We start from the raw sequence: 248,748 nt of genomic DNA, 5'->3' as shown, positions 1-248,748 counted from the left end.
TCTGCTCAATGGGAGGCCCCAGATGTCCCTATCTCAATCCTCCAGTACTAGATAGAAGCCACAAGGACTCCCATTTACTAATACAGAAATCACTGTCATATAGAGCTTGATATATTTCCTTCACCCTTCCACAAAATCCATCTTCATCGTTGCAAAATTCAGAAAATCTCAATTCACATGATCACAAGTCCTTCCGAAATCTAATTTGCACACTCTTGCTTTCTTCCGGGATCCACCACCTCATTTGCCACTGATGTCACATTTGAAGTATGTCAATACCTTCAAAGACTGCAATCAAGATATCGACACTATCTCATGTGACACCACCTTTACTAGGCACTAGGATAATTTTTGATTGAAGTTGAAGGAATGAGTTTTTGTTGTTCAATTTGAGAAAAAGTATTTAGCAAGTTACTGCATTTGGACATAAACTTCAATTGGAAAGAAAGCGCGTGAACATGAAAGATTAGTGAGTGGAAACCATAATTTCACTTGAAATACTCTTCAAACCAGAATTTGAATGCTTCACTAGAACTTCAAATACGAACTTCAATATTTACAACTATTGTTGGCTAAACCAGTATTTAGAAATATTGAAGTTCAATATTTAAAAGATTGTAATATTTGATGTCCAAATGGCTAAGTTTAATGGAAAGCATGTTGACAATTATCTTATAAGTGCTCCTCACTAGACTAGTAAATTTGTATATTATGTTTGCTACTCCTTTTTTTCTATAATAATGGCAATGAAGGGTGCATTGAGCAGTGTTATCAAAGGTGCGCTTTAAGCACGCTTAAGCCCTAAAGCGAGGCTCAAAACGTGTTGAGCGCTTCGCCTCGCTTTATGTGCGCTTCAGTGTTGTCATCAAAGTTCTAAGAAAAACTTTTCCTTTTCAATGAGCCTCTTATGAAGAAGTGACACTGAACAATTGATATTTCACTTAATCATAAAAAAAATTCAATTTCTTTGGTCATATATTTGTCATTCATGTTTATAATTATTAGTTTTGGACTAAACATACACATTTTAACCCTTCAGGGTGGCCCAATGGTTTGGGCTTGGGACTTCCATGTTGGAGGTCTCAAGTTCGAAACCCCTTGCCAGTGAAAGCAAGGGGTTTGCCTTCTGGGTCGAGCTCGTCGCACTGGGCTTGCCTAGTGGGGGTTACCTCTCCTATATGGTTTGCGAGCTATTGCATAAGAGCGGGAGTTTTACCCTGTGCGCACCCAAGGGGTAGCGGCTGCGGGTTTTCCTTTTCATCAAAAAAAAACATACACATTTTATTTTTTCACCCTTTGCACCTTTTTTCATTAAATCCCACGCTTTATTTGCGCTTTGCGCTTAAAGCCCCCACGGACCTTAGAGCTTTTTACACTTTTCGCTTTTAATAACACTGGTATTGAGACACTTCCAAACTCTTGGGACTCCTGAAGGGAAATGATTGTCTCCATGATATCCTTTACTATGTCGAGCATTGCTGGGAAAAGGGCTTAGCTGAAATCATTTGACTCCAATCTTAAACCAGTCATACACCTCTCATTTACCTCTTTGTTCAATAAAACATCAAGAGAACAAATCCAAAGTTCTCTCTTTCACCTTCAAGTTTCTGATATCTCCCTCGCCAACCACTCTTTTTTCATCTTTTTTTTTTGACAAGTGTCTCCAATCACACATTCATTTCCCCCTCTATCTGACTTCTTTTTTTGTTTTGTTGAGAAAGATCTCCCCCTCTGACTGATTTAACTCTATCACACATCGTGTTGGCCTCCATGGCTCGTCTTCTTTGTACATTTGGGTACAGAATCCTACGATTTCCTCCTTGACATCATTTTCTCCCCCATACAACATTTAACATGTCCATGACTTCTTGTTTCTTTTTTGATATCCACTTGACTATTATATATTATGACATAAAATATCCACTTCCTTTGATTCTAAATTATGACATATAATTAAAGATATTCTCCACAATATCCACTTGACTATTATAATTATAAAGAATATTTTACAAATACCCTTGATGATTCTCAGAATTGTTGGGCAAAATTATAGCAACCCATGTGTGTGGGCCAGACAAGCTACCTGGTGGATAGGTCCGGGTTTTTTTTCAAGCCTAGAGGATTAGTCAAGATACGTGCAAGTTCAGTGGGATGTTACAGATATAAAAAAAAATCTTAATGATTCTCGACTTCCAAAGAACTAATCTTAACATACCATAAAACCCTGAATATTATTTTCTAAGCTGAACAATACACGACCTTCACAGAAAAGCTCCAGTTTTCCCTAATATACAATGTCAATAGATTTTTCCCTATTATCTTTTGGCCACACTCCCTCCAAGTAGACCGCATCAATGTCAAAATATAGACAAACAAACAAGTTACACCATAAACCTAAAACAACATAATACAGCTACCACTAATAGGAGGTCCTCCTCAGGTTCAATCTCAGTTAACCAATTAATTAAAAGCAAAGAAGATTTCAAATGAAATCTAGGCAGCTAAAAGAGAAGACATCTTGGCGGCCGAAAACTCTAATCATCCTAAGACTAAAAGTATGTCTTTTCTACTTCTCTTCACCAATCTGTTTCTACTTCTTCTCCTGTCATTGCAGGGGTGGGGAAGAAGAGATATAGAGTAGGTGAAAGATTTACTCACTTGTAGTTGTGGCCAAAACTCTGGAACACAGCACTAAGAGCTTCCATAAATGCTACTGAAAGAGTAGCAGCTGATGCTACATGAGATGGTGAGGTTTCCTGCACAAAGAGAACCATAAATTAAAAGGAAAATGTAATCAATATTTCAGCGATGGTTGTGCAGGACTATCCGAGATAGTATTAGAATACGAAATATAAGATCCAGCTTTATATTGTGGAATTAATGTAACCACCAACTCGAGAATTTGTCAATAAAAAACTACAAAATAGAGTATTTCCTTTTCAACTAACATCAATAATATTAGCTAAATAGAAGTTTCATAAACATTTCAATCTACTGATTCTATCAGTTGATTAAATTCATGGGCCAATTCCATCCAAAGTTTCATAGAACAGCATGTTAAGTGCTTCTCTACATATTAGAGTTCAACATACGTACATTTCTTGCCAACTAAAATCATCATGGATCATAACTCATAAGAGTGCATTTTTTAAATATTTTTTTATATCCTCATTTTCTCCCACTTTTTTTTTTATCAGGTAACATGCTCATTTTCTCCCTCCTTTTCCTTTATTTTCTCCTTTTCTCCCCTTTGTAGGGTAGAGCTATACAAGTAAGTTATGAAAGGTCTTTCAAAAATTAAGATGACATTAAACAAATTACCTTGAATCCATCAGGAAGGACCTCAGCAACAACTATCCAAATCATACACCCAGCAGCAAAGCCAGTAGCAAATGGCAAAAATTTGTGAAATGCATCAGCACACATATATGATGGTACTGCAACAATTGGCTGCATTAAGAAAGAATTCAAGGCTTAGACATCAATATATCATGACTACTGACAAAGGATGGAAAATAATCAAAATATAACTAAACAGGAAACTAAAAATCATATATCATACCTCACTTGTTTGTGAATATGCAATAATTTATATTAGTACACGCATGAACAGTATAAATTATCGTTATAATGATTGGCACAAGCATCTCTTATAGAATACAAAGACTACATCAGTGTTGTTGAAAGCAAGCGCTTCATCACTTACTTAGACATCAATATATCATGAGTCCTAACAAGGGATGGAAAAATAATTGAACTATAACTAAAACCGGAAACTAAAAATCATATGTCATACCTCACTTGTTCGTGAATATGCAATGAATTTATATTAGTACACGCATGAACAGTATAAACTATCGTTCCAATGATTGGCACAAGCACCTCTTATAGAAGACAAACACGACATCAGTGTTGTTGAAAGCAAACGCTTCAGCAAGGCGAGAGTTTGTTGATTTTAAAGTGCGAAGTGAAATGAAAAGGTGGTCGCTTCTCAGATGAAAGCGAGAAGTGTGTGTAGCAGGAAACAATGAGAGCATATGCTTTTTTGGTTAATATTTTAAAAAGCTGGACTTTTTTAGAAGAAAAAGAAATCGCAGAACAATATTCTTTTGTTTCTCCATTCTCACTGCTTGGTGTGACTTTCTTCTCCGAACTACAACTAAGATTCACTTTTTGCTGCTCTTCTTCTTCTTCAAGCTCCAGGTATGGCTCCTCCATTGTTTTTCTTCTTTGTCGTTGCTGGCTCGCTGCTGGAGGGGCTGGCAATTTTTTTCCCATTCTTCCTTTCTTTCTTCCCGGGGTCACTGGACTCCACTATTTTTTCCTCTGCTGAAGGGGCTGGCTTCTCTTATTTTCTTTTTCAGCTTTTTCTCCTTTTTTTCTCTTATTTTCTTCTTCATCAATCAGCAGACTTATGTTTTCTCTTATTTGTTATTTTTGAGTTTATTAACTTAATTGTATTAGCCTTTTTTTTAACATTCCAGTAGGCAGTTACTTGCTAGTTTCTGATTTTTTGGTCTTTTTTTTAAATTGCAGTTCACTTCAAGGAAGTGAGCTCTGCGCTTAAAGCATAAAGCGGCCTTGTTGCTTTTTTCACTTTGCACTTCTAACAAAAACACTGGACTACATATCACAAATGGAAAAATCTGGCTTGACTTGTATAAGTATCAGGTAATACTTGTAGGGACCAGTGAGAGCAAAATGTAGATATATCCCAACTTTCACTTGTCTAACTAGAAATTCCAATTTGTAAAAGATGGAATATATTCAATCACCTGGGGTAAGGAAGTTAATATACTCCATAACATGGCCTTCTGTGGAGAAACTCCTCTTGATGCAAGAACCATGCTCACAGCTAAACCCTCTGGTATGTTGTGCACGGCAATAGCCAGAGTTACCAAGATACCCTGAGAAAGACCTTTCGAGCCAGCAAAGGATACTCCAACACCAGCACCCTCCCCAAATGAGTGAAGCGTCATAATTCCAACAACAAGGATGACTTTTGCTGCATCTGCTCCCTTAATGTCCAGCATACTTACTTCACCATATTGTTCAAGAAACTGAATATGAGCACAGAAACAACATGAGGAATTGCAAAGTGGGAATGACGAAACTTGTCAAACTATGCAAGAGTAACAAGAGTTATGCACAAAAAATTAACAGAATTAGGTTTACTTCAAATGCAAAAGAGACTAAGAATCCTAAACTCAGCCAGCAGATCAAGCTAATACGACTAGCATTCGCTAGTAACGCCAAAAGGTTTTTATAATGTCCTTCAGTAAATAGAAATTAGAAACAATTAACACAACACACTACATTTGATATCCACACAACAGAATGACTGGAACTGAAAAGCAGTAGCTTCTCTACTTAACTCCATAAGACCCATTACCAGCACCTCCAAATTCCCAATATGGAAGTCAACATTAAGTTGTAAATTTAGTTTGCAAATTCCATCCCACTCAAGAGATAAGATATATGAATAGCGTACTTCAATGAAGGAATATTAGCTAGAACACTATATATTCTGCTAAATCTTAATAATTGTAGCTAAAGCATAGTCATTCATTTCTTTTGTTCTTTGGTTTTAACTTTTTTTTTATAAAGGTAGTGGTCAAGCTAGCTCATGCACACCTCTAGTAATCCACGAACAGCCTGCGACATCATACATACACGGGAAATTTGTCCATATGGCTCATACTAAGTACATTTTGTTGGAATTCAAGCCAGAAATCTCAACAGTTACTCCTAAACCTCAACCACTCAGTCATCCCCTTTAGAATGCATAGTGATTCTCTTCATTGATAAACTAAGACTAAAGATTAAAATTACGCCTAGTCCATAAGCAAAGAAATACATGGAAAGCTCGAGAATAAAAACTTAAAAGAAAGGAGACGTAGTGGACATCCTTATCCAAGCAACATAGTATATATGTTTTTGAAGGGCAGTGATTGGGAATAAAAACTTAAATGTAAGGAGAAGTAATGTACATTTAGATTTTTTTTAATAGAGTTGCCCATTTACAAATTTCCTATATCAACAGATATCGGTTTGATCTGAAACCTCTAAATTCCAATATTGCCATGCTTACAAAGTAGAGTTCTTTCCTTTAGAGATAGCAACTGCCAAGAAAACATTATACATGAACTAAACCTACTACATGGAATCATGGACAACATTGACCTGGAGAGTGGAACAGTAAAGTTTTATCAGATGTGTCTGGAAAGTCCCCAATCAAAGGAACGTCGTGCATGTGTTTCTTAGAATAAAAAACGACTAAAATCAAAATAAAGGTGGACGTTCATGAATTTCCTTCAAGAACAGATACTGTTTCAAGACACTAACTTGCAAGAAAGTTGAAGCTAGGATATCCAGAAGAAGTTTGAAAGTAGGATCCCGCAACTTCCTATTGATCAAACAAATTTTTTTAGAGAAATGTAATTTTGTTTTGATCATAAGTACTCTGAAGTTGAAAATAGTGGGAAAGCTAATAAACATTGCAGCCCCATAGAATTTGAAAAATAACAAGTCAAAGATACTGAAAGACCAGCAGCACATGCCATGTATTAAGCTTGCACTTACTCATGAACCATTTTCCATTTTTATCTAGATTAATAGTCGCAAAAATACATGATATTAGAGATGATGATAAAATTATTTAATGTTATTCAATAGCAGATATGATATAAAACTAATTGAAGGATGAAAACTGGACAACAAGAAAGTGGGAAACTAGGGTGTTCACCTTCTTACAAAGCAATATGAAGATACCACCGGCCAAAATACCAGACACAACCCATCCACCACTTCCATGTTCCTGTCCTTCCTGAATAAGGTCAAAGCTCGCTGCCAACATCACTCCAGCAGCCATTCCATTGCATACTCCCGACCATTGAGGATCCAGCTCTACAAAGAAAAATGGTACTGCACCCAAACCACTAGCCGCAGCCATTGCCAAAGTGAACAATGCAACTGTTGAAACAGACACTCTGGTGTTATCACCTGTCCATTCGCCTTTACCATCCATACTGACAGAATCAATACCATATTCTTTACCAGAGCCATCAATTATATTGGTTCGGACATTCTTTAGAGGAGCAGTTATTACCCTTTGTACACTCACTTCTTCAGATGCAGCTGTAACATAAGAAATCAAAGCTGATACAAACAGAAAGAATAAAAGAACTTGCACAAATCTCAATCCCATATTCTTCATGATTAGATCAGCAAATCATTGTAGCCCTGAAATTACTCAAAACCAGTATAATCATCAAGAGAGTCATTGGAAATTCATCATCTCAGAGGCTACAGATGTCAGCAGACTTAACTCCCTTTGGAACAAATAACTTTGTGGTGAACTTCTCCAACTATCAAAACCCATGGCATACTGAATCAACGATCAATTTAAAAAATTATTGTTCCTGGTACTGCTGGTCAAAGGGTGTAACTGGTCCGTTCTGCACTAGAATAAATCATAGTACAGTTAGATCTCAACCAATTCAACAGTACTGTAGACAAATAGAACAAGCATAAGAAGACCAACAGCAAACAAAACAAAGTAGCAACTTGTTGCACCTAAGTTTCCACAATCCATGCATTGTCTTTATTCAACCTAATAGTTCATGTTGGTAATTTAGATATACTCACCAAATAATTTACATACGATAAGCTTGTTCAGAGAATTCGCCAGTTAACATTAAAATGGAGAATTGTCTGAGACGGAGGAGAATGAAGTACAAGAGCCAGACAACAAGGAACAGGAAAGAAGAGTCTAACAACTCAAACACGAAATCATAACCCCTGAATACGCTGAATTCAGAGAAACAGTCTTTCCTCAGTAGTCAAAAATTGTACTGCAAGTGAACTTGGCCCATGATTAGATGATATCCCAAACAGCAGTTACAGCACTAGTAAACCCTGAATATAATCAAACTGATTAAACTTGGCCTTCTCTTGGAGCTAACAAAATTCAAACTTTCTTGACAAGATACCTCATTATCAGGCGTTGTTCTTAGTTCTTACTACCTACCAAAAACGCTTACTCTTTTCGTCCGTCTATCATTATAGTCAGTACTAATTACGAAATATTTCCATCAAAATTCAGTTGACAATCTGTTATACTAATACATTACAGGATTCAAAACCCCAGACACAACAAGCTCAACATTAAAAATCATATGAATATAAAGTTTGAACTAATAGGCAAAGCAACAAAGATACAGACCAAAACAACAAAAGGCATCAACAAGATTTCATAAACAAACCAACATTCCCACCTAACAAACCCCAACATGCCAAAACCCACAGAAAAAATTACAAAACCACATAGATTACCTCCAAATCACATATCCAATAATGGGTATTCATTAGAAACCAAAAAAAGAACATTCTTTACAGAAAACCAATGACAAGATAAAGAAACCATTGACCTTGAAAAACCCATATGAAATAAAGCAAGGAATGCCAATATTTTTACCTATTTCGTCGTGTCTCAAGAATCTAAAGGATCACGACCAAACAGAGTTGAATTGCAATCAAGAAATTGTAGAGAATTTAGGGTTTGTGACAAGAATTATAGAATTGACTTCAAAGGGGGATAAAAAACCGATCTTTTCTCTATGGTGAGTAATCTTGTTGGCTAATAAAATGGAGGATCTCATCAGTTGACTCACTATGGAATATGGGTATTCTCTGTTCTATGTGTATTTGACAAAAAATACAATGTTCCATCCATGGTTTCATTTCCCCTTTTCTATTTTTTCTTCTTGAAATAAATTCTAACACTATACCAACATGGGTTGTGGTGCAATGATGGGAGTGGTGATTCACTCTTAATCAGAGGTCTCGAGTTCGAACCTTGGATATGAAAAAAATTTGTTGGGAGTGCCATCCCGAATGGACAACACGATTCAAATTTAGTCGGAGCTTCAATGTGGGCTCCGAACACCGGATGGGAAATCAAAAAAAATTCTAACACTATCATTTAAGTAGAAAATTAAATCAGTGGTACAATAGATAAGCATGTCATTTAATTTGAACTCGATTAGTATTTTTGTCCTTCAATTTTAGATGTATATAAGTAGACCATTAATTTTGTATAGAGTGGAATAAGTAAACACACAACATGGTGTCAATAGACCACATGTTTCTATTCGTTCAACATTATATAATTTAAATATCTATTTATACACATCATCTACGTGAACCCAACAATTAGAAGGGATATTGACAAATCCTCAAAGTTGGAGGATATAAATACGAGCTCATGTTAAGTTAAAAAAAACATATTTGTTTTCAAAGTTTTACTTCAATTTAAATACATAATTTGTCAATATATTTGACGAAAAGTAAAAATACTCTCTTTTAATAAATTAAGAAATACCAAAAAATTATAATTACTTTATAAATACTGTCTTTTATTTCTTTCACTTCAAAAGATAAAAAAAAAATAGGGGAGACAAGTTATCTTTCCTTCTAAGATACTCCATATAATAACCCTTCAAATTACATTTGGCTCAATTTTCTCTTACAATTTGTTTCCTAGCTAATAACAATTCTTCAGTTTTAACCCCCCAAACAGAATAAATTTATGAAATATTTAGTATCCCTAATTACTTATCCACTTTTAAATTGACACACTTATTAAGAAAACAATAATTGACATACTTATTTGGAGTAATTTTTGAATTTTTTAAAAATTTCTAAATATAGGAACTTGACCCGCATACTAGTTTTTTCTAGTACCTTGAAACTTGAGATATTTGACGAATATATTTGCCGAGTTGTATGACCAAACACAACTTTTTAAGTTTTTCCCAAGTATTCTTGAAGCCAAATAGGTCATAAGAGTAAAGTAGGTATAAAATAATACATTTTCTTTTGATTTTTCAAACAGAACAAGAATAAGTGGACATGTATAGTAGAATGAGGGAGCACATCTTTGAACTTCGAATATTATATTTTTGTTATTTTGGACTTAAAAAATCTTTTTTTTTTTTTGGGGACGTAGAGAGCAGTACATATATGCCCTGTAATAAATGGCTTAAATTTATCATTTGTGATGACCAAGTCAGCAAAGATTAAAATATTTTTTGAAACATTCCATTACGATACTGCTACCAATGGCATGAAGAAAATGTGAAAACTGTTTGGCAAAGTCAAAATTCCACCAATTATGCTAATTAAAGGAAAAAGTATGATGAACAATTTAAAGGAAAAAACGTTCACCTTTGTTTTGGCAAAAATGTGCCAAACATCGAAAAAGTAAAGTATTTTTCTTAGAGTTTTTTAATATTTAAATTTAAATTTTTAAACATCAAATTTAACTTTCTAAATTAATTAAATTGACTATCGAAAAATAAAATATGATAATCATTTTAAATCAGAGGAAGTATATACATATACGAGAAGATACAAAGTGATTAATGGTCAATTCGTTTTGGTTCAATTATTTCTATTTAATTGCTTAATATTCAATCAAACTAGTGGTTATCAATTTTTCGTAGTTTGGTACAAAATCAAAGGACAAAGTGGCAATAAGTTAATGGCTTGTACGAGTGGGTTTGATCATTGACAATTAACTCTACTGAATTAATTATAATAGTGGGTTAGATGAGAAAATGTCCCTTGATGTAAAAGGGTTGAATTATTTTTATCCATCTTATATATCACCTTATTGAAATAGCCTTTTGATGTATATAAAAAGATAATCATTTTGAATTTTTGTGCAAACGGATTTGATCATTGACCATGAACTCTACGTGACATGAAACTGAATTAATTAGAATAGTAGGTTAGGTATTGGAATTTGGACCATCGATCTACGTAATAGTTACCCAATTAATACTCACTAGACTTTAATTCAGTGGTAAGGACGTAACACGCAATGTCCATCTGAATTTTGAACTCACTCTACCACTGACGTTATTAACAACTGCTTCTGCAACTGCACATATAAACTTTCTATATGATACTTCAAGAGATTATATGCAACATGAAGATACCTATGCAAAGTAAAAGCAGCTTTACCAGATAATCATGAATGAGACCAGCAATTTGGCCTCTAAGGTTTAACATGTCCCCATAAGATGAGCAACACAAAATATGAATGTTAAGATGGATGTGCGTGCTACCAGAAAAAAAATCAAACAGGACAAGAAATGACCACAATCGAACACAAGGTGCAACTCAGATGGTATGATCACGTCTTAAAACAGACCTCCACATACGACTGTGACGATAAAAGGTGAAAAGAAAGGATAAGATAAACATACAACGACATGGAGAGGAATCGCCACAAAATACCTATAATCTCCATATGAGCTTAGTGAAGAACATAACACAATAAAAGTAAGGTATTCTTAGGTTACTTGTTACTCATGCACTTAGATTAGTTATCAGTGCAGGGATAAGTGTGAGATTTAGATAGTCTCTAATTTTAGAGTATACCTAATTTGTCTTACAAAAAATTATTGAGCATGCATGATGAATATAGCAGATTCATGTAGCAAGCCCCAACTAGCTTTGAATCGAGATATAATTGTTATTGTTGTTGTATTAAACCTACCATGACATATGTGACGTGACAATGGCAGTACCAAGATGGAAAAAAGGAGGTGGAAACTGGAACACCATACAGACAATCCACTCTTTACTGCTTAGTTAACCATGAAACAGCAGGCTCATTCATATATGTATCTTATATATCAATGGATGAGCACATACAACAACAGTATGAATGTCTCAACAATATATAGTTAAGACTCTACATCTAAAGCTTCAGTAGTTAACACAACCATTCTTTGTTCTTTACTGTAGCAATCCTAACAATCAGGGAAACTAGCAAGAGCACATTATGAACAGCTACTTCAAGGCAAAATATATTGTAAGTTCACCATACTACAACTTACAGACAAATTTTCAGAGCTAGCATCTGCTCTAGCACAAATTTTTTGAAAAACATATTTGGGGATAGGAATGGTTGCATATGAAATTAATGGAACTTGCAAGCAAGCTTCGCTTTCCTAAGGGCCCATTTGTCCGTGGGTAGTTTTCAGTTTTTTGCCGGAATAAATTCCGGTATTCGAAAAACTCCTAATACCTGTTTTCACATTTTTTCACTCCAAATCACTCACAAAAAATGATCATTTTTCCAAGTTGTATTCATGTCATAACACAACTCCAATTTCCATTCCATTTTTCAACTTTTTTCCAAATACTACTTTTTTTTCCCTCCAAATTTCACTTCTTTTTTATCCAAAGGTCCATTAAATCTTCTCCACTATCCAAAGTGGATATTTCAATCTTACGTATATGCTCCAACTATATAACGCAAACAAAAAAAGTACACATTCAAGTCCTCACGATGATCTTACTTGAGATCTTTATCTCCAACATAAACCTCTCTGTATTTGGAATTGCAAAAACAGCAAAGAGAAACAACTAACTTTATTTTAACTGGTAAAAGTTAAGTGAACCAACAAACTTGCTGGTAGTTTTTTTCAGATATTGAACCGAGCATACTGCTCACCGAATTTGGCAACTTTATAGAGCCAAAAATGCGAAAGGTAAGTTCTTTTTTTTAATAACCGAGAAATCCCCGAGTGCTAGTGGCACACAGTTTGAAACTCGCTGGATAATGGACCATCCCCTTCTCCACTTAAATATCAGGCATTTGTTTGTGGCAGGGTTCGAACCCGTTATGTGCGCCTAGCCACATATCACATGCTACGCCCTTACCACTAGACCAAAGCCTTGGGAAAAATAGTAAATTAGATATGCAAGTAACCACAAATGGCATATTCCCTCAAGTCCAAAGTATATTTGACACATTGGAGCATGATTTAACTTATGCATATAGAAAATATGATAGAAGCAGTCATATATTGATCAGAAATATGGTATAAGCCGTCAATATTGCCAGAAGTTAAAGTACTGATTCTTCTCTAGCTTATGCAGTGTATTTTTGAAAAATGTGCAAGAAATTCTATATACCAAACATGCCATCAACAAAGGTAAATGCCTTCGCACCTGAGGTTTACATTCTGTTGCTCTCTGCACCGACATATCCCTAATTGGAAGCACTTGTTTCATTCCACATCTCTAAGCCAGGGATCATCTGTCTTTGATTTGATTTGCAGAAAACTAATCTTCTTCTTTTTTAATATGGTAATCCTTTTTCAAATGTAAAGCAGCACCAGAAGATGCTGAATGTGTACCAGAAATTACTCTCTATACTCTATTGTCAGATTCCGAGTAATAACCTACAGTTTCTAATAACAATAAAATGCATAATTATTTCATACTAATATCTTGTTACAATTTTTTTTTGACAAGTATATCATGTGTAATTCTAATCTTTTTCTTATTTTTTATTTCCCTCTTCTAATTATAACATATCTTCTTCCTTTACAATTGCCTGATATGAAAATGCAAGTGCATACACTCCTCAATAGAGGAAACATGCCTCAGCTAAGGCGAATAGCTCAGAGTGTCAAATTCATTCAGCACACAGTGGAACACAACAAACCATAGATAGCAAAAATACGTGGAAATGCAGCATTTTAATCTGCTATGGAAGCTCATTAACAGTTGATGTTTTCCTCTTTTTGCATTATTACTTTACTAGTTAGTCTTTTAAAATAAAACCATGGCTAGTAAATCAAGCTACCCACATGGGAGAAAACCAACATTTACACCAACAAGTTTGGAACTCTCACCAATTTCAAGTCTTCCTACTCTTCTTGCTTAACTCACCATTTCCTATAAAGACTATGAGTGTAAGTTTCTCTATTTTGAAGAATACATGCCCAACCATAACCAAGCTAAAGAATAAATCTCGAGATTCAACGACAGTTGAAGAAAAGTTAATTCACATTTATTTCTGGTTGTTACAACAGTAGAGTAGCTACAGATGAAAAAAGATAAAGGACTCAACAGAAACATCCAAGCAAGAGTAGACAGTTAAAACCTTCTATGCAAAACAACTAATGGTTGGCTTTATCTCCTGCTCTTGCTTACAAATTGTTATTTAGACTACCACACATTATGATGTATCATCATCTTTAGCTCTTTGAATTTTTACGTATTAATTTAGACGTTTATCACCATTGTCTGAGATTCAATATCAGTAACATCAAATCAATGGAAACACAAAGAGATGAACTAAAGTAAGCATTTTTTTATTTCAAAAATGAAATCTACAAAATGATACACAAAACAATACTTGTACACATGATTATTTTCATATATTCAGAAGTACACAGAGTTCATTAAAAAGCAATTAAATTGTGATCAAAACTGAAATGGATCAATCAAGAAACTCAAACTCATCTTCCTTAAGGTGGGCAGAGAACTTAACCGGAGTACTTCGTCCTTCCAAATCGTCTACCACGAACTCCACCTTGTAAGGCAAATTAGCTGATATTTGTTTCCCTTTATGAACAGCCACATACTGTTTCACCGTCCCAATTCTCCCATCCAAATCCAACTCCGGAACCTTCGGAACATGATACACTTTCAACGGAACCGTAACCCTAACCTTAGACCCAACTTTCCCCATTGCCGCAGCATCTTTTTCATCAACTCCCTCATCTACACTCAACGAAGATGTAGAAGAAACAGTGGAGGGGTTATCGACAGTAACAGACTTAGAAATGAAATACCCATTTGGCTTTTGTGGGTTTCTTGATTTATGAATCTTGATTTGGGTAAAAGGGTTAGGGTTTAAGATGTTCTTGTGAGATGGGATGATGAGGGATTGGTTCTTGGAATTGGGTATGTTGAGAACTGATGATGAGAAGAAAGCTGAAGTAGAAGCAGTCATGGTGATTCTGGTAATACAAGATTTCTGGGAAGATCTTCTCTTTTTTGCTTTTTTCTTTTGATGGGGTTTTTGTGGGAAGAGAAATCTTGAGATTTTTTGTGGTGGTGGGAATTTATAGGTTTATCCAAATGGCTGATTCTTGATTGAACATTGATATCTGGAAATTACATGGCTCTGCTTGAGGATTAGTAATTTTAAAGAAATTGATAAATCCAACCACTCTTTACTATGGCTTTTGATGTGATTGATGCTGTGTCTTGTTCTATATCTTAAATATCATGGTATTTTTCATAAATGAATGATTGTGACTATTTCTCACACCTTTTTCTCTCTCGCTTTCACTCCACTCTTGTTCGTGTGGCGTCCCTTCCGAGTTCATTTCATGTCTCCTTCAATTACTCTAGTCGCGGTATCTCTTTTTTTCCCTTCATCTTCGAGCAAGTAAGTAAATTGTGGTTTTTTGTAGTGTTGAATCTAATTTGAAGCTCTTTTGAACAAGCGAGAAACAAGTGAGCACAAGCTCCGCTCAAGAGCTCGACGTGCAGTTAGCTTAAAACATATTCATCATATAGTCAAGATGGGTTCTCCCACTATTTCGCTTTTCAGAAAGGTGGTGGCTCACACACGTACATATAAGGGGGAAAATGGGGAAACTTGCCTCATTACTTTCCACTGGCGAGAGGTGCACCTAACCCACCTACACTCTCTTCAATCACGGTGTCCAACTAACTTCCACTAATGAAGCTCAGTGATATTGAAAATAGGCGTCCATCTTTTAAGTGATGTCAATGAATATCTTACTCTATGTTAGAACATTTCTCTAGATGTTATTCTAATCCAAGTGGTCTTATTCCTGGAAGAAACTCATAGAATGACAAAAGCAAATTGAACTTTTACACATTTTTTGTTAATTCATGAACAAGATCTATACATCTCGATCAGAAAGTATCAAGAGGAAAGGAAAGAATCAAACATATTTTACCAATAGCGAGAACCGGGATTTTTAGATAAAAGGGGTAGGGTATTCATATATTTAATACATAAGTCAAACGTGTTAAATTGTCCTCTAAAAAGGAAATGTTGAATAAATTGATCGGAAATTATGTGTTAGAAAGAAACGAAGATATTAATCATAGAAAAATGATTTTTCCACAATAAATGCAAATCTAAGCAACTACTAAGCTCTCGCCCACCCACAACTAATTGAGGTAAAGTAGACTCCAATGTCATAACGTTTGTCCTTCCTGCTCGCTATATTTTTATTTGAAACTCAATTCACCACTCTATCTCACACTATGATCACCATGTTGGAGAAGATAATTGGACCACATTCTCCCGTATTACTAAGTATAGCTTTGTACCAAGGCTATGAATGCACTAGCAATTGGCACATAGGAAAATAATTGTCCAAATTTCTCGGTTTGGTATCCTGCACCTAGAGTTAAACCACCCTTTATAAAAAATTATAATATTCTTAATAATGAAAAATGGGTTCCAACTTATTAATATACTAGTCCTGGACACGTGCGTTGCACGTATATCCCAAATAAAAAATAATATTTGATTATAAATATAAATTGAAAAACATGTATAAGATAAAAAATCAAAATAGATATCCTCAAATTTCAAAGTATAAGCATAATAAGAATATGTATTTCTAATGAGTTTAATCAATCATATCTCGCAATAATCCCTGCAATTCATACACCAACATTCAGCCGTGTATATATAAAGAAAACTTGAAATGCATAACAACAATTATATCTATATTTTTGAAAACACTATAAAGTCAATTTTTCTTTTTTCATTATAATATGGATTGCACACAACAACTTCTATTAAAAAAAGGAAACACAAAATTAGGAAAAATAGTATCAATAAATTGGATGAAAAATGTAAAATTGTAAGAAGAGGAAGAGAAGAAAAAAATCAGTAGAATATATTTACCTAACCATGAATAAGAAAGTATGTTGAGTAAAAGAGAAGTAATGCAAAAGTGTGAACTAATAAATATAATAATCTGTATTAAATAATGAAAAGACAACTCTTCAATTTCTGCAAAAATTTTATAACTACGAGCTCAAGATAATATAAATTTATTAATTTAATAAATGGCATAAATAAATAACATACATTGTATGTATGTGTAGTTAATGGGGTAGTGAAAAAGACTTTTTCTAAAATTATTTTTATCTCTTTAAATTATTTTTGAACTTATAATATTAGTGTTATAGAAAATCATATAAAGTCATAAGCTATTGCAAGTTTTTATAGTAATTATTTTATTAAATTATATACCTATTAACTTGTTTTTAATTATTTATAATCATTCCGGAAATGTATAAACTAATTTTGGAAAGCTTGTAAAATGAGAAATTATTATTTCTGATCACTATTTTAGGGGAAAATGTCTGAAATATATCCGAACTTTGGCCGAAATTGTTGTTATGATACCGAACTTTGGAAAAGACCTTTTACCCCCTGCACTATTTAATAGTGTATTTTAAAGGTATATATGTGTCCACGTGGACATCATAAATATTGCATAATTATAAATAGTAACGTGTCCACATGAGCACATATATACCTTTAAAATACACTATTAAATAGTGCAGGGGGGTAAAAGGTCCTCCATAAAGTTTGGTATTGTAACAACAATTTCGGTCAAAGTTGGAATATTTTTCAAACAATTTTCCCTTATTTTAGCTATTATTAACATTTAGTATGACAACATTTAAAAAAGTAGCCTCCTTTAAATATTAACTGTTTCTAAATTAACGTAGCCAAGATTTAGAAATGCTTTGACATTTTGTTTATCTAAACACGTAGAATTTTGTTTTTGAACCTGAAACATGTAATTAAGCTTTGGGTGAATTATAATTTTATTTTTACCATTTAATTAAGTAAATAATTTATAACATTTTAATATAATGAAGGGGTAAAATGGTAATCCAACTTTAAAGGTTGGAACTTCCCACTTTTCGTAATATATGATGATGATATGATGTGATGATATAATGATATATGATGACACCTCTTCAAATTCTTTACTTCAATATTAAACAGTAGAGTCTATTTAGAAGGAAAAATGTTGATTACATTGTTTTATCAATCATAACTTTTCAAATTCTTCTGTTATGAGATTTATGATTATGATTAAAAGCAATATCAATGTACTCATTTATCAAGAAAATAACAATTTAATTATTAAAGGGCTTATGAACTTCAAATTCTATCATTATGTGATTAAAATATTTGTATTTAATTAAAATGAGTAATCAAATTTTAATTTAGTATAGGGGCAAAATGGTAATTCAACTTTTTACTTTGGAGCGTCCCACTTCTAGTAATATATGATACTGAAGTGTTTCCCCCTATTCAGAGCTTCTTTTCAATACTCACAATCTTTATTTAATTAATAATTAATAATCCTAATGATTGATAGGAGCATGTGGTACATGAAATTTCATGTGAATCAACAAGGACCATGCAAGGCTGAATACTCCTAGCTCCTAAGTGGAGCATTCGTGGAGGCAAAATCAAGGAAGAGCAAAAGGAAGGTTGGGTCATGGGTACTTGTGAGGCGGTCATATGACATCGAATAGGAGGGGGCAACACTAATTTCTATCCAATCACTACATAGACACAATAGCAATAAATCGTTATTCGATTAGATACAACTAATAAAGTACTAATGTTTGTAACGAACTTGGAATTGTAGTATGTAAATACTTTTGGTTCATATTCTATTACAAGTTTGATGATTTTAACACAAGGTGTAAGTGACGATATTGGAGGACAAAATATATGATATGAGGATGTGATGGCTCAGGCATGTGAATAAGAGAAGATGTATTAGTGTGGAGGTGTGAGAGGTTGACTATAAATGGTTTCAGGGGAAGTAGAGGTAGGTAGAAGAAGTAACATGAGAGAGGTGATTAGACAAAATATGGCACAACTTCAAGTTATCGAGGGCATGACCTTATATAAGAGATTATGGAGGACACAAATTGGGGTAGAATTAGAGGTGTTAAAATGAGCCCAAATGTAGGTAACCCGCCCAGAATTTTATGGGTTGGACTTAAGATAATTTGAATTAAGTTCGATTTCAACTCACTGAAGTCTTAACCCATTTTAAAGGAATCTTCAATTGAGCTCAATTTAATCCTCAATTTCAACTCGTTTTAAGTCTCTTTATTTGCATTGATGTAATGTATGTTCCTATATTGAAGATATGAAATACTATCTATTTTATATCTTATAGGATTTGTCTATCAATTTGTAACTTTTTTATTTTATTTTCTTGAGTTCAAATTCAAATTGTGGTTATTAAAGTTAAATAACAATTTATTAAAATTATTGAGATTAAGCGAGTCAAATTGGGCGGGTCATGACCCAATCCAATTTGCCCATTTGAGTCCAAAGTAAACTTGGACGGGTGAGGACTCAATTCAATTTCTATTTCAACTCAATTTATCTCCAATTTCAACCTAACCCGCCCATTTGACATCCCTAGCTAGAATGTTAGTAGGTAGTTGTGTGTCGTCTCACTTATCCTTCCATACCAGTAGTCATAGTATTACTCTTGTAGTTTCTTATTTCTTAGATTTTTGTTAGTGTTTATTGTTCCTTGTTCTTGGATTATTGTATTATTTTGTTTGTGGTTAGTTATCCTTTTTCAAAATGTTGTATCCTATCTTGTACAAGTATTTTGTCTTTTTTTTCTCACTCCTGTTATTTAATTGAGCCGAAGATCTATCTGAAACAATCTCTCTACCTTGCAAGGTAGGGACAAACAAGGCAGGGATAATATCTACGAACAAACTAACCTCTCCAGACCCTAATTACATTGTTGTATGCTTTTGCAAGTTTGGAGAATCATTTTACCAGGATCCAAGAAATTTGCAGAATGGATTTTTTTGTATAAAAATTGAAATGTTTACATAAAAACCACATGTTCAACATTAAACAATTCAGAATTTATCTGTAATGGTCAACTTGGAAAGTTCACTACACCTTCTCCCTTTATATTTTCTGTTTTTGTTTATTGTTGTGTTGCTGACTTCTGAAAACTTGATAATATAAAGAACAAAAGCTAACGACAAAATACAAAAGATTGACGCCAAAGGAAACATGACAAAATCATTTCCAAATCTTGTGATAATAATAGAGACCAGTTGACTTTGCTTATCCCTTTATTTGTACTTTATTCAACTAATGATGGAAAGTGACAACCATTTTGATAATAGTAAGGTACTAATTGCTAATACATCATTTATTTTCAACCAACTTATAATCCCCTCTTGAAGAATAAGGTGTAGTGATTATTCTAATTCCAAGATTTGGACTTGATGGAGAGGCTCCAAGTGTGTATTCTTTTTGTTGTCATTTTGCAATCGATGGCGGTAGAATTTGCTTGTAAGGGACAAAATGTTGCTACAAGTTGTTCAGCTAGTGATCTTGAAGTACTTCTTGATTTCAAGAATGGCCTGAATGATCCTGAGAACCGGCTTTCGTCATGGCAAGGAAGAGACTGTTGTATGTGGAGAGGAATAGGGTGCAGTAATGCTACTGGTTCTGTTATCAAAATAGACCTTCACAATCCATTTCCTGTCGATTCTGCTGATGTTACCAGGTATGGATTTTGGAACTTGAGTGGGGAGATTAGGCCTTCTTTGGTAAAAATCCAATCTTTAAGATACTTGGATTTGAGTCTAAACACATTTGGTGGAATACCAATTCCAAGATTTGTTAGTTCTTTGAAGAATTTGGAATATCTGAATCTTTCGAAAGCTGGTTTTTTCGGTACATTACATCCTGATTTGGGATACCTTACTAACTTGCAGTATCTTGATGTTTCTTCAGAGTTCTCAGCATTGACTGTTGAAAGTTTTCAGTGGGTAACTGGTCTTGTTTCCTTAAAATATATTGGGATGAACCAAGTAGAGCTCTCTATGGTAGGATCGAGTTGGTTGGAAATGCTAAACCAGCTTCCACATTTAACAGAATTGCATCTTTCATCTTGTGGCTTATCTGGTTCCATTTCATATCTTACTCCTGTCAACTTCACTTCTCTAGCTGTTATTGATCTTAGTTTCAATAGTTTCAACTCAACGTTCCCGAGTTGGCTTGTAAATATCACCAGTCTTGAATATATAGACTTGAGCAACTCTGGTTTTAGAGGCAGAATTCCACTTGGCATCAGTGAGATTCCAAGGTTAAGATACTTGAACCTTGCGCTAAACAAGAACCTTAGTGCCAATTGCCTTGAGCTATTTAGAGGAAGTTGGAAACAGATAGAAGTTCTCGATTTAGGTTCAAACAAACTACATGGAAAGTTGCCTAGATCCATTGGGAATATGACTTATCTGACTCATTTCGATCTCTTTTTAAACAACATTGAAGGTGGAATACCGGCAACTATTGGAGGACTATGCAGTTTAATCAACTTTGATTTAACAGGAAACAACTTGACAGGAAGTCTACCTGAAAACCTCGAAGGAATGGAGAAATGTGATTCTAAGAGGCCTTTGCCTAATTTGATGTACTTAAAGCTGAGCAGCAACCGACTTGTTGGTAAAGTACCAGGATGGTTGGGTCAGTTGAAAAGTCTTCAACAACTTGGATTAGCTTCCAACTTTTTTGAAGGCCCTATACCAGCTTCTTTCGGAAAGCTTCAAAACTTGACCAACTTGAGACTTTCAGGAAACCAGCTAAATGGTACTCTATCAGAGAGTTTTGGACAGCTTTCTGAATTGTCTGTTCTTGATCTTTCTTCTAATTTCCTCACAGGTACTCTATCCGAAGTTCATTTTAAGAACCTGCGCAAAGTAAAGATTCTTGACCTTTCATCCAACTCCTTGACCTTGAATGTTAATCCCAACTGGATTCCTCCGTTTCAGATTCGAAATCTTGACATGGGGTCCTGCCATTTAGGTCCTTCTTTTCCTACTTGGCTCAAGTCTCAGAAAGAGCTCAAGTTCCTAGACATTTCAAATGCGAGCATTTCAGATTCCATTCCAGGATGGTTTTGGGACATTTCTTTTAATTTATCCCTGCTGAATTGTTCTTTTAATCAGTTAAGTGGTACTCTACCAGATCCATTACCAGTATTCCCCTTTGCAGATATTGATCTGAGTTCAAACCTATTTAACGGAACCATTCCATTACCTAGTGTCTCAATTGAATTGCTTGATCTTTCACACAATATGCTCCAAGGTCTCATCCCTCAGAATATTTCCAAAGTCATGCCAGACTTGATATTTCTGTCTCTTTCGAGTAATGAAATTTCGGGTGAAATACCAGCTACTATAGGAAAGATGACCCTTGTTCAAGTCATTGATCTATCAAACAATAAGCTAACAGGAAGTATCCCTTCAAGCATAGGGGAATGTTCTTACTTGAAAGCTTTAGACCTTGGGAACAATTTTCTATCTGGATCATTTCCGAGTTCTTTGGGCCAATTGATTCAACTTCAGTCATTGCACTTAAATGACAACAAATTCTCTGGAGGGGTCCCCATTTCTTTGAAAAATTTATCTAGTTTGGAGACACTTGATCTAGGCAACAACAGACTATCCGGAAAGTTCCCCTCGTGGATATCTGATGGTTTTCAAAATCTTAGAATCCTCAGCTTAAGGTCAAATTCATTTTCCGGAGAACTTCCTTTAGGAATGTCAAAACTGAGTTCATTGCAGGTCCTTGATCTTGCAGAAAACAACATAACTGGCGCCATTCCAACAAGCATAGGAGACCTGAACGCCATGGTACAAGAGGAAAAAGTGAATGAATATCTGTTATATGGGAAGTATAGAGGGATTTACTATGAAGAAAGCTTGGTAGTGAATTTGAAAAATCAGTTCCAAAAGTACACCAAGACCCTATCACTTCTTACCTCAATAGACTTGTCGAGAAACAACCTCAACGGAGCATTTCCTGTGGAATTGACAAACTTGCATGGCCTCATAGTTTTGAACTTGTCCGGAAACCAAATCAGTGGAAAAATACCAGAAAACATTTCAAGCTTACATCAGTTAGCATCGCTTGATCTCTCGAGTAATACACTGTCTGGTGTCATCCCATCAAGCATGGAATCAATGTCATTCTTGAGCTATATTAACTTCTCAAACAATAACTTATCCGGCATGGTTCCTTATAAGGGACAGATGACAACTTTTACAGTGTCCGCGTTTGAGGGGAATCCCCATCTTTGTGGAGCTCCACTTGTAGTACTATGTCAAAATGGAAACTCGGACAATAGAACGGTACTAGAGAATGACAGCAGTGATGAATTTCCTGATAAATGGTTTTATGTTAGTGTTGCATTGGGATTCATTACAGGTATTCTTGTTCCTTACTATATCTTGCTCGTTCGAAAGCCATGGAGACGAGCATATTTCAGTTTCTTAGACACAGTCATCGACAGATTTGTCCCAGTCAGAAGCAACAGAACAACCAGCACCAAAAGATCAGATACGGGCACCAGATATGGCAAAAGAAGTGTTCAATAGGTACTAGTCCTAGTTGAGGTGTCTAAGTGAATTATGCGGACAACTTTAATAGGCCGCAGATGACTTAAGCCTATTAAGTTCCATTCATTGTTTATAGAAAGTGAATCATCCCATTGTAGATAAGACATATTTTCATGTATGTTGTGTGATGCCATTAGTCCATATCAATAAAGGAATATTATAACTTCATTGAGTCATCAAGATTCAATTTAGGTTTGTAATGTTAATCACTTCATAAGAATTGATGATCAAGATGTTACAACAATAGTTCTTCATAAATAGAGTTTAAATCATTATAAAGTGCAAAAGTTTACACATTTTCGAGTGAATGTAATTTAATAAAAACTTAGTAGTAAATGCTAAATCATGGCACTTTTAGTAGCTTTGAAGTTCCTAAGTAACTAAAACATTTGCAAGGGCTCAATGCGCACTTGTATGGTCTAGAGAGGCCTACTTATCTTATGGTTTACAAAGCGTGAATTTAATTAGTATAAAAAAAAAAGACTCTGGAAAGTCAAGAAATATATAAAAAAAAATGAATCTAATTAGGCTAATTTAGGGGTAGAGAATACGAATTTTGCTCTTCATAGACAAGTTTGAGATTTGCAATCCTGGATAAAATCAACTTCCAAAATAAAGAGAACTAAATAGGAATATACATAAAAAGACATTTTGCGAAAAAAGTACGTAGTAAATTTCTTTTAAAAATTTCCAAATTCTATTTTAAAAGCTTTCGAAAAAAGAAATCGAACTCACAAAAGAAAATACTACTTCCTCTGTCTCAATTTATAGAGACACATTTCATTTTTTGAAAATTAAACAATTTCAGTGTGATCGAGAATTTTTTCACAAAATCTTTAAATTTTTTAAACTGAAATTTATATATTTATAAACTATATAAAAAGTATTATAAGTCACAATAATTGACAATTCAAAATATTATAAGGATATATAGAAAATTTAGGATTAAAAATAAACATATTTAAATCTCAAAATTTGATATGTATTACATAAATTGGTATATAGTAGTAGTAATTTTCGTTTTGTAATCTCTTGAAACAAAATGGCTCCTCACTTTAAAAAAAAAATAAATTATTAAATTAGTATAAGAGATTATACGTGTCATAGAGGCACGTGACCAACAGTTCACGACCGTCAGATATCGAAAATGCATCTCAGCCCTCCAATTCAGAATTCAAATTTCAAATTTCAAAATCTCCGAACTTTACCGTTAAAGCGCCTATTTTGATACTATAAACCCTAATCTCCATTGCTAACATTTTCCCCATTCTTCAAATTCCTCTAAAAGACACCATCTCTGTGTCTCTCCTCCTCCTCTTCTTCCTCCTCCGCCACCGCTGGAACAATGGCAACCAAAAAACTCCCGTTACAATCAAGTAGCAACGCCAACATTTCAAATGCAAACGGTAAAACCATTGAGCAAACCTACCAGAAGAAGACCCAGCTTGAACACATCCTTCTCCGTCCCGATACTTACATCGGATCTGTTGAAAAACACACTCAAACTCTTTGGGTATGGGAGAATGACGCCATGGTTCATCGCCCAGTCACTTACGTGCCTGGTCTGTACAAGATCTTCGACGAGATTTTAGTCAATGCAGCTGATAACAAACAGAGAGATCCTAAAATGGACGCGTTGGAAGTGGTGATAGATCCTGAACAGAATTTAGTTAGTGTTTATAACAACGGTGATGGTATTCCTGTCGAGATCCATCAGGAGGAAGGTGTGTATGTGCCGGAATTGATTTTTGGGCATTTGTTGACTAGTAGTAACTATGATGATGCTGAGAAGAAAACCACTGGTGGAAGGAATGGATATGGTGCTAAGCTTACGAATATCTTTTCTACTGAATTTGTCATTGAAACTGCTGATGGAAAGCGGCAGAAGAAGTATAAGCAGGTATTTCTCACATTTTTTTTTTGCGATTTCTTTTCAGTAGGATTGTAATGGTCGTTTTTATTTCGTAATATTGTGGAAAATGTTGAAGGATACTGTGTTAAATCTTCAATCATTGTTAGATTTTAGTTTCTGATACGCGAAACACTTAACTAGAAGCAGTATGCTGTGTGCATACTTTCTATGACAGAGATCTTAAATAAGTACTGACGAATGTTAAGAGTAGGATGATCGAATTCACAGCTGTACTTGATTGTGAGATTTTAGTTTCTGGTACGCGAAACACTTAATTAGAAGCAGGGTGCTGTGTGCATATTTTTATGACAGAGATCTTAAATTAGTACTGACGAATATTAGAGTAGGATGATAGAATTTACCTCTGTACTTGTAATCCTTAGAGCTGGATGAAGATCTTCTTAGTTAGGTACTGGAAATTTGGGATTTTTGATTAAGCTTTTCTTACCTTTGCTAATGAGGATGCACTAAATTAATGGATCTTTCTGGAAGTTGCCAGTACCTTCAAGGGAAATTCTGTTTCTTGTAGCTGATTGTCGGTTGAGTGCTGTTACTAAACAATTGAATTTTGTGTTCTGTCAATGAAGGTTTTCTCGAACAACATGGGAAAGAAGGGTGAACCAATTATAACAAAATGCAAAGCAAGTGAGAATTGGACAAAAGTTTCATTTAAGCCAGACCTGGCAAAGTTTAACATGGAAGAGCTCGAAGCAGATGTAGTTGCACTAATGAGAAAGAGAGTAATTGACTTGGGTGGATGCCTTGGAAAGACTGTGAAGGTGAAACTCAATGAACAGCGCATTCCCGTCAAATCATTTGAAGAGTATTGCAAGCTTTTCTTAGATTCTAATGATGTGAAAAGGTATATTGTCAAAAAATTCTATTTTCTAATCTGTACTTCTTTCTCAAGTTTTTTACTTTGAAATGTATGCTAACATTCACTAATTTTGCAGGGAGTTCCTAAAAGTTAATGACGCAAACGGAGTATTAAGGTGGGAGATATGTGTAAGTCTGAGTGAAGGACAATTTCAACAGGTACTGATGACAAGCTGTTTGAGACAACTATTGTGGTAATTCCTGAAATATTTAGCTTTAAAATAACATGGTCTAGCATGATGATTTGGGCAGGTCAGTTTTGTGAACAGCATTGCGACTATTAAGGGTGGAACTCACGTTGATTATGTGGCCAACCAAATAGCAAACCACATAATGGGTGTAGTGAACAGGAAGAACAAAAATGCTAACATCAAAGCCCACGCAGTGAAGAACCATTTATGGATGTTTGTTAATGCTCTCATTGACAATCCTGCGTTTGATTCACAAACTAAAGAAACCTTGACCCTGCGACAGAGCAGTTTCGGTTCGAAATGTGAACTTCAACCAGATTTTCTGAAGAAAGGTATGTTAGTTCAACTACAGATTTGTTCCTTTGATGCTTGCGAAGACCAATTATGCTATTTGTTATATGAAGTATGTGGTTTTGATTATTAATATTCTGATATTACTGCAGTTGAGAAGAATATTGGCATTGTCGACTCTCTTCTCTCCTGGGCAGACTTTAAAAATAGCAAAGACCTTAAGAAGACTGATGGAAAAAAATCTGATAAGGTCAAGGTGGAAAAGCTAGAAGATGCTAATGATGCAGGAGGGAGGAATTCTGATAAATGCACATTGATTTTGACTGAAGGAGACTCAGCCAAGGCTCTAGCTGTATGCTATCTTTTTTACTTTCTTTAACCTCGTTATGTTCAATACCACCTTTGATATGTTTCTAAGGGAACTGAGCTGTTTCACAGATGGCTGGAATATCTGTTGTTGGGAGAGATCACTATGGTGTGTTCCCTTTGAGGGGTAAGCTGCTAAATGTAAGGGAAGCAAGTCATAAACAGGTTTCAGAAAATAAAGAAATTGAATCTATCAAGAAGATTCTTGGACTTCAGACAGGCAAAGAATATGAGAGTGTCAAATCACTCAGATATGGTCATTTAATGATTATGACTGATCAGGTGCCCATTCTTCGGCAATATTTGCATATGTTGAATGGTTTGTGGTTTTTCTATTCACTTGATTGAACTATATTTTTGTACTTGTGCAGGATCATGATGGTTCACATATCAAGGGTCTCTTAATTAATTTCATCCACACTTTTTGGCCGTCCTTGCTGAAAGTTCCATCTTTCTTAGTGGAGTTTATCACACCAATTGTGAAGGTGAAATTTATACCTTTTCTTTAAACAGACAAAATACATCAATCAGGTCCAAAAGATTTCAGCAAGTACAATAGTCTGAACATTGTTCTTTTGCAGGCTACTCATAAAAGTGGGAGGATACTGGCATTTTATACCATGCCTGAGTATGAGGCATGGAGAAGGAGTTTGGGTGCTACTTCAAGTGGTTGGTCTATCAAGTACTATAAGGTTTGTCTATCAAACATTTCATGAAACCATCAGATGTGGCTTTCTGCTAATTGTTCTCTTTAATGCCTTGATAGGGGTTGGGAACAAGTACTTCAAAGGAAGGAAAAGAGTACTTCCAAGATCTTCAGAAACACAGGAAAGATTTTATCTGGGCAGATAACCAAGATGGGGAATCAATAGAACTTGCTTTCAGTAAGAAGAAGATAGAAGCAAGGAAGAATTGGCTTAGACAATTTGAGGTTGGAAACAATTATATTTTTATCCTAGTATTGTTTGTGATACATCCAAAATTTCACGATTTGACTCTCAATCTCTATTTTTCTTGTACTCTGCAGCCCGGTACCCATCTAGACCAGAAAGAAAAGTACATCTCATACACTGAATTTGTTAACAAAGAGCTTATTCTGTTTTCAATGGCTGACCTTCAAAGGTCTATTCCTTCAATGCTTGATGGTTTGAAACCGGGTCAAAGGAAGATTCTGTTCTGTGCATTTAAGAGGAATTTTGTTAAGGAAGCAAAAGTTTCCCAATTTTCTGGTTATGTCTCTGAGCACTCAGCATATCATCATGGTGAGCAGAGTCTTAGCAGCACCATAATTGGCATGGCACAAGACTATGTTGGCAGCAATAATGTAAATCTATTGCAACCAAATGGTCAATTTGGCACTCGAAATATGGTGAGAGACAATTTCATTATTTGGAACTTACTTTTATATCACACAATCCCTTTTCTTTTCACTTACTCATCTACCGAAAACCTTCCAATTGCAGGGAGGCAAAGATCATGCAAGTTCTAGGTACATTTACACTAGGCTTTCACCAATCGCAAGATTTCTGTTTCCTAAGGATGATGATACCGTTCTTGATTACTTGAATGAAGATGGGCAGTCTATTGAACCAACTTGGTAAGTATAATGTAACAGACAATTATTTCATATCTAGTGAAGAAAAATCAAACTATTGCAAATAGCTGAACGGTTGATTTCCTTTTCACTTAGGTATGTACCTATCATTCCAATGGTACTTGTGAATGGAAGTGAAGGTATAGGAACAGGTTGGAGTTCATACGTTCCTAATTATAATCCAAGGGACCTTGTTGCTAATGTAAGGCGTTTACTGAATGATGAGCTAATGGAGCCAATGGATCCATGGTATAAAGGTTTCAAAGGGACAATACAGAAAACAGCAACAAAAGAAACTGGAGCAACGTACACTGTCACTGGTATTATAGAAGAGTTAAGCGAAACGACTCTTAGGATTTCTGAGTTGCCAGTTCGGAGGTGGACAGAGGACTATAAGCAGTTTTTGGAATCCATGACAGTCTCAACTGACAAGTCCAAGGATTCTTTCATAAAGGTACGTACATTGAGTTATCACTGATTAATTATTTTTCTTTGGGAAAGTACTTCAATGTAGACAAGAAATAAGGAGCTTCTTCTTGCAGGAAGTCAAAGCGTATGGTGATGAGAACTCTGTATGTTTTGAAGTGATCATGTCTGAGGAGAATCTGCTATTGGCCCAGCAAGAGGGTTTGCTGAAAAAATTTAAGCTGACGACTACAATAAGTACCAGCAATATGCACCTTTTCGACTCCAAGGGGAAAATCAAGAAATATGATGCCCCAGAAGAGAGTACGTAATTCACACAAAATTACATTAGATTAGTGGAAAATAGATGTTGCCGTTTACCATTTAAACTCTTTTATTGCAGTTCTTGAGGAGTTCTACCATGTACGACTCGAGTATTATGAGAAAAGAAAGGCAAGTCTATGAAATAACTGAACTGAAATACATTTCTTCCTCCTGAATGCTGGTCATTGACCGTATACTTGTAACTTATGCAGAAAACTCTATTGGAGATTCTCGAATTGGAGTTGCTGAGAATTGAGAACAAGGTGAGATTCATCCTTGGAGTTGTGAAAGGCGAAATCATTGTGAACAACAGGAAGAGAGCTGATCTCTTGTTCGAATTGAAAAACAAAGGATTTACTCCTTTCCCCAAGAAAAAGCCAGTTGAAGCTGTTGTTGCAGACTCAACTGATGATGCAGAAGATAGCGAAGAGAGTCCAGAGGAGTCAAATAAGGGAGTTAGGGCAAGTGATTATGACTACTTGCTGTCGATGGCAATAGGAACATTGACTCTTGAGAAGGTTCAAGAACTGTGTGCTGACAGGGATAAACTGAATGCTGAAGTTGAAGATATGAGAAATGCAACTCCAAAGGATTTATGGATGAAAGATCTTGATGTCCTTGACAAACAGCTTGATGTATGCCACTGAAAGTTCCTTCTATCCAACTTTTTAGTATGCCTTTCCTTACTCATCTTAATAAATGCTCTTTGCTTATATACTTCAGGAACAAGATAAAATTGATATCCAAACTGAGGAAGCTAGAGAGAAGCTAAAGAAGAAGGTGATGAATGCAGCTGGAAAAGCACCTAAGCCTAAACCCCGAAAAATTACTAAGAAGGCTGCTGTAGTAGAGTCTACTGCTGAACCAATGGATGTGTCGGTTGGTTCTATGGCGGAAACAGGTCAGTATCTAATTTTCATGGCTTTTGCTGTACTCTTAATGGATTATTGATGTACTGAATTGGGTTTTCTTATCTTTTCTCTAGCCAATGTTACTGAGGTTGCGAAGCCAAAAGGCAGAGGAGGAGGTTCAAAGAAAGCTCCTGCAAAGGTGTGGATTCAAATTAGATTTTCTTCAGACATTCTGTTTCAACAAGGATATTCTTTTCTTTATTATCATAGTCATCTGCTGATACATTAAATTTCAATACCTATTATCAGCAGGCAAAACCTGTAGTTGTAGAAGATGAAGAAGAAGAGGATGAAGTGCTAGCGTTGAAAGATAGACTTGCAGCTTACAACCTTAACTCCTCTCCAGATCGATCAGAAGGTAAGTGAAATGTGCTGTAATATATTATGGGAGGTAGACTATTTTCACGATTATATTTTGTCCTCTAGAACTAATGACAATTTCCCTGCAGTCACGGAGACTGAAGCGCCAAAAGCTCAGACGAAAGCACCTGCTAAAAGGGCTGCTGCACAAAAGAAGGCTCTGCCATCCACTCCAGATGTTTCTGAAGGTGAGGATGAGATTGAAATTAGTGATGATAATGAGTTTGCGCCAGAAGTAGCTGTGGGAGGGAAAAAGAAAGGTGGGAGGAAACCAGCAGCTGCAAAGGCAGCAGCAGCACCTAAACCCCCCCCTAAGAAGAGAGCACCAGCTAATAAGCAATCACAAAGTGTTGGTCAGAGACTCATAACTCAAGTTCTTAAGCCTGCAGAGGATGCTGGTGTCTCACCTGATCGAAAAGTGAGGAAAATGAGGGAATCTCCATTTAACAAAAAAAGTGGAGCTGTTATTGGAAGGAACACAAGTAGTAGTAGTACTTCACATGAAAGTGAAGTAAGTCCTCCTATTCCTTCCTTGGCCAGTCTAGAGGAGGAAGTCAGTGAAGTTGTTGTCGCTCCAAAAGCTAGACCACAAAGGGCAAATCGAACGAAGAAGACGACATATGTTATCAGTGGTTCTGATTCTGAAGAGGATAACGATCATATTGAACTTTCTGATGATGATGTTGAACTTTCTGATACTGATTCTGATGAAGATTCGGAGTAGAGAGGATGTTAGCTGCTGTTGCTCATTTAAAAAATTTTGAAGTGTTCCGTAAAATCTTTGTTTTAGTTACTGATGTGTTGAATTTCTAGGCCTTTTAACCAATGAGCTTGTTGGTTTCTTGTAAACTTGATTGCTGCTAACAAATCAAAAATTCCTTTCAGCTAACAAATCAAAAAGTGTTGTAGTAGTAATTTCTTTTTCCTCTTCTACTTAAGTTTGATGGTTAAGAATCAATCACCCGGTAGCACGTTCTGCCTTGTGCACAGAACGATCTAGTGGTAGTTAAATCCCTAGAATATACACAATCCAGGAACTAAATGGGTGTTGCAACACAAGCACCATTGCACATTAGGTACTGGGTTCATGGAGCACACCCCTCACATTAGCTCCAAGCACAGTGAAGAGGCCTCCTCATTGCAGTAGAGCATAAGCTAACTCCCCTTGAAATCAATACCGACTCAACTGATGTCATACGTATGATAGCACATGACTACTAGCTATATAATAATCAGATTGTTGAATGCAGGTACTTAATGCAGAAGCTGGTAGCTCCAAGTTTGACCCAAGTGTTCAGAGAGCAGAATAGAGTGATGGATGTAATGGCCAACGAAGGGAGATTAAGAATGCAGTTTTTGATAATCCAATCATTTTGTGCAAAAGGAGATGGAAGCAGACATTCTAGAAACAATTATGTAAATATGCATCCCACCACAATGGATGACACAGCATTACCGAAAAAAAAAAAAAAGGCACATTGCTGAAGTTGGAAAATAACTCATCTGGATGATCAAGTACTGAATCTCTATTTTCCTGGTTTTCACATCTTGTGCATAACTGGAGTTCATCTGTAACATAAAGACATAAGGTGGTCTCTGTACAGAATCTGGTTAGCAGGATACAAGGAATACTAGACTAAAGAACACCTACAAGTTAATATACTTGAGGTGTTTCAAACCTTGCAAATGCTGCTTAAGAAAAAAAAACAAGGTTGTCCTAAACAAGGTGCTACTAATTAATCACAAACTGAGATTCCTTCTAGTAGCTTCCATTTTCAACAAGAGATCTTTGATGTTATTTTCCATTCTCATCTTCATATTGAAGTAGTCCTGATAAGCTCTTTCTAAAGACTGCAGCTCTTGCAACTTTTGTTTCCGCATATCCTCAGCTTCAGCCAATCGCAACTTTGTGATTCTAGTTACATATTCTTCTTCAATTCTCTCACTCTTAGTTACACCAATGCGTTTCAGAGCATCAGCCTCTCTCCTAGCTTCATCCGCTCGCGCTTGGAACATTTTAGCTTCTGCCTGCTTGATTCTAACAATGCTCTCTAGTTCATCAAATACTGGTCCCTTTTCCATACTTGGCTGAAAACTCAAGTTCATTGCCTGCTTTTCATTCCGGAGGCTATCAAAACTTGAAGGCAAACCTGTAGGCTTTTCCACTTGAGGAGCCTTCTCAGAACTAACTGATTTTAGCCACATCGCTCCCTGGCTGGGCCGAGCAATACCATTGTTCCCTTCATGGTTCTTTGTTGACAACTCCTTTCCTTGAATAATTGGAGCATTGTCAGATTTGACTGAATCAGGCTCTGCATTCATAAGTTAAAATGAAGTGAACATCCATGTCGAATTGAGCATTAACATTAGGACTTGGGACTGACAGAACTCAACAGACCCAAGGGTGTCCGTGGTTAAGAGAGGAAACAAGTGAAACAAGCCATACCAGTAATTTCAGCATTTTTCATCGCAAGAAATGAGACGATCGCAATTTCTATTCCTTAGTAAGTAAAGACATGGGTACATTTCCGGACATGGTATTCCATTTAATCAGATTCTATAAAATTAGGATTAAAGTTCCACATAAACCAGAAGTTTCAACTTACATCAAACAAGTTTGTAAGTTGTAACTGACAAGTTCCACGGCATAACATATAACCTCATTTGAATTTTGCAATCTCCAACTTATGACCTCAACTCAACTACAAAGGTGTACATTATAATCCTTATTTTCCAATTAGTAACGAGGAATGCGTGAATGGAGCTCATTACAAGGGTTTGGTTCAATTTCCCTCTTTTTTTTCCTCTTCTGGGGTGCCAGGGGACTTAATCGTGTGAGGCCAAGAGAGATGGTCAAGCAGGATAAGACAGAAGATGATTAAGGGAGGAAGGAGGTGGGTTAAAGATAGGAAAGAAAAAGAGGGGGATTAGAGGGCTTAGAAGGCAGTCTGACACAATCATATTCTTCTTTCAATACATTTTATCCATTTCTTTTGTTTTGGCCCACTGATTGTTCAGAAAATTATGGAAATCCTTTCTGCCTCTAATGAATGTACAAAAATAGCATCTCACAACTCCAGATCAATTGCCACTTCGACACTAAAGTTCATTATGCCCGCCAGGCATCAATACCAATAGGGCATGTCGGATTTCAGACAAATAGGACAGTAAATAAGCCACCATGTACTGGTCACAACTCACAAGTATGTGGTTCCCATGCATATCAATATCAAGGGCTCCAAACAAAAACTTGCAAGTTTACCAATTTATATCCTACCATGGGAAGATATGTAGTACTTGAAACATAATATAAGCTTTAAGACTTCAACAACAAAGTTACCAGCTGAGAATCCATCATCAACTCAATATCAACAATACAACATAAGAAAAAGATAATTTGTTAAGTAAAGAAGGAATATCAACAAAACCTGATAGACTGTCAAGAGCTCACCTGTCAGGAAGAAATGCATCATTTGACTTTGAACTTCTTGAAGGTCAGCCTTAATTGCCAATTTTGACAGCATATAATTAGCAATGTCATGCAAGCGTTTCCCTCTGATGTCCTCGCTGGCACAAAAAATTCTTTTCACATATTCAAGCTCCTTGGAAAATGCTTCTGCCGTCCATTCCTTTGCAAAGTTTTGGAAAACCTCTTTTACAAAGCCGAACATTTCAGATGGATGGTTACAGGCAACGCAATGAAATTGCATCTCTACACAACCCTTTGCACCAGAAGCACTACGTCCATTCCTGATGTAAGATTCACGTAGCCCACAATCAGCGTGACACCAATGCAGACATACATCACATCCAACCCAGCTACACGTATTAGATGCCATGTCAAACTTGGAACACACAAGACACATGCAAGCACTGCAGAAACCATTCTTCTGTGAGCATACTTTGCACTCACATTCATCCACCGGCAACGGAGATCGACAAGTGAGATTTCTACATCTTAAATTCAGAAATATGTCCGCCAAGTCAGATGTAGAAACATCATAACTTGGCCGAAGAAATTCTTGGAGACCAGTTTTCAGAGCCACCAACAACTCTAGTTGACTCCTGTGGGATTTCAGTAGTGTATCCAAAGTGATGTCAGACCTCTTCTGCAGTGCCTTTTGCAGAGTACTAAGCTGCCAATGTTTGCCAGGATTTGTGATGATGTCGCAGAGTGCCTCTTTCACACAAAGCAACTGTTGCCCAGAGATCTCATTAAACCTCCTGGCAGTCACATGTATTGGTTCAGAAACCATGATTGTGATTACTGATTCGATGAAGTCAGGCCCAACAGGCAGTTGGAGCTCTTTGCCATCAGAACCACCGAACCTATAAAAGCTACTATCTTTTGCTTTAGTTAATTGTTTCTTATCTTTATTGTATTCTGACCCAGTTTCATGAGACCCAACACTCTGTGTAGGAGATCTAGCTCCATTTGGATGACGAGATGCTTTACCAGTACTTAGTTGCCTGTCCAGCCCAGCAGGTAATCTAGAGCTTTCCTCTGCAGCTCTGAGATGTTTTGCTACAGCTTGACCACTAGAATTTCCTTGAGATGCTTGAGACTGCTGATACAGACCAGTTCCATTTGATAACATGCCTTGACAATTTGGGATGTCATTATTCTTCTGCTCATTTGAAGCGAGAGCTTGCCAATCGACACCTTGAAAGAGGGGGCGACTTTTAACAGATTGCTCATAATCAACTGAATTATGTGTCATTGAGCAGCTAGGATTATGAGTGAAGTGTTGTGACCCTGAAAAGGACATAGACATGGTAAAGCCATCAGAATTTGTGCGAAATGAGCTGGCAAAGGATTGGAAACTCCTTCCTTGACTAGGAGAACTAGGAGGTTGGACTTCATTCTGTGCACCAATAGGCAACAGGACATTTGGCAAGCTAAGAGAAAGCTCAAGTGGTTCCAGACCAAACTTTTCATCTTTGGTCATGCAATTACTAAATTTGTCTGCTTTCTCAGCTTTTTTGACAGGACCAGACAAGAACAACTCAAGGCCCCTCGTACTTGGTCCTTCCATATCAGAGTTTCCACAAGAAACAATGCCTCTTGGCTCGTTATCCATCATCAAATCATCTGCAGGAGGGGCAGTGATATTATCAGGCGAAACAGCGAGACGTTTTCCCTTGTCCTTGACACTTAGTGATACATCTTCATGTGCAACAGAAGAAACAGAGTCTGGTGGTCCACCTTCCCCAACAAGCTCCCTATTTAATTCATGGATCTCAATACAATTTATCTTAGATTTAGCATCTCTGTTTTTCTCCTCCCCTTGTTCCCTCTTTTTAGGTGGTAACTTCTCAGCATCTACATTCTTTTCTTCTTCCCTAGAACCATTGCTTTTCCTAGTGGACCCATTCTTTTCACCAACATGATCTATCAGAGTCTCAGTTCCATTTCCCATTCCACTGTGCCCCATTGAAGTGCCGTGATCAGACAAACCATCACCATCCTTGAAAATGTCTTGGACATTATCTGACTGTGTTTCTTCTGACTGCTCAGAAGTAATATTTACTTTACTGAGCTCAACCTTCTGGTCGTACAAAGAATTAACCCCATCATCTTGTCTCTTACTATCAACTTGACGCTCACTCTCATGCTCTATCTGTGAGCGGTTCACCTCACCAGAAGCTTCATCTTCAGCAGCAGGCTCAGTGGCAGAAGATGGATGATCAGGCTCCAGTTCCCCCTCTTCCATTTCACTGCTATGTCCACCATTCTCCATTGGCAAGCCTTCACTTTTCTTAACTTCAACACTCCTTGATTGCTCACTACCAGAGTCCTTTGACCAAGCAGGTGATTTCGCATCTCGCCATCCTGGGGGTGACTTTACCTTGTCAATATCTTCTGATTCTACTCTACTTCCTCTTGCTGAATCCCCACCACTCCTCGCACCTTCATCACTATCTTTCACGCCACCAAACCTGCGCCATGAAGACACACTCCCCTCTCGCCTGGACCTATCCCTCTCTGATCTGAACCCCTTTGGGACTTCCCTCCTTGGTCCAGAAAAACTCTCTGACCTATGAATCCTTTCAGCACCATATCCACCCCTTGGAGAAGAGCTTAGAACCCCTTTATCATTACTATGACTGTATCGATTGTAACTCTTCCGCCTATCATAGTTATCCACATCATAATCTGATCTCTTCTTTATCGGTCTCAGACTCTCACGGTCATCCTCAAACCTATCATATCTAGACGACGAAGAAGATAATCCCTTTCTCCCACTCTCAGACTTGTAATAAAAGCTCCTGTTGGAAGATGAACGATGCAAACTCGGATCTTCCTCCCTTCTAGCCCAATCTTTCAACACACCTTTCTCCCCGCATGATTCAAGATCATCACTAGACCTCAATCTCTTCATTGTCAGCTCACAAAGCCAATTTCCTACAAGTCAAAAAGGTTTCATTCAACTTTAATCAAAACCAGAATTCATTCATCTCTTCTAAATGCATCAAACCAAACATACAAAAACCCTTCAAAACCTGATTTTACCAAGGGTACAAAAGCAACAGCAAACAAATGGAACAAATCTTCAGTAAAAAATTTTAAAAAAAACTCAAGCTTAAACAACCCAACCAAAAAACTTTCATCTTCAGGAAAAAAAAAACTCTTTATCACCATCCTCAAACACAGATCTCCAACAGAACTATACTAATTCCACAAACAAAAAAAAGATCACAAAGCAAAAACACCAAAATCACAACAAAGCCACAAAATATATAAAAACCCAATCTTTTTCAATTCACACCAAGAACCCAAATTGGGGTTTTTCAAGATTACAACTTTATACATCAACACAGCTCAGATTCAAAACCCCATTTGAGAGGATGTTCATATTACCACAATAGTCCACCGGAACAGCTCCAAAATGTCAGCCGGCGCAGATTTTCCGATGAGAAAAATGAACTCTTTTCTTCCAAGATTTAGACCATTTTGGGAATTTTCTCTTCCACACCTAGAAAGAGAGAGAAATTTGCTATTAGTCAACGGAGTTTTAACTGCTAGCTAGCTTACTTGGGTAGGTCTATGTATGCTTTCTTTTATGGTGGGGTGTGAATTGTGTTAAAGGAAAGAGAAGGAGACTTGAATACGCAAAGTGCGTAGAACGCATCGGTCAAGGGGATATATTAAAAGGTACAAAGTTTGTACAATCCACCCTTGTATTTGAGGTAATTGTCACATTCATCACCCTATACAATGTTGTTTGTCTAAAATTTACCTTCTTTCTTTTTTATTTTGTTTTTAACGACTAACGGAGTTAGAGATAGTTAACATTTTCGAGTTCGTTAGGTTAACATTTCTGAGTTCAATAGATTTTTCTTTTATGGTTATGACTTGCACATGGAAGAGCGAGAAGTGACACGACACAAAGATTTTTTCTAGTCATTAAAGGATGTTGTTTTAACGTTTACTGAAACTCAGTTGAAACTTGAGATGATTAATATTTTTTATGTGAAAGTAATTTAATTGTTTTTATGCACACGTGTGTTTTCTTCTAAGGGAACAACGTAAATGTACATATAGTATTAATATATAATCTCATTTAAGTAATATACTTGTACTATTTTTGCTTGTCTAAAATTATCTTCTTTTTTTGTTGTTTTAGTAAAGACTAACGAAGTTAGGGACAATTAAAAAAAATTGAGTTCGTTTGGTTTTTTGTTGTGGTTGTGACTTGTGCATTTAATTGGAACAATGAGAAGTGAGACAAAGATTCCTTTTGATTCATTGAAGGATGACATTTTTGTTGTTAATCTGTATTAAAAAATATTTAGAATAATAACTTTGAAGAACTTGGTAAAATACAACAAGGTTTAAAGAATATTTTTCAAAATCAAAAAGACTCTGAAAAGAAAAATCTCAAGGAAGAAAATTGAGTTTATTGAATTCATAGTGTTTCCTTAGGAAATTATTTCCCTCAAGTACCCAAGGCTAATGGAATATATCTTCTCAAGATATAATGATCTTACTCACCGGTGTATCGGGTACCTAAAATCACGGTGTCAGCAAACCACTCAATGACAATAAAGTACACTAGAATTTGTTTGAGGAAAAGAAGAAGTTCTGAAGTTCAGAAAATTCGTTGTTGAAAAATAAGAGGAAACCCTTTATTTATAGACAACAAAGGGTAGTCTAAACAAGTATTTATCATGCCTTATCAGAAAGGTCACAATCCTTTGGAAAAGTCAAAACTCGTAACCTTTCGTAAAAGTCGCAACCTTACAGAAAAGTCGCAACTTTTCAACAATGTCATAATTCTCGAGAAAAGTCACAACTCTTCATAAAAGTCCTAAGTTTTCATAAAAGACACAACTCTTTATAAAAATCATAACTCTTCATTTTACATTCATACCTTTTAAAACTAACAATTTTAACATTTACGGAAGCTTAGTTGAGATTACTAATAATTTCTCCTTTAAAACAATATAATAATTCTTATGAACCAAGGAGGTTGTCCCACAAATTTTTCCGTATGACTACATTGTGAATGTTGGACATCGTCATGTGATAGTTGAATACTTTTTAACGACATGTGAAATCTTATGACCAATTCCCTACTGATTTGGTTCACTCTCATCATGTCACTTCCTTAGAATTTGCATAATAAATATCATAATACACTGAATGCCAGGTCATTGAAACAGCCGTACGAAGGGCTGAAAATTGATTATAGGTCCCGAAAAGTTTGAAAATGGGTTGTATACATGTGGTATACATCGGAATACGTGAAAACTGATCAATAACTTTATTTTCGCCTTGATTATATTTATTGCGAAAATAAATAAAATTGATCATTTTAATTTCATTAATAATGAGGATTCGAACTATCACAATGAAAGTCGATTTATTAAAATAAAGAGATTTTAGAACACTTCAATATTATAGTCCATAACGTAGAGGTGTATTCAATTTTATCAAATCACTAACAAAAATATTACAATGGTACTTTTTAAATAAACTAAATGTATATGGTTGTAAATGTAATAACATGAGGGACTAAAAGTGTAAAATATATAAGTTGAGTGCTATAAATAAAATATTGGACAAATTGAAACAAGAGTGGTGCATTGCGCGTACGGCGCATGTTAAAATAATGAAGCATAGTCAACTATGTTTGAAAGTTAAAGTGCACCACTCTTAACTTTCCACCTCACCCTCTAAACTACACTTTGAATTAAACCTGTCTTTATTTTAAAATTAATAAAATTATTCGATATTCAGTATTCATATTGAAACTCGACTACTTTAAATTTGTGCTACGTAGAGTTTATTTGGGGGGAAACGCTCCATATCAAAGATTTTTCTATGCCCAAAACTCAAATCTGAAACATTTGATTAAAAAAGAAGTAGTTTTATCACTACACCATATCATTTGGTGATTTATGTTTTCTATTTTATTTCATTTCATTTATCTTTTTGTTTATCCTACTTTCTCAATTCGTTGTTGGTTGGCTTATCAATGATTTTTTTTTAAATCGGTTAAATTAATTGAAACAATTTATTAAGTTCTTTTTACTAGAATTTAAGATTTTTTTATTAATTTATAATTGTAATTGAAAAATAGCAGGAAGCTAACAAATAATTAAAACCCAATGTGTTGATACCGAAATTAATTATGTTTAATATTTCTCCTTTTTTTCTAAAAAAAAAAAAAAAAAAAAAACTTGTTGATTTTAAGTATACATTTAACCATTTCAGACTTGCCAGCAATTTAACGGGATAAATAAAGTAAAAATTATGCCCAATTGACAAAATTGGTGAAACATATTTTCTCATTTTTTTCAAGTGTGTTTCCTATTGTACAAATCAACCATGTGGTCTTAATTTTTTTACAGGGTATAGTATATATTTAAAAGTAAGCTATAGTTTTTTTTTAAAAAAAAAATATATATAGTACCAATTTTTGTTTTACTTGTCAATACTCAAATACCTCATTTATTTCCACAGAAACTAAAATGTTTCAGTGAGAATAAACGGCTAAAGACGATTGGAGATATCATTTTGGCACATACTGAAAAAAGAGACTTTAATAAGTTTAAGGATTAATAGTGTGAAAATATTATAAACAATTAAACATGTAGGTTCTACTTGTTTAAAATTAAAAAAATTGGTCCAACTTGGTGAATTTGGATGTCAGAGGTGGGGCTTCGTGGATTCGGATGAACTTACTAATTTTTTTTGTAGATTTTGTATTCGTATTAGAAAATTAAATAAATAGTTATTTAATTTTCTAATACAAATAAAAGGTCTACGTAAAATTAGTAACTTATGAACCCCCCTAACAAAATTGATTGACTGCTCAATGATAAAAAAGGAGAGGTGAAAATGTCTTTCAAACCTTTCTCTCTTTTTTTTCCCTTTAAAGGAAGCGTGTTTTGCAATATTTTTTTCTTTTATCCTAAAATTTAGTACTCCTATTTCCAGCTCCGCTTTTAGACCTCCAAACTCTTATTTCCGTCTCCGCTTCAGTTGGTAGGTGGTCCAATCAGATTAATCAGAGCATATGACTTTTTGACTTTTAATATTCTTTTTTAAAATTTTATTTTTTATTCTTGAATTTTCTTATTTTAATCCATTCAACCCCAGATTTCCAGCTCAGCGTTCAAGGAGACTTTGAATAAAATTGATTTCTTTCTGTTCAACGGCAATAAAAAAACTAATTTTGTTTATTTACGATTTTCGATAAATAGTCGGCTCAAGAATAATTATTTTTCAAAACAAGTTGGAGAAACTTAAAATTATTTTTCAAAATAAGTTTGAGAGACTTAGAATTATTTTTCAAAACAAGTTTGAGAAACTTCAATATATTTGAACGTCATGTGAAATATTCGTCTTCATTTGGGTTTCAAGTGAAATATTAATTTCACTCAATAAATCTCGACTTTCAATTTTATCAATCACTCTTGTAACAACCTTTCAAATCCAGGGAGGGACCACATCCAAGAAGTGTGGTGTAAATAGCTTACTAGTGATGTGTCTACATCTCGAACCCTAACGTATAGCTCAGAGGGAGACAACTTTATCATTGCTCTGAGGCTCCCTTTCAAACTTTACTATGCATACTCTTTGCCCTCATTGTGTCAGCTGTAGCTAATAGGGGAAAACTTTAACTTCTAAACCAAGAGAAATTGCAATATCCAGAATACATGCATCATGAGCAAACATTTGAAATCAGAATGAGGAAATAATTAGCAAGGTGTTATCTTACTAATAAAATTACATAATCAAAACATTAAATTTCTTCCCTATTTCTTTGGTCAGTTTTTTTTTTTCTTACACAAAGGTCAATGAAAAAGCTTCTAGAGCACCAGAGTTCTGTTGCTAGAGTAAAATGGTGGGAAGTAGTTTCTCAGATTGGGATCAACAATAACATCTCTCCATATTCAGTTAGTCATCCTTGCGCGTCTTACGCCTGAAAAGCATATGAAAGAGTGACAATAACCATTGCCAAATGACAATCAGCCAGTTTCTTGACTTTGGTTTAGGCTCTGGTCTTGGTCCAAATAGTCCCTTGTAAAGTTCCTTTTGTTTTTTATAGACAGCCTTCTCGTGTTCTGCAATCAAATTCAATTCCCTTGTAATGGCTTTATCTTGTGGGGCAAGCTTACGTGCTTTAAGGAAGTCCTCGCGAGCTGCATCAGTCTGACCAAGTATAGACCTAGCCTTTCCACGCCTAAACAACGCTTTTACATTGTTTTCTTCTTCTGCTAGGACCTAATCATCATCAGCGAATCAAGCTCTACATTACTAACTTGAACACTATTAATTTTTTTCTCCGAACAATGAGTTTAAGAGCACTGAAAGAAGATACAGAAAATAAATTTCATAATTCAGTCACCCAACAACTGGCATGGATGCACTTAGTCCTGAAAAAAATTGGACAACTGTATCCTCAACATTAAAAATAATGCCAGAACAAATAATTAGGTCATAGCAAACTAACGGGGTAAGGTCTATAGCAAGAATTATAAACTTATAGACCTCTCTTCTACTAGGGAAAGTAAGGCCATGCAGATTACTTTTTCCCGAGAATCCATGAGGTAACAAAAAGATAGTAAGCCACAGAAAAAGAAAAAAATAAGGACAAAAATTATCTACAAAAATGGGAGGCAGCAATAGGTATCTAAACTTTGAAGAAGTGTATGCTTACAATGCTACATTGTGCAATGGCTTCATCATATCGCTGGAGCTTCAGCAGGCAGGCTGCCATGTTCAGATGGCAGGGATTCTTTACAGCTAAAGCCATGTCCCGGAACTTACCAAACAGCTGAAACATGAAGTCATCTCCCATATATGCAATGGCCTAAGGAACACAAATAGAATACATGTACTATGAGGATACATGAAACTTATATGGGTAGTAGAAAATATGACCTAATCAACTATAAGCAGTGGTGAGACCATTTCATACTGTTGCATAGCCTCCTCCAGTTTCTCTTCCTTAAATAAAGCATTTCCATCCATCTTTCTTCTATCTGCTGTCCCAATTCTCTCCTCTACTGTCATGTCTCCTCGTGTTTTTCCCTAAATATATTGCTTAGAAAATTATGAGTACCAGCACCTTTAGCAAGTACAAACCAGAAATTAGTTATGAAACAAATAACTCACTTCTCCTGTCTCATCGAAGCCAATCAACTCAACCTCATACAATACATCAGCTGTAGGTGGGACATTAGGGAAAGAGAAGCTTCCTTCTTTTCCATAGGCTAGTTCCCAGCCAACATGAAATAAAGCACGCTCACCGGATTTCATGTTGTTAACGCCAATAGCTAGGCCAGTCATTTCTTTTTTCTCTGCAAGAATACAACAAAGCAATATATCTTATTTTGTATTACCTAATTGTAAATAGCTAATAAATATTAAGCGCTAAAACTGATTTTATAAATTAGTAGTTATGTGTTTGGATAGAAATGCTGAAACTAATCATAAAGTTGATGTGTATGACAAAAAGATGCTGAAAATCGAATTGCAACTATTGGTATGCCCTTATCTTTTGTCCTTCCGGTGATTGTAAATGGTAAGTTAGCAGTTCATTGGAGAAAGATGAGATTTAGGAACAGACAAATAGAAGAATGCACTTATTCACTATACTATGGGCAATACTCCAAATTACAATTATATGAGAAACTATATAACTAGAATTTGGAATTATGTGGCCTGCCTTGACTTATATTTTCATGATGAGGGGCTTTCTTGTAGTGAAATTCAATTCTAGTCAGGTTAGAGATGAAGTTCTATACTCAGGCCCATACACAATGAATAGTGTGCCTCTGATTCTGAAAATGTGGACTCATTTTGAGTTTTAGCAGGAATTTCCCATAACAATTCCTCTATGGGTTAGATTTCCTAACCTACTTCTGAATAGTTGGGGACCAATTACTTCGAGCAGAATTGCTAGTTGTTTGGTGGAGCCTATGTTTGCTGATGAATGCACTAAGAAACAGACTAGGATTTCTTATGCTTGAGTTCTTATTGATATGGATGTCATTCAGGAGCTTCCATCAGAGATTGACATTATTGAACTCTCAAGCAAACTATTCTCCCAGAAGGCAGAATATGATTGGAAACCTGTGTTTTGTAGAAAATGTATTTTGGACATGTTTGTAGAGGAGACACTGGGAGGGGCAGTGCTCACCCTCCTAAAACTGATCAGGTCACTCAGAAGTAAGCAGTGCGTGATAAAGGTGCTCAGAGAGGTAAGAAACTGATTCAGCATTGGCAAAGCAAGTACCCTGCTCCAGCTGGTCAAGCAGAAACAATAAAGCTACCTCCACCTATGATGGATACAACTAGTGACACACCTATGATATCTACACAGACGGCTAAAGCACCTATGAGCAATAGCTCATTTGATCTTCTCTTAAGCTTTCTGAAGTGTATGGCACAACACCTAAACAGGGACAGGCTAGCGGTTCATCACCATCAATTGGAAGAATGGGCAGTATGTCTTACTCAGAGTTGATCTGGCAAAGCCCTGTATAAGCCCAGAATACTAGTGTGATGCAAGCTTTGTACAGGTTTAAACCACTGACTAGGGAGAAGGGAGGCACACTTTCGATTGGAAGCCTCCTAAGGGAGGAAGTCCAATTGTTGATTCATGAATTGACTTATCTGGAATGTGAGGGGGCTGAATAGGCCTTTTAAACAAGGGGAAATGGGGAACTATCTAAGGAAACACAAAATTTGTTTAGCTGGCTTGTCCGAGACAAAAGTCACAGAGAATAAGCTTATTTCTAGCTTGAATAAAGTTGCTAAGGGATGGAACTATGCTAACAACTATTCATATGCAGCAAATGGTAGAATTTGGGTATTGTGGAAACCAACTGATGTCTTTTTTTTGGTTTAAACTGATGTCTTTGTCATATCCTGGAGACCTGCAGTCAGTATATTCATTGTTATGTTACTGACACACACACAAACTTTCAAAGTGCAATAACAGTGGTTTATGGAAGTACATGTAGCGTGGAGAGGCAAACACCATGGACAGGTTTGTCCAAGAACCATGAGTGATTTCAAGACTTCCTACTGCCTGAGGATAGAATTGGAGGGTAACCTGTTGCAGATATTGAGACCAGAGATTTTCAGCAGCTTATAGACTCTTGCTCTAGCTGACATAAAATCACCTGGAAGATTTTTTATATGGACCAACAGATTCTTGAATGTACTTGCTAATGATGCCCATTTTATGCATATTGTAACTCACTGTTGGATCCAGAACACGCAGGGTAGCTATATGTTCCAAGTTTGGAACAAATTGAAACTATGTAAGGAAATCCTAAGCAACTGAAACATGATGGTTTGGGAAGTGTGGACAGAAGAGTGGAGGAATCTAGAAGGAAACTTAAAGGATATTCAAACTCTAATTACTATGAATGCTACTACTAAATTACTAGAAAGGGAAAGAGAAGCTCAAATAGAAATGACTAAATGGCTGACTATTCAGGAAAGAATTTTGAGACAGAAGCCCAAAGAACATGGGAAATTAACTGGAGATGGCAACTATAAATATGTTTTCAACCGTATGAAGGCAAAGGCTAGCTCCAATACTATAGCTATGCTTAAGGATGACAATGGTAATATTTTGCAGAAGTAGACTGACATAGAGGAGGAGATGCTAAAATTTTCAGTTGTTGACAGACTTCCTAGTATTGATATGACTATCATGAAACAAGGGGCCAGGATCACTCAGCAACAACAAAGGGAAATGTGTCTGCAGTCACCAAAGATGAAGTGAAAATGCCCTATTTGCAATTGATGACAATAAAGCACCAGGTATAAAAAAAAATGGGTCAAACTAGAAGTGCTAATAAGCTGAAAGTACTTTGGGTATTTATCAAATGCATAGAGAAGGCAAAAGGTGCTTATAAGCCAGAAGCCAGTCTGACCAACTTATAAGCTTTACCCAAACACCCTCTAATTAAATTCAGAAATCCAATGGAACTTGGAAAAAAAACTTCCTCAAAACTCTATTGTAATTTCTTTTAAGTTAAAAGCATTTAACGACACTTGCTTTGTTTCCACGAATGGAAAAACACACATACAGAAGCAAGCTATCACAAAATTTAATACTCTATAACAGTGGCGGAGCTAGAAATTTTAATAAGGGGTTCAAAATCTGAGAAGTAAACACACGAACTAGTGGAAGGGGGTTCGACATCTATTATACATACCTAAAAAATAATTTTAACCATGTATAAATTGTAATATTTTTCACCGAGGGGGTTCATTATATGCTGCCTCTGCCCCTGCTCTATAAGCATCAAGTGCTAATTTACTATCGCAAAAACTGAGCATAAAATGATCAAAAGTGATATGCTGAATGTCCTGCAAAATGGTAAATTGGTTATATACCTTTTCCTATAACCAGCTCAAGAGGTTGTTGTTCACGCCATGTATCTTCAAACTTGTGCTGGGTGCTTTCAGCCCATGCCCTGTAATGCACTATAAAGATAATTCTAGTCATTTAGTGCACTTGAAAGGGAAGAAAGACAGACTCTACCTCACCGAAATTTAAATGATTTTACAAGAAGTACAACAAAGAAACTGCAAATTTAACTAGTGATTGCAGTGATAGACTGCACTGTATCTGTGTGGCATATAATGGATAATGTAGGTAATAGTTTATTTTGGTCATTATTCTTTACTCTTGATGTAATTACTACTGAAATACGCTATTGGTGTATCTCTCTGTTTATAAAATGTTACCTTTATCAAAAAAACAATGGTTAATGTTGGTCACCATTAAAAGTATAATGTTTAGCTGGGCCAAAGAAGCACTAACCCAAAGAAGAAAAAGATATGCATGAGCTAATTGATTCAAAGAACCCACAAAGATTTAAAAAGAAAAAAGAAGAAGAAGCAGGCATTATATTTCCTAAACATGTATAAAAGATGAATGCAACAACTGACATTTGAAGAGCACTATTTAGGAAAACAAGATACATGTACTTTAACAGAGAAGATGTTCTCCAAACAATTAAATCAAATAGATATATCTGAACCAAGGTGACAAATAGAATCCTTCTCGATATAATAAGTGAGATTGTTAAAATTACAAAAACAATAACAATTTATCGAAACAGGGGAAGCTTAAAATATATACTCCAACCAATCAAAATATAGTACAAGTTCAGTTTTTTCTGAAACCAGAAGATGGTGTAGGGCAGGAAGGGGAAAAAACAACCAAACAACAACAATCTTAGCTTTGACTTACCGAAGCATGTTGCGTATTTTGATGGCTTCTGACCATGACCTTCTTTAATAATTTGCTTGGTTACTTTTTCATGGAGGACTTCCACTTCTGAATCAACTTTTGGCGGCCCAGCATCATCCTGTGGAAGTTCTCCACGAACAACTGAAGCGCCTTCAGTGATGATTTCATCAGTACCACCCTGGTCTGCATATAATTTAATTTCAGTAAGCAAACCTTCTTCAGAAACAAGTATGAAGAAGTAGTTTAAGACTTTAGGTCTAATTTCACCCGAAAGAATAGCCTTCACTTAGAATTGGTCAAAATATGCGGAATTTCTTACTTTTCGTGGAGGATTAGATCCTGTAACTGGGGTCTGTGGCTGACTGATATTGTCCAACAGCCAACAAAGACCATAATTACATAGGTATGAATCTAGAACCTCAATTAGCAGATACATTAGAAACCTTTCTTGGAAGACTCAATTCATTAGATAAGCCTAGTACATAATCACTGATAGGATCATTCCTGAAATTATAAATAATTAATGGTCACTTTGAAGCAAGTTGATCCTAGAAGACTAACCTCATACTGAGACTGTCCCTACCACAACCCTTTACAGTTAAACATTAATACAAAAAGAAAAGGCACATTTTCAATAAGGCGACCAACTTCTGCTGATAAGCAACCATCACTTTCAACCCTAAAATTAAATTCCTCCATAATCCATGAACCCAATCCTTAACTGCATGACATAGGGCTAGTCACTAGTTAAGTGCACTTGCAAAATAACAAAAAAAAAGCGCAGGAGGAACTAATGGTGACAACATAAATTACAATACTGATGGTGAAATCAGTTGATCTTCATAGAAAATTGCTTCCGTTTGCATTGAAACATTCAAAAGGAGAAAAAAGTTCTCAAATATGGCAAAGTACTAGTAACTTCATCACTAACCAAATTTCCTCCAAGTTTTAAGAGATTTAAGATCATAGTCTAAGAAGTAGCTGGAAATTGCTCTCTCAAGAGCAACATGAATGTCTCTAAAATACTAGAAAATTCTAGAACACGTAACTCTACAACTGAAGTCAACCCAGCATTACCATTTCAGTGAATCAAACTTTGAAATTTACTTCATATTCCAAAATCATATTAAACAACCATCATCCAATTAAAGGGGCAAAGGTGAATAATAACCAGGGGAAATTTTCAAAGACCAATCATACCATAAGATTAGCTATTCAAGGAATCAGAATTAGATCACAATCATCTGAATTAAGAGCTAATAATCCATAAATGACAGTATTATTTAGCTGAGTAGCAGAAGAAAGCCATAGGTTAACGCATTACCAACTGATGAATTCTGCAGCTGCTGCTCCTCTTCTACTTCAGCCATTATTCGAAATCTAGCTCAATTTTCTAAAACCCCAGAATAGCAGCAGAAGCCCAAGTGCCCTTCACTTCAAATAACGATTGTATTATGAAACTAAACTGGGACTCGAAAGAAACAAAAAAAATCAAATCTTTATCAAAACCCACAAAGAAAAAATCACAATTGAAGTAGTTTAGCTCAGAAATCCAACAATTTACAAGTATTAATCAACTGGGATTTCGCAAGAAGAGCGACAATAAGTAGAAGTATTACCAAGTACTAATCTTCTTGACAATTGGGAGTATTTCTCAGCGCATATAGTGTCAAAATCCCAAGAAAATTGAGGTGGGTTTATCTGAAAATGGCTTTGAAATTATCGAAGAAGATTCGAGATCGATAGCGAAACGGCTTATATTATATTAGCACTATATGCCAGTGAAGGAGTTTGACCAAACAAAATTAAATCTCTCTTTATTTTCTTTATTTTTTCAGTTCCATATTTTGGTTCAATTCCGTATAGTTTATTTTTTTTCGAAATTTCATGATCTTAAAATATTTTAATCTGACTTTTTTTTTAATTTTAATAAACCAACAGTTTGGCTTAATCCAGTTTAAAAAGAAGGCAAGACATTTAAGTAAATAAATTTATTCTCATATTACAAAGAGAAGCTTAAACTCATAAATCGTGATAATACTTGTATTAAAATAGACGGTCTATGTCATGACAACGATGGCTAGACATAACTTCCACAAAATGCTAATCTAGTACATGTCTAAATGAACTATGAGTGAAACATGACTACAACACAAGAAATATCATCACGGCTCCCTTTCACAAGTGCTTCAGTGATCAACTCTTCTGCTGCTTTCTTCCCATCTTCTATCCCTCTTATGCGTTCTGCCACTTCCTCGTTCGACATCACCTGCATTATAAGTATGTCATTCTTCTTGAAACAGATTAAAAAATACGACACACCCGCATTATAAATGTACCATCATGGTTTTTACCAGATTCATCATGTTGTAAAAGTACCACTATCATTCTTACAAGTTGTTGCACCGTAAATTATACCTTCCACAAGCCATCACTTGCCAAGATTATGCAATTAGTGTCATTGTCTATCTTCTCAATTGTCACACTAGGTTCCACAGTGATATGGTCCTTCACTTTTGCATCTCCAAATGCCCTTGTCATGGCTAGTTGGCCATCCACCCGCGGGACATTGCCTGCATTTTAAACAACAGCTAAGTAAAACGAATATTATCATACACGTAACGTTCTTCTACACTAGCTAGCTGAGGATGAATAAAAGCAGGTTCTCGGGTAGGCATTCGGATGCAAAGACTGAAATGTCAAGTACAAGGAAAAACACATATCACGGAATGAGATGGAAAATATTCTTTTTAAAATAACTGCAGGGTCTGGAAAGCGCACCTCGACTAATTCTACATGTAATTACTGTACAGAATTTCTCTGTTCTTTGACAATATCTCTTACCTTTTATCTTCTAATCTGTTCTTTAACCTATTCCAGAGAGGAGCTTAGAACTGAACTCCATTTCCTCAGTTCATATTAGTCAAAATGGTATGTATCTCAGGTTTACGACCTTGACATCCATGACAGTTCCGCAATTAAGTGCAAATTTGACGCAACAATCAAGGAATCTGTATGAGATGAGTGGAAGTTATACCTAGCATCTTAATAACAAAACCTCCTTTGCTCTCGACTACCTCTTTTTCTTCCTCCTTTTGCGGTTCATGGTCGACTGTTATTTGTTTGACCTTCCCCTTCCGAATGAGTAATGCACGTGAATCACCCACATTGGCCACAACCAGATATTTCTGATCAATCAATATAGCTGTCACCGCTGTTGAGCCACCTCGTGCACCAACCACATTCTCCAGAATGTCGTTATTCGTACTTTTATATGCCTTCTTAAATGCAGTCACAGGCTTCCTCCAAAAATCAGGCTGTTCAGTATAAAGACGATTACAACTCTACTAGCTTGTTGAGTTATAGTAAAAATAATTGAAAGTAATTCAAGTGTATACTTTCCAAAACTTTTAGACGTAATGGTCACACAATTCAACATACCTCACTCAGTATATAATCGAAAAGATGGTTTTGCAAATATTCTGCAACCTTACATCCTGAATGACCGTCAAATATTGCATAAAGCCCAAGATCATGTCCATCCATTTTCCTATTTTCCGCCACCAGATAATCTTCCATCCCATGTTTCATCTTCCCTTCAACTAAATGAAATCCGTGGCTGACGCGTCTCTGCTGCTTCTTCTCTGCATCACTGACTTCTACGTCTCCACCATCTTCTTCAGGGCCATCAACATCTTCTCCATCATCCTCATCTTCGTCTCCATCATCATCATCGTCTTTGTTCTCTACATCATCCTCGTCACATTTTCTGGTACTGTCAACTTCTCTATCCGCACCATGCCCCTCTCTCTCCTGAAAAGGATCACAAAATTAGAAATTGAGTTACTAACATTACAATTTCTTACCAAAAAGCACATTACTTCATCAGGAAATACAAGCAAAGTTGACAGCCTATAAACCAAAAAGCAAGTGATATTTGAAGTCGTGCGCAATAGCCTAACATTGGTTAAATTTCACGTATGGTCACTGAATTTTACTCACCATGAAACTATGCATTTACATTTCACCTATTATAACAAGTAAAGATGAACATTTTTTACCCGTAAATCACCCTGATGGACAGTACATGAAAAGAAAATATAATCCCTTGCAAATAAACAACTGAAACTAAAGACAAATCCAGAAAAGAATAGCAAATTCCTAACCTTCAAAAGAACGGAGGCTACATCATCCGGCGTTGATGTCCTCTGCAAATAAAATCAAAACAATGCTAATCTGTTCTATCATTGTTGATGAAAATTACAATATTATAATTGAAAATAAAATAAAGAAATAAAAAAAAAAATTCTGAATGAAGCATGGATATCTCGCTCTCCCGCACCACACTAGATGATAAAAATAAAGGGAGGTGGTATACCTTTATCTTAATGATCCCTGAATCACCTGATTTTCCCCTCTGCAAGGAAGAGAAGAATTCAGAACACAATAGCTAACACCTAATGTCGCTATCCTAGAATTTTGAATCCATAAAGTTCAAATCTTAGCTTACGCACAACACACACATACATTGACAGCTCCTCAAAACTTGCCATCAAATTTCATTTATACACTTAAACTATGTTCTGTTCCAATTGAGTAATAACAAAGTGTTCATAGTAGAAACTTTCATTCACTAATTATACACGTCATCTTCAATATGTTTATCCTCAAATTGAATTATGTTTGAAATTTTACAACTTATTGAGATTAATTCTCATAATTAAATAATTGACTTATATACGTAATAAACATTTAATAACATCTCAAAAAAATCCAAAATTTGAATGAAAACATTAATCTCTTACCTTAACTCTAACAAAATCAGAACCTTCCATTTAATGAATAAAATCTTATTTGTTTGCTTGCTTACTACTACACAAATTTATACAAAGTGAAAGAGAAGCATATATATATAGCGGTGGACGTACACGTGGTGTACTCTGAGAAATCGGTGGTTGCGGCCGCTTGCTACGGTGTCTTGCCGCCGCAATTGTGATAAACCAACAAAATATATATTAATTCTGTAAGAAATATATATAATTTATATATACGAGAAAAACAATCTCTCTATCTCCCGACAAAATTAAATATTAAAATTAAAGAGAAGAGACTCAAATACTCAATATATAGAGAAAGCTTTACCCAAAGAACTAAAAACAGGGAAGAAAAATTAGTGCTTTCATTTATGAATTATATGATAGTTATAATAGAACATATGTACATTTTACATAGAATTGATATTTGCCAACCTAAGCTTTAAAAAAAAATAAAAAAATAGAAGTTTCATAATCCTCTATTTCTATAATGTTGTATTCTTTTGAAAAAGCTCTACACAAAATTCCTCATTTCATGAATGTTCGATCGACTTAGTATCACCTTCCCTCTGATCAAATGGATAGGAAGAAGGATACAACAAGAAGAAAGATATCAGAATACGTTCAAGTACGTCAATAAGAAGATCTCAAAATTGTTTACAATCAGAAAATTATTGGCAGCAGAATGATGCAAAATTTAGATAAAAAGAGAGATTCTTCAAGCTTGCTTTTGCTACCCCTCCCTCTCAATCTCTTAAAAACTTGTTTAACTTCCAGCTGCCTTCAAAAAGTTGTCATATGGACTTGAAGCAGGTAGTGCAAAGAAGTTGGATTCAGCTGCACATGGCATTGGAGGGATAGTAGTGATAAAGGGATTCGACAGATTCGACTCAGAGGGACGCTTCACATGTGTAGGTTCAACCTGCAATTTACATGAGTTTCACAGCTGAAAAACTATGGATATTAATGAACATGTACACTAACAAAGAAGTGTGAACGTATTAAAGTCGAAGCAAATTCAATGAAGCAACAACTGATACCATAGAAAAGGGGTCATAAACTAGCACTACGATGTGAAGCTGCTTCTTACTTACTACTGCATGTAAGTTGCTTCTTAGTAGCCCTCCACAATGCCACTTTGAAGTCTACCAACCTAAAGGTTCCTTTTTAAATAGTACGAAATGGATTTTTCTTGAAAGGAAAAATGGGTAAATGCTATTCCCTCCCTTGTAATGCTACATAATATACCGGGTTTAAAAACTAAATCTTTCAGTCTTGTTATGGAAATGATGTTCAAAGCTGAAGATGTCAAAACTATAAGACGAACACAATTCTTTTATACTTACCGGAGATATCACATTATCACAGTTGTTAGCAGGCTTCATATTTGACAGGAAAAAGTCAAAAGAATTTTCTTGAGACGCTTGGGCAATCATTAGATGTGACATCTTTTGCTGCTTCCCTGCTTGAAGGGCCTCACAATGGCCTGCCATGTCCTTGAAAGTCATATCAGAAGTTGAGACAGAGAGTCTTCCTCCTTGAAGTGTTGTATCAGATACCTGCATAAGTTTCAGTAAATGATTATAGAAAGTTAACCATGTCTAGGGAATGAGACTTGCCTACATGATATTATCTCAAAGGTCAGAATTACTACTATTACACAATGGAAAAATAACTTACAACCATGCCCATAGGGCTCCCGCTCTGTTGAGCAACCACCCCTATTTCTTATGAACCCTCTCAATTATTTATAGGGGCAAAAAAAAAAAAACCTAAAAAAATTATCTCAGTTTTCACTTGAAATCATTGATGAAATTCTCACTTGAAATCATTGATGAAATTCAAAACTATATCTGGGAAAGAAATGGCAAAAAAAAGCTTTGCCATTCTAGTAATATCACCACCAGATTGGAATTTTTGCATAGGAATGACCATTGAAAATCTGTAATACCCCATTCAAGAGGTCATGAAGCCTAAAATTTCAGGCCCCTATTTATCCACAGAACTGACCAGAACATTGCCCAAACCCCTTTTTTTTGGTGGCTTAATAGTTTATTCTGGTGAACCTTCACTTCCCCTGTACCTTTTTGAGAATGAATAAGGAGAAAAAAGGAGTCTATTTTTTCTTAATATAAAAGAACAAAAAGTTTCAGGACATCTTCCAGAAGTTCCTAGTAAGAATTATGACAGCCAAACTCTTCCTTATCCAATTCTGCATTTACTATGTGCATGACAAAAAATAGAAGGTAGTATGAAAACAGAAACGTACCGAATCTAGGAACTGAGTGACAGTTATAAGGTCTGGAATTTGCAGAGTAAGATGTGAGTTGGATAAATTCTGATTCTCAGTTGTTAAACCATCCTCTAAGATGGGCAGAGTCAAGTCCCCAACCTGCTAATAGAAAACCAGGATATAAGATTACCTGTAGTATAGAGAAAAAGATACAAAGACTTAGAAGCAGCTCCAACTACCTCGTCCGAACTATTATCATCAATTGAACCGAATCGGTAGATCTTCCCTGATGTTTCTGAGACTAGCTGAGCTCCCAAAGGACAAACATCATCAGGAAGAAAATCTTTAAGCAACTGATCCTTTATAGCAGCAGTCTTGTTCTGCATATAGGTCAAATATCAAAATGCATTCAACATTGCGTAAGTTATCATTGAATCACAAAATGAGAACATATACAATGTTTACTTTATAAGAATTCCTCAAGCTCTCGACTATTATTGAAGCAAAGTATTCTGTAGTTTGGTTACTAGATAGTTGTATTGCTGAAAGTGATTTCAAGGCATCATCATCATCCTCTTTTGATCCATAAACTTTAACTGCATGCTCTGTTTTACCAGTTACAGCTTCCAGTTTACAGTCATCTACCAGCTGAAGAAAAGGATCAACCTGTTGAAGGCATTAAACATTGAATTAGACTAGACAACATCGCAGGAAAAGCATTGTTTACAATATCTACAAATGAGCACATTGGACAAAACATGACTGATGCAAGTCCTTACTGTTTTTTCTGTTAATGCAGCTTTAGCACAAGCAACGACAGGGATAAAGCTGTACGCTTTAGATAGGAAAATAATCATGGATGTTGCCAACATAAAGAGTGACCTGCGACGTGATGACGGTAGAGATCCTGCAAACACAATAAAGATGACAAGAGGCAATGTCGGTGTGTTACTAGGGAATAACTTATCACTGGTTTGATCAAATAATACAGCACCAATTAGCTGTATATCAGATCAAATGCAGGCATTTGTAAAACAACTAAATATCATGCTCTTTTATTCAGATTCAGACCACTGTGTTATACCTTTCCCTGCTATAGAAATGTTCCTCAAAGAAAATGCTAGCTGGAAACTTCGAATAAGAGCCTCATGGCTGGATTTCTGGAAGATGAGATACAAGCAAATCATCAACAATAGCCTAGTCAACTATTACAAATGTTACTAAGCAAATTCAAGAGTTTTTCTTTCTGATACATAGTCAGCATCTGGGGGAACAAGTAAAACTTAAGAACATGAAATTGACTGAAAACAAGAAAAATGTCCAATAACATATACCCTTATCTAATAGTACCCAAATATTTTTATGTTGTTGGGTTGTAACACCCTGCATGCACACCCCACAAGATTTTTGTAACAAAAGGTTCTGGACTAATGCAAATATTCTAAATGAATTTGTTTCAATCTGAACATTTGTAGACTAGATTCAGCTGCTACTGAAAATTCCACAATCACATTCGTGTTAGTCCACAGCTTTTCAAAAGAAGAAAGATAATTATAGGCTCCACCTCAATTTTTTTAATATTACACTTCCAATATCTTTGCTTTCCACCCCTGGTCTTCGAATTTGAAATCCTGGAATTTGTGTTTATTTTCTAGAAATCCATTCGTACTAATTTCATCATACCAGTTTTGTTTTTGCAATCTATCTCATCACACAAACGTCATATAACAACATTATCACAAAAAAGAAACATATCCTCAACAGTAAGAAAAATTGGCTCTGCACGATGGCCGACCACATAAGAAGCAAACAGAGCTCCAAACTTTGCTCTTAAAGTTTGAAATTCATTTATTCCCAGAAATTAGAAGCTTTTAGACACGACATCCTCAATTCCCCCACCCCCACCCACACACACACACATCAACCACCAAAAAATGGTTTGGCAACAGAAGTTTCCACCAAATCTTCAGTCAGATACCTACTCAAAATACTGGCCCTATTTATCTGTAATATACGTTAAAGATTTGCCACTACACAATGTGGACTAATTTCTTACTCCTAAAAAGTTGTATATCTAGGCAACCCTCAAGATCATAGAGTCATAGAGTCAATAGTACCTAGAGTAAAAAGTACAAACTAAGCACCTCTAGAAATTAGCATAAGGGGGTGAAAGAACTTGCACTCAGTAATACGAAGCATATAGATACATAAGCACCTCTACGCTCAAGTTCTACTAAGTTTAAAGAAAGAAATAAAAAAGATAAAGAAGCAAAATAAAAATGAGGTTGGAAAATATATGAGTGATGCAGATTAATATCCACTAGCAAGAAAAACATCACCACCTTTGTTTGTGAAAATAACACCACCAAGCTGTAAGTATGAGCAATTGCTTCATAATTCTCTGGAGTATTTGTAGCGGAGATTGCCTGCACCCACAGTGAAGACAGCAAGAGGCTAATCTGTCGAATTTTCAGCTTGAGAAAAATTCCATCCTGAAATGAAATGCAATGTGGTTAGGGGCAGCCAAGAAAGCAAATTTGTTTTTCCAACCAAAGGTAAGATGTTGAATTGAAATGCACTATTTTTTTGTTATTGTTTTTAGAAAGACAACCAATATTATATATCTTCAGCACAAACACATACCTGCTCCTCTTCTGTGTTACCATTCTCTTTTCCTTCATCAGTTCCAGGTAATGAATTCCTTTTCACAGTATAAGCTCGACTATAGCTTGATGTTAATCTTTTCAGCATGGATTGGTTTTTCACCAATGATTTAGCATTGAATGTTTTTTCCTTTCCAGCCATATTGTCTTGAGCGGGAGTTTGCTCTTTCTTCAATTTATCAAAAAGTGCAGCTGAAGAAGAAAACACTGAAACGGTTCTAGATAGGGTCCTCTGAATACCAGTAGCCTTTGTTGACCGTGGATGGACAGATTTAGGACGGGGGCAAACTGAAGATGGGACAAGTACAACAGAAAAGACACGATGTGCCACAAGCCTTGTTTCATGGTCTGGCGAGACCATAGCTAAAAGAATTTGATGGAATAATGCCTCAGGGAAGGCCTGAAAGGTATAGACGAAAAAATGAGAAAAAGGATGTTGACAATCAACCAGTTGAAAGCGTCACCAAGAGAAAATAGAGATGACAAGAATAGAGTTCTCCTTGCCTTGTTTTTATATGAATGATTTGGTAAGGATGCAATAATCTGAGCAGTTCGATAAACTGCAGCCATTGTATTCCTCACCATAACTGTTACATTTGATATGCTTTCCAGCATCACTGCCATCACATCAAGAATAGGACCAGCATCTCCTACCTGTTTATCAGAGGGATCACAATTTACATCATTTACACTCAGCCATGTAAAAGTAGGCAGTATATTAAGTTTTTCCTCTCTTCTTGTCAGGCGATGTTGTCTCAACTAGGATGATGCTTCTGAGGATCTCACGAAACAAAATTTCTCAAAACTGATAACCTCTGTGAAGATATGGCACCTGGGCCTAACTCAACCTCAAAAGCTAGCTCATGAGGGGAGGTTTGTCCAAGTCCATATAAGTCCATATAAGGAGACCAAATTCCCATCCCTCTACCATGTGGGACTTCTTAACACTCTCCCGCACGCTCAGACCTCAACTGGAGTGTGAACACTTCTAAATGGGGGCCCAACATCGGTGAACAATAAATTGGGATGGGCCTGGCACTGATACCATGTGAAGATATGACACCTGGNAACACTCCCCCGCACGCTCAGATCTCAACTGGAGTGTGAACACTTCTAAATGGGGGCCCAACATCCGTGAACAATAAATTGGGATGGGCCTGGCACTGATACCATGTGAAGATATGACACCTGGGCCTAACTCAACCTCAAAAGCTAGCTCATGAGGGGAGGTTTGTCCAAGTCCATATAAGGAGACCAAATTCCCATCCCTCTACCGATGTGGAGGGGAGGTTTGTACAAGTCCATATAAGGAGACCAAATTCCCATCCCTCTACCGATGTGGGATTTCTTAACAACCTCATTTAGAAAAAAGGTAAATATGGTATAGTGCATACTTTTGGTGACCTTGAAAAGTGGAAATTAAAAAAAAAAACTAGACTTATGGATAAAGCATGAAATTTACCTTCAGGGACAGTTGTACAAGGCATTCATCAACAGCTGTGTATAGCTTTCTGTTCCATTGAATTACTTCTTCCCCAAGTTCCGAATCATCAAGGGAACAGAGTATACTCTTGCGGAGGTGTCTCATCATATCACTAAACGCACCAACTATCGTCACAGATGACTGAGACTTTGTTGCCTTAGCAAGGGAGCTGGCTACTTCAACAATTTCTATCTGCATATTTGGATTTTTAAGGACATTTTTATGATCAAGGTGCTTGATCAAAGTAGACAGCAAGAAATGTATGTTCTGCCCTGCATTCAACGAAAGGCACAGAGTGAGTCCAAGGCGTTAAGGTGACAAATATGCTGCTTAACCCCAAGATTCAACAGAAAAAAAGGGTAATCACTGAGATTAAAGAAAGATCAAATACCAGAATTTTCCATAATAGATTGCATGTCAAGCAAAACACCAAGGGCAACTCCATGTTCAGGAGACCAAAGATCAGCATTATCGAAATAACGGAACAAGGACTCCAGAACACGCCGTACAGTTGTTGCCTCCTTCGCTAACTTCGCCATGTTATGTAAGCACACCTTTGACCAAAACATGGGGTTTCTTGAATCTTCCCTGTTTATAAGAGAAATGTAATTGGAGGTGAGATGATCTACAAAAATAAAAATAATTAACAAATATATACACCATGGAAAGAGGAATTACGCAGTCACGTTAAGGCCTCTGTCTGTCACTATATTCCTCCAAGAAGTTGCCCTTGTCAATTCATTAGCGGATGACGGCATCTGGTTTCCACCGGAAGAAACTGGTTGGACTCCATTAGTCTGTTTATCTTGATTATCATTATTAAGATCCAGCTTCTCTTTAGGGCCTTCACAATTCTCCAATACTGCAGCCGTCACCTGGAAAGATAAATGACATTAAACCAAAATAATCTTAATCACCAGACAGGACTTCCCAAAGAAAATGCAAGTGTTAGTATGCGAATGTTAGAATTTAAACAAGTATTAGTAATCCTGAATTAAGCAAATGTTATATGCACATTCTTTTTTACTTGTAAAATAGGCTTCTTGTTTCACTAGAAAAATAAGGCACATTGAAATAGATTGACACTTCATCGGACAAAATACCACTTACCACTATGTAAATTCAAATGGAGCATTTAGAGAAATTCTTATAAAATCATTTGAAAATTGAGGATCAATTTTATCTTTGCTATGAGTTAGGAGCACAATATGTACACTCCAACTTGGAGAAGATCATTAAGAATTTGTTAACATGAAAAGAATCCCTTATCGTATAGTTATGTAATCTAGCAAGATTATCAGCCTGAAATTTCTTGTAAACACCATATAATCTGCACTAACTTGAGAGAGCAATCAAAGAATTCACTCTCAGCATATTCTTCTCTCTTTTCTTCACACATAGTATAGGCAAATTAGAAAAAATTGTGATGCAAAAATATATAAAGCCTTTCATGACAATAAAAATGTGAACCAATTTAAATGAATAATAAAGGTGGAATTTGAACTAGGTGCAACCAAAAATATCTGTGGCAGATAAAGAGATTCGGCCTAAATAACACAATAGTTCTGAAATTGGGAAAAAGTACTGATTGTATCAACAACTGATTAACCAGAGAAGCATAAAAAAAGTTTGCAATAACTTACGCTATCGAATTCCGCTGGCATGTGACAAAATTCACCCATAAACCATATCTGTACATGAAAAGTTGACAAAAGAAACAGAATTGCTCAGACTATCCATTATAAATGAACTCAGATTTCACCAAAATAATCCAGAGATAAAGCTAAAGAAACTGACAAAGTAAGTGGAAAGACAAACATCAAAAGTCAATAATATCAAAATCCTCACACGGACCAACCAATGGAGCTGCATGTAGTTGTTGTTTCTTTCCGACTTCCGGAATCAGTAACAGGACCTTCCATTTACAAGAAAAGAAGGTTTGGAGAGAATAGCAAAGGACAAGATTCCTCCAAATCAAAAGAAACGAAGATGGAAAGCAAATATTGCAATCTGGATGTTGATCAGTCAAGGTAAGGTGATATTAAAGCAATGGCCTTACATTATATAATTAGCTATTTTTTATAGGATTTCTACGAATTGCACTGATATTAGAAGTCCTTCGTTATATTCTAGCCAAACACAAAACACCACTGCCAGCATAACACATTTTCTAGATTCTACCCATCTGGCCCACAATGATTGATAGCAAAATGTCCATACATCCAGACTGAAAAATAACTGCTTTAGCAAACATGCAAAATGGTATTTCCAACATGTTCATGGAAAAACACTCTCATTACATGCCAAACAATCCTTCCTACGTGTTCCTAGAAAATGCACCATTGATCTACCATCACAAACAAACCATGTATGTTGCCTTATCTGCTAAAGCAACGCAGTCATCCAAATGAATAAGGCCTGAAGACAGTGGGGCAGACAAATGGCACCACTAAGGGTTACAACTCAATGTGGGGGGGAGTACTTCCACCCTTTGTCTCTTTCCCCCTCTGCCCCCAGAGAGCTCCTACACCTTTTCTAGGGTGTGATGAGCCCACTCCTTCTAGACAATGAGCTATTATTGTAGAAATCCACTTTCTTTGCCGAAATGGAGGAAAGAAAAAGCTTCACTGCCATTGACACTATTCAGTTTAAACATTTACCGGATGATGTAATTTTCTCCACATTTCATATCTCAAGCTCCAAGAGTCCTAGGCTTCTTCTCAGTCCTTTGTTGCAGGAGCAGCTCTTTAGTTCTTCACATTGCTATGCAGTGACAACCTTACTCAGTTTCCAGATTCCTATACCTCCTTGACCAAAACCTATTTTCATTTGGATCTTTTTTGTTTACTGTAACTTGTTCAAATGGTTGATCAATTCTTATTTAGATAAATTATTTGTAATATTTGTAGTCCATAGAATTAGCTATTATTAATTGATAGTTGTGAAGAATTAATTAATGGAGGAACTACATATACTAGTTTATGAATTTAGTAGAAATTTATTTTGGGTTAAAACAGTGTTCTGTTTTGTTATTAGATTATGCATCGAGTGAGATGCAGATGCAAGTTTTTTTCTTCTAACCAGCCAAATGATTCCAAGATCATCAAGTCCTTCAAACTCTATTCTATAAGTTTTTCCATACCAACTCTTCTATTACAATAACAGAGATGTTGAATTGGTTAGGCTGACCACGACCCAAACCGTTTTTTGTGGAAAATGTTTTCCTAGAAAAAAGATTTTTTGACAACCAAGCACTCGAAGTGACTTATCCAGAAAATATTTTCCATTATACCAAACACGCAAGTTAAGTTTAGTTTTAGTAATTTTAAATCTTAGTTACAAATTAGCTCAATTTCAAAAATCACTTTCTTTACTTAGATTTGAACTAGGGAACTTCAAATTTTCAGCATGCTTGTGAGATCACACTCATTATTTCCAATAGCTACATCAATCTTACATGCTTCCAAATTTAGGGATTCATTTACTGTGAAAACCACACATTAAAATGAAACTCACCATGAAAGAACTCATAAGCAACTTCCTTATCAAAGCACATATTTATAATCAGCAAAGGAAGCAGTAGAGGAGCAATTCACAGCGAAGTGCTAAGCATAAACTTCATTATAGTTAGAAGCAACGAATTCTCCAAAAGTATATAGTTTCACATATTATTAACATATGATGCAAACAGTCAGAGGGTGATGTGTAACGCAGACCTTACCCCACCTTGTGGAGACAGAGAGATTGTTTCGATAGACCCTTGGCTCAAATATAGCATATCAAAGAAAAGAAAATCTGAAAAAAAACCTTCAAGGTGTTGTGTTACAATTGTTGACACAGCGTAGCCAGTTCTAAAATTCAATGGTGCAGGTGCAGGAACTAATTCAAAGACTTCTCTACAAATCCCTAAAAGGCAATTTTCTTCAAGTTAGACATATCTCTGCAGTTCTAATATTGAATGATGAATATGTGCTTCAATAAGACACCACTTAAAAAATTTGGGGCACAATTATACAATGAATGTGTAGAATGATGAAAAATCTATAGTCTTCAAAGATCTAAGCCACAATTATACAATGAATGTGTGGATTGATGAAAAAGCTATAGTCTTCAAAGATCTAAGCCATTGTCCTAGCATACGCTTATGTAGAAACAAAAGACCAGGCTGCTATACAACTTTACTAGTAGATCTGTTTGTAAAGTTGTTGGAACATCCAACTAAATGGAAGATGTCCCTGACAAAATATTCAGTCACCGTTCATGACTGTATCTCCACAAACTCAAGCTAATCAAACAAAGTTTACACCTCAGAAAGAGCATCAGGAAAATAGGTCCAATTCCATTAATAAAGTCAAATGGAATTGTATTGTATCTTTTACTTTTTTGTAAACAACTATGTTTAGAAGATACTTAACAGACTATAGATCTGTAGGGAGTCTGTAATTTAACTTTTGGTGGTGGTCTGTATATCCTTAATGCTGAAGAATACAAACTTACCAGTCTCAAAAAAGAAAATAACAAGAAGTTTATCTGGTAATTTACCATGGCGGACAGAGCTTGAAGACCAGCACAACGCATTTTAATCACCCTTTCGTCCTCACCCATCTCTTGAGCAAGAAGACAGATTTTAGGAATCAGGCCTTCAAAGTTAAACATATATGTAGAGTCCCTCTGCATAATGCACAGTCAAATTCGAAAATAAGCTTTAACTGTTGAGGAGAACTGTTATCTTAAAGATAACTATCACCAATATAGGGTAAAGCCAAAAGAAGAAGCTATTAACCTGGTTAATTATGAAGTCAAAAAGAGCTTGGCATCCAACTGTGCGCATTTCATCATGCCTCATCTGATCCAGCAAAATGTGTATTATACTGAGAAAGCTGCCTGCAAATAGTGGCCTGCGGTGCATTTGTACTAGTTCAGGTCTACAGGACTCATTGTACGAAAAACAGTAAGAAAATCAACAAACCCCATAGTTCAGAAGCAAATCAATGATCTACAATTGGTTAAAAACTGAAGGAAAACAAGTGATAGAAACAATTATATCATGGAACTGTGCATATCTCTGAAAAGGGGTAAACTTTTGAAATTTTGTACACGATGATCCTCATTTCCTTGACTTTTATAGATATCCTAGTAGAAGAAGAATCAGTGCTTCTTTTCCCACACTAGCAGATGAGGGAAATATCAAGGTTTTTTTCATTTCAGCCTCGTTACCCTCACTTAACCTCAGTAAGTGCAAAAGCTTCCATTTCATAATATTCTCCCAAGAGTTCTTGCTATCCATCAGCTTTGCGGCCAATGTTTCTAATCTCCTTTATTACCCATATAATGGCCTCCATGGGTAGGAGACCTGGTATGTTGAAGAATCTAGAGAGTAAACTATGGCACCTAAAATAAGGGCTTTGCCTCAGTTTGATTTTTAGTATATTGAAGTCTGAGCTTGCAGTAGCCAAATTATCAAATGTGACACCTCTATGCAGAAAAACTGTCAAGCATGCAAGTAAGCGATGTTGAGACATGCTTGTGATTTCAAGATATATTTTGTTGTCTCATAATATGACATGACTTACGAGTCCTTAAAAAAAGTAACATATTTGAACTCAGGGGTATGGGTTTGACCTAGTGGTCAATGAAGTGGGTTGAGAACCGTGAGGTTTCTCAGTGGAGGCAAAAGCCAGGTGATTTTTTCCCATCTCTCCAAGCCTTTTTGGAAGAGTTATTTGGTACTTGTGTTGGTGGGAGGTAGCAGGTACTCTATGAAATTAATTGAGGAGCATGCAAATTTGCCCGAACACCATCATCATTCAAAAAAAGGTAAGATATTGAACAAACCGCATTCAAAGTGAGATAATTGGTTTGACCTCTATATCCAAGGTAATACTATAGATTTGTGCAATTAAAATTCAAGAAATATGTGAATGTGAAACAAGTGGGGCTAGATGTGAGGTGATAGCTAACTCAATACTTTTTAGGACGGACAAAAGTGGAAAATTGAAACACCATGGGCCTTCTAGTAAACTGTGCATGTGTGTATAGGCGTTTGAGTTCATGATATGGATGCTTGTAATATAGTTGAGGCATTTGCATATGCGTTGTTTGCTCATGGATTGGGGCTTCAAAAACGACTCGGAGGAGTTTGGAGGGCTAAAGAAGTTTCAACTAGTTGGAAACTCATAACTTGGATCTGGGAATCAATCAAGAGAAGAACCAAATTGTTTTGTGCGTTGTGGTTGCAAATCTGGAGAGAAAGCACAACAGTTCAATTGGGTGCCAAACAATTTTCCTTTGTGCTATGCAGTAGCATGTCTGGAGAGAAAGCGCACTAACAGTTGAATTGGGCTTCAGACAATTTTCCTTTGTAAAGTATGACTGCACAAATGGTGTTTCAACCACATGCCCACAGCCAAACCTCGATTAGCTCACTAGACAGAAATTACTTGAAGTGCAACAGCACAAGAGGTGCTTTTCTGGCAAATGAAGGTCACAGAACATGGAGATTTGCTAATTTAGGACGACGTGCACAAGGAAATGGAGTTTCTTCTCCCTGAAGATTGGCAACTTAAGGGTCGCTTGGAGAAGGACATTTCCGCTAGGTAATTGTACAACCCTCCATTTTTGAGTCGTGAGTCGTGAGTCGTGACAGTCATGGATGTAGGATGATAGCTAAATCTATAACTCTATTTGTTTCAATTTGTTTGTCTTACTTTTCTTTTAAGTCTGTTTCGCAAGGAATGCCTCGTCCCTTTTTTGGCAACTCTTAGTTCTAACTTTTAACATGGCATGTTTACCACAAGATTAAAGGGCATTTTGGTACATTCTATATATTTTTAGTTTAAGAACACAAGATTCAAAGATTATGTGTCAAGTCAAAGTCAGACAAACAAATTGAAAAGGAAGGAGTACTATTTAGGAAGACAGAAGTGAATTTCCTTTCATCTTTCAATGTATAAAGTGAAACATGAAAAGAAGAATATAAAGCAATTGGAGTTAGACGGTAGAAGCTAGATCGTGTTGACAAATTAAACTTATATGTAGTGACTTATCCAGCTATTTAATGTTATATTAAGGAGTGGAAACATGCGAAACAAGTAGACAAGCAGAACCTTGGTCCTGGTATATAAAACAGAGGATACATTCGAATTTGTTTCAAACTATCATGGTATTAAATTTATGACTCATATGATGAAACTTTTTGAAAGAGTGATAGCCGTGGACATTCGGAACACTATAAAAGTGACAGATCTCCAATCGTCTTTTTACAACATTCAAGCGAGACCACAAAAAGGAGGCTTGGTCTCTCCATTCATCACCTTCGACTTTTCTGAAGCTTTGGAAGTTGGAAACAGTGTTAAAAGGCATTTGACCTACCTTAAAGAGGCATATTTGAGCCTCTGTTCTCTTTTTTCTAATATCCCAGGGCCCAAGCCTTCACCTTACAGAGATTCATCTCAGATCATAGATGTACTTAGTAATGAGATCATAACTTCATCAGCTAATGGTTAGTATAGCTTGTTTAGCGGAAGGATCAACCACTACATGATGCTACATGGATTACTGAGGATGACTTCCATTCGATCACCAGAATCAAGTTTTCTTCCATCAGAAAAATAATTAAGTTTTAAAAGATTAAGAGAGATTCTTTTTCAAACAAAGACTAGGAGAGTTAATAGTAGAAAAACATGAACTGTTGTTAGTCTTCTACTAGATTATTTTAATCAATTAGATTCTAAATTAGGCTTAGGTTGATTAGATTATATGTATTCATTATCTGTCAGGCTGTTTATTTTTATCCTTGATTTTACCTTTATCTCTTACTTACAGATGAAGTTTTCATTATTTCAGGAACGAATGTTATTCGGGGTTCCTTACTACATAAATAGAACCTTGGCATTTTATTTTTAACATACTTATTTGAAAAATAAGTTTCTAGGAATTGACCTCTATCTTCTTTATCCTCTTTTCTTCTCCCTTTTTTTGCTACATCACAAATACTACATACAAAATCTGTCCTTTACTACTCTAATAGAATTATTACCATGACAATCAATAAAACATCAAATTTCATTGTAAATGGCCTAATTCTAACTTTGTCTTTTTTGACACCAAAGAAGTAAAAAAAAAGTAACTAGTAAACTCGTTAAACATTAGAGCATGAGATGAGAAGAAACTACTTTTCTGATGTATTTCTATAGCAGCTCAGAACCTTGTATAACTCACATCATGTCTTTAGACAATGTAAAAGAAAGATTAGCACATATATTCACAACATTATCCTTTTCATGATCAGAAACCTTCTTCCATCAATGTTAAAAGAGCAAGGAACTTACATTTGTTGCTTACAGGATGTAAGCAACTTCCGGTAGATACACATGACTACCTTTACAGACCCGAGATTCTCATTTCTTAGTTCCCGGTAACACCTTTGCTCAAGAACAGTTGTTATCTGGCCATAGATTGAAGTTCATCAGCTCTTCCCAAACTTGAAATAGGGTAAAATATATAATGGTATAGCACAGAGGATTATCAAAATCTCAACAATTTTTGGGAATCCATATATTATTGCATGGTTGTAAGAATACTATTTAAATGCTTTTAAGGAGAAAACGGAACAAGAAATGAATCTTAAAATTAAAATCAAAAATAAGTCCATCTTATCAAGTTTGTTCAGTATCTCAGTAACACAACCTTGGGTATCCTAAGTGGATTTTTTGAAGCATATTCACACAATTTGTTGATCATTCGTTCATTAGGCTCTCCATCCTGTCATAAATAAAAGATAAAGTTAGTTCTTGAAGAAACTTAGTCCTTTCAAACCAATAAAAAAAATCAACTTCTAATGCTTCCAGTGAGTAAAGAAAGCATAGGAAACGGTTATTATCCTACCTCAAGTTATTCAAGAAGCTCAAATGCAAATATCAAGGATACATCACACTGCTACCATGATGGTCTATAATCCTAAAAGATTCATTCACCTATATATATATAAGGTGTTTTTTTATTATTTTTTTTTAAGTATATATATAGATTTTGAATCCTCTTAACATAAGACTAAAGGTTGGCTCAGTGGTTTAAGTGAGGCCACTACCAATTCAGGTATAAGAATACTCTCAAAATACACATTTCAGACTGAATTATTTGTTTCATCCTCTTTCAGCATCAGGAATCTGTGGATGGATTTATTGCACACAGTATGTTTAGAGCTTGTATCCAGAGTACTCAGAGTATCACGATACAAAAGTGCATAGCTATCTATAAATTTCAGGAGTTCTTGCAATCCCATATTTGCTATCTCAAAGAAAGAATAACCCAAATATTTACAGGTAAAACCATTTGACTTTTCACTTTGCTTAGTGCTTAATCTCATTCTACAATACTAGAGGAGAATTTGTTAAACTTCCCTGATAAGAATATTCCAGATCTTGGTAATAACTAGAAAATTAACTCATTATCGGAAATAAAAATTAGAAAATAAAGAAAGAGAAAATAAGGATCTAACACATGCTGAAACGAGTTTGTTAACTCCGTAGAAAATAACATAAGAACTATTAAATGAAGCCTTTAATCATCTAACACTACCAGAAAGGCTGAACATCTAAAATCAATAGACTATACAGCAACGTCTAGTCACCTGACATAAGAATCATAAAAAAAAAAAAAAACCAACAGGATGTCATTGGAGCATAATTCCAACATACATTGAGGAAAAATTATAAGTTTCTCAAACAGAGCAGCTGACATCCAAGCTATGCACTTCCAATCGCTGGACAACTACCTTTATGGTTCTTATATAAGGTTCAACTGCATGTACTAATCAGAACACAAAATTCTACAATATCTCATTAGACAGAGCGCAACACCCAACTAGGAGCTGTTTTGTGGGGGGTGGAGGGAGGGAGGGAGTAATCAGTTCAACCTCTTGATCATATTGCAATCCAAAGGATTCTCATACAATTTTCACTATATTCTCTAATTTTTTATTTTCATACGCGCGGTAAAGAAATGAATCATAGGTCTAACTCAATCTGAAATATACCAATGTTTCCTCATCTCCTCCACCAATGTAGGACATTTAACACCCCTTCACGCCCATAACTGTATAACATAACACGGGGGTCCAACATTGGGTAAAGCAATCAAATGAATGGATCAAGCTCTTATAACTTGTAAATAAATGGATCTTCGGCCTAACCCAATCCAAACAGCTAACTTTTTTTTCTTTTTTTTTTCAGGACCAAGCAGCTAACTTAAGAGATGATACTATCAATACAATACCATATAAGGAGGCAACATATGTTTCCTAATTCCTACAACGAAGGGAATCAAAAACACCCAAATAAAAGAACATAAAAAAAAATAACAAAATCCATTCTCTATTATCAAATAAGAAACGAAAAAATTGATTCAAGACTAACCGGAGATCGAGGAAAGCTATCAGAAATTAGCTTCTTATAACGTTTAACAGGTTGGCGGGACCTTGTCCGCATTGCCGGACAACAAACACAGAGCTGATCACATGCCGGCATTATTTGATGAGAAATACCCATTTTCAACAAATTAAAATTCCCCCAAGAAAAAAATTCCCCTTTTCTCCAAAATCAAAGAAAACACGAGGTGGGTTTTCCTGTTTTAGTTTTTAATTTCAAGAAACACCCACCAAAAACGAAAATTTGCTCGGCCAATTCAGGATTGGCAAAAAAACAGAGAAGAAATTAGAGAAATGGGTATGGTTAAAAAAAAGAAAGGAAAATGGAGAATTGAATGCCAGAGGAAAGAGGGAGATCGGAGAATTCTCACAGATCTCCAACTTCCTCAAACGGCAAGACGAATGGGAGAGAAAATGGGTATTTTCTTGTCTATTTCAATATGAACTCTCCCAACGTTTTGCATGGGATTCACGTTCCTTCTCTAGTTTTATTACTCGCATCAACAATTGCGCAACGGCTATGTGCTGGTGGGAGGCAGGACAACACCACACAAAATAAATAATTAAGCAAATCATATACTATTACTCCATAAATTTTGAATTACAAAATTTGAGTAATATACTCCATACGATATTAGTAATAATATAATTTTATATTTTTTAATTTTTCATTAGTGTTCTCAATGTTCATTATTTACAATACAGTCTTATTAAACTAAACTCATGTCGTGTATGGTTTTCTCTGTCAAGGATCAATTTTTCTAATCTGAATTGATGTCGTGTAGGATCCATTTGCAAAAAGGAAAATATTTTTTTGACTCTAAGTTTGAGATAATCACTCCCTATAAAGGATTTTTTTCACAAGAGAGATTCATAAAGGGTCATTTCGTAGCTGGTTAGAATTATGCATGTATTAGTAATATAGAGATTAGTTGTATATGAGTGCATCTATGTATTATTATTCATGTTTCAGTTATTTCACCTCCTATTCTACATAAAATAAGGCATAAGTTCCCTCATAATATAACTTATATATGTATTAGATATGCAGATTTCTAACTATTAACCAAAAATTGTAGTAATTTTAAATATTAATAAGTTATTTCCTATCTATTTATCAAACGGCATATAAATTATATGAAAATTATTAATTAATGGAGAAGCAACTTGTGTACCACATGTTTTGGTGGTAATCATACAAGTAATCTAATCATTGTATTGTGGTAGGTGGTACTATCAACCTATGTTATGCTTTATTATATTGTGATCATGAGTTGTTGCCTTTTCCTAATATGTTATTATTGATTTGGAATTGTTATGACTTATTTGTGTACTTGTTATATAGTGGTGACCTTTATTTAATATGTGCTACAAATTTCATGTAATTATTTTACTCCTGGATGTTAATATTTTTTTTATCGTCAAGTAATGATCTATTTAATATTATGCCTATTAATGAATTTTATGTTGAATGTTTTAAGCACGATAACAAATACATGTAAAATGTTTGTATTATTTAACTTGATCAATAAAGTAAGATTATGCCATAAAGTGTGGGTGTACATGATTGGATTGATTCAGATTTTTCAAATATCAAATCAAATCATTCGTATTTGATTTTTAAATCTATAAATCAAATCAAACTAATAAAATTTGGGTTGTTCAACCTCGGATTGTATTCATACAATAATATAATTAACTTGTGCTCCAAATATTTATCTAGTCCTACTAAAATACAACATTATATGGTGTTTCATAAGAAAATAACACAAAATATGAGAGAGTGATGACACTAAAATATTAACAAAAAATAATAATGAAATCAAATGAAATAAAATGGCCAAATAACCCCCCAATCTATTACCGGATTCTCAACTACACACGTATACTTCACGTAGATCTTATTAACCCCCTAAACATTTTAAAAATAGAATATATACCCCCTTAAAAACTCATACCCACATTTGTATCATGGAGTGGTCGGCACGCGCCTGCCACATAATATTACCATTTTTATAAATCAAAATAAATTAATTCGTTTTTTTATTTCGTCGTCATAGAAGCAGCCATTTGCCAGAGCTTTTTCGTCGGAGTTGCACCGCTTTGTCTCCAATTCTTTCAATATAGAGTTTTTTTCCACCGGCCTGCTCAATTCTCTTCTATATTCCTCTCAATTTCATCTTTAAAAATCTCCAATTTTCTTTCAATAATCACTGAATTAACCGTCAAATTCTCCATTTTTACACGATCTATTTTTCCTCTCTCATATTGATGAAATTTTCACTGAAAATCAATAATAATTGAATGCCCAAAAGTTTTCTTTTTTTAATATAGTTTGTTTGGATAGGAATCTTGAAATGTATAGATTTTATTTGTTTTTTGTACAATTAAAAGTTCATTGTAGACTTGGTAGTCAGAGTCTTTTCAAATTTGAAAAAAGATGAACATCTGACTTTTTAAATTTTGTGCTTGAGGTTGAATCTGCATCTCCAACTTTGAATATCTTGAAGCTATGGAGAAAAATAGAGAAAGTGGTGATGGTGGTTCATGTGGTGGTTCTCAGCGGAACTGGTGGTTGATGAATATGTATTCACATGGTGGAGTAACAAAGGTTATTTCTTGTGAATTTTTAGTGGAGCTCCTATGAGGGGTGTGAATTCAAAGGTGAGAGGCTTAGTGATAGAAGGTCGATGAGGCGGGCTCCTAGAGGTGGAGGAGCAAAGCTCGTATGATGGATCGAAATGTTGTCGTCACCGGTGTTGTTGCCCGCTGCCGTCGGTGTTGTTTCTCTGCCAAAGAAAGAAGAGAAAGAGCATAAAAAGTACAAAATAAAATAAAAGGAAATATTATTTTTTTTTAAAAGAAAACAAAAAGCAACTCTAAAATAAAATAAATATTACTAAAGTTTTAATTAGTTTTTTTTTTTTTTGTCATTCACATTCACTCGAACTATACACTCTTTGCCACCTCAGCATTAGGGAGCAAATAATTTCACTTTAAATTAGTATAAGGGGGTAATAGGACTCCTGAGAAATATAAGTGTGTAGTTGAGAATTTGATAATAGGTTAGGAGTTCATTTGATCATTTTCTCTAATAAATATTGTAAATTAATAAGTCATAATGAAAATGATTATAATTTAGAAATACTAAATTGTGCTAAAATAAGTATAATAAGTATTAATAACATGATTAAACATTAAAGAACAAATAAAATCAGGTTATGTATTTTAAATGTCTAAATCAATGTAAAACTAAAGAACAAATATTCAACATTATTGTCATTCTTAGTGTTGAATTAATTAATTTTTTGTTAGCACTCATATTGATTTGATTTTGATTTGAGTTATTAATATCTTTGGACTATAACCTTTATTGAACTATTCAATTATAAGTCTCAAATATTAGAAATAATATGTTAAAAGATAAAACGTATGAAAAAGTATAAAAAAGTATTTTGAAATTATTATTAAAGTAAATACTTTTATGTATAAAATATATTTTAAAAATTATACATATAATGTCGGGTTGATTTGGTCTCGTGTCGACTTTTTTCAGTTAAAACCAAACAGACCCAAGTAAAGTTGGATTTTTTTTTGGGAAAGGGTCTGAAATATATCTGAACTTTGACCAAAATTGTTGTTACGATACCAAACTTTGGAAATGACCTTTTACCCCCCCTGCACTATTTAATAGTGTATTTTAAAGGTATATATGTGTCCACATAGACATAAAAAAAATAATGCATAATATAAATAGTAATGTGTCCATGTGAGCACATATATACCTTTAAAATACACTATTAAATAATTCAGAGGGTAAAAAATACACTATTAAATAGTTCAGGGGGTAAAGGTCCTCCATAAAGTTTGGTAGCAATTTCGGCCAAAGTTAGAATATTTTTCAGACTCTTTTTCCTTTTTTTTTCAATACCAAAGCAAGTCAAACCAAATCATTAATCAGGTTTTTTTTTATGATTTGACTCAGTTTGCAATGTGGTTCGATTTTCGATTCAATTGATGTCCCGGCATTTGACGACACGTTTGATGCTTTTATTTAGGAATAATTGTGAGTTCTTAAGCAACAACATTGTCTTTTGATAGTTTTTCTACTTTGTTAGATGAAAATTCAGTTAATGCGAGAAAGAAAGTGAAATGGAGCTAAGTGTTGCAAAAGGACAACTCAGACAAATGCGTCAGACGACATGCGTCAGACAATCCCTTGATTTTTGCTTTCTATTTTAAGATTTCAAATTTTCAGGAACTATATATAACAATTTTTATTTTAACATTTTTGTTTTTAGCGAAGATGATAATACTGCTTGAATAGAGTTTGAACAAGAATTACATTGGTTTATTGAATCAAAGTATTGACACAAAGTAATTGGAAAAAACTGCCGCTACTTTAAGGAATGAAAAATATTAATTATTCCTTAATTAATACATTAACAAATGCTAGAACCACTTTTAAGGAAAGATTTTTTTTAAAATCTGGTAATTAACTCATGAAAAAAGGTTGTAATTACTCTTAAGGCATAAACAATATTTTTAATCCTCAATTAATATGTACTAATTATTAAATGTATGTAAATGTGTATTATATGTTATATTAAATATGGACTATAATTTACATCTGTTTAATGTAAATATAACTATAGATTTGTTCGTATATTCTGTTAAATATATTTGATCAATTAGATATTTGCATTATAATGTATACGCAATTTATTTTCATATAATATAAGATTATATGTATGTGGTGAACATTGAAATCTACTGAAAATAAACTGTATACCTTAATTATATTTTGTTTGTATACACTATTAGTATACAAAAGTATATTTTGCAGCTATTGATATGTATAGATATATTAATTTTCGACAAATATTTAAATACGTAAAATCATGTTAGTATACATACTTTCAACTACGTATACATTCAATTTGAAAACGTATACATTTAATTTTTCTTTCCAATAAATAAAAGAATTTATCTATAGAGAGAAAATTTTAAAAAGAAAATCCACTTTTTAAGAAAAATAAATGTGTCTATTGAATACCAAATAAAATGTTATTATTTTTTTTGCCAAAAAAATAAAAGTGATGTACTTTTTGCAAGTTAAATCTATAAGTTGTTATGCTATGTTGATTTTTTCATATTTATTAGTGTTGACAATAGTATAAGTCAGGTCGAAAACCTAGTAAAGTTTGTTATGAGGAGACCAATTGAATCAAGGCTTGATGCCTATAAATATATGACCAGGTCCTTTCTCATCTCCTCAACTTTAAGACAACCGCCAAGATTTAAAATACAAAATCTGTCAGTTATAGAAGAAGCATGCGTGAAAGATAGAATCAAATGTTTCAAACTTTTGAAACGCGCTTTTACAACGATTTAACATGTATATATTTTAATCTCATTTTCTCGTAATCTTTTTAATTCATGTAATAATCAAATGACATAAATTAACTTACATAAGATACTACAACATATTTAAGATCAATATCAATATATACAAATAAACGAATATATTTTAAAAGATCGTGTCATGAATCATTTAATGGTGTTGAATCAAGCCTAGTTAAAAAGATATTTCCTACATAGCAATTGATTTGAACTCGTCCTTACTTCATTAAAATCATTCATTAATTTATGTTCACTTTCAATGAATATTTTTTAATTAAATATCAATTTTTACACTTGATAGATTTTTTTTGTGAGAGACTTTTGTGATACACTCAAATTTATTTGTGTGATTTATGATACATTACATTTTAGACTTTTCAAATTTTTACAAATTGTATAAGATTACATAAAATTAAGTTTGATGTCTATACGATCTTGCTGTAAAATCTTGAAGAATCACATAATTTTTTTTTTTAAGATTTGACTACAACACTATATATAAGAATATTTTGTTGATTAAAGTGTACCCCTCATGATTCAACAAAAATTTTTAATTTTAAATGAAGTGTCAGAAACTAATAAATATTTATCTTGTATAAAATTCAATCACACATAGTGAGAAAAAAAATTATTTTAATTTTTTTCATTTTCTTCTGGCGTTCAGATAAATTCAAATACTTATCTAAAATCAAAGAAAATAAATATCAACATCAATGTTATTCACCTTTTTAAATTATAGTAAAATTAAAGAAAATACGTAAAATACCCCTTGAATTTGACAATCAAACTTATTTTAGCACTTTAAGTTTATGAGTGTTTATCTACCTCCTTATTCATATTCTTAGTGAAATTAGTACAATCCAAAAGTTAACGTGAAAAATAAATAAAATATAACAATAAAAATAACGCGTATGAAAAAAATCAAATAAATTTTTGTATGAATTTTTCAAATTCGACAAAATTTTATGGTCAAATAAATTTAAAAAACTATTTTCAAGGACTATTAGGCGTTTTTCTCGAGATTTATTCTCTTATTTATTTTTTATTTATTTTCCTCTTTTGAGTTTTTTTCACTATTATACAAATAATAATCATGGATTATATTAACATATTGGAAACTTCAATGAGCTAAATTTGATTTTCGCCTTACATTATAAACAAACTCATATATTAGATTTTCAAAATCAAATAAAATTTTATCATCAAATAAGTTTTTAAAATATATCCCAAGGACCATAGGCGTTTTTCTCAAAATTTCTTATCTTATTTTCATTTTTAGAACTTTTTCCTTTAAAAGTTTTTCCTATTAATATACAAAGGATCATGGATTTTATTAACATTTTGAAAACTTTAATGGGCCAAAGTTGAATTTTGCCTCACTTTTATAAACATTTAAAAAAAAATTAAAATTCTAAAATCAAGTAAAATTTTATGGTCAAATAAAATTTTAAAATCTATTCCCAAGAACCATAGGCGTTTTTCTCGAGATTTCTTCTCTTATTTTCTTTTTGAATCTTTTTCCTTTTTCGAGTTTTTTTCACTAAACAAACAAGTATGAGTTCAATTAACATTTTAAAATTTTCAATGAATCAAAATTGCTTAAAAATATTTTTTTGTACCAAATTTTCAATCATACAAAATTTTATGGTCAAATACTTTTTGAGAATCTATTCCCAAGGACCATAGATGTTTTTATCAATATTTCTTCTCTTATTTTCTTTTTATAATTTTCCTTTTTTGAGTTTTTCCCACTATTATACAAATAATTATGAATTTAATAAATTTTTTAAAAACTTTGATGGATTTTTTTTTTAATCTTTACCTCATTCTATAAATAAACTTATGTAATTAAATTCTAAAAGTTAGACAAAATTTTATGGTCAAATAGGTTTTTAAAATTTATCTCTAAGAATCGTAAGCGTTTTTCTCGAAGTTTCTTCTCTTATTATACAAATCATCATGGGTTTTATTGACATTTTGAAAACTTCTATAGGCCAAATTGAATTTTACCTCATCTTATAAACAAAAGTTGTGTATCCCCAAACTCTCACAAGCCACGCCCCTTCCCCTTTCTCTCTCTCTCTCTTCCCTCAAAAGGGCTTTTCCCCAATTTAAACTCTTCAAAAATTCCTCAATACACATAAATCTTTATCTCGCGTATGGCCTTTCACACAGCTTGCCCAATTACCTGGTACTACATTCTTTTATTTTTATGTATTATTTGATTATAATTTTGTTTATTTTTCTCTCTTTCTCTCTTTTATTATCACTCTTTCTCTTTAGTCTCTCTTGTCTAGGCCAAGAATGCCAAATGGGGTTCTTTGTTTTATGGTTTTAAGTTGTTTACTGGGGTTTTTATGACCTATTGAGTGTTTCTGGAGGTGGGTTTTGGTGATTTTTTGGTGTAGAGGAGGATCTGTTAGGTTTCTCTTTCTCTTTCTTTATCGATGGATGTGAAATCGGGTTCTTGGGTTTGTGTTTTGTTGTTTTGTTTGGAATTTCTGACCCAATTGAGTGTTTTGGTATTTTTTGGTGCAGTCGAAAGATCTGCTTCTGCCCTCATGGGTTCCCGAAGGGTAAAAATGAGTTCTTTGGAGATGTGACTAAGCTTGAGGAGTTTCTCAAGGACCCATGGGGTCTTAAGGCCAAACAACCTGCTACAATTCAGGTTAAGGTGCCCAAGCTTAATGTTGCTCCACCCCCACAGGCGCCTGTAGGTGATGGGGGAGGTGGAAGCGGCGGGGATGGTGAGGAGGCGGCTGCTATTGCTTCAGCTCAGACTAAGCGTGTTGCTTTGCAGAAAAAAGCTGCTGCTGCATCTATGGTGGCTGAGGATTTTGCTAGACGATTCGAGTCTGGTGATGTGGAGGTTAGGAACCGCAGTTCTAAAAAACGTAGATTTGCATGAATTTGAATGTGGAATGTGAAAATTGTGATTGTTAAATCAATTGACTTCTCTGTTGTCCTATTTATCATAGTCAGGATACTGACATAGATGGTTGCTGAGAAGATCTGTTTTCAGATCACTTGTCTGTTTATATTTCATGTGGATTGTATGCCATGACTATTGTGTTTCTTTTTATTTTAATGCTGGCTTGTTCTGTTGAGGGAGAAAATAATTTATGTGGTCCACAAAGGTATAGATATTCTGGTTTGTATGAATGCTTTTAGGGTACTTGATAATTTAACTCCATTTACATTTTAGACTCTTAAGTGTTTGTATAGTATTCCACTATAGGAGGAGAAAAGATACAACAGAATATTTAGCCTGTTCTGATATCTTATCTCAAAAGAGAATGAATTTTCATGGTGCTTCCTACAGGATTGAGAAAGATTTTTCATGGTGCTTCCTATAGGATTGAGTAATTTATGGGTTAGTCAGTTGGACAACTCTTCATAGAGCAATCTGAAAGTTCCTTTTCTTAAGGTTGTCTTGAGTGAGGCAAGCTTCATTAAGAGTTGTCCAACTGAAGCATATGATCTTTGTTAGGAGCTTAGTCTTCCATATCAACTTCCATGGCCAGTTATCAAACACTTCATTAGGAGCATATGAGATTGCATAGCCTGCTTTCACTGAGTATCTACTACCTTGTCACTGCCCCACTTAACTTGTCTGCTTCCCAGACATTTATCACCTGGCCTTCTAGCCTAAAAAACAACTTGACCACTTCTTTGATTTCCTAGTCTTGTAGGTTCCTTAATAGTACATTCCAGGTGTTTGTCTTCTCTATTCTGAGAGATGGAGGAATTTGGTTCACATGCTATTTGAAAGAGACATGGGAATTCCTCCATCAGAATGATATTGTCCATCCACCTATCCTTCCAAAACTTTGTATTATATCACAGTAGTACATTTAAGTTATTTGGCTATAATGACTTGAGAGTGTGAGAATGTTCTATGAAGTGGACAACTTTAGACATAATGTTCTAAGTTTTTTGTGGTTGATGTATTGCAATAATTAACATTAATATCAACATAAAACCCCGCATAACATAATCAAGCAAAGGGTCGCTTTGTAGGGTGGATAAAAATAATGCTAAATAGAGTGTATTAGTAATGCTTGCATTAATTATACATAGATTGTTTCTTATGCATTGTTTGGTTTGGTGGATTAAAAATAGCATGCATTGCATAAAAATATTTATTTATAAAGATATCCTCCACAATAACCATGCTAATGCATGCATTTTATCCCCTTGCATTACTAATACCTAGAAATTCATGGTATTAGTAATGCACACTTTAATACACAATGGAGTGTATAACTAATACAATCATTACTAATACACAGAGCTAATGCATGTATTGTATTTGTTAATACACTCTACCAAACAACCCCTAATTGGTTGGCCACATGAAAAAAGTTAATCAAAGTATAACAAATACAAAGTTTGGTTGACGGCATTAGAGATCCAATCAAATATTGGTGATGAATCCCTCTCCCCCTCTCCTCTTTTTTCCCTAAATAATACCTGCATTAAGTTGTGTATGAAACGGTTATTATTTTATATGGAATAGAATGTGGTATAAGAATACATATATTCGCAATGTGGGGATTAAACCCATCCCAATACAAAAATTCCCTTTTAAAGTAAGTAATTCATGTATAACAATCTTCTTGCTATTAATGACTGCATTAACAATCCCATCATTGTTAATCACCATATAAACAATTCCTCCTCACATAACTAGCATGCCAACCAAGTGACCCGTAAAAGTACAGGTCTGCTAGTGCTCCAAACAGCAGTGGTCTAGAAGTCATTTGGATTTAAAATCTCAACAATGGTTGGGATGTTTCTTTTGTCGTTCCTCAAATTCAACCAAATAGATGTTGTCACTAACCAGCAGAATTTTCATATTCTAAAGGTGCACTGTTACTGAACATGTAATAACCCCTTTTCATTGCTCATTCTACTGATGTTCATTTCTTCTCCTCTTGGGGGTGTGGAGGCTGGGAGCTGGAATCATAAATTGTTACATGATACCATTCAATCTTTTTATTTACAAATAAATATCTGCCCTCAGGGCTCCATGAAAGATGTTGGTGGAGAAGAACTGGGTCTATCGAATGTCAAAGTGATGTGTAGGCTATGCTTTTCCGGTGAAAATGAAGGAGGTGAAAGAGCAAGGAAAATGATGTCATGCAAAAGTTGCGGGAAGAAGTATCACCGAAACTGCCTGAAAGCTTGGGGTCAACATAGAGGTACTTTTATAGGCCACAAGATTTGTCAGTTTTTAGTGTTGTACTTTTGCTAATATGCCCCTTCCTACAGATCTCTTCCATTGGAGTTCATGGACATGTCCGTCATGCCGGCTTTGTGAGGTAAAACTTTTGATTCATTTCAATAAAATGATAAAACATAGTTGATTTTGCTTTTTAATAGCTGCCCAAAACGTGGCAATTGTACTATGAGTTGCTTTCTTTTTCTTTTTTGAGAATAAGAAGGTCAAAGCTAATTCGACAAGACATTGACTTTTATTACCTGGAAATAATAAATTAATCAGAGATATTAACTGATGCCCTAATTTTCTTTGCTAGCCATATGTAACAACCAGAGTTTTTCATATTTAGGCATTTTTGGTTCTAGTCTGCTGCCTAGCCCTATGATAGGTCACCCATGTCAGTTTTGACTCACAAATCTTGGGTTAGGTACACTGATTAAAAATAAGATCCTGGCAAAGGCGATGTCAAAACTACAGAAAGAGGTTTTTTTCAATATCTCTGTCGGCATGGACAGTCAATTGAGAAAAAGATATTGCTTTTAAGTTAATGATCTTAAATGGATCCGTCCATATGTGTATGGTGTACAACAGTCAATGGAGATGGTGAAACAAGTAGCATTTGACCCATGGCCCACTTATACGCAATCCCATTAGCCACTAATCATACACTTGCCATATCAACTACCCTTTGTCCTGTAAGAAACAGGGTAAGACTACTTTCCGCTAGATCAAGTGGACCCAACTCAGATAAGCACCATGTCAAAGCTAATTAGCTAGAAAGCGATAATAGCTTATAATGATAAACCCATGTTGAAACCCCAATCCCTGGTTGTGAGAAGTTATTTGATGACACTAGATGATTTCTTGGATTGTTAGACAGTTACCTAGAAAGTGGGCTGGTGGAAGGTACCTAGTGGAATTAATTGAAGTCCCTGCAAGTTGGTTGGGGCACCACAATTATTTAAAAAGAAGTCATTTAATGTGAAATGAGTCACTATTGGTTAGATTCATCAAACACATGAAATTACCTAAATAAATGAATTTAGTACTTATAAGATCAAATAGTGATTAACATCATTATTTTCAGTACCTGTTATACAACAATGACTATATATAAACTCAATACATAAACTGAAGTAGAAATAAAATAAATTTCAACAAGGTCACAGAGTAGTGATGGTCAATAGCAGCATTGATTTTAGATTCTCAATAAATTAACTATAAAAAGAATTAATCAACTATAAGAAGAATTATTTTGCAGCATCCAATTTCATATTAAATTGCTTTATAAACTATACATAAAGTTGAAAGGGAAGCAAAAAGAAGCTCAAAATTAGCAGTAGTTGAAGATGGGGACTTGCATACAAGGAAAGTGTCATCTTTGAAGAAGAAAAATGAAAAAGAAATTTTAAGGATATACAGAATCCTTGCCTTACTACATAGACAAGTCAATCCGGTTGATAATTTTGCTGTTTGGAGGGAGAGGAGGGGGAGGGGGTTGGAAGCAATGGTATGTTCTTTGATTCCAATGTTTGGAGGTGGGGTTTGGAAATAATGGAATGTCCTTTGTGAAGTCCTTTCATGAGAAACTATTGGTTAGGGAGGAGATGACCTTTTCCATATAGCAATATGGATCTCAAGGGTGCCGAGGAAGGTGCGCATTGTTTGCGTCAGTTGGTGTTACATGTGTATGGTAGCGGGTGAGGAACTGTCCTTATCGAGTAGGATTATAAATGAAACTATGGGCTGGTCTTTTTTTTTATTTTTAAGTATTCTTTGCATAAAGAAACTCTTCTGTTTGATAATTGGACTTGCATTCTGGATCATTCTCTTGTGATAATTGCATTTTTGGCTATTTGATGTCTATGTCATTGTTCAACTCATGTTCTTATGCTCACTATATTGCTCATATATACTGACTGTATGTATGCTCCTTGTTTGGTCATTTGGTGTAGGGCTGTCGAAGAACTGGAGATCCAAACAAGTTCATGTTTTGCAAAAGGTGTGATGCAGCTTATCACTGTTACTGTATGCAGCCTCCACACAAGGTTGATTCTCGTGTCTTACTCTTTCAGTTTTGTATAATGGTAAAAGTAGATTATACTTAGTTGTTTTTGGGATGTGCAGAATGTCAGCAGTGGGCCTTATTTATGCCCCAAACACACGAAGTGTCACAGCTGTAGTTCTAATGTTCCAGGAAACGGACTGAGCGTGAGGTATGTAGTATGGGGCCATGAGCAGCTAGTGGGGCATTCTCTTGTATTCAAGTTTTGCTATTAATGTTAATTGTACACTCTAATTAACTCCATTTCAGTTAAAATGCTTATTCATGTACTTCTCTATGTTGTTTTTTCTGTATCTTCACGGAGGAACATCATGTAGGAGTTCCGGTTCACCTTATATATTCTGATAAGGGCTTTGAAAGCAATATAACTCAGTTCTCTAGTTTTGGGCTTGCCTGTAGCACCGTGAATTTTCCACACTAATGTCTTTTTGAGATTCCAAATACAAATTATTGCAATAGCATAAAATAATATTGTGTGCTGCATGTGATGTATGGAAACATTTAAGGCATTGCATATCCTATGCAAATTATTTAATGCTTTGCATATCCTATGAAAATCATTCAAGGCATTGCATTTTCTATTGCCTCTGAACTATTGATATCTTGATCTCTGGCAGGTGGTTTTTAGGATACACTTGTTGTGATGCCTGTGGAAGATTATTTGTGAAGGGAAACTACTGTCCTGTTTGTTTGAAGGTAGATGTTATGGTGGTTTTTATTATCTGAGATTCTCTTTGTTTAATCTTACAATGAGGTTCTTTGTACTATGGTGGTTTACTTATGCGGCGTAGCAAATTTGTCGGCTAGTACTACGTGATGTCTTTTGCTTTCATTGCCTTTCCTAAGCAACTGAGTATTTTTCTTCTCATGTTTTTATGGGGAATGCAATTAATTGTTTTCTATACTGTAGGTATATAGAGATTCTGAATCAACCCCTATGGTCTGCTGTGACATTTGCCAGCGCTGGGTGCACTGCCAATGCGATGGCATCAGGTTTACCTTAGATATTGCTTTTAATATTATTACTTTATTGGTTTTGCTTTGGTCCTTTCTCTTGAAGTGCAATTTTATTTCTTAATATGGGGGCAAATATGGATGTGCATTACGTTAAGACTTTTCTGTTCTGGAATTAAATATCACAAATTTATTATTGACAGTATCCTGTACCTTTTATGGCGTTCTTGCAGCAGATTTTGCTATGTTAAAATGTGGAAAGGGTTTCCAAGAGTAGTCTCATCATTCCCCAGTGACTTTTATTGCTTCATTGAATAACTGAATGGCATTTTGGGGACTGCTGTTTATGCTGCATAACTGAATGTGCATTACGTTAAGACTTTTAATTTAAATTTTCTAGAGATTTGATAGCTTTGCAATCTCGGGCTCCTACTGTTTGTAACTCCAGCTATTTAGATACTAAACAAAAAAAGTCCCCTTCAATTATTTAGGATCTGTACTTTTTTGTACTCTGTCAAGGGGAAGTTGGATCTTTTAAGAGGTGCCTAGCGCTTTCCTCAATATGAAAGAGGAAGCTTCTGGTCTGTTTTACATGAGTTGAAGTGAGTGCTTAAGGGGGATAAGCTTCAGTGGGCTAGGTAATCGGCTAACTCGGAATTCATTTTTAGAGCCAAGTCCCAAGGAGGCAGGTTTAACCTAGCACGAGAAGTACTTTCAATTCACACAATGGGTCATCGCGCTTGGTCGAAAAGCAAGTGACGCGAAGCTACCGTGTGCTGCATTATGATTGAAGCCCTCTACCCTTCAACTATTTAGGATTTGTCCTATTTTGGTAGGAAAAAGATTAGAACTGCTTCACAGATATGGCAACTGAGTTCATTAGAAGGGTTAAATTTTGGCAAGGAGAACTGTTATCCATTGGAGGGTCAAGGGCCTTTCAAGATCTTGATTAACTAATGACAGATCGTTTCAAACAATGGCATACAATTGGCATTATGAACATTTTGTATAGTATAATTTGTTGATAGTTGTGGAGGAAGTTAATTTGTCTCTAAAAGAATGCCACAATTTAACTTTAGAATTTTCCCTTTCAGCCTTAATGAAATGATTTATGGTCATACAAATGGTAGGCCACAAATTTCAAAAGTCGTGATGACATAATGTGTCGGCTTGTTAATCTTTCATTGACTAGATGAATTGTTTGTTGGAAATTGGAAAGATGCAAATGGACGGATCAATTATATTTGATTCTAATGAAGAGAAGTCTTTTATTATATTTGAGTTAATTTTTTTTGGAGCAATTCAGAAGATTTACATTTCTCTCTTAAATGAAGAATTCGAAAAAATAATCCTGGAATTGTTATTGAAATGATTATTTTTCCTGGAATAGTTATTGAAATGAATTAATACGAGTAAGTATAAAATATAATTGAACAAGAGAAACAAAGAACTTAGACTTTTTTTGTGTCTCTTAAACTCGAATTAAGGGAAGTATTTCCAAGAATATTCTCATCATTCCCCTTGACTTTCATTGTTTCATTGAATGATTGAACGACATTTTAGGAACTGCTGTTTATGCTGCATTCTGCCTTGTTAAGAGTCGAGTCAGTTGACTGGGCGCTAGTTCTGATTTCCAGAAAGCTCCTCTTCTTCCCTTCACTATATAAATATCCTGACATCTTTGTGGTTTGCCAATTTGTTCTCTTGTCATTCATGCGATATAAAACTGTTAACTTATGCAACCTTGATTGTACCTTCCACTGAAGCTTTGAGAGAGGGACTCCATGGGAACTTTGAATTTGAAAATGGGTATTTTCTTTGCAGCGATGAAAAATATTTGCAGTTTCAAGTGGATGGAAATTTGCCGTATGCTTGTCCAACATGCCGCGGAAATAGTTATCAGGTTTGTTTACGGCAGTGATTAATTTCACTATAAAAGTTAAACGAGAACTCTATCCTGATAGTTTTCTATTAATGTTCTCAGGTGAGAAATCTTGAGGACGCTGTTCAGGAGCTTTGGAGGAGGAGAGATGTAGCTGATAAGGATTTAATTGCAAGTTTGAGGGCAGGAGCTGGGTTGCCAGTAGAAGATGAAATATTTTCTATTTCACCCTTTTCAGATGATGAAGATAGTACTCCTGTAGTAAAAAATGAACATAGTCGATCTTTGAAGTTTTCTCTTAAAGGTTTAGTTGACAAATCTCCCAAAAAGAGACAAATCTCCCAAAAAGAGCAAGGAATATGGAAAGAAATCTTCTTACAAGAAATATGGTAAAAAGAAGGGGTTAACTGGACCAAATGAAGGACACCCTGATGCTCCATCTGGTGGATATAGTGCTGGTGATGTCAAGAATGAAGAATTGCAGGCTTATGGGGAATTGGATAGCTTTTCTTCTCCCGTTGGTAGCTTGACAGAAGGTATATGTTCAATTAATCAGGCAGGGGTCATAAAGCACAAATTTATAGATGAGGTTACTGGAAACGCGGGTAAGAGGACAGTCCAAATGAAAGGTAGCAAGCCTCAGCGTTTGGATGAGGATGATGTTGGAATTCAAACAAGCATGCCAAAGACCTCTAAGGGGCCAAAGCTTGTTATACATTTGGGCTCGCGGAATAAAAACATAGCAGGTTCCCCCAAGTCCGATGCTTCAAGCTGTCAGAAAGAGCAAGATTTGACTACTTCAAATGGTAATTTTCTTTCTATATATTGTCTTCGGGTTCCTCTTTCTTTCCAATTTCTTATTTGGATGAATCTTGTCTACAAACTATGCCTTCTCCCTAGAATTTGATGTCTGTAAATATTCTTTTCTACTAGTTTGCGTCACTTATGACACAAGCTATGGTTTTCTAAATTGTTGTCTCATCCAGATAAAAGGTTCGGCCAGTGAGAAAGATGTATATAGTTTTCCTCTGTGCATTATTATTTCTTGGTGATTTTCTTCTATGATTGGTAAGACTTCATAAATAAGTTTCCCTATGGCTTTAAATGTTAAGAGCGCATTGCGTGATATGTGGATTAAGTGCAATTCGTTGGTTCAAATCCTGCTGTCGACAAAAGCCTATTTTAAGTGAAGAAGAGTAGATGGGCGTTCTCATTTTCCCCACAGTTTTGAACATTATGTCACTGGCCATCGAGGATTTCTTGTTTTAAAGGAAGGACATATAAGTTGGCTAAGGAATATCATGAAATGCCATGATTCTTGGGTTGCTTTTTGTTAGTAGAAGTCATAAATATTTCTAATATACTTGGTTATAAAGAATAGACATATAAGTTGGCTAAGGAATATCATACAGTACCGTGATTCTTGGGTTGCTTTTTGTTAGGAGAAGTCAAAAGTATCTCTAATGTATGTTTTTGCAATGCATTTTGTTTTAGATAAAAAACTAGCATGGATGTAAACTTATGCAGCATATTTCTTCTCCTTTCCTTGGTTAATTGGTTGCTTATTTGGCATATGAAGACTGTGTGCTTTGGTAATCATGTGAAATGATGTTTGTTCTTATTTTTTTTATTTTTTCGCTTCTTCTTGACCTAAGTGAGAAATTCTTGTGAAAGTAAAGCAAATGGAAGGTGTGTGTGTGTGTGTGTATATATATATATATAATATATATATTTAGTACAATAAAGGTGACATGACATGTATATTTAGTTTTCTTTGGTCTGGTAATGAAAGATCTGTTCTGTGCCTGATTAAATTCTCCAATTCTTGTTCTGCTATGGTGTTCCTTCTCTAATTTCTATGCTACATTAGTTGAGATTCTTTCCTCTGCGTGAATACTTGCATCTGTTCAATACTCTATGCTACATTAGCTTCAATACTCCATGCTCTGTTCTTATATGGTGTAGATTCTCTACTTTTTGGTATACCTCTTGTATATGGTATTTTCCCAACACTAACAACATTATTTATCTTATCAAAAAATATTCTTAGATGTACTTCTTTGTTAATCAGGTAGTGAGGATCTAGTTCAGCTGAGAGAGAATGAGAACTCGGAAAGGAATGACACTGCAGCTAAACTTGGTGGTGGAAAAGGTAAGACGTGTTGTAAATTGTTTACTTTCTATGTTGGGGGTGGGGAAAGAAGATAATATTGTATTTGTTGCTTTTAGGACCATACTTTTGGTGTTCTATTAATAACTTTTCTTTTGGCTCTCGTTTCTGTGTCTGAAGGACATAAGGTGGATCATATGGACCAAATAAAGGGTCAAAATCATAGGGGTAAAGAAAGCAACTTAATAAAGATCAAGAAAGTTAGCTCAGAAGGTACTAATTTCCCTGCCAAAGTTGGTGGAAATTTTGCCGATGGATCTGGACCTTATCCTCCAGTCAAGACTTTTGGTATAATAGGAAAAAGAAGCAATGACGGTAGTGTTATTACAAGGGCTGGAGCTGAAGTTCCTGCTACAAGGGACAACAAATTGGCTTCTGTAAAACATGCCGAAGCTGGGCCCGCTTCTTGTGATGACCTGAATGACGAGAAAAATAGCACACCTTCAGTATCAAATTCAACGAGAAAGGATCCAAAACCTCTCCTAAAGCTCAAGTTCAAGAATCCTTACCATGAAAATCAAAATGCCTGGGCTTCTCCAGGAGAGGAGGATAAAAGCATGGTTAAGGGCCAGAGGTCTAAGAGAAAGAGAGCACCAGCCTTTGGAGAAAAAGCATCAACCAGGGCTGATGATAATTCATCACAGCGGTATGAAGACAATACAATGGATGAGTTCTTGGATGCTAACTGGATACTGCAGAAGTTGGGAAAAGATGCAAAAGGAAAGCGAGTGGAAGTTCATCATTCGTCTGATAATACCTGGTAAGCTTATTGTCACATCAAGCTGGCTACTATGCATACTTAAAATTTATGCAACTTTAATGGAAATGAGTGCTGTGATATTCTGGATTAGTAATCATGATAGCGATGAGAAAAGGGCAATTAATAGAGCAAGTGGATTGCGTTGGAATACAAGGATATAGTAGGATAAAAAAAAAGGAACACATTATCTATAGTTACAATTTTCATTTGGGATTTTAACTATCAAATAGATGAGTATTCATATAAATAAGTACCATACTTTCTTTGATGTGTGCTAGTTTGACCTTTCAATTCATTTTCTTTTTCAGGCATAGAGGGACAGTCGTAGAAGTCTTTGAAGGGTCATCGGTTGTGTCTGTTGCTCTTGATGATGGGAAGAAGAAGAACTTGGAACTTGGAAAGCAAGGAATACGTTTTGTATCTCAGAAGCAAAAACGTTGACTGCTATTAAAATTGGTTATTAGATGCAGCGTATTGCGACTTCTGATACCAAGAGCATGAACAACTGCTGATTCCTAGAGTTGTTCTTCTTTGGTGGACTCTTAAGGAAGTAACTGATCATTGCAGGTCGAATTTCAAGATTACTGCTCCCTGCATCATGTGTTAGCTAACCTTTGCTTACCAGATTTACATGTAAGGTCGTTGGTTGGTTCTGTTTTATTGTTACCTTTTGTTTCCCAGTGTACAGATTCTCTTTCTGGTCAGAGGTAGAACACAGTTTTTGAGCCTTTTGGTGTTACTTTAGATTAATCTTTGCTGGATTTGCAGTTTTAATGTAAAATTTCTAGAGATTAGAAAGTTCTGTTCCTACTGGTTGTAACTCAGGGTAGATGAGATTTTTATACTTATTGAAACACACGCAGTATCACTCTACACTTTCAGAAATTTGTGATCAAATAACTTTGTATCATTGTATCGGTATATTAGTGTGTTATTCGATCCTAAATTCAAACTAGAAATATTTCAGATACAATCTTTATATAACTTAAATAATCATTATATTTCTAGATTATATAACTGGTCAAAAATAATGTTGACATCAAACTGATAAGTAATTTTCTGTTGGGTACACATTTATATTTTCTAAATAGTCACTCATGTTTAGGAAATTTTCTAGTAATATTACTTTTGTTTCTTTTAGGACTATAATATCACCATGTTATTTTTATTTTCCTCAAAATATATTAACAAGTAAAAATATCCTTATCTCGCCTTATGAGATGAAATGTCACATTATTCTTTTTTTTTCTAAATAATATTTTTTTTAGCTCTTTTAAACTACCCACATCTTATACCCGATAAAAGATTATTATAGAGTTGCAAAACTTTTTTACCTTAGCTCCCTTGGATTCTGAGGCAAAATCCTATATGAACTCCACTAGTTCTTCAATAGTTATAATTCATTTATCTCGTAATACATGTCTGATTTCATTTTTTGAGAGTCAAACTATTTAAATGATATTTAAAGATATATTATTTTATCATATTAATATTAGAACAATTACAATTTATAATATTACTGAATAATTTTCCAAATGTGAATGACTATTCACTTAATTTATTTCAAAATATGGTGAAGGTTTTTTCCAAGATATCATTAATGATATTCTTATCACAATATCAATTATGAAATAATTTTAAACAATGAAAAGTTATATACTCATGAATAGATTTCAAATTTTATCGCCTTAAATTGATCCAATCAAAATATGCTTGTGTAAACATAAAATATATTTTTAAGCGCCATAAAATAATGACAGAAAAATATTTATCTTTATTTGAATCTCGATTTAATGTTTGTTATTATCTTTAAAGATGTCTACCATATCCATCACGTCAGATGTATTTCAACATAAAAAAATCAAGATTGAATATTTTTTGCCTCATATATTCGGTGCAATATATTCATGCTTAGAAATTTATTAAATTAAAATTAAGAAAACGAAAGAAGCAAAAAGGTATATATAAATGTAGAGAGACTATTTTATTCGTTTTGCCTTCTCCAACGGCCACTGGATTCACCTCAGAAGTAGCTACAGCATCATCTCTCTGCTTCCATGTAAAACCCTAAACCCTATTTTCCTCATACATATTTTTTCATATTCTTCATTCTTCTTAGTTATTGGTATTAATTTTGTGCTTTTCCCTTTTTTTTTTCTTTTTTAGTTTTTGTTGTTTCGTTCTCGAGTTCCTAATTTTTGTTTGTTCTAGTCTTTTTTTTTTTTTTTACATCGAGAACCTCATAATTAAGATATTTTCCTGTTCTCACCTTTTTTTGGGGTGAAAGTATTCAGTGTAGTGATGGGGTGTTTCTGAGATTTTTGATATCTGGAATATGATTAAGATACTAAGCAATGGAAAAAATAGGAGAAGTTGTTTAGGTGCTATTTTATTTTGGTGGAAGCTGGAAAAGGTAGATTATAGGGAGAGAACATAGGAAGATTGAATTTTTATGAGTTATTTTTTCTAGCAATACGTAATCCAATCCATCTCTTTTGACATTATCTGAATGAGCATGGATTGTAGAACGTTTAACTTTGACTCGTCTAATATATGAGTGGCAGATAAAAATACCCAAGTGATTGTTAAGAAATTAGTTTGAGAGAAAACCGTATCCAAGTTTAATTTATCAGGGATGTAAAATTTTGAAAATTGTGATAATTGTATAAAATAATGACCTATCTGCCCTAAATTGTGTGATACTCCTACTTTGGATGTTCTAAAATGTTACACTATTCCAGTTTTGGCATTATCTATAAGTTTCACAAATTTCAAGAATCTAATTCCTTTTAATATTCAAATTTTAAATTTGGATTTGATTTTTCTATTTCAGACTCTCTAAAAAAACCCTTGATTTTTACCCAATTATTGCAAATATTATGTACAAGTCAAATTTGAGAAATTAGAATAAGAAGAAGAAGAAGAAGAAGAAGAAGATGAAGAATAAGAAAAAGAGGAGGAGGAGGAGGAGATATTGGGAATTGAATTCGTTGATTATTTTCTCATGTTGATGGAATTGAATAGCTGTTACGAATAATGTAAATAAGGAAAGAAACTAATAAAATATTACATAATCTGTTTAACTGCCTAATTGAAGGGATTAGAGAATATCCTCATATCTACACTATCTAATTATACCATCTTTAAATATTCTCATATCTACACTATTCAATTATACCATAATTATCACTCCCCCTCAAATTGGAACATGTAAGTCATATGCTCCTAGTATGCCACAAATATAGTTAATTCTAGATCCTCAAAGTGATTTTGTGAAAATATCCGCCAGTTAATCCTTTGAGTTGACAAAACTCGTGCCGATGTATCAGACTCTATCTTTTCTCGAATGAAGTGACAATCTGCTTCGTTCTTTCATGAAACACGACATTAGGAGCGATATGTGGTGCAACTTGGTTATCAATAATCTATGTCATCGGTTTAACTCCTCCCATTTTCAATTCTTGGAGAACTTGTCTCAACCACATAAGCTCAATACTCTTTCTGCACTTAATCTAGCTACAACAACTTTCTTTTTACTTTTCCAAGATATTAGATTGCCTCCAATTAGAACATAATAACTTGAAGTGGACTACTTGTCAAAAGGAGATCCCACCCAATCTGCATTAGAATATCCAATTATGTTGGTGTGTCCCTTGTCTTCATACAATAAACCTTGTCCCGGAGAGCTTTTGATACATCACAGGATGCGAATCACTACGTTCCAGTGACTATCACAACTATCACAAGGTGATTGCAAAAACTGGTTCACTACACTTAACAACAAATGAGATGTTTAGTCGCATGATCATGAGATAGTTGAGTTTGCCAACAAGTCTCCGATATCTATTATGATCTTTTAATGGCTCCCTTGTTCTGGAATAAGCTTAGTATTTGGATCCATGAGACTGCCCAGTTGTTTGCAATCCAACATATCAATGTCTTCGAAATGTCCAAGGCATATTTTTTGTGTAATAGCAATTCCATGGCCATATTGTGCCACTTCAATGCCCAAAAGGTATTTCAGCTTGCCTAAATCCTTAGTCTAAAAGTGACTTGAGAGGTGTTGTTTGAATTTAGCAATACCTTATAATCATCTTATGTGATAACAATATTATCAACATAAGCAATTAAAAGATATGTTTGCCATGAGATGAATGCATATAGAAAACAGAGTGATAACTTCTGTTCGGATCATTCCAAACTGTTGGGGTCAACGGCTCAAAACTCAAACCCAGTCTTACAACTTCCTTCCTACGTCCCGTATAGGGCTGGGCATTCGATAATTCGGTTTTGGTATTTCTTTTTCGGTTTTTGTAATAGGTGAACCAAACACCGAACTGAAATAATTCAGCTCGGTTCGATTTTTGTCAATTCTGTTCGGTTTTTGTTAGTTCGGTTCGGTTCTTGTTATTCAGATTTTTGTTAATAAAATCAAATACCTGGAGGATGGTCGCCGGTCGGCTTGCTGCCGCTGGTCGTTGGTCGCTGAAATGAGAAATCACTGACTGCTGAGACACTGACTGGTCAGCTGCCGCTGGTTGCTGATCGGCTGCTGGTCGCGGTGGTCGCTGGTTGGCAGTGGTCACTGGTCGGCGGGGGTAATTAAAGAATGGTGAGGGATCAGGGAAGTGGGAAGTGCGACGTCACTACTCGCTGGTGCCTAATGGCTAATTTTTAAAAGTTGAAAAATGAAAAGTGAAAAACCTAACTTAATTTTGCATTTTCTCTATAATATTTAATATTAATAATTAATATAATATTAATATATATTATAATATAATATATTTCAGTTTAATCAAGATACCAAAATATACAAAAATACATACCGAAAACCGAATCGAAACACCGAAAATACGAAAACATATACCGAAAACCAAAATACCGAAATCGAAATACCAAAAAAATTCGGTTCGGTATTTCGGTATTTATGCCTAGCGCTAGTCCCGTAGGACTTCGTACGATCCATAGGTAGGACTCGTAGACTTTGCATCAGCGCCCAAAATTGACCTTTTTCCTTTCCAATTCAACTTCCAGTTTTCGAGGTATTATATTTGGTCTATGCGATCGCGACACCTGTTAAGGCCACTACTTACTAACTTTTCACCAAAAAGACCAAAATGCTCTCAGAATCCTCGTAAACTGAACCAAAGTCCTACCTATGCCTAAAATCACCACATGAAACCAACATAATTGATGGATATTGATTTTGAGCGTCCGAACCTCGAATGCTCACCAAAGTCAAACTTTGGCTGAAAGTCTCCCAAGAACTCAACTCACAGGCTCAAATCCATATTAAAACCTTGGAATTGAAAGTGACAACCCTCCTAGACTAAATTCCACGTTCCGGAGTTGATGGAACTGACAAAACTTCATTCTGATGCTCATAGCTCTGGATTTTGACTAAAGTCACCCATTTCCAACTCAAAAGCCTTCAAAACTCCTTATGCTACCAATTTCAAAAAAAAGTTTTCAAAACTTCCAAAACTCTTAACTTTTCGATATGGTTCCAAATCTAATCTTATATACTGATTGTCATGACCCAAAGTACACCCTAGACGTGACATGACGTATCAGACCCCGAGAGACCCTACACAAGCCACTTAGCATACATCATACAAGATAATAGAAACAACATAGTTTAAAAGGTAGCATTTCATTCAAAAGAGAGTAACAAAAGCATAATTTTAACATAGGTCTCAAGGTCATCTAATACATCATAAGAAAAGTGATTGGGACGTTACCCATACATCACATACAAAATCTAAAATGGAAATGACATAAAGAAATAAAATAGTCTCGGTCCTCTGAACATGAGGACTTAACAATCTTCAAAGTTTATGAAGGATCACTAGCCGTGAGTATGGGAGATAGGAGCGTTGGACCCTACATTAGTGAAACAATGTAGGTACAAGTATGCATTAGTACATGAAATGTACTAAGTATGAGGCAATATGCATGAACATAGGCATGATAACACAAGTAACTTAAAACGAGTAGGCATGATCATAATGGGGCATTTAAAAGCTTTAAAGAAGAGATGGCATGAAAATCATGAAAGCATGGTCAAGTATATTAACATAAAGGACATGGGAAAAACTTTGAAGAAAACATAGTCATTTTGTTGGATATTAGCTTTAACCAACAATAAGACCATGAGAGCTATATCATGGAATTCGGTATATCCCTCGTACTGAAAGAAGGGCAAACTACTTGCCAAGGTAAAATCCGTACATATCATCATTTGCTTAAATGGATCCACTAGCTAAGTCATTTAAGCCAATCCTACGGGGGCACGTAGTTTGGGACCAGAGGTTGCTACTAGGGACTACCCTATTTGCGCCTCCACCTCAAAGCCCTCTCGGTGCTAAGTCTAAATCCCAACGGAATGGATAAAAGTCAAATATCATTTTAACATAGGAAAGGCAATGATCAATACCAATCCACAACTTTTAAGATCAAAACATAGAATAACTCCTTAAACATAATTCAACATAAATGAGAACCTTTCACCAATGTGAATTCAATTGTGAGAAATACCTTTCACAATCATGATCATCATATCCTCCGGAAACAGCCTCTCTACCTCCACGAGGTAGTGGTAAGGACTGCGTACACTCTACCTTCCCCAGACCCCACTTAGTGGGATTTCACTGGGTATGTTGGTGTTGTTGTTAATCATGATCATCATAGTAAGTGAGAAATCCTTTCACAATAACATCAATACTTTTCTTTCAAAGCATCACAATTCATTTACAATAACTTTATGAAAACATGCATATCTTCATAAATTCATAGTTCATAGGTTCATCATGGGATCATGGTTGAAAGGCTAAATGAGGCATGGGTAAATGCAATTTCAACTAAATATCATAGATTAACATCAAATAATTTTTTTTTTTTTTATGACAATGGAAACCTGCAACCGCTACCCTTTGGGTGCGCACAGGGTAAAACCCCCGCTCCTATGCAATAGCTCGCAAACCACATAGGAGAGGTAACCCGTACTAATTAACATCAAATAATACATTAGAAGACTTAACTAATCATAATTGAATGAAACTAACATTCATTGAATTGAAACCCTAATTTGATCAATTGGAAATTTAGTGGAGAAGTTGAAATCCTTAGGGACCCCATGGAGGAAAGGACTCCATGGGTGAATTCACACACATACCTTGATCCTTTAAGCTCAAGAAAATGGAGAATTTGGAGACTTGAATGGAACCCTAACTCTTCTTCTTCCTCTTTAGACTTGAGAGAATTGGGATGATGAATTTGGTCAAGCTTAGGGAATTTAGGAGAATGAGTTGAAATGGGTAAATTTGGGGCTTAAAACGTTTATATAGGGCTTAGGATAGTAGGTAAAACAACATAGTTCTAGGTTAAATCATTTAGGAAAGACCCAAAAGCCCTTTAAAAATAACCGTCTAGCCTCACCTACCGTCCATATGAAAATTATTTTGGATTAACTTTTGACAGAACCCATGTACAACTCGTAGGTCTTCCTACGATCCGTACATGCCAACCGTATAAACAAACTTTAGCCCTTAAAATTTCACCAAGTCTGGGACTCACCTACGAGACCTACCTACGACTCATACAATGGTTGACAAACCGTCCTAGTGAACCGTAAAAAGGTTACTGGGACTTGATTATAGAAAATTACTTTACCTACTTCCTACGGTGGCCATCTACAGCCCGTAAAAGCTCCTACGGTCCGTAGATGGGACCCGTAAACCAGACTTCAGTTCAAAAATTTATTTTCCTCCTTTTTCCAAGTTCCGATGTGTTACATCGAGAGGGGTCAAATGATAATTTTCCAAAAAATTTACAAAAATGAACTTCAAGGTCATTACAAATAGTCAAAAAGTTACTTTCTTTGATCTCGATCCTCTTGCTGCTAGACCCAATTTTATGATAAAAGGAAATATTGTATGTATGTCGCTGTGGTTATATGCCTACTTTCTACCTGATGTAAACTGACCTTCTACAAAGAGAAGCTTACAGTTAACACTTCTATAGATGGCACCTGACACTTGTATTTGATTTACTAATTCGATGAATCATATTGTTTATATTTCTATAACTATAGAATCTTTGGGTTGTCTTTCAAGGGGTTGAGTCAATCAAATTGGTTGGTCATTTTCATTTCCCTGCACTAAGACCCTTCTCCCAGTTAGATGGTTTCCTAGAAAAAGAATATTAATTTCTTTGGTGTAACATACGTGGCAAAGAAGGGGACCTAGATGATATATTTTTGTAACCTGGGTAGATCTCCAAAAGGAATTTTCTTGTACTGATATGTTATTGCGCTTGCGGCTTGGACCTTTTAAGAGCAGCTTGTCACTGACTCATGCTTGTGTGTTTATATCGTGTAGTGAGATCTGACATTTATGTGATTTTTCTAATATACCAGGATAGGTTCTTTGCATATGGTGAGGGAAATAATTTGGAGAACTTGACCAAATTTACAAAACTGGCAATTCCATATGGCTATGATGAAATTAATTTTAAGTTTGTTATGCTTTTTCTATCTAAAATATAGGTTTCTAGCTTTTATTCAGACCCATAACTGACACTTTTTCTCTATTATATAATAGTTTGCAGATGTCATAACCCCGGAGTAGCTGGACACGGGTGTTTTTGTGTGTGCCTCATGCTTGATGCAAAGGTTCAGATTTGTTTGCTTGATACATCAAATATATTATTTCTGTATAGTTACTCTGATATATGCACAACTTCTACAAGGAAAGTTTGTTGCTGAGGCCATGTGTGTAATTGCTGCAAATACAAATGTTCCCGTGAGTGTCAAATGCAGAATTGGACTTGATGATCATGACTTGTACAATGAACTATGTAAGCTCTTCAAACTTTCTGTTCCTCACAGGAAATGAGAATCAAAATTCAATTCTTCAATGATCAATCTTTTGATTTGTACTTGTTCCTTTCTCTCGTCTTGTGGATTACAACTCCATTTTTTTGTCCCGGCTTGATTCAAGAAAATCATCAAAATTGAACTCCGTTAGTTTCTTTATAATATATTTCCAAGCCGGTCTTTGCTAACCTTGTAACTGCTTGGATTTTCAAGTAGATCTTAGAGAGCTGACAATAATTTGTCACTATGAACTAGAAGCAAATTCATGACCACTTAACTCGTAGTATTAGCCATGTCCCAAAAAACCCAAAAATCGGTGGGAACTTGAAAATATTTAACAATCAGATTTTCTAAATCGGATCAAATTTTATGGTCAACATAAATCATGAAAATCTACTCACAATGACCATATGTATTTTTCTGGAACTTTCTCTTCTCCTATTAAAACTTTTTCCTTTTTTGAATTTTTGACCTTTTTACACTTCTATACAAACAATCATGGATTCTATCAACATTTTGAAAACTTCGATGGGCCAAATGTGAATTTTGCCTCACCTATAAACAAAACTCTTTACCCCCAAACTCTCATAAGTCACACCCCCTCCTCTCTCTCTCTCTCTCTTCCCCCAAAGGGATTTCTCCCAAAATTCCTCATACACAAAAATCTTTATCTCTCGTATGGCCTTTCACACAGCTTGCCCAATCACCTGGTACTACATTCTTTTCAACATTCTTTTATTTTTGAGTTATTTATTTATAATTTTGTTTATTTTCTCTCTTTTTTTATCACTCTTCTCGCTACTCTCTGTTATCTAGGCAAATGGGTTTCTTTGTTTTATGGTTTTAAGTGGTTTAGTGGGGTTTTTATGACTCATCGACCGTTTTTGGATGTGGGTTTTGGTGATTTTTTGGTGTAGCAGGAGGATCTGTTAGCATTCTCTTTTTCTTTCTTTATCGATGGATGTGAAATTGGTTTCTTGGGTTTGTGTTTTGTTGTTTTCTTTTGAATTTCTGACCCAATTGAGTGTTTTGGTATTTTTTGGTGCAGCCGAAAGATCTGCTTCTGCCCACATGGGTTTCCAAAGGGTAAAAATGAGTTCTTCAAAGATGTGACTAGACTTGAGGAGTTTATCAAGGACCCATGGGGTCTTAAGGCCAAACAACCTGCCACAATTCAGGTTAAGGTGCCCAAACTTAATGTTGCTCCGCCCCCACAGGTGCCTGTAGGTGATGGGGGAGGTGGAAGCGGCGGGGATGGTGAGGAGGCATCTGCTATTGCTTCAGCTCAGACTAAGCGCGCTGCGTTGCAGAAGAAAGCTGCTGCTGCATCTATGGCGGCTGAGGATTTTGCTAGACGATTTGAGTCTGGTGATGTGGAGGTTAGGAACCACAGTTCTAAAAAACATAGATTTTCATGAATTTGAATGTAGAAGTCATTTGGATTTAAAATCTAAATAATGGTTAGGATGTTTCTTTTGTCATTCCTCACATTCAACCGAATAGATGTTGTCACTCAGCAGCAGAATTTTTGTATTCTAAAGGTGCACTGTTACTGAACTTGTAATAACCCCTTTTCATTGCTCATTCTACTGTTGTTCATTTCTTTTTCTCTTGGAGGTATGGAGGCTGGGAGCTGGAATCATAAATTGTTACATGATAGTATTCAATCTTTTTATTTACAAATAAATATCTTCCCTCAGGGCTCCATGAAAGATGTTGGTGGAGAAGAACAGGGTCTATCGAATGTCAAAGTGATGTGTAGGCTATGCTTTTCTGGTGAAAATGAAGGAGGTGAAAGTGCAAGGAAATTGATGTCATGCAAATGTTGTGGGAAGAAGTATCACCGAAGCTGCTTGAAAGCGTGGGGTCAACATAGAGGTACTCTCATAGGCCACAATTTGTCAGTTTTTAGTGTTGTACTTTTGCCAATATTCCCTTTCCTACAGATCTCTTCCATTGGAGCTCATGGACATGTCCCTCATGCCGGTTTTGTGAGGTAAAACTTTTGATTCATTTAAAAAATATAATGAAACATAGTTGGTTTTTTTAATAGCTGCCCAAAACATGGCAATTGTACGGTGAGTTGCTCTCTTTTTCTTTTTTTTGTGAATGAGAAGGTCAAAGCTAATTCGACGAGACATTGACTTTTATTACCTAACAAAATAGAAATAACAAATTAATTGGAGATATCAACTGATGCCTTAATTTTCTTTGGTAGCCATATGTAATGTAGGCATTTTAGGTTCTAGCTTACTGCCTAGCCCTATGAGAGGTCACCCATGTCAGTTTTGACCCACAAATTTTGGGTAAGGTACATTGGTTAAAAAAAGAGATTCCTGACTAAGGTTGATGTCAATACTATGGAAAGAGGTTTTTTTCAACATCTCTATGTGTCCGCATGGACGGTCAATTGAAAAACAAGATATTGCTTTTAAGCCTATGTTCTTAAATGGATCCCTCCATATGTGTATGCCTGTACAGTGTATGACAGTCAATGGAGGAAAATTTGACCCATGGCCCCACTTATATGCAAACCCATTAGTTACTAATCATACACTTGCCATATCAACTACCTTTTGTTCTGTAAGAAACAGGAAAGACTATGTTCCGCTAGATCAAGTAGACCCAACTCAGATAAGCACTATTCAAAGCCAAATAAGCTGCAAGCCATAATAGCTTATAATGATAAGCCCGCGTTGGAACCCCAAAACCTGGTTGTAAGAAGTTATTTAATGACACTAGATGATTTCTTGGGTTGTTAGACAGAGTTACCTGGTAAGTGTGCTGGTGGAAGGTACCTAAGGGAATTTTGTTGCAGTGCGTGCAAGCTGGTCATGCGCCACGGTTAGTTAAAAAGAAGTCATTTTGTGTGAAATAAGTCACTATAGTTCCATTATTTCCATGTTTCACTTTTTGTGGTGTAAAGTTTGTCATGTTAAGTTTGCAAGTTTGTTGCAAAATCAGATTAGATTTTGGTTTTGTTGTTCCCCCTCTGTTTCTCCAGCCTTCTTTTTCGGGGTCTTTTGTGCTTTTTTCCTTGTGTTCTTTGGTGACTTCAATTTTAGTTTTTTTTTTAAGGAAGACTTCTATTTTAATTTTTGTTTCAAATTTAACCTTCAGATTGTTTGGAATGAGGTAGTTTAATCCGTCTAACCAATGGGTAACCAAACCAAATCAAACAAGATGCTATAACCAACCAGCCTTTATCCTTTATCCCTTCCTTTGCTACTCCCTCCCTGGTACCGCGAGACTTGCATCTAGGTTTTACTATGGAAGTTGCATGGGGGATAGAGAAATAGCCTTGTAGGTTGGGATAGGTAGGATTCGATAAGTACTTCAAAAACTGAAAATTGCAAAAAGAGCAATAAGCAGCGAACGATTCATCAAACATATGAAATAACCTAAATATATGAATTTAGTACTTATAAGATCAAATAGCAATTAACATTATTATTTTCAGTACCTGTTATACAATAATGACTGTATATAGACTCAATACCTAAACTGAAATAGAATGAATATAAATTTTAACAAGGTCACAGAATAATGATGGTCAATAGCAGCATTGATTTAGGATTCTCAATAAATTGACTACAATAAGAATTAATCAACTATAAGAACAATTATTTTGCAGCATTCAGTTTAATATTAAATTGCTGTAGTAACTATACATAAAGTTGAAAAAGAAGCTCTAAATCAGCAGCAGTTGAAGATGGGAACTTGCATACTAGGAAAGTGTTATCTTTGAAGAAGAAAAAGAACAAGAAATTTTAAGGATATACAGAATCCTTGCCTTACTACATAGACAAGTCAATCCGGTTGATTATTTCGATGTTTGGAGGTGGGGTTTGGAAACAATGGAATGTTCTTTGATTCCAATGTTTGGAGGTGGGGTTTGGAAATAATGGGATGTTCTCTGTGAAGTCCTTTTATGAGAAACTATTGATTAAGGAGGAGATGACCTTTTCCATATAGCAATACGGATCTCAAGGGTGCCAAGGAAGGTGCGCGTTGTTTGCGTCAGTTGGTGTTACATGTGTAAGGAAGTGGATGAGGAAGTGTCCCTATCGAGTAGGATTATAAATGAAACTATGTGCTGCTCTTTTTCTTTTCAAAAAAATTATTTTGCATAAAGCAACTCTTCTGTTTGATAATTGAACATGCATTCTGGATCATTCTCATGTGATTATTGTATTTTTGGCTATTTGATGCCTGTTATTGTTCAACTCATGTTCTTATGCTCACTATATTTCTCATTATATACTGACTGTATGTATGCTCCTTGTTTGGTGTAGGGTTGTCAAAGAACTGGAGATCCAAACAAGTTCATGTTTTGCAAAAGGTGTGATGCAGCTTATCACTGTTACTGTATGCAGCCTCCACACAAGGTGGATTCTCAAGACTTACTCTTTTAGTTTTGTATAATGATAAAAGTAGATTATACCAAGTTGTTTTTGGGATGTGCAGAGCGTTAGCAGTGGGCCTTATTTATGCCCCAAACACACAAAGTGTCACAGCTGTTGTTCTAATGTTCCAGGAAACGGACTGAGCAAGAGGTATGTAGTATGGGGCCATGAACAGCTAGTGGGACATTCTCTTGGATTCAAGTTTTGCTATAAATGTTAATTGAACACTCTAATTAGCTTCATTTTAGTTAAAATGCTTATTCATGTACTTTTCTATGTTGTTTTTTCTGTATCTTTACAGAGGAACATCATGTAGGAGTTCCATTTGGTTTAAGTTATATTTCTGATGTATGGAAATCATTTAAGGCATTGCATATCCTATGTAAATTATTAAAGGCTTTGCAGATCCTATGAAAATCATTTATGGCATTGCATATTCTATGGCCTCTGAACCATTGCTATCTTGATCTATGACAGGTGGTTTTTAGGATACACTTGTTGTGATTCCTGTGGAAGATTATTTGAGAAGGGAAACTACTGTCCTGTTTGTTTGAAGGTAGGTATTATGGCGGTTTTTGTTATCTGAGCTTCTCTTTGTTTAATTTTACAATGAGGTTCTTTGTACTATGGTGATTTACTAATGCGGAGTTGCTAATTTGTCTGCTAGTATTACGTGATGCCTTTTGCTTTCATTGCCTTTCCAAAGCAACTGAGTGTTTTTCTTCTCATATGTCTATGGGGAATGGAATTAATTGTTTTTTGTAATGCAGGTCTATAGAGATTCTGAATCAACACCTATGGTCTGCTGTGACATTTGCCAGCGCTGGGTGCACTGCCAATGTGATGGCATCAGGTTTATCTTAGATATTGCTTTTAAGAAAATTAATTAATTGGTTTTGCTTTGGTGCCTTTCTCATGATGTGCAATTTTATTTCTTAACACGGGAGCAAATATGGATGTGCATTAGGTTAGACTTTTCTGTTCTGGAATTAAATATCACAAATTTATTATTGACAGCATCCTATGCCTTTTGTGGTGTTCTTGCAGCAAATTTTTCTATGTTAAAATGTAAAAAGTGTTCCCTAGAATAGTCTCCTCATTCCCCACTGACTATTATTGTTTCATTGAATAACTGAATGGCATTTTGGGGACTGCAGTTTATGCTGCATTCTGCCTTGTTAAGAGTTGAGTCAGTTGACAGGGCGCTAGTTCTAATTTCCAGAAAGCTCCTCTTCTTCCCATCACTATATAAATATCCTGACATCGTCGTAGTTTGCCAATTTGTTCTCATGTCATTCATGCGATATAAAGCTGTTAAATTATGTAACCTTGATTGTACTTTCAGTGAAGCTTTGAAAGAGGGACTCCATTGGAAGTTCTAATTTGAAAATGGGTATTTGCTTTGCAGTGATGAAAAATATTTGCAGTTTCAAGTGGATGGAAATTTGCCGTATGCATGTCCAACATGCCGCGGAAATAGTTATCAGGTGTGTTTATGGCTGTGATTTATTTCACAAGAAAAGTTAAACTAGAACTCTATCCTAATAGTTTTATATTAATGTTCTCAGGGGAGAAATCTTGAGGATGCTGTTCAGGAGCTTTGGAGGAGGAGAGATGTAGCTGATAGGGATTTAATTGCAAGTTTGAGGGCAGGAGCTGGGTTGCCAGTTGAAGATGAAATATTTTCTGTTTCATCCTTTTCAGATGATGAAGATGGTACTCCTGTAGTAAAAAATGAACACAGTCGATCTTTGAAGTTTTCTCTTAAAGGTTTAGTTGACAAATCTCCCAAAAAGAGCAAGGAATATGGAAAGAAATCTTCTTACAAGAAATCTGGTAAAAAGAAGGGGTTAACTGGTGGACACAAGGAAGGACATCCGGATGCTCCATCAGGTGGATATAGTGTTGGTGATGTCCAGAATGAAGAATTGCAGGCTTATGGGGAACTGGAAAGCTTTTCTTCTCCTGTTGGTAGCTTTACAGAAGGTACATGTTCAATTAATCAGGCAGGGGTCATAAAGCACAAATTCATAGATGAGGTTACTGGAAACATGGGTAAGAGGACAGTCCAAATGAAAGGTATCAAGCCTCAGCTTTTGGATGAGGATGATGTTGGAATTCAAACAAGCATGCCAAAGACCTCTAAGGGGTCAAAGCTTGTTATACATTTGGGCTCGCGGAATAAAAACATAGCAGGTTCCCCGAAGTCTGATGCTTCAAGCTGTCAGAAAGAACAAGAATTGACTACTTCAAATGGTAAATTTTTTTCTATATGTTGTCTTCAGGTTCCTCTTTCTTTCCGTTTTCTTACTTGGATGAATCTTGTTTATAAACACTATGGCATGTCTTCTCCATGGAATTTGATGACTGTAAATATGCTTTTCTACTAGCTTGCGTCACTTATGTCACAAAAGCTATGGTTTTCTAAATTGTTATCTCATCCAGACAAAATGTTCCGCCAGTGAGAAAGATGTATAGTTTCCTCTGTGCATTTTTTAATTCTTGGAGATTTTCATCTGTGTTTGGTAAGGACTTCATATATAAGTTTCCCTTGGGCTTTAAGTGGTAAGGACGCATTGTGTGATTTATGGATTAAGCACATGTTGTGGGTTCAAACCCAACCGCCGACAAATGCCTGATATTTAAGTGAAGAAGGGTAGATGGGCGTGCTCATTATCCCTACAGTTTTGAACCTTATGTCACTGGCCATCAAGGATATCTTTGTTATTAGATGGCTAAGGAATATCATAAAATGCCGTGATTCTTGGGTTGCTTTTTGTTTGTAGAAGTCACAAGTATCTCTAATATACTTGGTTATAAAGAAAAAACATATAAGTTGGCTAAGGAGTATCATAAAGTGCCGTTATTCTTGGGTTGCTTTTTGTTAGTAGAAGTCAAAAGTATCTAATGTACGTTCTTGAATGCATTTTGTTGTAGATAAAAAACTAGCATGGATATAAACTTATGCTGCATATTTCTTCTCGTTACCCTGGTGAATTGATTGCCTATTTGGCACATGAGGACTGTGTGCTTTGGTAATCATGTGAAATGATGTTTGTTCTTGTTTTTTTTTTTTTGCTTCTTCATGACTTAAGTGGAAAGTTCTTGTGAAAGTAAAGTAAATGGGGATTTTAAGTCCCGTCCTCAAAGTTTGACATAGCAATGCTACTCATTTATTAAAAAATGGTAAAAATGTATGCCTTTAAACTTTTTTCTTTTAATGATCTTGACAAATCTTAAAGGAGTAGCACTTATGTACATCTTACTCACAGACTTCTTCCCTTCCTCAGAACGCTGAATTTGACGTCTTAATTGATGCACTCTAGCATAAACCAGAGGGTTCTCTTTATAAAACTCTTTATATATAAATATATATATATGTAGTACAATAAAGGTAACATGACATGTATATTTGGTTTTCTTTGGTCTGGGAATGGAAGATCTGTTCTGTACTTGGATAAAATTCTCCATTTCTTTTTCTGCTATGGTGTTCCTTCTCTATTTTATATGCTACATTAGTTGAGATTCTTTCCTCTGTGTGAATACTTGCAGCTGAAGAGTTCGGAAAGCTGCTAATGACCCACTAAAGATTAAAAGTTATATAACCTAAAGTTATTAAAGTTCATGCTGCATATTATTATTGTTTTCTGATGTTAACACTTCCACCCCCACCCATACACACACCCTTAGAAATTTTAGGAAATTTGGTTTAATATGTAAACAGATGTGCTCACTGTCGAAACAGGTAGGTGACTTCTGTTGTTTCCTATTTGTTTTTCAAATTCGATTTCTGGATTCGCTCGTCCATCTGTTGTTCCCTAAAATTCTTTCAATTCAATGTCTAATTGCTTGGTCAAGGCAGCATTATCTCATGAGATCAAGTTATTAGCCTCAATACTCTATGCTAGTTCTTATATGGTGTAGATTCTCTACTTTTTGGTATACCTCTTTTATATGGGAGATTTACCCAACACTCGTAAAATTATTTACCTAATCAAAAAATATCTTAGATATAATTCCTTGTTAATCAGGTAGTGAGGATCTAGTTCAGCTGAGAGAGAATGAGAACTCGGAAAGGAATGACACTGCAGATAAACTTGGTGGTGGAAAAGGTAAGACGTGTTGTAAATTGTTTACTTTCTATGTTGGGGGTGGGCAAAGAAGATAATATTGTATTTGTTGCTTTTAGAAGCATACTTTTATTGTTTTATTAATAACTTTTCTTTTGGCTCTCATTTCTGTGTCTGAAGGACATAAGGTGAATCATATGGACCAAATAAAGGGTCAAAATCATTGGGGTAAAGAAAGCAACTTAATGAAGATCAAGAAAGTTAGCTCAGAAGGTACTAATTTCCCTGCCAAAGTTGGTGGAAAATTAGCCGATGGATCTGGACCTTATCCTCCGCTCAAGACTTTTGGTATATTAGGAAAAAGAAGCAATGACGGTAGTGTTATTACAAGGGCTGGAGTTGAAGCTCCTGCTACAAGGGACAATAAATTGGCTTCTGTAAAATATGCCGAAGCTGGGCCCGCTTCTTGTGATGACCTGAATGACGAGAAAAATAGCACACCTTCAGTATCAAATTCAGCGAGAAAGGATCCAAAACCTCTCCTAAAGCTCAAGTTCAAGAATCCTTGCCATGAAAGTCAAAATGCCTGGGCTTCTCCAGGAGAGGAGGATAAAAGCATGGTTAAGGGCCAGAGGTCTAAAAGAAAGAGAGCACCAGCCTTTGGAGAAAAATCATCAACCATGGCTGATGATAATTTATCACAGCAGTATGAAGACAATACAATGGATGAGTTCTTGGATGCTAACTGGATACTGCAGAAGTTGGGAAAAGATGCAAAAGGAAAGAGAGTGGAAGTTCATCATTCGTCTGATAAAACCTGGTAAGCTTATTGCCAAGCTGACTACTATACTTAAAATTTATGCAACTTTAATGGAAATGAGTGCTGTGATATTCTGGATTATTAATCATGATAGCAATGTGAAAAAAGCAATCAGTAGAGCAAGTGAATTGCATTTGGACACAAGGATATAGTAGGATAAAGAAAAGGAAACATTATGTGTAGTTATTTTCATTTGAGCTTTTAACTAGCGTGACTCCCTTGCTGGTTCTTTTATATCAAATTGTATAGCAAAGCATTCATATAAATCTGTACCACACTTTCTTTGAGGTTTGCTAGTTTGACCTTTCAATTCATTTTCTTTTCCAGGCATATAGGGACAGTTGTAGAAGTTTTTGAAGGCTCACCTGTTGTGTCTGTTGCTTTTGATGATGGGAAGAAGAAGAACGTGGAACTTGGAAAGCAAGGCATACGTTTTGTATCTCAGAAGCAAAAACGTTGACTGCTAAATTGGTTATTAGCTGCAGCGTATGTTGCAACTTTGAATGCCAAGAGCATGAGCAACTGCTGATTCCCAGAGTTGTTCTTCTTTGGTGGGCTCAAAGGAAGTACTGATCGTTGCAGGTCAAAATTTGAAGTTACTGCACATTGCATCGTGTGTTTGCTGCAAGTTTGCTGTCATTTTTACCAGACTTATATATAAGGCGTTGGTTGGTTCTGTTTTATTGTTACCTTTCGTTTCCCGGTGTACAAATTCTCTTTTCTGGTTAGAGGTTGAACATTGTTTTTGAGCCATTTTGTGGTACTTTAGATTAATCTTTGCTGGATTTGCAGTTTTAATGTGAATTTTCTAGAGATTAGAAAGCTCTATTCCTACTGGTTGTAACTCAGGGTAGAAGACATTATCATACTATAATATAGAATAGCCAGTTGAGCTCCGTTTAATAAGAATTTTCTGAAATATTTCAGATATAATCTATATATAACTTAAAAAATCATTATATTATATTTCTAGATACAATCTAGATACCTGTCAAAAATGAGGAATTAGTACTGTTATTTTTATGTGTTAGTTTTAGCAATTTGGCCAAGGCTTAAAACAAGTCTTTTCTTTTGCATATTCAAGTTGCAACTCTATTCACGATCACTTCAAATTATACCTCTTTTGCTCATGTTGTTTTCACACTTTTTTAGGATATTCTAAATTCATGTGTGAAATGTCAAATTTATATTTTAAAAAATAATTATTTGTTTTGAATTGATTATTACAATATCAAAATTCTAAAATATTTTAGATGAATATAAAATTATCGTAAAATTGTTTTCTAGTACAATTTGATCGCATAGGTTCAGATATCTGTGAAATTTAAATTGTGGTTTATTTATCTATACACAAGTAGACGTATGCCTATATGTTATCATTTTAGAGTGTTCTTTAATTTTTGTCCTTCGACACTATAAATATTATATAAGCGGTCAAAAATATTGTTGAAATCAAAATAATAAATATTTTCCTATGGGGCATAAATTTGTATTTTAGTATCATAATATTGCATAAGTAATGTTGTGGTCATTCTTTTTTCACTTAATGGTGAATGATGTTATTTAAGTAAGCGATTATCATTTTAGAACTATAATACCACCCAACTATTTCTATTTTCCTCAAAATATATTGGACACAATAAAAACATCATTCTCTCTCACAATGGAATGACATGTCACATTATTCATTTTTTTTCTAAATAATAATTTTTTAGCTCTTTTAAATCACTCATACCAGATAAAAGATAATTATAAATAAGCCAAGTTTTTCTACCCTAGCTCTTTAGGTTTCCGAGCAAAATCCAATATGAATTCCTCTAGTTCTTGGATAGTTATAATCTATTTGTCTTATAATACATATCACGTTTCACTTTTCAAAAGTCGAACCATTTAAATATTGAAAAATATCTTAAGATATATTATTATAAATTAGAATAAATGATAGAGAACAAGTTCTTAAAAATTCTTCTAGTTCTTGGATAGTCATAGTCCTCTAGTTCTTGTTTACTAAGTAATTTATATTTATCGAACTATTCAGCAAGTATGTACAAAAACTTATCTCATGTAATGTCTGTAACGCATTTAATTCCAAGAGTCTTAAGAACTTGTTCTCTATCATTTATTCTAATTTATAATTTATTAGCATAAAATTGAAGCACTTGATTAAAGTCTCCCGTGATAAATATATCAAATTATTTATCTATTTAAATGATACTAAATTACTAATTGTAAAGTATACAAAGATATGTCTCTTGGTCGTAATTTGATAATTGATTAAGCAAATATAAATTACTATCTAATATTAATTGACGTTTTTCACAATTATCTTAGATCAAAATCAACGAATTTCGCTGTAGTTTTTTTTTTCTAGTAATTAATTTAAAAAGAAGAAAAATCCTTTGTAGGGAACGCTACCATCGGATGAGCCTTATCAGATACAATTCGGATTAGTCGAACTTCAGTGTGAATAACAGACACCGGATGATTTTTTTTTAATTATTATTATTATTATTATGAAAAAAGATAATGTGACATGACATCCCATTAATAAAGAGAAACATGTTTTTATTGTGTCAAATGTATTTTGAGAAAAATAGAAATAATTAGATGATATTATAATTAGAGTCGTTAATATGGTCTAGGCACGTTAGGTCAGCTTGGCCTAACCCGTGATTTGATAGGGCTGGGCTGCGATTTTTGGAGCCTATATAAGAAAAGAGCTTTTTAGCCCGACTTGAATAAGCCTACTGATTTGTGGGGCTTGAGAAATATGGATAGGACCGACCCGTGGGCCAAATAAAAACTAATTAAAAAATAAAAATAAAATAGGGTATTAAAAATTACAAGAGTCTAAACTCAAAATTTGTTTAAAGTTTGAAATATTACAATTTAAATACAAAATTATGTTTATAAAATATGTACTACATAAAATAAAAATTTCCTAAAATTTTTAGGGAATCACTACATAGGCTACAGAATATTGTCATAGATTTTGTGTTTTATTATGATAATTGGAAAACAATTAGGTTAATAATTATATTTAGATATTTATGTTTTTACTTGAAATCAAACTTAACAAATATTATAAAAATAATTTTATTTGTGGATTTGATTAACAAGTAGTAACACTAACACCATATAATATTGTCTTGTCGATATTTATGATAATGTTTTTAAATTATAATTTAATTTTAAAAAAAATTAAAATAGTACTTTTAAGAGAAAAGGGATGACCCGACAAAGCCCGTAGCCCACATACTTGTGGATTGGACCAACCATTTTCTGACCCACACCAAAAATGGGCTAGCTCAGCCTGACCCGTCAAATTTCAAAGCCTGTATGGATTAGCCCGGATAGAGTTGGCCCATATTGATAACTCTAATTATAATCCTAAAAAACAAAGTAATATTACTATGCAATTTTCCAAATATGATATTATAGTCCTAACTATTCAAATAATTTATTTTAAAATAGAGCAAAGACATAAACATTTTGACCCTTTCTCACATGTGAGCATGCGCGTGATGCTCACGCTTTTAATTAATTTAATTTAAATTAAATTGACTCAAATCATTTCAAAAAGAGAAAACTCTTTTTTTTTCGTTTCTTAGTTTGTCTCTTTGTTTTCTTAAATCAGAGCGATTGTTGAAGATCATTGCGTCAATTTCGACGTTCCTTCGTCAAAATTCTTGGAAAACTAGCTGAGTAAACAAGGAATTGAAGGTTTACTTTTCTTATGTGAAATGCATACTTACAGATAAGAGTTTTAAGGATGAAGAGTATCCAAATTAATTATATTCTCTCTCCATTTGAGCTATTAGCTAATAAAATTACTTGAGACAATGCAAAACGTCATTGTATAAATGATTGACTATGCATGAGAAGATGACATATCAAGATCTGATCTTATCGTAGAAACAAGTCACTCTTGGTTTAGTAATCTCTTCAATATCGTCAACTCGTCGAGTGCCCAAAATTTAGAACAGAACCAAAAGCAGCCTAGAGAGTGCCTGCAACTTGTCTCCAAAGGAAGATTATACCAAAAAGTGCAGCCACCAGCCAATTTGTTATCATTTTGGGGAAGATAATGCATTTAAATGAAGTATATAATTAATAAAGAAAACAATTGAAACGTGGCACTTTTTAATTGGTTTTTGGCAACAAAAATAGACATTCACGCGTGCCATCTGCGTGTTTCATAAACATAGTGAGAAAATGAGTTAAAATGATCCTTTTACAAAGATATTCAATACTTTTGTGGGGTAATAGAACGCCGCAAAGTTAATGTGTCTTTTTAAAAATTTGAAACAACTTCAGTGATTACTTTATGTCTTTTCTCTTTAAAATATGATAAAGGTNGTTTCAAAAAGAGAAAACTTTTTTTTTTCATTTCTTAGTTTGTCTCTTCGTTTTCTTCAATCAAAGCGATTGTTGAAGATAGTTGCTTCAATTTTGACGTTTCTTGGTCAAAATTTTTGGAGGACTAGCTGAGTAAACAAGAAATTGAAGGTTTACTTTTCTTACGTAGAATGCATATTGACAGATAAGAGTTTTAAGGATGAAGAGTATCCAAATCAATTATATTTTCTCCATTTGAGCTATTAGCTAAGAAAATTACTTGAGACAATGCAGAACGTCGCTGTATAAAAGATTGATTGTGCATGAAAAGATGACATATCAAGATAAGATCTTATCGTAGAAACAAGTCGCTCTTGGTTTAGTAATCTCTTCAATATCGTCGACTCGTTGAGAGCCCAAAATTTAGAACAGAACCAGAAGCAACCTAGAGAGCGCCTACAACATGTCTCCAAAGGAAGATTATATCAAAAAGTGCAGCCATCATCCAATTTGTTATCATTTTGGGGAAGATGATGCATTTGAATGAAGTATATAATTAATAAAGAAAACAATTGAAACGTGGCACTTTTTAATTGGTTTTTGGCAACAAAAATAGACATTCACGCGTGCCATCTGTGTGTTTCATAAACATAGTGAGAAAATGAGTTAAAATGATCCTTTTACAAAGATATTCAATACTTTTGTGGGGTAATAGAACGCCGCAAAGTTAATGTGTCTTTTTAAAAATTTGAAACAACTTCAGTGATTACTTTATGTCTTTTCTCTTTAAAATATGATAAAGGTTTATCCAAGATATCATTAGTGATATTCTTATCACAAATATCAGTTGTAAAATAATTTAAACAAGGAGAAAAATACTCATAAATAGATCTAAAATTTTTTGTCTATAAATTCATCCTATCAAAAAAATGCTTATGTAAGGATAATCATCTTGAGATGATCATAAGTATCTTTCCAATTATTCAATGAAAAGATCTTTTAGCAACGAAATATTTTATTTACAAATTCCATCAAAATAATGAAAGAGAAACATCTTTGCTTTAACTCGCTTTTGATTTGATACCTTATTATTAACTTATTATCTTAGATGATATCTACCATATCTATTGCGTCAAGATGTATTTCGACATAAAAAATATATTATGGGTAATATATTGAAATTTATTCCATTAATTCAGAAAAAGAAAGTAGAAAAATAAATAAATATATATATAGAGAGAGACTATTTTATTCGGTTTGTCTTCTCCAACTGCCACTGGATTCACCTCAGAAGTAGCTGAAGCATCATCTCTCTGTTTCCATGTAAAACCCTAAATCTTATTTTCCTCTTTGTACATATACTGGGTTTTATATTCTTCATTCTTCTTAGTTATTGTATTAATTTTGTGCTTCTCCCTTTTTTATTTTATATTAGTTTTTCTTGTTCGTTCTTGAGTTACCTAAATCCTATTTTCCTCTTTGTACATATACTGGGTCTTATAATTTTCATTATTCTTAGTTATTAGTATTGTTTTTGTGCTTTTCCTTTTTGTCTTATTTATATATTTTAGTTTTTCTTGTTTGAGTTCCCTAATTTCTGTTTATTCTGGTTCTTTTTTTAACCCCATGATTAATTAATTTTCCGGTTCGCAATCAATTCCTGTTAGAAGAGAAGAGCTAAATGTGGGAAGGAAGTATTCAAGTGTAGGAATTGGGTGGTTCTGAGATTTTGGATATTTGGAATATGATTAAGATATTAAGCAATGGAAAAAATAGGAGAAGTTATTTAAGAGCTATTTTATTTTGGTGGAAGCTGGAAAGGGTAGATTATATGGAGAAAACTTAAAAAGATTGAATTTTTATGGGTTCTTTTTCTCTTTTTCTAGCAATTCGCGAACTATCCCATCTCCATTATCATTATCTGAATGAGCATGAGTTGTAGAACGTTTAACATTCAAATTTTAAACTTGGTTTTGATTTATATATTCTGTGATCTACACTATCTAATTATAGCATGTTTTAATATTCTCATATCTACACTATTTAATTAGTTACCATAATTAATGAACTCCATTTCCAGTTCAATGACGTCACTTTAAATGGGATAACTGTATATGACTAGTGGAATATTGTGAAATTTTTTTGGGATGGTTAAAATAGAAAGAATGTCAATAATTTGCTTATAAACAGTATTTTATTATCATAGAGGATTCAAATTGCTAACCTTGACAAGCTTAGGGTTGAGATGTAGTTCCTTGTTGATTGATAATAATATTGATTAGCTAAAACAATACCAGGTGAGTCCTGGTTATCAAGAAGGCTATAAATGATCTAATCTCTCTCATATCCGTACCCAAGCCAAGGAAATCCATCATAGCATCTATATCAATTTAGTTTTTTCAGATTGCCCCGAAAAGCTAATGAGTTTAAACATTTGTATTTTAAACGTTGAAGTGCATCATTCTCTTCTAAGCGTCTAGAACTTTTTTCTTACCCACAAGATAAATGCTGGAAATGTACTTCAAATGTTTTTCATTTGTCTTTGGAGCTTCTCTTCTTTCTAACTTGTGAGGGTGGATTTTCCAGTCTTCTAGGCAATACCTACAGCACCTGTAAAATTATTAAAATTGTTCAGTTAATTGAGCCAGTGTTTTAACTTTCTAGTTCCTGACAGTTCATCCTTCATCTAATGACCCAAGTATTTTTTTTTGGTTTCTATATTGAGCTAGGTGGCTTTAGGTCTTTATTGGTTCAGTTAATTATCTATTTTGGTAAATTTTCAAAGTGCCTCTGTGGGGTATACAGCATGTCCTCTTGTGTGATGCCAATTCCTATCCAATGGGTAGGTTCATAAAAGAGCAGCCTACGCTGGACTTAGAGGGAAGAAGAAATCAACGGGACATTGTGTGATTGCTTCTTTAACTCCTTTTCATTCTGTTATTCTCAGAACCCGTGGCAGATTGTCATCAGACTTCTTGTGCTTATCATCAAAACTCCGCTCTACTTCTCTAATGGGAGCAGAGCACTATTCTCCTCCTTGGTTCAGGTGCGTGCATATATTCAAGTCTAATTTTCTCTCGTTACATAGTTAATAAGCTCCATATTATTTTTTTACTTACAAGAATAATAAAAAATGCTCCCTAATATTTATAAGCCTTTGTATTTAAACAGTGTTGCTCCCATGATGAAATGGACTGATAACCATTACAGAACTTTGGCCCGTCTCATCTCAAGGAAGACGTGGCTCTACCCAGAAATGCTTGCTGACGAAACAATTGTCTACCAGTGTGGCAATTTGGTAAAGTTCTGCTGCATGGAATAAGACTCTAGTGCTTTTATACCCAACTATAAAATACCTTTTTGTTTCTTACTGATAAGTAGAGCTAAGCAAAAAGAAGAGAATCATGCAAGTTAATCCTTTGTTCTTATTCTAGACAAAACGAAATGAGAAAGAAATCAACATTTACTGTGCTATATAGTATATAAAGGCTCACAATTACAGAAGATTTAAACTCATATATGATAATTTACATCAACTGTACCAGTTGATTTTTTCACTGAATGTGCATAAATCAAAATAGCCTATGATTTTATTTTTCCCATTTGTTTTAAGTCATGCGATGGAAAATGCTACTTTCTTTAATCTTGATCCTCTTGCTGCCAGCCCCAATTTTCATGATAAAAGGAAATAGTGGATGTATGTCTCTGTGGTTATATGCCTACTTTCTACATGATCTAAACTGACCTTCTACAAAGAGAAGCTTACAGTTAACACTTCTATAGATGGCACCTGACACTTGTATTTGATTTTCTAAACTGATGAATCGTACTGTTTTTATATCAATTACTATAGGCTCTTTGGGTTGTCTTTCAAGGGTCAAGTTAACCAAATTGGTTGGTTATATTCATTTCCCTAAACTAAGGCCCTTGTCCCTGTTAGATGGTTTCCTAGAAAAGGAATATTTATTTCGTTGGTGTAAAATACTTAGCAAAGAAGGGGATATATTATTGTAACATGGGCAGATCTGCAAAAGGAACTGCACCCAAGGGTGTGACTTAGTGGTCAAAGAAGTGGTTGAGAACCCTGACCTATCTTGTTCAAAACACAGTGGAGACAAGAAAAATTAGGTGATCCTTCCCATCTGTCCTAGCCTTGGTGGACAGAGTTACCTGTTGTTGGTGATAGGTGGCAGATTTCTCATTGAATTAGTCGAGGTCCGCGAAAGCTAGTACGGACACCACGGTCATCAAAAGTAAAAAGAAGAAAACAATAAAATCTCGTAGAGGAACTTTCTTGTACTGATTTGTTATTGCGCTTGTGGCTTGAACCTTTAAGAGCAGTTTGTCACTGTCCAATGCTTGTGTGTTTGTATCGTGCAGTGAGATCTGACATTCATGTGATTTTTCTAATATACCGGGATAGATTCTAGGCATATGTCCCTGAGCAATATCCTACAGTGCTTCAAATTAGGGAAAATAATTTGGAGATCTTGGCCAAAGCGACACAACTGGCAACTTCATATGGCTTTGATGAAACTAATTTTAAGTCCGTTCTGCTTTTCCTATCTAAAAATATGCGTTTCTAGCTTTTATTCAGACCCAAAACTGATACTGTTTTTTTTTTGAAATTGATAAAAAAAAATGAAGTATCAGTTTTGGGTCTGAAAAAACTGATACTTTTTCTCTAGCCCCTGAGTAGCGTGATATGGGTGTTTTGGTGTGTGCCTCATGCCTGATCCAAAGGTTCAGATTTATTTGCTTGATACATCAAATATATTATTTATCTATATACTTGCTCTGATATATTCACAACTTCTACAAGGAAAGTTTGTTGCTGAAGCCATGTGCGTAATTGCTGCAAATACAAATGTTCCCGTGAGTGTCAAATGCAGAATCGGACTTGATGACCATGATTCATACTATGAACTATGTAAGGTATTCAAACTTTCCCTTCCCCTCAGGAAATGAGCATCAAAAATCAATTCTTCAATGATCAATCTCTTGATTTTTACTTGTTCCTTCCTTTTGTCTTGTATGTTACAACTCCATTTTTATGTCCCAGCCTTGCTTCAAGGAAATCATCAAAATTGAGCTCCTTTAGTTTCTTTATAATATATTTCCAAGCAGGACTTTGCTGACCTTGTAACTGCTTGAACTTTATAGTAGATCTTAGACAGCTGACAAGAACTTGTAACTATGAACTAGAAGCAAATTCATGACCACTTGACTCGTAGTATTAGCCATGTCCCAAAAAGCCCAAAAATTGGTGGGAACTTGAAAATATTTAAAAACCAGATTTTCTAAATCTGATCAAATTTTATGGTCAAAATAAATCATGAAAATGTACTCACAATGACCATATGTATTTTTCTGGAAGTTTCTCTTCTCCTAATAAAACTTTTTCCTTTTTTGAATTTTTGACTTTTTTCACTTCGATACAAACAATCATGGATTCTGTAAACATTTTGAAAACTTCAATGGGCCAAATGTGAATTTTGCCTCACCTTATAAACAAACTTGTGTAACCCCAAACACCCACAAACATCACAATCACCAGTAACTCCCCCTCCACTTCCTCTCTTTCTCTCTCTCTCTTTTCCCCCAAAAGGGCTTTTCCCAATTTGAACTCTTCAAAAATTCCTCGTACACCAAGATCTTTATCTCGTGTATGGCCTTTCACACAGCGTGCCCATTTACCTGGTACTACATTCTTTTATTTTTGTATTATTTGTTTATAGTTTTGTTTATTTTCTCTCTTTTTCTTTTTATTATCACTCTTCTATCTACTCTCTCTTATCTAGACCAAGGATGCCAAATGGGTTTTTTGTCTTATGGTTTGAAGTTGTTTACTAGGGTTATTTTTATAAACCATCCAGTGTTTTTGGGTGTGGGATTTGGCTATTTTTTGGTATAGCTGGAGGATCTGCTATCTCCCTCTTTATGGATGGACGTGACATTGCTTTCTCCGTTTTGTGTTTTGTTGTTTGCTTTGGAATTTCTGACCCAGTTGAGTGTTTTTGCCTTTATTGGTGCAGTCGAAAGATCTGCTTCTGCCCAGATGGGTTCCCAAAGGATAAAAATGGGTTCTTGGGAGATGTGACTAGGCTTGAGGAGTTTCTCAAGGATCCATGGGGTCTTAAGGCCAAACAACCTGCCACATGTCAGGTTAAGGTGCCCAAGCTCATCGTTGCGTCGCCCCCACGAGTGCCTGTAGGTAATGGGGATGGTGAGGAGGCAGCTTCTACTGCTTCAGCTCAGACTAAGCGTGTTGCTTTGCAGAAGAAAGCTGCTGCTGCTGCATCTAATGTGGGTGAGGATTTCGCTGGAGGGTTTCAGTCTGGAGATGTGGAGGTTAGGAACTACTGTTTTAAATTGTTACACGAAAGTATCCAATCTTTTTATTTACAAATAATTATCTCCCCTCAGGGCTCCATGAAAGATGTTGGTGGAGAAGAACAAGGTCTATCAAATGTCAAAGTGTTGTGTAGGCTATGCTTTTCCAGTGAAACTGAAGGAGGTGAAAGAGCAAGGAAGATGATGTCATGCAATTGTTGTGGGAAGAAGTATCACCTAAGCTGCCTGAAAACTTGGGGTCAACATAGAGGTACTCTTATAGGCCACAAGATTCGTCAGTTTTTAGTGTTATGCTTTTGCTAATTTGCCCCTTTTTACAGATCTCTTCCATTGGAGTTCATGGACATGTCCCTCTTGCCGGGTTTGTGAGGTAAAACTTTTGATTCTTTTCAATAAAATAATGGAACATATTTGGTTTTGCTTTCTAATAACTTCCCATCATGTGGCAATTGTACCATGAGTTTTTTTCTTCCTTTAATGTCAATAAGAAGGTCAAAGCTAATTCGACAAAACATTGACTTTTATTGCCTAACAAAATGGAAAAATTAAATTTATATGAGATATCAACTGATGTCCTAATTTTCTTTGCTAGCCTTATGTAAAACCTTGAGGTTTTCATATTTACGAATTTTAGGTTCTAACCTGTTGCCTAACCCTATGAGAGGTCATCCATGTCAGTTCTAACACACAAATCTTGGCAAGGTACACTGATAAAATAAAAAGGGATCCTGACTAAGGTCGCTGTCTTAACTATAGAAATAGGTGTTTTCAACTTCTTTGTATCTGCATGGACAGTCAATTCAGAAACAAAGATATTGCTTTTAAGTCGATGCTTTTAAATGGATCTCTCCGTATGTTTATGGTGTACAATAGTCAAAGGAGATGGCAAAACAGGTAGAATTTGACCCATGGCCCCACTTATACGCAAACCCATTAGTCACTAATCATACACTTGCCATATCAACTACCTTTTGTCCTGTAAGAAACAGGGAAGACTACTTTCCACTAGATCAAGTGGACCCAACTCTAATATGCACCATGTCAAAGCCAAATAAGCTGCAAGCAATAATAGCTTATAATGATAAACCCATGTTGAAACCCCGATCCCTGGTTGTAAGAAGTTTTTAAATGACGGTGTTTTCTTGGCTTGGTAACAGAGTTATGGTGGAAGGCGTCGAAGTGCTCACAAGCTGGTCAAGGCACCACAGTTTTGAAAAGAAGTTATTTAATGTGAAATAAGTCACTATAGTTCCATCAGTTTTATGTTTTTTCTTTTTATGGTGTAAATTTTGTCATGTTAAGTTTACAAGGTGTTGCTGAATCAGATTAGGTTTTCTTCTTGGTTTTTGTTTCCTTCTCTGTTTCTCCAGCTTGCTTTTTCAGTCTTTTGTGCTTTTGTCCTTGTGTTCTTTGGTGCCTTTAATTTTTTTTTTGTTTGAGGAAGACTTTGATTTTAGTTTTTGTTTCACATTAAACCTTCAGATTGTTGGAATGAGGTAGTTTAATCTATCTAACCAATGGTTAACCAAAGCAAATCAAACAGAAGGTTATAACCAACTAGCCGTTAACCTTTATCCCTTCCTTTGTTACTCTCTCCGTGGCACCACGAGACTTGCATCTAGGTTTACTATGGAGGTTTCTTGGGGGCATAGAAAAATAGCCTTGTAGGTTGGAATATTGGTAGGATTTGAGCGGTACTTTGAAAATGCAAAAAAACAATAAGGTCTTTCAAGTTTTAATCAAAAGCAATAAGAAGCGTATGATTCATCAAACATATGAAATTACCTAAATATATGAATTTAGTACTTGTATGATCAAGTAGCGATTAGCATTATTATTTTCAGTACCTATTATACAATAATGACAATATGTAGATTCTATACCTAAAATGAAATAGAATAAAAATAAATTTCAACGAGGTCACAAAATAATGATGGTCAATAGCAACATTGGTTTTAGATTCTCAATAAATTGATTGTAAAAGTAATTAGTTTGCAGCATTTAATTTCATATTAAATAGCTTTTGTAACTATACATAGAGTTGAAAGAGAAGCAAAAAGAAGCTCAAAATCAGCAGTAGTTTAAGATGGGGACTTGCATAGAAAGAAAGTGTCATCTTTTAAGAAGAAAAGAAAAAGAAATTTTAAGGAAATACAAAATCTTAGCCTTACTACATAGAAAAGTCAATTCAATTGATTATTTCGATGTTTGGAAGTGGGGTTTGGAAATAATGGAATGTTCTCTATGAGGTCTTTTTATAAGAAACTATTGGTTAGGGAGAATATGACTTTTCCATGTTATGGAATATGGATCTCAAGGGGGCTGAGGAAGGTGTGCGTTGTCTTCGTTAGTTAGTGTTACATATGTAAGGAGGCAGGTGAAGATGTGGATCATCTTCTCTTACATTGCGGCCTAACCATGAAGCTATGGTGGGATAAATGTTGGATGGTTAGGCACTCAGTGAGCATTGCCAAAAACTGTGAAAGATTTGATGTTCAGTTGGAAGAGCGGAGAAGGAAAAGAAGACGAAGGTCTTAGAACGTGGTTCCACTTGCTTTAATGTGGGTACTCTGGAGAGAGAGAAGTGAGAGATCTTTTGAAGAAGGTGTAGAGTCGAGTTTCTCTCCATCAAGGAGTAGTTTGAGTTCCCTTATTTTCTTTTGGTGTGAACAAAAAGTCCCTTGTTTTGTACTCCCTCCGTTCCATTTTATATTATTTAGTTTGACTCGATCCGGAGTTTAATAAAGAAAGGAGTAATTTTGAAAATTGTGGTCTAAAATAAGTAATAGATATTTGTGCGACTTAAATCATTTCATTAAGGGTAAAATAAACATTTTAAAGTTATATTGTTACTTAATATAGAAACGTGTCATTCTTTTTGAGACTGATTAAAAAGGAAAGTAAATCATTTAAACTGGGACAGAGGGAGTAGATGAGTGGGTTGAGTTTGTAGAGAATCATATCCTTTTGTAGATTTTTTATCTTTTGATATATTCCTTTTATATGGCAAACTTGGCCATGTTTATGAATGAAAATACGTTTACTAGATTAAAAGAATACAAAAAAGCAATAGTAAAAGTAGAAGCGTTAAAAATTTGAAATAAAAAGACAAACATGCCAAACAACACTTAATTGTAGAGAGTCATCCTAGTACCCATATATCCAAAAAAAAAAAAAAACCCACTCTTTTTTCTCCCTTATCCCTATCTTCTCCATATTTTGAAGTTTTCAAATAAATTTCTGTGCTTCGTTGAAAAAAAAATTCTCTCATCTTGTCTGTACCAAGTTTTTCCAAAGCGTGTACATCATAGGTGCAGCAATAACCCCTAACTTGGCATCACTAGCTTGCATTGAAACTGGATTTGGGGATGTGAAGGGTTTTTGACATATTGAAGGAAGAAGTGGTAGAAGGTGTCAAAGGATGGTGCTCGTGGAATTGTTAATTTTACTGTCCGAGTGACTGCAAGAACTGGATTGAAGGTGTTGCATGTGTTGCATGGGCAGGAAATGAGTTTATTGGTTGGGTATAGTGGTATTTTATCAGGATGTGGGAAATTTTGTGATGGTTTGGAGGGAAGGGGTGGTAGAGAGTGGAAGATGCCAATACAGTATATAAGGACTAGATTTGCTCTCACAAAGACTAGAGTTTATGTGCTGATGAGATATACACAAGTGAATGGAGTTTAACCTATTTTCTTTCTTTTCTATTTGAGTGGCTCATGGTCAGGGATGTTTCTGATAATGGTTTTTTATATGCTCCTGTTAAATTGCAAGGTAGGTTGCTAATCTATTTGAGGCAGCATCACATGAAGCGCAGTTTCTACTCAAATAATGATTATCGAACATATTAACTTGTAAAGATCTCTTCAAGTATGAAATATCTTTAAAAAAAACTATTGGAAGTGTCCCTATCGAGTAGGACTATAAATGAAACTATTGGCCGCTTTTTGTTTGTTATAATCTTTTGCCTAAAGCAACTTTTCTGTTTGATAATCGGACATCCGTTCTGCATCATACTCTAGTGATTATTGCATTTTTAGCTATTCGATGTCTATGCTATTGTTCAACTCATGTTCTTATGCATACTATATTGTTCATATATGCTTACTGTATGTATGCTCCCTTTTTGGTGTAGGGCTGTCAAACAACTGGAGATCCAAACAAGTTCATGTATTGCAAAAGGTGTGATGCAGCTTATCACTGTTACTGTATGCAGCCTCCACTCAAGGTGGATTATTGTGTCTTACTCTTCCAGTTCTGTATAATAGTAAAACTAGATTGTACTTATTGTTTTTGGGATGTGCAGAAAGTTAGTAGTGGGCCTTATTTGTGCCCCAAACACACAAAGTGTCACAGCTGTTGTTCTAATGTTCCAGGAAATGGACTGAGCGTGAGGTATGTAGTATGGTGCCATGAGCAGCTTGTGGACATTCTCTTGGATTCAAGTTTTGCTGTAAATATTAATTGAACAGTTTAATTAACTCCATTTTAGTTACACTGCTTATTCATGTACTTCTCTATGTCCTTTTCTCTGTATCTTCACAGAGGAACATCATGTAGGTGTTCTATTTATGTTATATATTGTGATAAGGGCTATGAAAGCAATTTAAATAAGTTCTCTAGTTTTGGGCTTTCCCGTAGCACAGTTAATTTTCTGGACTAATATCTTACAGAGATTTTAAAGTACAAATTATTGCAATAGTGGCATCCGATAATGTTGTGTGCTGCATGTGATATATGAAAATCATATGAAGGCATTGCATATCCTATGAAAATCATTAAAGGCCTTGCATATCCTATTGCCTCTGAACTATTGATAGCTTGATCTATGGCAGGTGGTATTTAGGATACACTTGTTGTGATGCTTGTGGAAGATTATTTGTGAAGGGAAACTACTGTCAAGTTTGTTTGAAGGTTAGATATTTTGGCCGTTATTATTATTTGAGCTTCTCTTTGTTTAATCTTACAATGAGGTTCTTTGTAGTATGGTGGTTTATCAATGTGAAGTTTCTAATTTGTCGGCTATAATTACTGTATGCCTTTGGCTTTCATTGCCTTTCCAAAGAAACCAATTGTTTTTCTTCCCATAGGTCTATGGGGAATGCAATTAATCTTTTTTTTATACTATAGGTTTATAGAGATTCTGAAACAACACCTATGGTTTGCTGTGACATTTGCGAGCGCTGGGTGCACAGCCAATGTGATGGCATCAGGTTTACCTTAATTATTGCTTTTAAGATTATTAATTTATGTGGTTTGCGAGCTATTGCATAGGAGCGGGTGTGCGCACCCAAAGGTAGCGGCTGCGGGTTTCCCTTGTCATAAAAAAAAAAGGATTATTAATTTATTGGTTTTGCTTTGGCGCCTTTCTTATGAAGTGCAATTTTATTTGTTAACACGGGGCTAATGTGGATGTGCATTAGGTTAGACTTTTCTGTTCTGGAATTAAATATCCGAAATTTATTATTGACAGCTTCCTATACCTTTTGTGGTGCTCTTGCAGCAGATTTTGCTTTGTTAAAATGTGGGAAGTGTTACCAAGAATAGTGTCATCATTCTCCTTTGACTTTGATTGTCTCATTGAATAAGTTAATGGTATTTTGGGGACTGCTGCTTATGCTGCATTCGGCCTTATTAAGAATTTAAATGTAAATTTTCTGGAGACACGAAAGCTCCGCAATCTCGGGCTTCTACTGGTTGTAATTCAGGGTAGATGACATAACTTATACGAGAGAGACTGAAACGAGAATGACAAATCTTTTGTGTATTGATTTATTGACATTGGTATATTGATGTGATTGTATGAATGATATTGCTTCATGGACTAAGCTATAGCAGTATGAATGAATGAAAAAGAAGAAGAAAATTACTGTTTGGGTTTTTATAATTTTCTACAACGATAGTGGAAAAATATGGCCAATTTTGGGGAATGCGTTGCATTAGACTGTCAGATTATTGGTTACCGTCATCAATGGGAAAAAATTAAATTCTTTGAAGATGATAAGGAACAACTCAGGATGTCTAAAAGCTGTTTGGCACTTTTTTTTTTGGTGGATCAGAAAACAACCTCAAAGGAAAGTAAAGGGAAATTCCAGCTATTTAGATTTTAAACAGAAAAAGTTCCCTTCAACCTGTGTTTTGGAAGGCAAAAGGTGACAAGGATCTGCTTCGCCGCGAGGCGTTTGCCTTTTTGAATTGAGGCGTCAATTAATACCAAAAACTTTAAATATTTAATTGTATATATACATATCCAATATCTCAATAGCAATAACATATTAACAAATATATCAATTCAAAACTAATAGTAGAAAGTAGATACTAAAAGACTAGAACTTGAATGACTCAATAATTCATAAGACAATTAACAAGTAATACTAGGACTCTAAAAAACGGAGACTGCATACTGCTGAGTGCTGACAGAATAAAAGACAGGGCATGAAAGAAGAAAAGGAGAAGAAGAAGAACAAAAATTGTTGAAAACATACTTGATGAGGTCGCGAAGCAAAGGACTGAAGAAGAAAGAGATGGAAGAGAGAAGCTGAAGATCGCGATTGCAAATTTAAGGTCGCGAAGCTTAATGAGAGAAAAAAAGGGAAAAGAGAGTCGTGTTTGTCCAAAACACCAAATAAACCCTAATATTGCCTTTTAATTATTAAATTAGGCATGTTTTGAAAAAAAAGGTGGTGCTTCTTGTCGCCTCGCCTTGCCACGTCGCCGCTCCCCTATTCTCTCCTTTTTGAGATCGCCTCTCCTCGCTAGTAATAGGCGACAAGGCCTCGCTTCGCCTTTCGCCAAAGGTTATAAGGTGCTCGCCTTTCACAAACCCTGCCTTCAACTATTTCGGATGTGTATCTTTTTTGAATTCTTTCAATGGGGAAGTTTGATCTATTAAAAGGTGCGTAGCACTTTCATCAATATGAGAGAGGGAGCTTCAGGGTTGTACCTATACAATTAGGGTTTTGCAGCTATAACTTCCACTGCAGGTCAATCGAGAATTCATTTTCAGAGCTAAGTTCCAAGGTGGCAATTTTCATTTTCAACTTAGTATGAGAGAAACTATTGATTGACACAATTGGTCATCGCGCTTATTTAAAAAGCAAGTGTAGAGAAGCTACCGTCTTAGTGTTATGACTGAAGGCCTCTACCCTTCAACTATTTAGGATTGTGTCCTATTTTGGTAGGAAAAAGATTAGAACTACTTCACATATGGCAATTGAGTTCATTAAAAAGGGTTAACGGTTGGCAAGGAAAATTGTTATCCCTTGGTGGGTTACCGTCCTTTCAAGATCTTGATTAACCAATGACAAATCATTTCAAACGACGACTTTCAATCGACATTTATGAACATTTCCCTAGTATAATTTGTTGATAATTATGGAGGAACCTAATATTCATGGACTTGCAAATCTTAAGTTAAATAGAACATCCTTTGTCCCAATTATGTGACATACTTTCCTTTTTAGTTCAGTCCATAACGCATGTCAGTTTTTATAATTGGAAATAATTTAACTTCAAAACTTTCCCTTTACCTGTATTAAAATGATTTATAGCCACATAAATGGTAGGTCACAAATTTCAAAAGTCTTTCTCTCTTTCTTAATATTTGTGTAAAGTCTAATGGTGCCACATAAATTGAGACGGATGGAGTAATTATGTTGAGGAAAGAGGGAGTAAGTGTTTGTACGGAAAAGTCATAAGTTACATCTCGTGGTTGTCCATGGGTTATTTACACACCTTAACTTCACATGTGATCTAATACTCCCTACTCTTGCTTGAAGTGTAACTAGTACCCCAAAAAGGTGATGTGCCAAAGATAGCTAAGTTGCTCAAGCTCGGGTGCTGATCTAGAGGTTTGATCCTTTATGATCTAAATTTTATGGTTTGGGGATACGAATCTGGGTATGGATACGGGGGTGCGGGGATTCAGCTAAAAATTGTTTAAGATAGATCCTCAATTCAAGTAAAGCAGAATAAATTAGGTATGAAATTAATGGAGAAAGGAGCAGTTATATAGTCCTTAATTTATATAATTATTTGTAAGGGAAACCGTGGTGGTTCAAAAAAGTCATTTACACACCTTTAACTCTACAAGCGACCTAATACTCCCTACTCTTGATTGAAGTGGAACTAAGATCCCCTAAAAGGTGATGTGGCAAAAAAAGTGTTACCAATTTCCTGAAAGTGCGTGAGAAGAAGAGAAACAATATAAACAGTACCAACAATACATTTGTCATCTTCTAATTGGTTGTTTTATAATTAATGAAATTTAATTAATATATTCCTTAAAATATAACAACATACACATTGTTATCTCACAAGTGGGGTATGATGAGGGTATAGTGTATGCAGTCTTACCCTACCTTATGACGGTAGAGTGGTGGATTTGGATAGACCCTCAGTTCAAGTATAGCATATCAAATCAAATATCAAAATAATGGAGAAGGAAGTAGTTATATATTCCTTAATTATATAATATAATTGTTTGTAGGGAAAAGTCACAAGTTACATCCCATGGTTTTTTAAAAAAAGCATTTTGATAAGGCACGTATCTTTAATACTTATTCAAGGAGGAAAAAGCGAAGAAAGATAGGAGAAGATAATGATTTGTATCTTTTGAAATTCCTGGAGGTTTCACCCATGGAGCATGGAGCGGTTACTTACAGTTATTAGGAGTTATTTAGCAGTTCCTTATGGTTACTAGAAGTTATCTATCCTTATCCTAAATAGTTATAAAGTAGTTATAGTTATCTATTATGTAATAGGAGATCTAGTAATGAGTAGACAGGTGGTAATATATCTTTTATATGCAAAAAAGGTTGTTCTAAGAGATACGAGATACTTGTATCTCTTTGTATTTTCTATTGTTCTACGAGATACTTGTGTCTCTCTTTGTATTTTCTGTTGCTTTTATCTAGTAAAAAACCTCGATTTCTATCATTGGTATCAGAGCAGTAAGATCTGCCATGGTTAATACACGAACCAACGCTTTCCACAACGAACCTATAATGTCGATTCATGATCAGATCGACCAACAATTGACCACTATAGCAATAAAATTGGGAGCCATTGACGCTCTTGCTGCTGATGTAGCTGCATTAAAAGCACAAAACAAACAAAATCAGCATGGAAAATCTAAAGTTTTAATGGAAGAGGGCGAGGTTGATAGCACTTGGAGGCATTTAGAAACTTATCAATGTTTTTACACAAAGATGGAATTTCCCAAGTATGAGAGAGAAGATCCTCGAGGTTGGATTCTAAAAGCAGAGAAGTATTTTCAAAATTATCGAACACCTATGATTGCAAGGTTGATGTGACTTCAATGTATTTTGAAGAGATGCATTGGATCTATTTGCTTGGATCAACAGTGAAACAACCATTTATTACTGGGATGAGTTGGTGAAAGTTATGCAAGAAAATTACAGACCCGCTGAGTTTCAAAATCTAGATGAACATTTGTGTAGTATCCAACGGACTGAATCAGTGTTTGAGTATAGGCAGGAATTCGCAAAACAGGTAGCACATGTGCAAACTTGGCCAGAACATTGTTTGCTTGGAGTTTTCCTTAGTGGACCCAAAGAAGACCTTCGTGTGGACGTTACGATTCACAAGCCTCGGTCTGTGTATAAGGCGATGAGTTTGGCCTTAGAATATGAAGAAAAACAAGGACTAAATCAGTCTAGTAAGGTACATGTTTTGCCTTATGGATCAAGACCTACATCAATTGGGACTTCCTCTCCAACGACTCGGGAATCCTATAATTTTCAAACATCCCGCCAGCCAGTTACACACACCCTTTTCAATAGTCATCTCTTCCAAACACTCGCCCACTGAATTTTGAACAACAAATTCGACGAGAAAAAGGCTTATGCTACCATTGTGGAGACAAGTTTACCCCTGGTCATCGCTGCAAACTTGGGACTTTTGCACATTTGGAGTTAATGCAAGAGAAAAAAGATGTGCAAAGTCTTGGCGGTAATCAGAATGAAGACATACCCCCTACTGATTTGGGGGAAATCTCTTTTCATGCAATTTTGTTCAAAAAATCTGATTCAACTTTAAAACTTCAAGGCACTCTTTGCTGCCATAAAGTGTTGATGTTGGTAGATAGTGGTTCGACGCATAATTTTGTAGCAGAAGAAATTGTCACGAAACTTGGGTTGACAGTCCAATATATCCCTACTTTTGGTGTCCAGATAGGCAATGGTGAAATTATCAAATGCAACAAAGTTTGTCATAGCCTATCAGTAGAGGTTTCTAACTTGGTCATAAAGCACGATTTCTTCCCTTTTTCCTTTGGTGGCGCAAACATGGTGTTAGGTATACAATGGCTAGCATCCTAGAACATAATACAAGCCAATTGGAATGAGATGTTCCTAATCTTCCAATTGAATGAGAAAACTTATAAACTGCAAGGTGTTCCCCAGAAAACACTCACGACAACATCTTTCCAATCAGACCTTGAAGAACAGATGTTGACTAGAGATGCTATGTTGAACCTTATGAAGGCAGATTATAAACACATAGACGTTTCTTCTAATGTTGGTGATGCTTCTATTTTACGTCTTCAGCCATATCGCCAAAAATCTTTGTTAGTTGCACAGTTTCCCGATTTTCACCTTGAGGACAAGTCGTCTTTCCGAGAGGGGTGTACTGATAAGGCACATATCTTTAATACTTATTCAAGGAGGAAGAAGCGAAGAAAGATAGGAGAAGATAAGTTACGCCCAAGACTTAACTTTACGTGGTATCATAGCAAAACCAATCTCACTCAATGTTACCCCAAATTAAAATCCACATGTTCAACACTGGGGTGAAGAATGAATAAATTCCCACATCGGTGGTTAGTGCGATAGGTGGTCTACTTAAAATCCTTGGAGAATCCTTTTGAACTAGCTTTTGGGGTGTGAGTTAGGCCAAAAACTTAACTTTATGGATACATAATTCAATATACTTAAATAATATATTCCTTAATTTATATAATTGTTTGTTGGGAAAAGTCATAATGTGGTTGTCCAAAAAAGTTATTTACACACTTAAACTTTACTTGCGACCTAAAGCTCCCTAATCTTGTTTGAAGTGGAACTAATATCCTCCTAAAAGGTGATGTGGCAAAGAAAGTGTAACCAACTTCTTGAGAGCGCGTGAGAAGAGGAAAAAAACACTATAAATGGTTATAATAATACAGGTGTCATCTTCTAATTAGTTGAAATATAATCAATTATACTTGATTAATATAGTCCTATGAATTGTGTTTTCTTAATATTTTCTTTAGTCCTTTCCCTTTTTTCTCTTTTCTTCCTTTTCTCTTTCTTTTCTTTTTCCTACACCTTCAGTTTCTTGGTTAACTTAACCCGACATGCCCTATCTCCGTTAGTCACTTCCCCTGCGCCATTTTCTTTTCTTCTTTTTTCATCTGTAAATAGTTTTCTTTCTAGGGTTTGATATTGAATAAAATGCTGAAAAATTCATAGGTTTTCTTTGAAAGAAAATTTGTTTGTCGGCCATCATGTTTTCTGGCGAGGTGGGTATTCTCTCTTTCTTAAATATTGTACAAAACGACCTTTTCAGATCTTTATCTTGAAATATCGAAAACAAGATTCAAAAGCTATGACAAAAAAATTGCATCTTCGCTGGAAAATTAAATTCTGGTGATTTTCCTTTTGTCCTTTTTGGAGCTATCTATCTCAGAATTACCTTGTTAAGAAGCTGATAAGGCACGCATCTTCCATACTTATTCAAGGAGGAGAAGCAAAGAAAGTTAGGAGAAGATAATGATTTGCATCTTCTCAAATTCCTGGAGGTTCCACCCATGGAGCATTGAGCAGTTTCTTACAATTATTAGGAGTAATTTGACAGTTCCTTATGGTTGCTAGAAGTTATCTATCCTTATCTTAAATAGTTATGAAGTAGTTATAGTTATCTATTATATAATAGGAAATGTAGTAATAAGTAGACATGTGGTAGTATATCTTTTATATGCAGAAAAGGTTGTTCTAAGAGAAACGAGATACTTGTCTCTCTATATATTTTCTATTTTCTATTGTTCTACGAGATACAAGATACTCGTGTCTCTCTTTGTATTTTCTCTTGCTTTTATCCCGTAAAAAACCTCGGTTTCTATCAGAAGCCCTTTCAATTATGAGTCATGGTTTTTGTGTGTGGTGCATCTCATTATTGAACTTAATAATGCATTATTCTAGTCACCACCAAAGCCACAAAGGACCATCTAAATTGATTTGTTTCTGCAGGTTTTGCCTAATTGTGCAACCCAAAGCTGCGATGGAAATTGAAAATAATATGAAGTAGAAAAAGAAGGAAGGGGAAGGGGAAAATGTGAAAAAAAAATAATGACTAATAAGTTGAATTTTTAAAAAAATATATATTATACACGTGTCAGGCGCTTGTATAATAACACTTCTACATAAATTTGGTATTCTCTTGAGAAGGGGGTAATAGTTCAACTTAAAATAAGAATAAGCAGTAGGAGGTCACCTGTAAAGTATCAGTATGTAAATGACTTATGTGAACAACTATACGGTATTTGTATGACTTTTCCCTTGTTTGTACTTTGTAATAAAATATTTTCCAAATGTTGATTTCAAACTACCACAGTTAAAGCCAGATGACATAATGTGTTGGCTTGTTAGTCTTGCATTGACTAGATGAAATTGGAAATAGATGGCAAATGGATGGATCAATTATATTTGATTCTTATATAGAAAAGTTTTTTTGTTATATTTGAGTTATTTCTTTTTGGAGCAATTCAGAAGATTTGCGTTTATTTCTTAAATGAAGAATTTGAAAAAATATCCTGGAATAGTTATCGAAATGAATCTTTTTACTGGAATAATTATTGAAATGAATTAATGAGTACATATAAAATTTAATTGAACAAGAGAAACACTGAACTTAGACTTTTTTCGCTTTCTTAAACTCGAATTAAGAACAGTGTTTCCAAGAATAGTCCCATCATTCCCAATTGACGTTTATTGTTTCATTGAATGATCGAATGGCATTTTGGGGACTGCTGTTTATGCTGCATTCTGCGTTGTTAAGATTCAAGTCAGTTGACAGGGCGCTAGTTCTAATTTCCAGATAGCTCCCTTCTTCCCTTCACTATATTAATATTCTGACATATTTGTGGTTTGCCAATTTGTTCACCCTGTCAGTCATGTGATATAAAGGTGTTAACTTATGCAACTTCGATCGCACTTCCACTTAAGCTTTGAGAGAGGGACTCCATTGGATGTTTTAATTTGAAAATGGGTATTTGCTTTGCAGTGATGAAAAATATTTGCAGTTTCAAGTGGATGATTTGCCGTATTCATGTCCAACATGCCGCGGATATAGTTATAAGGTGTGTTTATGGCAGTGATTAATTTCACTAGAAAAGTTAATCGAGAACTCTGTCCTGATAATTCTCTTTTGATGTTCTCAGTCGATAAATCTTACAAATGCTGTTCAGGAGCTTTGGAAGAGGAGAGATGTAGCTGATAGGGATTTAATTGCAAGTTTGAGGGCAGGAGCTGGGTTGCCTGTTGATGATGAAATATTTTCTATTTCACCCTTTTCAGAGGATGAAAATAGTGCTCCTCTAGTAAAAAATCAACATAAACAATCCTTAAAGTTTTCTCTTAAAGGTTTAGTTGACAAATCTCCCCAAAAGAGCAAGGAATGTGGAAAAGCTTCTGGTAAGGAGAAGGGGTTAGCTGGACAAAATGAAGGACATCCTGATGCTCCATCTGGTGGATATAGTGCTGGTGATGTCAAGAATGATGAATTGCAGGCTTATGGGGAACTGAATAGCTTTTCTTCTCCTGTTGGTAGCTTAACAGAAGGTATATGTTCATTTAATGAGGCAGGGGTCATAAAGCACAAATTTATAGATGAGGTTACTGGAAACATGGATAAGAGGACAGTCCAAAGGAATGGTAGCAAGCCTCAGCATTTGGATGGGGATGATGTTGGGATTCAAACAAGCATGCCAAAGACCTCCAAGGGGCCAAATGGTAAAAAAAAATTCTATTTGTCGTCTTTGGTTTCTTCTTTCTTTCCATTTTCTAACTTGCATGAATCTTTTTTTTAAAAACTATGGCTTCTCTGTAGAGTTTGATGACTGTAAATATGCTTTTCTACTTGCTTGCATCACTTATGACACAAAAGCTACGGTTTTCAAAATTGTTATCTCATCCAGTCAAAAGGTTGCGCCCTTGAGAAAGATGATTATAGTTTTCCTCTGTGCATTATTATTTCTTCGAGATTTTCATCTATGATTGGTAAGGAATTCATATATAAGTTGCCCTAGGGCTTTAAGTGGTAAGAGAGCATCGCGTGATATGTGGATTAAGATCATGTCACGGGTGAAACCCTGCTGCCGACAAAAGCCTGATATTTAAGTGAAGAAGGGTAGATGGGTGTGCTCATTATCCCCACTGTTTTGAACCTTATGTCACTGGCCCTCGAGGATTTTTTGGTTATAAAGAAAGGACATATAAGTTGGCTATGGAATATCATTAAATACTGTGATTCTTGGGTTGCTTTTTGTTAGTAGAAGTCATAAGTAACTCTAATATACTTGGTTATATAGAAAGGACATATAAATTGGCTAAGGAATATCATAAAGTACCGTGATTTTCTTGGGTTGCTTTTTGTAAGTACAAGTCAAAAGTATCTTTAATGTATGTTCTTGCAATGCTTTTTCTTGTAAGAGAAATACTTGAGTGGATGTAAACTTATGCTACATATTTCTTCTCCTTTCCTTGGATAATTAGCTGCTTATTTGGCATATTTGGAATGTGTGCTTTGGTCATCACCTTATCTGATGTTTGTTATTTTTTTTCTTTCTTTTTGCTTCTTCATGACTTAAGTGGAAATTCTTTTGAAAGTAAAGCAATGGGGGATTTTAAGTCATGTTCTCAAAGTTTAACAATACAATGTTAATATTAATTAAACAATGATAAAAGTGTAAGCCAGTAGTTTGAAACGTTTTTCTTTTTATGATCTTGACAAATCTTGAAAGAGTAGCACTGATGTACATCTCACTTACAGACTTCTTCCTTTTTTCAAGATGCTGAAACTGCTTTTGATGTCTTAATGGATACACACCGGCATAAAACAGAGGAGTTCTCTTTTTATAATTCATATTTTTTCCTGTGTGTGAGTACTTGCAGCTGAAGAGTCCGAAAGCTGCTGATGACCCAGAAAAAAATAAATTAAAATAACCTAAAGTGATTAAATTTCATGCTGCATATTATTATTATTTTCTGATGTTAACACCCACCTCCACACACACTGTCGAAATGGATAGGTGGCAATACTTCTGTTATTTCCTAATTGTTATTTATAATTCGACTTGTGGATGCGCTCTTGCATCTGTTGTTCCCTAAAATTCTTTCAATTCAATATCTAGATTGCTTGATCAAGTCCGCAAAATCTCTTGAGATAGAATAATTAGCTTCAATACTCTATACTCCTGTTCTTATATGGTGTAGATTCTCTACTTTTTGGTATAACTCTTGTATATGGGAGAATTTCACGTTAATAAAATTATTTACCTTATCGAAATATATTCTTATATGTACTTCTTTGTGTATCAGGTAATGAGGATTGGGTTCAGCTGAGAGAGAATGAAAACTCAGAAAGGAATGACACTGCAGCTAAACTTGGTGGTGGAGCAGGTAAGACCTGTTGTAACTTGTTTATTTTTTATGTTGGGGCCGGTATAGAAGGTAAGATTGTATTTGTTGGTTTTAGGAGCATATTTTTAATATTCCATTAGTAACTTTTCTTTTGGCTCTCATTTCTGTGTCAAAAGAAAGCAACTTAATAAAGATCAAGAAAGTTAGCTCAGAAGCTACTCATTTCCCTGCCAAAGTTGGTGGAAGATTTGCCGATGGATCTGGACCTTATTCTCCACTCAAGACTTCTGGTATCTTAGGAAAAAGAAGCAATGACGGTAGTGTTATTACAAAGGCTGGAGCTGAAGTTCCTGCTACAAGGGACAACAAATTAACTTCTGTTAAACATGCCGAAGCTGGGCCTGCTTCTTGTGATGACCTGAATGAAGAGAAAAATATCTCACCTTCATTATCTAAATCACCGAGAAAGGATCCAAAACCTCTCCAAAGGCTCAATTTCAAGAATCCTTACCATGAAACTCAAAATGCATTGGCGTCTCCAGGAGAGGAGGAGAAAAGCATGGCTAAGGGCCAGAAGTCTACAAGAAAGAGAGTACCAACTTTTGAAGAAAAAGCATCAACCAGGTCTGATGATGATTCATCACAGCAATATGAAGACAATACAATGGATGACTTCTCGGATCATAACTGGATATTGCAGAAGTTGGGACAAAATGCAAAAGGAAAGAGAGTGGAATTTCATCATCCGTTTGATAATACCTGGTAAGTTTATTGTTACATCAAGCTGACTAATCTGCATACTTAAAATTTATGCAACTTAATTGGAAATGAGTGCTGTGATATTCTGGATTAGTAATCATGATAGCAATGAGTAAAGGGCAATAAATAGAGGCTAGAGCTAGTGAATTGCATTGGAACTTAAGGATATAGTAGGATAAATCAAAGGAACTCATTGTCTATAGTTAGAAGTTTGATTTGGGTGTTTAACTAGCGTGGCTTCCTTGCTGATTCTTAAATATGAAATTGTGTAGAAGAGCATTCATATAAATCTGTACCACACTTTCCTTGATGTGTGCTAGTTTGACCTTTCAATTTGTTTTCTTTTTCAGGCATAGAGGGACTGTCGTAGAAGTCTTTGAAGGCTCATTTGTTGTGTCTGTTGCTCTTGATGATGGGAAGCCGAAGAACTTGGAACTTGGAAAGCAAGGAATACGTTTAATATCTCCGAAGCAAGACTGTTGACTGCTATTAAAATTGGTTATTAGATGCAGCGTATGTTGCGACTTTGGATGAAAAGAGCATGGGCAACTGTTGATTCCCAGAGTTGTTCCTCAAGGTTACTGCACCCTGCATTGTGTGTTTTCTGCAACTTATCTAACCTTTGGTTTCTGGATTTCCATGTAGGCATTGGTTTGGTTCTGTTTTATTGTCACCTTTCGTTTCCCAGTTTATAGATTCTCTTTTCTGGTCAGAGGTTGAACACAGTTTTTGAGCCTTTTGGTGGCACTTTAAATTAATCTTGTTGGGTTTACCGTTTCAATGTAAAATTTCTAGAGATTAGAAAGTTCTGCTGTTACTGGTATTAACTCAGAGTAGATGTCGTTATACTATAATATATATATTATAGCCAGCTGAGCTCTTTTCAATATGAATCGACAGAAATCACCATGATACTACGGTAAATTCCATTAGATATAATCAGCTTGAGGACTTTGGCAACAGATCATTTGAGGCTCTTGGGACAATTTGTGTCTATGGTATGGGCCCATGAGGGTACTTGTAAGAGTAATTTTCACAACAGAGGCACTTTAATCCCTAGTTACCAAACATAGTGAAAGTTTGGCTAATTATTAGTATCAAGATTTGTGTAATGTCATTGATGCTATTTTTTAAAATTCATGTTGTATCAATATACAACATGCTGAAATTAGTAGTATATCTGTGATAGAACAACTCTCGTTGTATCACTGTATTAGTTTATTAGTGTCCCTCGATCGTAAATTCAAACTAGAAGGATTTTTAGATACAATCCCAGAAACATGACGAGTTAGTATCGTTATTTTTATGTGCGTATGCTAGTACTAGCTATTTTGCAAGGTTTGAAAACAAGGCTTTTTCTTCCGCATAAGTTTATATTTTCATATAATAATATTACATAAGTTATATTCTGGTCGTTCTTTTTTCCACTATTGATGGTGAATGTTAGTGTGTTAGAGCTCTTCCTTCATCTATGACAATGAGCACTATTAAGGTCATAATAACGATTGTAATCACAACGTTTTATATGCTTAGTTTGATGAAAATTTATCTTATTCACTAAAGGAAAAGAACTACAACCAGTAGGTTGATTTTCGTCTTTTTTTTAGCTTCATATTTATAATTAGTTATTTTATCCATGCCACAATAAAAATGTGAAATTAGTCCAAAATATTATTTGAACCACATCTCTCGATATAGTTGCAGAAATGCATTCCTGCATTTCCAGTACATCATTGTTAGTGATATTATCATCATAAATTTCAACTGTGAAATAATTTTAAACAATGAAAAACTATACTTATAAATAGGTTTTAAAAATTGCAGCTTTAAATTGATCCAGTTAAAAGGTACTTCGGCAAGAAAGACCATCTTCTTATGATCATATCATCTTTTAGATTATTTAACAATATAAAGATAATTTTAACAATGAAATATTTCATTTTAAAGCTCCACCCAATCAAAGATGATAGCAAAGAAATACTTTTGCTTTGACATTATCTTAATTTGATACATGATTATTATCTTTGATTGTGTCTGCAAGATCCATCATAGTAAAATGAATTTCAACATCAAATATATCCAAAACAATAAATTCACATTTTGAAAAAGTTATCATTAGTTAAGAAAACAAAGTAGATACCTTCAAATTTTGTAAGAAATTGCTTGATATGATAGTCTCATTTTGATAATGTGTTGTATAATATAGATCATTAAGTAAATACATTATATTATTCATATTATATATAGAGAGAGACTAATATATTGTTCAATTTCAAATTAACCTACTAATAAATTGAATTAACTTTGAAAAATAGATTTGCAAGCGTAGCACCTTATTTAACATTACCATTATTGATTTTTAACCAAGAGAGGAAAAAAGAGAGAAAAAGATTAGAGGCAACATTGTAGCTATGGTTTTGTCTTCTCCAACTGCCACTGAATTCACCTCCGAAGTAGCTGCAGCATCATCTCTCTGCTTCCATGTAAAACCCTAAACCGTAAGCTTCTTAGTTTTTCTTGTTTCGTTCTTGAGTTCCCTAATTTCTGTTTGTTCTGGTCCTTTTTTTAAAAAAATTAGTTGAGCCAGTATATCAATTTTCCAGTTCCTGGCAGTTCGTCCTTAATCTAATGATCCAAATATTGTTTTTGGCGTATATTGAACTAGGTGGATTTAGGTCTTCATTTATTGAGTTAATTATCTATTTGTGTAAATGTTTCAAAATGCGTGTGGCATATATCATGTCCTCTTGTGTGATGCCTATTTCTATCCAATGGAAAGGTTCATAAGAGGGAAGAAGAAATCTGTGGGTCATCAAACTTCTTTTATGAAAGTTCAAGAAAGACACTCCTCCTTGGTTCAGTTGTGTGCATACAGAAGTCTAATTTTCTCTCTTTACAAAGTTAATAAGCTCCCTAATATTTCTTACTTAAAAGAATAATAAAAAGAGCTCCCTAGTATTTATAAGCCTTTGTATTTAAACAGTGTTGCCCCCATGATGGACTGCACAGATAAGCATTACAGAACTTTGGCTCGCCTTATCTCAAAAAAAGGCGTGGCTCTACACAGAATTGTCTACCAGACTGGCAATTTGGTAAAGTTCTGCTGCATGGAGTAAGACTCTAGTGCTTCTCTACCCAACCATAATGTACCTTTCTGTTTCTCACTGATGAGTAGAGCTAAGCAAAAAAGAGAGAATCGTGCGAGTTAATCCTTTGTTCTTATTCTAAACAAAAAGAAATGAGAAAGAGATGAACATATATGTGCTATATAGTATGTGAAGGCTCATAATTACAGAGGATTCAAACTCGTTTACGATAATTTAACTCAAATGTACCGGTTAAAATTTTCACTGAATGTGCATAAATCAAAATTTAAGTCATGAGACAGTGAAATAGTCAAAAGTTACTTTCTTTAGTCTTGATCCTCTTGCTGCCAGCCCCAATTTTCATGATAAAAGGAAATAGTGGGTGTATGTCTCTGTGGTTATATGCCTACTTTCTACATGATGTGAACTGACCTTCTACAAAGAGAAGCTTACAGTTAACACTTCTATAGATGGCACCTGACACTTGCATTTGATTTACTAAATCGATGAATCGTACTGTTTTTATATCATTTACTATAGAATCTTTGGGTTGTCTTTCAAGGGCCAAGTTAGCCAAATTGGTTGGTCATTTTTGTTTCCCTAAACTAAGACCATTGTCCCAGTTAGATGGTTTCCTAAAAAAGGAATATTTATTTCTTTGTTGTGAAATACGTGGCAAAGAAGGGACCTAGATGATATATTATTTTAACCTGGGTAGATCTTCAAAAGGAACTTTCTTGTACTGATGTGTTATTGCGCTTGCGGCTTGGACCTTTAGAGCACCTTGTCACTGACTAATGCTTATGTGTTTCTATTGTGCAGTGAAATCTGACATTTATGTGATTTTTCTAATATACCAGGATAGATTCTTGGCATATGGCCCTGAGCAACATCCTATAGTGCTGCAAATTGGGTGAAATCATTTGAAGAATTTGGCCAAAGCGACACAACTGGCAACTCCATATGGCTATGATGAAATTAATTTTAAGTTCGCTCTGCTTTTCCAATCTAAAATATAAGTTTCTAGCTTTTATTTAGACCCATAACTGATACTTTTTCTGGTTTATTTAGCAGTTGCGGATGTCTTAACCCCAGAGTCGCTGGACATGGGTGTTTTGGTGTGCTCTCATGCTTGATCCGTAGGTTAAGATTTCCTTGCTTGATACATCAAATATATTATTTTTCTGTATAGTTGCTCGGACATATGCACAACTTCTACAAGGAAAATTGTATGCTGCGTCCATGTGCATAATTGCTGCAAATACAAATCTTCCTATGAGTGTCAAATGCGGAATTGGACTTGATGACCATGACTCATACAATGAACTATGTAAGCTCTTCAAACTTTCCTTTCCTCACAGGAAATGAGAATCAAATTCAATTCTTCAATGATCAATATTTTGATTTGTGCCTTCTTTCTCTTGTCTTGTGGGTTACAACTCCTAATTTATGTCCCGGCCTTGCTTCAAAAAAATCATCAAAATTGAGCTCCTTTAGTTTCTTTATAATATATTTCCAAGCAGGTCTTTGCCGACCTTGTAACTGCTTGGACTTTCAAGTAGATCTTAGAGAGCTGACAATAACTTGTAACTATGAACTAGAAGCATATTGCATGACCAGTTAACTAGGAGAAGAAGCCATGTCCCCCAAAACCCATAATTGGTGGGAACTTGAAAATATTTAAAAATCAGATTTTCTAAATCTGATCAAAATTTATGGTTAAATAAATTTTGAAAATCTACTCTCAGTGACCATAAGTATTTTTCTGAAAGTTTTTCTTCTTTTCTTTTTAAAACCTTTTCCTTTTTTCCCTTTTTTGACTTTTTGCCACTACTATACAAACAATCATAGATTCTATCAACATTTTGAAAACTTCAATGGGCCAAATGTGAATTTTGCTTCACCTTATAAACAAAATTGTGTATCCCCAAACACCTCAGAAGTCACGCCCATCCCCTTTTATCTCTCTCTCTCTCTTTTCCCCCAAATGAGCTTTTCCCCAATTTAAGCTCTTGAAAAATTCCTCATACACAAAAAAAAATTATCTCGCGTATGGCCTTTCACACAGCATGCCCATTTACCTGGTACTACATTCTTTTATTTTTGTATTATTTGTTTATAATTTTGTTTATTTTTTTCTCTTTCTCTCTACTCTCTCTTATCTAGGCCAAGCCGCCAAGGATCCAAATGGGGTTCTTTGTTTTATGGTTTTAAGTTGTTTACTGGGGTTTATATGACCCATTGAGCGTTTTTAGATGTGGCTTTTGGAGTTTTTGTGGTGTAGGTAGAGGATCTGCTATCTATCTCTATCTTTAACGATGGATGTGAAATCGGGTTCTTGGTTTTGTGTTTTGTTGTTTTCTTTTGAATTTCTGACCCAATTGAGTGTTTTGGCATTTTTTGGTGCAGTCGAAAGATCTGCTTCTGCCCAGATGGGTTTCCAAAGGGTAAAAATGAGTTCTTCAGTGATGTGACTAAACTTGAGGAGTTTCTCAAGGACCCATGGGGTCTTAAGGCCAAACAACCTGCCACAATTCAGGTTAAGGTGCCCAAGCTTAATGTTGCTCCGCCCCCACAAGCGCCTGTTGGTGATGGGGGTGATGGAAGCAGCAGGGATGGTGAGGAGGCAGCTGCTGTTGCTTCAGCTAAGACTAAGTGTGTTGCTTTGCAGAAGAAAGCTGCTTCTGCATCTATGGTGGCTGAGGATTTTGCTAGACAATTTGAGTCTGGAGATGTGGAGGTTAGGAACCGCAGTTCTAAAAAACGTAGGTTTTCATGAATTTGTATGTGGAATGTGAAAATTATGATTGTTTAATCAATCGACTTCTCTGTTGTCCTATTTAACAGTCAGGATAATGACATAGATGGTTGGTGAGATGATCTGTTTTCAGATCACTTGTCTGTTTATATTTCGTGTGGATTGTATGCCATGACTATTGTATTTCTTTTTATTTGAATGCTGGTTTCTTCTGTTGAGGTAGAAAAGAGTTTATGTGGTCCACAAAAAGGTATAGACATTCTGGTTTGTATGAATAGTTTCAGGGTACTTGATAATTTAACTCCATTTACATTTTAAACTTTTAAGTGTTTGTATAGTATTCCACTATAGGAGAAGAAAAGATACACAGATGATTTAGCCTGTTCTGATATTTTCTCTCAAAAGAGAATGAATTTTCATGGTGCTTCCTATAGGATTGAGAAATTTATGAGTTGTTCAGTTGGACAACTCTTCATGAAGCTTGCCTCACTCAAGACAACCTTAAGAAAATGAATTTTCAGACATGTAACATCTACTGGCAATCTGAAAATTCCTTTTCTTAAGGTTGTCTTGAGTGAGGCAAGCTTCATGAAGAGCTGTCCAACTGAAGCATATGATCTTTGTTAGGAGCTTAGTCTTCCATATCAACTTCCTTGGCCAGTGATCAAGCACTTCATTAGGAGCATATGAGTTACATAGCCTGCTTTCACCGAGTATCTACTACCTTGTCACTGCCCCACCTTAACTTGTCTGCTTCCCTGACATTTATCACCTGGCCTTCTAGCCTAAAAAGCAACTTGACCACTTCTTAGATTTCCCGGTCTTGTAGGTTCCTTCTGAATAGAACATTCCAGGTGTTTGTCTTCCCTATTCTGAGAGATGGAAGAATTTGGTTCACATGCTACTTGAAATAGACTTGGAAATTCCTCCATCATTGTCCAGCCACCTGTCCTTCCAAAATCTGATATGTATACCATTACCTATTCTGCATCTTCTTGAGGCCAACATTGAAATTTCTTATTACTTCATCAAAAAAAAAATGCCTAGAATGTACAGTTGTACACACCCTTAATTCAGTTAATAGATCATCTTTGAAAATTCCTTTTATTTGTGAGAGACAAAACGTTTAGTGAAGGCTGTTAGTTAAATGCATTTTAGTCACACGCTTCAATCTCTACTTTTTGGGCTACATTTAAGTTATTTGGCTATAATGACTTGAGACTTGAGTGTGTGATAATGTTCTATGAAGTGGACAACTTTAGACATAATGCTCTAAGTTTTTTTTGGTTGATGTATTGCAATAATTAGCATTAATATCAACATAAAACCCCGCAAAACATAATACAGTAGGGTCGTTTGGTAGGGTGTAAAAAAATAATGCTAAATAGAGTGTATTAGTCATGCTTGTATTAGTTATGCTTGCATAAATTATACATAGATTGTTTCTTATGCATTGTTTGGTTTGGTGTATTAAAAATAGCATCCATTGCATAAAAATATTTATTTACAAAGATATCCTCCACAATTATGGTGGAAAACATGGAAAAAGGGTTTTGAGGTGTAGTTGAGTCTTTAACCCTGCTAATGTATGCATTGATCCCCTTGCATTACTAATACATAGAAATCCATGGTATTAGTAATACACAATAGAGTGTATAACTAATACAAGCATTAGTTATACATAACATAAAAAAGTGTACCAAGTAAGGTATTACTAATACACAGAGCTAATGCATGCATTATTTTTGTTAATATACTCTACCAAACGACCCCTAACCAGGCCATATGAAAAAAGTTAATCAAAGTATAACTAATACAAAGTTGGTTGGCGGCATTAGCGATCCAATCAAATATTGGTGATGAATCCCTCCCCCCCTTTTTCTCTTTTTCCCTAAACAATTCCTGCATTAAGTTGTATGAAACATTTATTATTTAATATGGAATAGAATGTGGAATAAGAATACATATATTCACAATGTGGGGATTAAACTATCTCAAGACAAAATGCCCTTTTAAAGTAAGTAATTCATGTATAACAATCTTCTCGCTATTAATGATCGCATTAACAACCCCATCATTATTAATCACCATATAAACAATTCCTCCGCACATAACTAGCATGCGAACCAAGTGACCTGTAAAAGTAAAGGTCTGCTAGTGCTCCAAACAACATTTGGATTTAAAATCTAAATAATGGTTGGGATGTTTCTTTTGTTGTTCCTCCAATTCAACCAAATAGATTTTGTCACTCACCAGCAGAATTTGCGTATTCTAAAGGTGCACTGCTACTGAACATGTAATAACCCCTTTTCATTGCTCATTCTACTGATATTCATTTCTTTTTCTCTTGGGGGTGTGGAGGCTGGAATCATAAATTATTACATGATAGTATTCAATCTTTTTATTTACAAATAAATATCTGCCCTCAGGGCTCTATGAAAGATGTTGGTGGAGAAGAACAGGGTCTATCGAATGTCAAAGTGATGTGCAGGCTATGCTTTTCCAGTGAAAATGAAGGAGGTGAAAGAACAAGGAAAATGCTGTCATGCAAAAGTTGCGGGAAGAAGTATCACCGAAGGTGCCTGAAAGCTTGGTGGGTCAACATAGAGGTACTCTTATTGGCCACAAGATTTGTCAGTTTTTAGTGTTGTACTCTTGCTAATATGCCCCTTCCGACAGATCTCTTCCATTGGAGTTCATGGAGATGTCCCTCATGCCGGCTTTGTGAGGTAAAACTTTTGATTCCTTTCAATAAAATAATGAAACATAGTTGGTTTTGCTTTTTAATAACTGCCTAAAACGTGACAATTGTACGCTGAGTTGCTTTCTTTTTCTTTTTTGTGAATGAGAAGGTCAAAGCTAATTCGACAAGACATTGACTTTTATCACCTAACAAAATGGAATAATAAATTAATTAGAGATATCAATTGATCCCCTAATTTTCTTTGCTAGCCATATGTAACAACCAGAGGTTTTCATATTTAGGCATTTTAGGTTCTAGCCTGCTGCCTAGACCTATGAGAGATCACCCATGTCAGTTTTGACCCACAAATCTTGGGTAAGGTACACTGATTAAAAAAAAGATCCTGACTAAGGTGGATGTCAAAACTACGGAAAGAGGTTTTTTTCAACATCTCTATCTGACGGCATGGACAGTCAATTGAGAAAAGATATTGCTTTTAAGCCAATGCTCTTAAATGAATCCGTCCATAGGTGTATGGTCTATGACAGTCAATGGAGATGGCGAAACAGGTAGAATTTGACCCTGGTCCCACTTATACACATACCCATTGGCCACTAATCATACACTTGCCATCTCGACTACCTTTTGTCCTGTAAGAAACAGGGAAGACTACTTTCCGCTAGATCAAGTGGACCCAACTCAGATAAGCACCATGTCAAAGCCAAATTAGCTGCAAGCAATAATAGCTTATAATGATAAACCCACGTTGAAACCCCAATCCCTGGTTGTAAGAAGTTATTTAATGACACTAGATGATTTCTTGGGTTGTTAGACAGAGTTACCTGGTAAGTGGGCTGGTGGAAGGTACCCTGTGGAATTAATCCGCGCTATCAGGGTGTCACAGTTATTTAAAAAGAAGTCATTTAATGTGAAATGAGTCACTATAGTTCCGTTTTTTCCATGTTTCACTTTTTGTGGTGTAAAGTTTGTCTTGTCAGTTTGCAAGGTGTCACCGAATCAGATTAGATTTTCTTTTTGCCCCCTCCCGCCCCTCTCCCCCCCGGCCTTCTGTTTCCCCAGCTTTCTTTTTTGGTCTTTGTGCTTTTGTCCTTGGGTTCTTTGGTGACTTCAATTTTAGTTTTTTTTTTGAGGAGGACTTCGATTTTAATTTTTGTTTTACATTCAACCTTCAGATATTTTGGAATGAGGAAGTTTAATCCGTCTAACCAATGGGTAACCAAACCAAATCAAACAGTATGTTATAACCAACCAGCCTTTATCCCTTCCTTCGGTACTCCCTCCCTGGCACCACGGGGTTTGCTTCTAACTATGGAGGTTTCTTGGGGGATAGAGAAATAGCCTTGTAGGTCGGGATATTGGTAGGATTTGATCAGTGCTTTAAAAAATGAAAATCACAAAAAAAGCAATAAGGTCTTCAAAACTTTAATCAAAAGCAATAAGCAGCGTACGATTCATCAACCATATGAAATTACCTAAATATATGAATTTAGTACTTATAAAATCAAATAGTGATTAACATTTTTTTTCAGTACCTGTTATACAATAATGACTATATATAGACTCAATACCTAAACTGAAATAGAATGAAAATAAATTTCAACAATGTCACAGAATAATGATGGTCAATAGCAACATTGATTTTAGATTCTCAATAAATTAACTATTAAAAGAATTAATCAACTATAACAATAATTATTTTGCGGCATTCAATTTCATATTAAATTGCTTTAGTAACTATACATAAAGTTGGAAGAGAAGCAAAAAGAAGCTCAAAATCAGCATTAGTTGAAGCTGGGGATTTGCATACAAGGAAATTGTCATCTTTGAAGAAAAAGAAAAAGAAATTTTAAGGATATACAGAATCCTTGCCTTACTACATAGACAAGTCAATCCGGTTGATATTTTCAATGTTTGGAGGTGGGGTTTGGAAGCAATGGAATGTTCTTTGATTCCAATGTTTGGAGGTGGGGTTTGGAAATATTGGAATGTCCTCTTTGAAGTCCTTTCATGAGAAACTATTGGTTAGGGAGGAGATGACATTTTCCATATAGCAACAATATGGATCTCAAAGGGTGCTGAGGAAGGTGTGCGTTGTTTGCGTCAGTTTGTGTTTCATGTGTAAGGAAGCGGGTGAGGAAGTGTCCCTATCAAGTAGGATTATAAATGAAACTATGGGGTGCTCTTTTTTAAAAAAAAAACACTTTTGCGGAAAGCAACTCTTCTGTTTCATTATTGGAGATGTATTCTGGATCATTCTCTTGTGATTATTGCATTTTTGGCTATTTGATGTCTATGTTATTGTTCAACTCATGTTCTTATGCTCACTATGTTGCTCATATGTACTGACTGTGTGTAGGCTCCTTGTTTGGTGTAGGGCTGTCGAAGAACCGGAGATCCAAAAAAGTTCATGTTTTGCAAAAGGTGTGATGCAGCTTAACACTGTTACTGTATGCAGCCTCCACACAAGGTGGATTCCTGTGGCTTACTCTTTCAGTTTTTTATAATGATAAAAGTAGATTATAATTAGTTGTTTTTGGGATGTGCAGAACGTTAGCAGTGGGCCTTATTTTTGCTTCAAACACAAACTGTCACAGCTGTTATTCTAAGGAAATGGACTGAGCCTGAGGTATGTAGTATGGGGCCATGAGCTGCTAGTGGGATATCCTCTTGGATTCAAGTTTTGCTATAAATGTTAATTGAACATTCTAATTAACTCCATTTTAGTTAAAATGCTTATTCATGTACTTTTCTATGCTGTTTTTTTCTGTATATTTACAGAGGAGCATCATGTAGGAGTTCCATTTGGTTTACATTATATATTCTGATAAGGGCTTTGAAAGGAATTTAACTCAGTTCTCTAGTTTTTGGCTTGCCTGTAGCACCGTGAATTTTCCGCACTAATGTCTTTTCGAGATTCCCAATACAAATTATTGCAATAGCATAAAATAATGTTGTGTGCTGCATGTGATGTATGGAAATCATTTAAGGCATTGCATATCCTATGTAAATTATTTAAGGCTTTGCATATCCTATGAAAATCTTTTAGGGCATTGCATATCCTATTGCCTCTGAACTACTGATATCTTGATCTATGGCAGGTGGTTTTTAAGATACACTTGTTGTGATGCCTGTGGAAGATTATTTCTGAAGGGAAACTACTGTCCTGTTTGTTTGAAGGTAGATATTATGGCGGTTTTTATTATCTGAGCTTCTATTTGTTTGATCTTACAATGAGGTTCTTTGTACCATGGTGGTTTACTAATGCGAAGTTGCTAAGTTGTCGGATATTTTTACATGATGCCTCTTGCTTTCATTGCCTTCCAAAAGCAAGTGATTGTTTTTCTTCCCATATGTCTATGGGGAATGCAATTAATTGTTTTTTATACTGTAGGTATATAGAGATTCTGAATCAACACCTATGGTCTGTTGTGACATTTGCCAGCACTGAGTGCACTGCCAATGTGATGGCATCAGGTTCACCTTAGATATTGCTTTTAAGATTATTAATTTATTGGTCTTGCTTTGGTGCCTTTCTCATAAAGTGCAATTGTATTTCTTAACACGGGGTGAATATGGATGTCCATTAGGTTAAACTTTTCTGTTCTGGAATTAAATATCACAAATTTATTATTGACAGCATCATATACCTTTTGTGGTGTTCTTGCAGCAGATTTTGCTATGTTAAAATGTGGAAAGTGTTTCCAAGAATAGTCTCATCATTCCCCATTGACTTTTATTGTTTCATTGAATAACTGAATGGCATTTTGCGGACTGCTGTTTATGCTGCATTTCTGCCTTATTAAGAATATTAGTTTTGATTTTAATTTTCTAGAGATTAGAAAACTTTGCAATCTCAGGCTCCTACTGGTTGTAACTCTGGCTATTTAGATATTAAACAAAAACAGTTCCCTTTAATTATTTAAGATCTGTACATTTTTTGAACTATGTCAAGGGGGAAGTTGGATCTTTTAAGAGGTGCCTAGAGCTTTCATCAATATGAAAGAGGAAGCCTCTGATCTGTACCTGTATAATTAGGGCTCTTAGGCTACAGCTTCCACTGTAGGACATGAGTTGAAGTGAGTGCTTAAGGAGGATAAGCTTCAGTGGGTGAGGTAATCGGCTAGCTGTGAATTCATTTTTAGAGCTAAGTCCCAAGGAGGCAGGTTTAACCTAGAACAAGAGGAACTGCCGATTCACACAATTGGTCATCGCGCTTTGTTGAAAAGCAAGTGGCACGAAGCTATCGTGTGCTGGATTATGACTGAAAGCCTCTACCCTTCAACTATTTAGCCATCTTTGAAGGAATATCAAGACTTCACGTCAATTGGCATAAAAGTTGTTTATACCCCGTTAACCAGGTTGCAAACATGCAGGTGCTTGCTGAGAACCTAGGATGTCAGGTGGCCTCCTTCCCAACAAAATACTTTGGAATGCCCCTTGGTGCTAAGAACAAAGAGGTGGAAGTTTGGAATGAAGTACAGGAAAGATATGAGAGGAAGCTATCAAGATTGAAAAACCAGTATCTATCCTTGGGAGGCAGAATAACTCTTATCAAATCAGTGATGGATGCACTTCCTACTTATATGATGAGCTTATTCCCAATACCAAGAAGTATAGAGAAGAAAATCAACAAATCAAGAAGAGTCTTCCTGTGGCAGGGAAAAAGAGAAGCTTGGTATAATCTTGTTGAATGGGATGTAGTGACACTCAACAAATGCGGGGTGGTTTGGGTATAAAGAAATTGAGTATGCAGAATGTCAGCTTGTTGAAGAAATGGCTATGGAGGTTCTGTAGTGAATATCTGGCTTTGTGGAGGAGATTCATATCACAAAAATAGTCTTCAAAACAATTGGATCACTGAAGAAGCAAATGGTACCTTTGGATGCTCTGTCTGGAAGACAATCAAAAGACTGTGGCCATCCTTGATCCCCAATCTATACTTTAGGATTGGAAATGGGGTGAAAACCAATTTCTGGAATGAACTCTGGTTAGGGGAAGATAATTTGAAGATCATGTTCCCAGATCTTTATATATTGAGCCTACAACAGATGGACATTGTGGCACATGTGTGGAGCCCTCAAGGTTGGGATTTGATCTTTAGGAGGGCTTTAAATGACTGGGAGGTTGATAGAGTAGCAGGATTACTACAGACACTAAATGCATTTCCAGGTCCAGGTGTCACTGAAGGTCCTTATACTCCAATTTGGAAAATGCACAAGAAAGTGATTTTTCCAGTGAAGTCTTGTTACTGGAGCTTAAATTCTAATCAGACTATGGAAATGGAATGGCCTTGGAAACTAATTTGGAAAATCAAGATTCCTCACAAGGTCTCAGGTTTCACTTGGTTGGCAATTAGGAAAGCATGTCTAACTCATGAAGTGTTACAAAGAAGAGGTATACAGATTTTCTCAAGGTGTTACATGTGTGGGGAAGAGGCCGAAGCTAACAGTCACTTATTCTTACATTGCAGAACATCTATAAATCTGTGGGACATGTTCTTATGTATACTTGGTGTTAACTGGGTAATGCCCAAGACTACTTTAGATCTGCTGAGATAGTGGGAAGGAGTGGGCAGAAGAAGAAGATCCAANNTGGAAAATCAAGATTCCTCACAAGGTCTCAGGTTTCACTTGGTTGGCAATTAGGATAGCATGTCTAACTCATGAAGTGTTACAAAGAAGAGGTATACAGATTTTTTCAAGGTGTTACATGTATGGGGAAGAGGCCGAAGCTAACAGTCACTTATTCTTACATTGCAGAACATCTATAAATCTGTGGGACATGTTCTTATGTATACTTGGTGTTAACTGGGTAATGCCCAAGACTACTTTAGATCTGCTGAGATAGTGGGAAGGAGTGGGCAGAAGAAGAAGATCCAAAGAAGACTGGAGGAAATGCATCCCAGCCTGCATTGGTGGACATTGTGGAAGGAAAGAAATGAAAGGTCACATGATGGGAAACTTAACAGCATTCAGAAAATCAAGATGAATAGCTTGAGCCAGCTGTACTTTCGGTGTAAACAAAATTTGGTGGGGGAGGTAGATAGTTTAGTGGATTTTATAGCTTCAATTGTAAAGTTGTTGCCCAGTTTTTGGTTTTTGAAATTACCCCCTGGGGGCTGTGAATCCCACCTCATCAGGCTTTGCTGATGAGTTTTTATATGAATATAAAGTCACCTTTATAAAAAAAAAAAACTATTTAGGATTCGTCCTATTTTGGTAGGAAAAAGATTAGAACCACTTCACAGATATGTCAATTGAGCTCATTAGAAGGGTTAATGATTGGCAAGGAGAACTGTTATCATTGGAGGGTCAATGCCCTTTCAAGATCTTGATTAACTAATGACAGATCATTCCAAGCAATGGCATACAATCGGCATTTATGAATGTTTTGCATAGTATAATCTGTTGATAATTGTGGAGGAAGTTAATGTTCGTGGATATGCAAATCTTAAGTTATGTATACTCCCTCCGTCCCAATTTATGTGACACACGTTCCTTTTTAGTCCGTCTCTAAAAGCATGTCACGATTTTTATCATGGGAGACATTCCAACTTTAAATTTTGCCCTTTTAGCCTTAAATAAATGATTTATAGCTATAGAAATGGCAGGCCACAAATTTCAAAAGTTTTCATTTCTTTCTTAAACTTTTGGCCAAGTCAACGGTGCCGCATAAATTGGGATGGAGGGAGTAATTGTTTTGAGGAAAGAGGGAGTGATTGTTTGTGCCACATATATATATATATAATGCATGTGTGAGGCGCCTGTATAATAGCACTTTTACCTAAATTTGGTAGTGTCTTGAAAAGGGGGTAATGGTTCCACATTAAAATAAGAATATGGAATAGGTGGTCACCTGTAACGTATCAGTGTGTAAATGAGTTAAAGCCTGATTACATAATGTGTTGGCTTGTTAGTCTTGCATTGACTAGATGAATTGTTTGTTGGAAATTGGAAAGAGATGGCAAATGGACGGATCAATTATATTTGATTCTAATGTAAAGAAGTCTTTTATTATATGTGAGTTTTTTTTTTCTGGGAGCAATTCAGAAGCTTTATGTTTCTCTCTTCAATGAAGAATTTGAACAAAAATAATCCGGGAGTAGTTATTGAAATGAATTAATGAGTAAATATAAAATTTAATTGAACAAGAGAAACACAGAACTTAGACTTTTTTGTCTCTCTTAAACTCGATTTAAAGAAAGTATTTCCAAGAATATTATCACCATTCCCCTTGACTCTTATTGTTTCATTGAATGATTGAACGGCATTTTGGGGACTGCTGTTTATGAAGACAATACAATGGATAAGTTCTTGTATGCTAACTGGATACTGCAGAAGTTGGGAAAAGATGCAAAAGGAAAGAGAGTGGAAGTTCATCATTCATCTGATAATGCCTAGTAAGCTTATTGTTACATCAAGCTGATTGCTATGCATACTTAACATTTATGCAACTTTAATTGAAATGAGTGCTGTGATATTCTGGATTAGTACTCATGATAGCAATGAGAAAAGGGCAATCAGTAGAGCAAGTGAATTGCATTGGGACACAAGGATATAGTAGGATAAAGAAAAGGAACACATTATCTTTAGTTACAATGTTCATTTGGGCTTTTAACTAGCGTGACTCCCTTGCTGGTTCTTAAATATCAAATTGTATAGAAGAGCATTCATATAAATCTGTACCACCCTTTCTTTGATGTGTGCTAGTTTGACCTTTCAATTTGTTTTCTTTTTCAGGCATAGAGGGACAGTCGTAGAAGTTTTTGAAGGCTCATCGGTTGTGTCTGTTGCATTTGATGATGGGAAGAAGAAGAACTTGGAACTTGGAAAGCAAGGAATATGTTTTGTATCTCAGAAGCAAAAACATTGACTGCTATTAAAATTGGTTATTAGATGCAGCGTATGTTGCGACTTCTGATGCCAAGAGCATGAGCAACTGCTGATTCCCAGAGTAGCTCCTCTTTGGTGGACTCAAATGAAGTAACTGATCGTTGCAGGTCAAATTTCAAGGTAACTGCACCCTGCATCGTGTGTTTACTGCAAGTTTGCTAACCTTTGCTTACCATGTACGGTGTTGGTTGGTTCTGTTTTGTAGTTACCTTTCGTTTCCCAGTGTACAGATTCTCTTTTCTGGTCAGAGGTAGAACACAGTTTTTGGGCCTTTTGGTGGTACTTTAGATTAATATTGCTGGGTTTGCAGTTTTAATGTAAAACTTCTAGAGATCAGAAAGCTCTGCTCCTACTGGTGGTAAGTTGTAACTCAGGGTAGATGACATTATTATACTTATTTTTTAATTATAGAATAGCCAGTAGACCACTGTTTAATAAGAACTAGGTAAACTATCCGTGCTTCGCACGGGATTGAACTATTTTTTTAAGCTTACATATGATCAATTGGTAATATTCATATTTTCGATACATACACTACATTGTCAAGAACATTTTATCTTAAGGCAAAGTGTTCCTCTGAAATCTTAAAGTGCTATATTTTTTATTTTTTGTTTTTTGTTATACAAAAATTATGAGTCATAGAGAGATTTTAAGTATAAGAAAGAAGCCTAAGAAAATCCCTATAGAAATAGTTGGTCAGAAGTAATGAAATTTGCTAAATTCGAAAAAGTTATAAAGAACAATATCAGACGTTAAAGTAGAGACTAAAAAGCCTCGAACAACAACATTCCCAAGTGAAGTTGAACATCACCTCCATACAAGAACATAATTAACTAAACTCAAATGGAAGACCTTTAGCTCCCTTCTTATATGTTAAAAATGACCCTAAAATTGTTAGTATCATAAATGTTTTTCCTCATTGTCTTAGAATAGTCATTACTATTGCTTAGGTTTCATATCACCGGTCCCAACTTATTTTGAATTGAACCATAGTTATTGTTATGGTTATAGTATGCAGTTACAAAGAATTAATGCAATTATCAACCAAGCAGTATGTGACATCTGAATGGAACTGTTCACAACTGGATATTCTAAACCAAAATTTTGAAACATAACATATTAAAATCTCATAGCATAATTTTGTGAGCACTTGAACTCACAAATATCCACAAATAATAATAAAGACAACCTTACTTTCCTAGCAATCAAGAAGAAAAAGGTATGTTGCTTAACATATTTTTCAAAAAGATAGTCTATTGAGTTGTATCCAAGTTTACCGTTCACAAATTTAATTGAAATAATCCAAAAGAAAGAGTTGTTACTTCTTTATCAAAAAAACAAAATAACTTTATCAAAATAATTAATGTATTTGAATTCGACTACCCTACAAATAATAGTGGTAGAAAATCCCTCTATTTATAAACTACAAAGGGTGGTGTGAACAAATTTCTATTTTAACTTATCGAAAAGGTCACAATCTTTCATAAAAGCCACAACTCTTCATTAAAGTCGCAACTCTTCATAAAAGTTGCAACTCTTCATAAAAGTCACAACTCTTCATAAAAGTTGCAACTTTTCATAAAAGTCGCAACTTTTCATGAAAAGGGAAGGCTAGTTTTGGAAATAAATAAATTAAAAGGGAATTCTAGTTTATGGTGGCGCCACATAGGCAGCCTATGGTTCTCTTATATATATATATATATATATATATATATATATATGACTGAAATCACCATGATACTACAGTAAATTCTATTAGATATATAATCAGCCTGATGATTTTTATAATCTCATTGTTTTGTTTAGCTATAAGAAAATGTGAAACTAATTTAGAATATTTTCAAAATCACCTCTTGATATTACTGTAGAAGCACATTGAGGACAAGCAATGTGAGAGTAAACTTTTTTAAGTAGTCACTCAAGTGTAGAAAATTTTTTAGTAACATTATTTTCGTTTCTTTGGATTACAATATCACGTCATTATTCTTACTTTTTCTCAAAATATATTGACACAATAAAAACATCATTCTTTCGCCTAATTAGATGACATGTCATATTATTACTTTTTTAAAAAATAATATTTTTAAACTCTTTTAAATTAAGGAAAACTACATAAAAGGACCATCAAACCTAAAATATTTACGGCCTCATACCCAAACCCAAAGTAACTCTTCATATATCCATTCTCCTCTAATTATTTTACAGCCCATACCTCCTCCCTTTTATTAGCCCATTCTTCCATTATTGTCCAAATCGTTCGACCCAATTTGTTATTCAAGCCCATTACTAATTGTCCAATCGTTCAGACCAATTTGTTATTCAAAAGGAATAGGCCCCACGGAAATAACCCACCCGGTTTGTCTAGGTGGAGCAACGACGAAGTTCAACAGTTGTGTGCAGTTTCTTCGGTCTGTCATTGTTAGTCGAGATCAGTCTGTTTTTTATGTGGTACAGTTCTTTCTCTATTCCACTTACATTTGTTTTATGTTTCCAATACAGTTTCTTTCGAATTGATTTTGGGAATTCTGTGATTTTATTTTTTATTTTTCAAATTGTTTTCTATGGGACGTAAAAACATAGTACACTTGTTGGTGGGGGCATCGTTCTACTTATGTTAATTATGTTGACAATGATAGCTATAACGATAATGTAGGTGATCAACAGTCAAGGGTTTCGAGTATGTTTGGGCCAATTTTTTCTTTCCATTTGAATGCAAACACAATAGACAATGTTGGCTTAAGTGAAGAAATCAACCATGCAGATGTTGTGGGTTAAGAAATCGGGGTTGATTTGAAGAGGAATGAGAAGGTACCTATGGATTCTGAACAACAGACTAAAAAATAAAATTTAGGTTGTTTTTCTGGTCCGTCCATTCTTTCAGAATCGTTCCCCAAAATGAAAACCGAAAATATTGGCGGATCCAGCGACAAAGCCATTGATCAATATTCTCATTTGAAGGTATAATACTACTTTTTTTTATAAATTAATCTGACTCATGATATGTTTATCCTCTTTTACTTTATTATTTGTACATTTTGAACATTTTAATGTTTGTTGCAATTTGTTCACATGATCTTTCATGTTGTGGACATTATTGAAATTTGTTACTCAGAAGAATTTTGAATTTTGAATTTTGCATTCTTCTTATTTTTAGAGTCGACATGTATCGTCTAGACAAATAACAATATATATGTATTAAATGTGTATGTGACTGAACAATGTTCTTTTCATTTGTTCATTTTTTGTCTTTAGAATCGACATGATATGTTTTTTGTCACTGTTTTTTAATTTTGTACTCTTTTTTTATACGGCGACAGTGGGATTTCTGTTACGGCGTTTGCTGAATATTTCATTGAAGGTCTCACAATATCAGCTGTTTTGGACAGTTTGGAGATTGACACTATTCGTTCAAGACATGACAAGCTACTGTGGTCTTATGGCAAGCAAAAACAAATGAATAGTGAGTGTAGTGAGACAGAAAATCCTGGCAGACTGGGGAAGCTGGGAAAAAGCGGAAGGCGTAGGCAGTGGCGGCTCTTCCCCTTTGAAAAAAAAGCCACCGCCTTAGGCCCCAAAATTTGAGGGGCCTCATTTTTAAAAAATATATATGTTATACATATTTTTTTTAAAAAAATATTGAGTATTATTTGTAGAAAATATAAACTTTTCATAAAAGAGCAAAGAAGTAATAGAAGTTTGATAAATTATGAGTACTATGTCTCAAGAAAGATTAAATAATTGGCTATAATAAACTTTATAAAAAAAATATATTCGAATTTAAGGCCTCCATTCGAATTTGGCTTTAGGCCACCAATTTATTAGAGCCGCCCCTGGGCGTAGGATTAGTTATTTATTTTTATTTTCTGTTAATGTACTGTTAAACTTTTTAAAACTGACAACATAATGAATAGTTTGTTTTTTATAATCATTAGGTGTTCACTGAGTAATTTCTGAACGGTTAAAGGGAAATGATAACAAGATAGTATTTGAACTAGACAAACCTCAATGATACCATTTTAGATAATATACTATTTTAGTATCATTAACTAAGTTAGTTATGAACAAGACAAACCTCAATGATACCAATTCTGTAGATATATATCTTTTTAGTATCACTAAGTTAGTTAGGAACAATTTAGTATTATTTACTAAGTTAGTTAGAAAAAATAAAAACCTCAATGATACCAATCGTGCAGATGTATACCTCTTTAATATCACTTACTCTAGTTAGGAACACGAGAAACATCAAATGATACCAATCATTTAGATATATAATAATTTAGTATCACTTTACTAAGTTAGTTAGGAACAATACAAACCTCAATGATACCAATCATGTAGATATACACCTGTTTAGTATCACTTAGTAAGTTAGTTAGGAACACGAAAAATATCAAATGATACCAATCCTGTAGATATATACTAATTTAGTATCATTTACTAAGTTAGTTAGAAAAAATAAAAACCTCAATGATACCAATCGTGCAGATGTATACCTCTTTAGTATCACTTACTCTAGTTAGGAACACGAGAAACATCAAATGATACCAATCATGTAGATAAATACTAATTTAGTATCATTTTATTAAGTTAGTTATGAACAATACAAACATCAATGATACAAATCGTGTAGATATATACCTTTTTAGTATTATTTAGTAAGTTAGTTCTGAACAATACAAACCTCAATGATACCAATCTTGTAGATATACACTAATTTAGTATCATTTACTAAGTTAGTTAGGAACAATACAAACATCAATGATACCAATTTTGTAGATATATACCTTTTTAGTATCACTTACTAATTTAGTTAGGAACACGGGAAATATGAAATGATACCAATCCTGTAGATAGATACCTTTTTACTAAGTTAGTTATGAACAATACAAACCTCAATGATACCAATCTTGTAGATATATACCTTTTTGGTATCACTTACTAATTTAGTTAGGAACATGAGAAACATCAAATGATACTAATCCTGTAGATATATTCCTATTTAGTATCATTTACTAAGCTAGTTAAAAATAGTACAAGCCTCAATGATACCAATGATGTAGATATATACTAATTTAGTATCATTTTACTAAGTTAGTTATGAACAATACAAACCTCAATGATACATATCATGTAAATAGATACCTTTTTAGTATCATATACTAAGTTAGTTATAAACAACAGAAACCTCAATGATACAAATCATGTAGATATATACTTTTTGGGTATGACTTACTAATTTAGTTAGGAACATGAGAAACATCAAATGATACCATTCTTGTAGATGTATACAATTTAAATACCACTTACTAACTTAGTTATGAACAAGAGTAACCTCAATGATACGAATTACATTTACTATTTTAGGATCACTTAATAAGTTAGCTAGGAACACGAGAAACATCAAATGATACAAATCATATAGGTATATTCAATTTTAGTAGCATTTACTAAGTTAGTTAGGAACAATAAAAACCTCAATGATACCAATCATGTAGATATATACCTTTTTAGTATCACTTACTAATTTAGTTAGGAACAAGAGAAACATCAAATGATACCAATCTTGTAGATATATACTAATTTAGTATCATTTTACTTAGTTAGTTATGAACAATACAAACCTCAATGATATCAATCTTGTAGATATATACATGTTTAGTATCACTTAGTAAGTTGGTTATTAACACGAGAAACATCAAATGATACCAATTCTGTAGATATATACCTTTTTAGTATCACTTACTAATTTAGTTAGGAATACAAGGAACATCAAATGATACTAATCCTTTAGATATATACCGATCTTGTAGATTTATTCTTTTTTAGTATTATCTACTAATTTAGTTAGGAACACGAGAAACATCAAATGATACCAATCCTTTAGATATATAATAATTTAGTATCATTTTACTAAGTTAGTTATGAACAGTACAAACCTCAATGATACCATTTCTGTAGATATATACCTTTTGGGTATCACTTACTAATTTAGTTAGGAACACAAGAAACATCAAACGATACCAATCCTTTAGATATACACATGTTTAGTATCATTTACTAAGACCAAGATAATTCTCAATGATATCAGTCCTGTAAGTATTTACTATTTGAGTATTACTTACTAAGTTAGTTATGAACAACATTAGCGTCAAATGATATTAATCCTGTAGATATATTCAGTTTTAGTATCATTTACTAAGTTAGTTATGAACAATACAACCTCAATGATACCAATCTTGTAGATATATACATGTTTAGTATCACTTAGTAAGTTAGTTAGGAACACGAGAAACATCAAATAATACCAATTATGTAGGTATTTACTATTTGAGTATNTAGATATATACTAATTCAGTATCATTTTACTTAGTTAGTTATGAACAATACAAACCTCAATGATACAAATCTTGTAGATATATTCAATTTTAGTATCATTTACTAAGTTAGTTATGAACAATACAAACCTCAATTATATCAATCCTGTAGATATATACATGTTTAGTATCACTTGGTAAGTTAGTTAGGAACACGAGAAAGATCAAATGATACAAATTTTGTAGATATATACCTTTTTAGTATCACTTACTAATTTAGTTAGGAACACAAGAAACATCAAATGATACTAATCCTTTAGATATATACTAATCTTGTAGATATATACTTTTTTAGTATTATTTACTAATTTAGTTAGGAACACGAGAAACATCAAATGATACCAATCCTTTAGATATTTACTAATTTAGTATCATTTTACTAAGTTAGTTATGAACAATACAAACCTCAATGATACCATTTCTGTAGATATATACCTTTTTGGTATCACTTACTAATTTAGTTAGGAACACGAGAAACATCAAACGATACCAATACTGTAGATATACACATGTTTAGTATCATTTACTAAGACCAAGATAATCCTCAATGATATCAGTCCTATAAGTATTTACTATTAGAGTATTACTTACTAAGTTAGTTATGAAAAATATTAATTTCAAATGATATTAATCCTGTAGATATATTCAGTTTTAGTATCATTTACTAAGTTAGTTATGAACAATACAACCTCAATGATACCAATCTTGTAGATATATACATGTTTAGTATCACTTAGTAAGTTAGTTAGGAACACGAGAAACATCAAATAATACCAATTATGTAGGTATTTACTATTTGAGTATCATTTTACTAAGTTAGTTATGAATAATACAACCTCAATGATACAGATCCTATAGATATATACCTTTTTAGTATCATTTACTAATTTAGTTATGAACAATACAAACATTAATGATACCAATCCCGTAGATATATACTAATTTAGTATCATTTACTAAGTTAGTTAGGAACAATACAAACCTCAATTATACCAATCCGGTAGATATATATCTTTTTAGTATCACTTAATAAGTTAGTTAGGAACACGAGAAACATCAAATGATACCAATCTTGTAGATATATACACGTTTAGTATCACTTACTAAATTAGTTATGAACAAGAAAACCTCAGTGATACTAATCCTGTAGATATATACGATTTTAGTATCACTTACAATAAAGACATACTATTGTAGTATCTCTTAATAAATTAGTTATGAACAAATAGCTTAATGATACCATCTAGTTGCGTACAATATTTTTGTTATAAACTATTTTGAAATATGGTTTAACTTTATGATCAATATCATCTAGTTGCCTCGTGAGTATCTTAATATAGTTATTCTAGCTGAATGAGTCTTATGTGAGAGCACTCAGTATAGGCAACAGACTGAAGTCATTTCATTATAATACCAATAAAGTATATAGATACGTATTTAGTATCATTTAGTAATTTGTAAAATATGAAAAAAGAGAACCTTCATGATGCCAACATAATATATAGATTTTATTTTAGTATCAGTTACTAATGAGTTGTATGTGGAGCTAGAATAGAAAGTTAATGATACTAACACTGTAAATATATACTTGTTTAGCATCATTGCGACTACTGACTACTGTGTGGAATAGAAATACTATTGATACGAACATAGTATATATCTACCTTATTAGTATCAGTCAAACAATGAGCACTTTGTGAACAATATAAGCCTTGTTTTTTGAATTTGAACATTCCATCAACATTAGTAGCACTATATAACAAATATTTTGTAATGTCTATCTAAATCAATACAAACAGTGTTTCAATCCTTCTTTGGAATTCTTTTGCAAGTTCTTCGATTGTGTCCTTTATGTCCACACCGTCCACATTTTACTTTTGTTGGAATATAGTATTTTTCAGATCCTCCTTTCCCTCTTTGTTTTCTAGGTCTTCCTGCAGGAATTTTGGCATTGGGTGGGAGCACCTTGCGTGATGATATATTATCTGGAAGTTGGCACATTGTTTTGTCGGATAGAGAATTAATTGGTGCCTCATATGTCTTATGTAAGAAGTTTCTAGTGTAGTAAGGAGAACAATATGTATATTTGTCAAGGTGAAATTTGCGCACCACTATCATGGCATGTCCACATGAAAATTCATTTATTTGAAACTTTCCACATGTACATGTCTTTTCATGTAGTGAAACAATGTATTTCACTTGACCATCTCTGACGGAATGAACAAAATGAGTAGAAGGTGTTACCTGTATTTATTCCAAAAAATAGAACTTTTTTTAACTCAAAACTGTAACAGTATACAAATACTATTTTGGTATCATTCAGTATTTGCTCATTTTCTCTAATTATTTATGAATGATACCAGAACATTATATTATATACTATTACAGTATCACTCAGTAATTGTGCATTTCCTCTTGGACTGTGTTGTTATTTCTAAACAATACTACAACAGCATGCCATACATAATTATAGTATCATTCGGTAATTGCTCATTTTCCATTGGACATGTGTGGACATCATTGAAACTTGTTACTCAAAAGAATTTTGATTTTTGTATGCTTCTTGCCTTAAGAGACCATCGATATGTGTCTTCAACACAAATAACAATATATCTGCATTCAACAAGTATGTGATTGAATAGTATTGTTTATATTTGTAAAATAAATAATACGTTAAAGCCCTCAACAAACTAAGTTGAGGTCATTTCGTGCTGATTACTTTTGAATGATACCACCACAGTATATATATCATTCAGTATTTTGCTCATTTTCGCTCATTATTTACGAATGATACCAGAACAGTATATCATATACTATTATGGTATTACTCAGTTTTCCTCCTGGACTCAGTGACGGACCCAGAATTTTTGCTCAGGGGGTTCAAAGTTTAATGAAAGAGTTTAGGTAGTAATGCAAGAGCGTGGTGAGCGTAGTAGCCCCTCAACATGCTCTTTGTACAAAAACCATAGATATTTTATTGGTTCATAAAAGTAAAGACTAAACTAATCAAAGATATCGAGGACAAAGATACATTGATAAGAATTTTAGTGGATCGACTGTATTACATAAGTTAATTCCTAAAACGAGTGAAAATTAAATGATGAAAAAGGGAGCGAGATGGGGAGGAAAGATATTTACCTTATCGTGCTAAATTTAACTTACTTTATCATATCATATTAAACATTTCTTTCTACGTTTATCATGCTCCATCGAGCATTCTTAAAATTTCTTGTGTTTTTTATACTTATATTTTGTAATGTTTTACTTTAGTTTTCTCTTTTTAAATTTTTTAAATTAGTATCCATTCAATCACATATTACTATGAAAATCGTCAAGATTCTCTAAAAGTGTGTAAGGATTAAATCAAATAAGTTTTTTTCCATTTCTCTAAAATAGAATTAAAAATATAAAAGAAATTTCATGAATTCTATAAATTAATATTTTTAAAAGGATGTTGACGATATTTAAGTTTCTTCATTCAATTACATCTAATTTATCTTCTTCTTTTTTAAAAAAAAAATAAAAAAAAATATAAATAAATAAATATATATATATATATATTTCTATATCTATTTCAAGTTAAATATAATTCATCATTTTTTAAAAGAGTTGTTCAAGTTAGTATATGAAAAAGAGTTACGTTGAAACAACATGAATAATAGATTTAAAAATAATAAAAAATAAAAATAAAAAGAACGTGTCTAATAAATTTAAACAAAAACAAATTAAAAGAAGAAATGGAATAAAAGGAAAAAATAATGAAAAAGAAGAAGAAGGTCTAAGCCCAAAAGTTCCTTTTTCCAAAGCATATTAAAAAGAGGAAAAAAATATGGGATTTGAAGAGTATGACACCAGAAGAGTATGACATATACTATTATGGTATCACTTTGTAATTGTCCATTTTCCTCCTGGAGTGTGTTATTATTTTCTGAATGATACCACAACACCATATCATATACTATTGTGGAATCATTTAGTAATTTGTTCAGTTTTACTGATTAGTTTTTGAATGATACCAGAACAATATGTCATACATTATTATCGTATCATTTAGTATATCTGCAGTTTTCCCTAATTGTTTGATAAATTTACTAAAAACAACATGTCATTTCAAACATCATATACAGGGATTTGTACATATTTTTGCAAGATCTCGGGGTTTTATACTGAAAACCTTCCTGAACTAAATGTCGTCTTACAACTTGAGCTAGAGTGATTTTGTTTTTGTAGATGTGATAAACTTAGATTGGCTGTTTTGATATATCTGTGGTTATCTCTGTTGAAGTCATATCCTCAGCAACATCATTAGCAAGAAGATTAATTTCAAAGAATGTATTTTTTGCATAAATTAGTAACTTTGTATTTTGTTGAGATATTTCTAGAGAATCAGTCATTTTTTTCATTGTAGTGTTGTTGTAGGCAATGACCAGCGGATAAGAAGTAATATCTGCATTCTTCTTCTTCTTCTTCAAGTCGATGTACACTTTCACTCACATATCGTTCAATATTTTCAATTGTGGAAATCCTTGCGCAATTGAATAGCTGATGTCAATACTTCCAGAAATGTTAATTTTGAGATGATTTGAAATTTGTGTGATGAAAGTTTCAAAATTTGTAGGTGTTTCTACAAGCAGTGCATTAATATCAAAGTTGATGTAATTTTACTCTGAATTTCAAATTTCGTTATGCTGCAAAAGGATCGGTATTTGCTCCATTGATGGATAGAACGAATTTCAACGTTGATCTGATCTGGAAGAAAAAGAATTGTGTATGAAGGAAGAAGGAGAACTTGGGGAAAAAAGCAGAATCGTGAATGAAAAAATAAAGAGGAGTAGGGAAGAACAGAGAACTGATTGGAAGTTGATTGTTAGGGCTTTTTAAATCAATTATGCAAATTGGCTGGGAACGGATATAGAATGTAATTATTTTGGGGTATGAAAGTAATAGGGTATATGATTGTAAATATTTTACTCCTAAGGGCTATTTCCTTAGTTTTCCCTAAATTATTAATATCTTATACCTGATAAAAGATATTATTATAGAATAGCAAAACTTTTCTGCCCTAGCTCTCTAGGATTTCGAGGCAAAATTCAATATGAACTTTTCTAGTTCTTTGGGTAGTTATAATTCAATTGTCCCGTAATATATGTTATATTTTACTTTTCGAGAGTCAAATTATTTGAATATTGAACAATATTTTGAGATATATTATTTCATAATAATAATATTAAATAATTACAATTTATAATATTACTATTTACTAGACAAATTCCCGAATATAAATGACTATTCACGTAATTTATTTCAAAATATGATAAAGATTTTTTCCCAAGATATCATTAATGACACTTTTACCACTAATATCAATGAAAAATTTATAAGGGAATCATAAATAGATTTAAAATTTTATAATCTAATCAAAATATGTTTGTTTAAAAATAACTATCTTGAGATGATCATATCTAACATTCAGATTATTCAACAACATAAAAGATATCTTTATTAATAAAATATTTTATTTTCAAACCTTATCAAGATGATAACAGAAAATATTTATCTTTATTTTGACTCGATCTCAATTTAATACTTTATTATTATTTTTGCTGATGTCTACCATATTAATCATTTCAATTTTAAAAGAAATGAAGACAAACAGTTTTTTTTTATTTTTTATAATGTATTATATATTATATTTTATATATAGAGAGAGAGACTACTTTATTCGGTTTGTCTTCTCCAACTGCCACTGGATTCACGTCAGAAGTAGCTGCAGCATCATCTCTCTGTTTCCATGTAAAACCCTAAATCAGATTTTCCTCTTTGTACATATACTGGGTTTCATATTCTTCATTCTTCTTAGTTATTGTATTAATATTGTGCTTTTCCCTTTTTATTTTATGTTAGTTTTTCTTGTTTCGTTCTTGAGTTACCTAATTTCTGTTTATTTTGGTCTTTTTTTTTTAACCTCGAACACCCCATAATTAATACACTTCCCTGTTCGCACTTTTTTTTGGGTCAATTCCTGTTAGAAGGGAAGAGCTAAACGTGGGAATTGGGTGGTTCTGAGATTTTGGATATCCGGAATATGATTAAGATATTAAGCAATGAAAAAAATAGGAGCAGTTGTTTAAGAGCTATTATATGGAGAAAACTTAGAAAGATTGAATTTTTATGGGTTCTTTTTTCACTTTTTCTAGCAATATGTGAACTATCCCATCTTCTTTGACATTATCTAAATGAGGATGAATTGTAGAACATTTAATGTTCAACTTTAAACTTGGATTTGATTTAAATATTATGTTATCTACACTATCTTATTATACCATATTTGAATATTCTCATATCTACACTATTTAATTATGTACCATAATTAACGAACTCCATATCCAGTTGAATGATGTCACTTTAAACGGATAACTAGTATATGGTTAGTGGAATATTGTGAAACATTTTGGGATGGTTAAAATAGAAAGAATGTCAATAATTTGCTTCTAAACAATAGTTTATTATCATAGAGGATTCAAACTGCTAACCTTGACAAGCTTAGGGTTGAGATGTAGTTCCTTGTTGATTGTTGATAATATTTGATTAGCTAAAACAGCACCAGGTGCGTCCTGGTTATCAAGAAGGCTATAAATGATCTAATCTCTCTTGTATCCGTAACCGACCCAAGGAAATCCATCATAGCATCTATATCAATTAGTTTTTTCAGATTGCCTAATGAGTTTAAACATTTCTGTATTTTTAACAGTGAAGTGCATCATTCTTCCTTCTAAGCGTATAGAGCTTTTTTCTTACCCACAAGATAAATGCTGGAATTGAAATACAAATGTTTTTCATTTGTCCTTGTAGCTTCTCTTCTTTCTAACTTGTGAGGGTGGATTTTCCAGTCTTCTAGGCAATACCTACAGCAACTGTAAAATTATTAAAAATGTTCAGTTAGTTGAGCCAGTATATCAACTTTCTAGTTCCTGACAGTTTGTCCTTCAGCTAATGATCCAAGTATTTCTTTTGGCTTATATTGAGCTAGGTGGCTTTAGGTCTTTATTTGTTCGGTTAATTATTGTAAATGTTTCAAAGTGCCTCTGTGGGGTATATAGCATGTCCTCTTGTGTGATGCCAATTCCTATCCAATGGGTAGGTCATAAAAGAGCAGCCTACACTGGACTTTGAGGGAAGAAGAAATCTACGGGACATTGTTTGATTGCTTCTATAACTCCTTTTCATTCTGTTATCCTGAAAACCCGTGGCAGATTGTCATCGAACTTCTTTTATTGAAGTTCAAGCAAGACATTGTGTGCTTATCATCAAAACTCCACTCTACTTCTCTAATGGGTGCAGAGCACTATCCTCCTCCTTGGTTCAGGTGTGCGCATATATTCAAGTCTAATTTTCTCTCGTTACAAAGTTAATAAGCTCTGTATTATTTTTTTACTTAAAAGAATAATAAAAAATGCTCCCTAATATTTATAAGCCTTTGTATTTAAACAGTGTTGCTCCCATGATAAAATGGACTGATAACCATTACAGAACTTTGGCCCATCTCATCTCAAAGAAGACGTGGCTCTACACAGAAATGCTTGCTGCCAAAACAATTTTCTTACCAGGTTGGCAATTTGGTAAAGTTCTGCTGCATGGAATAAGACTCTAGTGCTTTTCTACCCAACTATAAAGTACCTTTTTGTTTCTTACTTATAAGTAGATCTTAGCAAAAAGAAGAGAATCATGCAAGTTAATCCTTTGTTCTTATTCTAGACAAAAAGAAATGAACATTTACTGTGCTATATAGTATGTAAAGGCTCACAATTACAGAAGATTCAAACTCGTCTATGATAATTTAAATGAACTGTACCGGTTAATTTTTTCACTGAATGTGCGTAAATCAAAATATCCTATGATTTTATTTTTCCCATTTGTTTTAAGTCATGCGATGGCAAATGTTACTTTCTTTAATCTTGATCCTCTTGCTGCCATCCCCAATTTTCATGATAAAAGGAAATAGTGGATGTATGTCTCTGTGGTTATATGCCTACTTTCTACATGATCTAAACTGACCTTCTACAAAGAGAAGCTTACAGTTAACACTTCTATAGATGGCACCTGACACTTGAATTTGATATTCTAAATCGATGAATCATACTGTTTTTATATCAATTACTATAGACTCTTTGGGTTGTCTTTCAAGGGTCGAGTTAACCAAATTGGTTGGTTATTTTCATTTTCCTAAACTAAGACCCTTGTCCCAGTTAGATGGTTTCCTAGAAAAGGAATATTTATTCCGTTGGTGTAAAATACTTGGCAAAGAAGGGGACCTAGATGATGTATTATTGTAACCTGGGTAGATCTACAAAAGGATCTGCACCCAAGGGTGTACCTAGTGGTCAAAGAAGCGGTTGAGAACCCTGAGGTATCATATTCAAAACTTAGTGAAGACAAGAAAAACTAGGTGATCCTTCCCATTTGTCCTAGCCTTGGTGGATAGAGTGTCCTAGCCTTGGTGGATAGAGTGAGAGGTGGCAGGTATCCTGTTGAATTAGTCAAGGTCCGCGAAAGCTGGTACGAACACCACGGTCACCAAAAAATAAGAAGAAAAAAATAAATCTCCAAAAGGAACTTTCTTGTACTGATATGTTATTGTGCTTGCAACTTGGACCTTTAAGAGAAGCTTGTCACTGACTAATGCTTGTGTGGTTCTATTGTGTAGTGAGTATGATATTTATGTGATTTTTCTAATATACCGGGATAGAATCTAGGCATATAGCCCTGAGCAACATCCTAAAGTGCTTCAAATTAGGGAAAATAATTTGGAGATCTTGGCCAAATTGACACAACTAATTTTAAGTTCATTCTGCTTTTCCTATCTAAAAATACGTTTCTAGCTTTTATTCAGACACAAAACTGATACTTTTTCTCTATTATATAACAGTTGCGGATGTCCTAGCCCCAGTGTAGCTTGACATGGGTGTTTTGGTGTGTGCCTCATGCTTGATCCAAAGGTTCATATTTTTTTGCTTGATAAATTAAATATATTATTTATCTGTATACTTGCTCTGATATATGCACAACTTCTACAAGGAAAGTTTGTTGCTGAGGCAATGTGCGTAATCGCTGCAAATATAAATGTTCCCATGAGTGTCAAATGCAGAATTGGACTTGATACTATGAACTATGTAAGCTATTCAAACTTTCCCTTCCTCACTGGAAATGAGCATCAAAATTCAATTCTTCAATGATCAATCTCTTGATTTGTACTTGTTCCTTTCTGTTGTCTTGTAAGTTACAGCTCCATTTTTATGTCCTGGCCTTCAAGAAAATCAACAAAAAATGGAGCTCTAGTTTCTTTATAATATATTTCCAAGCAGGACTTTGCTGACATTGTAACTGCTTGGACTTTGAAGTAGATCTTAGAGAGCTGACAATAACTCGTAACTATGAAATAGAAACAAATTCATGACCACTTAACTCAGAGCAGAAGCCATATCCCAAAAAACCCAAAAATTGGTGGGAACTTGAAAATATTTAAAAATCAGATTTTCTAAATCTGATCAAATTTTATGGTCAAAATAAATTTTGAAAATCTACTCACAATGACCATATGTATTTTTCTGAAAGTTTATCTTCTCTTATTAAATGTTTTTCCTTTTTTGGATTTTTGACTTTTTTACACTACTATACAAACAATCATGGATTCTATCAACATTTTGAAAACTTCAATGGGCCAAATGTAAATCTTGCCTCACCTTATAAACAAACTTGTGTAACCCCAAACACCCACACAAACCACAATCAAAAGGCACGCCTCCTCCACTTCCTCTCTTTCTCTCTTTTTTCCCCCAAAGGGCTTTTCCCAATTTGAACTCTTCAAAAGTTTCTCATACACCAATATCTTTATCTCGTGTATGGCGTTTCACACAGCTTGCCCATTTACCTGGTACTACATTCTTTTATTTTTGTATTATTTGTTTATAATTTTGTTTATTTTCTCTCTTTCTCTTTTTATTATCACTCTTCTATCTACTCTCTCTTATCTAGGCCAAGGATGCCAAATGGGTTTCTTTGTTCTATGGTTTTAAGTTGTTTACTGGGGTTATTTTTATAAACCATCCAGCGTTTTTGGGTGTGGGGTTTGGCTATTTTTTGGTAGCTGGAGGATCTGCTATCTCTCTCTCTCTCTCTCTCTTTATGGATGGATGCGAAATCAGTTTCTTGGTTTTGTGTTTTGTTGTTTGCTTTGGAATTTCTGACCCAGTTGAGTGTTTTTGCGTTTGTTGGTGCAGTCGAAAGATCTGCTTCTGCCCAGAGGGGTTCCCAAAGGGTAAAAATGAGTTCTTGGATGTGACTAAATTTGAGGAGTTTCTCAAGGACCCATGGGGTCTTAAGGCCAAACAACCTGCTACATGTCAGGTTAAGGTGCCCAAGCTTCGCGTTGCGTCACCCCCACAGGTGCCTGTAGGTGATGGGGGTGGCAGCAGCGGCGGGGATGGTGAGGAGGCAGCTTCTATTGCTTCAGCTCAGACTAAGCGTGCTGCTTTGCAGAAGAAAGCTGCTGCTGCATCTAATGTGGCTGACGATTTCGCTAGAGGATTTCAGTCTGGAGATGTGGAGGTTAGGAACTGCAGTTTTAAATTATTACACGAAAGTATTCAATTTTTTTATTTACAAATAAATATCTGCCCTCAGGGCTCCATGAAAGATGTCGGTGGAGAAGAGCAACGTCTATCAAATGTCAAAGTGATGTGTAGGCTATGCTTTTCCTGTGAAAATGAAGGAGGTGAAAGAGCAAGGAAAATGATGTCATGCAATTGTTGTGGGAAGAAGTGTCACCTAAGCTGCCTGAAAACTTGGGGTCAACATAGAGGTACTCTTATAGGCCACAAGATTTGTCAGTTTTTAGTGTTATGCTTTTGCTAATATGCCCCTTCTTACAGATCTCTTCCATTGGAGTTCATGGACATGTCCCTCTTGCCAGCTTTGTGAGGTAAACGTTTTGATTCTTTTCAATAAAATAATGAAACATAGTTGGTTTTGCTTTTTAATAACTTCCCATAATGTGGCAATTCTACCATGAGTTGTTTTTTTTTTCTTTTTTTGTGAATAAGGTCAAAGCTAATTTGACAAAACATTGACTTTTATTACCTAACAAAACGGAAAAAATAAATTTATATGAGATATCAACTGATGTCCTAATTTTCTTTGCTAGCCATATGTAACAACCTGAGGTTTTCATATTTACGCATTTTAGGTTCTAACCTGTAGCCTAGCCCTATGAGAGGTCACTCATGTCAGTTTTGACACACAAATCTTGGGTAAGGTACATTGATTGAAAAAAAATGGATCCTGACTTAGGTCGGTGTCTTAACTATAGAAAGAGGTTTTTTCAACTTCTCTATGTGTCTGCATGGACAGTCAATTCAGAAACAAAGCTATTGCTTTTTAGTCAATGCTTTTAAATGGATCCCTCCGTATGTGTATGGTGTATGACAGTCAATGGAGATGGCAAAACAGGTGGAATTTGACCCATGGCCCCACTTATATGCAAACCCATTAGTCACTAATCATACACTTGCCATATCAACTACCTTTTGTCCTGTAAGAAACAGGGAAGACTACTTTCCTCTGGATCAAGTGGACCCAACTCTAATATCCACCATGTCAGAACCAGATAAGCTGCAAGCAATAATAGCTTATAATGATAAACCCACGTTGAAACCTCAATCCCTGATTGTACGAAGCTATTTAATGAACGCAAGTGTTTTCTTGGCTTGGTAACAGAGTTACCTGGTAAGTGTGCTGGTGGAAGGTACCTAGTGAAATTAGTTGAAGTGCTCACAAGCTGGTTAAGGCGCCACAGTTATTTAAAAAGAAGTTATTTAATGTTAAATAAGTCACTATAGTTCCATCACTTCCATGTTTTTCTTTTTATGGTGTAAAGTTTGTCATGTTCAGTTTGCAATGTGTTACTGAATCAGATTACATTTTCTTCTTGGTTTTTGTTTCCTTCTCTGTTATAAATCCGTCATTGACCCGCCCTTTGGACCAATCACAACCTTCTAAACTCTGTGGATAATGAGCCCGCCCCTCTACCCTTCTCCACCTAAATACTGGGCTTCGCTTTGCATGGTGTGGGGCTTGAACCTACGACCTAAGCCACAAATCTTCCACCTTTTGCCACTCGAGCTAGGCCTTCAGGGCATTTCCCTCTCTGTTTCTCCAGCTTGCTTTTTCAGTCATTTGTGCTTTTGTCCTTGTATTCTTTGGTGACTTCAATTTTATTTTTTTTGTTTGAGGAAGACTTTGATTATAGTTTTTGTCTCACATTAAACCTTCACATTGTTTAGAATGAGATAGTTTAATCCGTCTAACCAATGGTTAACCAAACCAAATCAAACAAAGGGTTATAACCAACTAACTGTTAACCTTTATCCCTTCCTTTGTTACTCCCTCCGTGGCACCACGAGACTTGCTTCTAGGTTTTACTGTGGAGGTTTCTTGGGGGCATAGAAAAATAGCCTTGTAGGTTGGACTATTGGTAGGGTTTAAGCAGTACGTTAAAAATGAAAATTGCAAATAAGCAATAAGGTCTTCAAAGCTTTAATCAAAAGCAATAAGCAGCGTTCGATTCATCAGACATATGAAATCGCCTAAATATATGAATTTTGTACTTATAAGATCAAGTAGCGATTAACATTATTATTTTTAGTACCTGTTATACAATAATGACAATTTGTAGATTCTATACCTAAAATGAAATAGAATGAAAATAAATTTCAACAAGGTCAAAGAATAATGATGGTCAATAGCAACATTGGTTTTAGATTCTCAATAAATTGACTATAAAAGTAATTAGTTTGCAGCATTTAATTTCATATTAAATTGTTTTAGTAACTATACATAGAGTTGAAAGAGAAGCAAAAAGAAGCTCAAAATCAGCAGTAGTTTAAGATGGGGACTTGCATAGAAAGAAAGTGTCATCTTTGAAGAAAAAAAAGAAAAAGAAATTTTAAGGAAATACAGAATCCTAGCCTTACTACGTAGAAAAGTCAATCCATTGATTATTTCGATGTTTGGAAGTGGGGTTTGGAAATAATGGAATGTTCTCTGTGAAGTCTTTTTATGAGAAACTATTGGTTAGGGAGGAGATGACTTTTCCATGTTATGCAATATGGATCTCAAGGGTGCCCAGGAAGGTGTGCGTTGTCTTTCATTAGTTGGTGTTACATGTGTAAGGAGGCAGGTGAGGATGTGGATCATCTTTTCTTACATTGCAAGCTAACCATGAGGCTATGGTGGGATATGTTGGGTGGTTGAGCACTCCGTGAGCATTGCCAAAAACTGTGAAAGATTTGATGTTCAGTTGGAAGAGCACAGAAGGAAAAGAAGACGAAGGGCTTAGAACGTGGTTCCATTTGCTTTAATGTGGGTAGTCTTGAGAGAGAGAGAGAGAGAGAGATATGAGAGATCTTTTGAAGGTGTAGAGTCGAGTTTCTCTCCATTAAGGAGTAATCTCAGTTCCTTATTTTCTTTTGGTGTGAACAAAAAGTCCCTTGTTTTTACTCCCTCCGTCCCATTTTTTTATGAGTTAGTTTGACTCGACATAGAGTTAAAGAAAGAAAGGAAGACTTTTAAAATTTGTGGTCTAAAATAAGTGATAGATATTTGTGTGGCTGTAAATCATTTCATTAAGGGTAAAATGAGCATTTTAATGTGAAATTGTTACTTGATGTAGAAATGTGTCATTCTTTTTGGGTCCGATTTAAAAGGAAAGTAAATTATATAAGCTGGGACGGACGGAGGGAGTAAATGAGTGGGTGGAGTTTGTAAAGAATCATATCCTTTTGTAGAATTTTTATCTTTTGATATATTCCTTGTACACGGATAACTTAGCTAGGTTTATGAATGAAAATACATTTACTTGATTAAAAAAATACAGAAAAACAATAGCAAAAGCAGAAGCGTTAAAAACTTGAAATAAAAAGAAAAATTAATTGTAGAGAGGAATACTAGTACCCATATATCCAAGAAAAAAAAAACCTACTCTTTTTGCTCCCTTTTCCCTATCTTTTCCGTATTTTGAAGTTTTCAAAATCATTTTCCGTGCTTCGTTGAAAAATATTTCTGTCTCATCTTGTCTGTGCCAAGTTTTCCCAAAGCGTGTACATCACAAGTGCAGCAATAACCCCTAACTTGGCATCACTAGCTTGCATCAAAACTGGATTTGGGGATGTGAAAGGTTTTTGACATATTGAAGGAAGAAGTGGTAGAAGGTGCCGGAAGGATGGTGCTCATGGAATTGTTAATTTTATTGTCTGAGTGACTGCAAGGGCTGGATTGGCTTATATCACACAAATTGAAGGTGTTGCTGCATGTGTTGCATGGGCAGGAAATGAGTTTATTGGTTGGGTATAGTGGTATTTTATCAGGATGTGGGAAATTTTTGTGATGGTTTGGAGGGAAAGGGTGGTAGAGGCTGGAAGATGACAATATCAGTAAATAAGGACTAGATTTGCTCTCACAAAGACTGGAGTTTATGTGCTGATGAGATATACACAAGGATGAATGGAGTTTAACCTATTGTCTTTCTTTTCTATTTGAGTGGTTCATGGTCAGGGATGTCACTAATAATGGCTTTTTATATGCTCCTGTTAATTGCAAGGTAGGCTGCTAATCTATTTGAGGCAGCATCACATGAAGCGCAGTTTCTACTCAAATATTGCTTATCAAACATATTAGTTTGAAAAGATCTCTTCAAGTATGAAATATCTCTAAAAAAACTATTGGAAGTGTCCCTATCGAGTAGGATTATACATGAAACTATTTTTGCCGCCTTTTGTTTGTTTTAATCTTTTGTATAAAGCAACTCTTCTGTTTGATAATTGGACATGCATTCTGCATCATACACTAGTGATTATTGCATTTTTAGCTATTTGATGTCTATGTTATTGTTCAACTCATGTTCTTATGCTTACTATATTGTTCATAAATACTTACTGTATGTATGCTCCTTTTTTGGTGTAGGGCTGTCAAACAACTGGAGATCCAAACAAGTTCATGTATTGCAAAAGGTGTGATGCAGCTTATCACTGTCACTGTATGCAGCCTCCACACAAGGTGGATTATCGTGTCTTACTCTTCCAGTTCTGGATAATGATAAAAGTCGATTGTACTTAGTTGTTTTTGGGATGTGCAGAACGTTAGCAGTGGGCCTTATTTGTGCCCCAAACACACAGAGTGTCACAGCTGTTGTTCTAGTGTTCCAGGAAACGGACTGAGCGTGAGGTATGTAGTATGGGGCCATGTGCAGCTAGTGGACATTCTCTTGGATTCACGTTTTGCTGGAAATGTTAATTGAACAGTCTAATTAACTCCATTTTAGTTAAACTGCTTATTCATGTACTTCTCTATGTCCTTTTTTCTATCTTCACAGAGGAGCATCATGTAGGAGTTCCATTTATGTTATATATTGTGATAAGGTCTATGAAAGCAATTTAAATCAGTTCTCTAGTTTTGGGCTTGCCCGTAGCACATTTAATATTCCGCACTAATATCTTATAGATATTTAAAATACAAATATTGCAATAGTAGCATCAGATAATGTTGTGTGCTGCATGTGATATATGAAAATCATTTAAGGCATTGCATATCCTATGAAAATCATTTAAGGCATTGCATATCCTATTGCCTCTGAACTATTGATAACTTGATCTATGGCAGGTGGTTTCTAGGATACACTTGTTGTGATGCTTGTGGAAGATTATTTATGAAGAGAAAGTACTGTCAAGTTTGTTTGAAGGTAGATATTTTGGCAGTTATTATTTGAGATTCTCTTTGTTTAATCTTACAATGAGTTCTTTTTACCATGGTGGTTTATCAATGTGAAGTTGCTAATTTGTCGGCTATGATTACTGGATGCCTTGGCGTTCATTGCCTTTCCAAAACCACTGAGTGTTTTTCTTTCCATAGATCTATGGGAAATGCAATTAATTGTTTTTTATATTGTAGGTTTATCGAGATTCTGAAACAACACCTATGGTTTGCTGTGACATTTGCGAGCGCTGGGTGCACAGCCAATGTGATGGCATCAGGTTTACCTTATATATTGCTTTTAAGATTATGAATTTATTGGTTTTGCTTTGGCGCCTTTCTTATGATGCAATTTTATTTCTTAACACCGAGCTGATGTGGATGTACATTAGGTTAGACTTTTCTGTTCTGGAATTAAATATCCGAAATTTATTATTGACAGCTTCCTATACCTTTTGTGGTGTTCTTGCAGCAGATTTTGCTATGTTAAAATGTGGCAAGTGTTACCAAGAATAGTGTCATCATTCTCCTTTGACTTTGATTGTTTCATTGAATAATTGAATGGTATTTTTGGGACTGCTGTTTATGCTGCATTCAGCATTATTAAGAGTTTTAATGTAAATTTTCTAGAGGTAAGAAAGCTCTGCAGTCTCGGGTTTCTACTGGTTGCAACCCAGAATAGATGACATAGCATATACGAGAATGACAATTCTTTTGTGTATTGATTTATTGACATTGGTATGTTGATGTGATTGTATGAATGATGTTGCTTCACGGACTAAGCTAAAACAGCATGAATGCATGAAAAAGGAAAAAGAAAATTACTGTTGGGTTTTTGTAATTTTCTGCAACGATAGTGGAAAAATATGGCCAATTTTGGGGAATGCATTTGACTATCATATTATATGTGACCATCATCAATGGGTAAAAATCAAATTCTTTGAAGATGATAAGGAAAAAACTCATGATGTCTAAAAAGCTGTTTGGCACATTTTTTTTGGTGGATCACAAAACTTTTCCAAGGAAGTAAAGGGAACTTCCAGCTATTTAAATATTAAACGTGAAAAGTTCCCTTTAACCTGTGTTTTGGATGGTGAAAGGAGACAAGGGTATGCCTTGCAGCGAGGCGCTCGCCGTTTTCAATTGAGACACCAATTAATATCAAAAACTCTTTCCTAAAAAAAAATCAAAAACTTAAAATTTTTAATTGCCTATATACATATCTAAAATCTCAATAGCAATAACATATCAACAAAAATTTCAATTCAAAAACTAATAGTAGATAGTAGATACTAAAAGATTAGAACTTGAATGACTCAATAATTCATAAGACAATTGACAAGAAATACTAGAATTATAAAAAAAAATAGAGACTACACATTGTTGAGTGCTAATAGAAATAAAAAAAAACAAAGCATGAAAAAAGAAGAGAAAAAGAAGAAAAAGTGTTGGAAACGTACCTACTGAGGTCGCGAAGCAGAGGATTGAAGGAGAAAGAAGAAGAGATATGTTGATGGTCGCGACTACGAACTGAAGGTCGCAAAGCTGAACTGGAGAGAAAAAAGGGAGAAGAGAGTCGTGTTTGTCCAAAACATCAAATAAACCCTATTATTGCCTTTTAATTATTAAATTAAGCATGTTTTTTTTAAAAAAAGGTGACACCTTTGTCACGAGGCGACTCGCCGTTTGTTTTCTTTTTGAGATCACCCCGCCTTGCTAGTAATAGGCGACAAGGCCTTGCCTCACCTCTTGCCTAAGGCGATAAGGCACTCGCCTTTCACAACCCTACCTTCAAATATTTAGGATGTGTACCTTTTTGAATTGTATCAAGGGGGAAGGTTGATCTATTAAAGAGTTACCTAGCATTTCATCAATATGAAAGAGGGAAGCTTCAACGTTGTACCTATACAATTAAGGTCTTCCGGTGGATAAGCTTTAGTGGACAAGGTAGGCGGCTAATCAGAATTCATTTTTAGAGCTAAGTCTCAAGGAGGCAGGTTGGACCTAGTACGAGAGGAATCGTTGATTGACAATTGATCATCGCACTTTGTTAAAAAGCAAGTGGTGCGAAGCCACCATGTTATGACTAAAGGCCTTTACGTTTCAACTATTTAGGATGTGTCCTATTTTGGTAGGAAAAAGATTAGAACTCCTTCACATATATGGCAATTGAATTCATTAAAAGGATTAATGGTTTGCAAGGAAAATTGTTATTCCTTGGTGGTTATGAACCTTTCAAGATCTTGATTAACTAATGACAGATCATTTCAAACGAGGACATACAATCGACATTTATGAACATTGCCTAGAATAATTTGTTGATAATTGTGGAGGAACTAAGACTTGCAATCTTAAGTTAAATAGAACTTCCTCTGTCTCAATTTATGTGGCACACTTACCTTTTCAGTTTTGTCCTTAAAAGTATGTTACGTTTTTTATAATTGGAAATAATTTAACTTTAAGACTTTCCCTTTTACCCTTAATGAAATTATTTATAGCCACAAATTTCAAGTCTTCCTTTCTTTCTTAAAATTTGTGTCAAGTTTAACGGTGCCACATAAATTGAAATGGATGTAGTAATAATGTTGAGGATAGAGGGAGTAATTGTTTGTAGAGAAAAGTCGTAAGTTATCTCACGTGGTTGTCCAAAAAGTTATTTACACATATTAACTTTACAGGTGATCGAATACTCCCAACTCTTGCTTGAAGTGTAACTAATACCCTGAAAAGGTTTCATGTGCTATGCCAAAGATAGCTAAGTTACTCAGGCTCGAGTGCGGATCTAGAGGTCGGATCCTCTCTAAATTTTAAGATTCGGGGATACAGATCAGTCTATGAATACAGGTCGGGGATTTGACTAAAAATAATTCAAATGTCTAAAAATAGAGATATAAAACCTTAATTATGAGATATTATGTGGATAACTTGAGGAGAAAAATATTGACTAATAGGAGAATCATGGAAGAATATAAAAGAAAAGGCAGTGACCATAGAAATATGTATATATATATATATAAAAGGTATTTCATTTCTTTAATTTCACCTTAATTTTAAGTTTTGATTTTAGAAATCATTGACTGTCCAAAATTTCTCCCTCAAATTGGTCAAAGTACCCAAAATCGGTTGACCGATTGGTACGGATCCCACACCTACACCTACACCTACACCTAAACCTACACCCACATCGTATCAACACAAGTACGGCACCGAAAATGAAGAGTTCGAGCAACTTAGAAAGAAAAGTATTACCAACTTATAGAAAGTGCGTGAGAAGAGGGAAAAACACAATAAACAATTCTAAGATTACATGTGCCTTTTTCTAATTGGTTGATATATAATTAGTTATACAGGTTTAATATTTTCTTTAACAACATACCCAGTGTAATCCCACAAGTAAGGATTGAAAAGGGTAGAGTGTATACAACCTTACCCTTACCTTATCAAGGTAGAGAAATTGTTTCTGATAGATCCTCAATTCAAGTAAAGCATATTAAATCAGGTATGAAAGTAATGGAGAAAGAAGTAGTTATATATTCCTTAATTTATATAAATGTTTGTAGGGGAACTCGTGGTGTTTTAAAAAAGTTATTTACATACCTTAACTTTACGGCAACCTAATACTCCCTATTCTTGATTGAAGTGGAACTAAGATCTCCCTAAAAGGTGATGTGGCAAAGAAAGTGTTACCGACTTCTTGAAAGTGCATGAGAAGAGGAGAAAACACTATAAATGGTTCCAACAATACATTTGTCATCTTTTAATTGATTGTTTTATAATTAATTGTACTCAATTAATATATTCCTTAAAATATAACAACAATATACACATTTTAATCTCACAAGTGGGTTTGAAGAGGGTATAGTCTATGTATCTTAACCTACATTACGAAGGTAGATTGGCGGATTTTGATAGACCCTCAGTTCAAGTAAAGCACATCAAATCATATATCAAAATAATGGAGAAAGAACTAGTTATATACTCCTTAATTATATAATATAATTGTTTGTAGGGGAAGTCATATGTTACGTCCCATGGTTGTTCAAAAAAGACATCTGCACACCTTAACTTTACAGACAACCTTATATTCCCCACTTTTGTTTAAAGTAGAACGTTCCCTAAAAGGTGAGTTAGGCCCAAGACTTAACTTTACGTAGTATCACGGTAAAACCAATCTCACTCAATGTTGACCCTTAAATTAAAATTTCCCCACTTACTACATGTTCAACACTAGGCATGAAGAATGAAAAACTTCCTACATCGGTGGTTAATGCAATGGGTGGTCTACTTATAAGGCTTGGACAATCCTCTTGAGCTAGCTTTTGGGGTGTGAGTTAGGCCCAAGAACTAACTTTACAGACACATAATTCAGTATACTTGATTGATATATTCCTTAATTTAATAATTGGTTGTTGGGAAAAGTCACAAGTTACATCTTGTGGTTGTCCAAAGAAGTTATTTACACACATAAAATTTACGTGCAACCTTTGCTCCCTACTTTCTTTTGAAATGGAACTAATATCCTCCTAAAAGGAGATGTGGCAAAGAAAGTGTAACCAACTTCTTGAGAGCACGTAGGAAGAGGAAAAAACACTATAAATGGTTCTAACAATACACATGTCATCTTCTAATTGGTTGAAATATAATCAATTATACTTAGTTAATATAGTCCTTGTTGAATTGTGTTTTCTTAATATTCTCTTTATTTGTTTCCCCTTTTTCTCTTTTCTTCGTTTTCTCTTTCTTTTCTTTTTCCCACTCCTTCATTTTCTTGGTCAACTTTACTAGACCTGCGCCATCTCCGCTAGTCTAAGTTGCTTGGACTCGGGTGCGGATCTAAAGGTCAGATCCTTCATGATCTAATTTTTAAGATTCGGGGATACAGATCTGTGAGAAATATAGGAGAAAAATATTATTGAAATTGTTGTTGTTTCTACATTATTACATTGAGACCCTATTTAGAGACACTACAATATAATCTTTTACCAAGTTGGATACTATTTACTCCCTCCGTCCCTATTTACTTGTCCATATTTCCTTTTTTAGTTGTCCCTATTTAGTTGTCCATTTTGACAAATCAAGAAAGGACAATAAATTTTTTCCTATTATACCCTTATCTACACTTCTTGAAAATTGTAAAAGTGTATATTGTTTCCCTCCAATTTATTTCACTTTAATTCAAATAAGTGGTTGTAATTTTAAAGTGAAAAGTTGTCATAAGGGTAAAATTGTAACTTCACTGTGCTAATCATTGTTGCCTTAATCTGTGTGTCATTTCTAAAGTGGACAACTAAAAAGGGACGGAGGGAGTACTATTCTTATTTCTATTTCTATTCCTATTCTATTCTAAATAGGATTGTATAAACTTATTCATGTTCTAACGCTCCCCCTCAAGCTAGTGCATACAATTCATGTACATAGTTTGTTACAATTGTAATTAATACGAGGACCGATGAGGAGCATGGTGAGATAACTGCAAGTTGATCAATCGACTTCACAAAATTGACAATCAATCTCAATGTGCTTGTCTTCTCATTAAATACTGGATTTGATGCACACTGTCAGTCAATCTCAATCTCAATGTGCTTAATCTTTTCATGCAGTGGCGAATCTAGAGCCAAAAAAAAGGGCATCCGCACCCGTGGTCTTTTCGTAAAACTAGATATTTTATATGTATATTTTTTAAGATTTTGTATAATATTATATTCTTGCACCCGTACTACAAGAAGTCTAAATGGTCCACATGGTTAAATGTTGAGCTTTTGACCTTGAGAATGAAGGATCAATTCTCACTTCAATACATTCTACTTGGTGCACCCATGTTCGAAAAATCCTAGATTCGCCTCTGTTTTCATGAAATACTGAATTTGATGCATAATGCCGATAAAACACAGAGTGATAAAATTACAGTGTTGAACTTCCCAAACCAAGCTTGCAAAGACTGCTTCAGACCATAGAGTGACTTACGTAATCGACATACAAGATTGCTATACTCTCCTCGAGCAACAAAATTAAGTGGTTGCTCCATATAGACTTCTTCACAATGTAGTGGTCGCCGAAAAGTGCTCAAAATCTAGTACAAAGTATATGAATCATGTTGGAATTAAATAGAGGGGTCGATATTAGACAAGAAAGTCACCGAAAAACTATCCGAAACATGCTCATATGTCGGAGTATTAGATTTGATGGCTAAAAGTGGTCACAATCTAACAAATAATATTATATGAGTAGGGTCGGAATGATGGCACGACCCAACTGAAAAATAGAAATATATAGGAGATGTCAGATTCACTGCACAATCCTATTGAAAAAGAGAAATAATATGGGTAATAGCCATCTGCCGACAGCGGAAGCTCTTTGATTCTCTACCAAGATCGTAGAGGCTCTGATACCATGTGAGAAATATAGGAGAAAAATATTATTGAAATTGTTGTTGTTTCTACATTATTACATTGAGACCATGTTTATAGACACTACAATACAATCCTTTACCAAGTAGGATACTATTTACTATTCTTATTTCTATTTCTATTCCTATTATATTCTAAATAGGATTGTATAAACCTATTCCTATTCTAATAGGATTGTATAAACCTATTCATGTTCTAACAGGATCCATGTATGGATACGGGTGCGGGGATTCACCCAAAAATTAACTAGAATATCTAAGAATAGAGCTATAAAACCTAAATTATGAGATATTATGTGAAGAACTTAATCCTGGAAGGAGATCAAAGGAAAAGGAGTGACATATAAATTTCTATATAAAAGGTATTCCATTTCCTTCAATTTCACCTTAGCTTTTGTATTGATTATAGTAATCGTTAAAATTGTCCAAACTTCCCTCATCGATTTTGGTCAAACTACCCAAAATCAATTGACCAAATCACACCCACACCCATGTCATGTCGACACGGGTGCGTCACCAAAAGTGAAGAGTCCAAGCAACTTAGTCGCTAGTCACTTCCCTGCGCCATTTTCTTTTCTTCTTTTCTCATCTTTAAATAATTTTCTTTCTAGGGTTAGATAAAAATAAAATGCTTAAAAGTTCAGAAGATCTCTTCGACTAAAAATTTGTTTGCCGGCCACCATGTTTTCTGGTGTGGTAGGTATTCTCTCTTCCTAAAATATTGTTCAAAACAACTTTTTCAGATCTTTACCTTGAAAAATCGAAAACATGATTCAAAAGAAATGATAAAACAATTTCATCTTCGCTGGAAAATTAAAATTTGGTGATCTTCTTTTTCGTCCTTTATGGAGCTATCTATCTTTTCTCAGAACTACCTTGTTAAGAACTTTCAATTATGAGTCATGGTGTTATGTGTGGTGCATCTCATTATTGAACTTCAATGGGAGTTTCTCTTGAAGCAATAATGTGTTGATCTAGACGCCACCAAAGCCACAAAGGACTTTCTGCCGATTTTTCCTAATTGTGCAACCCAAAGCTTCGATGGAAACTGAGAATACGGAGAAGTAGAAAAAAGAAGTAAGAAGAAGGGGAAAAGTGAAAAAAAAAAAGACTAATAAATTGAAAAAATTCCAAATATATATTATACACGTGTTAGGCGTATGTATAATAAACGTTTTTATATAAATTTGGTATTGTCTGGAGAAGGGGGTAATAGTACCACTTAAAATAAGAATAAGGAGTAGGAGGTCACCCGGAAAGTATTAGTGTGTAAAGGACTTGTGTTTTCTAAGAAAGCAAGCCTTTCAAGTAGGGCTTGAAAGAAGGCTGGCGATCCGATCAGAATATAAAGAAGATAGACGAGAAGATAAGGGACGAAAGACTTTTTGAAATTCGATTGGTGTAAACATGATATTAATTAGTCTTTGTCCTTTCTTAAGAGACTCCGGACGCTCCTTGTCCTAAGCCCCAGACATCTGGTTACCTTTGCGGATCTTTGCCGTCTGCTTTTGCACTATTGTTACTTACAACGTCTCTTCTCTTACGCAATTACTGACTAGTTGTAGAACAACTATAAGGGCGTTTCTACTTTGTAATCAAATATTTTCCAAATGTTGATTTCACACTACCACAGTTAAGCCAGATGACATAATGTGTCGCCTTTTTTAGTCTTGCATTGACTAGATGAATTGTTTTTTTGGAAATTGGAAATAGATGGCAAATGTACGGATCAATTATAATTGTATCTTATATAGAGAGGTTTTTTATTATATTTGAGTTATTTTTTTGGAGCAATTCAGAAGATTTACGTTTCTTTCTTAAATGAAGAATTTGAAAAAATATCCTCGAATAGTTATTGAAATGAATCTTTTTGCTGGAATAGTTATTGAAATGAATTAATGAGTAAATATAAAATTTAATCGAACAAGAGAAACACTGAACTTAAGACTTTTTGCTCTTTCTTAAACTCGAATTAAGGACAATGTTTCCAAGAATAGTCTCATCATTCCCCGTTGACTTTTATTGTTTCATTGAATGATTGAATGACATTTTTGGGACTGCTGTTTATGCTGCATTCTGCCTTGTTAAGAGTCGAGTCAGTTGACAGGGTGCTAGTTCTAATTTCCAGAAAGTTCCTCTTGTTCTCTTCACTATATAAATATCCTGACATATTTGTGGTTTGCCAATTTGTTCTCCTGTCATTCATGTGATATAAAGCTGTTAAATTATGTAACCTTGATTGTACTTCCACTGAAGCTTTGAGAGAGGGGCTCCATTGGAAATTCTAATTTGAAAATGGGTCTTTGCTTTGCAGCGATGAAAAATATTTGCAGTTTCAAGTGGATGGAAATTTGCCGTATTCGTGTCCAAAATGCCGCGGATATAGTTATCAGGTGTGTTTATGGGCTATGGCAGTGATTAATTTCACTAGAAAAGTTAATCGAGGACTCTATCCTGATAATTCTCTATTGATGTTCTCAGTCCATAAATCCTGAGAATGCTGTTCAGGAGCTTTGGAGGAGGAAAGATTTAGCTGATAGGGATTTAATTGCAAGTTTGAGGGCAGGAGCTGGGTTGCCAGTTGAAGATGAAATGTTTTCTATTTCACCCTTTTCAGATGATGAAGATACTGCTCCTGTAGTAAAAAATGAACATAAAAAATCCTTGAAGTTTTCTCGTAAAGGTTTAGTTGACAAATCTCCCCAAAAGAGCAAGGAATATGGAAAGAAATTTGGTAAAGAGAAGGGGTTAACTGGACAAAATGAAGGACATCCAGATGCTCCATCTGGTGGATATAGTGCTGGTGATGTCAAGAATGATGAATTGCAGGTTTATGGGGAACTAGATAGCTTTTCTTCTCCTTCTGGTAGCTTGACAGAAGGTATATGTTCATTTAATATGGCAGGGGTCATAAAACACAAATTTATAGATGAGGTTGCTGGAAACACGGGTAAGAGGACAGTCCAAAGGAAAGGTAGCAAGCCTCAGCGTTTGGATGGGGATGATGTTGGAATTCAAACAAGCATGCCAAAGACCTCCAAGGAGCCAAAAGGTGTTATACATTTGGGCTCGCTGGATAAAAATATAGCAGGTTCCCCGAAGTCCGATGCTTCAAGCTGTCAGAAAGAGCAAGATTTGACTACTTCACATGGTAATTTTTATTTTCTATTTGTAGTCTTCGGGTTCCTCTTTCTTTCCGTTTTCTTATTTGGATGAATCTTGTTTAAACTATGGCTTCTCCATAGAGTTTGATGACTGTAGATATGCTTTTCTACTAGCTTGCATCACTTATGACACAAAAGCTACGGTTTTCTAAATTGTTATCTCATCCAGACAAAAAGTTCCGCCGGTGAGAAAGATGATCTTAGTTTTCCTCTGTGCATTTTTATTTCTTCGCGATTTTCATCTATGATTGGTAAGGAATTCATATACAAGTTTCCCCAGGTGTTTAAGTGGTAAGAGAGCATCGCATGATACGTGGATTAAGATCACGTCCCTGTGCTAACAAAAGCCTGATATTTAAGTGAAGAAGGGTAGATGCAGGTGCTCATTATCCCCACAGTTTTGAACCTTATGTCAGTGGCCCTTGAGGATTTCTCGGTTATAAAGAAAGGACATATAAGTTGCCTAAGGGATATCATAAAATACCGTGATTCTTGGGTTTCTTTTTGTTAGTAGATGTCATAAGTATCTCTAATATTGGTTATAAAGAAAAGACATATAAATTGGCTAAGGAATATCATAAAGTACCGTGATTCTTGGGTTGCTTTTTGTTAGTAGAAGTTAAAAGTATCTATTATGTACGTTCTCGCAATGCATTTTCTTGTAGATAAAAAACTAGCGTGGAAGTAAACTTATGCTGCATATTTCTTCTCATTTCCTTGGATAATTGGCTGCTTATTTGGAATGTGTGCTTTGGTCATCATGTGATCTGATGTCCTTTTTTTTTTTCTTCTTCATGACTTAAGTTGAAATTCTTTTGAAAATAAAGCAATGGGGGATTTTAAGTTGTGTCCTCAAAAGTTTAACATAACAATATTAATATTAGTTAAACAATGGTAAAAATGTAAGCCAGTAATTTAAACATTTTTCTTTTAATGATCTTGACAAATCTTAAAAGAGTAGCACTAATGTACATCTTACTAACAGACTTCTTCCCTTTTCTCAAGACGCTGAATTTGATATCTTAATGGATATACACTCTGGCATAAAACAGAGGAGTTCTCTTTTTATAATTCAGATTCTTTCCTCTGTCTGAATACTTGCAGCGGAAGAGTCCGTAAAGCTGCTAATGACCCACAAAAAATTAGAATTAAAATAACCTTAATGTATTTAAGTTCATGCTGCATATTATTATTGTTTTTGATGTTAACTAACACCCACACCAACACAAAATGGTGTACGCAGGATTTTTCATAAGCGGTGTCATCTTTTAAAATGAGAAAATAAATAAAATAATATAAACCATATTTTAAAAAAAAAACACACAAATAAAACACAATTCATGTATATTTTTATAATTTTTTCTAAAAATATTAAATAAAAAATACATTATAATTTTTTTCGATGAGTTCTTTTTTTTATGAAATGTATTCAAATTAATCTCCTTGATAATATTATACTAAATTTTTGTTTATAAAAACAAAATACCAAATAATTACTAAACAAAGAAGGTCAAAGAAAAACAAACATACTAAATATTTGTTTATACAAACAAAATACAAAATAATTACTAAACAAAGAAGGTCAAAGAAAAAAAAACATAAAAAATGAGGCTATGTATGATTGAACATGCAACCTAGCCAAAGGAATTTCAGCACAAAACCAACTAAGCTACGCGCTTCTATTGTTCAAGCAGTGTCACTTTTATTATATACACTATATATTTTCTTTTGTTTCATAATTGTATGCCTATTTAACAATTTTTTCCGACGAAGAAGTGTCACGTGACATCCCTTCCCCCTTCCTAAATCCGCCCCTGCCAACACACACCCACCCACACCCACGCACCTACACTTAAAAATTTAGAAAATTTGGTTGAATTTGTAAATCAATGAGCTCATTGTCGAAATGGATAGGCGGCAATACTTCTGTTGTTCCCTATTTATTTTTTTTCGAATTCGATTTCTGGATTCGCTATTGCATCTGTTTTTCCCTAAATTCTTTCAATTCAATGTCTAAATTGATTGATCAAGGCAGCAAAATCTCTTGAGATAGAGTAATTAGCTTCAGTACTCTATACTTCTGTTCTTATATGGTGTAGATTCTCTACTTTTTGGTATACCTCTTGTATATGGAGATTTTCACGTTACTAAAATTATATTTACCTTATCAAAATATATTATTATATGTAATTCTTTGTTTATCAGGTTATGAGGATCTGGTTCAGCTGAGAGAGAATGAAAACTCAGAAAGGAATGAGACTGCAGCTATACTTGGTGGTGGAAAAGGTAAGACGTGTTGTAACTTTTTTATTTTTTATGTTAGTGGCGGGAATGAAGATAAGATTGTGCTTGTTNNTAGAGTAATTAGCTTCAGTACTCTATACTTCTGTTCTTATATGGTGTAGATCCTTTACTTTTTTGTATACCTCTTGTATATGGGAGATTTTCACGTTACTAAAATTATTTACCTTATCAAAATATATTATTATATGTAATTCTTTGTTTATCAGGTTATAAGGATCTGGTTCAGCTCAGAGAGAATGAGAACTCAGAAAGGAATGAGACTGCGGCTACACTTGGTGGTGGAAAAGGTAAGATGTGTTGTAACTTTTTTATTTTTTATGTTGGTGGCGAAGAAAGAAGATAAGATTGTATTTGTTGGTTTTAGGAGCAAACTTTTAATATTCTATTAGTAACTTTTCTTTTTGGCTCTCATTTTTGTGTCAAAAGAAAGTAACTTAATAGAGATCACGAAAGCTAGCTCAGAAGCTACTCATTTCCCTGCCAAAGTTGGTGGAAAATTTGCCGATGTGTCTAGACCTTATCCTCAACTCAAGACTTCTGGTATTTTGCTTTCGTCATCATGTGATCTGATGTTTGTTTTTTTTTTTTTTTTTTTTTTTTTTTTTCTTTCTTCATGACTTAAGTTGAAATTCTTTTGAAAGTAAATCAATGGGTGATTTTAAGTCACGTCCTCACAGTTTAACATAACAATGTTAATATTAATTAAACAATGGTAAAAATGTAAGCCAGTAATTTCAACGTTTTTCTTTTAATGATCTTGACAAATCTTAAAAGAGTAGCACTTGTGTACATCTTACTCACAGACTTCTTCCCTTTTCTCAAGACGCTGAATTTAATGTCTTAATGGATACAGTCTAGCATAAAACAGTGGAGTTCTCTTTTTATAATTTAGATTCTTTCCTCTGTGTGAATACTTGCAGCTGAAGAGTCCGGAAAGCTGCTATTGACCCACAAAATATTAAAATGAAAATAACCTTAATGTATTTAAGTTCATGCTGCATACTATTATTGTTTTCTGATGTTAACACCCACACACACACTTGGAAATTTTAGAAAATTTGGTTAAATTTGTATTCAAGTTCAATGAGCTCACTGTTGAAATGGGTAGGTGGCAATACTTCTGTTGTTCCCTATTTTTTTTAATTTTTTTTTGCGTATTCAATTTCTGGTTTCGCTCTTGAATCTGTTGTTCCCTAAATTCTTTCAATTCAATGCCTAAATTGATTGATCAAGGCAGCAAAATCTCGTGAGATAGAGCACTAGCTTCAGTACTCTATACTTCTGTTCTTATATGGTGTAGATTCTCTACTTTTGGTATACCTCTTGTATATGGAGATTTTCACGTTACTAACATTATTTACCTTATCAAAATATATTATTATATGTAATTCTTTGTTTATCAGGTTATGAGGATCTGGTTCAGCTGAGAGAGAATGAAAACTCAGAAAGGAATGAGACTGCAGCTATACTTGGTGGTGGAAAAGGTAAGACGTGTTGTAACTTTTTTATTTTTTATGTTAGTGGCGGGAATGAAGATAAGATTGTGCTTGTTGATTTTAGGAGCATACTTTTAATATTCTATTGGTAACTTTTATTTTATTTTATTTTATTTTTTTCGATAACCGAGAAATCCGTCTGTGACCCGCCCTTTGGACCAATCGCAGCCCTCTAAACTCGGTGGATAATGGGCCCGCCCCTCTACCCTTCTGCACTTAAATACCGGGCTTCGCTTTGCATGGTGTGGGGCTTGAACCTGTGACCTAAACCACAAATCCTCCACCTTTTGCCACTTGAGCTAGGCCTTGGGGGCATTGGTAACTTTTATTTTTGGCTCTCGTTTTTGTGTCAAAAGTAAGTAACTTAATAAAGATCAAGAAAGTTTGCTCAGAAGCTAGTCATTTCACTACCAAAGTTGGTGGAAAATTTGCCGATGGATCTGGACCATACCCTCCACTCAAGACGTCTGGTATTTTGCTTTGGTCACCATGTGATCTGATGTTTGTTCTTTTTTTCTTTTCTTTGCTTTCTTCATGACTTAGGTTGAAATTCTTTTGAAAGTAAAGCAATGGGTGATTTTAAGTCACGTCCTCAAAGTTTAACATAACAATGTTAATATTAATTAAGCAATGGTAAAAATGTAAGCCAGTAATTTCAACGTTTTTCTTTTAATGATCTTGACAAATCTTAAAAGAGTAGCACTTGTGTACATCTTACTCACAGACTTCTTCCCTTTTCTCAAGATGCTGAATTTGATGTCTTAATGGATACACTCTGGCATGAAACAGAGGTGTTCTCTGTTTATAATTCAGATTCTTTCCTCTGTGTGAATACTTGCAGCTGAAGAGTCCGGAAAGCTGCTATTGACCCACAAAAAATTAAAATGAAAATAACCTTAATGTATTTAAGTTCATGCTGCATACTATTATTGTTTTCTGATGTTAACACCCACACCAACACACACACTTAGAAATTATAGAAAATTTGGTTAAATTTGTATGTAAGTTCAATGAGCTCACTGTCGAAATGGGTAGGTGGCAATACTTCTGTTGTTCCCAATTTTTATTTTTATTTTGCATATTCAATTTCTGGATTCGCTCTTGCATCTATTGTTCCCTAAATTCTTTCAATTCAATGTCTAAATTGATTGATCAAGGAAGCAAAATCTCTTGAGATAGAGCACTAGCTTCAGTACTCTATACTTCTGTTCTTATATGGTGTAGGTTCTCTACTTTTTGGTATACCTCTAGTATATGGGAGATTTTCACGTTACTAAAATTATTTACCTTATCAAAATATATTATTATATGTACTTCTTTGTTTATCAGGTTATGAGGATCTGGTTCAGTTGAGAGAGAATGAAAACTCAGAAAGGAATGAGACTGCAGCTATACTTGGTGGTGGAAAAGGTAAGACGTAGTGTAACTTTTTTATTTTTTATGTTGGTGGCGGGAAAGAAGATAAGATTGTGCTTGGTGATTTTAGGAGCATACTTTTAATATTCTATTAGTAACTTTTCATTTTGGCTCTCGTTTTTGTGTCAAAAGAAAGTAACTTAATAAAGATCAAGAAAGTTAGCTCAGAAGCTACTCATTTCCCTGCCAAAGTTGGTGGAAAATTTGCCGATGGATCTGTACCTTATCCTCCACTTAAGACTTCTGGTATTTTGCTTTGATCATTATGTGATCTGATGTTTGTTCTTTTTTTCTTTTTTTTTGCCTTCTTCATGACTTAAGTTGAAATTCTTTTGAAAGTAAAGCAATGGGGGATTTTAAGTCACATCCTCAAAGTTTAACATAACAATGTTAATATTAATTTAACAATGGTAAAAATGTAAGCCAGTAGTTTAAAACGTTTTTCTTTTAATTATCTTGACAAATCTTAAAAGAGTAGCACTTTTGTACATCTTAATCACAGACTTCTTCCCTTTTCTCAAGATGCTGAATTTGATGTCTTAACGGATACACTCTAGCATAAAACAGAGGAGTTCTCTTTTTATAATTCAGATTCTTTCCTCTGTGTGAATACTTGCAGCTGAAAGTCCGGAAAGCTGCTAATGACCCACAAAAAATTAAAATTAAAATAACCTTAATGTATTTAAGTTCATGCTGCATACTATTGTTGTTTTCTGATGTTAACACCCACACACAAACACTTAGAAATTTTAGAAAATTTGGTTAAATTTGTAAATCAATGAGCTCACTGTCAAAATGGATAGGCGGCAATACTTCTGTTGTTCCCTATTATTATTATTTTTGTGTGTATTCAATTTCTGGATTCTCTCTTGCATCTGTTGCTCCCTATTGATTGATCAAGGCAGCAAAATCTCTTGAGATAGAGTAATTAGCTTCAGTACTCTGTACTTCTGTTCTTATATGGTGTAGATTCTCTACTTTTTGCTATACCTCTTGTATATGGGAGATTTTCACGTTACTAAAATTATTTACCTCATCAAAATATATTATTATATGTACTTCTTTGTTTATCAGGTTATGAGGATCTGGTTCAGCTGAGAGAGAAAGAAAACTCAGAAAGGAATGAGACTGCAGCTACACTTGGTGGTGGAAAAGGTAAGACTTGTTGTAACTTTTTTATTTTTGATGTTGGTGGCGGGGAAAGAAGATAAGATTGTATTTGTTGGTTTTAGGATTGTACTTTTAATATTCTATTAGTAACTTTTTTTTGGCTCTCGTTTTTGTGTCAAAAGAAAGTACCGTAATAAAGATCAAGAAAGTTAGCGCAGAAGCTACTCATTTCCCTGCCAAAGTTGGTGGAAAATTTGCCGCTGGATCTGGACCTTATCCTCCACTCAAGACTTCTGGTAATTTGCTTTGGTCATCATGTGATCTGATGTTTGTTCTTCTTTATTTTTTATTTTATTTTATTTTTTTTTTATTTTTTTTTTGCTTTCTTCATGACTTAAGTTGAAATTCTTTTGAAAGTAAAGCAATGGGGGATTTTAAGTCACGTCCTCAAAGTTTAACATAACAATGTTATTATTGATTAAACAATGGTAAAAATGTAAGCCAGTAGTTTAAAATGTTTTTCGTTTAATGATCTTGACAAATCTTAAAAGAGTAGCACTTATGTACATCTTACTCACAGGCTTCTTCCCTTTTCTCAAGACGCTGAATTTGATGTCTTAATGGATACACTCTGGCATAAAACAGAGGTGTTCTCTGTTTATAATTCAGATTCTTTCCTCTGTGTGAATACTTGCAGCTGAAGAGTCCGGAAAGCTGCTATTGACCCACAAAATATTAAAATTAAAATAACCTTAATGTATTTAAGTTCATGCTGCATATTATTATTGTTTTCTGATGTTAACATCCATCAACACACACACACACACACATACACTTAGAAATTTTAGAAAATTTGGTTAAATTTGTATTTAAGTTCAATGAGCTCACTGTCGAAATGGATAAGTGCCAATACTTGTGTTGTTCCCTTTCTTTTTTTTTTCTAATTCGATTTCTGGATTTGCTCTTGCATCTGTTGTTCCCTAATTTTTTCAAGTCAATGTCTAAATTGCTTGATCAATGCACCAAATATCTTGAGATAGAGTAATTAGCTTCAGTACTCTATAGTTTTGTTCTTATATGATGTAGATTCTATACTTTTTTGTATACCTCTTGTATATGGGAGATTTTCACTTTACTAAAATCATTTACCTTATCAAAATATATTATTATATGTACTTCTTTGTTTATCAGGTAATGAGGATCTGGTTCAGCTGAGAGAGAATGAAAACTCAGAAAGGAATGAGACTGCAGCTACACTTGGTGGTGGAAAAGGTAAGACGTGTTGTAACTTTTTTTATTTTTTATGTTGGTGACAGGTAAAGAAGATAAGATTGTGTTTGTTGGTTTTAGGAGCATACTTTTAATATTCTATTAGTAACTTTTCTTTTTGGTTCTCGTTTCTGTGTCAAAGAAAGTAACTTAATAAAGATCAAGAAAGTTAGCTCAGAAGCTACTTATTTCCCTGCCAAAGTTGGTGGAAAATTTGCTGATGGATCTGGACCTTATCCTCCACTCAAGACTTCTGGTATTTTAGGAAAAAGAAGCAATGATAGTAGTGTTATTACAAAGGCTGGATCTGAAGTTCCTGCTACAAGGGACAACAAATTAGCTTCTGTTAAACATGTCAAAGCTTGGCTCGCTTCCTGTGATGACCTGAATGAAGAAAAAAATGGCTCACCTTCATTGTCTAATTTACCGAGAATGGATCCAAGACCTCTCCAAAGGCCCAAGTTCAAGAATCCTTACCATGAAAGTCAAAATGCCTTGGCTTCTCCAGGAGAGGAGGAGAAAAGCATGGATAAGGGCCACGAGTCTAAAAGAATGAGATCGCCAGCTTTTGAAGAAAAAGCATCGACCAGGTCTGATGATAATTCATCACAGCGATATGAAGACATTGATGACTTCTTGGCTGATAAATGGATATTGCAGAAGTTGGGACAAAATGCAATAGGAAAGAGAGTGGAATTTCATCATCTGTTTGATAATACCTGGTAAGTTTATTGTTATGTGAAGCTGACTACTATACATAAAATTTATGCAACTTAAATAAAAATGAGTGCTGTGATATTCTGGATTTGTAATCATGATAGCAATGAGTAAAGGGCAATCAATAGGGCTAGTGAATTGCATTGGGACTTAAGGATATAGTAGGATAAATAAAAGGAACATACTGTCTATAGTAAGAAGTTTAATTTAGGCGTTTAACTAGCGTGGCTTCCTTGCTGGTTCTTAAATATGAAATTGTGTAGAAGAGCATTCATATAAATCTGTACCACACTCTCCTTGAGATGTGCTAGTTTGACCTTTCAATTTGTTTTCTTTTTCAGGCATAGAGGGACTGTCGTAGAAGTCTCTGAAGGCTCATCTGTTGTGTCTGTTGCTCTTGATGATGGGAACACGACGAGCTTGGAACTTGGAAAGCAAGGAATTCGTTTAATATCTTCGAAGCAAAACTGTTGACTGCTATTAAAATTGGTTATTAGATGCAGCGTATGTTGCGACTTTTGATGCCAAGAGCATGAGCAGCTGCTGATTCCCAGAGTTGTTCCTCTTTGGTTGACTCAAAGGAAGTAACTGATCGTTGCAGGTCAAAATNGACGAATTTGGAACTTGGAAAGCAAGGAATTCGTTTAATATCTTCAAAGCAAAACTGTTGACTGCTATTAAAATTGGTTATTAGATGCAGCGTATGTTGCGACTTTTGATGCCAAGAGCATGAGCAGCTGCTGATTCCCAGAGTTGTTCCTCTTTGGTTGACTCAAAGGAAGTAACTGATCGTTGCAGGTCAAAATTTCAAGGTTACTGCACCCTGCATTGTGTGTTTGCTGCTTGTTATCTAACCATTGGTTACCAGATTTACATGTAAGGCGTTGGTTTGATTCTGTTTTATTGTCACCTTTTGTTTTCCAGTTTATAGATTCTCCTTTTGAGCCTTTTGGTGGCACTTTAAATTAATCTTGTTGAGTTTGCAGTTTTAATGTAAAATTTCTAGAGATTACAAAGTTCTGCTCTTACTGGTATTAACTCAGAATAGATGTCGTTGTTATACTATAATATATATTATAGCCAGCTGAGCTCTTTTCAATATGAATTGACTGAAATCACCATGATACTACGATAAATTCCATTAGATATAATCAGCTTGAGGACTTTGGCAGCTGATCATGTGAGGCTCTTGAGACACATCTAAACGTTTGCATATGTTCTAGATCTTGTGTGTGAAATTGGTAATTTGAAACTTCATATTTGTCAAGGGTATATGCTTAAAACTGCTATAAATTTTGAAGATTTATTTGGGTTTGGTGGTTAATATATGGGTCTTGGGGTGAATTCAGTTTGAGTATTCATTCTTTCATTTCAAAGCAATTGTTTTGACTTGACTATTCCAATATCAAAATTCTAAAATAATTGTAACATGTAAGTGGTCAAAAATGTCTCTAGCATCAAAATAACAAACAACTTTTGGGAGGCATACGTTTGTATTTACATATCATAATATTGCATAAGTTGTATTGCAGACATTCTTTTTTTACTATTGATGGTGAAAGATATTATTTGTGCATGTGATCATCAACATTAGAGCTCTTTCTTCATTTATGATAATAAGGCCATAATCATGTTTGGGAACACAACGTTTTTTACTCTTAGTTTGATGAAAGTTTGTCTTAAAACAATGAAAAATTATATTCATATGAAGGTTTAAAAATTTGTTGCCTTAAATTACTCCAATCAAAACATATTTGTAGAAGAATGACCTTCTTAAGAAATATATTTACTTTGACATGACCTTAATTTGATATTTGATTATTATCTTTGATCGTGCCTATCATATAACATCAAAATGAATTTCATCATCAAATATCAATGACAAATAACTTTACCTCATATATCCAGAACAATAAAATTCATATTTACAAGAAAAAAAAGGTCATTAATTAAGAAAATAGATATCTTTAAAGCTTTATAAACATTTACTCTGATGTTGATAACCTGTTATGTAATAAAGACCACTAAGTAAATACATAAAAAAATTATATATATATACACTATTATATTCATTTATTCAACTTCAAGATGTATAGAAGGTGGTTGATTACAAGCTTATCTAATAAATTGTAAATTTAAGTGGATATTCGTAATAACACAAATTAATTTTTAACAATAACACTATTATATTATTTTATAACCCAGAGCCAAAAAAAAAAAAAGGTGAAAAAAATTTAGAGGCTATTTCCTTTACATTTGGAGCTATTGTTTTAACTTTTAATATTCGTTTTGTCTTCTCCAGCGGCCACTGGATTCGCCTCAGAAGTAGCTGCCCGCAGCTTCTCTCTGCTTCCATGTAAAACCCTAAATCTCTTTTTCTTCATTCTACTAAGTTATTAGTATTGTTTTTGTGTTTATCCTTTTTTTAAAAAAAAAAATTATTTTGTTTTTCTTGTTTTGTTCTTGAGTTCCCTAATTTCAGTTTATTCTGGTCACTTTTTTAAACCTCGAAACACCCATAATTTATGTATTTTCGTGTTCGCACTTTTCTTTTGGGGGTCAATTCCCGTTAGAAGGAGAAGAGCGTAATGTGGGAAGAAAGTATTTAAGTGTAGGAATTGGGTGGTTTTGAGATTTTGGGTAATTGGAACATGATTAAGTTATCAAGCAATGAAAAAATTAGGAGAAATTGTTTAAGAGCTATTTTATTTTGGGTTGGAAGCTGGAAAGGGTAGATTATATGGAGAAAACATAGAAAGATTGAATTTTGATATAGAAACTTTAACTTTGATATTATCTGTATGAGCATGAAGTGTAGAACGTTTAACTTTGACTCTTCTAATATATGAGTGGCAGATAAAAATACCAAAGTGATTGTTAAGACGTTAGTTTGAGAGAAAAACACTGTATCCAAGTTTAATTTATATAGGGATGTAAAATTTTGGAACTTGTGAAAATTGTATAGAATAATGCCTGTCTGCCCTTATTTATATGATATTCCTACTTTGTTATGTTCTAAATGTTACAGTATTCTAGTTTTTGGCATTAGTCCCATATAGCTTTCACGAATTTCAAGAATCTAATTCCTTTTATTACTCAATAATCTCTTCTTTCTAACTTGTGAGGGTGGTTTTTCCAGTCTTCTAGCAATACCTACAGCACCTGTAAAATTATTAAAAATGTGCAGTTAGTTAAGCCAGTTTATCAACTTTCCACTTCCTGGCAGTTTGTCCTTAAAATGACACAAGTTTCTTTTTGGGCTTATATAGGTCTAGGTGGCGTTAGGTCTTTATTTATTCAGTTAATTATCTATTTGTGAAAATGTTTCAAAGCGCCTCTGTGTGGTATATAGCATATCCTCGTGTGATGCCAAATTCTATCCAATGGATAGGTTCATAAAAGAGCAGCCTGCGCTGGACTTAGAGGGAAGAAGAAATCTAGGGGACATTTTCTGATTGCTTCTTTAACTCCTTTTCATTCTGTTATCCTGAAAACCTGTGGCAGATTGTCATCAAACTTCTTTTATGGAAGTTCAAGCAAGACATTGTGTGCTTATCATCAAAACTCCAAACTCCACTCTACTTCTCTAATGGGTGCAGAGCACTATCCTCCTCCTTGGTTCAGGTGCGTGCATATATAGAAGTCCAATTTTCTCTCTTTTACAATGTTAATAAGCTCCCTAATATTTCTGTATTTTAAATAATAATAATAAAAAAAGCTCCCTAATATTTGTAAGCCTTTGTATTTAAACAGTGTTGCCCCCATGATGGAATGGACCGATAACCATTACAGAACTTTGGCCCGTCTTATCTCAAAAAAGGCGTGGCTCTACTCAGAAATGCTTGCTGCTGAAACAATTGTCTACCAGACTGGCAATTTGGTAAAGTTCTGAATATTGAATGAGACTCTAGTACTTCTCTACCTAACTATAAAGTACTTTTTGTTTCTTACTGATAACTAGAGCTAAGCAAAAAGAAGAGAATCATGCAAGCTAATCCTTTGTTCTTATTCTAGACAAAAAGAAATAAGAAAGAGAAGAACATTTACTGTGCTATATAGTATGTAAAGGCTCACAATTGCAGAGGATTCAAACTCGTCTACGATAATTTAACTCAAGTGTACATGTTAAATTTTTCAGTGAATGTGCATAAATCAAAATATCTTATGATTTTTTTTTCCAATTTGTTTAAGTCATGAAACGGTGAAAGAGTCAAAAGTTACATTCTGTGATCTAGATCCTCTTGCTGCCAGCCCCAGTTCTCATGATAAAAGGAAATAGTGGATGTATGTCTCTCTGGGTATATGCCTATTTTTTACATGATGTAAACTGACCCTCTACCAAGAGAAGCTTACAGTTAGCACTTCTATAGATGGTGTATGACACTTGTATTTGATTTACTAAATCGATGAACGTACTGTTTTTATTTCAATTACTGTAGAATCTTTGGGTTGTCTTTCAAGGAACCAAGCAAATTGGTTGGTCTTTTTCATTTCCCTAAAGGAAGACCCTTGTCCCAGTTAGATGGTCCCCTAGAAAAGGATTTTTTTTTTTCTGGTATAAAATACGTGGGAAAGAAGGGGACCTATATGATATATTATTCTAACCTGGGTAGATCTCCAAAAGGAACTTTCTTGTACTGATAGGTTATTGCGCTTGTGGTTTGGACCTTTTAGAGCAGCTTGTCACTGACTAATGCTTGTGTGTTTCTATTGTGGAGTGAGATCTGACATTTATGTGATTTTTCTAATATACCAGGATAGATTCTTGGCATATGGCCCTGAGCAACATCCTATAGTGCTTCAAATTGGGGGAAATAATTTGGAGAACTTGGCCAAAGCGACACAACTGGCAACTCCATATGGCTATGATGAAATTAATTTTAAGTGCGTTCTGCTTTTCCTATCTAAAATATAGGTTTCTAGCTTTTGTTCAGACCCATAATTGATACTTTTTCTCTATTATATAACAGTTGTGGATGTCCTAGCCCCAGAGTAGCTGGATATGGATGTTTTGGTGTGCGCCTCATGTTTGATCCAAAGGTTCAGATTTGTTTGCTTGATACATCAAATATTATTTATCTATATAGCTGCTCTGATATATGCACAACCTTTACAAGGAAAGTTTGTTGCTGAGGCCATGTGCGTAATTGCTGCAAATACAAATGTTCCCGTGAGTGTCAAATGCAGAATTGGACTTGATGACCATGACTCATACAATGAACTATGTAAGCTCTTCAAACTTTCCCTCACTCACAGGAAATGAGAATCAAAATTCAATTCTTCAATTACTAGTCTTTTGATTTTTACTTGTTCCTTTCTCTCGTCTTGTCGGTTACAACTCCATTTTTATGCTCTAACCTTGCTTCAAGAAAATCATCAAAATTGAGCTCCTTTAGTTTCTTTATAATATATTTCCAAGCAAGTCTTGCTGACCTTGTAACGGTTGGACTTTTGAGTAGATCATAGAAAGCTGACAATATCTTGTAATTATGAACTAGAAGCAAATTGCATGACCACTTAACTCGGAGCAGAAGCCATGTTACACTTCAAGTGGCTATGTTTCATATGGTCTTTTTGTTCCCTGAGAGCATACTGTATTAGTAGGTCTGTGGAGACTATATGGGATCACCTCTGTACTTGCACACGCGTTGACACGAGTTACTCAACCATTCCCTCCCCATGTTGGATCTGAAATTAGATGTGTCATCATACATATAAGAAAGAGAAGTGGAAATCATAATTAAGTTATCCAAAAATGTTTCTACATATAACTTTCTCAACTAGGTTAGCTGATAGCTTGGTACATTGTTTGTCTTAAACATAATTCCAGATTTCCCCTTCTTGGTATATAATATACATAACCCATTAGGCTTATATGCATCATCACTGGATGATTTAAATAAGAGTTCTGATCATTAACAGCTAGATGATACAGATACAAAGTTCATGTTATGTTACTAGATGCCACAGAATTAGGCATCTTAGCTTCTTGCGTGTTCATCTATATTTTGGGTACATGACCCTTTAGTTGACATTCTTATATAATTAAGTCCTAGCAAGTTGCATGCTTAATTTGGCCGAGTATGTGAATCTCATGCATATTTTCTGTATCTGTCTACTGCTGCTGTTTAGGATATTTCTTATGTTTGTATGCACTAGAGCTAGCTATGATGAGAGCTTGGTTCTGTCTCATTTTATCGGAACAAAGCTATTAAAAGTAAAAAAGAGAACGGAAGTGTTGTCTTAGAACTCATTGACCTTCCCAGCAAATTTTACCCTATCTAAGATAGGTTTGTTGCACAAGTTGGGGTGGTAAATAGTACTGCTATCATACCCTTCGGGGTGGGCCAGTGGTTTGGGCTTGGGACTTTCATGTTGGAGGTCTCAAGTTCGAAACCCCTTGCTAGCGAAAGCAAGGGGTTTGCCTTCTGGGTCAAGCTCGTCGCACCGGGCTTGCCTAGTGCGGGTTACCTCTCCTATGTGGTTTGCGAGCTATTGCATAGGAGCTGGGGTTTTACCCTGTGCGCATCCAAATGGTAGCGGCTGCGGGTTTCCCTTGTCATAAAAAAAAAACATCATTGCTATCATTGTTATAGATAAGAAAAAATTGACCTCTTCCTTTCATGTGTACAGGTGATTTCATTTACAAGGTTTCTTCTCAGTCACCAACTCGTCATTTTATTATACACTCGCGGAAGGCATTACTTAATGGAATCAGCCCAGCAGATAATCGAAGAATTCCCCCACTCAAGTATGCAATTTGTCATAGCTTAATAGTCCAGCAAGGATTTACAACAATGAAACAAGTGAAATTATATATCTCTATTTAATCATTTACTAGTGTATTTGTAGCTGAGACATTGAGCTACTACATGCCTATATTTAGATCTTAATAGTTGTTCCTAATCACTGATAAATAAAGATCTTAACAGTTGTTCATAATGACCACTTAAATTGGCCATTGACAGGTATGAGTACTACTATGCCCTTTTGCGTGATTTCCCCGATCTACAGTTCACAATAAATGGAGGCATAAATTCTATTGATGAGGTAAGTATCTCAAACCTAATATGGAATTAACATGTATTTATTTGTGAAAATATTGCTACAAATGATAAAAACAAATGTGCTGAAAAAATGAGTTCTCTACTATGACCTTAGGGGTCGTTTGGTAGCTGGATTGTGTTGTGTAGATATTAATAATATGGGTATTAGTTATACATGTATTAGTTATGTAGGGTTTAGTTATGCAGGGTTTAATTATACATGTATTAGTTATGTAGGGTTTAGTTATGCAGGGTTTAATTATACATGTATTAGTTATGTAGGTAGGCATTAGTTATGTAGGTAGGTATTAGTTATGCAGGGTTCAATTATGTAGAGATTACAAACATTAGTGAGCTAATTTTTATTTCTTAATTCCAAAAAATAATTAGTGAGCTAATATTTATTATAACCAGTGTTTTAAAAGGTGGGGGCGTGAGGCGAGACGTTCTATGTAGTACAGGGCGAGAAGTAAGCCCCGAGACACGGGGCGTAAGTCTTATGGATCTATGGGGCATAGTCTCATGTATATTCAATTTTATAATTTTACTAGTAAAATTATCCGCGCTTTGCGCGGGAATTTAATATCACAAAATTTATAAAATAATACTTAAAACCTATCAGACATTAAAACTAAAACACTATATTATCTTACATACAAGACTACGTAGTAACAAACATTAATTATGTAAGGAAAAATGAAATTTATTACATCTTATCATTTATCCTTAATATCATAAGCATAAATTATAAATTAATAATTGTAAAAATACATATCAGGATCTGTAACATAAGCAATAGTGTCAATGTGTCACTCAACAAGAGCAAAGTATACAAATATTTAATTGAGAAGAAGAAGAAGAGGAGGAGGTTCAAAAATTTTGTTGTGTTAAACTGAGAGGAAATCCCTCTATTTATAGACAACAAAGGGTAGTGTGAACAAATGTTTATTGTGCCTTATCAAAAAGGTTACAACTATTTGGAAAAGTCACAACCCTTCAGAAATGTCACAACGTTTCATAAAAGTCATAACTTTTCAAAAAAATTGCAACTCTTCATTAAAGTCGCAACTTTTCATAAAAGTCACAACTATTCATTAAAGTCGTAACTTTTCATGAAAGGGAGGGCTACTTTTGTAAATAAATAGAACTTTCAATTATTTTAAAGGCGGGGGCGTGAGGCGAGATGTTTTATGTAATACGGGGCTAGACATAAGCCCCAAGACACGAGGCGTAAGTCTTATGGATCTACGAGGGCGTAGTCTCATGTATATTCAATTTTATAATTTTATTACTAAGAAAATTAGTAGAAGTAAAACTTTTAATTATTTACCCTTCGGGGTGGCCCAGTGGTTTGGGCTTGGGACTTTCATGTTGGAGGGCTCAAGTTCGAAACCCCTTGCCAGCAAAAGCAAGGGGTTTGCCTTCTGGGTCGAGCTCATCACGCCGGGCTTGCCTAGTGCGAGTTACCTCTCCTATGCGGTTTGCGAGCTACTGCATAAGAGCAGGGGTTTTACCCTGTGCGCACCTAAAGGGTAGCGGCTGCGGGTTTCCCTTGTCATTAAAAAAAAAAAAACTTTCAATTATTTTACAAATAAATTTTAATAAATAATCTATAATATATAGAAAAAAGTGTTATGATTTTTATTTGAGAAAGGTATTAATAAGCAATAATGAAGAAAAAAAGTATTACAATTACTATTTGAGAAATATAATTGCACCAATAATACAAAATATAATTAAAGCAAAAAAAGGTTCAAAAACCAAAAAAAGAAAATCCCAGGGAGGCGTACGTTTTTACGCTTGGAGCTTACGCCCTGTGGATCTAAGTCTTCAATTTGTGCCCCAGAGCATTTTTGATTCGCCCAAAAAACATTTTNGGTTCTCTTTTATATATATATATATATGATATACGATTACTAAGAAAATTAGCAAAAGTAGAACTTTCAATTATTTTAAAGGCGGGGGCGTGAGGCGAGATGTTTTATGTAGTACGGGGCTAGACATAAGCCCCAAGACACGAGGCGTAAGTCTTATGGATCTACGAGGGCGTAGTCTCATGTATATTCAATTTTATAATTTTATTACTAAGAAAATTAGTAGAAGTAAAACTTTTAATTATTTACCCTTCGGGGTGGCCCAGTGGTTTGGGCTTGGGACTTCTGATTTTTATTTGAGAAAGGTATTAATATGCAATAATGAAGAAAAAAAGTATTACAATTACTATTTGAGAAATATAATTGCACCAATAATACAAAATATAATTAAAGCAAAAAAAGGTTCAAAAACCAAAAAAAGAAAATCCCAGGGAGGCGTACGTTTTTACGCTTGGAGCTTACGCCCTGTGGATCTAAGTCTTCAATTTGTGCCCCAGAGCATTTTTGATTCGCCCAAAAAACATTTTTGAAATCACTGATTATAATCATTAAAATAACCAACTATATAAATAACACATTGAAATTAATACATGAATAACTTTTTGATACTATCATTGTTATAGATAAGAATAACAATGCTATTGGTATTTATTTAATTTTAATGTGTTATTTATATAGTTGGTTATTTTAATGGTTATTATAAATATTAGCTCACTAATTATTTTGAAATTAAGAAATAAAAATTAGCTCACTAATATATTGTAATCTCTACCTAACTAAACCCTGCATAACTAATACATGTATAACCAAACCACGCACAACTAAACCCTGCCTAACTAATACATGTATAACTAAACTCTGCATAACTAATACCCACATTACTAATACCTGCATAACTCTATCCAACTACTGAACGACCCCTCAGGCGGGAACATTTTCTTTATTTTCAGCAAAACAAGCTACATTAGGATGGTTTGGTCTTTGATATAATGCATGATATCTGATCCATTTAAAACACCTTATAAGTTCCATGGCTATGACATTCTCTTGATAAACTTCTTTTTGTTGATGACTACATTCTCTTGATAAACTTCTTCCGGTGATATATAACTTATCAAAAAAAAAAAAAAACAGAGATGCATTTATATGCTCTTTCTTAGTTGGCAAAATTCTAGATATTATGGCCTCTAGCATTTCAGGGTCCCAATCTTGCGCAAATTAGGCTCAGGAGTCTTTCTGAGAAGTTCAAAACTAAATGGTTTTTAGTCTTTCTTGCACATTGATTGTGTAAGCTTTGTGAAACTTCATATTTGCACGTAGAATTTCTTCTACATATGCCAATGTTTTTGTGGTTATTCATATTCTATGTTAATGCTGCATTCTTATAGTACCTGACCCCTTTTTCTGGCTATTCATTTGTAGGTTAATGCAGCACGTATGGAAGGAGCTCATGGGGTTATGCTGGGACGTGCAGCTTACAGCAAGTATGGAAAGTGTCAATACTAGTAACCGTTTCAATAATTCGTCCAGATATTATTGTGACTTTGTTAGTTTGATAGATGTCTACATATTTGTATCGTCCCTGCTCCTAGATGTCTACATAATTGTTTTACACTATTACCACTAGTCTCTTTTATTTACTACTTGACACTTGACCTCCTGAATATAGATGTTTTATGGATTCTGTAGGTTTGTCCTCTTCTCCCATAATGTCCTTGTAGATCTTGCTAGTTGAGAATTGTAAGTTTGAGATAACCGCTAAAATTGAAAAATAAAAATAATTTTTTGTCTGTAGAGAACTTGAGAGACAATGTCCATTAGCTTTTCTTTTAGCGTGTATTGCCAATAAAGCAGATTGTTATCTGAAGAAAGGTGACTTCTTTAGCATGTGAAATTTTAAAATTGTAAATATGCTGTGAACTTCAACTTAATGGTTTTGAGCTATTATATCTGGATAAACTTGTCAGTGTGGATCCATGTGATAGGTGGATTATGGTAGGTAGAAACTTTTGATATTTGTCGGGTTGTTTAAGAAAAAGAAGAGCAGCCTTTTGGCATCTGTAGGGGAATATGTGAAAAATATCTTGTGCATGTAATTGCATTGGTGATTTGTTGGTTCAGTAGGTCAGTATTGTGACTCTAATTCTAGTTTTTTGGTTCAATAATGCAGAATGACAAACCCCATCATATGTTTTGAACCTCTAACTGCTAACCTTGACACCTAGTTTTTTTTTTTTATCTGTCATTTTCTTGACATGTTAAGACAACTCATGCTTTTGACAGTCCATGGCAGATTCTAGGACTTGTTGACAGCGCTGTATATGGTGCACCTCTTCGTAGTATAACCCGGCGCCAGGTTCTCATTGCCATCTGTAACTGAACTTTTTAGTGAAATTTTCCTAATTAAATAACATATGATCTCATTATTACTCACGTCTTCGTGTTGGCAGGTTCTTGAGCAATATCAGGTCTATGGTGACTCAGTCGTTAGAATGTATGGACTTAAGCCCCATATTCGGAATGTTGTCAAGGTAGGGTCACTCTTCATTTTACCCTTTCGAGCTGTTAACCTTAGCTGCGTCTGGAGTTTGTAGCATAAACACACTTCTTTTTAAAGCTTAGTGGACGATTTTTCTTTTGTCCTGGACATTGTCACCCTACTGATGCATAGTTTGCCTTTTTTCCTCATAATTGTTGTCATAACATTTCGTGAGGGCTTTGGTCTAAAAACATTTTACTGATATCATCATTTTAACTTTTTCCTGTACAGCCTCTGCTTGGTCTATTTCATGCAGAGCCTAGAAATGTTGTGTGGAAGCGCAAGGTTGATGCTGCTCTCCTGCGGTGCACAGTATGTCACCATTGAATTATGACAATTGTTTGTGCTCTCTTTAATAACCGTAATAGTGGGAATTGCTCTTTCCATTGCCATATTCTCTTTTTGAGAAGGTTTTCCATTGCCATATTCTTGCTGTGGTGCAATTATATCTTTCACCCAGTATGAAATTTGTTCCCTGCTATCATAATTTCTGAAGTGACTCTCTAGTTTCATTTTCCCAACTTTAATCGGATTTACCTAGTTTAGAGAAAATTGTTTGGATGAGTTATAATGTTTCTTTATGGAGGAGACATATTTTATCAAAAAATAAATAAAAAAATTACCATGGGAAGATGTGAAAATGGTAGCATTGCTACATACTCCCTCTGTTTCATATTACTTGGTCCCTGTTGACCTGGCACACCCATTGTATTAATGATGCTTTGGAACTCTAAAATTGACTACTACTATTATATTGCAGTTACATTTAATACCAAGGGTAGTTTGAGAAAAAAGTAGTACTAATACAATTTTCTTGCTTTGCAAACTAGACAAGTAAAATGAAACATCTATTTTTGACCTTATGATATTCGTAGACCTTGCTATTTTAGGAAAGATGTCACATTCACATGCATTTTAATAACATTCATCTCTGAATGGAAGAATGGTATCAGGAAAAATAGTTCGATGTGTCTATCTTGCCATCCAGGAGAAAGCTCTGTGAAATTTTGTTAGTCGCTGGCAGGGTCACCGTAAATGTTCACATTTATCAATATATGTGTTTAATATATGTCCCTACATCATCAATATGTGCGTTTAAAATTGTATTTCTATGTTGTCTAAATCCCCTTTTCATTTGGGTCCTGCTGTAAGCTTTTGCTCAAGTTTTTTTAACTGATTTTAAACCTTGTAGACAATCAAATCCATTCTCGAGGAGACGTTAGGGGAAATTCCAGACAGAGTCCTCGATGCCCCCCTTACAGAAATGCCCTCTGCTAGTAGTGATACGTTCATTAAGGTGAAGAGTTTGTTACCTCCACCATACACAGTTAGTGAAGAAGAGTTGCTGTAAGCTTAAATATACATGTTTTTTCCCCTTTGTGTTTGTATCCAATGAAATATATTCATTCTTTCAGTATTATGTATTTTAAGTGCCTCATTTTTTGGGAGGCCATCTATCCCAATGTAACCAGCTACATGGCTTGTAAAAGTGAAAATCCTACAAACTCACTGCTGCTATGAACAGGAAACAGGTGCTACTGACATATTTTTCTAATTTTTTTCAGTATCTTAGTACATAGGAAGAATTTGATAGGTATAGTGAGGAGTTGAACCCTTTATCTATTGTGTAAAAGATTCATTACTAAACTGGAAGCCTTGATGTTATTAGATTCTTAGAATTCCATGCACACAGGGGTGGACCCACGTGGGTTCCAGGAGGTTCACCCGAACCCTCTCGGCAAAAAATTACACCGTATATATAAAGTAAATTTTCTGCATTTATGTGGATATATATATTTTGAACCCCCTCAAAGACAAGGAGACACTAATAGCCTAGTGGCAGTTCCCCTTGTAATTAAGCTACATGTCGAGGGTTCGAATCCCTGTGTTAGCGTTTTATTTTTTTCTTTTTTACTTCAGTTTTTTTTTTAGTTTCAGTTCCGTTTTCATGTTTATTTTTAGTTTTTTTTATATTATAAAACATGCCTAAAGTTTGGTTTTAAACCCAAAAAAATTCAAGGGTCTGCCACTAATACTATATACTACTATTTCCTTGAAATTTTATTTTGTTGGCTTATTTATACGTTTATACTTTTATTTTTCGAATTCCCTGAATGAAAATCTTGGGTCCGTCACAGCATGCACAAAATATTTTTCACATATTCCCTACATATATTTTTAACTACCAGACTACAGTAGCAGAAACCACTGTTACATCCCGTGTTTTAAAAGAGGCGTGTGACAAAGCGTTTTATTTAGCACGGGTGAGGCGAAAGCTTATATATTTTTAAATTTTTTAATTTATAATGAAGTAAAATAATATAATAATACATTATTAGTCTAAAAGCAAGTAAAAACATGATTAAAGAAATTCGTAGAAATAAAACTTCAAACATAATTTTACAAGTCTAAATAATGTATGTATTTGATATAAAATTTATTATGAGATGCAAATCAACTCTAATTTCTTAAAAGTCTCAACTTTTAAAACATAAAAGGAATCATAATAGCTTAAAATATATTACTATCATATTATGCAAATTACCTCTTTAAAAAGAAAATAATTTATTTTCGGTAAATTTTATTAGTATTATAATAATGGGAAACTTACATAAATATACTATATTAAAAAAATATTTACCATTTATAGCAATAACAAATTTTTTTTATTTGATCACTTTTAATACATATTACAAAGAACAATTTATTATTCACATATAATACAAGTTTTATTAGTGGATAATACATTTATCACACATTTTAATACATTTATAATATAATGTGTCAATTTCTTACCAAACAAGCATAATATATTTTTAAAAAACAGTTATAATTAATACATATATATTGCATACATAATTCACTTTTAATATATATTGTAGATTTAACATAGTATTGCTATGTATTGCTATAAATGATAATAAATAATAAATATCGCTAAAATCAATAATTATTTATTAAAAATTACCCATCCAAGTAATTTTTCCTATAATAATTATGTAGCCCTGATTATCTTCAACGCAAGAGTGCTGAATCAGTGAGTTATTATACACTTTTTCAAGGATAACTGCTTATAAGCAAAAAAAGCATCATTTCATCATATAGCAAAATATAAAAATATTATAATTTTGAGACATATATAATAAAAAAACATGAAAGACAGTGATAAGTGAAGATGTCATGTTTGACTATATATATTAAAAAGAAATGTTAAATAATACATACACTCACAAGTCACAATATTCTTAAATAATATATCTGCATTACTACGACTTATTATTGAGTCTCTTGTTATTTAAGTTACTCTCATTCTTCTTATTTCTAAAGATCATTACATAATGAGGGTTATTCATTTACTAAAAAATAATGAGGGTCGACAATATTAAGTAACAAATTTGACATCATATTAGTTGATCACCTTATTAAATCAAGAAAACATTAATTAATTTTTTTCTATATTACCCTTGTCATTAATTCTTTTGAAAGTATTCACATTTGTTTGTAAAATTCTCAAGAAGTTTTTAAGGGGTGAATTAGTAAAAATCATCTTTTAATTTAAGATTTCTTAAGCACCGTGCAAAATGAAAACTAATATAAAACCAAGAGACTATAATTTTTTGTAAAATCTGTTAGGCGCATTTTGCATGTGTCTCCTAGGGCGGGATATGGTATGGTATGGTACAGTACGGTATTTGAAAATTTGGTACCGTAATTTCAGTATTCGATTTTTAAAACTATTATATTATTACCATATCAATTTAATTCGTGTGGTTCGATATTTTGCGGTATGGTAAATCGGTAAACCTATTTTGTTCAACTTCAACTAATATATACTCGTATAATTGAGTATTATGACTTCGGCAATTCAAAAAAAATGTCTCAATTGTATCATCTAACACATTATACATGTAGAAATATATATATTTAAAAGAAAGTACAAACAACTCATTTTGTTAATCAAATACATTTCAATAAATTAGAATAGTCAAAGTTTTAAGTTCTAATTATTTTGTTATTTATGTAACTATATACTTCGATATTTCAATATGTTATTTCTAAATATCAAATACAATATCGAATACAAAAAAAAAAAATTAAAATATATATCATATACCAATATATCAAATGCCATAATATCAAAATAACAATATCAAAAATTTCAATATAATATGATAATTCAGTATATATCATACTATACCCGCCACCCATAGTGCCTCGCTTTGAGGTGAGTCCCAAAACTGTCTTTTGAAGTTACAATTACTAACACTACCCGACCCGTCGAAAAACCCGACCCAAAAAATACCCCCAAATCGCCTGTCCTCTTGTGATGACAATTTGTATTCAATGGATAAGTAGATACCAGAGCAGCATACGCTGGGCTTGGAGGAGGGAAGATGAAATCTGCGGGACATTGTTTGATTGCTTCTATAACTCCTTTTCATTCTGTTATCCGTTTTGGTAGATTCTCATCAAACTTGTTCTATGGAAGTTCAAGCAAACCAAGGACATTGTGTGCTTATCATCAAAACTCCAAGCTCCACTCTGCTTCTCTAATGGCTGCGGAACGCTATCCTCCTCCTTGGTTCNTGTTGGGTATTCAAAGTTTTTAAGTTTTTGCTGGGTATTCGAAGCAAGCTAGGAGTAACCATTCCTCTACTCTCTAGCTTGAGGGGAAGTGTTGAAGATGAATGAAGCTCATGATTAGAACATGTCAAAGGAATAAGTCCAACGAAGCTGACTGACGAGTCTACAACAAGTGTTGAAGATGAAGGAAGCTGATGATTGGAACATGTCAAAGGAATAGGTCCAACAAAGTTATTTGACGAGTTTACAACACTGTTGTAGAATTAAAGTCGCATTAGGATTAGACTACTTATATCTATTAGGATTATATTACGTCTAGGATTAGATTACGATTAAGATTATAGTACAACTAGGATTAGATTATTTATAATTGCATTATTATTATTTTGAGAAAATGATCAAAATGGTCCTTAAAGTATGGCTTTGATTCCATTTGGTCCTTAATGTATGAACTTGATGGAAATGGTCATTTATGTATCATAAATTGTGATCAATTTGGTCCTTAACCCTAAAATTAATATTATTTTTTTTGCCGTCAAAATACACGGAATATGTAAAAGATGAGCTCATTCAAGACTTTCCTTCCCCTGTTTCCAAAAATTCCAAAATAGCACATCAATTTTTTTTAACCAAAAGGGCAAAATCGCTCCTGATGGAGCGATTTTCTTATGACAAAATTGACGTTGTTACTCCTTTAAAAAACATAAAAATCGCTGCTGATCCAAAAAAAAATTTCTTTTTTCTTTAAAATCGCTGCTATGATTTATTTTTTTAACAACGCTGCCCCAACAACGTTTAAAAAATAGAAATAGCTGCTCTAGCAACCATTTTCTTAAAAAAGTTAAAATTTTTTTTATTAAAAATTCTCGAGGCGAGGACTGCTTTAAAAATGGTGGGAAATCGCTCCACGTGTAGCGATTTTAGTTAAAATTTTTTTTTAAATAATCGCTGCCATTAAAATTTTAGGGTGAAGGACCAAATAGATCACAATTTATGATACATAAAGGACCATTTCCATCAAGTCCATACATTAAGGACCAAATGGAATCAAAGCCCATACATTAAGGACCATTTTGATCATTTTCTCTTACAATTACTAACACTACCCGACCCGTAGAAAAAACCGACCCAAAAAATACCCCCAAATCGCCTGTCCTCTTGTGATGACAATTTGTATTCAATGGATAAGTAGATACCAGAGCAGCATACGCTGGGCTTGGAGGAGGGAAGATGAAATCTGCGGGACATTGTTTGATTGCTTCTATAACTCCTTTTCATTCTGTTATCCGTTTTGGTAGATTCTCATCAAACTTGTTCTATGGAAGTTCAAGCAAGCCAAGGACATTGTGTGCTTATCATCAAAACTCCAAGCTCCACTCTGCTTCTCTAATGGCTGCAGAACGCTATCCCCCTCCTTGGTTCAGGTTCCTGCATATATTTAACTCCAGTTTTATCTATTTACAATGTTAATAAACTCCCTTATAGTTGTTTATTTAGGGTGTGTTCGGTATGAAGGAAAATGTTTTATTAGGAAAAATAAATGAGTTTCTTAGTTATTTTCTTCTGTTCATTAGCTAAGCAAATATAATATTATCCTAAAAACATTTGTATACAAGCTAGACAAATACTCACTATACGAGTGGACGTGGGGGTAGTGAGGGTGGGGGCTATGGAGGCAAGGGTGATGATGAGGTGTGTCGGAGAATGGGGAAGACACAATCAAGGTGGAATGCCACTTGTTTTTCTTACTTCCAGTGGGGAAGTCATTTTACCTGATTTAAGTTATTTGTTATCATAGAAATATTTTTTTTTTTTAAAAATAAAAAAAATTGACCAACTGAACATGAGAAAATTGAAAAACATTTGAGAAAATGTTTTCCTCCATAATGAAGTCCGAACACACCCTTAATAGCCAAGAATAGCTCCCTAATATTTGTAAGCCTTTGTATTTTAACAGTGTTGCCCCCATGATGGACTGGACGGATAACCATTACAGAACTTTGGCCCGTCTTATCTCAAAAAAGGCATGGCTCTACACAGAAATGATTGCTGCAGAAACAATTGTCTACCAGACTGGCAATTTGGTAAAGTAATGCTGCATGTAATGAGACTCTAGTGCTTCTCTACCTTACTATAAAGTACTTTGTTGTTTCTCACTAATAACTAGAGCTAAGCAAAAAGAAGAGAATTAAGCGAGCTAATCTTTTGTTCTTATTCTAGACAAAAAGAAATGAAAAAGAGAAGAACATTTACCATTCTTCCAAATATCCTTCTGAAGGTGTGCATTGTTACAGCCCCGGGGGATTCGGTCCTAGTTGTTAGAGTGAGGGTGCGTGATGTGTGGGGTTAGACGCAAGTCATGGGCTTGAAACAAAAATGTTGTATTTAAAAGGAGAAGGTTTTTTTTTTTTTGCCCCCAAGGCCTAGCTCAAGTGGCAAAAGGTGGAGGATTTGTGGCTTAGGTCACAGGTTCAAGCCCCACACCATGCAAAGCTAAGCCCGGTATTTAAGTGGAGAAGGGTAGAGGGGCTGGCCCATTATCCACCGAGTTTAGAAGGCTGTGATTGGTCAAAGGGCGGGTCACAAATGGATTTCTCGGTTATCAAAAAAAAAAAGGAGAAGGTTTTCTTGGCTGGGTCATGAAAATTGGGTTGATTTAAATCAAGTAACATCCAACTGAGTTGCAAAACATGTGCACTTAGCCCTCGGGGATTTCTCGGTTATTTGTTTTTTTTCTAAAAGAAGAAAAGGTGTGGATTGTTGCACTCCCTCTGCCTCAGTTTTTGTTTTCAGTTAGCATTTGGCAAGCTACATGAATTGGAACCGTGCCATAGTAAGTAAAGGCTCACAATTACACAGGATTCAAACTAGTCTACTAGTATAATTTAACTCAAGTGTACAGATTAATTTTTTCACTAAATGTGCATAAATCAAATATCTAATAATTTTATTTTATCCATTTGCTGTAAGACTAGACACAGTGAAGTAGTCAAAAGTTGCCTTATCACCCACCCAAAACCCCTCCCAGACTCTCCACCTGAGCCACTTCATTTATGGGATAATGTCATAAAGAGGATAGATGCTTTGAGAAGAAGTCTTTTCTGGCAGGGAAATGAAGATAAAAAGAAGTTTCATCTAGTCAAATGGGAAGAGGTCATAAAAAATAAGAAAGAGGGGGGGACTAGGGATCAGGAACATGAAGAAACAAAACAAAAGCCTAATGCTAAAATGGCTTTGGAAGTTTATGACAGGAGAGAATATGCTATGGAGAGAGGTGATCAGGGCAAAATATGAAATGGAGAATAGGTGGATGACAAAGATGGTAACTACACCATATGGATATGGTATCTGGAGATCAATAAGAAACCTTTGGCCTCTGTTCCTTTCTAGAATCAGATTCCAGGTGGGTAATGGAATGAAGGTGTCATTTTGGGAGGACAGATGGATANTCAGTTTTTGTTTTCAGTAGCATTTGGCAAGCTACATGAATTGGAACCGTGCCATAGTAAGTAAAGGCTCACAATTACACAGTATTCAAACTAGTCTACTAGTATAATTTAACTCAAGTGTACAGATTAATTTTTTCACTAAATGTGCATAAATCAAATATCTAATAATTTTATTTTATCCATTTGCTGTAAGACTAGACACAGTGAAGTAGTCAAAAGTTGCCTTATGTAATCTTGATCCTCTGACCGCCAGCCCCATTTTTTTTATGATAAAAGGAAATAGTAACTATAGGTCTCTGTGGGTATATACCTGCTTTCAACATAATGTAAACTGACCATTTACAAAGAGGAGTTTACAGTTAACACTTTTATGGGTCAACTGCCAACTCCAAGATCAAGGCCAGATACTTAGTTCTACATTTTTTTTGGGTTAGTCTTACACCTGTTTTTAACCCTGATGTTTTCTTGGATTTTGGCAGCTCACTAGTCCTTTGATAGTTTTATTTTTTGTCCATTCTTGGAGCTGACTCTTCCTACTTCTGTAATTATGCATCTGCTGGATGCTTTGTTTATCAATTCACCACTTAGTTCATCAAAAGAAAAGTTTTTAACTTTTATGGGTGGTGCCTGAAAACACTGGTTTGATTGACTAAATAGATGGATTGGACCGTTATTTTTTCAATTATTACAACAAAAAAAAATTGGGTTGTCTTTTGAGGTTCAAGTTAGCCAACTTGGTTGGTCATTTGTGTTCTCCTAAACTAGGTCTGATAGCATCCATGTCAGCCTACTTGTACTAAAGTTGACGGGCTTCAATACAAAATCAAGAATATGTTTATCATGAAAGAGGTGTCCAAATTCAAGCCCAAAAGAAAGAAGATTGGGCCACACGAAGCCCAATAAAAGAGTCCAAAAAGTTGAACGCTTAAAGTCAAAAGTTCCTATTTTAAAAGTTTCCTAGTTTAAAGTTTTCCTAGTTTAAAAAGTTTTCTAGTTTAAAGTTTTTCTGTTTTCCTAGTTTAAAGTTTTCCTAGTTTAAAGTTTCCATAAATGTAGGATTTAAATCCTATTCTATTTGGGATAGGTTTTCCCTATATATAGGGGTTGATTTTATTATTTTGAGACATGATTAATATTATTTGAGAGGTTTCTTTTCTTTACACCTTTGTGTGTGGTGACTATGGATTTATCTTACAACCTTATAAGAACGATTCTTTAAGAGGTAAGATTAATTATTAATTTGATATCTTTGGTTTCTATTCGTAAATTAAAGAAGGTGATTAGTCTTATACTAATTGTTGTCTCTAATTTCTTCGTAATAGGAGTCTAGATCACTTTTGATCTAAGTTCTTGAATTGACTCTATTAGTATCATAATTAGTCTTAATCCGTTAATTTTGAATACTAAGATTAATTAGGGTTCTTAGCACTTTATCTTGAAATAAGGGATTTTATTCTTGAATTTCACATATCTTTCAATTTCTGTCTTTAATCTATATAATTTCGCTTCCGCATTATTTTCTTGTTTATTCTGGTAACCCGATTTTTATCAAGTGGTATCATAGCGGTTCTATCAAGTGTCCGTTCTTGATAATCTTGAGAGTTTAAAAAAAAAAATCTTTTCTAGTTGCTTAAAAGTTCAGAAAAAAAAAAAAAAAAAAAAAGGAAAATTACAAAAAATAAATAAATAAATAAGAGAAAATTTAATTGCTTGAGAATCAAAGTATTTTAAAGAAACTCCGTATTTGTTTTGACTCTTGATTTTCTATCTCAAAAAGGAAAATCAAGAAGAAGGGAAATTTGAAGTTTTTTTTCTTGTTTCACAAAGTGGTCTTTTTTCTTGTATCATCAATCCCAATTTATCTGGGTTTTGATAAATTTCTTTCTTGCTACATCTTACTTCTAAAAGGTTGTTATTAATCAGGTTTATATATAAATCCTGAAGGATCCATCCAAAGGTAGTAATTTGAGTTGGAAAAGGCAAGAGAGAGTGAGATCAATAGAGAGAGAAAAAGTCAAATTGAGATATATTTGTTTCTTTGATATTTTTTTGAGATGTTTAAAACAGGTAAGGAAATTGAAGCTAGAACTCAAAACGACATTAACTGTGTTGATGTGTTGATCAAACGATTGAAGGAGAAGAATGTCACCATGGCTAATTTAAGGAGAGAAACTATTTTCCATACAAGGTGTGGGATAAATGGTAATATTTGCTCTATGATTATTGATAGTGAAAGTGGTACTAATGTGGTAAGTTCATACGTTGTGGAGAAGTTGAAACTTACATGCATTAAACACCCTACTCCTTATCAGTGGCAATGGTTGAATGATTTTAATGAGCTTAAGGTGACTAGGCATTGCATGATTTCTTTCTCCATAGGAAGATATTCTGATAATGTTCTTTGTGATGTCATTCCAATGCAAGATTGTCACATCATGCTTGGGTGACCATGGCAATTTAATAGGAATGCAATTCATGATAGGAGAAAGAATAGAGTTTCTCTTGAGCTAAACAAAAGAAAATATACACTTGCACCTTTAACTCCAGTCCAAGTTTATGAAGATCAGAAACGCGTGAAAGAAGCAATGAAGAAATTTGAGAGAGAGAAGAGTGAGAGGAGAAAAGGAGTTCATTCTGACATTCCAAGAGAGGAAAAAAGAGAGATTGTGTTGTGTGAAGATAATGAGATTTCAAATAAGAAAAAAGTGTGAATGAGAGAAAAGAAAAGAGAGACGACCATGAAAGCAAAAAAGAAAAGGATGATAGTGAGGTCGAGAGAGAAAAACAAGAGAGTTTGACTGAGGTTATTTCTTATTCTAACTCTAGCATTCCTACTTCGTCTTCTAGTTGTTTTGACTCTCTTGTAGATATTCATGGGAAAGTATGCATTGAAAAATCAAAGTCATTGGATGAACTTAATCCTAAAGTGGTTGATACCACAAGTCCAATTGAGAAAGTGTATGTTGATGAGAACGATAAAGGTAAGAAGAATTATTTTGGATCAGTCCAAGATAAGGCACATAACAAAAAGTTCAACAAGGCAATTGTGGATCTAACACCAATGAGAAAGGAAAAACGAGGTGATGTTATTCCTTTGCTACATAAGACCAAGTATAGTATGTATAATTGGTTTATTCACATTCTTGGTATTCCTAAAACACCTAAAGTTTTCTTGGAGATAATGAACTACACTCTCAATTCTTATGTTGGTGACTCCATTGATTTTGAGGATGATGATATTTTGCTATATAGTAAGTCATTAACTTCAATTGCCAAGTTCAATAAGAGTAATTTGAGCTCTTTCAAAATTGAGCATGACGACATAGTTGATTGTGGATTTCCACTTGTTGAAAAGAGGCGTAATGTTTGTGCGTGGAAGATTGTGAATGAGTTAGTTGATTCTTCTCTTATTCAAGTGTTTTTGTGTGACAACTTGTTGGAATATGATTCTTTATATGTAATGAATCATAATTCTTCAAGTGTTGGTTATTGCGAGTTGAAAAGGGTGTTTGCTACTAGTGATGATTAGGTACATGATTATGAGCACTCCAATGCTTATTTGGATACGATGTATATTGAAGAATGGGTGACTAGTATTTATGTGGAAGAATCTTTGGGAGGTATAATTGAAGATGCTTGGCTATATCATAAAAATGTTCAATTTGATAGGAATTTTATATTGTCTTTGTCATGCCCATTGGAGTACTTTATTGATAGAACTAAATTGAAGTTGCATGGATCATTCGCAATGGCATCTAGACAAGGAGTTCGTTATAGTTATATAAGTAGGAAAATTTTCTATTAGGATGATGATGTTCACATGATTTATAAGGGTGTATTTATACATGCCAAGATTAATTGAGTTTAGTGGACACATGGTCACTATCTTGTTTTCTTCCTACCATTGTTGCTTTCGAGTTATAGTTGTTGTTTGTTAATGCATGTCATCTTGATTTTGAGAGATTTAGATTCGAGGATGAATTGTTTTCAAGAAGAGGGGAATGATAGCATCCATGTCAGCCTACTTGTACTAAAGTTGACGGGCTTCAATACAAAATCAAGAATATGTTTATCACGAAAGAGGTGTCCAAATTCAAGCCCAAAAGAAAGAAGATTGGGCCACACGAAGCCCAATAAAAGAGTCCAAAAAGCTGAACGCTTAAAGTCAAAAGTTCCTATTTTAAAAGTTTCCTAGTTTAAAGTTTTCCTAGTTTAAAAAGTTTCCTAGTTAAAAGTTTTCCTGTTTTCCTAGTTTAAAGTTTCCATAAAAGTAGGATTTAGATCCTATTCTATTTGGGATAGGTTTTCCCTATATATAGGGGTTGATTTTATTATTTTGAGACATGATTAATATTATTTGAGAGGTTTCTTTTCTTTACACCTTTGTGTGTGGTGACTATGGATTTATCTTACAACCTTATAAGAACGATTCTTTAAGAGGTAAGATTAATTATTAATTTGATATCTTTGGTTTCTATTCGTAAATTAAAGAAGGTGATTAGTCTTATACTGATTGTTGTCTCTAATTTCTTCGTAATAGGAGTCTAGATCATTTTTGATCTAAGTTCTTGAATTGACTCTATTAGTATCATAATTAGTCTTAATCCGCTAATTTTGAATACTAAGATTAATTAGGGTTCTTAGCACTTTATCTTGAAATTGGGGATTTTATTCTTGAATTTCACATATCTTTCAATTTCTATCTTTAATCTTTATAATTTCGCTTCCGCATTATTTTCTTGTTTATTCAGGTAACCCGATTCTTATCAAGGACCCTTGTCGCAGTTAGTTGTTCCCATAGAAAACAAATGTTTATTTTGTTAATATAACATGTGTGGGTAAGAAGGGGACCTAGATGATATATTATTGTGTCCTAGGTAGATCTCCTAAAGGAATTTCTCGTACTGGTAGGTTACTATGTTTGCCGCTAGGACCTTTAAGTGCAGCTTGTCACTGACTAATGCTTGTGTATCTATCAGCCTGTAAGATCTGACATTTATGTGATTCTTCTAATATACCAGGATAGATTCTTGGCATATGGCCCTGAGCAACATCCTATAGTGCTTCAAATCGGGGGAAATAAATTGGAGAACTTGGCCAAAGCAACGCAACTGGCAACTCCTTATGGCTATGATGAAATTAATCTTAAGTTAGTTATGCTTTTCCCATCTACCATATAAGTTTCTAGCCTTTTGTTTAGACCCATAACTGATACTTTTCCTCTATTATCTATTAGTTGTGGATGTCCGAGCCCAAAAGTAGCTGGACATGGGTGTTTCGGTGTGCGCCTCATGCTTGATCCGAAGGTTCAGATTTGTTTGCTTGATACATCAAATACATTATTTATCTGTAGAGTTCCTCTGATATATGCATAACTTATATAAGGAAAGTTTGTTGCTGATGCCATGTCCGTAATTGCTGCAAATACAAATGTTCCTGTGAGCGTCAAATGCAGAATTGGAGTTGATGACCATGACTCATACAATGAACTCTGTAAGCTCTTCAAACTTCCACTCATTCACAGGAAACTAGAACAAAAAAAGTCTTCAATTCTTGATTTTTTTATTTTCACTTGATGTTTCTTTCTCTTGTGTGGGTTATAATCCAGCATGTTTGTTTTATGCTCCAACCTTGCTTCAAGAAAATCATCAAAATTGAGCTTCATTAGTTTGTCCAAAATAATCTTCCAACTTTCAAGTAGGCTTTTGATGTCCTTGTAGCTGCTTGGACATTCGAGTAGATCTTAGAAAGCTGACTATAACTTGTAACTATGAACTAGAAGCAAATTGCATGATTACTTAACCTGGAGCACAAGCGATGTTACACTTTCAGGTGGCTATATTTCACCTGGACTTTTTGTTCCTTTTGAGCAACAATGTATTAGTAGATTTGTGAAGACTAGATGGGAGCACCTCTGTACTTGCACACACGTTGACACAAGTTACTTAATAGTTCTCTCCCCATGCTGGATCTGCAGTTAAATGTCATCAAACATAAGAAAGAGAGCTGGAGATCATAATTTAATATAAACAGTGCTGGTTCTTTGTCTCTGCAAGGGCTTATGCTTAAAATTCTATGTAGGGTAATATGCGTAGTGGCTTAACCAAAAAAGTTTCCACGTAACTCTTTCTCAACCAGGTTAGCTGATAGCCTGGTACATTGTTTGACATGATTCTCATGCATATTTTTCTACTACTGTTGTTTAGGATAGTTCTTATGTTTTGTATGCACTAGGGCTAGCTAAGATAGGGGTGGGCATGGTACAGTATGTTACGGTATTTAAAAAATTTGATACTGTAACTTCAGTCTCGGTAACTAGAGTACTATACCATTACCATACCAAATTAGCTCGGTATGGTTCGGTATATTTAATTTCGGTTTCGGTATTTTACGGTATGGTATTCGGTAACCATAATTTGTTTGACTTCGACTTACATATATATACATAACTCTCCATACAATTTATTTAGCAAACAGGTTAGAACCATTCTCTTTGTCCTTTAGCAAGTATTCTTGCAAGACCAATATGATGATCAACATGAATATGAGAAATTCAAAAGCACAAGTCTCAATCATATTAGATCAACAACTACTTTTGTTAAATAATTTCACAAAAAGAATATTTCAATAACAATCGAGTAGTCATAGATGCAAAGTTTAAAATAACATTATCTAAAATTATGCATAGCCCTATATAATTTTACACCACAAAAATCATTCACTAACCTGTAGACTCTAACTTGACATATACCACTATGTCAAGTTAGAGTCTACATGTTAGTGAATTAATTTTATATATTATTATAAAATTTCGGTATGGTATACGGTATTTCGGTATTTATTTTATAAATACCAAATACCGTATTGAATACGAAAAAAAAATTAAGGGTCATTCTAAATACCATACCAAATACCATAATATCCATACCGCGGTGTAAAAAATTTCGATTTCGGTGTGGTATTCGGTATATACCATACCATGTCCACCCCTAAGCTAAGATGAGTGCTTGATTCTGCCTCATGTTTATCAGAGCACAGCTATTAAAAGGAAAAAAAGAAAGAGAGAGAAGAATATGAAAAGTGTTGTCTATTAACTGATTGACCTTCCCAATGAGTCGTACCCTATCAGTTAACATGGTGTAGTTCCCCCAGTTGGTGTGGTAAATAGTACTGCTATCTTCTCCATAAATTAGAAAATATTGACCTTCCCTTTCATGTGTACAGGTGATTTTATTTATGAGGTTTCTTCTCAGTCACCAACTCGGCATTTTATTATACATTCTCGGAAGGCATTATTGAATGGAATCAGCCCAGCAGATAATCGAAAAATTCCCCCACTCAAGTACGCAGTTTGTAATAGCTTAATAATCCAGCAAGGATTTATGATAATGAACCAAGTGAAATTATGTATCTCTATTTCATCATTTACTGGTGTATTTGTAGCCAAGACTTTCCTGTCTTTATATCTCAACAACTGTTCCTAATCACTGAAAAACAAAAAGATCTTAATAATTGCTCATACTGACTAGCTAAGGTGGGCATTGATAGGTATGAGTACTACTATGCCCTTTTGCGTGATTTCCCTGATCTGCAGTTCACTATAAATGGAGGCATAACTTCTATTGAGGAGGTAAGTATCGCAAACCTATATGGAGTTGACATGTACTAATTTGTGAAAAAATGCTTTTAAAATGCTAAAATCAAATGTGAATAAATTCCCCACTATTACTTTATTGTCAGTCAGGAATCAGGATTATTTCCTTTATTTTGAGCATAATAAGTTGCATAAGGATGGATTGGTGTTGACAGAATGCTTGATGTCTGATCCATTTAAAATACCTAGTAGTCCCACATCTTGAGAAGGCTATGATATCTCCTTGATAGGCTTCTTTCTGTGAAAAATAATTTGTCAAAAAAAGAAAAGAAAAATTTAAAAGAGATGCATTTATATGCTCTTTCTTAGTCGACAAAAATCTGGATACATATTATGCCCCTAGCAATTCAGAGTCCAATCTTGTGCCAATTTAGGCTTGGGAAGTTTCGCTGAAAACTGTATAACTAACTGGTTTCTAGTCTTTCCTGCGCATTGATTGTGTAAGGCTGTAAGCTTTGTCAAACTTCATTCTTGCACATAGGATTTCTTCTCCATTTGCCGATCTTTTGGTGGATATTCATATTCTATTTTAATGCTGCACTCTCATAATACCTAACCCCTTTTTGTGGTTGTTGCATTTGTAGGTTAATGCAGCATGTACAGAAGGAGCTCATGGGGTTATGGTGGGACGTGCAGCTTACGGCAAGTACGAAAAGTGTCTAAGTTCGTAGCTGTTTCAATATTTTGACCTTGTTAGTTTGATAGATGTCGACATATTTGTATCATCCCTTCTCCTAGATGTCTACATATTTGTTTTACACTTTACTACTGGTTTCTTTTATCTACTAGACACCTGTGTATGACCTCCCAAATAAGGATGTTCTATGGATTCTATATGTTTGTCATATTCTCCTGTAATGCCTTTGAGGATACTTTTGAGAAGAATGTCCTTGTAGATCATGCAAGTTGAAAATTGTAGGTTTGTGCTAACCGTTAAATTGAAAAATAAAAATGGTCTCTAGAGAGAACTTGAAAGACAATGCCCATTGGCTTCTCTTTAAGTTGGTATTCCCAATAAAGCAGTTAGTTATCTGAAGAGAGGTGGCTTTTACATCCTTCGGGGTAGCTCAGATAGTTTTGCTTGGGACTTCCATAATGGAGGTCTCAAGTTCGAAACCTCTTGCTTGTGAGAGCAGGGGGTTGGCCTTCCTGGTTGAGCTTGTCACAGGGGGTTTGCTTAGTGCGGTCTACCTTGTGTGTGGTTTGTGGGCTATTGCACAAAGTGGGGGGGGGGGGGTATCTTGTGTGCACCCAAAGGGTAGTGGCTGGGGGTTCCCTTGTCAACAAAAAAAAGAAAAGAAAAGAGAGGTGGCTTTTACAACACATGAATAGAGTTGCAAATATGCTGTGAACATCAAATTTATTGTTTTAAGCTATTCTGTCTGGATGAACTTTTCTGTGTGGATCCATAGGAGAGATGGATTCTTGGTAAATAGAAGCTTTTGATATTTGTAGGATTATTTGAGAAAAAGAAGAGCAGCAACCTTTTGAGCTCTGTGGGGAATATGCAAAAAAATATCAAGTAACTGCTTCACCAAGAAAAAATAAAAAATCAAATAACTGTAACTGAGTAGTGGACATCATGTGATAAGTGGGGATCTTGTGCGTGTAATTTCATTGGTGATTTGTTGTTTAGTGGGTCTATATTGTGATTCTGATTCTGATTCTAGCTTTTGGTTCGATAATGCAGAATGATCAACCCCATCATATGTTTTGAAGCTCTAACTGCTAAGCTTGACATCTAATTTTTTATTAGTTTTCTCATTTTTTTTGACATGTTAAGACAACTCATGCTTTTGACAGTCCATGGCAGATTCTAGGACTTGTTGACAGCGCTGTATATGGTGCACCTCTTCGTAGTATAACACGGCGCCAGGTTCTCATTGCCATCTGTTTGTTTTTTTTGGAGTGAAATCTTCCCACTTAAATAACATATGGTCTCATTGTTACTCATGTCTTCATGGTGGCAGGTTCTTGAACAATACCAGGTCTATGGGGATTCAGTCCTTAGAATATATGGGCCTAGGCCAACTGTTCGGGAAGTTGTCAAGGTAGGGTCTCTCGTCACTTCATTATTTTTAGCTATTAGCCTTAGCTGTGTCTGGAGTTTTGCAAGCTAAACACACTTTTAAAAGCTTAGTTAGCGAGTTTTCTATCTTCCTCATTCTTTTGTTTTCTTAGTTTAACATTTTATTAGGGCTTTGACTCCCAAAACATTTTATTGTTGTCATCATTTTAACTTTTCCCTGTACAGCCTTTGCTTGGCCTATTCCATGCAGAGCCTAGAAATGTTGTGTGGAAGCGTGCGGTTGATGCTGCTTTCCGGCACTGCACGGTATGTTGCTACTGAATTATGACAATAAGTACTCTCTTTAATAATCATGACAGTTGGAATTGCTCTTTCCATTGCCATATTCTTGCTGTGATGCAATTATCTTTCACCTAGAATGGAAGAAGTTTCTGACACTCATTTTCCCGAGTGGAATAGGATTTTATTGTATAGAGAAAATTGTTTGGAAGAGTATAATGTTTCTTTATTGTGGAGCCATAGTAAAATAACCATGGGAAGACATGAAAATGGTAGTGTTGCTAAATATTAATTTGACTTTATGAAATTCGTGGACCTTGCTGTTTAGGAAAGATGTCACATTCGCGTGCAGTTTAAGCACATTCATCACTGAACATGGTATCAGAAAAAATAGTTTGATGTGCCTATACGGCCCTTCAGGAGCAAGCTCTGTTAGATTTTTGTTAGTCACTGGCAGGGTACCTTTAAATTGTCACACATGTCAATATATCTGTTTAAAACTGTATTTCTATGCTGTCTAAAGTCCCTTTCCATTCAAGTCCCCCTGCTGTAACTGATTTTAAACCTTGTAGACAATAAAATCCCTTTTCGAGGAGACGTTGGGGGAAATTCCAGACGAAGTCCTTGATGCTCCCATTACAGAAGTTCCCTCTGGTAGTTCAGATACATTCATTAAGGCGAAGAGTTTGTTACCTCCTCCATACACAGTTAATGAAGAAGAATTAATGTATGCTTAAAACATACATATTTTTCTTACCTTTGTGTTTGTATCCACTGAAATCTATTCATTCTTTCAGTATTATGTGTTCTAGTTGCCTCATTTTTTGGGATGTAAAAGTGAAATCTTACAAGCTCACTGCTGCTATGAACAGAAAGCAGGAGCTACTGACATGTTTTTCAAAAAAAAATTTATATAGAGTCTATTGTGTAACAAATATAACCTATACTATACAGACCAAACTTGAAGCCTTGATATTATTAAATTCTTGGAAATTCAATTTATACTCGATATAATAACTAGTCTTAGCATCTCATTTGTTCTAAACATTTGCAATTTATTTTGTCTGATGTTCTTGTTTCATTATTCCCTTTATTATTAACTTGCTTCTTAATATTACCTGGGGATAATTTTTTGTGGAGTTTTTCGAGAAATAATATCTATGAATTTAAATTTAAACAATAGTGTGTTTTTTTTGTTATAATTTTAAAATAAATATAAATTTCTCTATTGAAATAGTCCATGTTGATTCTTAAAAACTGGAAAATCTTAGTAGTTAATTGGTTGGTTGACTACCTGAATTTCACTTTTATATTATTGGTGCAGTTTTGATTGGTGAAGAAACGGAAATGTTTTCATATTAAAAGAATATATCAAAAAATTATTGGTGCAATTTTGATTTGTTGAGAAATGGAAATGTTTTGATATTAAAAAAATATATCAAAAAAGTTCCGTTGCCGGGACTTGAACCCGGGTCTCTCGGGTGAGAGCCGAGTATCCTAACCAACTAGACTACAACGGATTATTGAACATGTTGTCAGGTTAATTTATTTTATTAATCTCAAAACATAAGAAATAAACATTATTACTCAATTAATACATTTTATAGGAGGAAAAATGAATCCATCACGACACTAACTTACACTAAAAATAAAAATAAAAAAATTACATAATACAGTAGTAGCAGTTGTAATAATAGTTCCTAGCCAACATGATTCTAAAATTGCACTTCCTTTAATTTCCTACTACCCCCTTAAAATTGCCAATGATTGTCTCAATAAGGAGAAAAGGAGTAGAAGAAATCAAATTAAGGGACATGTACAAAGGAGAAAGAAAAAAAATTAATTCCACAAAAATGCCAATGGGTGCGGCTCGGAAGGGCATTTTGGGAATAACACCCCCTTTGTTGTGTATTTAACGTTTGTACATAAAGCTTTGACAGTTAAACCTCCTTCGTGACGTATATTCACATTTTCCATTTGTATCCCTTTGCATGGAACAGTTTTGCTGCATTTTAATTTAATTGCAGTTTGCGTGGAACTCGTTCCCTTTATATTTTTGAACATTATATTACTCACATGCACTGCTTCTTTCTGAAAAATACATAAATAAATAAAATATTAGCACTAATCGTAATTAAATGAACATTTTATCCAAAGAAATTTGACAAGTCATATGAGAAAACTATATAGTAAAGGCAAAAGCAACGCACTTAATTGCATAGTTTTTTAAGGTCAGTGGTGATTTTTAATTTTGACAATAAAATATGTAATGCTTTTGAAATAAAGTTACACATTTTGAAGATTGCGCGTAGAAAGTTGACAATTCAAAAAATCTTAAAGAGTGTGTAAAAAAATTACGATCAAAGAAAAACTCATTTGACTTTTGAAATTCTACTGTCACAATTGGGATGGGAGGAGGGGGTATTTTACTAAAGTTATCTCCAAAATAATTATTATTTCTACTTCATGAAGTGAGTATAATTCTAAATTATTGTTGTTGATATATAGAATGTTTAATGAATATAATTATAATTACCTGCTCTTTGCATGGTTTATCTTGGTCACAATAAAATTGATCAATGATTATGGGATTGGTCACATTCACCATCTGTATGTTTTGAAAAAGAATGTCTTTTGCATATCCACGTCCTCCCTATTTAAATTATAAACAATTAAAAAATGTTGAGCATTCAATAAACACAAGAATACAAACTATAATTAAACTGATAATTAAGACCAATCAGTTTAAATCAAAGACAAATCTATTTTATATCTTGAAAATAAAAAGAATAAAATACTAACTTAGATAAAGTGAGGTGTTAATTAATAACGTTATTTACCAGTTTTTCAACAAAACTAAATAGTTTCTAGGTAATTAATTTGCTAAATGAGTGGTGAAAAATCGTTAGGAACTCAAAATAGATGATAACTGAATTAGTATTGCTTTGTTTTTTTTTTTCGTGCTCAGGTATCTATATTGAAGTCCGATTAAATTCAAATTTGTGCGCTTCCTAACAAAGGTGACTCCGTCCATACCTGGGGACTCAAACCCGAGACTCCTTGTTAATGATGAAGAAATACTTATCACTCCACCACAACCCTGAACTTATTGATGAATGAGTATTATTTTGCTTATTATCTACTAATTTCAAAAATAAATTTCTATTTTATTTCTCACTATATCAAGAAAAGATAATTATTACTTTTTCATATTTTATTCTTAATATTAATTACTTATTTTTAAAATTATTTTCAAGGTCTAATACTATACATTAATTAATAGAAATAGTGAGATTAAAGAGTCAGGTCAATTATTATTTTCGTAATGATATATCGAATCCAAATATAACAAGTAAAAGTAAACTGAAATTTAATTAGTGGGAAACCAAATGGATATATACCTGCCAAGACTTTATTCTTAATCCATTGGTTGTTCCCCTCAAGGTAGCATCATGTACATAAATATTTGAAACAACATCTTCCTCTTTATTTTTACCCAAGCTTCCAATACTAAAATAAAAAAATTTAAAAAATTAGTATTTTTTTATTATTATATAGATATGATTTTTTTTTAATTCTCTACCATATAAATATTGCATACAGTTTACCTTATTCCATGGCCAGGTCCACAATGTATATATCTTGCTCTAACATTAGTGGAACCATTTACTATTGAGATACAATCATCACCTAATTAATTGACCAAAAAAACATATTCAGTCAGTAATATATAATTAATTAATTAATTAATGTAATTTATTTTAATTTTTAATTAATAAAAAAAATACCTGTTTCAATATAAGAATGGTGAATATCAATATCTTTTGTCCCAGAAACATGAATTCCATCAGTGTTGGGGCTATCCGAAGGAGCTGTAATTTTCAATCTTGAAACTTCAACAAGTTCACTTTTGGTAATTGTTAAGTGCATTTTTTGTGGATTCTTAAACTCTAAATTTCTCACTTTCAAATTTGTACAATTATAAAAGGACATAGCCTGTCAAAAATTAAGATATACATATTATTAGTATTAATTATGTTTTATTGCTTAATTTTTGTAATCTTTATAAAAGTTGGTTGAAAGTAAGTACTTACAGTTGGAACTGTTAGTGTTTGTGTATTGCATGGCTGCAGAAAAAAAAAGAAGAAGAGAAAATTAATGATATACTACTATATATTACACGATGGTGCTGTTATAACACGTAAAATTAGGCGCAATACATAAACATGATCCTTAACTTGACTTCAGCTAACAATTATGATCTTTAATTTTGAGTGTGCACAAGTAGACATTTAAACTTGTATAAAATTAAACAAATAGACACATTCGTCTTACATGGTGTCCTACGTGTATTATGTCTCGCAGGACACATGTGTTTACTTGTTCAATTTTATACAATTTTAAGTGCCTACTTGTGCACACTCAAAATTGAAGGACACAAATATTAGTTGAAGTCAAGTTACATATTTATTGAACACAATTTGTGTTTCGATTAATCAATTTGAAAAGCATCTTTGAGTAGCAATTGTGTTTAACCAAAAAAGACTGCTTTTCAGAAGTTAAAAGGAATAATTTTTTCCCCTAAAAAATACCATTTTAAAAAAATACACTTGGACTTTTTAAAAGATTGGTTAAACACGAATTGTTACTCAAAAGCATTTTTTAAATTTATTAATCAAACACAAATTACTTTTCCCTTTTTTTATACATGGTGTAACATAGAAAAATGAAATTAAAAAAAACTCACAATAGTTTTATCAACTTTACAAGAGCTTTTCCACCATACTTGTCCATTGCCATCAATACTTCCAACACCTTCAACTATAAAATTTTCCATATTTTGGAATAAAAGCCAATGTCTTTTATCTTCCTTATAATCTGATATATCTTTTGAAGCTCTTAGTTCTCCATTTATCTAAATAAAAACAAAACAGATATTTAAATAAAAAGAATAATTAGGAAAATAAATTACAAATTATATAAGTTAATTGTAGTAATAAATAGTAGAAATATTTTTAATTATTATACTCACCATCATTCTAAGTCCTTTCTTACAAGGACCATGAAACTTAATTGGTCCAATGTAATATATTTTGTGTCTTGGAATCAAAAGCACACCATTTTTTGTTTTGCATGTCTTCTTCCAAGCCTTTATAAATGCCTGAAATTGGAATTCACTATTTTAGTATAAAGGCCGGTAAAAAATATTTATACGATCAGATCACTTATCAAGTAAGTATACGATAAATCTCTCTATAATAAACATTATTGACAACATAATAGGTTTAGCTACACTAATAATATAGTATTTTTTACAATATCCATGTATATATCCTAAATCATTTCAGGATTATTTGACAGGGGCAGAGCCAGATAGGAGCAAGGGATTCATTCGAACCTCCTTCAACGAAAAATGACATTATTTTTATGTATATATAGTATATGTTGAATTTCATTGCCTCCTTTCTGTGTCTACCTTTTCACATTTTGAATCCCTAAATAAAATTCCGACTACACCACTGTTATTTAATGCCACTAGGTAGAATTGTCCAGAAAAACAAAATTGAAAAAAGAATTTACCTCTGTATCATCTGAAAGTCCATCACCTTTGGCTCCAAAAGATTGTATATCAATAATTGCTTGTGTCCTCTTTTTCACATGACCATTTTTTGGTGCATTATGACCATGTTTTATTGGTTTTCCAATCTTCTTTTTTCCATTACAAGAAGTTGAAAACAATGAAGTGGCTAACAATACTATAAAGAGAATTCTAAAAAGCATTTTTTTTTTTTTTTGCCTTTTTTGCTCTTGTTGGAACTTATAAAGGAAATAAGAAATCAAAATGAAAAAAGAACTTTGTACTACCTCAATTTGATCATGAAGTACATATCATCAATATATATATAGAGAGAGAGAGGAATTATTAAGAATGAAGGGAAACAATAAATGGTTCTTAGAGAAAGTGTTCTTTTTTAGAACAAAAAATGAGAGGAAAAAAAGTCAACAATTTCCAGATTCAGGTATATCTCAACTTAGGAAAATATTTGAAAAAGGGGACTAGTATTTTCTCACAATAATGGTTTCTTACTTTCCTTGTGCTTGTTATTAGTCATCATCATACAAGCATGAGTTTGTATGAAAACCAAATAACTTCCTAATAATTCATCTAGTTAAACCTACTACCTCCGTCCACTTTTATTTGTCATGTTGCGTTTCTCGAAAGTCAATTTAACTCATTTTCAAAGTTGAATTAGATTATATTGATTCGATATTTTAAACAAAAAAAAATTAGAAATTCAAAAACTATATGAAAAGTACTATAAATTACAGTTTTTTACATATCAATATAATGAAAAAATACATCGTAAAATGTTAGTCAAGGTTCTAATAGTTTGACTCTAAAAAAGAAAATTATAACAATTAAAAGTGGACGGAGGGAATACTTTTTTAGATTCGAAAATTCACTGATCCGATTAATTTAGACTTTCAATATTGTAAAAATATCCACAAGGGAGGTTATAGCAATTCCTATTGAAGTGAACTTTATTCCCAAGTCTTGAAGAAATTTTTATAATTCACCAAACAGGGGTGAAATTTAGGGGTAACTCTGGCCTTAGTTGAAAAATTATGTTATATACACATGATCAGGTAAAATTTATATATATATATATATATATATATATATATTAAATGTTGAATTTTTTTAATTCTTCGTATTTATTTTTTTATATTTTGAATCTCTTTAATTTAAAAAAGAAATTGAAATCATTCTAGGGTAGGTTAGCTAAATCTACTACTAATAAAAAGGTTGGGAAAGAGTAGCTAAGCTTCTCCAACTAAATATATAACTATAATTAGAGATTTGTAGAAAACATAATATAGTTTTAAAAATTGTCTGAAGAATAATTAACTTGACTTTGGAGACGTATTTTTTTTAATCAATACTTATAGCAAAGAATTTAAAGGGATCTTTTTATAATATAATGGTTAATTTACTAAAGTAAATATGTGAACGTTAAATATAATAAATCCACGGAATTGGAATTAGAAAACTCATCATACCTTAGATTAATTTAATTAGTTGCGGGAATACATGAATTTAATACTCCTTCCGTCCTTCGGTCTTATATAATTACTTGTTTAACTTTGAGAGTTAATTAGACTAATTTTTGAAGCTAAATTAAATTAAATTAATTTAATATTTTAAAATTACAATTTAAATACTAAAAACTATACAAAAAACACTATATGTTGCAATTCTTTTCATATCAATATGGTAAAAAAAAAATTATAAATACTAATTAAAATTTGTAAAAATTAGGCAAATCACGTAGTATAAGAAAGAAATTACTTCCTATCCCTACTCTTTCATTAATTACCAAAAATCCCTCTTTTAGTGTCTTTCGGATACATAATATAGCAGCGTGGATACTTTAATTAATAAAGGGCGGATACTTAAATTATTAAGTTGTTGGCACAGATACTTTAATTAATAATGGGCGGATACTTAAATTAACGGGCGGATGCATAATATAGCAGTGCGGATACTTTAATTAATAACGGGCAGATACTTAAACTAATAAAGTATCCAGTTAAGTTGAATTGGGGGAAAATAAGGGATTTTTGTATTTTAGTAAAATAGTAGGGAAATATTGAGAATAGGTAAAGTAATGTTGTGTACTTAAGTAATTTGTCCAAATTTATATAGTTTAATTCTCGAAAAAATAAAACCTTACAAATATTTTAGTAAAGATGAAATAGTAATTCTCATAAACACACTATCTTGTGGAGCATTTCTATAGGAAATGATTATGTAACAAACATATGAAACGTTGAATCGTGTTTATATAGTTCTAAGTTTGACAACTTTATATAAAGTCAAAAGTTTCCCAAAGAAAAAAAAAGTCAAACATCTTTTGCTAGACTTATAAATTAATATCTAAAAACACTTCTCAATTTTTTATTATTCTATTTAAGTTAGGTTTGGTCGTAAATTCCCAAGTATTTTTGGAAAACATTAAATATTTGAATTGATGTTTTAAAATGCAATTGTCTATATATTTGGAAATATTTTTTAACCTTTTTCTTTTTGTTGGTAAAACATGACTTATAGTCTTATAATACCAACCCAAACGAATTGAAAGATGTTGTACTTGACCGATCAAAAAGTTCATTAATATTCAAACTAGGAAATATACCAACCCAAACTAATTAATTAAGTCGTTTACCACTTTGGGTGGTCATAAAAAAAGAATTAATTAGTCTTTTATTGTCCATTTTGTTTTGTGCTGATGCACATCATTATTACTATTACTATTATTAAGAAGATGGAGTAGTTTGGTAAGGAGTGTTGGGAAGTTAGCATTAATTTAGGTCTAAAATTGACTACTATTTTTTTTATTGTGCGTGTGAAGGAAAAGAGTAAGTTTGAAGAAGATAGAAAATGGGAGACTTGTGTTTACGTGTGATTTGGTAGAATTAAGTCTATTGTTCTAACTTGACTTGTTATCGTGAGTTGGGATAAAATGCATTTACTTATGGATTCGTAATAGAGTTGATTCCGCATAACGGTTAAATGATTAAATTAACTTATGAAAATATAATTTATATATTTTTAACGGTATACTTTTCAACATATCATCATAAGTGGAAATGGGTGTACAAAATCAACCTATTAATTGAGGTCATTTTGTACAATTTCGCATAATTTAAAGGGAAAATGGTTCAAAATATATCTGAACTTTGACCGAAATTGTTGTAACATTCCCAAATTTTAGGGAGGACCTATTACCCCTGCACTATTTAATAGTATATTTTAATGGTATATATGTGTCCACATGGATAAATTACTATTTATAATGATGTAAGATTTATGACGTCTATGTGGACACATATATACCTTTAAAATACACTATTAAATAGTGCAGGAGTTAAAATGTCTTGCCCAAAGTTTGAGATTGTTACAACAATTTCAATCAAAATTCGAATATATTTCAGACTTTTTTCCTTAATTTAAACTTAACTTTTTTTCGATTTCAAAAATTCAAAAAAATAAGGAAAACTTTTTTGTGTGTTGTGGGTGGGGCGGGGGGGGGGGGGGGGGGGGNGGAGTGTTTGGTTTTAAATGATGTGGGACGTGGCCTGTGGCTTCACCATCTACACAATAAGAATAAGATAGTAACAGACAAACGCCATACTACCACAAACTGCCCTCTCTCAAACTTCAACCGGAAAATTGAATACTGTTTTATCGGTTTCATTTTATATAATTTTAAATAATATTTTGTTACATTAAAGAAAATTTATCTATTCTTAGTGCTATGCTTTTAATGAAAATTGTATGAAATGACAAACTATTAATTCAAATTAAATGTTATGGCCATAGTTTCTTTTATTTGTAATTCGTAGCAAACATTCCATGTTTTTTGTCATTTCATTTGTATATCGAAATATACAAATAGACCGAAATATACAAATGCAGGACCTATTTGTATACCGAAATATACAAATGCAGGACCCATTTGTATACCGAAATATACAAATAGACCGAAATATACAAATGTAGAACACTTTTGTATACCAAAATATACAAATGTAGGACCCATTTGTATACCAAAATATACAAATAGACCCAAATACATATTTTTTATGTATATGTTACCGAAATATACAAATTGATAGCCATAACAAACATAAAGTTTGTTATGGAGCGCAATTATACAAACTATAACTATAACATACAAATATGATTTTTATGTTTGCTAAACCTAAAATTTAATATTATGATTTGTTTAAAGTTATAAGTTTTAACACTACTTTTAATATATATTAAGTAACTGTTAGCCAATTTGTGTTTAAACAGTATTACTGATTACCAGAAACTTTGCAGAAACGCGAAGTTATCAAAGTTTTGCTGAACTAGTGAAGAACAAAAATTAATAAACAAAATTAAAATCTGTAAACGTACCATAATCTGAAGAACATAATTGAAAGAAGATCAAGCCTACTGAATGGACAGTGTCCCCTTAAGGAAATTATTCCCCTCTAGTATTCGAAGTTTGATTTGGAATATGTCCTCCCAGGATAGAATGATCTCATCACCAGTGTATTGATACCCAAAACTCTGGTGTCAGCGAGCCACTCAACGGTCTTGGCTTTTGCAACCTTTCAAACGGTCCTAGTTGTTCCAAAAAGTTGCAACCTTTCAGAACAGTCATCTCCAACGGCAGGCAAATCCAAGTCGGGTCGGAACGTTTCGGTTAATTAACTAAATAATTGAAACGTTTTGGCCATTCAATTTAATTTAATTGATCGATCATTTTTCGAAGCCGAGCAAGCGACAACGACGCGAGGGGGTCCCTCTTTCCAACCCTTTTAACAACTAGTAGAAGTGTTTCTCTATTTAAACACTTCAATTTTTCTTTCCACCACCAATGAGGGAGAAATGCCTTTTCTTAAAGCATAAGAAAATCTTTTTCAATTCCTCTTTTCATCTTCCCTCCATTTCCCATTAACTCTTGCTATACCCAACAATAACTTCTTTTTCGTTTTAAAATTTGTATAAAATCAAACAAGTGAAATAACCATAATATTACAAGTGAATTCACATGAAATAAGTAGCTTTTGATCACATATCAAATAGAAGCAGACCATAATATTACGAGTGAATTCACATGAAATAAGTAACTTTTGATCTCATCCTCTATATATATGTATAAGCTAAGTATTTGATTATGTATTTAAATATTCTATATTAACTTGAGATCATTATAAAAAAATATAAACTTTATATTTTGATTGTCAGCTCCACAATTAAATATCATTATATAAAATAAAATAAAAGAAGAAAAAACAAGGTGGAGAAACCAAAAAAATGTGGGACACAAAAAGGAAAGAAAACAAATGAGAGCACATAACATATACAACAAACAACAAACACTAAAACAAACACACACTTGAGATAGATTTATATTTGAACATATTTCTTTATGGGGGAAACAAAAGAAGTGGTAACAATGGAGAGAAATGAGGAGGGGGGTTGGGTTGTGGTGAAACCAAAGCCCAACAAGAAATTTGGAGGAAAAGCCATTGATTGGTTAGAGAAAGTAATTGTCAAATTAATGTACAAAAGCAATGCCCCTAATTGCCCTTTTTTGTCTGGTAACTTTGCACCTATTCATGAAGAAACACCTCCTTGCAAGGACCTTCCAGTCAAAGGCTACTTGCCTGTAAGTAGCTATTACTTCCCCTCATTTACATATTTTCTATCTGAATTTTAACTTATATACATCGATATAGTTCGATATCATATAAAAAAAAATTGTTTTAGTAGTTTATCCTTTAACATATTAAAATTTATAGCACACTTATTTTTAATGTTTTAGTATGTGGTTTGCACCTCCTATACTTTGTGTTACTAATAATTTCATCAATTCACCTTTCGTGAATAGTTACTTGTAGCTATTTCATCAAGGTGATTGTGGTAGAATTTTATTTTTTTTACAATATCGTTAGTTATGTTGTATAGATTGTTTGAGTTAGTTAATTTAAAGTAGTTGACATGTATTGAGTTTGATAAATATTTTTCACTGTTAAAAAATGTAAAATTCTTCTATTTTGAATAATTGAAGAACAAAATTGAATTAATTTTTGTTTTGTTTTGGAGCAGCCGTTAGTAAGAATGATATGTTTCAGTTATTTTATTAGTCGGAGGACATGTTTGAGCCAAAAACGTAATGATGAGTACATTTTTTAACCAAACACTTAATGAAAGACAATTTTTTATTAACTCATTTTGAATAATACAATTCAAGGATATATTCGACTATTTTCCCTTATTTTTATATGGTAACAAAAACATGTAACTTCACCAAGCGAGTATGTGGCCATAATAAAAGCCAAAAATTCTTAATATTTGGAAATAGCTGGAGCCTGGACTAAAATCAATAATTAATTGTAGAAAAATCTAAAATAAAATCTTTAAATTGTGGAAGAATAATGGTATATAAAAGTCTTATTAGTTCAAAATAAGAAAATAATTATATCTTTTTGTCACTCTGAACAGTATTTAATTGAAACAAATTACAAAAGCTAGAAAATCAAGGGAATGGAGGAAGTAATTATATTAAGAATAAAACAAAGAAAAGAAAAGCTAAAATAATGGTGATATAAACCGACACGTCACTCTTCCCGAATTCCATCAAATATCGACCCGTGGCAGAACTTACAGCAGTATCTCCATGATACCAGGGATAATAAAATTCCTCACATGATTAGTTCACGAGTCTGTCCACTTTTATTATTCGTTTTTTGAAAATTAATTTGATTAATTTTTAAAAATAAATTAGATTATATTAATTTGATATTTTAATTAGATATTTAAAAACTATACGAAAAGTACTATGAATTGTAATTTTTGGCATATGAATATAATGAAAAAATAATTATAAAATGTTAGTCAATATTTTTATAATTTAACTCTAGAAAAGGAAAAATATATAAACGGAGATAGTATATATAAAAATAAATATAGAGCATCGCATAATTTAGAGATGTAACTGATGTATGACAATTTTACCATAGTTCAAGGAGTTTCTTATGCTTTAATCCCTAGAATTATTACGTCTTAAAATAATACTTATTTAAGTGAATTACTTAACAAAATTAAATTAAAGTCTATAAATTTTTGAACCTATAAGTTAATGTCGAGAGGGAATGGTTTTCTACCGTTTTATAAATATTTTTGGATTTATATTTTTTATAAGAAATATTAATTTTTGTATATATTTTTTTATTTTACATGTAAAACATCTTTAATTTTTTTCCCTATACATTGTAAAAAATCATTTTCTTCTATTGAAATTGGAGTCTCATTTCCGATTATTATCTAACTTGTCCTGAATAATACTTCCTCAATTTATTTTAATCTATCCACTATTTCGATAATATATTTTCACTCTTAACATATTAATTTTTTTTCCATGTTTTACTTTTAACATTAATTACTTATTCTTTAAATCATTTTCAAATATCAATTAATAAAAATAATGTGATAAAATAATTATTATTTTCTTAATGGATATATCAAGTCCAAATATAACAAATTGGAGCAAGTATTTATCTTATCCAATTATAAAAAAAAAAGATAAAGAGTGTAGGAGCAACAAGCCATGCACCACTATTCTCCCCTGTCCCTTTATATAGTAAGCACAAAAAAAATGATGTAGAGAGAAAGAGAGAGAAAATGGGGATGAAAGAAGAAAATGGAGTGGCGAGAATTGAAGGAGGAGTAGTGGTGGTTGATCCAAAGCCACAAAATGGAGTCGCTGCAAAAGCGATAGACTGGGTAGAATGGGCGATTATCAAATTGATGAACGATTCTACCAAGCCACTCTCCTTTCTTCAGGGAAATTTTGCACCTACTGATGAAACTCCTCCACTTAAAGACCTTCCCGTTATAGGCCATCTTCCGGTCAGTTCACTTCAATTTTTTTCGAATAAAAGTGTGTTGATAAATTGTTGGTGATAGTTTAGCTAGAAAACATATAAACTTGATAGTTCAGATAGGAAACGCACAATTTTTTTTTCTTTTGATAATTTAGGTGTGTTTTTGATTATTTTTGCTAATAATAAAGAAATGAAACTTGTGGAGTAAAACTCCCAATTTTATTTTTCTATGTTATACAACTTTTGAAATTTGTGGGGTTTAAGTATGTAAAAATATTTGTGTGGTTATAAATACTTGTAAGGGAAAATGAGGATTGTGAAGTTAATTTGAGACCAAATTTATGCTTTTACCAGTTAGAACAATATGCTTGTTGAAGTTAACGTGTAATAGACTGGGTTATATGCATAGTTTGGGACTGAATTTTGTAACTGTATTCTGTGTGCTTGTAAGAGTTCAGTTCATAACTCATTGGATCATGATAAAAAGGAACAGTTTGATATGTGATTGTAAGTACGGGAGAGGGCAATAACTTTAGCTGTATCAATGAATCAATTGATATTGATCTTCCTCGAGGAAGGAAATGTTAGATGATTAACAAACAAGCAAACTTCATAAAAATACTACTAATAATTTGATATTTTGTTCTTGCTGTTTTTTCTTGACTTCCTTTTGTCCCCATAATACTTTCATGTTTGCTGCATGGGAACTGATTGGGAATGGAACATATTTATTGTCCGTTCTTTCCTTAATCTCTAGTATAAAGGAGAACATATCGGATGTAACTTAAGTTTTTAAGGCCTGCCTTTTATGATCACTTCGTCTTGTTGTCTTCGAAGATATCTAATGATCCATTATGAACTTTGTATGACAGGAATGCCTGAATGGTGAGTTTGTTAGGGTTGGTCCAAATCCTAAATTTGCTCCAGTTGCTGGATATCATTGGTATTTTCTTCTCTTCATAACTTATTTTTATCCCTGACTATTATCGTTCCTTCAATTCTTCCCCTTTCCTACACCAAAACAAATACAATCCCTGAGGTTACATAACAAAAAAATTCATCATTCTTGTTCATAAGGTTAGTTAAGAGATTCTGTTTAGAATTGCCAGTATTAAACTCAGCCTTACTTCTGCTTTATGCAGGTTTGATGGAGATGGGTACGTCTCTTGCAGTCTTGACTTTTCAATTTAGAGTAAACATCAAATTTGCCAGAATTATTTTGAAAAGAAGTCCCACTAGTGTTAAACTCTTTCACTCATTGTGAGCTACACCGGTGTCTTCATTTTGCTGAAACTGGATTAGATTATTGCATTTCATGTGATTAATCGACTATCTGGTTTAGATAATGAGGCTAGGAATTGACACGTGATAATCTTTTAATGTTTGAAGAGAACACTCATGCTGTTGTACTCGTTTCTTAACTGATCACTTCCTATGGCTTGTCAACCTTATGTGTCTCTTTAAACTTATAACTCAATTTTACTATGTTAGTTTACCAATTCAGATTTGGTACATATGGACATGCTTGTATCTACATATTCAGAGTAAAAATAATTGATGATTAGGACATTTCTTAATATCAGGGCCAACTTTAATTTGTTCATTTTCTTGTCTATCTACTCTGTCTGATAGTTAAGAGACAGCACACCACGCAAACGACTTATTTTGTGAATCGTCTTATGGTGCAGCATTAAGTGATCAGTCATGCTTTATTAGTTAACTTTTCTTATTTGCCTTTTAACAATGACAACAAAATCGTTTGGTGTATCTACATTTCTATGCTTCATGCTGCTTTTGATAGGTAGAGGAGCATATGTGAATGTGAAGGTAAAACTCCTTGTTATTGTCTGACATCAGTGAAAACTGCTACCTTGATAAAATTTGTTTTTCTTCAGCATGATTCATGGCTTGCAAATTAAGGATGGAAAAGCAACATATGTCTCACGTTTTGTGAGGACATCACGTCTTAAGCAAGAAGAGTTCTTTGGAGGAGCTAAGTTTATGAAGGTGACCATTTGTTTTAAAGTTCTTACTCTCAGATTTCTTTGTCTTGTCAATCTTTTATTGTATGGAAATTCAAACAATAAACGATTTGAGGTTTTTTGAGCTTAATGTGATCTTCTATCTATCTTTTTAAAGAAGACATTGAGTGTGCTCTCATATTATCTAGAAAACTAGTGTTCACTTAGTATTTGGAAAATTAACATGTGGTGTTCTGTTATTGTATGACATAATTTGCTATCCTCATCTTTATCATATAACGACCATTACCAAAAGTAAGGAAATGAAGGGATAAAAGGAAGCCCTCAGTTGCCTGTGGTAAACAATGCTTTGGTTCGAGTGTGGTCATCTACTTTTCCCATTATTTCAGGCACACATTTATCCGAAAAAAATGCTTTGCCAGTCTCCAGTCCTGTACTATGCGATTATTTTATTGCATTTTTATTTGGCTAATCTTTGTTATCTGGTAGCTTACTAGGACCTCAAGATTATCACATTTTGTTGCTCCTGTTTCCTGTTAGATTTAACCTCCCCATGTTAATTATTTGTCTCCAATTCTTTGTTCTGAATGTGAGAACAAATAATCTTCAAGTACTCAGTGGCTTCTGTTGAGTTATATAATCATCCCATATGGTTTATGTATAGGCTACCAGAGGGGTTTATTAATGTCTTAGTAGACTCCACCTGTTTCTGTAAGAGTTAGGTTGGTGAGTATCAGTTATTGTTGTGCTTTATTGATGTTTCAAGTTTAGAAACCAATTTTTTTCCCAATAAGTTCCTGTTAGATGATCAGAAAGCAAAGTAGGAGCATTGGGGGAAGAGAAGCTGGTCAAAATTTGATGATTATTTTGATTGCTCTCCCAGATAAAGGGATCATCATTTGTGTACTCAGCTTAGGAGATGGAATGACTGGAAAGAAACAACTATTACCATTCTGTCTTCACATTAGTACCAGTGTTGTCAAAAGCGGGACGCGAAAAAAAGCTCTAAGGTTCATTGGGGCTTTAAGTGCAAATAAAGAGTGGACTTCAATTAAAAATGGTGCAAATGGAGAAAAAAAATACAAATTTACATGTCTAGTCCAAGACTAATAATTATATGCATGAATAAAAAATATATAGACAAAGGAATTGATTTTTTTTAAGATAAAATGAAATATCAATAATTTAGTGTTTCCTAAGCAAAGAATGCTCATTCGCAAGGAAAAATCTGTCTTAGAGCCTTGATGATGACACTGAAGCGTGCGAAGCGAAGGTGCGGTCCAGCTCCAGGAAAGACCAATCGCAGAGACAAATTAAAAGAGATTCCCACCTCTGGGCGGGGGTTCCCCGCGGGGCTATTACACGTATTCCCCCCGGGGGTAGCTACAAGCATAAACCGGTTTAATAAATTACGTAGAGTGATCGCAGAAACTATTCGGTTTGAACCTCGCTTTAGGCACACCTTTGACAACATATTGGGTGACCTACTCATATTTCTTGGTCTACTTGTTCTTATTTGAACCTGTTGATATGAGTGGTAAAACATTACAGAATGGTTCTAAATATTCAATCACTTACCCGGATTCACCTCATAGCTAGCTACTTTCAGATATTAGATGCATTCTTATTCAATGTTAAGCCATTAATTTTGTAGTCCTCAACTTAATGGCATTACTGTGTCAAGGAGCCATTCCTTTGTATATTATTTAGTCTTTACTATTGTATTTGCAGATTGGAGATCTTAAAGGGCTGTTTGGATTGTTCTCAGTATATATTTACATGCTCAGGGAAAAGCTGAAAGTTTTGGACACTTCCTATGGAAATGGCACAGGTAGGACAGAAAGGTTTGAGAATGTATGATGTTTTTATCTTGATGGTACCTTTGCAACAACTTTGTTGTAATAGGAACTAAATCTCTTGAGAATGATATGCATATACGTGTGTTTTGTATACCTTCCCAAGACTTAAAGAGAGGAAACAACTTTTTTTTACCTTCTTTCAGCTAATACAGCTATGATATATCACCACGGGAAGCTTTTGGCTCTTCATGAGGGTGATAAACCATGTAAGTCACTTCTCCATTTGATCTATTAACTGAAAAACTTTAGCTATCTATCATCTAAATGCTTGCTTGTCTGAATAACTTGTTAAGTTCTTTGACATCTTACAGTTAATTACTTTCTTTGGTTTATTCTGGCAGACTGTAACTTCTTAATTCCCTGGATATCATTTTAGATGTATTCAAGCTGCCAAACAGCCATTTGATTGATTTTTGGCAACATTGCTATTTGTTGTTGGTATACTGTTTTTTCCTTCTCATATTGACAAAATGAAAATTCTGTTCACAGATGTAGTTAAAATTCTGGAGGATGGAGATCTGCAAACGCTTGGCATGCTGGATTACGATAAAAGGTTGCAACATCCCTTTACTGCTCACCCGAAGGTTGACCCTGTAACTGGTAAGAGAACAGTCGTGTGAATCTGCTACTAATGATGGAAATAAATGTGACATGCTTTATTGGTTCCAGTCCTTTGTTCATTAATAATGCTACCTAAACTTTTATAAGGAATATTCATACTGTGGCTATCAGTTCATCACTTCCTTGTATCCTTTCCTTTAGTTGCAAAATCCTCCGAGTTGTTTCTTAAATGAACAAGGTTCTCCTCCCATTTCACACCCTAACTTTCTGATTGCCAAATAGGTCATTACTTGAATGGAGATATAAAAGCCTTTGAAATTCCTGTTTCTACCAACTACCATATTATGGAAGTACACTTAACTAATTTGTAGCGGAGATCACAAGAATCTTGGAACTAAGGTTGACTCGGTTCAAGTTATGTAGCCTTTATTTGGGTAAGAACTTAGGTGTCCAGGTGCATTTTGTTCAAATGTACAACAAAAGCCAAATATGGGTCTAAAATAAAGCTGGGGAGTAAAAGATATGATGATTTATTAAATCATATATTGTTTTGCAAGTAAAAAGTTTGACTTGAAAATATTTGCATGCAGGGGAAATGTTTACCTTTGGCTACTCACAGACACCACCTTACGCTACATATAGAGTCATATCCAAGGATGGTGTCATGCAAGATCCAGTTCCAATAACGATACCAGCATCTGTTATGATGCACGATTTTGCTATTACTGAAAATTATGCAATTATGATGGATCTTCCATTGTACTTCAGACCAAAGGTATGCCTCCTTTACAAAAATAAATTCAATTAATTTATTCTTTGAAGAGTTTTGGATTTCCTCTCCTAATGACTATGACAGAAGCTATTCTGGAAGAGAAATTTCTGTCTTGTATAAAGGTTCTATTTTCCTCTTTGAGTTATCAGCTATCTTTTGGCTCTTTAGTTTGGAATCCTGTTTTCGGTCTTTGTCTTGAACATGGAACTTGTAGAAGGAAGTTTCAAACTGTTGCCTTATTGGAGTGTGCTAGGAGATGCATTCGAAATAATTTAAGTGTGTAAAACTGATGCACAGTGCTAGACGACGTATCAAAACCAAATTAGTGAAGTAGCATCGTCTTCTTCATAAATTTGAGTTCTTGGAGACAGTGCCGTTGTCTTATAGGTAAAGGGGTTAAGTAAAGTTATGGAAAAATGGGGCTAAATGATTTTGAATTTCTTGGGATTGTAAGTAAATTCTGGTGTACAAAGTACAATTAAGTGACTGGATGTTTAAAATACTTATAAATCTAAGATCAGTGGAGCCATATTGGAATCAGCTGACTTCTTATTTGTTCATTTTGCTGCTAAAGAGTGCGGAAGTGGCTCCTTCAAATTATACTCTTTATCTATATTGTAAAAGAATAACACACTGCAGTCTATGAGGTGGAGATCAATTAGATGAAGCCAACATTTAGAAAACTAGACATTAAATGTGAAATAATGAATGGAGTATTTCTTTTTACTTGTTGGATGATGTAAAGTTAAACGTGAATGCAATAAACTTGGGTATTCAACTCTTCTCTTCAAGTGCCTAACGAATAATCTATGGTTCCTTTAAGTCCAGTATTGATCAGATCAACTTTGAGATGTGCTATCCATATGCATAATGACAACTACATGTTGTCTGCATGTTTACACTTGCTGCCTTGACAGGTGATTGGCAGTTAAATTGCTTGGCTCAATCAACCGCTTGCAAGTTCTCTCATGCTTGTTTTCACAATTAATCATGAAAGTGAGTTCAGATGATTAATGAGCTTCTATGTAATTTTTAGGAAATGGTGAAAAAGAAACAGCTGGCATACAGCTTTGACCCCACAAAGAAGGCTCGTTTTGGAGTTCTTCCACGCTACGCAAAGAACGAATCCCTAATCAAGTGGTTCGAGCTTCCTAACTGCTTCATATTCCACAACGGTATGAATTTTTTAAATTTGATGGTTAACATTTGGTAATCCTCTCATGAAATATCTCCATTAAGCTGGTTACAGAAAATATTTATCACATAGAGCATGTTTATTTCCAGTGATGTTTTACATTTTGTCCTTTGCTTTTTCTGCAATATTCGCCAGTGTTCCTAAGCTGTTGGATGGTTAACATTAGGCATAATACATAAACAGACACTCAAACTTGGCCTCAACTGGCAAGTAAGCAATCCAACTTTGAGAATGCACATCTAGACACCTCAATTGACACAGTGGATTTGAGTTGAGGTGTCTAGATGTGCATCCTCTAAGTTGGAGTGTTTACTGGCCAACTGAGATCAAGCTTGATTAACTTCACTTTTCTCAAACTGGTCTGTGGCTACATTTACCTTAGATGAGACTGAGGGACTTGGGATGACACATGTCAAATTATAAATTTGTGAATAATCGTTCAAGAAAGTTGAGAATTAACCCATAGCAACTTACAGTATAGTGAAATTTGTAAAGGACTGGATTTATCTGCATACAACTTTGAAGAGATGGATGCTTTGGAACCAATGAAGATGGTTTGCACTTCTCAGATCGTCTTGTTAGACATAATGACTACCTGACTTTGAGTAACTTCTCTTATAGACTGAAAAAACACAAAAATGTTTTATTTCTTACTGGACACCACCATTCATAAACTTCAACAAATCACAAGATATAAATGCTTTTAGTCTTACTAACCGATTCAAACTGAGTTTTTTTCATTGTTTGACCAGCCAATGCTTGGGAGGAGGGAGATGACGTGGTCTTGATCACTTCCCGCCTGCAGAATCCAGATCTAGACGCGATTAAAGGAACTGAAAAAGATGAACAGCGTGACGGTTTCACAAATGAGTTGTAGGGTCACTCCAACCTGATGATCTTAATTGACTTTCAGATCTTCCAAGTATCTTGATTTTAGTCGTAATTGTCAGGTATGAGATGAGGTTCAATATGAAGAGTGGTTTAGCATCACAGAAGAAACTGTCAGAGGCTGCTGTTGATTTTCCACGGATCAACGAGAACTACACTGGAAGGTCAGATGTTACAAAATTTTCATTTTAATTCTGAAATTCCTGCACTACATAAAATATCCAGAATGTGGATTAATTGCTGTTGAAATGCTTCATAGGAAGTTAGGAACATCTTCATCCACTGGCTGTCTCTCTTGCTTCATCTTTTATTCACAAGCGTTGAGAGAATGCTTGCCTTAATTTTAGTGATTTGATCATCTCATTTTCATCCCTTATGTGCCTTAATTTTAGTGATTTGCATCATATCGTTTTCATTCCTTATGTTATCGTGATGATAGTGACTTTTGCAAAATTTAGGAAGCAACGCTATGTATATGGAACCATTTTAAACAACGTTGCCCAGATCACAGGAGTTGTCAAATTTGATTTGCATGCGGAACCAGAGACTGGAAAAACAAAGCTTGAAGTAGGTGGAAATGTTCCTGGAATATTCGACCTTGGACCTGGAAGATTTGGCTCAGAGGCAATATTTGTTCCCCGTCAGCCTGGGACTGAATGTGAAGAGGATGATGGCTACTTAATATTGTTTGTACATGATGAGAACACTGGGTACTCCTCTACCACTCTCTTGCATTGCATATACAAAATACACAATTACTATGACTTGGACCTTTTCTCTATGAGACTAAAAGATTTGACATTAACTGTCTTTAAGTTGAATTTACTTTTTTAAAGCAAACCAAAGTGGGAAAGGGATGTAGATTTCATCTAACTGCTTTCTGCTTCAAGCCTAGCAATAAGTAAAAGAGCATAATAATAAAACTCACAATTATGATTTGAAGATTGTGGCATGCCCAAAAAATATTTAAGGTGGTGCCCTGTTAGGCAACCTCCTGCTGAATGTTCTCCAAATTTTTCACAAGTTCATTATCAAAATGAAAGGAAGTTATCATTTGATCAGTCAAACACACTGTAATATCAAACTAGTTAGGGTTAAGAGTCATGTGTATATTCCTCTCTATTTGGGTCCAAGTTTATTGCAGAAATGGTAAGTGGTTTGTCTTTTAAGGCAATTATGGGTTCTCTAGAATGAGATGGTCCTTTAAATCTCACATTCTTTCCTACTCAGACTTACTATAAGATTAGCAACACTAAGCCTCCTGACTAGTTTGTATCGCTTATATGGGTCATTTACTTCCACTATGTTCTATTAGTACCAATATCTAAAGTTCTATCATCTTGGCATTTTTCGATTAGGCAACCTATGAACAGTTGTTTTTATACAAGCTACCTTCCAAACTAAAAAAAGACTGATTCCAAAAGATTGTCTTCTAAGTCAATCTCTCTCCATGACATTTTACATCTACCTCGTCCCTTTTAGTGTCTTCGAACACCATAGTGTCAGCACCTATAAATTGGTGCACTTGGAGGTCTATATATGATATGTCCAAACCATTCTACGTATGTGATTTGTGTTAAAGAATGACAAAAGTCCCACATCGGTGGTTAATGAGATGGGAGACTCCTTATAAGGCTTGGGCAATCCTCCTCCCTTAGAGCTAGCTTTTGGGGTGTGAGTTAGGTCTAAGACCTAATTTAACATGGTATCAGAGTAGGGCCCGTTTCACCCGATGTTGGGGCCCCCAAAATCAAAATTGCCCACGCACCAGATGCTAAGCACTGGGTGTGAGGTGGGGTGTTAAAGAATGACAAAAGTCCCACATCGGTGGTTAATGAGATGGATAGACTCCTTATAAGGCTTGTGCAATCCTTCTCCTTTAGAGCTAGCTTTTGGGGTGTGAGTTAGGTGTAAGACCTAATTTAACAATTTGCACCCTCTTTAATCATTTGAGAACTTCGAGTACTCTATATCTTAATATCCACATTTCTACAACACTTCTCTTGTAGATATATTGTTATTGGGCATTAGAGCCTCAACATTCACTTCATATTACTAAATTGTAAGTCTCATAAGTATTTAAAGGAATCTCCTTTCAGTTTGTTAGGTATCTTCTATATTGCCTAGCACCCTCTAGTGCACGTCCAATTCAACCATCCCAATTTCATTCTACTAGATATATCTTCATCTAATATTTCATTCTCCCTGAAAACTGATTCTAGATGTCTAAATTCACCAATTATGTATCACAATCCCAACCAATCTCAGTTCACCTTTATACTTCTTATGGAGAGTAAACTTGTAATATATGTATTTTTGTCTAACTCTGCCCATCCTAAAACCTTGGTCTAGAACTTTTGTCCAAAGTTATAACTAAATCACATAGAAGTTGTCAATTAACATGATAGCATCTACAGCTCCCATACCTTATCATGTTACTATTGGTAGTTCGTTCATAATTAAGGGAAACAAGTAAAAGGCATAAGGTAGAAAGGTAGATCCCTCACATAAACTCCCGGTTATAGAATACTCCTTTGTAATTCCTCTTCTCACACTTGTGACAGTTCCCTTATACATATCTTCTATCAACACATATATTTGATATGGATTTTTTCCTTCTCAACACCCACAAAAGGACTTACTCTTGGTACTCTTGTCATATTCTCTTCTAAGTCATTGAATACCATTGTAGCGATCCATCTTCCTCTACATATTAATTTTCATCAGTTTTCTAAGCAAAACTATAGCCTCTACTACATATCTACTTTTCATAACGTAAAATGGTTCTCTATCATCTTTGAATTCCTTGAGATAAATACTCAGAAAGGAGAATTCTTGGTCGAATAAATCCTAGATAGGTGCTGACCAATGTAATGCCTTTCCTTTCAGGGGTATAATTGTGTTCATTATTTTGTGCTAAAAACTTGAAATATTCTCTGACCAATTCCATTCTCTGGAATACATTATGCAGAAAGTCATCAGTGAATGTAATTGATGCGAAAACAATGTCAGCTGAACCTGTGGCAGTTGTTGAATTACCCAAAAGAGTTCCATTTGGATTCCATGCCTTCTTTGTCACAGAGGTGAATTAAGCTAACATTCTTTGACATATATGAAACGGTCCAGAGTGCGAAATTGAGAGGATTTAAACATGTGATCTCATTCAACATTCTGTAGAGTTGCAATTTGCTGTTTCTCTCTTTTAACATTTTGGTTTAAACTTGGCCTCATTCTCGCAATTCATCGTCCTCTGTACAGGAACAAATTCAAGAGCAAGCCAAAATGTGAGATATACTTAAGAAGAGTGGATCAGAAAGTCAGTCTACTAACAACATGCAACTCTGTTTTCAATTGGCATCATCAATATTATTCTGTGATATATATTGTAATTATATGTCCATAGTACCTGTTATGAGCTGGTGGCTACTGGTGACTAAAACATAGTAATAAATGTATGTCAAGTTTTCTGTGTGTATCTGCACTCATTTCATATTATACAAATGATAATGGACCTGCTAAAGTTTCCTGGCCATAAATATTTTTTGCTGTTTTTTTTCAAAATAGCTTTTGGTTATATATCAGTACAATGATATAACTAATGCAAAAACAATGGAATCTTGTGAGTGTATTTACAGCTTGTTTGGATGGTTGTTACCTATTGTATCATATTATTATGTTATCAATTTTAATATGATTTTTATTTTTATTTTATTTATTATATGATATCGTTAAATTCATTGTTATGTTAATGAAGAGGATGTCCCATTTTAACAATCGACTTGTTAACTTATTTTTTTCTTTTCATTTTGTCATTGTTAATTATTTAAATTTATTAAAATAATACAATACAATATAATTAATTATTTGGCTATATATTCAATTATTGTATATTCACTTGTCATTACTGTAAAAATTCATAAATTTTATATTCTAAATCCGTCTCAATGGTTAAATATCGCTGTATAAAATAGAGAGAGAAAATTAAATAAAATGGAAAAATCTCTGTCTAGTAACTTTGCACCTATTGATGAATAAACACCTCCTTGCAGGGACCTTCTTGTCAAAGGCTACTTGCTTGTAAATAGCTACTACTTCCCCTTATTTACATTTTCTATCCATCTTTTAACTTATATCAAATTTACATTATAGTGTATTTTAACATATTGAATTATGTAGCGCGCTTATTTTTCTTGTTTTATTATGTGGTTTGTAGGCCTCTTATACTTTGTGTTACTAATAAATTCAATTTACTTTTCATAAATAGTTGCTTGTATATATTTCAAGTGATTATCTTATAATGTAGAAATTCTTTTATAATATCATGCATTGTATAGGTCGTTTGAATTAGTTGATACGTATTAAGCTATTAGATATTCTTTCGTGCTGAAATAGGCAAACCTATCTTATTTCGAATAGTTTAAAAGCAAAATTTGACCTTCTTCCTTGTTTTGGAGCAATTGTTTGTAAGAATGATATTTTAAAGTTATTTTGCTAATTGAAGAGAATATTTGAGCCAAAAACATAGCGATAAGGACATTTTGAACCAAAAACTTTTGGAAAAGTACAACCAGCTCATAAAGGCTCAAAAATGTCCTTAACCTATTAGAAATAATTTTAAAATGTCATCCTTCCACCTATTAGTTTAAAAATGCCTTTAACATTTTCTTTAGGTTAAAAAATGCTCATTAAGTAATAGAAATATGACATGGAATTTAACTTAACAAGTGGTCACTTTATATTGGTCCACATAATTTTCTTACCCAATTAAAAGATCCGACCCAACCCAATACCCAGACCCATTTCATGGATGATTGAAAGCCTTTTCTCTGTTCTTTATTCCTCTGTTTTTTTCTTCAAAAATGGTAGATGTTTAATTGCTTTCAATAAAAAAAAAGGGATAATTTCATAGACATCCCTTCAGGTTTCGTTCTATAACACTCACCTCCCCTGTGGTTTACGATATTACGTCTTATTTTCATTTTCTTGTAACCATTCTTTAAACCTATTTAACTTAAATATAAAATAATTTAGATTTGACATTTTTACCCTTCTATATATTAATATCTTCATATTAATAAATATTATGTAAAAAAAATCACTCATTTAACAAATACTTTAAAAAGTAAATCATCATTACAAGAAAATGAAAATAAGGGAGGTAGACGTAATATCGTAAACCACATGGGAGGTGAGTGTTATAGAGTGAAACCTGGAGGGAGGTCTCTGAAATTAACTCGGCCAAAACAGATAGTTAAAATGCAAATCTTAAGGCTCAAAATAGCAACTTTCAACCCAACAAACAAACAAGTAAAATGAATGCTTGAAATTAAAAAAACAACAGCTAATTAAAATGCAGAATTTTAATCCAATAAATAGCAGCTCAAATGCATAATAGTATAGGCAAAAAGTACAACATCATATAAGGATGAAATGTTTTTCATTTATACATCAGTTTAAAGCCTTACATAGCAGATTTCAAAACCTGTACTAAAAAATACTATACATTTGGTAGAAGAATTTTGAAGGGCATTCCTATTTTCTGTAAAAAGAGATTCCTTTGGAAGACCAATGTGGTATTTGATTGGCTCTTTTCATTGGGTAAATAATGATGTAGACCAATATAAAATTCTCATTTGTTTAGTTAAATTTCATGTCATATTTCTATTAAATAATGGACATTTTTTAACCTAAAAAAAACGTTATTAAACTAATAAATAGAAGGGGGACATTTTTGAACCATTTTCAATAGGTTATGGGAACCCTTTCCCTTTAAATAATTACATATTTTTTCATTATCCTTATTTTATACTATTGGTAACATGATATCAATCCCCCCTTTCCTTTTCAATTAAGCGTCCTTTTTTCTTCTTACACTTTTGTCATTTTCAGGAAAATGAGTTAGATTGTTATATGGAAGAGGAAAACTCCATAAATTCCTTTTACTTGTTACTTGTTAATTTGTCCAAAAAGATGAAACTTCACCAAACGAGTATGAATTTTTTTTATATTTTTGATAAACATAATGAAGTTTAAAATTAATACAAAAAATTTCAAGAAGAATAACGTATTCGTGTGATGTCCAGATATTACAAAAGATAATCATGTTTTAATTTAAAATTAACTAACATTTATTATTCACTTGTTAATATTTTTAAAAATTATTTCTAAAAAGTTTAAAACTTATTTATTTAAACATATTAAATTAATATTATTAGTACACAACTATCTTTGTAATAATATCAAAATATAATCTCTATAGTAGCTATGTTATGTATAGTGGCGTACACATAAATTTTTGCAAGTGGTGTCGTCACTTAAAGGAAAGAACAAATGAAAAAATTAAAGAAAAGATTAACTAATTTTTGAACACTAGAATTTTAGGTTTAGCGTGATTAATAGTCATGTTTGACCAAACTCTTAGAATCAAACTTATTTTAAAAAGTGTTTTTTTTTTCAAAAAAATTATTTTGGCCAGAAGTGGTTTATGCTTGATCAATAAATTTATAAAATATTTTTTAGAAGTAATTAGTGTTTGGCCAAGTAAATAATGTATTTTTTCTCAAAAAACATTTTTCAAAAAATTGCTTTTAGACAAAAGCTATTTTTTTTTAGACATTGAAAAACAACATTTGCTACTCCCGAAGGCCGAAACACATTTATTTTTCTTCAAAAGCTTGGTTAAATCAATTATTTTTTAAAAAAAATAAACATTTTTACTTTTAAAAGCTTGGCCAAACAGATTATAATGCAATTCAAGCTTGTGGTCAAGTAATTTAACATCTAAGACATATGCAAAAATGATTCTTGATTGGTTGGTTTGATTTAAAGAGCTCAAAGGGGAGGGTTTTTGGGTTCAAATAGCACTTTAAAATGAAAGATATATTTCACACTGAGAAAACACTTAACCAACAAGCCATCCAGGAGTTCGTGTTAACTATTGTCATCGGTATTATATATAAAAGTGTTTGTTTTTTCTGATATATGTATATGTATATTTTAATTAAACTTTCCGACTAAGTAGTGTCGGATGACACCCCTTCTTACAAGGTGGGTCCGCCCCTGAGCATGTATAAGACATAAAATTAAAAAAAAATAGTATATTTCACATTTGTTTAATTTAAAATAATCATATTCAAAAAAATTCTTTATTATATTAAATTTCAAACTAAATTAAAATAGGACAAATAAATTAATATGAAAAGAGTAATAAATAAATTACTATAAATACAAACATGAACATACAACTTAATACAAAATTAATCTATGCAGTTCGTAGTTATCATTAAAATTAGTTTACAAAATAGAACTCTTCCCAAAGAAATATTACGTATTAGAACTCTGATTTTATATCTCTTGTTAGTAAGTAAAATCTGATATTGTATCTTTAATTTTATTTTTGAAGAAAAGATAGGTTAAAAACAATCCACATATACACGATAATAAATTTCAACAAGAGTCCAATTAGAACTCTTTTTCGACATTACCAACATGGGTTCATGTGGTATACTGGTGGGAGTGCTTCACCCTTAACCAAAGGTCTTGGGTTCGAGCCCTGAATATGGAGAAAATCCTGTTGGGAGCGTCATCCCCAAATGGATCCTGCAGAGCGCGATTCGAATTTAATCGGAGCTCCAGTATAGACTTCGGACACCGATGGAAAACCAAAAAAAAAAACTCTTTTTCGACAAATTAGTAGGATTTGATAACGTATCATCTAATATGATTACAATAAAAGTTCAGTTAGAACTCTTTAGTGTGATAATTTTTTTAAATCGCTTAGATTTTTCATTGAAGTTTCGATTAAATTCATATCACACTTGATAGCTATTCAGTTTAATGGGTGACACTTAGGAGTGTGCAAAAATCGAATTGAGCGATGAAATAAACCCAAAAAAGTGCTACTGGTTTATGATTATTGGGTTATTGAATTAACGAGATTTTAATGATTTTATAAAAAAATTATCGGGTTATTAGTCTGAGTTTGGTTTTTGAATATTGGTTATTGGGTAAACCGATAACCCATTAAGATTGTAGTAATTTACTACTACACCTGTACATAAATATTAAATATTAGATCATGTTTGACATTACTGTTAAAAACAATTTATTTTAAGAAACACTTATTCTAAAATGACTTGTTAGGAAAGTGCTTTTGAAAAATAAAAACAATTTGTGTTTGGTTAATTAATTGAAACGAGTTTTTGATAAGCAAATTGTGTTTGGCGAATCATTTTTAAAAATGTTTTTGAGAGTCAAATTACAAAAAAGGGCAAATATCAGTGCACTTTTTATATTAAGATTATTTTATAGAGAGAAAATTATTTTAAATGTCTATTATGAAATTTGGAATGAATTTTTTACTTTTATTGAATTAATATGTACATATTCAAATTTTTAATCAATATTATACATAAACAAATAAAAATAAATTAAATATTAATATAATAATTTAAATCTAATTAAAAATATCAAGAAAAATAAATTTAAAAACCATTTCACATATTAAATCACTACATATGAAAATTCACCACAAAAATAATTAAATATAAGGAATATATTGGTAAATATTTATATATGGCAAGGATAGTTTGGTCTTGAAAAAAGTAATTTTATGCTTATGCTTAAAAATCAGAAATTTTTAGTTTCTTTCCAACCGTAGAAAAATTGTTTCGCCTTCCCACTAAAAGCAACTTAAACCTGTTAACCAAACACCTTAATTTTTTTCAAGAAGTATATTTTTCTTAATCAAAATAAGTGTTTTTGGTCTCCTAACAACAATGTCAAACATGCTCTTAATCTCAACACTTTACTAGTTACTGTTTTTTTCCTTTAGCCTTTAATTTACACTTCATAGAGACTTTTGAGTTCATAACTTCACCTTATATAAAATGGCAAAACCTAAAGTAACAAACATATTCTTCTTAATTTCTCTTTGTGTTACACTTGTATAGTTCTTTTCTTGTTAGTTATTACTATTTCTATTTTACGGGCATTAGTAAAGTTACATTATTGTCTTGTCCAATTAAATTGTAGGAGAAGTCATATATTTAATTTTTAAGTATTTTTTTTATTGGTTAAACCAAAAACCGAACCGTAAATGACCAAAATCGATAAACCAAAAATCGATAGGAAATATCTTATTGGTTTAGCATTTTTAAAAATTGAAAATCGATAAGTCGAAAAGGATTTTCCCATACCCATTCAAAGGGTGATGCTTCCAATAAGATTTTCTTCATACCCAAAGCTCGAACCCGAGATTTTTGATTAAGGATGATCAGTGCACCACAAACTCAGGTTGATTTTAGTGTGATAGTAACTATTATCTCTAATATGTAATTTTTTTAAAAATATAAAGATTAAATTACTATTTTTAAATAAATAGGAGCAACAAGTCATGCAGTAGTAGCTCAAGCATTTTCCCCTCCTACACTAT

The 248,748-nt window shown here is 34.1% G+C and overlaps 12 protein-coding genes, 1 long non-coding RNA gene, 1 other non-coding gene and 1 pseudogene across 36 annotated transcripts in view; 6 read left to right on the top strand and 9 right to left on the bottom strand.

Moving 5' to 3' along the window:
- The window catches only part of LOC125853512 (putative zinc transporter At3g08650), an 11,136-nt gene extending 2,393 nt beyond the window's left edge, over positions 1-8,743 (bottom strand). Inside the window, exons 1-5 of one of the 2 annotated variants that reach the window (XM_049533211.1) lie at positions 8,477-8,743; positions 6,746-7,462; positions 4,776-5,060; positions 3,322-3,450; positions 2,659-2,756 (exon numbers count right to left, since the gene is read on the bottom strand). In XM_049533211.1, the coding sequence (XP_049389168.1) occupies positions 2,659-2,756; positions 3,322-3,450; positions 4,776-5,060; positions 6,746-7,216 (983 nt within the window). In that variant the 5' untranslated portion in view covers positions 7,217-7,462; positions 8,477-8,743. The remainder of the gene's footprint in view (positions 1-2,658; positions 2,757-3,321; positions 3,451-4,775; positions 5,061-6,745; positions 7,463-8,476) is intronic. The other variant, XM_049533210.1, reaches the window with a different exon arrangement.
- Positions 8,744-14,209: 5,466 nt separating this feature from the next.
- Positions 14,210-15,040, bottom strand: LOC125853524 (ferredoxin-thioredoxin reductase, variable chain-like). The gene has a single exon (XM_049533238.1). The coding sequence runs from the start codon at positions 14,822-14,824 to the stop codon at positions 14,309-14,311; it is 516 nt and encodes a 171-aa protein (XP_049389195.1). The 5' UTR covers positions 14,825-15,040; the 3' UTR covers positions 14,210-14,308.
- Positions 15,041-20,199: 5,159 nt separating this feature from the next.
- Positions 20,200-23,430, top strand: LOC125853511 (receptor-like protein EIX1). The gene has a single exon (XM_049533209.1). The coding sequence runs from the start codon at positions 20,224-20,226 to the stop codon at positions 23,332-23,334; it is 3,111 nt and encodes a 1,036-aa protein (XP_049389166.1). The 5' UTR covers positions 20,200-20,223; the 3' UTR covers positions 23,335-23,430.
- Positions 23,431-24,656: 1,226 nt separating this feature from the next.
- LOC125853507 (DNA topoisomerase 2) lies at positions 24,657-31,319 on the top strand. Of its 2 annotated transcripts, none has more exons than XM_049533203.1 (19): positions 24,657-25,255; positions 25,855-26,129; positions 26,221-26,302; positions 26,396-26,666; positions 26,778-26,977; positions 27,064-27,273; positions 27,363-27,476; positions 27,573-27,683; positions 27,758-27,922; positions 28,019-28,360; positions 28,455-28,588; positions 28,682-29,039; positions 29,128-29,314; positions 29,394-29,443; positions 29,527-29,949; positions 30,038-30,215; positions 30,300-30,364; positions 30,478-30,583; positions 30,675-31,319. In XM_049533203.1, exons 1-19 carry the CDS (start codon positions 24,701-24,703, stop codon positions 31,307-31,309), a joined length of 4,461 nt encoding a protein of 1,486 aa, XP_049389160.1. In that variant the 5' UTR covers positions 24,657-24,700; the 3' UTR covers positions 31,310-31,319. The 2 variants fall into 2 exon arrangements, with proteins under 2 accessions (XP_049389160.1, XP_049389158.1); XM_049533201.1 differs by having other exon boundaries at positions 30,475-30,583.
- A 774-nt stretch (positions 31,320-32,093) lies between these two features.
- On the bottom strand, positions 32,094-37,694 carry LOC125853509 (protein OBERON 4). Its single transcript, XM_049533204.1, has 3 exons — positions 37,448-37,694; positions 34,037-36,991; positions 32,094-32,897 (listed from the first exon to the last, which is right to left on the bottom strand). The coding sequence occupies exons 2-3, from the start codon at positions 36,966-36,968 to the stop codon at positions 32,326-32,328; spliced, it is 3,504 nt and encodes a 1,167-aa protein (XP_049389161.1). The 5' UTR covers positions 36,969-36,991; positions 37,448-37,694; the 3' UTR covers positions 32,094-32,325.
- A 4,009-nt stretch (positions 37,695-41,703) lies between these two features.
- On the bottom strand, positions 41,704-49,129 carry LOC125853518 (peptidyl-prolyl cis-trans isomerase FKBP42). 2 transcript variants are annotated; one of them, XM_049533233.1, is made up of 8 exons: positions 48,941-49,129; positions 48,646-48,755; positions 47,322-47,504; positions 46,460-46,549; positions 43,217-43,401; positions 43,010-43,132; positions 42,759-42,911; positions 41,704-42,322 (listed from the first exon to the last, which is right to left on the bottom strand). In XM_049533233.1, the coding sequence occupies exons 2-8, from the start codon at positions 48,689-48,691 to the stop codon at positions 41,996-41,998; spliced, it is 1,107 nt and encodes a 368-aa protein (XP_049389190.1). In that variant the 5' UTR covers positions 48,692-48,755; positions 48,941-49,129; the 3' UTR covers positions 41,704-41,995. The 2 variants fall into 2 exon arrangements, with proteins under 2 accessions (XP_049389190.1, XP_049389189.1); XM_049533232.1 differs by having other exon boundaries at positions 48,646-48,750.
- Positions 49,130-49,449: 320 nt separating this feature from the next.
- LOC125853522 (probable protein phosphatase 2C 28) lies at positions 49,450-52,156 on the bottom strand. The gene is made up of 7 exons (XM_049533236.1): positions 52,127-52,156; positions 51,700-51,738; positions 51,488-51,529; positions 50,763-51,134; positions 50,359-50,638; positions 49,740-49,894; positions 49,450-49,590 (listed from the first exon to the last, which is right to left on the bottom strand). The coding sequence occupies exons 1-7, from the start codon at positions 52,154-52,156 to the stop codon at positions 49,450-49,452; spliced, it is 1,059 nt and encodes a 352-aa protein (XP_049389193.1).
- Positions 52,157-52,748: 592 nt separating this feature from the next.
- On the bottom strand, positions 52,749-69,105 carry LOC125853526 (protein SEMI-ROLLED LEAF 2-like). Its single transcript, XM_049533239.1, has 19 exons — positions 68,930-69,105; positions 67,203-67,277; positions 66,845-66,960; positions 63,298-63,412; positions 63,057-63,185; positions 60,158-60,205; positions 59,193-59,389; positions 58,906-59,102; positions 58,494-58,786; positions 57,536-57,685; positions 57,012-57,431; positions 56,711-56,860; positions 55,453-55,528; positions 55,148-55,275; positions 54,834-55,034; positions 54,608-54,748; positions 54,405-54,527; positions 53,482-53,694; positions 52,749-53,057 (listed from the first exon to the last, which is right to left on the bottom strand). The coding sequence occupies exons 1-19, from the start codon at positions 69,059-69,061 to the stop codon at positions 52,902-52,904; spliced, it is 3,060 nt and encodes a 1,019-aa protein (XP_049389196.1). The 5' UTR covers positions 69,062-69,105; the 3' UTR covers positions 52,749-52,901.
- A 7,293-nt stretch (positions 69,106-76,398) lies between these two features.
- On the top strand, positions 76,399-189,761 carry LOC125853510 (uncharacterized). Of its 4 annotated transcripts, XM_049533207.1 has the most exons (24): positions 111,170-111,230; positions 112,855-112,953; positions 113,079-113,205; positions 114,730-114,842; positions 115,943-116,258; positions 116,334-116,511; positions 116,582-116,631; positions 120,397-120,489; positions 120,568-120,656; positions 121,097-121,175; positions 121,392-121,474; positions 129,543-129,618; positions 129,700-130,270; positions 131,858-131,938; positions 132,076-132,189; positions 183,052-183,132; positions 184,554-184,634; positions 185,976-186,056; positions 186,195-186,308; positions 187,137-187,217; positions 187,355-187,468; positions 188,364-188,444; positions 188,584-189,163; positions 189,500-189,761. In XM_049533207.1, the coding sequence occupies exons 4-24, from the start codon at positions 114,811-114,813 to the stop codon at positions 189,630-189,632; spliced, it is 3,108 nt and encodes a 1,035-aa protein (XP_049389164.1). In that variant the 5' UTR covers positions 111,170-111,230; positions 112,855-112,953; positions 113,079-113,205; positions 114,730-114,810; the 3' UTR covers positions 189,633-189,761. The 4 variants fall into 4 exon arrangements, with proteins under 4 accessions (XP_049389162.1, XP_049389165.1, XP_049389164.1 ...); XM_049533206.1 differs by lacking the exon at positions 111,170-111,230 and having other exon boundaries at positions 114,735-114,842; XM_049533205.1 differs by lacking the exons at positions 111,170-111,230; positions 112,855-112,953; positions 113,079-113,205; ... (6 more) ...; positions 121,097-121,175; positions 121,392-121,474 and adding exons at positions 76,399-76,534; positions 76,882-77,212; positions 79,370-79,460; ... (4 more) ...; positions 101,157-101,235; positions 101,450-101,532.
- Positions 84,742-88,319, top strand: LOC125853520 (uncharacterized; annotated as a pseudogene). Its single transcript, XR_007445176.1, has 4 exons — positions 84,742-85,274; positions 86,540-86,620; positions 86,759-87,398; positions 87,707-88,319. The product of XR_007445176.1 is annotated as an uncharacterized LOC125853520 (transcript).
- On the top strand, positions 161,209-219,364 carry LOC125853516 (uncharacterized). Of its 14 annotated transcripts, none has more exons than XM_049533224.1 (14): positions 161,209-161,268; positions 162,729-162,841; positions 192,912-193,038; positions 193,915-194,042; positions 194,129-194,198; positions 194,281-194,383; positions 195,792-195,909; positions 196,127-196,208; positions 199,501-199,562; positions 200,362-200,434; positions 200,529-200,609; positions 200,849-200,929; positions 201,810-201,914; positions 219,290-219,364. In XM_049533224.1, the coding sequence occupies exons 2-14, from the start codon at positions 162,807-162,809 to the stop codon at positions 219,347-219,349; spliced, it is 1,125 nt and encodes a 374-aa protein (XP_049389181.1). In that variant the 5' UTR covers positions 161,209-161,268; positions 162,729-162,806; the 3' UTR covers positions 219,350-219,364. The 14 variants fall into 14 exon arrangements, 13 of the variants coding, with proteins under 13 accessions (XP_049389181.1, XP_049389180.1, XP_049389178.1 ...); XM_049533223.1 differs by lacking the exons at positions 161,209-161,268; positions 162,729-162,841; positions 200,849-200,929; positions 201,810-201,914 and adding exons at positions 191,392-191,514; positions 192,663-192,782; positions 218,293-218,355; positions 218,559-218,639 and having other exon boundaries at positions 200,529-200,546; positions 219,185-219,364; XM_049533221.1 differs by lacking the exons at positions 161,209-161,268; positions 162,729-162,841 and adding exons at positions 191,392-191,514; positions 192,663-192,782.
- Positions 183,482-188,800, bottom strand: LOC125853528 (uncharacterized). Its single transcript, XR_007445178.1, has 3 exons — positions 188,674-188,800; positions 187,362-187,444; positions 183,482-183,583 (listed from the first exon to the last, which is right to left on the bottom strand). It is a non-coding gene; the product is annotated as an uncharacterized LOC125853528 (long non-coding RNA).
- A 695-nt stretch (positions 219,365-220,059) lies between the features above and the next one.
- Positions 220,060-220,132, bottom strand: TRNAE-CUC (transfer RNA glutamic acid (anticodon CUC)). The gene has a single exon. It is a non-coding gene; the product is annotated as a tRNA-Glu (tRNA).
- Positions 220,133-220,304: 172 nt separating this feature from the next.
- LOC125853515 (polygalacturonase-like) lies at positions 220,305-224,419 on the bottom strand. The gene is made up of 9 exons (XM_049533218.1): positions 224,193-224,419; positions 223,645-223,773; positions 223,360-223,527; positions 222,707-222,739; positions 222,401-222,608; positions 222,221-222,302; positions 222,014-222,122; positions 221,149-221,265; positions 220,305-220,703 (listed from the first exon to the last, which is right to left on the bottom strand). The coding sequence occupies exons 1-9, from the start codon at positions 224,391-224,393 to the stop codon at positions 220,452-220,454; spliced, it is 1,299 nt and encodes a 432-aa protein (XP_049389175.1). The 5' UTR covers positions 224,394-224,419; the 3' UTR covers positions 220,305-220,451.
- A 5,144-nt stretch (positions 224,420-229,563) lies between these two features.
- Positions 229,564-248,748, top strand: part of LOC125853513 (carotenoid 9,10(9',10')-cleavage dioxygenase 1-like) — a 33,057-nt gene continuing 13,872 nt past the window's right edge. Inside the window, exons 1-14 of one of the 3 annotated variants that reach the window (XM_049533212.1) lie at positions 229,564-229,840; positions 232,931-233,001; positions 233,201-233,215; positions 233,954-234,065; positions 235,772-235,871; positions 236,043-236,105; positions 236,389-236,499; positions 237,051-237,235; positions 238,269-238,407; positions 239,180-239,300; positions 239,378-239,479; positions 239,774-240,025; positions 242,287-242,398; positions 242,574-242,851. In XM_049533212.1, coding sequence (XP_049389169.1) covers positions 229,601-229,840; positions 232,931-233,001; positions 233,201-233,215; positions 233,954-234,065; positions 235,772-235,871; positions 236,043-236,105; positions 236,389-236,499; positions 237,051-237,235; positions 238,269-238,407; positions 239,180-239,300; positions 239,378-239,479; positions 239,774-240,025; positions 242,287-242,398; positions 242,574-242,603 — 1,653 coding nt within the window. In that variant the 5' untranslated portion in view covers positions 229,564-229,600 and the 3' untranslated portion in view covers positions 242,604-242,851. Of the gene's footprint in view, positions 229,841-231,806; positions 232,084-232,930; positions 233,002-233,200; positions 233,216-233,953; positions 234,066-235,771; positions 235,872-236,042; positions 236,106-236,388; positions 236,500-237,050; positions 237,236-238,268; positions 238,408-239,179; positions 239,301-239,377; positions 239,480-239,773; positions 240,026-242,286; positions 242,399-242,573; positions 242,852-248,748 lie in introns of those variants that run through there. The other 2 variants (XM_049533214.1, XM_049533213.1) reach the window with 2 other exon arrangements.

The sequence above is a fragment of the Solanum stenotomum genome, chromosome 1 (assembly GCF_019186545.1).
Source record: "Solanum stenotomum isolate F172 chromosome 1, ASM1918654v1, whole genome shotgun sequence".
Taxonomy (NCBI): Eukaryota; Viridiplantae; Streptophyta; class Magnoliopsida; order Solanales; family Solanaceae; genus Solanum; species Solanum stenotomum.
The sequence above is the reverse complement of the archived record's forward strand: the minus strand, read 5'-3'. Positions and strand labels throughout refer to the sequence as shown.

Coding starts and splice junctions, on each gene's coding strand:
- LOC125853515 (XM_049533218.1), bottom strand. CDS start 224,393: ATGCTTTTTAGAATTCTCTTTATAGTATTGTTAGCCACTTCATTGTTT. Junction 223,774..224,192: donor GACTTTCAGATGATACAGAG/GTAAATTCTTTT, acceptor TTCCAATTTCAG/GCATTTATAAAGGCTTGGAA. Junction 222,123..222,220: donor GGACCTGGCCATGGAATAAG/GTAAACTGTATG, acceptor TTTTTATTTTAG/TATTGGAAGCTTGGGTAAAA.
- LOC125853524 (XM_049533238.1), bottom strand. CDS start 14,824: ATGACTGCTTCTACTTCAGCTTTCTTCTCATCATCAGTTCTCAACATA.
- LOC125853510 (XM_049533205.1), top strand. CDS start 76,503: ATGGCCTTTCACACAGCTTGCCCAATTACCTG. Junction 79,461..98,064: donor TTCCGGTGAAAATGAAGGAG/GTGAAAGAGCAA, acceptor AAAATGAAGGAG/GTGAAAGTGCAAGGAAATTG. Junction 189,164..189,499: donor CATCTGTTTGATAATACCTG/GTAAGTTTATTG, acceptor TTTCTTTTTCAG/GCATAGAGGGACTGTCGTAG.
- LOC125853526 (XM_049533239.1), bottom strand. CDS start 69,061: ATGGGTATTTCTCATCAAATAATGCCGGCATGTGATCAGCTCTGTGTT. Junction 67,278..68,929: donor ATAGCTTTCCTCGATCTCCG/GTTAGTCTTGAA, acceptor TATTTATGACAG/GATGGAGAGCCTAATGAACG. Junction 57,432..57,535: donor ATCATTCATATAAAAACAAG/GCAAGGAGAACT, acceptor TATACCTTTCAG/GCCTTCCCTGAGGCATTATT.
- LOC125853509 (XM_049533204.1), bottom strand. CDS start 36,968: ATGAAGAGATTGAGGTCTAGTGATGATCTTGAATCATGCGGGGAGAAA. Junction 32,898..34,036: donor GATGCATTTCTTCCTGACAG/GTGAGCTCTTGA, acceptor TTATGAATGCAG/AGCCTGATTCAGTCAAATCT.
- LOC125853511 (XM_049533209.1), top strand. CDS start 20,224: ATGGCGGTAGAATTTGCTTGTAAGGGACAAAATGTTGCTACAAGTTGT.
- LOC125853522 (XM_049533236.1), bottom strand. CDS start 52,156: ATGGAAGGTTCTGATTTTGTTAGAGTTAAG. Junction 51,739..52,126: donor CTGATTTTGTTAGAGTTAAG/GTAAGAGATTAA, acceptor TCTTCCTTGCAG/AGGGGAAAATCAGGTGATTC. Junction 51,530..51,699: donor CAGGGATCATTAAGATAAAG/GTATACCACCTC, acceptor TTTTATTTGCAG/AGGACATCAACGCCGGATGA.
- LOC125853507 (XM_049533201.1), top strand. CDS start 24,701: ATGGCAACCAAAAAACTCCCGTTACAATCAAGTAGCAACGCCAACATT. Junction 28,361..28,454: donor AATTTGGCACTCGAAATATG/GTGAGAGACAAT, acceptor TTCCAATTGCAG/GGAGGCAAAGATCATGCAAG. Junction 29,444..29,526: donor AGTATTATGAGAAAAGAAAG/GCAAGTCTATGA, acceptor TAACTTATGCAG/AAAACTCTATTGGAGATTCT.
- LOC125853518 (XM_049533233.1), bottom strand. CDS start 48,691: ATGGCTGAAGTAGAAGAGGAGCAGCAGCTGCAGAATTCATCAGTTG. Junction 47,505..48,645: donor GCTGCAGAATTCATCAGTTG/GTAATGCGTTAA, acceptor AATTATATGCAG/ACCAGGGTGGTACTGATGAA. Junction 43,402..46,459: donor TGAGCTGGTTATAGGAAAAG/GTATATAACCAA, acceptor GTATTCTTGCAG/AGAAAAAAGAAATGACTGGC.